Source organism: Podarcis pityusensis, assembly GCF_964106645.2.
Source record: "Podarcis pityusensis genome assembly, chromosome: 4".
In the NCBI taxonomy this organism is placed as follows: domain Eukaryota; kingdom Metazoa; phylum Chordata; class Lepidosauria; order Squamata; family Lacertidae; genus Podarcis; species Podarcis pityusensis.
In genome coordinates this window covers 72,121,222-72,409,579 of record NC_138027.1, presented here as the reverse complement: position 1 = coordinate 72,409,579, position 288,358 = coordinate 72,121,222, and the positions used below count along the sequence as shown (strand labels likewise).

The window sequence follows — 288,358 nt, the reverse complement described above, 5'->3', positions numbered from 1 at the left end:
AGGCAAGCAAGAGGCCGCTCTTACACCTCCCCAAGCTTGACAACAGCAGCACTAGTGGGGAAAATAGGGACATTCTGGGATCAAATCAGAAGCACAGATGGATTTTGTAATTCTGGGAGTGTTCCTGGAAAACTGGACCACTTGCAGGGTATGTGTGATACCAATGTTCTACCTTCAGGGGAAGGAGAGAGTGCTTGGTTTCTGCATGTGGGCTTCCCATGGGCATTAGGTTGGCCTCTATGAGAAAAGTACACAGTGCTAGATGGGCCTGATTCAGCAGACTCTTCTCATGTTCCTGACTATGAAAGAGGGAAATGCAATAAATAGCACTGTAATAATTTTGCATGCAAGTGTTGAAACTTGCTGTTAACACTCCACCAACAATAAAATTAGGAAAGTGTCTTCATAACTATCAAAAATTTAAAAGGAAGAATTTAAAGTGATCCCAGCAATTCAGAATCTTGCTCCCAATTTTTTGACGTCTATATAAAAATCCACTATGTTCATGGCAAATCCAATGCTTGTTCATCCTGGGCAAGAAACTTTTCGCAGTTGTCACAACAAATATCATTTACACCAACATTGCATAACCAAACCATATAGTGAAAGATCACTCCGTTCCTGAGCATGCCCTGTCACTCAGGCTTTTGAGTTTATGGGTGCAAAGCATTGATTACACTTGGAAAGATAAGTTGGAAATTAACTGCTCTGGTTTTGGCAGACTGAAAGATTCCCTGGTTCCAATTCTGAAGGAAGCTACAAATCCTATACTGGATTGCAACTTTGAAATACATAGGCAACCATACATGCATCACTGTAGTTCTGTGGCTATTCATCACAAAACACAAAATTCAGGAATAGCAAACATGTGCATGCATAGTGATATCCTTTCCAGTGAGAATCTATGCATTACCTTTCCAGAAACTGGCTCCAATTTCTTTAGGGAGAATTGAAGCAAGCCCACAAGAGTCCTCTTGTACTATCAGTGGTGATGTTATGATTGTTAAAGGAATGTTCAACAAAATGAGCCTTAATTCATTGCAGGCATTATTCACCAAGTCTTATTAAAGGTGTCCTGCATTTTGTTGTGCATATGAGGGTGTTCATAGAATTATTATTTTTTATAAGCATTACTAAAAGTAGAAAATATTCCATTCTGCACAGTTGCAACTGTAGAGGCAAGAGCCGTTGAAAATTTCAAATTACACAAGAGTGAACTTATGGTCTTCCATCTAGATGTTTATTTTCATCAGTGCTAAAAGGAGAAATGGGAAGTTGACTGCACAGTAAGTCAACATTAAGGTCACATAATTATTCTCTCTATTATTTGTTACAGGCATATAAACGAACGACAAAATTACCCTCTTCCTGGGAAGACATGTATAACATTGGCACGAAAGCCACAATCTAACATGGATTGACTAATCTTTTTAAAAGCGAGTTAAGGACAGATCATTTGTTTAAAACAAACCTATCATTTTGATGGTGCCCTGGTTATTCAATGTAACAAGGCTTCTGTGTTCTAACAATTACTCAGGGTCCCCCCCCCCCGAGTATATTGCAGATTATGATCTAGGCGACTGCCTAGACCAGGCTTCCTCAAACTCAGCCCTCCAGATGTTTTGAGACTACAATTCCCATCATCCCTGACCATTGGTCCTGCTAGCTAGGGATCATGGGAGTTGTAGTCCAAAAACATCTGGAGGGCCGAGTTTGAGGAAGCCTGGCCTAGACTTTGTCTTCAGTTCTTTTAACAGTCATCTGGAGCTATATATCCAGCGGGAGGGGAATGGTGGTGAAGTCTGTGGTGGTTGAGTGGTCTTCTGACATTTGCATGGCTGGCAGAGGACATCACTTCCTGCCCCATTGGCCGCCTTGGCTGTTGGGGCTCGCCCATGGTGGCAGCCAATCATAGGCGAGCTAGGGGTGTGGTTTAGGAAACAGACTCGAGGGAAAACTTCTTTCCTCTGGGCTGCTTCCTGGCTATAAAAGCCAGCTGCACCCAGGCCTCAGCCTCAGTTGATGCTGTATTCTCTACCCACCCAACGCTTTACAGGATGTGTAGAACTGCTGCATCTGTTGCTGTATTCGGGGCCAGGGAGGAATTTGTTTTCAGACAAATTGGGCCTGTCTAGGGGTTTCACCTACCTCATAGCAATTGTCACAACTTGATGGTGGATAAGGTATTGGGCTGGATCCTTAGCCTATGTGAACAAGGGGTTGGGAGCCACCCCCCATTCAAAGGAATCAGGGTATCCCATTAAAGGGATCCAGGGGGAGATGCTTGTGTCTGGGGACCGATGGGTCATAGCACCCCTAAAAATGGTGATCTCATGGGAGGTCACCCCAATTTGATGTTCATCACAGGGTGATCCTTAACGTTGGTTAACCCTGTCAAATAATCCAACAAAAGGCTTTCTCACCCAATGCCTGCACCAAAACCTGCTGACAAAGTTGTGGTCTGTTTAAATCCCACGTGGTTGCCCTGGGCTTATTGCAACTTGGCCATGCCTTGGTTCCATCACCCATGGCTTCACAGTTCCTGGACCCACAATGCTCAGATCAGTGTGGACCCTGTTGGATAGGAGACATATCAGCTATTGAGATTGAGATTATAATATATTTATGATTTAATTAGACTGGATCCAAAAGTACCCTTCCATTCGGAGGAGTTCTTCCATGAATGCAAGGGTCTCAGAGTCAGCAGAGGTTCCTGTGCACAGAAGTGGTGCGTCTCTCTGATTTTCTCTGTGCCACCTCCCATGGAGGCTCTAACTGTCCTGAACAGATTTTTGGGGTTGCAAGAGGAAGGGGAGTCAATGAAAACCATCTTCCTCTTCTGTTTGCAGGATCCTCCACTAGATCAAAACCCCTTCCATTTGCATTTTGGATCCAACAGATTTTATGCCTTTGATTATCAGTTGCTGAGAAACAGCAGCCACAGAGTGCCATTGCTCTCATGTCCTGCTTGTGGACTTCTTGAAGCATCTGGCTGGCCACTGTAGGAAACAGGCCTTAGATATGCTCCATCAGGCCTCTGATGTTCTTATCTTCATCTCAAAATTATATCCTATCTATATTGTGATCATATCTATAGTATGACATAATTCCAGAAAAATTCCACTATGTATGAATAAATCATTAAGCAATGCCCAATTTATGGCACATTTATGACTGATCCTTTGGTTCTTGATACAAAGAAGTATTCTAAGAAGTATTTGCAGTTCTAAGACCATGGATTCCAGTATCTTCCTCACTATTAATATTTCTCTTCCTCTTCCTCCACCTCCTTTGATTAAAACCAAAGAATCACTGGATATCCCCCCCCCCCTTACCAGAATTTTGATAGCTGACTAAATTAACACTGCCCTGTGATCACCAAATGACTGGTCTTTGTGGGACCAAGCAACTGTGTGATCAAACAGATCATCCGACTCCTTTGACAGGTACTGAGCTGAGTTGCTCATGTGCCTCTCCTGTGTCTGACATCAGCAGCAGGAGGGGTGGAGCAGTTCAGGGAGTTAGTGCATTTACAGTTGTTGCCAGGGAAACAAGAAAAATTGCAGACATGCTGCACCACATATAATGTAATCAGATTTGGACTGGAATCACAGAACATCTGAGCAACATTTTATTGCCATATGCTAAAAAGGAATGAATTTATTCTGGGGTTTTTTATGAATACCTGGATCTGTTTTACATAAAACTTATTAATTATAACTTTTAAGATAGCAACTAAAAAGGGAATGAGATACTCTAATATGCCTGTGTTGATCTAGTCTGCTCTTCTGCTTCCTTCAACTGCCTGGTCTTGCAGATGTTATGCTTCCACTCCAAGAGCTCCTGTTTCATAGTACTTCCATCTTTCTCATTTAGAAAAAGGCAGTCAGTGCTGTTTCATCAGGATGATGAGGCAAATCTTTTTAAAGAGGTGCGGACAGTTGTTAGGGGAGAAGTGGACTCTTCCTTGTTCCTCCCATCACTATTATTAAGGATGTGTTCTGTACAGAAAATACAACCAGGAGAGAAAACATGCATTCTACTATGTGTTGTTTTGACTCACAGCATGGTGTGGTTACCTAGCCACTTTCTTTCAGCACCATGTGAGGCTTATGTGGGAACTGGGCCCCACCATTTTTATTAAATATGCCCGGGGGGATGGTAATATGGTATTTTTTTGGGGGGGGTGGTGTTCTTGCTTTTTGACCAAACTGCGGGAGGCAGGGGACGACAGAAGTGCCTGGCATGCTCTGGTCCATGGGGTCATGAAGAGTCGAACACGACTAAACGACTAAACAACAACAAGTTCTTGCTTACCTGGGGCTTAACTAAAGTGGGCCTATAATGGTCTTACCAAGATGAGCACACAGCTCTCGTACCAAGCACACAATATGACCATTACAAGCCTCTTATTCTTCTTTCTGTCTAGCATAGTAAAAATTAGAGGGGGGTGTCAAATATTTGGCAAGCTGCAATGCAGTGTTTCATCCTATCATTTTGTGGCATGGGAGGTAAGCTGTTGGATGTTGGTTTAGGAAATCTTAGTTCTGTCACAAACTCTTGTGATGATTGGCCCATGAGAAATTTGCTATCTCTTGTCCAGGAAACCCTCTCACACAGAGGTGTGGGAATGTATTTTCCGAATCACCTGCTCTTGAGATGAAAATTATAATAAAGTTTAGAATCCTGCAAGTAGATCCTTAATACCAGTGCCTCAACATTGACCAGGGAAGCTTAAATTGCTTAGTTATAAACAACGAACAATCCTCCAAATGAGTAGCAAACAGGAAATGGAAAATAAAACACGATTCAAAACTTAGGAAGGGATGCTGATTTACATAAAGCTCTATGGGTTTCAGCTTTCTTATTTTGCACAATTGCAATTAATTTGTTTTTAATGAATAACCTTACAGAAGATTTATTTTTAAAGGAATTTTTTCCCAAGGCAAATTTTAAAGTGAAGTTTTTTTGGTGGGAAATTAGTAGTCAAATTCTCACCCCCCCAATTGAATTTTATAAACTTTTATTTTGGTTCTACCTCTGCCTGCTCTACACCTATGGAAATAATCTTAGGCACAAGTGTATGAACCAGAGAGAAAGGAAGTACTAACATCAAAATTCTGTGCCTGTCTACTCAGAAGCAGGTGAATGTCTACAGGCCTGAATAAGCATATGTGGCATTGCACTGTAAAAGCTACTGGTGGGCACAGCTGAAAATCATCTTTTCAGGGTGACCTAGGAAGTGACCTTATACTGAGTCAGACTATTGGTCCAGCCCAATATTGTCTACACTGACTGGCAGCAGCAGCCCAGGATTTCAGGCAGGGAATATTCCCAGCTTTACCTGGACATGCCAGGGACTGAAGCTGGGAGCTTCTGCCTAGCAAAACAGACGCTCTACCACCAATCTGCGGCTCTGAAAGGGAAACTTTCGGGAGAAGCTTGGTCCTCTTATTTTCAACCGAATTGATAATACAGTGGTACCTCGGGTTAAGTACTTAATTCGTTCTGGAGGTCCGTTCTTAACCTGAAACTGTTCTTAACCTGAAGCACCACTTTAGCTAATGGGGCCTCCCGCTGCTGCCGTGCTGCCGGAGCATGATTTCTGTTCTCAGCCTGAAGCAAAGTTCTTAACCTGAAGCACTATTTCTGGGTTAGCGGAGTCTGTAACCTGAAGCGTATGTAACCTGAGGTATCACTGTACAGCAAGGAAATTATTTTTGAAGTTGTTTTTTTTTACCCTGCACCTGAAAACACCACTAGTGAAATTATGTTTGGCAACCTGAAGCACTTTGTAGTCAATAGAGTGGCAATAAAAATTAGACCCTCGCGAAAAGCTGAGCCGTGCAGTTCCTCTGAGCAACTTGCCAGAGCCTCGAGGGGTCAGATCTAACAGGGGGGGAGTGGGGGGGGGGAGGAACTGCCACAGCTTTTAGTCCAGGCCCTGCCAGAGCACTTCTACTACACATGGATGCAATTCCACTGCTATCTTTTTTGCTATTTCTTATGAATTTCTTGCTCGCTGCCCATGCTCCCCCCCAATTCAATTCACCCCATGTTCTTTTGCAGTCTGCTTTCCCCTGCTTTCATGGAACATTTAGGAAATTAACAGTAACTGTCAAATCATTCCACAAATAGAAGAATATAAGTTGGGGGGGGGAGGGGAAATCTGCTTCATTTTTCTTTTCCTTTTTTTTCTGTCCCAGGGCAGCGACAAAGAAGTCCTTGGAACTTTTGGATAGGGTGCTCCAGCAAGTTGGCTTTTGTTATATCAAGCGCACACAATCTTCCATTTGTTTTTGTTATTTGTATGTCCTCCCAGTAAGTTATGTTTTAAATTTTATTTTTTGAGACTAATTCAAAGATCTAAAGAAATACATACTGTCAGGGAACTGCCATCAGAGCAGGGGCTTGAAACAGAGGGGTAGTTGTGTTACAGGAAGCCTCTGAAAATCTTGCGAAGCAGTTCTTCCGGTGAGGAGGAAAGCCCCACCTCCAGTGAAAGGACCAGAGGATGCTAGTGGGAGCTTCTGCACCATTCCTGGCCAAGCCGGCCAGGAGGGAAGCACGCCCCTTCTGTCGCCCACCCTGCGCAGAAGTCTAAAGCGCAAAGAGGGAAGGAAAAGGCTGGGCGTAATGAGACTTTTATGCTGGGGGTGGTCCAGGAAACAAGCACTCCCAGATTCTGCTAGCGATTGAGGCAGACATGAACTTTGGGGTTCTGCACTGTAAATAGTTTTGCACCTAAATAAAACCTGTAGAAGACAGGTCGGAGTCCTGCCTGGTTACTCGTGAGCAACCACCTTTGCCATCTGACACATACCCATTACAAAGTATCTTTTAAAATAATATACAGTGGTACCTCGGTTTACGAACTTAATCTATTCTGAAAGTCTGTTCTTAAACCAAAACTGTTCTTAAACTGTGGCGCGCTTTCCCTAATGAGGCCTCCCGCCACCAGTGCCCTTCCATTGTTCAGATTCCATTCTTAGACAGAGGTAAAGTTCTCAAACTGGGACACTATTTCCGGTTTTGCAGAGTTTGTGAACCGAATCGTTCTTAAACAGGACTGTTCTTAAACCGAGGTACCACTGCACTGAGATAAAACAGCTACGTAATCTAAAAAGAGAGCCAAGTCAGAAGGAAGAAATACAAGAAAATGAGAAATCTAAAGAAGGAGAAAGCAAGACTAAAGGAAAAGAAAAAGAAAGATTGAGTAAAATAAAAGGACTTCCAGTTCTATGCAGCTACATATGAGCTCTATGCACAAAGATGGAAAGACACTGCCTTTCTTACCTACTATAGAAGAATAGCTGATAAAATTATTGGACTTGGCTGAGATGGCTAAGCTAACATGTTTAATGAGAGGAAAATCATTACTGACATTTTTTAAGGATTGGAAGTTTCTAATGGACTTTTTGCGTGAAAGAGAAAATGAGCTTGTGATATCTGGATTTGAAGATTGAAAAAACACACATAGAAGATGGAATGGTTGGATCTTAAAGAATGAATATCATATGTTACTCCCAATAAGTTATGCATCCCCCCTGTGTGCCCCCACTTGGGTTGCAAAGTAAAAAATTATACTAGGAATCATTACAGTGATCTTGGATAGGATTTGTTTTTTAATAATAAAAAAGATGTGTATATGCCTTAGCTTTTTGTCAAAGAAGGGGAGGGGAGAGAAGAGAATGAGTGGGACCCTATCCAAAAAGATTGTTGATGATTTACACTGAATTTTTATGATACATGTAAAGAAGAAGAAGATAAAGTGGGGGTTGCTTACAGTAATTAAGGAATATAATTGTGAAGTGGGTGTGTGAGAGAGAAAGGAGCTCAGAGGAATTGTAATCTATGGAGATGTCAGCTAATTACTTAATCGCCTGCATTTGTAAATCTTATTATTGGAAAAGAAATTACTGTTGTGGCTACATTACAGATATTTATCTGCTAATAGCCTTGATTAATCAGCGATGCTAATCTGTCATCCTGAAAGCCTATATTAACGACATCAATCTTGCAGAACAATAACCGTTTATATGAAAGAAAACGTTGTCCATTTAAGGTCCAGATGTGCTGAGGAATGTGAGATTCTGGAACCAGTTGGCTGAGCCAAAAAGGGCTGACTTTTTGTAATTAAGTTGTTTGCGCCTGTTAACCCTTTCTCCCAACGCAAAGTGCTACTTAGTTTTGAGCAAAAGGTATTTTATATGCTGCAAAAAATCCAGTTTGCAACAATCATAGACTAAATAAAGAGTTGCAGGCTTCATTTATTATCCCCAAAGTATTAAGGACCCTGGATCTGGTAAGCAAAGGTAAGTCCCTTTAAAAACACACACACAGTGTGTGTGTTTTAAACAGAAAACCTGATAAAAGCTAAAGAAAGGTATAATTCTCTTTCTTTAAAAAAAAGGGGGGAAAAGGAAAGAAAAAAGGATTCTGGAACAATGCTATTGATTTTCCCTTTGGCTAAATAAACTTTTCCTTTTGAATCAGTGTTTCTTACAACAAGGGAAAGTGATGAAGTGGAAAAATGGAGACTCTGGTGCTTTAATTTCCTCTCAGTGTTGCAGAGTAAGTTTTACAGGGAAATGAAACTCCAGCAAATAAGCCCAGGTTACAGTTTCAGAGGAAATTTGCTGTGGAGCAGACAATGGCAAAGTACCCAGAGAAGATCAACATTTCTATTTAGCTGGTGCAAACGAAAAGGGGAAAGAACAAAACAATTACAGCAGAAATGTCTACCTTGCAAGATTTCTATCTGCTCTACAGTTGTAGACTATATGATGTCCAGATGGTCCTTCGTCCAAGGAAATGTTCTCCTTCTAGGATTATCACAAGCTCCTGGCTTACAATAATGGGCAAGATATTTTGTCCTAGAAACAGGTTTGGCTCCAATGGCATGGAGTGCACTGCATTTCTATTTAAACTATAGTCATTGTTTTGACATTTGCATCTAGGCACATAGGCATATATGGAAGTTTATTTTTTTTTTAAATGATATTTATTAAAATTTCAAAGAAAAGATTAGTTTAATACAAATCTTTTTTTCTTTTGTTTGGTGGTGGTTTAAAAGTGGTCATGCTGCTCTCACTGCAGAGGAGCTGTCAAAAAAAAGAGGAGCATGATAGGACCTTCACAGTCACCCAGAAGCTGTGTCCCATAAAATGTCCTTTCCTTCCCCCATGCCTGGATCTGCAGTACAGTGGAAGAACATAGACTTACCATACAAGAGGCTCCTAGTTTGGTCTCAGAAGAAAGCACCCTTGATGCAATGCTATTAACCAGCAAATCAGACCAATGGTCATTTAATCATTTACTGCTTCTGAAGCTGCATTCCACCACCACACCACCCCTTCAAGGGATGTTCAGTCCCCCCCAAATAAATGGGATTGCATACCCTCCAACATTTCTCCGATGGAAATAGGGAGATCCTAAGGAAAAGTGGGGCATTTCAAGATCAAATCAGAAACCAGGATGGCTTCTGTAAATCTGGAACTGTCCCTGGAAAATAGGGACACTTTGCAATTGGAGTCAAGGCTAAAGGTGATGAAGGGACTGAGATCAACATCTTGCTTGCTGTGCTTTGAAAGCAGACCTTGTTGGGGGAGGGAGGAGCCAATGTACTAACATGTGGGAAGAGAGATAAAGGGGGACACAGAGTTGAGGTCGAAAGGGAAGAAGCCAAGCTCTGTAATCAGTACAGTGCACCAGGTGAGAGCTTGGGAATCAGATATACAAGGGAAGTGTTGCTGATGTATCTCTTGTGTCCTCCTAATTGAGACCTTCATTTTCCAAATACGTTTGTTCCAGAACTCTCTGGGCCTAGATAAACAAGGATTTCTACAGAGGGTGGCAGAACAAGGCTGTACACAGGGCTTTTTTAGAAGCCGGAACTCACTGGAATTCAGTTCCGGAACCTCTCTGGTGGGCGCCATTGCCATTATAAGAGAACAAGGGAGGCATTCATAGTGAGTTCCAGCACCTCTTTTTCTAGAAAAATAGCACTGGGTGTACAAATGAAAACTGTTCCCAGTCCTCCTTTTTCCTTATGTGACTGAGCTCTATTTAAGCAAAGATGATTCCTGGAAGAGATGTGCCACTTTATCTACAGTCAGAAAGAGGCACTGGAAATTTACAGAGAAATGTTATCTTCCGATCACTGTATCATGAACACTGCACTCTCTCCTGATTTACACACACACACACACACACACACACACACACACACACACATCACATACCATGTGAAGGCAGTGGGCCTCTGTTTATCTTTAAACTTATTTCTGCTTAAACACACTTGGCAGTTGGCTTTTCCCTGGAACAGAGATTCATCTCTTGCTTCTACTAGGAATGATTATTTCCCCTCCGCACCTCGTGATGTGTAAACTGTAGCGTAGCCTTAAGGAATCAAACCAGCAACAGGAAATCTTACAAAGCCGCCAACTGAGAGCAAGCGCTGAGCCAAAATAATAATAACAACAACAACATTGCTGCATTTAAAGAACCTTTGGGGATGGTTCCAGTGGCTGGCCATAGCACTTGAAGATTATTAAATGGCGGCAGTTTCCATATTTCCAAACAAAGCATGTGAGTGTGTTAGATTTCCTCATCTGGTTATAGGCTTCAAGGTTTGAATGGTGGCATAATTAGGCTTTGGTCTACTAACTGCAAATAGTGTAGGTCAAGAAATATTTCTGTTATAGAAAAACACAGCTGCGATCTAGTGAGAGGCCTATGCAGACAAGGTTGGTCCAAGGCATTTTCCTGCCCAAGGAAAAGGAAGAGATGGCATCTCCTCCTAAGCTATTCACAGTAGCTGAACACACCAGCAGCCAAATCTTACTTCAGCACTGGCAGTCGGTCAGTGCCCTCCAATGCACCTGAGGTCATTAGGTTAACTTCGGGGGCACAGAGCAGGCAATACAGCACACACAGCAATGTATCCCAACCATCGGTGTCAACTCCCTGCCCAAGCACCCACAAAATTCCCCATGAAGGGGCCTGACACTCCTGATCCCAACGTTGTTCTACTATTCCCTGCTCCTTTGCTTCTGCTGTCTGAGGCAATTGCTTCACTCCACCTAGTGGTAGGGCTGGCATCCAAATAAACAGGATGGATCTACATCAATATTGACATCAATGTTGATATCTATATCTATTCTAAGCTACCCCAAGTTTGGAAAACACAGTGTGCTAGATAATGCAAAATAAAAATACCAACCAGAGCATAATAGTGGCTTTGCTCTTGGGTGCATTTTCAAATGGAAAAGTAAATATCAGAAATCATAAAATTATAGAGTTGGAAGGAACTCTTAGGATCATCTAGTCCAACCCCCTGCAATGCAGGAATATGCAGCTGTCCCATACGGGGATCAAACCTGAAATCTTGTCATTATCAGCACTATGCTGTAACCAACTGAGCTACACCAATGGAGCCTCTCTTTCAACTTACGGTTGTAGAAAACTATTTTCTTCTTAGAAACACCCTCCCCTCAGCCCATAAAATATAGACACACTCCTAAGCTAAGCGTAATTAAGTACCTGGAGCTCTAATTGTGGAATGGAGCTGTTTTACATATTACCTATTTAAAGTGAAGCAATCAGTGTGGGGTGGAGAGAAAAACAATATAGAAATTTCACACTTTTTGACACAAATGACTGATATTGTGGAAACCCTCTTGGTGGCTGGCTTTCCAGTGTAGGAAAGATGCACAGTAAAAACTCCAGGGAGACCATTTTTATTTTTTATTTTATTTTAAGAATCCTTTAGTTTGAACTGTAAAGTTGAATTCTCCAACTTCAGCCATGCCATGTATGGTTACTGTATAATTTTGGCAGATGTAACTAGGTAAGTCAGGTCAGGGAGGGTCAGTCTGGGTCAACATGAAATGACAGCTTTCCAAAGAAAACCCATAGGCCCTGCAAGGTGAGATGATAGTGTGAGGAGGCCATCTCAGCTCTGAGTCAGACCTGAAACATGCCCAGGAGGTTGCTGAAGCCAATGTCCTAACAAGAGTTGCAGTCTTCAGACAAGAAATGAAACCACAGCCCTGTTCACTGAAAGTCTCCACAAAGTCTGCTTCACTACTGTAAGCAGGATTTTATTTTTACCACCGCATTGGCCAAACTCTTGTTGGGATCATTATTACAACTGGTAAAGTCCAAAGTCAAAACAAAACCAAAACAAAAATGCCCTGTCATGAATAATTTTCTCTCCATTATGATTCAGACACGATCTCTCCAGGTGGGTTATGAGCATTTTAAAAGAAAGTCACAGTTTCCTGATGGGCAAAGAGATCTTATAGCAGATAGGGATGGCAGGGAGAGAGATTTAGGGTGGTGTTCAATTACACTTCACTCAGAGTAGACCTCTTGAAATTAATGGACCCAACTTAGTCATGTTCATTAATTTCATTGAGTCTATTCTGAGTAACACTTAGCTGAATACCACCCTTAGTTCCCATTCTAATGTGAGGCTACTTAATTTGCACTTCTTTAGAAAAAAATATTGAAAATTTTCAATGTGAAATACAGTAAGAATCAAACTAGTACACAGAACAATAATAATAGAAAGCCAAAAAATAAAAAAGCAAGAGAGAAAAGAGAAGAGAGAAAGACAAAGCCAATGAGAGAAACAGAGAAAGAGAAAATACGGTATATCATTTCCCAGAATGCTTTTAGAACCTTACAGGTCCACCACATATGACAGAAGGTGCCTTTCTTTTGCTTACATTTCCAGCAGATATTTGCACTTGTCTTATACATTTTTGCAAGCTTACTAGTAGTCAAATACCACCGGTACATCATTTTCATATAATTTTCTTTCAGCGTACAACATGCTGAGAATTTCACCAACGCCCAAGCCTCCCTTACCTGGATTGTGCAGCGGTGCCTGGCAGCAACAATGGCAGATTCTGGTGAGATCTTGTGAGATCTCACTGAGCTCTTGCGACCCTGGGCAGACCGGGTCTTCCTGTTATATACCTGCTGGGATTGACAAGGCATATGACCCTCACCTGAATCTCATTTAACTCTTTGCGGGGCAATTAGCATCAGACGTCATGTGCATGGAAGTTGCCAAATCCATTAACCAACTAGGGTTACTGTTAATAGCACCAGTTTTCCTATACAGTGGTACCTCGGGTTACATACGCTTCAGGTTACATACACTTCAGGTTACAGACTCCGCTAACCCAGAAATAGTACCTCGGGTTAAGAACTTTGCTTCAGGATGAGAACAGAAATCATGCTCTGGCGGCACAGCAGCAGCAGGAGGCCCCATTAGCTAAAGTGGTGCTTCAGGCTAAGAACAGTTTCAGGTTAAGAACGGACCTCCGGAACGAATTAAGTACTTAACCTGAGGTACCACTGTAACTTGATATTGTTGGATAGTTCTGAAGAACTACAAAAGCATTTTTAGTTTGCTTTCTGTTGCCACCCTGGAACTTTTCTTCATTAGTGCCACTTTGTTTTGTACGATTGCTTGCAAATGAAGGAAAACAATTTTTCTCCTTGTATATGTTGATAATATGATTTTGGTTACTGAGAAGAAACAAGAGTGTACAGAAAAAAGATTGGGTGCAGGCCTGGCCAGGACATAGGCGTGACACACCTCTGACAAAGGTGACCTGTATGCTTGCTTGCTTGCTTGTTTAACAGCTGTTGGGAACTTCAAGGTCCCTGCTCTCCCTTCTTATGGTCTTTATATTGGACCTGGAGACTCCAACAGAGAACATTCCATGTCAAGAAAGAGGGCAAGTGGGACCTTATCAAATGACAGGGCAGGAGCTACACGGAGCAGGGCCTTTTCGCTGGTGGTGCCCATTGTATGGCTCGCTCTTTCCAGACCTGCTCTCTTTTGGCCTGTATTTTGGAGCTTTATAATCTAGGAAGACTTTTCAAGTAGGGTGGGTCCTCAGGATTTTTGCACTGGGTCACCCCAAGTTCTCCATCAAATCACATAGCATGTCCATGGCTACAGCCTGCATATATTTTTTTTTGTTTTCCTCCTCTAAAAACTAGGTGTGTCTTATGGTCTTATGGAGCGAAAAATGCGATGATAATAATAATCGTATTATATCACATACACCCTTCCATATATCCACACAAAGAGAGGTAGATCCTCCATCTCCCACCTGGGAGCCTACTTCTTCTCCCAGTCTCTTACCCTGGGTGTCCCTTCCTACCCTGCCTTTCATGTAGTGGCCTCCCTCCTCCAACTATCCCCTTCTTGTGTGTGTCCTTCTCAGCCCAAGGTAAAGGACTTCTCCCTGCCCCTCAAGTTTTTTTAAAATAAATGTTTCCAGGTTAATTTGAACTTTTCAAAACAGTATGTGAATCAAAACACAGCTATCCTTCAGAATTTTGCAATGCAGTTCTCAAGTGCACAACAACGCATATTTTGGGGAAATTGAGCATTAAAAATAAAAAGCCTCAGTTTGTATAAACTGAATCTAAGCCAGAAAAACGTAGTTGAGATTCTTCCAATTTTTATTTTAAAATTCCCACTTAAACATTATATTTCTGCCTTTCTATCATTCTGTCAGACATCTATCCATCTTTCCATCTATCTGTCTATCATCATCTATCTACCTATCCTTCTGTGACATCCATTTATTATAGTGTTACCTGACTTCTATAACACTTTATCAGAATATTGTATCATTTGAGTAATATTAGTCTTGTGCTTAGTCTCTTGCCATCTTCTCATATTACGCAATATCTAAAGTTGAAACTTACTCTGTGGTGGAGGTTGTAAGTGTGTTGTAAAGAGCCCACCAAGAAAGAGAGAGCCTGCAATAGAAAATAGGAGGAAAAAAGAAGCACAAGGAACAGAGATCTGGAAGTGTTGGTTGAAAGAAATATAACGGAACACATCTTATAGATACAAATCCATGCCCTTTAAAGTGGTTTTGGTGAAGGCATATGTTAAAAGACACAGCTATCAATCCAAGCCCTTTTACTAATCTCATTAGACATAGCATGAGAGAAATAAGATCAGCAAGGATCAGATAGAAAAAGAAGGAGGAGACATTTCATTAACAAAATAAGAAGCCAAAGCAAACAGAGAAAGAGCAGAAGTTAATAGGAGAGGGATAGAGTAGGGCATTAAAGGGAAGGAGAATAATAAAAAGAATATATATATAGAAAGGATAGCAGAAGATAACATAAATGTAATGGGATTTCTTGTTATCCCCACTATAGGCTGAGATGGCCTTTATTCTAAAATGCACCCAATGACTTCAGAATCCAACCATGATATGCTTCTGCAGGCACGAACCACCTACAAACAGTACATTGTGGGGAACACCCACTTGTTCAGCTTGAATAGTGCCTTCATGGTTGCTCTTGCCATGACTGTCATAACAGCAGGACAAGGGCTTCATCTGAACCCAGATTTAGGCTGACAGCCAGTGCTTCATCCACATGTTTTTCAATTAAATTCATAGCAAGGGTGCTCCACTCTCTGAATACTGCAAAGGTGTCATGGCCTTTGAAGACACTCAAACTCAGGACAAAAGGGAGAAACGTGCTAAGAGGAAGGCATGCTCAGCAAATTCACACCGTGATCAACTCCTGCCCAGAAACCTATGTCCCCACTGTGGAACGTGTGGATTCAGAATTGGTCTCCATAGTCATTTATGGACTCATTGTTAAAACCCTGTTTATGGAAGAATCTTACTCGGCTATGAGTGATCGCCAAAGAAGAAGACGGCTGCTTGAATTACTGTGCATAGAATTGAGAGGTGGGCATAGTTTGCAGGAAGCTACCTCAATTTTGCTTGCTCCCAGATTCTCTTTGTTGTCTGCTACCCTTCCCAAAAGGTAAAAGTACTCACCTTGAGGAAGGGAATCAATGCAACAGGTGGCAGAGGACCAAAGGGGGGGAGGAAGGGGGAAAAAGTTCTCTCACTTGGATTGGAAAGGACAGGCCTCAAGGTCAGAGATGTGTCTTCTAGGTAGGCTTGTCCAAGTATACATCTCACTTAGAATTAATCAGTGGAGACCACCCAATCTTATGTTAACCTCAGCACAAGGACTCCAAAATAGAAACTATGCACCAACTCTCACCAGTTCCTGTTACATTTAGAAATTGTTACTTTGTGATGTGACACCATTGTGTTGTGTGTTTTCCCTACCTGTGCACCACCTCGCTGATTGCTGCTGGATAGAAAATACACAATGTAATGACATCACATATTGGGTTAAGTATTATTACTCATAATGAGAAATCGGGGGGGGGGGGGCTTGGTGGTGCCATTTTTGTATGATGTCTTCATGTCCCACGTAACATGTAACTCCCCTGAACAGTAGAAGAAATTTCCTCTCATCCTGAAATGGGTGTATGCCAAATGGGTAGGCAGATGTATCCATCATACATTTCTTTTGCCCAATATTACTAGCACATGGGCAGCAAACTTATCAGATTTTCTATGAGTAAGCCTTTAAGTGTGGGTTGCCCTGAGGCAATACCTGGACTTGACAAAGGAGTGTTGATATCCTATGTTTGTCTGGTGATGTGTCTCCAGGGGAGCTGAGAAGACAGGGTAATGGTAAGAGGAGATGAGTCAGCCAGATTTCCCTCATCTTACCCAGAGGGAGAGGGTAAGGTGTCTGTGTATGAGAAGAACAATAGATTGCAGCTTGAGACAGAGCGTTGCCTCAAGTAAATTCTGCTTAGAGTCAACTCATTGAAATTAACGGACATGACAAAATGAGCAACCCAAAGACTAGGAAAAACACAGAGAGCTGATTTTAGGCTCTGTAAGGCTGTGTGTACTCTATACCTTTAAAGCATATTTGAAGCACATTATTTCCTTTAAAGAATTCTGAGCACTGTACTTAAAAGTTGCGGAGAATTGTAATGCCCAGATTTCTCTAAGGGGGAAAATGTGCTTCCAATCTGCTTTAAAGGTATATGGTGTCTAAGATAGCAATATTTTGGGAATGCTAGATCCCTCCCTGAATATATTGTGAGGACCAGGGGTTTCCCCTCTCTGCTGGGGTGTCAAAGATGTGCCTCCAACTTTGCTCAAGCTACATTTTTATAAATAAACACAAATATTACAAAACACCAATAAGCAACATTACAAAGGAAACCAAACCTGGGTAAAAGTTGCACCCTTTTAACTTCTCACCATTCAGAGAAGGGGAATGAGCATAACAATATTTTAGTTATTATTTTGCAGTCTTTGAGGCTTCCTGGCAACATTCATTAAACACAATTCTTCTCTACACTAATCCTCCATTTTTATTAGTAAAAAGAATAAGAAGGAGGAAACATAGGTCATAGGAAGGTTACATGAATAGGCAATTAGTGGAGAAAAAATCACGAGCAATAAGGTATATGTGTTTGGATAAAGACTCCCCCCTTTTAAAGTTTTACATCTAAAGATTTTTTTTCCAATGGACAGAGACAGTTTATTATTCACCATATTTTCATTCTTCATTTGCAGCATTATAAATATGGGATCAATAATGGTGGCACTGGAAGGCAGACAAATGAGAACAATCCAAATTTAATGGGAGACCTCGGGCGGCATCTTTTTATTTACAAGCTGCATGTCCAGGCCACATTAAAATCAGCGAGATACAATCTCTCTCTGTTTACAGTCTACAGGTTATTATCTAGTTTTCAAACTATTCCATTTAGAAGCGCTAAGCCTTTTTACAGTGACACACCATTAATTGGCCATTGGGATTCTAATGATGTTCGGGGGAAGAAAGAGTCAATAAAAAACCTTTACATTTGACCCCTTCCCCCTAGAACATAATTCATTTCATTGCAAACATAAATATAATTACATGTTTGGTTTCAAAGTTAAATTCTTAGGTAAACGGTTCCACCTTAGATCTTAGGATTTTGCATTTCTTCCTCCCCGCCAAAGGTGCCAATTCTAGTTGGCTGCCTACAACATCACCATTTCCATAGGGCCATTAGTGTAGGTAAGAAATGTTTCATTTTCTTGCATCCATTGCTTGGTAGCTCTAATCCTCCTGGACAGTGAGGTATAACAGCTTGCTTTACACTGTCAATTTCTTTTACTTCTTACATTGGCACTTGTCAATATTCCTTACCATATGCATTGGCTAAAATATTCCAGTCTACATAATTACTCAACATTTGCCACCATTTGTCTGCAGCATGCATACTACTTGTTCACAAATAGCAATTTTTGTCAGTTCAGTAAAGCCAATGCATTGGCTTCATGCACTTTTTTTTTTTATGAACATGGCTGTCTTACATTTCCCTCTGTGACCACAGACTGGGTCATCTGTTTATGGCGAGCTGAGGAGGAAAGAGGAACTTGGCAACTGAAATACAAGCTGACATCTCCCCAAGAATCAGGTCTTGCCTTGTCCCTGGTGTTGTGAGTTGGGCAACTAACTTTGCCTCTGTTCATATTCCATATTGATTCTCCTCTTTCAAAAGCAATGGGCTTTTCAACATCTTACATACTTTGGAAGCCAGACTGGAAAACCAATTAGTCATCAGTCTATAGCTCCCTTATAGCAACATCCAATTCAATACAGTATAGGGTGAGGTTTGTACAATCATAAATGTTCACAGATTGGCAGGTTGTCATTATATATAAATACATTGGATAACACATACATATGCTGCTAGAATTTAAAATGCATATTCCACATAATAGTCAGGTTTAGAAAGGAGGGGGGCATGCACTTTGGTTTTCTGGAGAATTTATTTTAATCTGCAGTTGTGTTCCTTGAAATTATGCCCCAGACGACCACATTGTATCTGAACTTTCTTACTTTGATGGTCTTAACAGCCAGCTAATTGGAAACATTTTTCATGGAAGCCTTCTCCTGCCAAACTTTATTTTGAATGGCAGATGTTAAAATCAAGTGCACCCAAGTGGGGCATTGACTGTATGAAGTTTGAACTCTTGTCATTTAATTTTAGCTGCCAAAATTCTGATCGTACATCAAGGGCTGATTAAGACACTATATTCATGGGAAATTCGCTTGTAATTCTGGCATGCACGGTAGTATATATTGACTCCTGACTATTCAAAGCTTGTATTTTCTTAACACACTGGGTTGGATCTAGGCTTGGTTCTGCATAGCACACACCCAATGAAATCAATGGGAATTAAGGTAATCAAGATGCCCCAGTACGTCAGGGATAGTCCTACAGATGTTGGACTACAATTCCCATCATCCCTGACCATTGGCCATAGTGGCTGGACTGATGGGAGTGTAGTTCAGCAACATCTGGGGGCAAGCCAAGTGTGATATCTAGTTGCTGTATAGATTACTCAGTGTTTTAGCTGTATTTAACCTTGGACTCTTACAACACATTTGGGGAAGAGGAGGAGAATATTACCTATTCATATTCTTACTTTTTTTTTTACTATTCATATTCATGTGGTCACATGCAGAAACATTTTGAAAGCAATCAATAGACAAATCTCAAGATTTGCCTCATGCCAGATAACAGTCTTCTTTGTTTTTGTAAATTTATCCCTCTCAAAGAAACTCTTATGGCATCAAGAGTTTGGTAACTTTTCCAGATGAGAGTTAATAAGTTTTCCTGCTTTATAGCCTTGTCAATATTTTAATTTCATTTTGTTTAAATTTTAGTTGATGTTCAATGAGAGATAAATGTAAATGTGCTTTTTATAAGAAATTGGGGCATGTTTACATTTGGTATGCTGTAACATCTAGAGGGGTAGCCACCAAAAATAATGAATGAACTTTTTGATTCTTAAGGTGCCAGAAGACTCTTTGTTGTATATATTACAAGTTGATTTAATGTGTTTTATAGCTTGTTTATTTGTGAATTATAGATTTCTCCCAATGTAGGGACAGCTAGGGCCCAAAACACAGTGAACTCTTTGAGCTGATCTACCTACTTATTGTGAATTTTGGATACATTTGTATCTGCAGCTGCTTGTGGAGTGTGCTTCTGCTGGACTCACAATGGAAATTTCCATCTTGCTGAATGATGACAGCCTTTATTCCCCATAATGAAATTACATTAAAACAATCTTAAATAGCAATCTTAGACAAAGGTGATATGAATTTGCCCATTAGTTGTACTTCTTTGTAGCTTTTCAGCCATGTAGGCTGCAATAATATATCCAGATTGATGAGAATAAATCCCATACATCTTTTGAGAAATGTATGGGGTTGCACTGGTCAAATGCAATCCTATACAGAAGACCTACCTGCTGCAGGGCTATAGCAGGGAAGAGGAACCTGTGGCCCTCCAGATGTTCTAGGACTCCAATTCCCATCAGCTCCAATGTTTAGGCTATGGGCTGATAGCTAACATGGCACCAACCAGATGTTGTGAACTACACCTCTTACCCACCCCTAGCAAACATGACTAGTCTTCAAGGAAAATGTGAATTGTAGTCTGCAACATCTGGAGGACACTATGTTAGCTAGCTATGCCTGCTTTTTTGGACCAGCAGCAGTGACCAAGTTGCTCTTGGTTATTCCTGCTTGGGGCTGTTAACCAACTTGCTTCAGGCAGGATACTGTGCCCACGCAAGCGCCTAGACAGGCAAGTATGCAAAAGATGGTGGTGCTCGTAGCATGGAGCTGCTGCAAAAAGAGAGATTGCCCCTACTATATGAACTGAATCAGGCCCTGCAATCATCATAAAATGCTCTTCTTCGTGTGCCTCCTCCATGAGAGGACAGGCTTTTTCTGCAGTGGATCCCCACTTGTGGAATTTGAAAAGCAGTCTATAAATACTTAAAGAACAGGACTGTGTTGGAGCGAGTTGTTTTAAGGCAGTGAGTGTCAGGTGTGATTGCAGGAGCCAGGCCCTGGGGACTGGGGCCTTCCTAAGTTTGTTCTGAAGAGGCAAGGCACGGCCACACAGGTGAGGCCGATTGGTAACTCACAGCACCTGGTGGCAAGAGCTGGGCAGGGATATAAGGTCAGCATTTTCCCTTCGACTCTTTGCCACAGCAGCACGTTCCCTGCCTTGCTGTGTTTGGTTTCTTGACTCCTTGCTTCTTGATCCTCGGACCCCTGACTTTGTAACTCCTTGCTTCCTGACCCTTGGCTTCTTGACTCCTGGCTCTCTGACTATCAGACTCTTGGCTTCCTGACTCCTGGTTTCTGGACTCCCGTTCCTTGTCCCACCCTGCCATCTTGCCCCGAGTCCTGACGTCCCCAGCCAGGACTTTGATCGCCCATGAACCGGACCATGACAGTGACTGGTTTAAAAACTGATCCTGCAGATGTTCTATGACTCCAGTTCCCAGTAGCTCCGACTAGCATTACCAATGGTCAGGGATGATGGGAGTTGCAGCCCAGCAAACATCTAGAGCAGCCTTTCTCAACCTGTGGGTCCCCAGATGTTGAACTACAACTCCCATCACCCCTAGCTAGCAAGGCCAGAGCTTGGGGATGATGGGAGTTGTAGTCCAACAACATCTGTGGACCCACAGGTTGAGAGCAGCTGATCTAGCGTGTCATAGGCTCCCCAAGTCCTGTTTTAAGAGGAATGTCTTCCCGTGCCACCTTTCTAGAAAAAGAGTTGAGGAACTAGCCATAAACCACCTCCCTTGTTCTCTTAGAATGGCAATGGCGCCCACTGAGTTCCGGCTGAAAAAAATCCCTGATGTCTTTGTGTTTGTCCTGGCTTAACCAATTTTTCCCAAGCCACATGTTCAACTTTTTGTTTCCATGACTCCGGGGGATTTGAGGGAAATTTTTTTTTTTAATGAAAAATTAGAGATACTATGGTTAGGGGATACTATCGTTGCTGCTTAGTGCTCTGGATGTTGTACCACTTCTGAAGCACTGACGCCTACTTCTAAACACTTCAATAGTTCTTTTCAGTCAGCCATCTTCAGACCTCTTCACCTAGAATACTTTCATTGACTGAAAGTCAATGACAATAATCTAAAATAAGTGGTCTGAGATATGATACATTTCTGAGATTAAACAAGATTTAACCCGCTAAAATAGAAGCACGAGGCAGGGATTGATGCAGCCTATCAACCATATGGTGCTGTTGACAAACTTCCTGCTTGCGTGGTATGCTTAGTTTTGCAAAAAGAGATGAATCGCTAAACACCTAGCATTGCTTGTGACATGCTTATGCACACAATTTACCGTATTTTTCGTTCTATAGGACGCACATTTTCCCCTCCAAAAATTAAGGGGAAATGTGTGTGCGTCCTATAGAGCGAATGCAAGCTGCGCCGCTAAGCCCAAAGCCAGAACAGGAAGACGGAGCACTGCGGAGCGCTCCGTCTCGCTGCTCTAGCTTGGGGACGGCTGCGCGCAAACCTCTCCAGGGCAGCGGGGTGCCTTCACCCCGCTGTCCTGCAGAAGCTAGCAAGGCTGTTCCCAAGCCAGAACAGCGAGACGGAGGGCTCCGTCTCGCTGCTCCGGCTTGGGGACGGCTGCGCGCAAACCTCTCCAGGGCAGCGGGGTGCCTTCACCCCGCTGTCCTGCAGAAGCTAGCAAGGCTGTTCCCAAGCCAGAACAGCGAGACGGAGGGCTCCGTCCCGCTGCTCTAGCTTGGGGACGGCTGCGCGCAAACCTGTGCAGGGCAGCGGGGCGCTGCGCTCCAAAGGCTTCAGGGATCTTTGAGGCTGGCGGTGGGGGAAAGCAGCGCTTCCCCCCACCGCCAGCCCCACAAGCTCTGGTGAATGTACCTTGAACGCACCTTGTTTTAGAGGGGGAGTACAAGAAAAAAAAAAATTTCCCTGTTCTCCCGCTCCTATGATCCGGTGCGTCCTATGGTCCGGTGCGTCCAATGGAGCGAAAAATACGGTAGTGCCCAAGCCCTACTGATTATGGAATGAAGGTGCACCTATATTTGTCAACAAGGCTGGTGCTGCAATCCTGAAAACACTTACTGGTAGCATGTGTCCTACTGAAATCAAAGCAGAGCTTAATTCAGAATAAACATGGCTGGGGTTGCACTGTAAACCCAAGCTTACCTCACTGCTAGATCAAGTTGCATATATGTCACTGGGGTGCAGATCTGTATTTGTTCATTCTGTTACAAAATAATTACTGGATAAATTAAGCTTCAGTGTTACCAGAAGTTTTTGAGAAAACACTTTAAGCCAGCACTGCAGATCATACTGAGCTGCTGAAAGGTGCAGCTGAAAGGTGATGTTGAAATGTTCCTGAAGCATTAGGAGAAACAGCCCCAAAGATGTTTAATAGATAAAGCACAGGGATAAAATTCTATTCCCAGCATTAGCAGTCACATGCTGTGTGACCACGGGCAAATCGTGGTGCCTCAGTTTATTCAAATGTTAAAACGGTTGTAATTAATATTCAGCATAATTAGTCTTTAAGTGCTTTGAGAATTTGGATGAGAAGTGTTATACAAAAGCAAAGTATTTTTACTTCAGCCTTTTAAAGAGTGAATCCCTTGCCACACATTTTCCAAAAGTCTACATTCCTTACTAGAGCAAAAAGACTAATTCCAATGAATAATTGATCTGAAGAATTTGCCTTGTTTTCTCTTTGCAAATTGTTCTCAAACATCCAGCAATATCCCAGGACTTGTTAGTGAACAGGATTTTCTTCATGTATTTCTTCACTGGTTATCCTACAACAACTGCAGAAAATGTTTGTCCACTTATGAATCAATAGCATACCTGATTAACCAATGAACTGTGAGTCTCAAGCAAGCACATTAAATATGATGCTCAGAATTCTTCTACTGCGTTCATTTTCCTGAGGTGTAAATGTAGCTCAATAGAGCAATTGCTGCAGAATTTCTTGTGGTGGATTGAGCCTGGCTTCTTCCAGCCATCACTAGTTCTGTTGTCATTGCATCAGAGCCAGCTGTGAAGAGTATTGATTGGCTGGAGATTGTACAATGAGAATGCTGATAGTTTGACCAAAAAATAGCGATGTATTTTTGTGTGCACTGAAAGTGCGTTGCACTGCAAGATCCAGAGAAATGCACAATGGGCCTGGGAGTTGCATTCTAATGCACAAGGAAGGTTGGAAGCATTGGGTCAGGTCAGTTCTCTACAAAAAGTGGACCTCCCCCTGATAAAGTATGATCACCAATCCCATGTAGAGTAGCCACACATTCCTAGAAAAATGGGATCGCCCCATTTTTGGACAAAAGTGTCCACTTCAAACAAGATGCCTTGATGTCATGAGAGAGTGTGTGTCCCCCAATCCCCAACCTGACCTGTCCTTTATTTTGCCTGACCTGTCCTGTACTTTGCCTGACCAAAGGTGGCAATCCTAATCCCATGAGGCATTTTATGTGTGTTCTTGCTCTTTTCAGAGGAGGAGACACTTGTCTGCTGAATGACATTACTGAGCTTCTTGGGGCTCTTACTCTGCCCACTCCCTCCCTCTGTTTGTTACTGGTGCCCTCCCGATATTTGGTTGCCAAGGGCTGAAGTATGTAGATTAATGTGTGTGTGTGTATATACTTTGCAAATATTTACAATGGCTATTAACACAGCTGCATTACATATTTCAGAAGAGCAAAGACTTACTTCAGAGACCCATTCAAATTCTTCCCAAGAAACCAGAGGTCTTCTCGGAGACTCCAGTAAATGTTGAGTCAAAGCTATAAATGGCTAAGTCATTGCGCAATGCACTGCAAGTGATATGAATGGACACTTCTTTCTGAACTAAGCCATCACCATCTGTTCTCACCCTCTAATTACAAATGCAAAATGAACATAATTAAATATTGGCACCATGCAAAAATAAGCTAGAAGTTATTGCAATGCATGTGTGTGTTCTTTATTAAAAAGAACAAGCATCTGTTTTGTTTTCTTATGTTTTGAGACGCAGATGGAGGGAAATTGCTTTTTTCCCTGACATAAAGGATAGGTTTCTGTTACTAAACAGGAACTCAATACATAAGGGGTTGCACTTTACAAGAGTTGGCACATGGGACTATTTTTGCAAATACAAAAGTGAGGGCTGAATTCTCTCCTCTCCTAGCACAACACGGGAATAATTTAAGTGAAAAAAATCGGCAATACCCTGTAGACAATAATTACAAATTAATATAACCTGCTTATCCAATACAGAACTGAGACCTGCACCCTTGGTGGGCTGCAGGCCAGCTGATACTATTTACATTGCTATGGGTTACTTTATGCTGTTAGAAGGCTTTTGTGGTGCTACCATTTAGGCCCCTTGTTCTCTCCATGATTCTATGGAGCTCAGGCAAGAGGATTATTTGAAAGCAGGGATGGCAAACCTGTGCCCAACCCAGATATTGTTAGACTACAACTCCATCATCCCTGACTGTTGGCAATGTGCACTGGGGTTGTTGATAATTGGTGCTGATGAGAACTGGAGCCCAACAAAGTCTGAAAGGTTTTCCAATTCTATCTAAATAGTGTTGAGCTGGGGCACCATTGCTAGCTTACTGCTTTTACACACTGAGTTGCTATTATAAACAATTAACTGGAAGTATAGCCATGCATGTAACTATGTGTTATCCCAGGCCAGTCACAGCAGCCATTTTGTTAAGCTGTGCCCCCTGGCGGCCATTTTGTGACTGGTGCCCACAGCACTGCGAAAATTCAAAATGTGCCCACTGGTCTAAAAGGATTGGTATCCTATGGGCTACTTGTACTTTTGCTTTCTGTGAAAGGAGTACTGTAGTTTTTTTCTGCTTGCTGCAACAGCTACTTGAGAAAAGGGAAGAAAGCGTGATCACCTTTGTTTTTCTGTTCTGCAGAGTTCAGGGCTGCAGGCAGAAGAAAAACTCAATTGAGAAGAAAAATAAACTGCTAACACTTGAGGGGAGGGGAGAAATATTGTGCTATTAATTGCATACAATATACTTACAAGGGAGTTAGGGGGCAGGGAATGTAAGTTTCACCAGGCATCCTGTCAGCCCTTCTCTGTCATACTGAGATGTGTGTGTGTGAAAGAGAGAGATGGGGGCAGGTGCCATTTACTCAGGGGAAAGAGCACTTCCTGTGTTCAGAGCACTTTTAGCATATTGTTGGTAGGTAGCAATGGAAAGAAGAGAGTTGCAGCACCCCCACTAGTCAGCAGTGAACCTAGAAAGAGATCTCTGAGACCATTCCTGGCAAGAATAGCAGGTTTCCAGAGCAAACAACCAGCTCTCTGACCTAGAATCTCTCCAATGAAGGACGTATTGAGCCAGCAGCTGCATTCAGAATGCTGCATGTTCAGCGTGCTTCTAAAACAGCTTCAATTTGACTCTGGTATATCTCAAAAGAGCTCAACATCCTGTAGATACAGAGGAGAAGAAGTCTGCATAACTATCCTACCTTAAGCATCATCTTCTACAATTTAGCTTCCATTTTTTCTAATAGGTAATGGCAGTTAGTAGTCCAATTCTTGGCTCCATCTGGTCAATTGTACCTTTTCCTCACCTTCCAACTTTTGTCTTGGGCCCTGCCAAAGGCCTTTTTCCTCATACTGCTCCGACTCTGATTCTCAGAGCAAAATAGAGATCAAGAGCATCTCAGGCAGTCCATAGCCGAATCCATAATCACTCATCCTGGAGATAGCAGGTTATCAACAAGTCCAGTAGAAGATGACTCTGGAGAAACAAGGTTGGTGCCCCACCAACTTCAGCCAACCACCTCCTGCCTTTCTTCTTGCAACCAGCTTGTGAGTGCTGGGGACTGCCTATCGGCTTCCTCCTCCATAATGTCCATGTAGAACTCAGTAGCAAAGAGGATAGGACCAAGCCTAGATTTGGTTGACTCTCCCTGTGATTGGCTCTGGCTCCACTTGCTGTTGATCTTCTTAGCTTTCCCCAAACACCAGCCCCAACTCTTTGAATGCATCAATCTTGTTGTGCTTGTGTGTGAGATTGAGATGTGATCCGAAGACATGTCAATGGTGCCACTCTATCTCTAAGCCTGCCCTTTCTTCCCCTGGACTTTTGGAAGAAAAGGTTGTCTGGAAAGGCTGGAGGAAGCCACATCTCTTCCCCTGGCCTCTGCTGTGAACCAAGGTAACTGGCTACTCTCAAGGTCAATGAGATATTAAGGTACTGTATTGTACTGCAGTTCTTAAGTGTTCTAAGTATCATCTCAGACCCTCCAGGTGTTCCTATTTTCAGGGACAGTCCTGGATTTACTGAAGCCACCCCTGTTTCTGATTTGATCCTGGAATGTCCTGCTTTTCCTTAGGATATCCCTATTTGCATCAGAGAAATGTTGCGACCCCTGAGCCAAGGAGATAAGTAGCTATACAACCTTTAGAAGATATCCGAAGACAGCTCTGTATGGGGAAGTTTTTTAATGTTTCATGTTTTATTGTGTATTTATATATGTTGGAAGCCACCCAGAGTGGCTGGGGCAAAGCATTCAGATGGGCAGGGTATAAATAATAAAGTTACTACTACTACTACTACTACTACTACTATTGAATAGGACATCACTATTTTTGTAGGAGAAATGTTGGAGGGCATGCCATTGCAAGGGAGGAGAATGGGGTCAAAAATAAGAAGCTGCAATAGTATGATATGTTTAAAGTAGTGTCATACTGCCTTTCAACAGCCATGTTTTTCTCATAAAGCATCCCACAAAGTTTATTAAGGGTGCTGAGAATTGTTGTTGTTTAGTCGTGTCTGACTCTTCGTGACCCCATGGACCAGAGCACGCCAGGCACTTCTGTCCTCCACTGCCTCCTGCAGTTTGGTCAAACTCATGCTGGTAGCTTCGAGAACACTGTCCAACCATCTTGTCCTCTGTCGTCCCCTTCTCCTTGTGCCCTCAATCTTTCCCAACATCAGGGTCTTTTCCAGGGAGTCTTCTCTTCTCATGAGGTTGCCAAAGTATTGGAGCCTCAGCTTCACGATCTGTCCTTCCAGTGAGCACTCAGGGCTGATTTTGTTAAGGGGCCCCCATTTCCCTCATAGAACTACAGTTCTCTGAGTGGTTTAACAATCAATTCCTGTTCCTGAAGAATTCTGGGAATTGTGGCTCTGTGAGGGGAATCAGTCTCTTAACAACTCTTAGGACCCTTAACAAACAATAGTTCCCAGGATGCTTTGGGGGAAGCCATGACTGTTTAAAGCAGCCTAATACTGCTTTAAATGTATAGTTCAGATAGAGCCAAAGCTTGTTCCACCTACCATTGGCTTCTCTGCCATTTGCCCCACTACTACCAATGGACACCAGCTGCCACCCCTAGGGGCTCTGCGCTGAGAGGGTAACTTTTGTCTTCCTCCTTGCACCTCCTAATGAAGACATAGTGGGCATTGCAGCCATGGGGCTCTTTCTGTGAGCCGTTTCCTTTTTCTCTGCATTGTTTTACTGACACATGAATAAAAGGCTTAGGGGCAGGAGTCTCCTGGCGCTTTCGACTGAAGCGTCAGCTTTAAAGCACGGATCCAGACTTCTTCACTCTGCAGCTGACAATTTAGCAAATGGTCCATGTTATGGCACTTTGATCTTGTGAAAGTTTTCAAAAAATCCAGCCTTGAAGAAAGCTAAGGCCCAACAGATTCCCCCAGTTCATTAGCAATCTTTTAACAGTTCCCAACAATTAGAGCTGTCAGCTGAGCCGAACTGTGTTTGGAGGAGGCTGCACACATTCAAAATCCCTGACTAATGACTTGGTAAAAAGACTTGACAGTGTGTTGCAATTTGTTATAATTGAATCTAAGCTGCATCAGCTGTTTGAGGGGCTGAAATGTTTTCAAACATTACACTGATTTAAATTAATGCCATGAAAATATTCAGAAATATGTCTGTCAGGTTCTGTGCTAATAATCATGTTCTCTTCAGACATGAAGGAGACATTTCATCGCTAGTTTGAAAGAATTGTCAGAAAGGCAGTTAAAGGATGTATTTCCCCCCTTCCCTCCGCTATCCCTGCCCCACCTTTTTTGAAGGGGGGGGGGAAATACTTGGTTATCACAGTTCTTTTGTAAGAGATTTTGTACAGGAGATTTTGGATGGAATCCTACAAGCAGAGTTATGCCTCAGACAGAAGAAGAAGAATGCCTACAAACCATGTTTTAAAAAGAAATCTTCAAATGCCTGATTAATTTTTAAAGTATTAATACTGAATAACCAATTCTTTGATGAGCAGAGAGAAAATGTTCCAAAACGGAAAATGCGTTTTCTAATCCCCCATCTGTCTTTATTTTAACAATGGGCAAGCAGGACATTTGGGAGCCAGATTTTTGGTAGAAACCTCTTTCTTTCTTTTCCCTTTCCCTTTTTTAAACAATGAATTTCTGTCTGCTTTTGGAATATCTTTCACTTAAAACTGATGGGATAATAAGGGATATCAAAGGGACTTCATGTTTCAAAATAAATTATTTGCTGACTTTGTTTTTCTTTGATTATATTCTTTCCGATCCTTCATCTGAAACCTCATTTGTAATACGGCTGTGTGCCCTCAACATTTCAACAACTTTGGATTTAAGTAGGGCTATAGTGAGTTTTTGCTAGAATTTTTACAACATTTCTCTGGGTCTTCCATGAATTGCTATTGTTGAGCCATCAATGTACAGTGGTACCTCGGGTTAAGTACTTAATTCGTTCCGGAGGTCCGTTCTTAACCTGAAACTGTTCTTAACCTGAAGCACCACTTTAGCTAATGGGGCCTCCTGCTGCTGCCGCGCCGCCGGAGCACAATTTCTGTTCTTATCCTGAAGCAAAGTTCTTAACCTGAAGCACTGTTTCTGGGTTAGCGGAGTCTGTAACCTGAAGCGTATGTAACCTGAAGTGTATGTAACCCGAGGTACCACTGTAAACCCTGCACAAGAGACTGTTTCCTCCTCCTCCTCCTCCTCCTCAGTTCCTGTCTGCACTGACTTGAACACACCCTCTTAAATATGCTACATTTTCAATGGTATGCCAAGATGGAACACCCTCCCTTTCTTTCTTTTTGCACAGAGAAGAGTCACAAAGAGCTTCTTTCTATTAGTAATTCTGGTGTTTCATGATATGGGTGCTACTTTCCCATTGCAGGTTACATACGCTTCAGGTTACAGACTCCGCTAACCCAGAAATAGTGCTTCAGGTTAAGAACTTTGCTTCAGGATAAGAACAGAAATCGTGCTCCGGCTGCGCGGCAGCAGCAGCAGGCCCCATTAGCTAAAGTGGTGCTTCAGGTTAAAAACAGTTTCAGGTTAAGAACGGACTTCCGAAACGAATTAAGTACTTAACCCAAGGTACCACTGTATTTTTGAGGGTGCCCAAGGGGACACTGATGAACATGCTGGTGCCCATAGATAGCATGTTATCAACTCCAACGACAGCAGACAGAGAAGAAAGGGCGGAAAGAGGGCAATAAAGGAATTAGAAGTTTGACTCCTTTGTTGCCCAAATCCTAAAGTTCTATCTAAACAGTTTTGCTATCATAATCTTCCTCAGTTTTCAGGCTTTGTTCATTTCCCCCCTCAGTTTTACTGTAGCTTTACTGTAGTTTTTCCAGTGCACATTGCTGCAGACATCTTCCCCTCTGCAGCTACATTAAAATCATACACATAAAATCAAAGAGAGAGGCTGTTGGTGGGTTCAGCTGCGCTTTGCAGAAAGCTGCAGTTCCCATCATGCTTAGTCCATTAGCAGATTTCTCTAAGATGAAGTGCTATATCTGTGTAGTTTTTGTGGATGTTCCCTTGGAGTGCGTCCTCACCCCATTGATCTCAATGTACTGTAAACCCTTTTCCTTTCGTTTCTTCTTCTGTTGTAAGGAATGGCCCTGTTGTTGCAAATTGATTGTTGTGTTGATTGAAAATGACAATGAAATATATGTTTTGAAAAGAAACGTGATTCCTTTTAATGGCATTAGATGGCCTCCTTAGTTCTCAAAGTTGGAAGAAAAGCTTTTGCACCAGCAGTAGCATCAAGTCCCATCTTGCTGCAATTCTGCGATCTTTCTTTGCCATGGCAGATACACCATGGATTTTAGCAACAGGAAAAAGATAGTCACTGAGAAAAGAAACCATTTTTAACATACCATACCAAATTAAACATACCATACCAATTAATCCAAATTATAACAATACAAATCACAAAATCCAATTATTTTCCAAATTATAAATTTTTGTGGGGGGTACCCATGCTCCGAGATCGGCAGGAGTCCAATCATCTATATTTCTGCTGCTTTGATGTTTACAATGATGTTCTCAGTCCCATCTTCTCATCCTTGTCGTTACTCATTTTCCTTTTCAGTCACCTCCGAGTTGTCCAGAAAAGAAACCCTTTGGCAAAACATGCATGGTCCTAGTAAGCCACAATGTTATATTGAGCATATTATTCATGGTTATATTCAGGTCTTTAGGTCCTTGATGGCAACTGTGCTCCTTCTCCCATCCCAGCAAAAGCATAGCTAATGTTTTTTTCTGGGGCAGCATTGTGTTGGCATCACATCCAGATTTTATAATTCTTGCCCCAGGAAACTTTTTGTTCATTTGTTTTGCTCCCTTTGTTGACACGTCCATGTCTTGTTAACACTTGTTCTGACAGGCATGTGGCTGGCAGAACAACTGAACTTTCGCTGTTTTTGCAGATTATGTTGCTTTAAAGTTTTTGCCATGTTTATGATCTTACATTAATTTATTATTTGCCATTGTATTTTTAAGCTGATTGTTAGATATTTGGGGTGAGTGGGGGGGGGATCTAGGATATTGATATCTCAATAAATTTACAATGCAACCCTACACGTGTCTACTCAAATGTAAGTCCCATTGAGTTCAATGGGGATTGCTCCCAGGTGTGACTAGGACTGTGGCCTAAATAATAAAAATAATAACAGAATTCATTTCATTAACTGTCATCGTAATAAGTATTCCTGGATTAATTTCTAAAGCAATCAACCAAGATGCCTCTAGATCATGATTCTTTCATGATTTCTTAGTAGTAGTTCTGGTTTTCTTTTCTCCTTGAGAAAGAGCTTTGCAAAATGTGTATGTGATTTTATGATTGTATTATTATCATATCATCATCATCATCATCATCATAACAGCCACAAAAATGTGTTTTTAATATTTTGCAGGGAGCTGCCCATAGTGGCTGGAGGCAACCCAGTTAGATGAGCAGATAATAATAATGAAGAAGAAGAAGTTTGAACAGGAGAGGATACTTTGATCCATTACTGCTGGAGACTGCCTAAATAGTCATGGTGAAGTTGCCATTTACCTTATTTTTGTCATGGGTAATGGCTTAATGCCTACCTGAGAGGAGGACATCCTCCTTGACTGGACATAGTACAGTCTAGGCATCTGTGAAGGAAAAACAAACAAACTGCAGTTTTAATCTGAGACAGAGATCTGCAGAAAACTGAATTTGGGCTCTATAAGTATCTTAGAGTGCTGTGGTCCCTCCAGAGAGCTGATGTGGGAGCAATCAATGGACTTTCGTTGTCTGTTGGAGTGCTTAAGACAGGGGCAGGGAATCTGTAGCGTTATAGATGTTGATGGGCTACAACTCTCATAATCCCTGCCCATTGGCCATTCACTCTGGGGCTGATAGTGTTCTCCCATCCAAGCATTAACAAGGCCTGACCCTGCTTAGCTTCTGAGATCAGATGAGACTGGGCATGTTGAGGGTAGTATGGCATAGATTGGGGCTGATAGTGTTGGAGTCCAATCTTCTTTGGCGATCACTTGTAGCTGAGTAAGATTCTCTTCCATAAACAAGGTTTTAACAGTGGGTCTGTAAGTGACTCTGGAGGCCAATTCTGGATCTCTCTCAAGGCAAATCTAAAAAAAAAAGTAGTATAAACACTGACAACTGGGAAACACTGGCCTGCGAGTGCTCCACTTGGAGAACAGCCTTTACCCAAGGTGTTGTGGGCTTTGAAGACACTCGAACTCAGGATGAAAGGGAGAAACGTGCTGAGAGGAAGGCACGCTTGGCACTATGATCAACTCCTGCCTGGAAACCTATGTCCCCATTGTGGAAGGACATGTGGATCCAGAATTGGATCCAGAGTCCAATATCATATGGAGGGTCACAGTTTGCCCATCCCTGGGCAAACTGTGGCTTCACCTATCCTTAACCTGTCTGGAGTATATTTGTAAATAAACAAACATTGCAAAAAGCCTCCAGTGATCTCCTTCCAATTGGCTGGGTGAGTGTTTTGGCCCTGGCACTTCTCACCCCTCAGGAGAGGTGGGGCGAGCGTAACAAAGGCCACTGTTATTCTGATTGGAAGCATTTTAACACCTAGACTAAAGGAGAGAAAGGGTGTGGTGGGGGTAGAGGGAAGCCAGCCTGCAGAGATGTGATATCTTTTCAAAGGACCAAATTGCAAAGGGTTATCCAGATCAATGGCCAAGTTAAACAAGGCACAATTGGGGTTGTCTTGGCTTTCCAGGCACTCATAAACCTAAACTTGGGAGGTCCAAGAAGGGAACTCAGTTAGCCCCAATTGTGTCTTGTTGAACTTGGCTGGTACAATATGTAACTCTTTTGTAACTTGGCTCCATTTGTATATGTCACACCTTTGCATGACTGAACAATTTTTCTGAGCTGCTTTTGTACATTTCCATGGTAAATATATTTGATCTAATGTCACGTCTGGCGTCCCTCCCCCCCCCCCATGCTCTGGTAGTAACTTAATTAATTTGCGAGAATGTAGTCACCCATGACATCTCTGGTCACAAACACATATTTAAGCGGAGGGTTTTGAATGGAATCGCAAGCTCAACATTTCCCCGTAGCTGCTAGTTCTTGAAGGAAAGCCAGAAGCATAATCCATAGGGATAAAGAGAGTATTTGATATGAACTTACCAGAATTTCCATGTATTAAATCATCCGCCAAAAACCTCAGTGGCCCCACAAATGCAACACATTCAACACACATGCACACACAAAATTCATTACTTGCTCAAATGTTAAAGTAGTACAAGAAGTTCCCATGCCTCTGTGCCCTTTTGATGTTGATAGGATGAGTTCAGTTAAAATGCTTTCGTGAAAGGCATTCATTGATGTTTAATACCATAAATGAAAGAATCCAACCTTTTGAAAAGAAGTGATCTATAGTCAGCTGTGCTAAGCAAGGTTTAATGAACCGTTATGCAAAATGTTGTAAAGGACAGAGCCTCTAGACAGATGAGGCACCACCTTGGCCCAGTGTTGCCATGGGGCTGACAGGGGGCAGTTCTATATCACAGGGTTCTAAAGAAGCTGGGGAGTGGGTTAGGACAATATGAGGTATTTACCTCAACTTCTCCTATTCTCTTACTTTGGAACCTCTTATGACATACTAATTACTGCCTTTTATTCCCTCTGGTGGGTTGGGTATTGCCTTCTCATAGTCCCACCACCTTTCGCTAACCTCATCAGGCATCCCCACACCAGAACACTGGATATTTTGCCATGTCCCCTATGCCTCACAATAGGTTTCAGGAGTCAAAAGAAAGAAAGGTGGAGAGGAAGAGCCAAGAGTGTGTTACTATTTCTGTTCTTGTTGATCGTTATATGTTTGTGTGCATTTGTGTATGTGTGTGTGTATGCATAAATTTTGGTGAATGTTTTGTAGGCAAAAAATTATCTTAACTCTTATGAAATAGGTATTGCCTACAAAAATTCATTAAGTCCCTTCCTTGCTTTTTCTGCTTGCATTGAGTGAATTCCCCTAAGAAGGCTCAGAATTAGGCTCCAACTTTTTCCTCCCACAAAGGTGAAATATAGGTTGGTTTCACATTTATTTTGGATCATGCCATGCTCTTGATGTCACAAGGAGCACAACAGGGCCTGCTTCTTCTCCCATGAACATCTAACGCCCCATCAAACTTTACTGTTGGTCCAGAGGCAGTAATGATGGGTAATGTAGCTTCACCAGTACTACTATCATGGGTAAGCAGTGCTGAAAAACTGCATTTCCCACAATATCAGTCATTGCACCATTATTGCAAGAAGCTAAAGCATCTGGAAACCAAGCCTTATGAGGAACAGTTGAGGAAATGAGATATGTTCAGCCTGGTAAAGAGGAAACAGAGAAGGGGGTATGATAGCCATCTTCAGATACCTCATTGGCTGTCACATGGAGGATAGAACAAGCTGATTTTCTCCTGATCTCCAGGCTAGAACCGAAACCAATGGATTCAAATTACAAGGATATTCCAACTGAACATGAGGAAGAACTTTATGACAGGAAGAGCTGTTTGACAATGGAACAGACATCCACAAGAGGTGGTGGACTCTTCTACCTTGGAGGTTTTTAAGCAGAGGTTGGATGGCCATCTGTCATGTATGATTTAGCTGAGATTCCTGCAATGCAGGGGGATGGACTAAATGACCCTCAGGGTCTCTTTCAACTCTATGATTCTATGAATTTATGATTCCCTAACATTCTGGTTTCCACATGTAAAGAAAATGAATGTGTTGATATTCTAGATGAGATAGTCACTCTGTATTGCAGAAAGGTTTAGGCTACGGATGAAGATACAATATGGGTGCACTCTGTCATTTCAACTGAGCACTGATGGGCACCGAAGTCAATGTTGCCATTTGGAGAGGGGGAAATTCCAAATCAAAAGGTAAGAGAGTGGAAGTTGTTGTTACAAGACTCCAAATAATGGGAGCATGAGGTAGCGATACTGATGAATGGATAAATCTGTTCGTTTTAGTTTCTCTCATTTTTCCAGTCTGTTCAATTAAGAAAATCACCAGTTTGTGATTTTCTTCCTTTCTTTTTAAAAATGTCCTCATGAGAATTTGCAAACTTTTTTATATACACATTTTGTATTAAATTTAATTGGAGATGTCCACCACAAAAATCAGACAAGTGCAGGTTTTGAAGAAGAGCTGCAATTTAGGTCGTGTATTGTTAGATGATTGCACATTCAAATGCAAGCTGAACTGAATTTCTTCCACCGCCCTGCTACTATAAGTTGGAGGAACAACTTATAGGCCCCACTGTCAGCAGAAAGGTGAGACCTTCTCTTGGCTACCTGACTAAGCCTGCAAATGAAAAAACGACGGAGCACTACTTCAACCATGTTTGAGTCCAGTCTTAGATGTACCTCCTGAGCAGCAATAGTTGTAGGCCGTTTATGAGGCATCTGTTCAGACATGTCTCCACTCAAAGGTTGCTTTGCTTTCACATGGATTGGGGTGGGGGGGAGGCAGAGGTGCCAGCTTACGAGGGTGATGGGGGGGGGGACTGACATTGTATGCATGACATTGCATGTGACGCTGCGTGTGTGTGACGTCAGAATGTCGGAAGGAACCGGGAGTGGATCTGAACACAGCAGCAGCACAGCTTCAATGGCCAGTGGCTCCTCCTCCTGCTTCTGCTGCTGCTTCCACTGCCACCGTCAGGGGGCTGCCTTGACCATCCTTCTCCTCTGTGGCACTACACTCAACTCTAGACTTGGTGTCCTCCATCCCCCCATTTTTTTGGACATTGGGGGCCCCCAACACCCTCAAAATATGGTGGGCAAAAGGGCTCAACCTCCGTGAGTTGGTGCCCCTTGGAGGGGCTGTGATTGGTGCTGAGCTGGGCTTTTAAAAATAAGCCACCTATCAGACTGGGGCCACTTTGTTTCACCTTTTGCTCAAGCATTCATGTGGAGAGCATTAAATAATATTACATGACTGCCAGCAACTAGCGCTCTCTCTCTCTCTCTCTCTCTCTCTCTCACACACACACACACAGAGAGAGAGAGAGACTTACTTTTATAGGTGAAATCATTTATGTGGATCATTACTCTAAAGCAGTTCAAGGGAATTTCATCTCCTTTTTATGAGCAAAATTAAACATTGCTCACTATTAATTGTTCTCATTTCTGCTGTTGGCATTAATTATGATTATATTTATTTTAACAGAGCTATTTTTCAACTTTGATCTCTTACCCTGAGCATTGGTTTCCTGATCTGGAGGCCACTAGTGTAAACCTGCTAGCATGTTTTTCTAGCTTAGTGGGATTTTGAATTTTTTATTACTACAGCCCAAAAGGGCAGTGGATATTATCATTACTTTCCCTCAAAGCAGAATAGCCACAATGCCATCAGGGAAACTTTTTTCTTATTACCAGGCACCAGAGAGCCAGAGTCCCACCAATCCAATGAAAGGTGACGGGTTCATATGACTAGGATATAAATTCATGATTAGGAAATTAAACATTGCTCCCTTTTTGCTAGTTTAGTTAGCAGACTACAAAAATTGGTGTGTTTTTTAAAAAAGACTCTGTTCTTTATGAACCTTTTATTAGCTTTTAGGATATTATTTCACTGGCAATGTATTTATTTTTGCAAAGGTCCATTTTTTCTACTGATACTGCTTTGACTCTGAACCTTGATCCCTTTTATGGTTTCTGAAGTGAATCAGCATAATGTATATGCTGAGCTGTGGCTAGAGTTAATACAGAGGCTACATATGGGAAACATTAAACATCTATGTATGGCCCATTCTCTGCTCAGAAGTTGGAGAACTCCCAGGGAATAGCAAGCTCTGCATTGTCTTCTTCAGTCTTCTGCTTCACTCTCTCATGGTGAAGTTCTGAGATACCATCTCAGATCTCCACCTCCTGGCTTTGCCTTTCTAAGACAGGGATGGAGAACATCTGGCCCGCAAAATGTTGCTGGACTCCCAACTCCCACCAGTCCCAGTCAGCATGGCCAGTGATCAAAGATGCTCAGAGTTATAGTCCAAGAACATCTGGAGAACTGTACATTCCCCATCCCTGCTCTAAGAATTATTAGAACACTTCCCAAGAGTCATTTTTAATTTTTTTTTAATTTGTTCGTTTAAACTTTGGCTGGTAAAGCCTTTACTTAAACCATGATTCCTCAACCTCGGCCCTCCAGATGTTTTTGGCCTACAACTCCCATGATCCCTAGCTAGCAGGACCCAGTGGTCAGGAATGATGGGGATTGTAGTCTCAAAACATCTGGAGGGCATAGGTTGAGGAAACCTGACTTAAGCCAAATAAATGATTTATTTAAACAGAGTGTTTGATAATCCTAAATGAAACTTCCTTTCCCCACCACCATCCCTCCCCTCAATCTGTGGGATTGAGTGTGGGTATGTATGAATATTTTTAAGGATTGTATGAAATGTATGTTTGTATATTTGCAATATGTATGTATTGTTGAATTGTTTTAATAATAAAATATTTATTTATTTATTTAAAAAGATAATCCTAAATGAATGCTATGCCATTGCCTTGATTTTTAGCAGGGGTGGAGGACCTTTGGTTTTCGAGATGCTGTTGTACTACAACTCCCATCAGCCTTCACTATTGGCCATGCTGGTTGGGGCTGAGGAGAGATATAGCAACATCTGGAAGGTCAAAGATCCCTGACCCCTGCTTTACAACTTCAAATTATCATTTTAGTTATCCCCAGTGCTTTTTTTCCTGGGGGTACACATACCCCTAAACATTTTGTGAATCTAAGTTTGGTCTCATTAAGGGGCAGTATTGTAATACGAGTAGGAAAATGAGAGTACTCCTAAACATTTTTTTAGGGGGGAAAAGCACTAGTTATCTCCTTCAAAAATGTTTCTAGAGCTTCTTTGGTGGAGAATGACAACTGGCTGCCAGTGGGAGGAGGATTTTTTCCCCCAGAACCCCCCACTGGTGATGTCATAATGTAGTGTTACTCCAGGAAGCTTTAAGGAAGCAGGGATGGTAGTTGCCAAACACCAAGAAGTGCTCCTGGAACATCTGGTGAATTCAGTTTGTTCCCTGCTCACAATTTTTACCAGGAGTCACAGTCTCTTGCCCACTCCATAGCCACCTACCCCAAACCTTTGCTATCTGTTATCTGGAATATTTATGCCACTTCCCTGACCACCCAACACCCCCAAAAGCCTTGACAAAAATTAGCCCAACATTTCACCATTTGAAAACAGGGTAGAGAAATGAAGGGGGCATTTCAGCTCAGCAATACTGCACCAGTTTTTATGTTGACTAGAAGGAAAATGCCCCCATTGCATACAAACCTAACATTTTGATGTGTTTGCATGACATAAATCCATTTGCAAATATGGATATTCTAGATTTCTGGAGTAAGTACCGATAATCCCCAAAGGAGAATATGCTCAGATGAAACATAGGGTCATCAAGAGTTTCACTTGCAGATCTGTTGGCTGGAATTAGCTTTTCCTTCCCAACAACTGCAATCTGTCGTGCTTTGACCCCACTCTTTATATCTGTTCTGTAGCCAGGGATATATTTCAAGAAAAAAGCATTTGTATTCTAGGAAGTTCAGCTTTCCTGGGTGCTGAATGATGGTTGGCATATTTAGTGTCACTTAATCTGTGAGATATGAAAAGAACAGCTGTTGTTTAGGGGATATGTCTATCTATCTCCAAACCTCTAAGCTTTCAGATATTTATCACAAAACTCAGTTACTGAGGAGCCAATAATCAGCTGGTATGGGTATAACTGGGTATGTGCCTGTCGTCTCCCATCAATTCAGTTATCTCCCTGTAGCAGGACTAAGGACTTTCCTGGATGCATCAAGGCTTGATTTATTTCACCTCTGAAAATATGCCCTAAAAATATTGCAGTTAATGTGCAAGGGTGTGCTTTTTTCTTTTAAAGAAGCATCTGTTAGGCAGCCTCCATGGTGACATTACAAATAATAACATTAGGAAAGTTAAGGTTGCTTCTTTTCCATTCTCCATCCATCATTGTAGGTTGACTTCTGCAACAGCCCCACACTATGATATCTATGGGGATGTGAGAATTCTGGAGGTGTTCAGTGTGTGGGGAGGATCCATTACCAATGAGCGGCTAATAAGTTGCAGAATTGTTCACTGCTGAAAGCAGGTGGACCTCAGAGTCCATCAGGCAAGGGCCCTCTTCAGACACTCCAGTGTCCAAATGGACTTGCAAAGGACACTTTGTAATGTGGCTAATCAGAAGAGACACCTTGCTAATGTGAGGTAATACTAGTAACCTGTAATAAACCTTATTCATTGGATTGTTTCATGGGTGAGTGCTCATCATTTCATGAATGACTTCTCAAGCAATGGCTTTTTTAAATCCCTGAAATTAATTGTCATAAACTGTGTACCAAAACTAACAGGGGAACATCCAATCCATAAAAAATAGCAAAACATAAAACGTATAATTAAAACATCCCTCAGCATGCAGTAGGGTTTCTTTCTGCCAAGTTAGTGGTCTTCCCTCCTCACTCCTTCCTCTGTATACATAGTGTGTGGGGGAGATTGTATTGAATCTATATCTATATCAAGGTAAAGGTAAAGGTAAAGGACCCCTGGACGGTTAAGTCCGGTCAAAGGCGACTATGGGGTTTTGGTGCTCATCTCGCTTTCAGGCCAAGGGAGCCAGCATTTGTCCACAGACAGTTTTCCAGGTCATGTGGCCAGCATGACTTAACTGCTACTGGCACACGGAGGACCGTGACGAGTGCCAGAGCTCACGGAAACGCCATTTATTTTCCCACCCCAGTGGTACCTATTTATCTATTTGCACTGGCTTGCTTTCGAACTGCTAGGTTGGCAGAGCTGGGACAGAGCAACGGGAGCTCACCCCGTCATGGGGATTTGAACTGCCGGCCTTAACTTTATATCTATATCTTTGTCTTTATCTATATCTATATCTCTCCACCACATCTTGTATTGTTTCCTTTTTTCCCTTTGTATTTTTTTCTGATGGAAATTGTTCTCAGTGTTCTGCATGTAAAATGTACAACTATTTTTAAATAATAAATACGTTAATGGTTACACAATAATACCCTTGACTTAAATTTAAGAGTGGCAAATTACATTGCTGAGGTACGTTCCAATGGATCAGCAACAGCCAACATGGTTCCTTCCAGATGGTGGATTACAACCCCCATTATCCCTGATGATTGACTATGATAGCTGGGGCTGTTCAGAGCTGGACTTCAACAACATCTGGAGCACATCATGTTGGCTGCCCCACTATATCATATAGTGCTGGTCCTCATTCCCCTTCTAGATTCTGATTTGTATATTTCCTGTCACATACAATACCACCAGGCATGTCTAGGAAGCTGCCTTGTATTAAGTCAGATTGTCTGTCCATTTAGCCCGCTATTATCTACTCCGAATGGCAGCGGTTCTCCAAGGGTCTTACCTGATCCCTTCAATTGGAGATGCTGGAAATTGAATCTTGGACTTTTTTTATGCACTCTCCCACTGAGCTAAAATATTTGCTGACATCATTACACAACCAGCATTTATTTTTTAAGCTTATGTATCTTATACATAAGCTCTAAATTTGTGATGTACTAAACTGGCACACAATGACTTCATCTGAAATTGCAGAAGTTATGCATTATAATGGAATCCTTACAAAACATACGATCCTGTTTCTAAGCATTGTACCAATTTCCGTATGTAATTGGCAGAACTCTAATCCATTGATAGAGCGGTGCTGAAATTATTGGCCAACATTTGAATTAGAGTCAGCCTTATGCAAACGGCTCTGGATAATAATAGCGGAAGTTTCCTAAGAATGTTCTAATTTTCATCCCAATTGTGAATAAATTATGCTGAACTCAATAAAACTCACTTCCAAGTAATATAGTTGAGATTTAAACATTAGGGTCTGTCCTCTGAGCCATTCAGGAACAGCATTGTACACACAACAAGCTTTAACTGTACTGGATCAATTATTAGTCTTAAAACTTGGAGGTTTCAAAGTCAGTATTAGACTGCAGTGATTTGGTTATGAGAAATTCAGAAATGTGTGGTTTTTGAATAATGGCTGTGTTTCAGTTCTTGTTTTGTTTTGGAAAGTGAACATGAGGCAACTGCACCTTTAAATGTGGACTAAATTGATCTCTACTCATGAGTAGATGTGGTCAAGATTGCTTTGTAAGTTCATCTGATTCTCACAAGTGACCAACAAGCTGAGGGGAACCCCAATCTGGTGTTCCTCCAATCTTTCCAGGGCAGTAGGGGGATCAAAAGAGAGTGGCATGTGATTTCCACTCTCAGACTTTTTTGAGTGCTGTTAATTGAAGACATAAAATATATAACTCTTAAAACTCACTCAGCTTTATGCATATACTTTTGACTATTGGAGACTGTTAGGGCCTTGGAGAAGGCTCAAGTCTTTCAGTAGAACACAAAATAAATACAAATAGCACAGAACATTTGGTGAAACACTTTCCCCTAGTTGTTGCTTCAATAAAATGCAATTTAATACAGAAAGTAACAGGTTTCATATCTAATGTTGACAGGAAAAAGATTGGGTATTGCTTTTTTAGCCAATACAAATGACAGTGATTCATCAGTTTTTATTCTCGTTTATATTGTTCTCCAGCTCTGTAGTTTCATCAGCTAGTGAATCTCCTCTAATATTTGATAAACTTTGTTAACAGAATTTTCTCTGCCTATGAATGCCAAAAATATCTCTATGGGCAGGGGGGAGGAATTTTGATATTTCCTTATTATATTTCTGTTTTAATGTTTGATATTTCCCTGGTTTATGAACTGTGCTGTGTCTTTTTTCTAATGACTGCTGTTTCAAAAGAAAAATGCATTGACCAACAAGTTCATCTAAATATGTTTAGAAACTTTGATGTCCCTGTTTTTAATGATGTCCTTGGTTTGTCTGTGCAGTTCTTCATTTATTTCCAGTTACTGATGACTGCCCGCAGCATGTCTTTCAGTCTACCTCCAGGAGTGATCAATATTAATTTATATGTGGTTTTGCATCTTTTAAAAAGAGAGCTGGTTTTTGCAACACTTATTTGTTTGATCATTTTTGAAGCTTCAGCTCTGCTTTGTGTTGTCCATGTCCCATGCTTCTTTCAAAACACAAATCAGTGTTTCAAAACACAATCCCATGCAGGTTTCCTTAGAAGTAAGTGTGACTGTATTCAGTGGGCCTAACTCACAGGTAAGTAGGATTGTGGCCAAAAGAACATAAGAGCAGCCATGCTGGACCATGCAAAAGGCTCCTTTAGTGCAGTATCCTGTTCTCACAGGGATATTCATAGAAAGCCAGGTAGGTTTCCCCTGACACCACCACCAATCTGTGTTGTTTAGTCATTTAGTCGTGTCTGACTCTTCGTGACCCCATGGACCAGAGCACGCCAGGCACTCCTGTTTTCCACTGCCTCCCGCAGTTTGGTCAAACTCATGCTGGTAGCTTTGAGAACACTATCCAACCATCTCGTCCTCTGTTGTCCCCTTCTCCTTGTGTCCTCCATCTTTCCCAACATCAGGGTCTTTTCCAGGGAGTCTTCTCTTCTCATGAGGTGGCCAAAGTATTAGAGCCTCAGCTTCACGATCTGTCCTTCCAGTGAGCACTCAGGGCTGATTTCCTTAAGAATGGATAGGTTTGATCTTCTTGCAGTCCATGGGACTCTCAAGAGTCTCCTCCAGCACCATAATTCAAAAGTATCAATTCTTTGGCGATCAGCCTTCTTTATGGTCCAGCTCTCACTTCCATACATCACTACTGGGAAAACCATGGCTTTAACTATACGGACCTTTGTTGGACCCCCTCCAACCTTCTGACTATCAAAACTAGGGACTCAGCTATACAGCTACAAATAAAACGTTTTAAGTGTGTTTTAAGTGCAATATACAATGTGACATGAGATGGCAATGGTAAGCCTTATGGAAAATTCAATGTATTTTTTAAAAAACACTTTAAAAAAAGCATTTTCAAAGCAGTTTTTATATTTGTCTAGATTCCACCTAGATTTAAACAATAAATGATAACAATAATGGAGCTGCTCTAGATATACAAAGGAACATGCTTCCCCTGCAATGCTGAATTTTGATGCAGGAGCGTCATGTGTGCGGTGGAGTGCCTGATTTAATACTTGCATTTTCAAGCACATGCCTATTTTGTAACCAGTGGGTTCCAGTCATTAGTCCGTAATCTGCAACTAGCTGTAGAAAAGAAATCCTAGAAAAACATATTCTTAATTTGGGATAACTATCCTTACTGCTGATGCATGAACCAGTGTTATTTGTATCCTTTCCCCACATGGATAGCACTGTGAGAACAGGATACTGCACTACAGGAGCCTTGCGCCTGATCCACCATGCCTCTCCACCATGGGTGGTGCCCATTGGGACTGGTAGGACAGGAGGCCAACAGTTGGTGGTGCCAGAGAGAACTAATTCTAGTTTTGTTCCCGCCCCTCTCCTTGCAGAGTTCAACAAGGGCAACACTGAGACTAAAGAGGAGGAAACTGACTGCTAGTGCCACATGCCAGACTGGTTGTTAAGTAGAAAGTCAGGCAGATGGTGGTACACTAATGGCAGGGTAAGGCAGTGATACTTCGGGTTAAGAACTTAATTCGTTCCACGATGAAAGTGGGAGCGGGAGATGTGAGGAAGTCCAAAGAAAATGTGAAATTATGTTAAGATATATGTTACATTGTTTATTATGTTTATTTCTATTGTAAAACCCAATAAATCTCTATAAAAAAATAAAAAATAAAAAAAAAGAACTTAATTCGTTCCAGAGGTCTGTTCTTAACCTGAAACTGTTTTTAACCTGAGGTACCACTTTAGCTAATGGGGCCTCTGGGTTAGCGGAGTCTGTAACCTGAAGCGTCTGTAACTCGAGGTACCACTGTATATATATTACTGGTTTTTGCACATGTTTTCCAAACATAACATCCCATCTTATACAATATAACAAACCTTTGGCTATCACAGCCTAGGACTTCTGTCAACCTCGACTAATGGTTTTCTAACTTTCTTTCTGATTTTGCATTTTATTTTAATATTTATTGCTATAAAATCCAAATCCTCAATAAACTACTTCTTAGTACTTTTTCGCAATAATTCATATAGTTCTCCTTACAAAACTTCTTGCTAACCTTCACTGTGTTTTTCCCTCCTCTCCCCTGGATTCTTCTGCTGCCACTTTAAATGAGGTAGTTTTTATTAAAGAAAGAGACTAAATTTGTCCACTGAGAGGCCACTGTTTCCAGAGTCCAACGTTCTCAGGAGGTAAAGCTCAAGAGAGCATAGTGTGAACCCAACTGAAGTGACTTATTGACACAGATAGAAGCAAACATCTTGAGGAAAATACAGTGGTACCTTGGTTTAAGAACAGCTTAGTTTATGAACAACTTGGATTAAGAATGCTGCAAACCCGGAAGTAGGTGTTTTGGTTTGTGAACTTTCCTTGGAAGCAGAACTTGTTCCGCTTCCTGTTGAGTGTGTTCCATTTGTACATTGAGTCCCCGCTGCTAGGGGAAAGCATGCCTTGGTTTAAGAATGCTTTGGTTTAAGAACTGACTTCCGGAACGGATTAAGATTGTAAACCAAGGTACTACTGTAAGGACATATGGCAGTTGCCCTGACATTAAAGACCAGCATCGCTTTTGCACTGCGTTGTCATAACTCCGCTTGAAGTTTTTGAGACTGTTCTTTTAGAACGTGATCAGAGAGGAAACATATCCCCTCTTGCCACAGGATCTTGCTGCTCTGTGTTTCTTGGATAGTCTCGTAATATGATTCTAGAATTCAGATTGCATGTAGCAGCAGCAAGTCTTCCAGTGTTTCCTCAGCACCAAGCTGAGTTCTAAGGCCTTATTACACCACTCAGGATGACTTGAGGTTTTCTGCTGGTGGAGAAAATGGAGTTTTCCTTAAGAGAGGAAAATCAAGTTCACTTGATTCAGCCTATCGTGGGAGCTAGTTTTGGGGGAGGGGGAAATGGCAGTGGTAAGTGGGGATGTCATAAAATTCCAACTAAAGCAGAAACGGGAATAGAAATTGCTAATGTTTACTTACTAGTTCACTGCATGGAATAGAAATCAATCCAGTAGATATGCTCAGTGTTCGCAAACTGATTTTCAGTCCACAAGCACTATGTAATTGATTAGCCTGCCCCCCACTCACATGCATTGTGTTTCATTTGCACTGAAGTGAATGAGGTTGAATAATGTAATGACAACATCATTTCCATATTCATTACACAAAGTGTGTAAGTTTTGTAATTTTGTCCCAGTAAACATTGGTGTGAATAATGGCATTTTAGCGGGTACACAGCTCAGGGATACTTCCAGATCTTTTGCTGTCATTTGAAGCTCAGGTGGCTTCAGTAGCATGGAATGCCTTCCACCAGCTTTGGCTGGTGCCCCAGCTGTGCCAGAAGTTAGGCTATCCCTGTTTTTTAAAAATAAATAAATCAGGGCTTATTTTCAGCCGAACTCACTGGAACTCAGTTCTGGCACCTCTCAGGTGGGCGCCATTGCCTTTATAAGACAACAAGGGAGGAATTCATGGTGAGTTACAGCACCTCTTTTTCCTGAAAAATAGCACTGAAAAAAATGAAAGTTGTATTTATTTATTTTTGGTTATGCAGTGCATTGAGCAAGATTTCTAAGCACAGATTTCCACTTTATGGCATTCTGAACAGGCACATAAACTGCTGCCAAATATTGTATCTGGGAACAGTTTGAGCTGTGCATATATGAGAAGGCATTTTCTATATGAAGAGATGGGGAAAAGGCTGTTTTTAAAGGGGGGAAATCCCCACTGTAAACATTAGGAAATGACAAATACTCTCAGGACATATTTATGTATCCAAAACAATATCAATTATTAAAGCAAAAGAGGGGGAAAAACAAAATTTAGCTAAAAATAATGCAGAGTGTTTAATAGATTTGTTTAAGAGCCATAAACAAATAACCCATGAATACTTTAAAACACTTAGCATAGCTGGATACAGATACCCAGAAGATTATATTAAAGATTCAAACGTTTACAAAGAAATACTTAGCACTGGAGATTGACAGTCTATAAAGGCTGTTTCAAGTTTTGCTTCTGCCACTTATTGAAACTTTGGACCTACTCCAGTCTACTAACTGTTACAGATGTAAGTATATCAATCATGGTAGTTATACAGTTATTTATTCATGTGTCATGAATGTAGCATCTTGATCCAAAACAAGAAGTGGATACATGCTGAATAATTGGGTGCATTGTCAGCAGAGAAGCAGCTATTGTAATGCCCTCCAGATGATGTTGGGCTCTATCTTCCCTTGTCCCTGCACATTGGCCAGCCTGGTTGGAGCTGATGGAGTTTTAGTCCAACATTGTCTGGAAGGCACTACATAGGCTACCCCAGGATTCTATCCTGCACTGGGGGCAATGATGGCCACCAACTTAGATGGCTTAAAAAAGAGGATTAGACAAATTCATGGAGGTAACAGCTATCACAGCTATGCTGTGCCTCAACTGTCAAAAGCTGCATGCTTCTGAATATCAGCTGCTGGAAACTGCAAGAGAGGAGATTGCTCTTGTGCATGGGTCTTGCTGGAGGCCTTCCCATAGGCATCTGGTTGGCCACTGTAGGAAAAGGATAGTGGATTAGAGAGGCCACTGGCGTCTTCCAACAGACACATTTTATGTTCTTAGAGTATTTAACAACATTGCACCGTATTATGGAATCATTATATTGGACAGGCCTTCAAAACCTGTAGCCTACCAACCACATTGTGGCATGGCAGGTGCTTGAGAACTTCTCTGGTTTGGGGATTTTTCTTTTTAAAATGGGAATATTTAGAAAGCTTCTTGTGGCCTGTATTCAGCTTGATAAGTCACAAGTTTTGTAATTTTGATCCTGGCCTTTACACTTTTGCTCCTCCTGCTTGCTCTTTAACAGCAAAGTCTCAAATTCATTCTGTGCTGTTTGTTTTTTTGATGCTGTCTTTTACTCACAGGGAATCTCAAAACATCCTTTTAATCTGTTGACATCACAATGGTAAGCCAAGCACACCAGCTGGGATATTTTTACCTATTGACTTGGAAGTAAGAAGTGTAGTAGAGATGTATCAGAAGACCATGCAGACACAGATACTATCTAGGGTTACCTAGAGCAAGACACGCAAAGGAGCATGTGAAAACTGTTTTCTCATTTTTTATATTATGGGATTAATGGGAGGAAATGTTATGCTAACCAAAGAAGCAGGTAAGTTTCTGTACTGGGTGAAAATCCAGTATATATATTGCAAACATAGGTACTAAATGGGTATATTTGGAGACCATACATCCAGTGAAGTAGACCTCCATTGAAAGCACAAGTTATCCATGATAAACTAAATGGAAGCAAGTTGAGATGGTGATCCAGGATTTTTTCCACTGTTGTTTATGAAGCCTCTTCTTTACTCGTTTTATTAAAAAGATTTAAAATATTCCTATTATAAAATATCTTAAGGGAAAGAGAAAACATGCATTTCTGCCTTTGGAAAAATAGCAAAATAGAATATGAATGCCCCTGCTTTCTTGTAACACAGGCTGTTCCCAGATTTAATAGCCTAGTTATTGCTGAGCAAATTTAAGACATTATGAAATATACTGCAAAGTATTCCCCCCCCCCAAAAAAAAAATAAGATGGATGTTTAGAACAATCTCCTGCAAAGCACTCGCCTTGAATAGGTAACTGTTGCAAGAGCAATAGTATTTTTTTCTATTGTGAATTGATTAAAAAAAGTCTGCTTGAAATTTCAACAATAATATACAGTGGTACCTCAGGTTAAGTACTTAATTCATTCCGGAGGTCCATTCTTAACCTGAAACTGTACTTAACCTGAAGCACCACTTTAGCTAATGGGGCCTCCTCCTGCTGCCGCGCCACCGGAGCACGATTTCTGTTCTCATCCTGAAGCAAAGTTCTTAACCTGAAGCACTATTTCTGGGTTAGCGGAGTCTGTAACCTGAAGCGTATGTAACCTGAAGCGTATGTAACCCGAGGTACCACTATATAACTTACCACATGAGCTTACACCATCCAATAACAACCCTCTTCTCCTACATAGTTCTGAGAGATCAATGTTTTTGGTTTCTTGGGTCATTCATATACAGTCTCTTAGACCAACAATTAGGAGGCTGCATTCAGATACCAAGACGAACCATGGTTTCTTCTTCTTCTTTGGCAATCACTCATAGCCAAGTAAGATTGTCTTCCATAAACACGGTTTTAACAATGAGTCCGTAAGTGACTGTGGAGGCCAATTCTGGATCTACACGTCCTTCCACAGTGGGGACATTGGTTTCTGGGTGGGAGTTGATCACAGTGTGGATTTGCCAAGCGTGCCTTCCTCTTAGTACATTTCTCCCTTGCGTCCTGAGTTTGAGTGTCTTCAAAGCCCATGACACCTTTGGTAAAGGCTGTTCTCCAATTGGAGTGCTCACAGGCCACTGTTTCCCAGTTTTCAGTGGTTTATCACAATGGAAATGAGTCCAACCTCATGCCAGATTCATATGCTCCTCATTCCTCTGGTGCAGTCATGTGAAAGGGTTCGGAAGCTTTCACTTCCAAGTCACCTGTGCTTACATTCAGTCAGGCTGGACCTTCCAGGGCTTGGAGCCTCTCACACGATCCATAGAGCTCTTTATTTGTGTTCTTGCAATGGTTGCTTTCCTGGGAGAGAAGTTCCCATGGTTGCCAAGGAGACAGTTGGCCAATCAGCAAAGCCAGTTGTTTTGAAGATGGAAGGAGACTCAGAGGATTGAATTCAGGTCCTGTCACTAGAGAGGCAATGTTGCAAACAGACCTACCTACCATCAAAGGAGTTCAAGGCAGTGTACATGGTTTCACCCCTCTATTCCATCCTTACCACAATCCTGTGAGATAGATAGTAACTGGCTCAAGGTCACCCAGCGAGCTTCACAGCTGAACGAGAATTTGGACCCTGATATCACAGGTCCTACCCCAATACTAACCAGTGTTAGAAACTGAGATATGAAAGCTAGAAGCTAAATGGCACCTTAAACCTGGGTTATGGGCAGCACAACAGAGTGTCTGGGCATGCTTTTTTAGTAAGAATACAAAGCTGAAAAAGAATGAACTGCAGCTAAAATTTTATGTTCATTTTTCACATGGTCTAGTCCTCATCTGAAGACTGCAAAAACAAAGCCAAACTTTCCTTGCCCCCCCCCCCAAATATTCTTATGAGGGTCCCTTCTCCAGTCTTCAGAGAGTGGCTGGAAGTGGGGAGGCAGAAAAAGGCCCTCATTTTCTTCTAGCAGTGGCAGTTTTAATCTGAAATTTTAGGCACCCGAGAGCTCAGAAACTGCTCGCATTAGTGAAATTCCCTGTTGCAAAACGCACCTTGAACAATGGGAGTTTCTAACACTGTTACTAACCTGGTAGAGGGTGGTGGTGCTCACCTGACCTCAGGGTGCCTACATCTCTGTAGCAAGTGGGAGGGGTAACGCAGCTGTTAGGTCAGCATGGTGCAAATGCACCAGCAGAGCCAATCCAGCTGGTGTGTTTGCCTCATGCGTGCACCATCCTCACTGATGCCTCCACTCCATCCCAGTATGCAGCATTGACACAGATGCCCAGAGGCCAGGTGAGTGCTGCCAGCTGCTACTACTCTAAGCAGGGCACTGTACCAGCTCTCAAAAAGCGTGAAAAGTTTCCAGAGCACTACTGAATGTTCTTGAGGGAGTTATTGTATGTCCATCCTTCAGAGAGTCAACATATACAAACAAATAGTGTGCCATTGGGATAAGGTAGCTTATCGCCACTAGTTCAGCACATGGCAAATTAGTCCCAATGGCCAGTCATTTGACGCGGTAAGAGGCAATTGCCACAAAACCTTCTTTCTTTAAATAGAAATCAATAGTACCTCCATGAAGACGACTGAAATACAAAATGATGCAGTTTTCCCACAGTTTTACACGCAGGAACCATAAACTCGACATGTATAATACAATTGACAGATATCAACACTTTATTAGTGAGGCTGGCAAATGGAGAGATGATTTACATGGGAGGCTTTCTAGCTGCAAGGCTAAGCAGAATTTTAAGTCTCTTTATTTTCATCCTCAGTGGATTAGAAATGATTTTTCATCACACCATTAATTTTAACCAGTGTGTACATCCTTACAAGCTACTGCCGTATACATTTCTGCAATTATTCCCAAAGAAGTTGTTTCATTTGAGAGTACCATATTTTAAAGATCGACTCCAGTGTGTATTGAAAAAGAAGGTTGTGGTTAATATATGGAAACATTATTTGGATTTAATCATACTTTGGGGAGTATTTCTAATAAGTAAGTAAATGCAGCCAGTTTAAAATGCACAGATTGTCACAGCAACCTAGCTTGCTACAGGCATTTTCCCTCTTAGATTGCCGGAGCGCTAATAAGTGAGGAACACTTACTCAATGTACGATCGAATATCTATGCCTTCCCATGAGTTATGCTGTCATACCTATTAGGCAAAGTTCTAAGCAAAAGTGAATGAAAGTCAGATGTGTGCCTGTGGTGAGGAACAGGGTAGAGCAGGGTTAAAAAATAAATTCCAGAAACAATAATCTGGATTGAACTTGGACATGAGTTTTATTGGTTAGATCTTACACAGGGCTTGGTGAAGCATGGGCAGTGATCCAGGTCTCAGATAGCTCAGTTGTTGTCCAAGTCAATGCATCCAGTCCGAAATGTTAAGGGGTGGACAGCAGGCTCAGGCCAACAATAGTGAGGGGTGGAGAGAGCAAGCTCAAGGCAACCATAGTGAGGGGTGAAGGGAGCAAACCTAAGCCAACCATAGTGAGGGGTGGAGGAGCAAGCTCAAAGCCAACCATCGTGAGGGGTGGAGAGAGCAAGCTCAAGAAAACCATAGTGAGGGGTGGAGGGAGCAAGATCAAGGCAACCATAGTGAGGGGTGGAGGGAGCAAGATCAAGGCAACCATAGTGAGGGGTGGAGGAGCAAGCTCAAAGCCAACCATAGTGAGGGGTGGAGAGAGCAAGCTCAAGAAAACCATAGTGAGGGGTGGAGGGAGCAAGATCAAGGCAACCATGGTGAGGGGTGGAGAGAGCAAGCTCAAGGCAACCATAGTGAGGGGTGAAGGGAGCAAACCTAAGCCAACCATAGTGAGGGGTGGAGGAGCAAGCTCAAAGCCAACCATAGTGAGGGGTGGAGAGAGCAAGCTCAAGAAAACCATAGTGAGGGGTGGAGGGAGCAAGATCAAGGCAACCATAGTGAGGGGTGGAGGGAGCAAGATCAAGGCAACCATAGTGAGGGGTGAAGGGAGCAAACCTAAGCCAACCATAGTGAGGGGTGGAGGAGCAAGCTCAAAGCCAACCATAGTGAGGGGTGGAGGAGCAAGCTCAAAGCCAACCATAGTGAGGGGTGGAGAGAGCAAGCTCAAGAAAACCATAGTGAGGGGTGGAAGGAGCAAGCTCAAGATAACCATAGTGAGGGGTGGAGGGAGCAAGATCAAGAAAACCATAGTGAGGGGTGGAGGGAGCAAGATCAAAGCCAACCATAGTGAGGGGTGGAGGGAGGAATCTCAAAGCCAACCATGATGTGTCCAACCTATCTGCAGTGTGGCTTGCAGGCCAGCTCCTGAGCTGGACCAGTCCCAAAACACCCCTACAAAAGCCCATTGGTGGGCACCCTGAAAGAGGAATTGGGGAGCCTATCAATGCTTCCCATTAAGGACTATGAATCCTGTCTGAAGTCACTGTGTGACAATAAACTGTCAGCTTTGGCTGCCTGGTTCTCCCACCGAAACAAGCCAAGCTGCTTCCAGTCCAGCAGGCAGGACCTTAAGTCCTCTAACAAGAAGTCATTGCTGGCCTCAGAGATATTAATGATATTGGAGAGTCTCTTTAAAAGGGCATTTTCTAAAGCCTTGCCCTATCCCCTTATTTAAAGGCATGGGTACTCAAAACTAATTGAGCACTTCTGCAAAACATAGAAAGTCGGCATTTGGTATCCATGTAGTTCAACACCAACTGATTAAAAAACCCAAAACACCAATCTGGAAAATGCAACATTTGAATATATCTCCCTTGAAATTCAGGCAATGCTATCTGCTTCTTAAGAACAGCTGGCGACAAATCTATGTTTGTAGAATATCAGCTGTATCTTATGAAACAAATCAATTTTCTAAGTGAAATATTGAACCTTGGTATGTTTCAAGGCAGTAGAAAAGAGGATGGATGGCATGCAATGAACTCCACAAAATCAGGTGATGTTCTGCTTGGAAGGGCTGAAATATATAGTTGAACAACTGGAAATTACCAAAATTGAATCAAACACAACAGCTGCATGTTATGTACATATCCTCTCTGAAATGCAGCCCTCCCAGCTGGATAAATGGGTCTTTAGCACTTGTTAGGGTTTTAGTCATTTTTAATTTATTTGTTGTTTGTGTCTTTTCACTGTTTTTAATTACCTAATGTGTAAATTGCCTTGACACAGTGGTTTAGAAAGTAATTAATAAATTAATGGCAATAATAATAGTAATAGTAATAATACTTCACACAAAATTCACTGTAAAGGCACTGAAGTGGGTGGTTGACCTGCATTTCTTATCAATGTTTCTGTATCCACATGAGTGGATAGAAAGATAGTGAAAGGAGGCTGTATTTTTCCATTTCATTCTCTTCTTTACGGTTTTCAGTACTGTAAGTGTACAAAATTAGAGTTACAAAGGACATTGTCAGAGCCGATATTCCTGACACAGCCATTTTGGCTGTTAACATCTTACACTAGCACATCTAAGATGGAATAATGCAGAAGCCTAACATCCCAGGAGGATTCAGGTTCTCTTGTCTTTTTAGGTTTTGGCCTCTGGCCTTGATTGAAAGAAGAACTTAAATTGGGAATACTCTCTATTTTAAATGGGCATTTCTGGCAAGACTTTGCAAGTCTGGGGGAGAGAGAGAGATTTAAAATATTTGCTCTCTGTTCTGTGTTAAAATAAAAGTTTTAAAGTTGTGGGGTTGGCACTTGATGGTGTATGTCGAGCTCGGCAGCCTTTGAAACTCTTAAACAAGTTCACGTTGGGAAGACAGACTTTATTCATTTTGATTCCCAGAAAATATTTTGCATTTTTTTTATCAAGCTGAATGCAGCAAAAGACTAACCTGAGGAAAAACAGTCTACCAGATCCTGTTTTTATAGCAAAATGAAAGATTTTCTGAGCATTGAGCACACAGTTCTTGGTTATTGCTACCATACGCTTACCAGTTTTCTTCTAAATGTATATTTTCTGTTGGATAGTCTCTAGAATAGGAAATAAATCATTTTCTTACTGTCCTTATTGTGTGTTACTCCAGTTCTAAGATTCTTTTCTCTGAAGTAAGTCATACCCTGTTAAACTGGACTTATTTCACAGTAAATAAAGTTAGAATATGTTCTGAGTTCTTAATCTATGAAATAAAGGCTCAGAACATAGCTTGTTTTTCCATATCTAACCCACACATTCTCAAATAGTCAGGGCCAGTAACAAGGTTTAAAAAGAGAAGACGTGATAAATAATAATAATAATACTTGGTTAAATTAAAACCATGAGCCCTGTGGTAACTTAGACTAAGAAATGGACTAACTTGCATGGAACAGGGCCTACTTCATCAGATGCATGGTGTTCCTCAGATGGTTGGTGGGTCGATGGATGGATGGACGGAATGGATAGATGGAATGAAGGGGAACGGAAGACTTGTCATGCCCAAGCCAATGAATGTTTCCGCCACATTACTTAATAGTGTATCAACTTCCAGCAGTAATCCTTTCAATGCTTTTGGGTTGTCCTCATGGCCAAAACACTAGACTAGACCTTTGCATAGAGTGTTTCCATTACTTTGAATGAACTGAAATTGTGCATAAGCACAATTAAACTTAAACTCAGCCACACAAACGTAATGCTTTTTGGAGCTTCAGAAACAATCGTGACATGATCATCAAAGAGAAGGATGAAGGAGGCCAATTACCTGCCTACCTCCTCACTTTGGCCCTATAAGCAAGCGATCCCCATCATTTTGGCTGCCACCTGATGGGACTCTTACCTTGCCTAACAGCTTCCACAATCTGGTTAAATGTCTTTGCCTTTAAGATGCCGCAAGTCTTTCATATACACATGTGTGTGAGAGAAATATATCAATGTACATATATAGACATTATATATATATCTACATATATATATAATGTAGATGATTTAATGTATTGATCAATGGAATAAATTAGTACACCTCTGGATCAAAATCAAGAGGTTGTAAAAATCTCTCTCTAGAGAGCCCCAAATAATATCAAGCACCTTTATGTAGGAAACAGGGTGACATTGAAACGAGTCTTTGAGTTGCCTACCTTAAAAAAAAAAAAAAAAGCAGCCTCGAATGTCATTGACGAATTCCAGTAGACTTCTGTTTCCTTTGATGTCTTCAGAAAGCAGGTGCAGAGAGTGGGAGTAATTTCCTTCCCAATTTCTCCCTCACATGGCTTGCCATCCCTCATACTCTGGCACTTTTCACGAGTTGCCATATGGCATATCCCCTAAGCAACTGTTCTCAAGAGCTTATTTGGCACTGCTGTCACTCCTTATCCAAGGGAAAGCTTTCTGAGATAAAGAGGTCTTGTAGCAGAAAGCTACTTCTGCGTTGCTCGGCATTCAACATCTAAAGAATACCTGCCCTGTTTTAAATCTTTACATTGTAATAACGCAAAAAGTCAGATCAAAAATCAAGATATGTACTTCATCGTATATCAGATCTGCCTGTCCCTATTTGTATGGGAGGCGGCCCCTACCTATCTGCCCTCTTTCCTGTTCTATAAACATGATGTCTGAATTTTGTCCTTGTTCTGGTCAGTTTCAATTTTTCTATGGTTCCTAAGCAATGTTTAAGTCAGTTAAGGCAAATCACCTAAGATTGACACACTGGATCAAAGTAAATATGACGTGTGAGCTGAAAGATACCTCAGATCTAAGGTTCTTGTAAGGAGAGATTGCTGGATTGAAGATATGAGTTTCCTAGCTTTTTAGGTTTAGCAACACTTCTTAATTAAGAATAAAATCCCAGTTAATGAATGTCATTCCTTTGTAAACAAAGCAAAAGGATGTATATATTGTACCAAGCAGAATACCATTTCAAAGGGAGGGTTGGTTTCTTGGCTTCTGTAAGTCTCATTCCTTCATGCTGGAGACTGTGAGCCAGGAAAAAACAGGGAGCTGGAAGAACCAGGAGAAAGAAATTGCACAGAAATTGGGGGAGTAAGAAATAAATGATGCAGGAAATGTATTGGCCATGGTTATCTACACTCTGGTAATCACCAGGTTGGGCTACTGTAATGTGCTCTACATGGGGCTGCCCTTGAGGACAGTCCAGAAATCGCAACAAGAATGACGGTAAGGCAGGGCCAGCCTGCGCATGAAGGGAAATGAAGAAGGAGAGTCTGGAATCCTGTGGGGTGGCACTCTCATCACCATTGTGCTCACGTGGCTGCTGCGACTTCTGGCAAGATCAGACAAAACAGGATGGGCTGCTCTTGTTGGTGGGGTCAGCAGGCCTATATTGAAACAGCTCACCTGGAAGCTGGCAAAGGATGGATGACTGAAGTCAGGCTGAAACCTCTGCAGAGGTTCTAGACAGTGACCATTAGTGGCCACCGAACCAAAGCTTGACTTGCACCATAGGAGCCACCTCCTAGGACCGAGATCCCTTCAGCTTCCCCAACAAAATATTTGAAGTGGCTGCTCCCCCAAGTTGATGGGCAGTGCCATTCAAGTGGGGGGGTGCTGCAACATGTGATCAATTATGTGGGGCGATGCTTACTTGGGCCTCCCAATATTTTATTCAAGGTGGCACCCCTGAACTGTACATTCAGAGGAAAGTGGTGCACTCCATATTAACCAACCTGGACCTCTCTGGCTCTAGCTAAATACTTTGAGCTTTGCATGAAAATGAGCTTGGACTTGGGTTGAATCAGATTCAATGATGAATGGACAGTCCAGTTTGTATGTTTTTGGGTTTTTTTACAAAAGTATGTGATTATTTTAATATCAGAATAGCTCTACTAAGTCTTGTATAGCATGGAGATGTATGGGGTCTTGAGGGCTGCTTCACTGGAAAGGAAGGAAGGAAGGAAGGAAGGAAGGAAGGAAGGAAGGAAGGAAGGAAGGAAATCATCCTGTCTTATTGTATCTAAGCAATATTTTTATAATTCAAAAACTGGGGCTTTTGCTAAAGGCTCTGCAAACTAAACAGTACTGACAGTCTCTGATATAAATTCATATCAGTCTTGATAAATCTCAAGAAGTTTAACAAGAAGCAATATTAGAATCCTTGGTGTATTCATTATACTAATTGAGAACCTCAAATGTATTCTATTCACATTTGACACAAAGAGAAATTATGTTTAGGTCATTTGACAATATTTAGTTCAAGCATTAACAAAATTCAACTTTATTCGGCATTTTTTCTCCTTATTAAAGCTTTTTGATATATAACACTGATCCAGAGCCCTTTGGAAGACTCAGAATGTCTTGTGGGAGTTTGGGGCCAGTCCTCCAGTATTTCTGTACTTCGATGTACATTCAATGAACAGACATCGAATGAGAGGGAAAGAAAACGACTTTTGCTTTGTGTGCCTCCGTCAGTTGGGGGTATGGATTTTGTGTTTATTGAATGGTCTTCAGCAGATACTGGTCTCCTAGCATTTTCTTAAAAAAACCCACCCACCTCTTTAGGCAGATGGTAGTAGAATACTCATATGGGGATATACTCCCAGACAGACGTTTGGTGTGATAAAGTTATATCTTGTCACTTTCACATTCTGGATATTTCTTAGGAATGATTCCTCATGATGATAGTGTTACTGCCTTTAGAATTGTAGAGGTGCACAGGACCCCACTGGTCATCTGCAATGTAGGAAATTCAGCATAGAATTGTAGTGAGAAGCTTGATCTAAGTTAGGAATGGGAAATATGTTTCAGCTCAAGGGCCACATTCTCTTGTGGACAACCTTCCAAGGGCCGCATGTTAATGATGGGCAGGGCCAGAGGCAAAAGGGTGGAGCAATGGATGTGATACTTACTTTTGTGTCTTAGGCTACATTTGAGCCATGCAGAAGTCAGAGATTTCTACACACCCTAACAGCCCATGTGTCTCTCCATCTTAGGCAAGTTGGAGGCATTATTAAAATGAGAGGTCACACTCTAGCTGGAAAAGAGCATTTGAGATGGATACAGAGCAGGGCTGGTGAGATGCATGTTTTGGGAGCGAGGATGCAGCCTTGAGAGTCCCAAAGGCCTGGGGAGCTGTATGGGGTCCCAGGCCTAAGGTTCCCCAACCCCAGCTCAGACCTGAGGGCTATTTAACATATTACATGTTAACAGCTAGATACAACCCCCTGGTCAAGACAACACATTTAGAATAAATGTGTTCATGAAGAAGGCAATTGTGCTTGGCTTCTTAGCGATATCTGTTTTGCAATTTGGAGACCACATTATGTGATAACTGAGAAAACCATGACATCTTTTATGAGGGCAATACCATAAGGCATAAGCAGTTCCTGGGCATTTGTTTTTGGACTACAACTCCCATCATCCCTAGCTAGCAGGACCAGTGGTTTTTGGATGATGTCCAAAAATGACTATGAACTGGAAATGTTTATTTGTCTGAAAGAGGGAAGTCGCTAGACTGATGATGAAGTACCAGATAGGTACTGAAGGATGGCTGAGGAGCCAATTACACATTACCTACAAACACATGTAAAGAAGCCTTGGGAGCTCTTGGTTTAATTGAAAAGCAGCTTTGAGGGGGCATAATTCTGAAAGGTGTAGTAATAGCAAGAGGGATGAGCTACTTAACCCTTTCTCTGCTGGCAGCTTTCCTGCTCCAAATCTTGTGCAGCTGCTTTTCACCCCGCTTGGGAATCCAGATTGGGGCATGCATGACCCTCAATATTCTGTGCATATTTTTGCTAAGTGTGTCAATGGCCACATGATCTGAATAACTAAATACTGTACTGGGCTGGTGGTGGCATAGTATGGGCCTTTTGAATTCTTAATCTCACCTTGTTGCTGTTCTTATGCTTAGACGCTAGAAGCAGAAGAACAGACAATGGGAAATGGATTGTGTCCATTCCTTGGGAGGTTATTGGTGATTAGTTATTGGTGATTCAATAATAATAATAATAATAATAATAATAATAATAATAATAATATATTTATACCCCGCCCATCTGGCTGGGTCTCCCCAGCCACTCTGGGTGGCTCCCAACAGAATATTAAACAGAATAAAACATCAAACATTAAAAACTTCTCTAAACAGGGCTGTCTTCAGATGTCTTCTAAAAGTCAGATAGTTGTTTATTTCCTTGACGTCTGAAGGGAGGGCGTTCCACAGGGCAGATGCCACCACCGAGAAATCCCTCTGCCTGGTTCCCTGTAACTTCGCTTCTTGCAGTGAGGGAACCGCTAGACGGCCCTCAGAGCTGGACCTCAGTGTCTGGGCTGAATGATGGGGGTGGAGACACGCCTTCAGGTATACGGGGCCGAGGCTGTTTAGGGCTTTAAAGGTCAGCACCAACATTTTGAATTGTGCTCGGAAACATACTGGGAGCCAATGTAGGTCTTTCAGGACTGGTGTTATATGGTCTTGGCGGCCACTCCCAGTCACCAGTCTAGATTCTAGCCTTCTGAGAGATTTATACAAGATATCTTTCTGGTGCCTTCCAGCTCCTCGTTTGTACGGTGATATGGCCTACAGTTTAGATTTCCCCCCTTTGGGCACAGCAGAAAACAAACATGTTAAAGAAGTTGGCATGCTGAGAGTGTGCCAATTATCTTTGTTTGGAAGGGATATTTTTTTGCACCTTTCCCCTAACCACCACAGATACATTTCTGATCCACAACGTCATCAAATTATTTCACATCACAAGGAAGAAGATGCACCTAAGTATTTATCATTGAGAAGGCTTTATCATACCTATGGCTAGAAAATGTCAGAGATGGCCATCCCAAAGACAGTTGCATCGCTGTTTTACGATCATCATTTTGTTATGACTTCCTATGGGATTACAGGAAAACACACTGATCCTGACATAGTTACCATGCTGGCCTAATGTTCATAAATGCCAGGTTGTCAGTCTCATCAGGTCTAAGCAACTGAAATAGAAGGTGCTTTTTAATGCTACCCCAGAGTCAATTAAAATACAGTAATGCTGACATCTGCAGAATATGGAATGATCAAAGTAAAGAATGCCCATACAGCTTCTGACATAAAAACAGTGTGTTTGGCGGCAGAGTGACACGGTGTAACAGGTCAGGTAATTATGAGAAAATCTATGATGTATCTGTTGCAATTGCTTAGCTTCTTCCCATTATCAGAGCCATCAAACAGAACAGCGCTCTCACTTCTCCTGATGGATCGTAAAGAGAGTGACACCCTCGGTCTCCTGATACAGAAGGTATCTCAGGAGCGGCTGAATTAATTTGACAGTAAATAGGTGATAGCAACTGCTGTCTTTCTCCCTCTTATTATTATTTTTTAATTACACCGGGACACATTTTGGCAGCTTGAAGAATAGCTCCAAAAGCCAGCCTTCCATGACTTGCAATCTACCCTTCTCCCCTGCTCAAACATACACACACACACACACACACACACACACATATGCACGTACCTCCTTCAGCTTGACTGCGGCTTTATAACTACACAATCACAACAATTTCATTGCCCTGCTACTGTATCAGTTCTCATACCATCCCATGTTCTGAACCACGGCTTTTCATTATGATGATTAAGGGATCCTCTGCATGGGTAATCTTGATGTGTTTATTAAATTATCCAAAAAAAGTGTGGGTTTGTATGCTTAGAGTATACTTATGTTAATACTCTGGATATATTTGCTCATTTTCTGCCGCTGTATTGTTATAATTGGCTTAATGGATTTTCAGATATGTGTTAACCCTTCCTAAGCACTCTTCTCAAGCAGACTAATTACAGCTTCTTACATTAAATTCTTATAGGTTTCTATTTATCCCCTCTAAATTGTCATGGTAATTGCAGTAATAAATTAGGCACACAGAAGCCATCAATTAAAATAATTTGAATCTGGCATCACAGCACAACACAAACGATGGCTCTTAATTGTGCGTTCAAATATGAGCTTCACAGTATAAACATCATATGGATGTATCTCTTTTGCACCACACAATACACAACTCAGAGCACCACAATTCAAATAAGCAATGCAGAAGGCAGACAATTTCCTAATAAAAATAATCACGTTTATAATTCACAGAGCTTCATTTCAGAAATATTTTACGCAGATAATTTTGTTAGTTAATGTGAATTCAGATGAAAAACTACAATGGTGAAGCCACACTTTGACAATGTTTTGTTGCTGTTGTGACAACTATGCATGTGACTTATTTGATATATCACAAGCAAGTGATCACAGTCCACTGTCTCCAAGAAATCCTTTGAAATAGGGAGAGAGCCAGGCGATGAGCTGGGATTGCATCATTTGTCTGTGATGTATCAGAATATTCAAATAAAGCCTTACCTCCTAGTCAGTGAAAGAGTGTTGGGGGAAAACTGGGCAGATCTGACCCAATATAGAATCATAGAATCATAGAATCATAGAATCATAGAATCATAGCATCATAGAATCATAGAGTTGGAAGAAACCACAAGGGCCATCGAGTCCAACCCCCTGCCAAGCAGGAAACACCATCAGAGCACTCCTGACATATGGTTGTCAAGCCTCTGCTTAAAGACCTCCAAAGAAGGAGACTCCACCACACTCCTTGGCAGCAAATTCCACTGTCGAACAGCTCTTACTGTCAGGAAGTTCTTCCTAATGTTTAGGTGGAATCTTCTTTCTTGTAGTTTGGATCCATTGCTCCGTGTCCGCTTCTCTGGAGCAGCAGAAAACAACCTTTCTCCCTCCTCTATGTGACATCCTTTTATATATTTGAACATGGCTATCATATCACCCCTTAACCTCCTCTTCTCCAGGCTAAACATGCCCAGCTCCCTTAGCCGTTCCTCATAAGGCATCGTTTCCAGGCCTTGGACCATTTTGGTTGCCCTCCTCTGGACACGTTCCAGTTTGTCAGTGTCCTTCTTGAACTGTGATGCCCAGAACTGGACACAGTACTCCAGGTGAGGTCTGACCAGAGCAGAATACAGTGGCACTATTACTTCCCTTGATCTAGATGCTATACTCCTATTGATGCAGCCCAGAATTGCATTGGCTTTTTTAGCTGCCGCGTCACACTGTTGGCTCATGTCAAGTTTGTGGTCAACCAAGACTCCTAGATCCTTTTCACATGTACTGCTCTCAAGCCATGTGTCACCCATCTTGTATTTGTGCCTCTCATTTTTTTTGCCCAAGTGCAATACTTTACATTTCTCCCTGTTAAAATTCATCTTGTTTGTTTTGGCCCAGTTCTCTAATCTGTCAAGGTCGTTTTGAAGTGTGATCCTGTCCTCTGGGGTGTTAGCCACCCCTCCCAGTTTGGTGTCATCTGCAAATTTGATCAGGATGCTCTTGAGTCCATCATCTAAGTCGTTGATAAAGATGTTGAATAAGACCGGGCCCAATACAGAACCCTGTGGCACCCCACTAGTCACTCTTCTCCAGGATGAAGAGGAACCATTGATGAGCACCCTTTGGGTTCGGTCAGTCAGCCAGTTACAAATCCACTGAGTGGTAGCATAGTCAAGACCGCATTTTACCAGCTTCTTTACAAGAATATCATGGGGCACCTTGTCAAATGCCTTGCTGAAATCAAGGTAGGCTACATCCACTGTGTTCCCTTCATCTACCAGGCTTGTAATTCTGTCAAAAAACGAGATCAGGTTAGTCTGACATGACTTATTTTTCAGAAATCCATGCTGACTATTGGTGATCATAGCATTCCTTTCTAGGTGCTCACAGACTGTTTGCTTAATGATCTGCTCCAGAATCTTCCCTGGTATTGATGTCAGACTGACTGGGCGGTAATTATTTGGGTCCTCTCTTTCCCCCTTTTTGAAAATAGGGACAACATTTGCCCTCCTCCAGTCTGCCAGGACTTCGCCTGTTCTCCAGGAATTCTCAAAGATGACTGCCAGTGGTTCTGAGATCACATCTGCCAGTTCTTTTAATACTCTTGGATGCAGTTCATCTGGCCCTGGAGACTTGAATACATCTATATATTTGGCTTCCTGAGGAAAAAGACAATATGGTTCTCCTCACTCCCATGAAGTGACTTCAACATACCGTGAAATTGTCCCATTTTAAGTGGGACATCCCAGATTGACAGAAGCTGCATTGAATATCACCTCATAGTTATGTTCTCTGAATGTCTTCCCCAAACACAGACATGATTCATGGACGCAGAACATGGCTCACATGAAAGAACCTCTGTGTAGATGCCACTGCCAGTTCTTGATTATGATTACTGTGATCATGGCAGCACATTTCTCAACATATTACAGAAATTGCCCCTCAAAATCTGAAGGCTGTAATCCCTTGTGAACTTGATTCACTTTAGACCTTCTCTGAACAAACATGGCCTCCTGGAAGCAACTTCAGAAGGAGACAATAAGTAAATTTATGAACTGACGAACTGATCTATGGTGAAGCATTAGATGTGTTTCATGTTTTTAATTGCTTGTCAGTGTTTTAAATATGTCATGGCCCACATCTGCATTATGATACTATTTTAACAGCCACAGCATAGTTTGTAAACTGTGCTGAAAGTTGTCAAGAGATCCCTGTTCCCCTCACAGAGCTACAATTCTTAGAGTGTTACCAGTTTCCCCATTTTCCTGTGGAACAATGGGAATTATAGCTTTGAGAAGGAAATAGCACCCTTAACAAACTACAATTCCCATTACAGATAGGTAGCCGTGTTGGTCTGCCATAGTCAAAATAAAAAAAATCCTTCCAGTAGCACCTTTAAGACCAACTAAGTTAGTTCTTGGTATGAGCTTTCGTGTGCAAGCACACTTCTTCAGATACACTGAAACAGAAGTTGCCAGACCCTTCTATATAGTGAGAAGGTGGGGAGGGGTATTACTCAGAAGGGTGGTGGGAATGGGTGATTGGCAGATAGCTGAGATGAGCCTGTTGACGACTCTTAACGACTGCAATAGGTCTTACAGGAAAAAGCAAGCTCATCTCAGCTATCTGCCAATCACCCATTCCCACCACCCTTCTGAGTAATACCCCTCCCCACCTTCTCACTATATAGAAGGGTCTGGCAACTTCTGTTTCAGTGTATCTGAAGAAGTGTGCTTGCACACGAAAGCTCATACCAAGAACTAACTTAGTTGGTCTTTAAGGTGCTACTGGAAGGAATTTTTTTGTTTTGACTACAATTCCCATGATTCACTGGGGGAGGCAATGACTGTTAAAATGGTATCATAGTGCTTTAAATATATGGTGCATAGATTTCTAGACTGCAAACCACAGATTTTGACAGAACAATCATGAGGCCTAGGCCTCTTCACAGAACTATGTCTCAGATCCTCTTCACATGTGTTTCAAGCTTCTTAGCGCCTAAAGAACAGTTATTATAAAATTAACCAGTATAGTTCAAAGAGTCAACTATCTCACCTCCTAATTCTTCCGCCACACACTGCTTATGAATAATGTAATGGCTTCTTGCATTTTGCCTGCCACTTCCTCACATCTTCCGGACCTGATGGAGAATTCTGGAAAGCTGGAAAGCTTTTCTCATCCTCCATCAACAGACAGCGGCTCAGTAAAATATCTTACCTGACAACACCCTGTTGCTTTTTATGTGGTGTCATCACCAGATTGTTTATAGCCGCTGGACACCGGGGAGGGGAGAGAAATCATCAGTGAAATGAAAGGCAACGATGCATAATTAGCTTCAAATTAATTCATGACCCAGTTTAAGAGGACACGGAAGGGGTTACTAATTAATTAAGGTGGGAAACCCTGTAGGCTTGTGAGATTTGGAGAGTTGTAGCTCATCAGCCAGGTTAAAAGGCTTTCTGAGGGTATACCCAGCACACATGGAACGCAAAGCATGACTAATAATAAAATAAAAGGGAGAAAATGAAAATAGATTTCAGGGGAAATAAAAGTGGAACAAAAAAAAATACAATCAGGAAGAATAGTTAAGGAATTCTTTGTCAGAAATTGTCAAAGATTAAATAAAAGTCCACAGATCACTGCTGGATGTGAATGGCATTTCAAATGTGGACTGACTTGTCGTAGTGCAGTGATCTTAGGTAATAATCTGCCACACTTCTATGAGTCTTCTCCCCCCCCCTTCTCTCTCTCTCTCTCTCTGTTTCCATTCTCCTCTTGAACCATTTTTCATAGTGCCTTGAAAGCTTAGAGAAAGGAAAGGTACTGTAGCTTTCTGTGTTGGGAACCAGCAGCTTTCATATGGGAGAGAGGTTGAAAATTCCTCCCTCTCCCACCAGTCCAGTACAGAAATGCAGTAGTACAATTTGCTCCAGTTGAAGGAAGACATTGACATCTTCAAGACACCAAAAATTACCTCAGACCTATTTGCATGTATAAACAGCTCACTGGGTGCAGTAGAGCCATCAACAGCTGGATGGCAAATTGAGCAGGGCGCACAAGTCATGTGATCACAGCCTAAACTTCTGTGATGAGATGTATTGTGCTTCTGTTCAAATTAAAGTAATTGTTTCTATTTCCTGACCTTATTTATTTCAAATAAATAATGTACCAAACTTTTCCATGTACAGTGGTACCTCGGGTTACATACGCTTCAGGTTACAGACTCCGCTAACCTAGAAATTGTACCTCGTGTTAAGAACTTTGCTTCAGGATGAGAACAGAAATCGTGCTCTGGCGGCGCGGCAGCAGCAGGAGGCCCCATTAGCTAAAGTGGTGCTTCAGGTTAAGAACAGTTTCAGGTTAAGAACGGACCTCCAGAACGAATTAAGTACTTAATCTGAGGTACCACTGTATAAGACTAGCTTTTTTTACTCTAAAATAATGTTGAAAATCGGGGTTTGTCCTATACACAGATAATGCAGAAGGGGCACGGGCGTTTGGTTGCAGCCGTGAGCAGGAGGTTGTCAGCGGCGATTGGTGGCTGTGACAGGGGCTGCTTTGGATTGGCTGCTGCTGCGGCAATTGGGTTGGTGATTGGTGGCTGCAGAAAGGGCTGCTGTGGATTGGCTTCCGCTGTGGCAATTGTGCGTGCGCTTGGCGGCTGCTGGTGGCGATCAGGCAGACGCTTAGTGGCTTTTGTGATGCATGTGACTGGCAGCGTTTATCAGTCTGGGCAACCCTCCCCCCCAAAAACTCAGCAACTCTGGGCCATCTCCCCCCATTTTCTCAAATTCAAGTCTCCAAAAATAGTGGTGGTCTTATACGTGGGGGTGTCTTATACATGGAAAAATACAGTATATATGCATCTATACACATAAATTAGCATGCTCTTTTGTCTCCTTTTTTTTTTTGGTGATGTGCAAATTGTTAGGATATTTCCGTTCCACCTTAAAAGGGAGCAGGCTTTGTGAGTCACAGAGTCTGTGTATTTCCTGTTCACAGGAAGTTTATGTTTTGTCTATTGCTTTCGTTTCTCTCTCTGTGCCTGAGACATCAACGCAGGCAGTCATGTTTTCTTTGTTCTGACCAATGCTGAATAAACTTGTAAATAATGCTCTCCTGCGTGCATCTTTCACTGTGTGAATTCTGCTGATAGAGCGTGCAAGAGCTCTGGAATGTGGGAAGCTATTTCTGGGGCTCGTGTCACTAATTGCTGATTCTGTATCTACCAGAGGTCGATGGATCGGAGGCGACGTGGAGTCATGATGGACTTTGTCTCCCTGGCAGTATCCCAACACAAATTGCCATCCTACTCCCTACATGTGCTAGAATGTGAGCAAAGAGAGGCACTGGTGATGACATCAGAGATGTTTATTCCTGGACTTCAGCCAAAATGAAGGAGAAGCTCTCTTCCTAGTTACTTTCACATCAGCAAGTACTAGATTAAACCCCTCTAAATTTTGAGACAGTGAGTGTGTTCATCTTGCACAATTTATTTCACTGTTCATCTAATATAAAATTGGACATGTGCAGCTAGGGAAGGAGAAGATGTTTGGTTCAGTTCACATTTCAATACAAGCCTCTCTAACTTCCACTTCCTGGAAAACACACACACACACACACCACACCACACCACACACGTACACACTGAAAGAACACCTATTCTTTGAAAGTCACCATTCTCCCAAATCTCCAAATGTTGTGATTCAGTTCTCCGACCAAAAAATGTATACCAAAAAGCTTATAAAAATACAAATATTAGTGAAGGTAGCATGCAAAGTTTTCTATATTAGGCAAAATTGCTTGCAAACACAGTACATATTAAGCAAAATTGAACAGAGGTTTCATGAGGATTTTTTAAAAAAATGCAAACTGATGTGGCAATATGATGAACTGGATTTCAAGCCGACGGAAAAATAAGATACTGAGTGAAACTGAAATTGACAGTTTCATCCATTGCTATAGACACTGAAGCAACAGTTTGCTGTATCAAACATATGAATCCCACCGCTGGCCCCTCTAGCCCATCATTATTTCTACCATATACCTATGGTCTTCTCTCCATTGTACCACCGCATCAAGGACAATGTTGTCAATTTCCTGCAAGCAATGCTTGCATTTGAAATGGAGCACATGGCTCAGAGTTGGCTTATTTGGCCAAAGTTACAACTGAATTGTCCGCTTCTAGCAATTATGGCTAATGGCTTTCAGCTGACTTCTAAAGCCAATGATTTGTGTTCGCCAGCATTGGCTGTGTATATGTACTTCTCCAAATCTGGGGGAGGGAAAACCTAATTGCCATTTGAACAGACTCATGTTGAGAGTCACAATTAGAATAACCATTTCCCCTTCCTCCCCAGTTGCCCACCTTGGGATATCAAGAATTGCACAACAACAACAACAACAACAACAACAACAACAACAACAACTACAACTACACCAAAATATAATGTGCCAGATGAAATTAAATCAATGCAATACTCCAAACCAATAGAAAATTATGGGGGAAATGGAAAGGATTATCATGGGAGACAGGCCTCTGCTAATGGAATTTGGATCTTTTACACATGTAAAAGCTGTCAACTTGGCTGCGTTCTCCTAATGTTCCCTAGGCAGGCAGCAATCTTCATTTCTTTCTTTTTTTGCTGCTCTTTCCTTTATGATACCGCAGCATTTTGGAGTGAGAATTTTGAAATTAAATCTCCTTATTGTGCAGGCAGGATGTCCAGTTTTATTCTATCAAATGCCACAGAAACAAAGGGAACAATCCATTTTTCCTGATAGAAGCCAACAGATCGTAAGAGGTTTGAGATGAGTGTGAGGATACAATTTGCCTAGAGAGTGCCTGAGGATCAAGACAACCTGACTTTCCACGGAATGAGTCTGTCAGCTGGCATCTTGCGGTAATTGCTTCCCATGGCAGGACCTCACCAGCCGAGGGAGGGCTGCTCTCGTCAACTCAAGAATCCTTTTTTTTCATATTAAAAAAAAAAAACACAACAGTGCTGAATGATAATTGTTTGCTAAGGCTGAGGGAACTTGTTGCCAAGTCAGAAAAGAAAAGGGTTCTGGGGCTGTGATTGGCACTCGTTAACCCGGGATTTGGATTTGATCGTTTCCTTATTCAAAGCAAGGGTATTTGGGAGGAAGGGGAGAAAGAGGATGCTCTCTTGTTTGGTGAAAACAAATGAGTTCAATCACCAAATGGAATATCAGGATATCATGCCTGAAAGCAAAGAACTGTTATTCACGCAAAGGGGACTGCATAATATGGGCAGTTGGGTAAATTAAATGATTTTCTTCAAGTATCATGATCGCTTTGGAATTCTTTCCCTCCATCTACACTACAAATTAGCTTGTTTTGTTCATTAGGAGACCAGGATCAGTCACTCTTCAAGTTGTGTCACTTGGCTATGCCAACAAAGAAAGGAATGATAATAATAAAAATAGGCCAGATTATGCAAAATAGGTCTAATTGGATTTGGTTGGACATAAGAAAACCAATTCTTACCTTTGGTATATGTTGACTTCTGTGCTGTATGACACAGGGGAACCTATTTGAATGTGGTTTTCTAGTTCTTCATTTCAATATTTGTTGTGATCCATGTACATTGCTGAGTGGTGGCAAAGCCAGAGGCAACTGCAGGTGTTGACAACCATCATTATATTATTTTTATTCAAACCAAGGAGGGTTTCTTTTAATAGGCAATGTTAATAAAATCAAAATTAATGTCAGCCAATTGTAAAAAATAAATTAAAAAATGCCACTTCTAACGTTATTAGAGCTTGGTATGTTTCCCAACATGCAGCTGATTCAGAACAAATCAGAATACTGTAATAGTTTGCTGCCTCTGCAATACAGGCTGAATTAAATAACCTTCTTGGGTTGTATGCAATGTGGTGCTAAGTAAAGTGTTCTTTCACCACAAGGATTTCTGCTTGCACAGTGGAACTTCCTCCCTCTCCCCCCAACCCTCTTAAATCTGTTCTTGGGCTTCCCCCAACCCACCAGAACAAATTTGGGGAGTACATGGGGTGTACATAGGAGGAGGAGAGACGTTTCCATTATGTAAGTGGAAATCCTTGCGCTGATTAAACATTTTAGTTGGCTACCGCTCCATGTCTCTCCAGATTCTATGGCTCTGAGTGGTCAAGATCAAAACTTCATGGTCAGGTGCATCCTTTTGTCCCACATTATCTGGGTGGCTGAAGTAATGGCTGCAAAGCTTCTGCAGCTTAGCCTTCACTGAACAGTTTGTGGAGTTCCTGTTTCTCCCTCTACGGTGCAGAGAGATTTTCTGCATACACTACACAGTGTGAGTGATGGGCAACAGCATGTGAGGATCTTCTCCCTCATCAAATTATACCCCAGGAAGTATGCGAGACTTATGTTCTCTCGCCTGGGCTTTGATCAAAACTCTTGATTTGTTTGCATAAACAACATGTGCAAAACTTCCAGTCTGCATTTCATGTAGGTTTAAAAGCATCCTAATTGCAACTGTATGTCCTGTGTGTAGTCACTTAAAGAAGGGAGAAAAAAGGCATTTCACATCGGCAGTGATGCCAATTTAAACTACAAACCATAGAACGTTTGCTCCAATATTTCCTTCTTCTTCCCCTATCATGTTTGCAAACATGTTTGCAATATTGGGATAATGTTGAACTACATTCAGCTTATCAGAAGTTTGTTACCTATGTGGTTTGATTTCAGCTTTATCACTCTTTGGATCACATACTGATGAGTCATTTCATGTTCTTTAATTGGCTGAACTACCATTGTTTGTTTAAGTTTATTGCCCATTAGATCCTGATGGTTTGTGACAGAGAACAATATTCAAGCAGGAAAACACACACAAATCAATTAGAATTAAATAAAATTCAAGTTCGAATTATATATTCCAGCCCAAACAGCAAGAATATACTCAGAAGCATAGCTGTCAAGTGTCCCTTATTTGAAGGGACAGTCCCTTATTCCAGTGCCATGTCCCACTGCTGTCCCTTATTGATAGATGTCCCTTAAATGTCCCTTAAATGATGTCCCTTAAATTTCAAAGGAAGCAGCTCCTCTCCCTCCCTCCCTGCCGGCCAGGGAGGAGGGAGGCTCCAACTGTGTTGCTTGGCTGTGTTGCTCACCCAATAAGAAGTCTAAGAACGACTGGGGGGTGGAGCTTGCATGCCTTGTGTGTGGCTAGTTAATGCAAGCTGAGGGGGATTTTTGAATGCTGGACATCATTTTGTTGCATGTGCTGCTGCAAACTTTGCAGTGCAAAGCCAGGCCGGGGAGCCATCTTAAGTTGAGGCTCCATAGGCCTTGTGGTACATGTGATTCAGATTCTATTCAGTTGAACCTCTGGTTACAAAGTTGGTTGGACAGTGTTCTCGAAGCTACCTGCATGAGTTCGACCACACTGCAGGAGGACAGGAAGACTGGAGTGCCTGGAACAGGTGAGGCTGCAGATCCCTTATTTTGGCTGCTGGTCCCTTATTTTCAAGGCTGCTGGTCCCTTATTTTCAAATCTGTAAGTTGACAGCTATGCTCAGAAGGATTCAATTTTCATAAAGCCAGTTGCATTCTGCAGCAGCGGCAACTTTAGGACAATCTTCCATTTTAGTTCACCCTTGTCTGGATTCAACGTCAGCTAGCTTGTGTGATTTCCGTCCCTCAACATGCATTGAGACCATACCAGCTTCAGAAATTTAGAACAGCCCCAGCCAACCAAGAGACTCAAATTCTTTGACTGGTTTTTATTGCTCAAAACAGGCATGGGTTTTAGTTGTAAATACTGTCCCAAACAATATTATATATGCACAGCCTTGATTTTAAATTGCCTACATCACTTGAACCAAAGTGCCTCCTACATATCAGATAACACTAGGGATAGTATTATCACTATTATCACCCTCAGGGTTTCACACAACAAAGTCATTGTGGAGTTTCTCCTCCCTCTGTCCCTCACGCACCTTGTCCCCATCCCCAATTATGCTTTCGGATTTCCCTTTACCCTCCAGAGCATATTGGGGTGTGCAAGGGCAGGATGGGGAGTGCTGTAATAAGTCTCAGTAGATTTACAATCTGTGCAGGTTTGTTTGGAGTCCCAAAGAGTTAATTAGGAGCTATTTCTGTTTAAGTATTAGACTTTGCTTTTAGAATTAGGTCACATAGCCAAGTGGACACATTCAGAATGTGTAGATCCATGTAACATCTGCTCTGTGGTGTGGTGGCTGCTTAGTAAAGGTTAAATAAAAAAGGTAAGACACCCCTGTATGGTTAAGTCTAGTCAAAGGAGACCATGGGGTTGCAGCACTCATATCACTTTCAGGCCAAGGGAGTTGCGTGTTCAGACCTTTAAACCTCCCCCTTAAATACAGACAAGACTCAAATTTTGGTTTGGTTTTTGGCATAATTTAGGCCACAACTTTATTGATTACAGCAAGTGAGTGGTTGCATAGGCTCTGGTTCAACTAGCTCCCTGCACTGTTGCAGGTAGCGCTGACCCAGGGCACCAGCATAGGTCAGCCAAGGGTGAACACCTGGATAAGCGGAAAGCTGGGAACAGGCTATCTCTGCCACCCAAATGTCCCCCTGGACTCAGGCATGGGCACAAGCCCCTCTCAGGGGTTGACCAAACCATCGAGTCCCTGGATTCCTTTAACGGAATACCCTTCACATAGGGATGGCGAGAGCATTCCCCCATCCCTATCACCTGAACCAGAGCCTATCCGCAACCTTACAAGTTGTGACGATTTGCTACGTGGCAGGCAAAACCCAAATGGCACCAGCCAATCAGCCAAGTGGGGGAAATTCCTGCCATGCCCCTGTCCCAACGACAGATGACACACAACGGCATAGCAAGGTCAAGCGCACAAGCCCTAAAAGTAGGGAGAGGTGAGCGGGTGTTCCGATGCATGCACCAAAAGAAGAAGCTCTGAGTCACATGCATGGGCATAAATAGGTCCCTTGATCCATTTAGCTTGCGTCCCATTGGTCTGATTAAACCCTGCATCAAGGGACCTACCAATTGGGTGTTGTGGCTATCCAATCTTACCCACCCACAACACAGGGTTTGGTTGCCAGGTCTCACCACAACACGTGCCCTCCTTAAGGGAGGACCCGACAGTGGCGTAGCGTGGGGGGTGCCAGGGGGGCCGGCCGCACCGGGCGCAACATGGGCGGGGGGTGCGCTCGCACTAGCAGCTCTCTGCCCCTACTAAAATCCACGGGTTAGGGAGCCCGCGCTCGCTCGGCTTGGCGAGGAGGTCGTGGAAGGGGGAGAGCGAAGCCTTCTGCCGCGGGCAAAAAAAGGAGAGGAAGCCGGGTGGGCGGGCGGGCGGGCTGGCTGGCGGGGGTCTGGCTGCGCCTGCTGCTGCCGGTGCAGGGCAAGGCAAGCAGAGCGAGGAGGAGAGAGAGGGGAAGGGGGGGGAAGCAGCTAGGAAACGCTGCGGTGTGGAGGAGGAATCAATTAAGGAGAGAAAGCGAAAAGCCTTGGAGAAAGGGAAAAAAGGAAAGAAAAGAGGCAGCTCCAGGAGAGCGCGGGGGAAAGAGAAGCCTCGCTGCTGCTGCTGCTTGGGAGAGTAAATTACTGTACTTGCCTTGCCCCGGGTTAGGGGGCGCAAATTATTTGCCTTGCCCCGGGTTAGGGGGCGCAAATTACTTGCCTTGCCCCGGGTGCTGATAACCCACGCTACGCCGCTGGGACCCGATCTAGCGTTTGTCCACAGACAGCTTTCCGGGTCATGTGGCCAACATGATTAAACCGCTTCTGGCACAACAGAACACCGTGACGGAAATCAGAGCACCCAGAAACACTGTTTACCTTCCTGCCGCAGCGGTACCTATGTATCTACTTGCACTGGCATGCTTTTGGATTGCTAGGTTGGCAGGAGCTGGGACACAGCAATGGGAGCTCACCCTGTCGCAGGGATTCGAACTGCTGATCTTCCAATCAGCAAGCCCAAGAGGCTCAGTGGTTTAGACCACAGTGCCACCCGCGCTTAGTGCTGCTTAGTGACCATCAACTCTCATTTCATTGCATTCATTTAGTGAGGGTTTGAAGTTTATATTTTCAGTGTTCTTGTACACCACCTCAAGGCCCAGTAGGAAAGCTCAGATAAACTTATTTTAATTAATAAATCAAATAGCCAGCCATGGTGTGGCCAATGTGAATCGAGTTGTTAGCCAGGCACATGGTAAAAGAATCATCAATGCTCCCTAGTACATGCATTTCATGAATTGTCTCAACCCACATACAGGGCTGACTGTATAAAATTGGATCAAATTTGGCAGACATTCTATGCACATTTGTTGTTGTTGTTGTTGTTTAGTCGTGTCCGACTCTTCGTGACCCCATGGACCAGAGCACGCCAGGCACTCCTGTCTTCCACTGCCTCCCGCAGTTTGGTCAAACTCATGTTGGTAGCTTCGAGAACACTGTCCAACCATCTCGTCCTCTGTCGTCCCCTTCTCCTTGTACCCTCTATCTTTCCCAACATCAGGGTCTTTTCCAGGGAGTCTTCTCTTCTCATGAGGTGGCCAAAGCATTGGAGCCTCAGCTTCAGGATCTGCCCTTCCAGTGAGCATTCAGGGCTGATTTCCTTAAGAATGGATAGGTTTGATCTTCTTGCAGTCCATGGGACTCTCAAGAGTCTCCTCCAGCACCATAATTCAAAAGCATCAATTCTTCAGCGATCAGCTTTCTTTATGGTCCAGCTCTCACTTCCATACATCACTACTGGGAAAACCATGGCTTTAACTATACAGACCTTTGTTGGCAAGGGGATGTCTCTGCTTTTTAAGATGCTGATGCACATTTACTTAGGTATAACTATAACTGAACGCCGTAGGCGTAAGAGTTGGTTTCAGGCAGATGATCAAGTTGCAATGCTGGCATGTTTAGAATGTAGGTGGATCTGAGTATGAGTGCATACACTTAGACATGATCTAGGCAAAGGTTAACACCATTTATTTAAACAATAACATCACCCACTGCAAAATATGTGCTTAGACTCCTAACTGCTTAACGCTGGCTAACATATTGCTATTGTTGTAAGGAAATAAAGAAAGAAAAACTTATCTAGGACATTTCTGACAAGATTTAATTTTACGTTGTTGGTTGTTGTTTTTTTCTTTTGAAGGATTAGGTTCAGGAAGAGAGGGGGTGGAACTTTATTCTTAAAAAAAATATTATTCGTTCAGTATTAAATATGTGCAAAGCATTTGCGAATGGTTATATATCATTGCATATCAATGAAAGGGCTGCCAGAAGCACCTAAGAGCCAATGGAAAGGTTATTATTATCAGTGAGATAATATCAGAGGCAGGAGAGTCAGACCTGAATGAAGACAAAACATACACAATTGAAAGCAGCAATGTCTTCAAATCTGCTGGCAGGATACAAGAGGGACAGAGCAGGTTTGAAAGGAAGAAAAAGCTGGGAGCTAATTTCAAAAGCATGAGGACAAAAAAAATGCAATTGGGCTGTTGCTGTAAACCTTTGCACAGGGAAGATGAGAGAGAGAGAGAGAGAGAGAGAGAGAGAGAGAGAGAGAGAGAGAGAGAGAGAGAGATTGTAGGTTCCTTCCATTCACAAATCTCAGCAGATGCTAAAAACCTCAGTGTCTTCATTCTGGATCCCTGTCATATGTTACAAGGGTCTGCCTCTTCCAAGACATTGTGCATTCCTACAAAATGCCCTTATATAACTTTATCTACATCTTTACAGCTAAATGTATCATCTTCTTCCTCGTCATCTCTCTCTCTCTCTCTCTCTCTCTCTCTCTCTCTCTCTCTCACACACACACACACACACTTATTATTATTATTATTTTGCTTCATAATGGAGGGGAAAATGTTAGATTAGAAAACTTCAATTAAGCCTTTAAAAAGACCATCTGCTGAATGCTGACTGGGGTTTCATGTAAACAAAATGCCTGTGCTGGTTACAAACAAATGATCTTATCTATTGTATTGTGTTACAAATTAAAATTAGATTACGCCACCTACATGGTACCGCTGCTGAATCTTAAATTTCTTATGGAAACTGAATGTTTGCTGCAAGTGTTCATTCGGCCTGATGAGAGCCTCATTATTTTTGTACCAGCAGTACACACTGGGTATAGCATAATCAAAGCCTGGGGGTACGTATTAATTATCCTTTTGAATAGTGATGAAATTTTAAAAAGATCTCCTTTAGGCTCACATCATCAGCAGATGAAACAAAGCTTTGCACAGCTTGCGAGCAGTGGCTCACATGTGTTTTTACATCTGTTCAGGATATTTCAATTTGAAGCGCAACAAGCCAAGTCTGGGATTAAAGACCAGGATAAAAAATAAAAAGCGAAGGGGGGGGGGAAGGATGCAACAACTAACTGCCCACACCCTCCCCAGGCTGGTGGGAGCAGAACTCTTGTTTAAAAATGCACACAGAAGACACCATCATCATCATCATCACCATCACCATCACCATCACCATTATTTTTTTTATTATTATTCCTTGGACTAATTAACCAGTCACTTGATATTCTTTGTTGACTAGTGAGCCAAGCAAGATTTCAGTTCTGTGCCCCTGGCGCTAGATGTGGACTTTGAAATTCACTATATATTTTTTATGTGTAGTTTTTTTAAAATATAAGATTAAAAAGAAAGGGCTAATCTTCCAAACTTACATGAATTTACAGAGAAGCAAGTCCCCTTGATTTCAGTCTCATTCACTAAGCAGGCTAGTCCTCCAGAATTCAGAGATGTGTGCGGGTTCTCGTGGAAGTCATTAAACAGTCTAAATTGTCTGAATGCATCAAATGTAAAATATTAGACAACTGAGAGAGGGAAGTAAGAGGAAGTAAGAGAGAGGAAAAGCAGGGCGAAGGAGTGTTGGAATGGGCATGCAGGCTTCAGATTCTTGGTTTACATGAGATATTTGCTCATAAGGCCAGAATCAACTTGCTTAGACCTAAGGAGCATAAACTACTGACTTATTGCTTATATAAATGGATCTCTGTGAAGTGACATCCAGGTCCTATGAAACAGATAAATCAATCCTGCACTTAAAAAAATAATGAAATGCATTCTAGCATGACTCTCTCTCTCTCTCTCCCTCCTTACTTTAGCTCCCTCCCATACCTGCTTTTCACTACTCCCCCACTTCAGTTTTCCCCCTATTACTGGGGGGCGGGGAATAGGGACAGAAAATTGGGAAAGCTGTCATTAGCTCCTGTGACCTACCTTAAATATTGAGCTTTTTGAATGAATCATAGTGATACAAAAGTGTGGTGTTTGTTTCCATGTTGAAAAATATAATGTTTCAGAGCCAAACAAAATAGATACCCAGGTTAGGGATGGGACAGAAATTCAGAGAAATGTTAATTCAAGCCTACCTAATTCACACTTCCTGAAATGATGTGTGAACCAAAACACAGCTATACAGAATGCTCTGAATTCAGCAATCCAAACAAAATGTGTTTAAAAATGCAGATATTTATGCACATAAAAATGCACAGATAGTGAAGGCAACATACAAAATGCATTATATTAGGGAAAACGGCTTGAGATATATATATATGCATGCAATATCACGTTCTAAAATGTGCAGACACACACTAAAATGCTACTGAATTTTCACAAGCCCATTGTTGTTATTTTGCTTTTAAAAATGAGACAAACTCAATTTAAGACTGGAAAACAGAGAAACTGAAATAAGACAGATGTGTCCACCTAGCCCAGGAGAAGGAAAATCAGAATTGTGACCACAATGGATGGGGAGAGGGTTTCCAATGCTTTTCAGCACAGTCCCAGCGAAAATCTGCCTCCAGAGCTGTCATTTGCTGAGATACAAGGGCTCAGGTATCCTGGCCCAAGTTGTTCAGGGCTCTCCATACTGTATTAACCTGGCCAGGTAGCAGATGGGTATCCAGTGTAGATGTTTTAGCAGATGTTTCACATGCTGTCAGCTGTCTGAGCCCATCAATAGTCTAGCAACAGCATTCTGCACCTGCTGAAGCTTCCAGACCAGACCAGAGGGCTTCACTACATAAAGCTCAAATTAAGGAATTGCTTGACAGACTACATCATGCTACATTCAAATGATGCATATTAAAACACTGGTGGCTGCTCCTTCTACCTCCCCACAAATAGCCTAGAAGGGACCCAGAGAAATAGAATGGGGCACTTGACTGCTGCTACTCCCCCAAAGCACTGTGGACTTCCAGATGCACATTTGTGAGGATCAACCTGCATCTGAAACCCCATGAGGATGCAATGGTTTGGGGGTTCTTGCAGTGGAGAAAGTGGCATGCAGAGAGTTAAGCACCCTCTCCTACCATCTCTTCTGCATTAAACATTGCTTCCTCCTAAAACCACTGTTCCCTGGGAAAACCAAACATCAGGTTTTCAATACTCACATTTTGTATGATATTCAGTTTGACTCTTTAAGTCCCCAAGCTGGTTAGACTTTGCTCATCTAAGTAGTCTCTGGATATAAGACTGTCCAACCTTGTCTTTCATCACAGTGCTATTAATGAGAGTTCTTGATTTGATTGCATGTGCCTCCTTGTGTTGGACACTCAAGAAAGAACATCGCCAACAACACAAATGGATGTAGCCATTGCTGCACCAGTACATCACACGTACAAATTAAGGTTGGTACTCCTCAGATCTGATGTTAGTATTGCAGATAAATATCCCAGTGAAAATATTTGTGATTTGGCTGCCTAGTCCATGGACTGCAATAGGCTTAAGTAAACATGCAGGCAGAACCATCCTATGGATGGTGTTAAATTGTTGCAAACTGCCCTGGGACCGGCTGGTGAAGAATGGGTAATAAATTTGGTGGTGTTGGTGGTAGGGGGTCAGATATGCCACTCCAGCACTGGCAGAGCAGATTCCATCTCCTACATGTGCTTAGTCCTAGAGAAGAAGGGGAAGCACAATGCTTGGAAATCTCAAGGTGGGGTAAATTGTAGACACACAGACACACACCATCAAACACTGTCTAAGTCCACCAATCATGGAGTGCACCAGTGATGCTGTGATTCTTCCTGCATGCCTCCTGCTTACAGAGGAAGCCAATGAACTTACAATGATAAGGGTATCCCCCTGGCAGCACCACACCCACAATATGCACAACAATATATCCAGCAACCTCAGCTGCACAGCCTGCAAGGACTCCAGCACTGCCAGTCCCCAGCCATCTCCCTGAGCATGGATTCTAATGTTCTTCCATGGCTCACAAGCACTATTCTAGAACGCACAACTGAATCAGGTTAGAAAGGAGAGGCCACACAACACAGCAACCATACAACTCCCTGGGTGTAAGGCCTGCAGAGAGCACACATAACCCTCTGGTCTGGGACAATATTTCAAGACCCAGCCAAGGAAGGAAAGACCCTCTTGCCAAGCAGTCAAAAGGAAGGGCTTGAACAAGCAACAAGGGCAGCCAAGCACACACTGACAGCAGCAACCTCAGGTGGCGTCTTGCATAGGGATAGGTGTTGGCAAGCAGAATATTCAAGCCCTGCAGCACCCGTTAAACTTGTGCTCCCTGAGATGCTTGCCCACTCCCTATCCAGGGAGTCTGAGCAAGCAGATAAAGGAGGGGGTCACTGCCCCCAGCCTAGGGGTAGATGAATCTGTCAGTTTTGGTTTCTCCTTTATCCAGTCTTATGTTCAGTCCATCCATTTTTAAGTTAGCACTGACTGGCAGCAGCTCTCCAGGATTTCAGACAGGGGTCTCCCCCTGCCCCACTTGGAGATGTTGGGGATTGAACCCGAGACATTCTGCGCATAAGACAGATGCTCTACCACCGAACTACAGGTAGAAATTCAATTTGTGAATGAGTTCAGAAGGTATGTGTGGGGTTGCCAACCAGTCACTCTAGCAGAGCTTCTCTGCCTTGGCTGATCATGCAACAGAGACAGCATTGTAGCAGGTGCAGCATCCCAAATCATCACCATCACCGTCCAACTGGAAGTCCCATGAGTAGTGGAGAACTCTCACTTCATGAATTGGAGGGCAACAAATGAGTACAAGGGAAGTGAGCTTAACACACTAATTCCTACTCACCCTGCTTGCATGTAGGATTTACATGCAAGCAGCACACTGAAAGAGGATTCAATTTAAGGCTGGATCCAACTCAAAGCATGCATCTGGCTTAAGAATTATTGTTTCATAAATGAATGCAGATATAAACAATTATTAATCAATTAGGAGAACTAACATATTGACTTCTTTGATGATGATCCTAACAGTAATAGTAACTAACTCGATTGGAACTTACAAAGGAAGGATGCATTGAGGGCTAGTGAATTTTGCACACAGGAAGGAGAGTTATTCCCAAAAAAGTGTGCCCACACACAGTTGACGTCAGATACATTAACTAGCATGGGGTCTAGCTGGCCCCAACTAGCAACCCCTCATGCAAATTTTTAATTCAGGATTTGTGTGAACCCTCTATAGGCAAGTGCATACTAGAGAAGTTCTTGGGAAATGCTTTTTCTGAGCAGGATAAAAACAGAACACCTAATGTGACCTAATATATCTGTCATATTTATTTATTTATTTTTTAAATGTGCTTGCAGACTGAGACTTTACATGCCAGGTTTCAGCCTAAAGCAAATTTTAACAACGGCAATTGAAACGCCTAAAAATAGGCGTTTTGTTATGGAAGTGCTGACACAATGTTATCTCTAACAGTAAAAATAGCAGTGATAATTAAAAGTGCATAGTGCACTTTGACAAACAAGGATTACGGCCTGATCTTGGTAAGCCTCTAAGCCTGTGCTTGTGTAAATAAATATATATTGTTGTGAGTCACAGTGCTTGCATTGTGAGCGTAAAATCCATACCTGTTGCCCTGGTGTTGTTGTGAGCCAACCTAGGATATTATTGTGTGCGTTGTAGACGACAGCTGCCTTTGTCAGCTGCTGCATGGTGCCCAGCTGTTGCATGGCACAGCTTTGTGGAGGAGAAGGGATCATAGGGATGTCACACCGAGAAGATGCCAGCGTCAACTCATCGACACAGCATTCTAAAGCCATTTGGACCACCACAGAGTCAGATGCTTTGGTACAATGCTGTGCACATAATAATTGGTATCCATCACTTAGAACGGGATAGCTGCTGACATTCATCACAAAGTAGTCAGGATGCTGTTGTACAGAAACTGGGGTGAGCCAGTCTTTCCAGCAGTTCTAATATGTGTATCTCTGGATTCAGAGTGTCAGGACAACAAACAGCACATTTTTCTTAATATTCAATCAACAACACAAAGAAAGCACGTTATGTTTTGCACCTATGATGTACAGTGGTACCTCAGGTTACAGATGCTTCAGGTTACAGACTCTGCTAACCCGGAAGTAGTACCTTGGGTTAAGAACTTTGCTTCAGGATGAGAACAGAAATCGCGTGGTGGCAGCGCGGCGGCAGTGGGAGGCCCCATTAGCTAAAGTGGTACCTCAGGTTAAAAAACAGTTTCAAGTTAAGAATGGACCTCCAGAACGAATTAAGTTCTTAACCTGAGGTACCACTGTAGGTTGTATTGAAAGCTGTGGTGCAATTACAGTAAAACATCCAGCAACTAGAAGACACCTACACCTGTGATTTCTTTTACATGTGCACAGGGGATCTGAAAGCATCCTCAATTTCAATCTGTCTGTCTGTCTGTCTGTCTCCAATACATGCACGTGCACACACATTGCAAGCTTATTTTTAAGTTCAGTAGAGTTTTAAAACCTTCAGATGTTGGAGTGGGGAGTGCTTTTGGAGTAAATGAAGGCAAAATTACATTTCAGATATTGATGTTTCTCTGAGTTGTTCTGCATCATGTCTGTTAGATTTTAGAAAAACCTAACTTTCCAACCTTCCCAGATGCTGGGCAGTTTGAATTATTTCTAGTTCATCTTCATGTTCATTTCCCTCTCCCACCCTCACCCAGAAGGTCAGACCCCTAGCTTTCATTTTTTTAAAAAAGGAAGTAAACCGGACAGCTATAAAGAAAGTTAGTAAGCAAACTGTGGAGGCAACATTCTAAGGCTTATAAGGTAGATAAGGGGGTCTCTTGTTAAGGATGCTTCATCACTTAATTGCTGTTAGTAAATAAGAATAGGAAAAAATGAGAAACTGAGAGAAACCAACAGTGTCTGATTTATGCATCCCTAGCAATAAATACTTAAATTTTCCCTCTAATGTGGCCACACACAACATTCTGATCAGTTTTAATTTATTTAAATATTTATAAAGCACACTTTCATAGAAAATATAACAAGGTGGTGTACAGCATAAAAGACCACTACTACAGTAACCGCAACAGCAGCAACAACAAGAGTGTTACTTTCATGTTGCTGAAGGAGCTGTCAAGATAATCTGAGCTGAAGAGAAGGGCCTCAGAAGATAATCTCAGGGTCCAGGTAGGTTCATATGGAGAGGGATGGTCCTTTACCAAATCACATCACCTTGGGGGCAGGGCTTAAATTTTCAGCTCTGAGCAGAAAGGCTATGCCAGATTTTAGTGTGATGCACAGGAAAACAAGCTGAAAACTAATCAAATGCCAAACAAATCAACAAGCAAAATCCCCTTGGAGCTTTAGGCCTGGGCCCATTGGCCCTCCTGACCCCTCCTCTGATGGGCCCCAGTTCTGCATTATCAGTTGCATCTCAATAATATACCTGCCTGGGCTGTGGCTCAGTATCAGAGCATCTGCTTTGCATGCAAAAGGCTGAAGATTCAATCATTGGCATCTCCAGGTAGATTTAGGGAATGACACCTGACTGAAATCCTGGAGAGCTGCTGCCAGCCAGTGCAGGCTGGACCGATAATCTGACTCAGTGTGAGGCAGCTTCCTATGTTCCTATCTCCCTTACAAATGGGCTGTATTATTTTAAGGCTAAATAGAAGCAATGCAGAATGAAAATGCTTCTCCTGTCTCCTTCCATCATTAATAAAACTGTATTCCATCAAAACTTTTCAGTTGAAGCCTGTCTGCTATAAGTCTCTCTGTATTTATAAAACTCTGTTGGACCTAATTTTAGTGGCATAACCTTTTGGGGTGTGTGTGGGGGGGTGAGGGCTTTACTCTTAATATTATATTCATAGCTCATAGTAAGTTAATGCTAGTTTTTATTCCGAATAGGGCCAACACAGGTGGTTTTATTGCTTCTGGCTTGGCTTTCTGCCTGGGCCAGACTACCCAAGGTGTGGAAACAGCCCAGCATAACCCAGGCATTTGTTATGTTTTTTTTGTTTCAACAACACAATAAGGAAATTAAATAGATTTCTAGCTATGAATCTTATTCTTATGAAATATGAAAGCCCAGAAGAATTTCAGGAAATTGATTGCCTAAGAAAGGATCCTTAATACCTATGGCTGTTTAAAAGAACAAGGGGGAGAAAGATTCTCCGACTGCACTACAGCTCTTTTGATATTAGTACAAGGTGCACTGCCATGTCCATCTTTACAGATCTAGGATCATACAGCTACGTCGGTTCTTTCATATCTGCAATAATGGGAAACAGCCGTGGTGTTCCGTTTATCATTTCTAAGGCTGGATCAGTGTAAGTTTAATGCCCTCTGCTGGGAGAATCAATAGGTTAACTGATTTCTCTTCAGATCCGTAATCACACAGTCTGATGCCTGAGAAGTACAGGCGAAGTCTTTCAGAGACTCTACTCATCTCAGCCACACTCTCTTCTCACAAAAAAAGGAATGTTGTGGAGACGACGGGGCGTGATTAATACCAATAATTAATAATGGCCTGAGAGTGGACCCCCCAGACACAGAAAGGAAATACAGGATGTGAAATTGGATGATGGGATTTCAGCCCACTGAAAAATCTGGTCACTGATGCAGATCAGAGACTTGGCAACTCTCATCTTCCCTTGTCTCCTGTTTGTGCCTTCCCTTTCTTCCCTGAGTAGCACCACAAGGGTATTTGGCAAGTGTATTGATACAGTTTTCGCCTTGCATGCCTAGGTCCTAGGTTCTATTCCTGACATCTTCTGGTAGGGCTGCCAATATCCTCTGCCTGAAACCATGGAGAGGTGCTGCCAGTCCTAGCAGACCATACTGAACTGGATGGAATGATGGTCTGATTCATAGAATAATAGAATTGTAGAGTTGGAAGGGACCCCAAGAGTCATCTAGTCCAACCCCCTGCAATGCAGGAATGTAAGGGCAATAAACCATTATTTTTATTGGCTTGCTTTGCAAGGCCAACATGCCGTAGAAAAACAAAGTATAGTTCATTGTCTTGGAGAAAGCAATAAACTAAGACTGGACACTGTGTCCTATTATGACATGAGGAGTAGATTATCTCAATCTCTCCACATCCCATTGACATGAACTAGGACCTTGATTTCTTGGGAGAAAAGCAATGACAAACCTAGACAGCATCTTAAAAAGCAGAGACATCACCTTGCCAACAAAGGCCTGTATACTTAAAGCTATGGTTTTCCCAGTAGTGATGTATGGAAGTGAGAGCTGGACCATAAAGAAGGCTGATTGCTGAAGAATTGATGCTTTTGAATTATGGTGCTGGAGGAGACTCTTGAGAGTCCCATGGACTGCAAGAAGATCAAACCTATCCATTCTTAAGGAAATCAGTCCTGAGTGCTCACTGGAAGGACAGATCCTGAAGCTGAGGCTCCAATACTTTGGCCACCTCATGAGAAGAGAAGACTCCCTGGAAAAGACCCTGATGTTGGGAAAGATGGAGGGCACAAGGAGAAGGGGACGACAGAGGACGAGATGGTTGGACAGTGTTCTCGAAGCTACCAGCATGAGTTTGACCAAACTGCAGGAGGCAGTGGAAGACAGGAGTGCCTGGCATGCTCTGGTCCATGGGGTCATGAAGAGTCGGACACGACTAAACAACTAAACAACAAAGGACCTTGATTAAACAAGGGCACTTCTCATCTCCAGGAGAGCTATGTGAACTATTAGCCCAAACAGACTGAATGCCTCTTGTTAGCTTCAGGCAGAACTCATTGGCTACAACTTGAAATTTTCATTAAATTGAACAAAATAACAAGGCAAGGAGATGAAGAAAAAATAGATTACAGAGGATTCCAGTTTAAAGTTGGAAGATTTGCATTCTTGGAAGTCGAACAGCTTAGTTTCTGAATGTTTTGGCTCCCGAACGTCGCAAACCCTGAAGTGACTGTTCCGGTTTGCAAACTATTTTTGGAAACCAAATGTCTGTCGGGGCTTCCGATTGGCTGCAGGAGTTTCCTGCAGCCAATCAGAAGTCGTGCTTTGGTTTTCAAACGTTTTGGAAGTCGAACAGACTTCTGGAACAAATTCCGTTCGATTTCCAAGGTATGACTGTATTAGGCAACTTCCTATATATCTTCAACACACACACCCTACAAATAAATCACACTCCAGTCTCCCTTTCCCACCCTGCTGAAGTAGCACCTCTGGGAGCAAAGGCATAGGGGTCAGTAAAATTGTTACAGCTGAGTGAGACAATTATCAGACAAATGCAGAGGCCACAGAGAATTCTTCAGCTGTTGCAAGATCCCAGCTTCTTTCTGCCTTTGCGTGATACCAGCAAACACTGGGCCGGTTTGACCTTTACCCATAAGGACATAAGAAGAGCCCAGGTGGATCAAGCCAAAGACTCATCTAGCCTTGCATCCCATTCTCACAGTAGCCAACCATAGATACCTATGGGCAGCCTGCAATCACCACCTGTGTGCAAGAGGACTCTCCCCACCTGTGGATCCCAGTAACTGGTATTAATCAGTCAAGTATGAAGTTAGTGCCTGCTTCAAGTTTCAAAATCATTGTTTACCAATCACTCAGTCCCAAAGGAGAAGGCAACATTTGGAATGAAGGCAGCAGCAAGAGAAATCCCCAACTGACCTTGCCGATCAAATAATATTGAGTGTGTTCACCTTAGGCTTCCTACATTTTTCCTTGAACTGCTTTGCCCATGTATGACATGTGTTTTGCCTCCTCAAGACTTATGCTCTGTCCTTTGCTGTATCCCATTTGTCTCACATTGCTACTGCCTTTGTGCATTATGCCCTCTAAATACCCCTTCAGGTCCAGGGATGGATGGAGCCATCTATTTTCAGTTTGTGTCAGTTTCTCATGTTTTCCTTCATCGGTCTGTTCTGTCCTGTTTCTGCATTAAACTGCATTTTTTAAAAATCAACATGAAAATCCATATTTAAATACCACTTTATCTCACTGAGAGTGGGAGGGCAAATTAGAAACTAGTCTTCATATAGATAAATTGTGATCATTATGACCATCCTTTATCAGCAGCTGGAGATCTCTGTCTTTCCAGCAAAAGTTGTCTGCATAACCAGTCTGTATGAAAATATATCATTCAAAACTTCTTCCTGTTAAATATAGAACTCTTGCTACTTAATTTAGCAAACACTGTCTGCTGACCTCTCAAATAATAGCTAGACAAAACTTAGCTGAGGCATGCACATTCCCCAAAGCCTATCAGGTATTATGCAAAATGACTGGCGTATTACAAAATTCAGTTGCTATGTGCACATTTCCCATGGTGTGTTGAAGATTATGTATATTGACCCAGAAATGTGTACAATTCCTTCTTCTGGATTATATGCACATTATCCATGAGGCTTGGTGAATGTGCACAATGACTGACTGTTATGCACGTTAACTGTTCTATAGTGACCCTGGAACCTCACTCTGGGAATATTGCCTTTCTGTGGTGCCTTTAGGATATATCTGTTCCAGGGCTTCTCTGTGCTACTGAGCCATCTAGGGAAAATCTATGACTCCTGTAGTGATTTAGCTGTGCAGAAATGTGTGGAATCAATGTAGGCCATGCAAAGATGCCATGTAGCTTGTGTGTGCTGAATGAGTGCATATGAACAAGGAAAAATTGCTGTCAAGAAAGAAAAGAAGATATTGGGGTGTCATTCTTAGAGTGGACCCACTGAAATCAATTTCTAAATTTAAACATTTAAATTTAAATGGTAGGAAAGAATTGTATGCGGGATACTGCCCCAAATTTAATCACAGGAAATTACAATGTAAAACTTCCACTATTTTCTGAGTTAGCAGGGCTAAAAATTGACCCCCACCCCCGGAAACAATTAACGTGGAAATTAGCACAGAACTTCCACTAGATTTCAGGAAGTGGCTTTTTCATTGTGTGAAAGATCACATAAAACACAAAAATTATCAGGCAAGGAAACATCAGGAAAATGAAATGGAGGGCTTGCTTAATGCAGCCTAAGTCTGGCTCCAACCCACATATAGATAGATCTCCCTTCCCTTCTGTTTAGAAACATTGGAAGAGATAATGCAGAGCAGCTCCAGCACCCTCTAAAGTTTGTAAGTGATTGTCTGCTATCTGTGTCAGCATCTCTCTCTTAAATATTTATTATTATTATTATTTTTATAGCCCTCATACTGGACCTATTCTGCAGCAGTTTTCAGGGCCAAGAAGAAAGGGTAAAAAACCCCACAAAATGAAATCCTTGGCTTCTGACAAGCCTACTCAAGACAAGTCAAGCTAACCATTGTTATTTCAGCTGCTGAGAGTCCCAGCAGGGGGTGGAGAGGTTAATTAATATATTTGTTTTTCCAATTTAGAATGATGTGGTTGGAGTGATCTCTAAGCATACATGCAAAAAATGATAAAACCAGATATGTACATACTGTAATGAGCGGAGACAATGTCAAGTATCGATGGTAACAGAGCAGGAGGAACAAAACTTAGCAACATAGGAAGCTGCCTCACTCTGAGTCAGACCATTGGTCCCAGCTGCCATAGCCTCTATTTTGACTGGCAGGCTGGCCTCTCTATGGCCTCCCGCAGATGTTCTGCTTTCAGAGTTCCTTTTAGCTGGACATGTCTGGGATTCAACCTGAAACTTTCTGTGTAAGGGATGGGGAACCTCTGGTCATCCAGGTGTGCTTGGACTACAAGCTCTATATGAAAGTCATTTGCTCTACTACTGATTCATAGCCCTGCTGCCATCATCTCCATCACCATCAATAACAGACTGCTTCACAGCATTAAGTCATCAAATAATTATAATAATTTTATTTTTTTAATATACCGCCCATCTGACTGGTTTGCCCCAGCCACTCTGGGTGGCTCCTAACAAAATATTAAAAACACAGTAAAACATTAACCATTAAAAACTTCCTTGAACAGGGCTGCCCTCAGATGTCTTAGAGTTGTTTATCTGTTTGACATCTGATGTCAAAGCAATGTACAGGGTAGAAATAGAAGGAAACACAGAAACAGAAACTCAAAGAGCAATAGCATCTGTTCAGCAAACACTAAAACAATGAAACTATCCATACAAACTCTAAAAAAAAAACCATGAAAACATTTCATCAAATATAGAATTGGTCTTCTATAAATGGCTGGGGAGAAATTTCCAGGGCAAAATGTATTCAGTCGGCCCTAACTAAACTTGGAATTAGAGGCCTGGGATCCGAAAAGCAATTTATCAATATAAATTCAAGGTCCATTCATTCAAGGTGTATCCATCACTCAGTGAAATATTCAACTTACTTTCTTTGGACAGCAGACTTCAATGCAACATCATCAACTTCTTTATGAAGCTGCCTGAAAAGCAGTTTCCTGTGTGGGACGAGGGGCTGTTGTTCCAGCAAGTAAGTTTCAACTTTCTATGGACACACAGGGTGAATGTCACAGTTCTTTAGCTACTGCTCCTTAGTCTTCCTACCACATGTGTCCCAATTCCTTGACCACATGTTTAAATGAAGAAGGGAACAAGACTCAAAGTCAATGACCTTTTAGCCACCCCATCTTCCTCCCTATTTACACATTTAAATCACCTTCTAACCAGGATCAGGGTGCTTTACAATTGTTGTATAATGTATATAAATTGTGTTGTTGTTTAGTCATTTAGTCGTGTCTGACTCTTCGTGACCCCATGGACCAGAGCACGCCAGGCACTTCTGTCTTCCACTGCCTCCTGCAGTTTGGTCAAACCTATGCTGGTAGCTTCGAGAACACTATCCAACCATCTCGTCCTCTGTCGTCCCCTTCTCCTTGTGCCCTCCATCTTTCCCAACATCAGGGTCTTTTCCAGGGAGTCTTCTCTTCTCATGAGGTGGCCAAAGTACTGGAGTCTCAGCTTCAGAATCTGTCCTTCCAGTGAGCACTCAGGGCTGATTTCCTTAAGAAGGGATAGGTTTGATCTTCTTGCAGTCCATGGGACTCTCAAGAGTCTCCTCCAGCACCATAATTCAAAAGCACCAATTCTTCGGCGATCAGCCTTCTTTATGGTCCAGCTCTCACTTCCATACATCACTACTGGGAATCACTATATACATCACTATATAAATTAGTATCTCATAAAATAAAGTCAGATGTGGTATAACTCAATTCCAGTGATGTAGGTGGAATGGAATAATGAAGAGATCAGGATTTTCCAAAGGCACGTACATTGGTGTTTCCATGTGCAAAGGATATGGTATTCATCAATTACATTAGGTGTGAATTTGACCCCAAAAGGGGCTTACAGGCTGGTTGTCAGGTCTGCCAGGGGGCTTTGAAAGGCACTTTTTGGGCTGTGCATTTGCCTGCACAGTTTGATCTCAAACAGTACAGGCAAAAAGAGTTATCTGAGATCATAGTGACACCTGTCAAATTTGTCCTTCAGAGCTGGGGGAAATAATGATCTGATCTCCTGACCAAATCCAGATCCCCACCCCTTTTATAAATGACATAAGTATCCCTAAGGCTGCAGTACCCACAGTGGAACTGACTGCTGAGAAGACATGACTAGGAGTGCACCATAAGTCTTCCTTAGTCTGTGACGGTCTGAGTTAAAAAGACGATAATATAAAACAGGGAAGGAAACTCAATCCACAAACATTTTTGTGGCACATCTGCACAAAATACAGCACTGATCTGCTAGGTTTCCATGTGATGGTGCCCTAAGGGCCAAAGAAGACATAACAGGGACAAAACTGTTCAACAAAACTAAACTGATTCTTTAAAACAACAGCAGGAGTGGAGTGGTTCTGATTTTTAGAGCAAAAGTAGTATGTGGGTCAGAGGACCCAAATAACTTCAGATTTATGGTTCCAACTTGGTCTTCAAAAGACTTGAAGGCTGCAGAATTTCTTTGACCATCATTAGCTTCCCTGTAGTCTCTCACCCCAACACCCATCTCTCAACCAAATTCACTTATTGGAATCTTGGTGACAGACTGGGGGAGGGGGGGAGCAATGGGTAGGGAAGACATTTTGCTATCCATGCCTCTCCTGCTCCAAAATTAGACACATCCACTTCATCAGTATCTGAAGCAGATCTGGCTTTAAACCAGGGGACATCAATACAGAACCCACAGTAGTAGTAGTAGTAGTAGTAGTAGTAGTAGTAGTAATAATAATAATAATAATAATAATAATAATAATACTTTATTATTTATTCCCTGCCCATCTGGCTGGGTTTCCCCAGCCACTCTGGGCAGCTTCCAACTGAATATTAAAAACAATACGGCGTCAGACATTAAAAACTTCCCTAAACAGGGCCGCCTTCAGTTGTCTTTTAAAAGTAAAATAGTTGTTTATTGCCTTGACATCTGCTGGGAGGGAGTTCCACAGGGCAGATGCCACGCCAGAAGGCCCTCGGTGCTGGACCTCAGTGTCCAGGCTGAACGATAGGGGTGGAGATGCTCCTTCAGGTATACAGGACTGAGGCCGTTTAGAGCTTTAAAGGTCAGCACCAACACTTTGAATTGTGCTCGGAAACATACTGGGAGCCAATGAAGATCTTTCAGGACCGGTGTTATATGGTCTCGGCAGCCACTCCCAGTTGCACCTGGGTGTGCGAATACCTCCCCTGCTCTAGAAACCTAGGAAATTGTCTTCTGCTGCATTGGACCACAGCCCTACCTTGCTCAGTATTGTCTACACTGACTATCAACAGCTCTCTAAAGTTTCAGCGAGGGTCCTTTTCTATCTCTCTGTGAAGAGGCTAAGGATCAAACGTGGACCCTTTTACATCCAGTGAGTTGTCAATTCATGAGCTACTGTGTTATTTTCATTATTTGTGGGGAGGGGGGAGTTGAGGAGAGGTTTCGCTGTTATATGGATATACTGAAACAGAATCTGGGGCTGCAGCCTGTTTTGCCTTAATGCAGCACTTGAACTTCACAGCACAATATGCACATGATTCTGAAACACGATAGTGGCGTTAACTATTTGATCTTCTCACTTCCCCATTCAAACCAAACCATTTCCATCAATAGGACCAAATAGGCTGGATTGCAAGTATTTTGGGGCTTAATTGGATTGTAGATTGGGCTGCCCATTACAGAGCCCTACTTACTTTCACAGCGCTGGAAATGGGAGTGCAAATTTGTTGTGCCCTTTCTACGCGCTTTGACAAACCGGGTGAGTTTTTGAGACATAATGTTAAGGGGAGAAAGGGAGAGAAATCGAGCCCTGCAAAAATCCTTACACTTATTTGTTTCTTCTTTCCCCAACCCATCTGTAAACATTTTGTTTTATCCATTTTCCTAATGATTTCATTGACAGGCAACTTCAAAAGGCAAGCTCCAGCCTTCTTGTTGTACAGGCTGCAAAGGGATCTGTCACCCTCAGCAAGCCTCCCTGCCACGAGCCATTTATCGCAACAAAAGGCACCGTGTTAACGACATGGCTCATCATCAGTCAGTCCTGGTGCAGAAGATGTCAAATCCACTGCTGGAGAACAAGGATAATGTGGTCTTTGCTTTTTTTGAAATGAAGAGATGGCAGGGGCTGGGAAGAAAGTCATCGGCAAATTGGTTGATGATTCTCTCCACCGTCAATCCCCACCGCTGACCCCATTTTGTGTGAGAAGGTTCGCCAGCTTCTTAAATAGACTTGGACATTTTATTCTCCCCTTTAAATATTTGAAGGAAGACTGTAAACAGATAATATCTCCGTGGCGAGCTGTAGAAAAGGTTGCTTTCGGTTAAAAGTTCCTGGCAAAATGCAGAAATTAAAAATACCTGTACAAGCTGATGCTGGGAATCCCCCACATATTACATCCCTATTGAGAAAGTGGTGCGGAAGAAGGAATTGTCCTCCCAGGCCCAGCCATGTTGACAGACAGACAAGAAATAAATTGCGTTAGAGGGTGGCTATGCTTGGCCCATGGTTCTCACACAAATTGCCACTGTGAAGCAGTGTCTGTCAATCTTAGTTTTGTGCAGAAACCTGTGCTTCGGTTTCTCAGATTTCTTCATTTGCAAAAGGGGCCTCCATTTTCCTGTCCTACTCTCAGGGTACCTTATGGTTGTGGGGTAACCCAAGGGTCTTTAAGGTAAAGGTAAAGGGACCCCTGACCATTAGGTCCAGTTGTGGCCGACTCTGGGGTTGCGGCTCTCATCTCGCTTTATTGGCCAAGGGAGCAGGCGTACAGCTTCCGGGTCATGTGGCCAGCATAACTAAGCCGCTTCTGGCAAACCAGAGCAGTGCACAGAAATGCCGTTTACCCTCCCGCCAGAGTGGTACCTATTTATCTACTTGTACTTTGACATGCTTTTGAACTGCTAGGTTGGCAGGAGCAGGGCCGAGCAACGGGAGCTCACCCCGTCGCGAGGATTCAAACCGCCGATCTTCTGATTGGCAAGTCCTAGGCTCTGTGGTTTAACCCACAGTGCCACCCACATCCCTTTTACTTTCCACTAAACATTCCTCCAGCACTCTCCAGCACTCAGTTCTTTATCTGATAAAGCCCTTCATAGGAAAAGGAAGCTCATGATGTCTTCCCCTGAGCTTTGATTGATGCCCAGGCACCTGGGAGGTGTGCAGAGAGCAGGCCAGGGGTGGGGTGATTTGTAGAATGAAAGAAAGTCACAAAAAGAAGGTAAATGCAACAACTCCCTTGTATCCCAACCAGGAACATCTCGCTGAAATGTTATTTTGCCTTGGAATTTTGTTGAATGTAATCTTTGTTCTTTTTAACTGATGGCAAATGGTCGGAGGGGGTTGGAATTTCAGCACAGTGCTGGTCAGAGTGGCTTAGCCATCCATTCTTCCATGCTACCGCACTCACAGGGACACCCCAGGTCAAACTAGGTATGACATTGATTAAGTGATTGCAATTAACATGGCCATGGGGGGCGGGGCATAAAGAGCCTCCCAGGAAACCCTTTAGAACTTCAGGGCTGTGGAAATGAGGGGTCTGTGGTGTGTGAGAATAGTTTAGCCCTTTCCCTTCTATCCTAGTCATGACAAAATGACTCCCCAAAGCTGCTTTTGGGATTTTAAGGGAAGCCTCCATTGGCACAGTGGGAGCTTTCCTGAAAATGCACATAGAAGTGGCCTTTTTGTTGTTGCTCCCATGTCAGAAAGACAGTGTTAAATTCTTCTTCCTACCCGCCGCTGTCCTGAGGCTGCTGACGTCTCCCTGAGACTGCAATTTCCATAATGGGGAACCATGGCCATTGATTCCATTCACACAGTTAACAAGATGCCTAGCTTTACCATTTAGCACTGCACAGGATCTGTGGGTGTTTAAGACAGGCTTAGGAGTCCCATTATATGAGGTCCAAAGGATTGACTCCTTAAAGACAGTAAAAGGGATTTTTCACCTAACGAAGAGCTAGGACTTGCTTATTGCTCTGTGACTGGAAATAATCACAAGTGCTTTGAAATAATACATTTGCCCACCTTTCCAATTTACCATTTCAATTGTACCATCTATATTAGTCTACCTTTCCCCGTCCATTGGATTAAACCGCTGGGATATCTCAGTCAGTTTAAGCCTCACGTTGAATGAATGATTCCTACATTGCAGGAGGTTGGAGCAGATGACCCCTGTAGTCCCTTCTAGTTCTACAATTCCATGAAAACAAACCAAAACCTCATTTCCTCCTGACATTTGTGTGACAATTAACCACAGTAGGACAATAGCTGGCCTATCCATTATGGTTGCTATGGGGACTTTGCCAGGCAAACATTATGTCAGCAGAGGGCTTCGAAACCACTGGTGAAGTACCATGTGCTGATAAGATGTTTCAAACATGTGAGCGAGGGCGGGCAAGAGGGCTTGCAATGGAGGCTTGTCCATTAGGTTGAGTGGGACAGAAACTCACAAACTGCAGGTTGCCTTCAGCCAGCCTCCACCTGCCTGCCTTCTGACTTATAACCAGTTGGTGCTTTAGTTATTGGTTCTGACATCATCTATGGTTAGTCTCCCTGCCTTCTACCCTATCAATCCCAATGGGAACTAGCCTCCACTATTCCACCACACAGAGGAGACCCATGTCTCTTCTTGGGTTCGATCCAGATTATATTAGTTGCAGCTAGCTCCCACTGCTTAAAAAGTAGAGACATCACCTTGCCAACAAAGGTCTGTATAGTAAAAGCTATGGTTTTCCCAGTAGTGATGTATGGAAGTAAGAGCTGGACCATAAAGAAGGCTGATCGCCGAAGAATTGATGCTTTTGAATTATGGTGCTGGAGGAAACTCTTGAGAGTCCCATGGACTGTAAGAAGAACAAACCTATCCATTCTTAAGGAAATCAGCCCTGAGTGCTCACTGGAAGGACAGATCCTGAAGCTGAGGCTCCAATACTTTGGCCACCTCATGAGAAGAGAAGACTCCCTGGAAAAGACCCTGATGTTGGGAAAGATGGAGGGCACAAGGAGAAGGGGACAACAGAGGACGAGATGGTTGGATAGTGTTCTCGAAGCTACCAGCATGAGTTTGACCAAACTGCGGGAGGCAGTGGAAGACAGAAGTGCCTGGCGTGCTCTGGTCCATGGGGTCATGAAGAGTCGGACACGACTAAACGACTAAACAACAACAGCTCCCACTGATTTCACTAGGGCTGAAGAAAATGTGTTCAGGATTGCAGCCTTAGTTCGTGTCCTACCAATGATAGCAAACTTGCGCAATGGGAAGTCTGAAATCTGCTGTGCGTGCAAAAACAAAAAACAATTTCACTCCAAATACTGCCAACCTCAAAAAAGTAGACATAATAAAAGAGCATTGTTTCAGAAGTGTTATGCAGTTCTCTGCCACCATAACCTTTGGCGTTAACAGTTTTACTTTTTAAAGTGAATCATAAATGCATAAACTGAAAGGTAATTACATTAGATTTGGTTACCCATCTAAAGTTTCCCAGGGCTGAAGTCATGAACAATTGATGGTGAGCAAAATCTGGGATCCTGCTTGCGAGATTCTCCCAGGAAGATGATTTTCTTTTATTTATGAAATTGTGAGAGTGTTTTTCAAAAGTGAATCCGTGGCCACAAAATGTCATGTTAGAATCAGCACTTCAAAAAACAAATATCTTTCCTGGCTTGTGATTACTACTTATAGTGTGATCCATCCTAGCCATGCTTACTTTGATGCAAGCCTTATCAATTAGCAATGGGACTTTTAATTAAAATGTGATTTTATGCTTAGTTAAAAGCATATGTGTATGCTTAGTTAAAAGCAAGCCCTGGTGAGTTTACTTCCAAGTAAGCATGCACAGGATTACAACCTTAGGCTTAAATAAATGCATATGTTTTTGGAGAGACAGAGGTGTTAGAAGATAAATGAAAGGATGGATGTAATATATTTGGATTGAGCTAATGCAATCGAAATGATGTCTCCTGAAACTGTTGTCTTTTAATGAATTCAGTTTGGTTTCGATGTGCATTCTTTCTTGTGGCTGGAAGATTGTTCAAAGAGCTTGACAATTTAGTATTTATCAAGCTGAGGTGAAGCGTCTTGTGAGCCACAGTAGGGAATCTGCATTGTCTTCTTTATTTAATATTGTCATTAAAGTTCCAGGATAATTCTGTTAGTGAATAAAAATGATAATGGTTACATAATTCAATAGACACATTATACGAGACAGAGACGAGTGAGGACAAATCATACAGGAAAACATAACCATAGAGACAAAATAAAATAAAATGATAGTTGGCTGGAGGGGGGATCAAAGCTCAGATAACAAGAAGTAAAACAAAACAAAACAAAAACCTACAGTCCAAAATGCAGATGTTGCAAAGTAATAATAAAATGATAATACAGAAAGTGATGGTCAAGTGATGGTAACCAGCATATTAAAAGCAAGTTATCCTTTTAAGATGGATGGTTAGAAAAGCATTGCCTGTTTATAAGATACCCATCTTTTATTTATATCTGTATATCTGTCTCTGTCTTTCTCAGCCTGGTTCCCTCCAGATGTGGTTGGATTGCAACTTCAGCCCCAGCCAACAAAGTCAATTGCAAGTAGTGATAGAAGTTGTGGTTCAACAACATCTGGAGGGCACCTGCCTGATCTATACCTATGCATAGACAAGACTTTCCCAACTCAGTGCCCTGCAGATAGACTGCAACCACCAGCCGGCATGGCCAATGGTCAAGGATGATGGGAATTGTAGTCCAGAAACATCCAAATTGGGGAACCCTGACAAACTATTGATCTTTGAGCATGTTGATAGGTGTTAATACAGAAGTGAAATTAAATTAAATAATACATGGGGGAAATGCAACTGTATCAAAAGCAGGGGAGATTTGCATGAATCAGACACACAGAGATGCATGTCAGCACACACATGAGTCTGTTCTTGGAGTCCTTTCTGATTGTATGCTAGTGTTGACTTTAATGCACAGATGCCCACTTGTGTGAGCAGTTTGCTCATATGAATGGTCCAGCAACAGAATAACTAACCTCTATGAGACTGCCCTTCTCTTCTGTGAACTGGAAAGGAGTCAACATTCTCTTCAGTCCAAATCTTCTCTCTGCTTTGTCACAATAAGAATGGCTGGTGCCAGGGCTGGCCCACCCATGAGGCATGGGGAAGTGACTGCCTCAGGTGGCAGGATCCATATGGGCAGCAGATCCTGATGTAGGTCTTTATTGCTCTCTTCTTCCTGCTGTAGATCGTCACTCACCCCTTCTTCCATGTTGGGGAGGTAAGTGCTACTCTTTGGTCCACCTCAGGTGTCAAAATGTCTCAGGCCAGCCCTGGTTGGACCCTTCTTCTTTTCCTTTGTGGACCTGTCAAGCAGGCTGCCAAAAATACCTTTTACCTAGATCACTGGAATGTAGCTTTTCAAAAGCATGTAAAACCTTTAGGCATGAATTATGCCTTTGGCCCTAGCCCAGTCTTCTCACACAACTTTTTAAAGCAATTCTCTCTTGTCTATTGCTCATGAAGGTTAATTATACCCCTTTACTTACTGTTCCTCTGAATTCCAACATGTGTTGAGCCGACGATTCTATTAATAAATCCCCTTCCTTTTTCCTGGTTCTGATTTTTCAGGGTGGGTTCTCTCCCCCCCCCACGCTTTCTCCTTTTAAATTGAGATAATGTTTTATAAGGTATGCCGGGGGGTGGGGGCGGGAGGAATTTTCTCTGAAGAAGGATATTCTTACACAAATGCACACACACATGCATGCCTAGGCCCATGACTTTCGGGGGTCATGATCACGCCACTGGTCCATGTGCAGCAACTTCCACATGTACGCCGGAAAGAACATAGAGATATCTGTTTACATGAGTAGCTGGGAACTGCTTAATAGGAGCACCCTCTTTTTCCAGAACACCATTCATTTGATTCTAATCTGGACAATAGGCCACATATTGCATATTCTCTCTGATGCACGCACATCTGGCACATGGAGAAAGCAGAGTTTGCTGTCATGATTGAGAACACCCACTCTGTGTGTAAGTCATATGGGGCTCTACTCTCATACAAGTCATCTGGAAGAAGAATACAGTTTAAAGAGAAATAAATGGCTAAATCCTGCTTTTTCAAAAAGCCACTCTTTGGTAAGATCACCAGTGTCCTGGGGTTTATATCTTTGTTTTCTTCCACCCAAGTAATTCATTGGGGATAAAAAAAAAGAAACAAAGCCCTTTGAAAATCAACAGAGTAGGACTGAAAGTGAAAGACTACTTGACATTCCAGGCTGTTCAGATACCCCCCCCAGGTACCCAACATGGAGGGAGAAGTAGAATGATGCCCAATGGCACTGCAGATTTGGGAGACAATCAAAAATTTGGGAGACAATCCCTCCACAGGCTCTCCATGCCAGAGGGAACCTAGATGAGCTCCCGCTGATGTAGAAAGACTAGACACATGCAATTACACAAGCATAGGCACACTTTGCTCAATACTCCATTGACTGTTCAGTGGTTGGAAACGGGGGATATGCAAATATCAATTCCAACAAGTAGGGATAGACAAATCTGCCAATTTTGGTTTCTCGTTTCCTCCTTAAGTTCAGTTCTCCACATCTGTTAGCGATTTTATTTATATATTTTTAAATTCGCCTTTTGCTGCGACTTTCTCCTAACAGACACGTGCTTGCATGCAGTTCTCCCTTGTGTACACATTTCTACAAAGCCATTTCTCCAAATATAATGCATTTTTTATCAACACACACATTTTTATGCATGCCTCATTCATTGTTGGGCACAGTGCTTGGCTGGAGAAATACATTGCAAAATTCAGAGAAGTGTGAATTTTGAAGGGCAACTGTGTTTTGGCTCATATATTCAACTTGGATGTTGCAAATTAGGTGACTTTGCTTTCAGGTGTGAAGCCAACTGAATTTCTCCCCAATATCTCCGAGCAAGCACAGTCACACACCCCCTGGTGCATGCCTTAGGTATGAGTACTAGGTATATCATCTGCACAGCCCGTCACTGTGTACAGCTTGCTAGGAGACAATGGCACTCCTCTAGGGAAACTGCAGCGTAACAGGGTCCAGTGTTGAGGATACATTCTTGCAACTTCACATGATGAAAACTGGGGCAGTGTTCTGGCAAACAGTTATTTCCTGCCACTGAAAATTGAGGACAACATGGCGGTGCATTGATTAAAAACAGCCACAGTACCATAACACAACAGGTAATGCAGTGTAAAGGGAACACCCAGGATGGAAGTGTGTAATCTGAAAAACTAACACAATAACCCCCATGTCTGAATACATCCTCAGTGTGTCTCTGGCTCCCTCCTCCAAAACCTATGTCTATTCTTTTTGCAGACCTAGATGACATCATTCCTAGCTGGAAGGGAAGTGTGTTCTCTATCCCCTTCAGAAACCTCAAGGAAGATCCAGCTATTTCCTGGCAATTCTGGCTTATTTATTTGTAATTTCCCTGACAAAAGATCTGGCTGCTACACCTGGTTGCTGTCTGTTAAGGGTTTTAAAATGTCCTTCTGGCCACATTAATTCTCCTCTTCTCAAAATCCAGACTCTTTCACGGCAATCATGAAAATCCTATAACAATACTTAGCATAATGGTTAATCCACTCTTGACAGTGCAAGATTATATCAGTCAACTTCTCTGCATCAGATCAAGATAGTTCATCCTTCAGGCTTTTTTTTAAAAACTGTAACAAGCAATAGACTTTTTTATATATAAAGAAAAAACTTTTTCTCCTAGCCATCCATTTAGGAATGCATGGACCTGAAATTTGTTTTAATGCTGAATTTAAGGTTGAACCTTATTTTTAATGTCATTAGAATCCTTGCACAATCAATTGAACAGCAACTTTGGAGGAAAAAATACAGTTGATCCCAACTTTGGGGGCAAATGATTCAGGTGCATCAGCTTGCCCCAAGATTGAGGGGGCTGTTGCGGTGCGATGTGCTCGTGTTATGCGTGCATGCCACATAATGTGCAGACGTCTCTGTGGGATATTGAGGGGACTCACCCCCTTCATGAAAACTTGGGGGCAGCCCAAGGCCCCTCAGCCCCCCATAGATGGCACCTCTGATTTAGCTTATAAGGTTCCTTCTCAGCTTCATAGCCAAGCAATTCATGTTGATTCATTTAGTACCGTTGTTAAACCTCCACCTCCTTTTATTATTATTATTATTATTATTCATTCATTTTTATCTATTTATCAGATGTGCCTTCCATCCTTCATCCAAAGATCTCAGGGCAGCTCACAGAATAAAAATACAAAATAAAAATACATAAAACACTCCCTTCCCTTTTACAAGAGTGCATGTTCTGCGCATTGTCATTCCTTATAGCACAAGAGTAGGGAAACCTGCAGCTCTCTAGAGGTTGTTCAGCTCAGCCAGGCAACCCCTGACCACTGGCCATGCTGGCTGAGGCTGGTGGCAGTGGGAGCCATGGGTTCCTCATCCCTACAATCAAAAGGTTTGAAGGACAGACACTCTGAAGAAATGAAAATGTGGCAAAGTAGGGAATGGAGGGTGGGGAATGGCTTGTTACTTCTGTTTTCTGTTTCACTGTTAATGGCACAAATTATAAGACCTTGTGGGTATAAGTATCTACATGTAGCTCAATGTGGATTAATCATATAATGGTTTGATCTTTCCAGCTGTGTTGCACTCTAGCCCATAAAGCAAAATGCTTTAAAAGAGGCACTTAATCTTAATTGATGAATCGCATGAAAGCCACCCATAGCTGATAGGCCTGGTGATATGCTGAGACTGCTCATTGCCTTTGGAGATGATAAACCTGCCACTCAGTTCATAGCTAGGATGGCAGGGCCAGGAAATAGGTCCAAATGGACACAAACCAAACATTACATATATTGGAACGTAGAAAAACCAAGGGCTAAAAGTCAGATTTAGGCATCTGTGGATTGGATTCCAGCAAAGGCTGCACTCCTATGTGCATGTACCTGAGAATAAGTCCTGTTATATTTTGCATGTTTCATTCTGAGTAAACGTGAATAAGGTTCACTGCACTTAGATCCCATTGAAATCTGTGGGATGATGACGAACCTGCAGACTTGATTTCAATGGGGCCTTAATTCAATTAACTTACTCTGGATCCAACCAATTGCATTTAAACGGGATGGGGGGACCATTCAGATTAGAATGGGAGGAAGAGGATTCAGAACTGGAAATCCACTCATTTTAACTGTGATTCCCAGGGGCTGAACAAAGATGTTAGGTAAGTAGTTCTCTTCCAGTAGCATTCATTTTTGGTTGGTATATAGATCATGTAAATGAATAAATAAACAAACAACTGCCTCCCACTTGGTAATATATACTGCATTCACTGTTAGCATTCCAGAAGTTGTTTAAAATTTGCTTCTGTTGCTAATCTAGGGAAATATTGGGGAGAGGCATCAGACAAACAGACAGACACATTCTTTGGTAATCGAAGTACTATTTGTAGTCCACACTTCTTCCTTAATTAACTCCCTCCTCCTTCCCCCTTCTCTAATATATACACTTCCCATCTGACTGGGTTGCCCCAACCACAGTGGGCAGCTTCCAGCTGTGTGTGTGTGTGTGTGTGTGTGTGTGTGTGTGTGTGTGTGTCTGTGTCTGTGTCTGTGTCCACAGTCAATACATACCAGACACCTCCTAAATTCGAGTATCTGGCATAATCAGCTAGCAATGGCCAGCTTCTAAAATGCTGCAGGATCATGGTCATTGGCAACCAGCTTTTGGGAGGCAACAGTTAACACACTTTTCTGAAGGAATGGGAGGTCTTTTCAACTGCTCAGGAAGGTTTGAGTTGATCCAGTTTTTATTATCCCAAGGCTGCAAGGTGGAGGGTGTTGGAGGCTCACTATCCAGGCTCAAGGAAGAGATTGCTGCCGCAGGGGGACAAAGTGTGGGGGACCAAGCGTAGCCTGGAACTTCAGCAAAGACCCCCTACAATCTCAAAGCAATATTGTGGACCAAAAATCACCTCAAGGGTACCAGTTGCCCATCCCGGCAGGAATTACCTGTGAAAGTTCATGCCAGAACAAAACAAATAGCCTCTACGCTGATACAGGAATGTTTGCATTCCAACACCAGACAAGAATATCAGCGAGAGTTTGCTGAGTTTTTATTTTTCTTTTCTGGAAATGAAACTTAAGAGAAAAAGGCAAGAGGAAGAGTTCTGCTTCCACCTCCTGGATGCTAGTGAGCACTGCATGCTCTGCGTGCTGTGTGAGCAGAGGAGATGAAGGGTGGTGGTGGATAGCAGGACCAAACTGATTTAGCTCAATGCCGTACATGTGTGGGGAGAGTGAGCTTTGTAGGGATAACAGATTTCAAAAAGTCATATTAAGGGATCCCAATTCATATACTTTGGTCCCCGATTCAACCCCTGGCATCCCATTTATTAAAGAAAGTCAGCTAGCAAGACATGTGAACATCCTCTGCTGGGAATTGACTGTCAGTCAGAGAGGATAATACTGGGACAGATAGACAAATAACCTGACCTGGTACCAAGTATCTTCCTTTTTTCCACAGATGCTCATCTGTCTTAGGTCATACCCACAGCATACTTTTCAAAGCACATTCAACACACCTTTAAATGCATGGTTTCCCCCAGAGAATCCTGGGAACTGTAGTTTGTTAAGGGCTCTGGGAATTATACTCTGTAGGAATCCTACAGTTCCTAGGATTCTTTGGGGGAAGCAACATGCTTTCTAACTCGCATTTCTAACTTAGCTTAGCATTTCGTATAAACCAAGCCTATTTACTATTGAAATTCTGGGGAGCTCTTGAGAAGGTGGTGGAAAGAATTAGGAAGATCTGAAATTATTAAAGCAGGGCAGTGGGTGCAGGAATGGCTTGTGCCTGTTAGGTTAGGCCACGAGATGCCATGATTTACTAAGGACCACTGCAAGCTTCTTGTTTGCACAGTTCAGAGCAGGAAATTCAGGAGTGATAGAGACCTAGCATTGACTGGCAGACTGAGATAATGCAGGAATAATGTCCAGGGACTATAGGACACCTGTTTTTCTCAACAGCCCACAAATCCTCACAAATATTCTTTGAAAGTGGTCTACCGTAGTCTTAAATCTCGAATAATTGTGAGGTTGCAAGCTGCCTGCTCTGGCATGCTGGGTCCCCCCTCTCCCCAGTGTCTTTTAAAATGAGAACATTAAAACTGATGACTTCCAAAGGGAACTTTACTTGTTGTCTACCTTCTGCTAAATGTGAGGTTCTTTTGTTTTCCCCTGAGCAGATCCACCCAATGATATTCTGGCAGATCAACATTAACAGAGAAGGGTGTGGGTTGATTTGTGGTTTCGTTGAAGGCAATTCAAAAGGAAATTATGAATCAGATCTTTGTTTCAGTCCTCAAGGGACTATTTCTGAAGCTCTTATCTTTGGGTTGCAGGAAACAGTTAAGGTGAAGAGGAGATTGTGCAACTAAAAAAATTAAAATGGTCTGGTTCCAGGCAGCACTGCTTGAACTCAAATGTGCCAGCCCCACTGTTGGCATGACTGAGTCAGTGATCTTGTGCCGGTGGCTGCTACCTTGCCCTTTGCACTGCTCCTGTATCTTGCATGAGCCTGGGGAGCCTGGCTAAGCTATGTTGCAAGAGGGAATTGACCAGATGCTTGCCACATCGGAGGTGGACGCAAAGGAGCGGCACAATTCCTTATGTTATATCCTACAGGCCATTGACAGCAGAAGGGCTTGCTCTGAACTGTGTGCCTGGCACTTATATTTTCAGCTTAATCATTTGCGTGCTTTCCCAGAAGAAAGATCTACTGAGTAGGGTTTGCCATACATCTGGAATTTCACAGACATATCCGGAATACTACAGTCGGCAGAAGTGTCCTGGCAGAATGGCTGGGGAAATCCGGACGTATAGCAGCCCATGTCGGCAATGTCGTTTTTGCCAATTATCCGTAAAAATAGCTCTAGAACGGCTATTTCAACAACTTTTCTTTCCGGATTGTCACTGTTTGGAATATGGCAACCCTACTACTGAGCCTGTGGTGAAGAACAAGATAGCACTGCCTCCCAATGCCAACTGGAGAGGCAGTAGACTCTTGCTTTAGTTAATGTAGGAGGTCTGGGACAGGCTGTGTCCAGCTCTGTCCTCCAACAGAAGGGAACAGCTGTTGGCTGAGAAGGAACATTCAAGGAGCTGACATGGCTGCCTCCCAGTAACTGATGCCTGAAGTGGTTGCTTCTTTCTGCCTAATGATAGAACCATCCCAACAGGTCTGTGGGTCCAATAGTTAGCAAAATGGCATGATTTGGGGGGTGGGGAAGACAACATATTCCCACACTACACTAGGCATGAGTGCATCAGTGTGCATGAAGCAGTATGGTGGAAGGGCTGTAATATCCATTAAAATTAAATGATGTCCTGATTTCCTGTGGGTTGGTGCCGTGTTCTCTTTGCGAACGATGTTTGTCAGGTGTGCTGTGCTAGTGTTCCCAGAGGTATTTTGCTGCTGACACACTGATGGTAATCGCTGCCAGGATAAAGGCTGCATCTGTCTCCATATCCTTGGTCCCCTGCTTCCACCTGTAACAATCACGGCTTTCCCTCTAAAGATCTTGGGAATTGTAGTTGGTTGAAGTTCTCCTCACAACTGGCATACACTACACTTCCCAGGATTCTTTGGAGGAAGCCATGACTGTTAAAGTGGTCTAATAGTGCTTCAAATGTATGGTGTGAATGTGACTCTGGTTAGAATTTTCTTCAATGATAATATAGTGATTCCTTCTAGAAATAATTTGGTTGCTGCCGTTTAATCGCAGTGACCAATGTTTCTTTGGGATATCTGTGTTCTTCTGCCCAGTACAGAGACACTGAGCTGAGCTTAATAAACAGGAGTTTATTGTTCTCCCAAACAGACTGCTTATTCAGTTTGTGTTTTATATATGTGCGTGTGTGTTTAATCACATCATCCATCACAAACATTTGTTGCCGCTTGTCGCTACAGTTTTCAAACTGTGCTGGTTCACTTCATTACATGGCTTCACATGCACAAAGGAAGTTTTGTGGTGTTTTATCATTTGTTTGGCGGACATTTTTCAACCCAGCGTAATTGGCAGTCGTTCTGCTCTAGCCTCTTGGGTGGGGTGAATCAAGGCAATGACGCAGCTTGTTACAGCACTGCTAAGCAGGCCTTGTTTATTTCTTTCTGGGTGAAACATCATGTAAAACAGAAGTCCCCATGCTGCAAAAACAACCCTGGGCATATTAACGTGCAGCCTGACCTGGAGCCAACTTGTTTAATCAAGAAGCTCAGTAAATATTATGCAGTCTCTTAAAAAAAAAAAAAGAGGTCTATTTGCATACTAGCATCCTCATATTGCATTTCAGCCAGTGCTGGTCTTCATCAATCTGTATAGCACTGAATCTGTTTTGACAAAAGCTAGTGCTGGCTTGAATACTTAGAGTGCCCATTATGGGGCTGCTGTGAATGCTTAGGACAAATATATTGCTTTTGAGACCATTAGTGAGCTTGATAGTCAAGCACGTAAACTGCATAGCATGACATTTTTGGTATGAAGAATAAACAAGTACACTTTAGTTTCGTAAAGAACTTAGGTACATCCTTTCTTTTAGTATATGTGCATATGCTCCAAGTGTCCCTATTTTCCAGGGGCAGTCCCAGAAATATGAAAGCCACCCCAGCTTCTTATTTGATCCCAGAATATCCCTATTTCCCCCCACAAGCACCAGCACCACTAAGCTTGGGAAGGAAGATGAGCCAGTGCTTATCCTGAGCGGTGACAGAAGCAGCAGTGGTGGTTGTCAGAGAGGATCCTGTTGCCTCTCCATTGGCTTTCCACAGTGTCTCCATGACCACTGCTGTTGGCCTCCTCTCTTAGGTCATTTGTAGCGGCTGCTGGAGAGCATGCAAAGAGGCGGTGAGGCTGCCGCCGCCACAGAAAGCCAGCCTTGCATGACACGCCCACTCCAAGGTGCAGGTAGAGGGCAGGGCGGTGGTTCATCTAGCTCAGAATAGACAACAGCAGCAACAACAACAACGATTTATTATTTATACCCTGCCCATCTGGTTGGGTTTCCCCAGCCACTCTGGGCGGCTCCCAACAGAATATTAAAAACACGATAAAACATCACACATTAAAAACTTCCCTAAACAGGGCTGCCTTCAGGTGTCTTCTAAAAGTCAAATACAGTGATACCTCAGGTTACAGATGCTTCAGGTTACAGAGGCTTCAGGTTACAGACTCCGCTAACCCAGAAATAATACCTCGGGTTAAGAACTTTGCTTCAGGATGAGAACAGAAATCACACGGCGGCAGCGTGGTGGCAGTGGGAGGCCCCATTAGCTAAAGTGGTACTTCAGGTTAAGAACAGTTTCAGGTTAAGAACGGACCTTCAGAACAAATTAAGTTCTTAACCCAAGGTACCACTGTAGTTGTTTATTTCCTTGACATCCGATGGGAGGTGGTTCCACAGGGTGGGCACCAATGCCAAGAAGGCTCTCTGCCTGGTTCCCTGTAGCTTCACTTCTCACAGTGAGGGAACCACTAGAAGGCCCTTGGAGCTGGACCTTAGTGTCTGGGCTGAATGATGGGGGTGGAGATGCTCCTTCGGGTATATACTGCCAAGGCTGTTTAGAGCTTTAAAGGTCAGCACTAACACTTTGAATTGTGCTCAGAAACATACACAATGTCTTGGAGCTCTTAGAGTTGGGGCCATGGTAGGAAATTAAAAGGGCAGCTGTATCCAGCTTCCAGGAACGCCTGGTCAGTAAACAATAAGGAGGCCTTGGAGTGTGCCCTGCTACAGCACTGGGACCTTGGCTCCTGTCCCAAGTGCTGGTGCTGGTTCTGCTTGGGAATAGCAGCATACACTGGTCACTGCTGTAGCATTGGGAATGTATATAAATTTTCAAATACAAAACAGAATTATACACTCCATGTTGGTTTCTATTTCCCTCACTGAGCAGCAACTGCAGTCACAAGACATTGTTTTGCATTCCACAGTCAGAGTTACTGTTGGATTCCCACGGGAATGGGAGACTGGATGTGATGTACACTGGTTTCCTGTTTTTCACTGTTCTCTCGGTGTTCTTTGTTTCCGAGAGGAGTTGCTTCTCTGCTCTCACAGAGGCAAGATGCATGTTTGTATTCTCTCAGCATAGAGTGGAAATAAAGTTAAGAATGTGGCACATACTGCTTATCCTTCTGCTGTATGGACTACTCTGCTTGGGCTCACGATAAGACGAGCCTGTATCAGCTTCAGATGGGCCGAAGTTGGTCAAAATCTCACACTCCATACATCTTGGTTACATCTTATTTCTCTTTTTTCGATTTCCCTGAACTTGTCTGCAAATCCTTCATATTTTAACTTTTTACACATTTCTATTTTGTTATTAATATTGTTACTGTGAACTTCATCCCATTTTAATGCTTATTATAACATTTTCCCATCACAGCGCTTCATTAAAACTTACAAACGTAATCTGATTATCACTTAATTTTTGCAAATATTCAATAAATTTTTCCCAATCTTCTGTGAATCTTTGATCTTGTCGGTTTCGGATCCTTCCTGTCATTCTGTCCAATTCTGCGTAGTCTATCATTTTTGTTCTCCATTCTTCTAAAGTAGGTAGCTCCTCCTGTTTCCATTTCTGGGCCATCAATATTCTTGCTGCTGTCACTGCATATAAAAATAACTTCTTTTCTTTTTTATTTATCTCATTACCTGTAATGCCTAATAAAAATGCTTCTGTTTTCTTAACAAATGTATATTTCAACATTTTCTTCATTCATTATAAACCATTTCCCAAAAGCTTTTTACTTTCTTACATTCCCACCACATATGATAAAATGTACCTTCTTTTTCTTTACATTTCCAACATTTATTACTTGTCTTATACATTTTCGCTAATTTTACCGGTGTTACATACCATCGATACATCATTTTCATCACATTTTCTTTTATAGTTGTATATTTATAATATTATATATTATATTTATAATATAAATCTTAAACCTTCTTTCCATAATTTTTCCCAATCCTCCATTTGTATATTATGTCCTAAATCTTTGGCCCAATCAATCATAACTGATTTTACCTCTTCATCCTTTGTACACCATTCTAACAATATCTTATACATTTTTGCTAGTATTTTAACGTCATTGTTCAATATTTCTGTCGGTTCTGAGAATGTTTAAATGGAACATTTCCTTAGGAAGTTTCATTTATATTGGGCCGAGGCTACATCGCCTGGCAACAGCTCTCCAATAACTGAGAGCGGAGTCTCTCCTAACCCACCTGGAGATACCAGGGATTGAACCTGGGACCTTCTGCTTGGAACGCAAATTCTATGTCGCAGAGCTGCAGTATGGCCCTTTCCAACGATGCTGAATGGACTAAATTAGGTTACAAGTAGCCATTATACAGATCTCCATTGTCAAATAAAACCTTAGCCCAAGAAGTCCATGCTTGTATTCAGGGTCTTGCACTTCAAATGGTCCCCAGATCCTAAGCATGTGACTTGATTTCAAATGGATCAGTATTACATTGTTTGTGGTATGGGCTACTTCATCTGTCAGTGTGCCTCTCCCAGCTCCTTATTTTCTGGATTAGTTGGTTTGAACAAATGTATTTTCTAGAGTTTGAGGTTTATTCTCTTATCCTGAACAGTTGCATCAATGCCAAGTCCCATTGTTGTGCTCAGTAGAACTGCTTCCAAATAATAGGTTTACAAGATCATGGCCTACGTTTGCGTAGAGAAAATCCGGTCGAGTAAAATAATAAGCAACAGAATATCTTGCGCCTAACAGGATTAGTGGGCAGGGGTGGAGGAGAGGGGAAGGAAGTACTGGCCTCACCACAGAATATTTCAATAACAACATGAACAAGTAAGAATGCCTAATGACATTTTTAAAAGATAGTATGTTTCCATTTACTTTTATTTTGATAATCTTTCAATGTATTAAGCAATTATGACTTAGTCTTATACTGTGAGATCAAAAGGGTCTGTGTTTAATATTTTACAGGGGCAAGTGTCCATGTGGTCTGAGATTAGGTATTTGGAACATCAAAGTTGCTTTCCTCCAGCGTTGCCCTTGGGCAGCTCCTATGATCACATGGAAGCTATTGCTAGGACTTAGTTTCTTTTCTATGTGCATGAAATACCTCCCCACTAGAATGGGCTCTCAGGAGAAAGAAGGGAGGAGGGCTAAGGGATATGAAGACTCACTGAGGATCCTACATGGACCTTGGCTATCGGCAAAAAAAAAAAAAAAAAAGGAATTTACTTCTAAAAATTGTTTTCAAAAATTGTATTTTGAAACTCACTAAATATTAACAGCATTTGGTATCTAATAATATAATTTCTGGCTTTCTGTACAGTAAATCAGGAGTGATTGGGGAGGGGGGGCAGGATGCTGTTTCACACCCATCCTACCAACTTATTTTAAAAAGTGGGTCATCTTAGGGTCTCAGTATTTAACCCCCTTATTTGTGTTTGATCCCCTCTAGCATTTGTTAGGTTAACATAAAACAGTAGAAACATTTAGAAAATTTACTTTCAGATTAGTTTTTTATTTTATTTTAATCAAAAGATTATAATTAAACAGACAACGGCAGGCTCCAGAAAGCCTCAGAATTTTGTTGCTGTGCGTTTATTTTGGATTACGTCTTGGATTGGGTGCTTTACCCTGAAATATTATTATTGTTACGGTACTTATTAAATTTGTTAGACACTTTATATTGCCCAAGGCAACCCAAAGCAACTTACAACCAAGATGGCTCTCAATGAGTCACATAATAGCCTGTGGTGGTGAAGAAGAAGAAGAAGAAGAAGAAGAAGAAGAAGAAGAAGAAGAAGAAGAAGAAGACCAGAAACTATAGCAGGGATTATGGGAAGTGTAGGACTCCTTTACAGGAAGCTGGCTTCAGGCACCAGGCCTGCCGGCAGACCAATTCTGTATTATAAAGATGTATGCAAATGTGACATGAAGGCTGGCAACATTCATCGCTTGCAGACAACAGCAGTGTCTGGAGATAGAAAGACAGACAGTGTGTGTGTATTCATAGCAGTGGCCAGAGGAAAAATGGCCACTGGGAGGAGCACAGAGAGAAAAAATGCCATGGTGCATCTGTAGCAGTGAAAGCAGATGTCTTCATCTGCCCCAGCTGTAAGAAACATCTATCTCCCATATTGGTCTTTACATCCACAGCAAGTGCTGCAACTCTCCAACAGTTTGACTTTACTCCCAATGGTGCATTCGTCCATTGTCTCTCAAGACAGACTGATGCCAGTGGAGTCCAATTACATCTGAAAGGCCACCATGTCCTCACTCCTGCCTTATGTGTTTTGGTTACTATTCAATCTTATCATGGAGACCTGTTCACATGGAGACATCCACAGTAATACAGCTCCCTTCTTGTACATGGTACACAGACATTTGGCTTAAATTAAATATCCATTATAAATTGGATGCTGCCAATGTGTTCAATTCTAAAAGTAAGGTTCTCGTGTACGGTTTCTGATTTCACTTAGTAAACTAATGTGCGCGAGAAGTGTGAAGGACTCTCAGACAAAACAATGCAGGACTTTCTTTGCTGTTCATTTTTCCAAAATACCCGTAGGCGCTTGACCACATTATCAGAGCTAAAGCAATACAGCTAAACATCTGCTATTACTATTGTGTATTTTGCCTCTGAGCATGTGTGTGTGGTCTGATAAGTTGTAGACATGCAACATTATCGTTTTTCTCTGGAGGCAAAGATTCTGTTACAAAGCTTCTGCCTACAGAGATCTGCTTAAAAGCCAAATTATTAACATATGGAAAAGCAAGAATGACACATAAGCCAATGCATAGAAAGAGCATCACTGCAATTCATACTCTGTTCTTACTGGAGACTGGATGTCCAGTGACCAAGTCAAGTCCTTAGAGACTACCATATAAACCTCTGAAATCACCACCATCTTGTACTTTATTACAGTCCATTCATTCAGTTGGCTTCATGATCATGCCCTCTACCATGTGCAACATCTGCTGATGGGACATTGAACAATGTAATTTTTCTGTGACGGCTGGTGAGCTTTGAACTTCTCTTCCTTTAGCAAACTGACAACCCAAACCTGACTATTTTCTAGAAGTTGAGGATCTAAACCAGATGCCACAGGAGCTCGAGTCCAACAACATCTGAAGAGTCATAGGTTTGCTACCCCTGATCTAAACATGAACTGTCACTGGACCTGTAAAAGGGTTAAAAGAGTATTGGGAATAAACCATAATGAATTGGAAAAAAAGTTATAAAAACACAAAAATCCAGAGTCCTTTTTGTTGGGGATAATTCAGATGTAAATTCCTAGGTGTCAAAAAAGGTTATTTATGTATGCCACTACTGCGGCCCATGTTTTGTTAGCCCCAAAATGGAAAATGAGTGAGGTCCCAACTAAAGACGAATGGCAACTTAAGCTAATTGAATATGTGCAGCTTGCAGACTTAACAATAAGAGAACAAGAACATACATTTAGAGAAGATTGGAAAATGTTTATTGAATATATAGGGGGAAATTGGGTACACTTGAAAATGTTGGCAGCATTAAGATAAATTCAATAGTGTAAATAGGTTTTGATGGATGTAATAATAGAATACTGAATGGTTTAGTTTATGTAAAATATGCAGGGATTTATGATATGCAAAATGAACCATGGAAAGAGAAGAAGGGAAGTCATTGATATTTTAAGGATGTTTAAATGAGTATTCTAAATTGTAAAACAAAAAAATTAATAAAAACTATTAAAAAATAAACATAAACTGCCTGTTCTCTAATGCCCTTCTCTGGGTAGACCTGTCTTCATAATTTATGTGCCCATGTGCTGAACATGTGAAGTACACATCTCTGTGGTCTGTAATGTGTAAGGGTGTGCTTGTGTGTACACACATTAATTTGGCGTAATGCAGAAAACTAACATGGATTCCACACATTGTTAACTGGCCCCTCTGCCTCGTCTTGCTTATCCAGTTCCCAGATGAAACGCCAGCTCGTGCAATGGACAGGCTAAAGTTCTACATGAGGGACAGTTCTATATTAGGGACCAGTTAGATCTCACAGTTTTCAAGGCAGATGGGTGGGAGGGGAAGAGCTTTCTTGCATTCAGTGCAGTATAGGAGAAACAAAGAAGATCTCAGACCTCATTAGTATTGAGATGAATTTACAAGAGAAGAACTCAGAAATATACCAATCAGTCTACTCCAAAGCTCATTGAGGACTGGAATCAGTAGCACAGGGATATGTTTTAGGCATGGCTGAATATCTACACCCTGCATAAACTTTACACTCCTCATTGTAACTTGGTGCACCCTATAGACATGTAGTATGTGACAGTCTTTGCATAATGGAGGCAGCCTTCTATTAACCAAAGAAGAGGATATGTCTGTTTCTTTATTTTGAAACAACAATGTGAGTCAAACAACAAAGAACAGGCAACAGTTATGCATTGTCTCCCTGAGTTAGTATCATTGATTGGCTATTTCTTTTTATCATTTGTGATATGAGTATCATTCAATATCCTCTAGAATGGCTATTTACATATCATCTACCCAACTTACATGTCATCTACCACTTCATTTCTCACTGTTATTTAATATGCATTTGACACTCAGAAGTCTTCTTGGCAGAGGATTCACAGATGACACAGAGGACACGGTGGAAGGAGGACGGAGATAAGCATGTGAGCAAAGTCGGGTGGTTGAAATCGCAAGAACGACCTGTTGATGTTGCCTTCAGTGGTTGTACAACAAGCATTGACTCTGAAGTTCTGGTACACGTTGGACCCCTTCAGTATCTTCTTGATTGCCTACCATAATAACATCAGGGAGGGGGAACAAAGTGTTATGCATTTGTGGGAGGTAGGCTGTATACCTGAGCCCCCTTCCAATTCCTGGATCTGGCATGGATTCAATTCCTGGAATAGCCAGGCTAGCTTCCTCATGATGTACTGGCCTCCTAAGTACGGACCATTAAGGTACACATGGGTGCCTCCCACCTCCCACAACTGTCTGTTAGTTAGAAAGAAAAACAGTTAGAGATTGAACTATGTGAGCTTTAAGCTGGAAGCAAGGGCTGGGAAGCCAGAGAGACAGAGCCATGCCTGATCTCTGCTTCAATCCAAGGTTGTGGCGATGGGAGTAGCAAGACCCTCTTGAGGTGCTAATGCTATGAGTCCTTCCATTGTAGGTTCAGGTTGTACATATGTGTAAATAAACAATATCTCCTAAAGAAACAACAGTCTTCGGTTTTGAGGAAACAGAACCCTGAGTAAGCACCTGGAACCCCTAGAGTCTCACAACATTTGGAGACTAGGGTGGCATGCAACAATATTGAGAAAACAATGATGTCCTGAACATATTCTGTGCCCCATTTCATACATTCAATCAGAGGAGGTGCCGAGACAGTACAGAGAAGGGGCACCATAAGCCCTCCCTACCATTGGACAAACAGTGACATTGTGAATTGGGCCCTTCATATGAGCAGTCAACTGCATGTAAACCTGGGTCCTGAAGTTCTTTCTTCTCCTTTTTGAGGGAGAGAACTGTGCAGATTTCAAGAATGTTACCTCTGGCTTATACTTTGGCTCCCTGGAAATCTTTTCCTTCTTCCTCTTCAATTGCACATTCTTCTTCATCATTATCATCATCATCATATTTTACCTTTGTTTGAACCAGCACATTTTCTGTCTTGCTAATCCATTCCTTAAAAAATGTGGACATCATCATTTGTTTAAGCAGAAATTCTTCTTACTAGATAAAATCAACTGATGTAAAACCACTTTACAGTTCATTAACACAAGCCAGAGGGCTGACTACAATAGTCTGTAGTCTTCATTACAGTTTCTTATAATATTATACTTGTGCATTAAAATTCTACACCAGATGTCATTTTTTCTTCCTTTCAAGATGCAGTTTTCTATTCCAGTATTTGGGTACCAATGTCTTACCATTTTCCTATAACTTTTCTAACAACATTTAATTTTCCTAGTAAGACTATGGGGTCTATACTTAATTTATGTCCTGAAATCTTCTCAATTTTTATCACCTCAGTCCAAAACATATTTTTTTTTGCAACCTCTCTAAATATGTCTAAAGTTTCTGTGACTTTACACATTTGTAATGTTTACTTCTTTTTTGCAACTTATAAAGAGTAAGTACAAAATCTTGTAAAAAATAAATAAATCTTTAACTGCAACATCCGTAAAGTATATTGGACTTCCTTGAAAAATATTGATCCAGTGTTTTTTTGGTAATTGGTAGTTGCTTTATTAGGCTTAATAAAGATGTGAGTCCTTTGTTGCAGCAAGATAAAACCATGGTTCTAGATTTGCTTTCCTCTCAATAGTCACATATTCTCTGGGGTATTAAAAATCACTTAATTTGCAGCTGGGAACACAAGAATGCATGCATATTTCAGAGGGATTAAACTAAGTTTGAGAAAAAGAAAATCAGAATACAAGGGAAAGAAACCTGGAAAAAATATGATGCTCTACCTGAAAGTTCCCATTATAATCGCTGAACAAATCAGAATATAGATGTTTGGGGTCTGGTACAGCAGGCATTAACATCTTCCTAATTCTGTAAAAAAAGAAGAAATAATTTAAATGATTACAATAAAAAACCATAAAAGAAAAAGAAAAGCTGTGTTCGAAAAGTAGACATTAAATATATGATCGTCAGCATTTAAATAAAAGCAGAAACAGACATTTTATGCCCCAGATAATTTGAAGGGTCCTTAAAAACAAAGAAGGGATAATAGTTTATTCTAAAAATTCATGGCACATATTATGGGATGGGGAATGGCACCTTTCAGCTGATGAAAGACAATATACCAGGCTTAGAGCTTGAAGTCAGAGCCTGGTTCATTTAAAGGGATTTCATAGAACCAGGCATGCAACTTCCCTTACACTTAAAAAGTCAGGTTGGGGACAAACTTGGCCCAAAAGTTCAGGATTTCACTCACCCTTGTCATGACCAGGACAAACATCTTTGAAAGTGAACAGGATTTTGGACCCCACATATATGAATCCACCACAATCTGATCATATGGCTCCATCACAAAATCATCATACTCAGTAATATTTTCTTACTAGTAAAGTGTCCATTTATTATGATAAACAGAGTCTGTTGAGTTTCTCCAGAGCACAGAGAGAGCACTGATTCCTTGCCAAGGAAGAATGGACAGCTAAAAGTTACATCCACTGCAAATGCAGTTCTAAAAAGAGGGGTTTTAGATACACGCACCCGTAAAGGTAAAGGGACCCCTGACCATTAGGTTCAATCCTGACCGACTGGGGTTGCGGCGCTCATCTCGCTTTATTGGCCGAGGGAGCCGGCGTACAGGTTCCGGGTCATGTGGCTAGCATGACTAAGCCACTTCTGGTGAACCAGAGCAGCACACGGAAACGCCATTTACCTTCCCACCAGAGCGGTACCTATTTATCTACTTGCACTTTGATGTGCTTTCGAACTGCAAGGTTGGCAGGAGCTGGGACCGAGCAACAGGAGCTCACCCCGTCGCGGGGATTCGAACTGCCGACCTTCTGATCGACAAGCCCTAGGCTCTGTGGTTTAACCCACAGCGCCACCCGCGTCCCTATACACACACCCATACAGCATGTTAAAAAGATGTGCAAGGGTGGTTACAATTAGGATTATAGTTAGCCACCTTAAACTGAGTCAGGCCTTTGAGCCAACTAGTTCAGCATTATTCATACTGACTGTCAGTCGCTCTCCAGGGTTCTGGATGGGAAGTCTCTCATACCTACCTGGAGATGCCAGGGATTGCTTGCCTCTCCCCCAACAGGAAACAGTGGCTCATGTTCTCCTGTCCTGTCCCCTTTATCTGAGGAATGAAATCATTACCCCACTCTTACTTACCATCTGAGGCCGCCCATCTGAGGCCGCATTGTTCTTTCTAGCATTGTTGCTAGGTTTATCGAGGGTGCAGTGAGATTAAGGGCCACTATCGGAACGATAATCTTGGTCATTTGATTGCCCTCTTTACCCATTGCTGTCTTTTTTATTTGTATATATTGCTCGTTTTATATTGCTATGGCCGTTGGCTAGTGCGAATAAAGTTTATCTATCTATCTCTCCCCCAACACATGCAGCTGCAATGCCCCGACTGGCTGGCATGTGAAAGGACTCTAAACACCACATCAGTATTCGCACAAAGCCCCTTCACACATTGGCCAAAGTGTGGAGGCATGCCTTCTCCAACTATTGGTGGTGGGGCGAGCCAAGATGGTTTCACGATGCTCCTCATGCATTCTTTAATGAGCCCAATCCTTAATTTTATCCAGGATGAGTGAAGGGAAGCCACTCCATATTCTGATTGGCTAGAAGACTTTACATAAACTTCCTGTACCACCTTGTGACTATTATGTTACTTGTTGGCCAGAGGGCTTCCTTTGAATCTTCTCTAGCATTCCACCCTTTGTCGATGCCCCTTTCTTTGTCTTCAGGCTCAGCTCCTGCCTATCCAATCTGTTCATTCTTACCTACGCGCAAAAAACTTCACACAGCTTCTCTGGGATATTTGTGTAAATCCTGAAGACATAGTTGGCCCCAGTCTGACTCAGATCCCATGCATTCGTTCTCTACCATTCTCAAAATTATAAACCTGGAAGACCCACATCATATACTATATATAGCAAATTCCAAACATTCCATTCCATAATCTGTAATATGGGAGTAAAATTCCCGGGGGGGGGAATCATCCTCATCTCCACCAGCCAAGATCCAATGGATAGGTGCAGTTCATCCTTTCTCAAAATGCACACTGTACCCATTAGATCCCTGAAATGTGTAGGCCTTCCCGCCACAAATATTGTTCTGTCATTTTGATCATTTTGATCAAGGGTTTGTGAGTGCACAAAGCAGCATTTACCTTTCCCATCTGCAAACGCACAACAGAAGGGCAAATATTACCAGGACGCCAGCCATCACCAAAGTCAAAGGGATTACTGTAATTGATTTGGGTTCAGAGACATCTATATCACAGGAATCTTTGAGGAATCACAAAAAGAAAAAAGTTCAAAGTGTTTTCCAGTATATTTGATAAAAGAAACATCAGATTCTTTAAAGCATATTTTGGCCAACTCTTTCTTTCGAAAAGCAATTATTAAAAAATGGAATAATATATACTATTAATCTTTAGGCCACCATTCTTTTAAGCTTCTACATTTCACAATAATGTGGAATTTTGTGTTGTCCACTGAAGTACCCTTCTGCTAGGATGAAATAATACAAGAATACCGTTATGAGATTTTTCTGCTTTGTGAATAAAAATGAGCTCTTTATATTGTCATTTAGCTCTTTATATTGTCATTTATATAACTAACCTTCTTCGTTCCAACAGAAAGCGTGACTATACTGGAATAGGAAAGATGGTGTCATGTACATGTGCTGATGCCTGCTAATGAATGCTTTTAAAGGAATATATTATAACAAAATGTTGTCTGAAGAGAATATCAACTGAAATTCATTTAAAGTCCTGTGTCCAATTCTCTGCTGTTTCCCAGTTGTGAAATGGACCACTGGGGTGTCACTGTGTTGACTAATCACCCTCAGTGCTGCAGCATTTGGAAATATGGCTTGGGACCGTTATGGGAGAACTCTGCTCAGTTTGGATCTTGACTTTTATAGTCGCTTACTGGGGTTGAGGGAGATTGTAGTTCCACAATATGTGATGAATCAAAGTTTTCCCTCAACTGCCCTAAAGCATGCCCCACTTCTGACGCCCTTCCCCAAAACGCACCCTGAAATGGTAAGGTAGCAGTACAGTGGCATGATTTCGCTGGAGTTGTCTGTGCAAAACCTCCCAGCCCCTAGAATACTGCAATGGCAACTTTCCAGTGGAGAACTACATTTCCCAGACTCCTCAGTGCCTGGAAAGAATCATTGAAGGGATTTTGTCATTGCCCTGTAATCACTGCTAATTTGGGAGTGGGGCGATATGACAGCAGGGCAGGGGAGGGTTAGTTGTTGGTTCTTAAACAATTTAAAATCAAATAAAATAGTGGATTTGTTGTGTTATGGTGACAGAATGCAGAGTATAAATATAATAATAATAATAATAATAATAATAATAATAATAATAATAAAAAACTTTAATTGTGCAAACCTAAAACTTATATGCTTGAATCCGTACTGCAGAAGAGTGGCAGTCTGGGGGCACCCTGTATATAAGACAGCACTAAATAAATGACAAGAAGTAGGTCTGCATGTTAGCATTACAGTGGTGCCCCGCAAGACAAATGCCTCGCAAGATGAAAAACTCGCTAGACGAAAGAGTTTTCCGTTTTTTGAGTCGTTCCGCAAGACGAATTTCCCTATGGGCTTGCTTTGCAAGATGAAACGTTTTGCGAGTTATTGCGAGTTTGTTTCCTTTTTCTTAAAGCTGCTAAGCCGCTAAGCCGTTAATAGCCGCTAAGCCGCTAATAGCCGTTAAGCCGCTAATAGCCGTGCTTCGCAAGACGAAAAAACCGCAAGACGAAGAGACTCGCAGAACGGATTAATTTCGTCTTGCAAGGCACCACTGTATCTAGAAATAGAAGTTTCAGAAAGAAGATTTACAGTAGCAGTGCATTTTATTTTATTTTTACCTACAGAGCTGCCATTTTTCCAATGTGTTTCTGCTCCCCATTCACTGGAATAAGCAAACACACTGCAACTGTGATTCAGCCTGAATCGAAAGGAATAGCATTTCGCTGGATCAAATCCTTGGTCTTTAATCTCACAACATTCTTGGTCCCTAGACTGAACAGCAAGAGTATCAGTCATTAATAATTTTGGTCATTGTATATTTTCTAGGCTATTCTAACAGGCTTTTGGAATATTTTGGTTTTCAATAAAGACTGTATTTCAGGGCCTAATATCAGTACTAGGAAAAGAGTTGTTTCTTCAGACTTTGGAACTCACTTGTAGCTTAATTGTTTGCACCACAATTCTAAACACTATATATTGAATCATAGACTGCTGAGAGTTTTCTTTAAAATCCAATATAGTAGATCACTTGGAAGTTCCACATTTCTGTTTTTGAAGAACAAAGCTTTAGGTTTTAATCTTACCTCCCTTTGTATCATATTTTGTTCTTTATTTTTCCCCTCATTTCTTATCTCAGGGTTATATCCTATGCTTGCCTTGCACAGAGTAGACCCATTGAAATCAATGGACATGACGAACTTAGTTTGATACAACCCTTAGTTCATTATTCTGGCAATGCTTTGAAAGAAAGAAGCTTGTACACCATGAGGAAGTAATCAACATATGAATTAGAACAATGAAGTAGCAACTCAGAGATTTCCCCAGCTTTCTTGCATATAAAGTCCCCAAGGAATTATCAGATATTTAGTTGCCTAAACACAGCTACTTAAACACAGTTTGTGAAATTAAGTTCCACTCAGATAATTGGGACTGTGTGTCAAAATACACAGATGAGGGGGATGTGAGCAACAGTCCACTGGCAATCAATTTAGAGTGCACTGTGATGTCATTGCATAACCACCAACATTTCTCCAATGAGAATTTTTGTTATTTATACCCCACCCGTCTGACTGGGTTGCCCCAGGCACTCTGGGTGGCTTCCAACAGATATAAAAACATATTAAAACATTAAACATTAAAAAACTTCCCTATACAATGGTGCCTCGGGTTAAGTACTTAATTCATTCCAGAGGAAACTGTTCTTAACCTGAAGCACCACTTTAGCTAATGGGGCCTCCTGCTGCCGCCGCGCTGCCAGAGCACGATTTCTGTTCTCATCCTGAAGCAAAGTTCTTAAGGTACTATTTCTGGGTTAGCGGAGTCTGTAACCTGAAGCGTATGTAACCTGAAGCGTATGTAACCCGAGGTACCACTGTACAGGGCTGCCTTCAGATGTCTTCTAAAGGTTGTATCTTATTGGATCAGGAGCCACATAACTCCATACCCTCCAACATTTCTCCAGTGAAAATAGGGATGTCCAGGATCTAATCAGAAACCGTGACGGCTTCTGTAAATCTGGGCCTGTCCCTGGAAAATAGGGACACTTGGAGAGTCTGTGCATGCTCAGATAATTGTTTTCCCTGCATCCTGTGTCTTGCATAAGTTCCAAGCTGCAAATGCAGGAGATTTGTTCTGCACAATAATCAGAACACTTTCCACAGGTCGTCCTCAGCGGTCCATTTACAATTCTGGACATCTCAGCTTTGCCAGGCTTCAAGGCCTTCTTTCTTGCTGCTGGCAACCCAAGATGATGAATTTCAAATTCATTGATTCAAGACGATGCTGATGTGGTGGAAAACTCCTAACAAAAAACACCCACATTTATTTCTGCACTGCAAAAGAAAAAGTCCCTTTCCAGATTTCCATTCTGCAACGCAAAGCTGCACTTATCTACCCACCTGCCAATCTTTGTCAAGTTGGCTTTTGTACTGAAGTTCAAAGCGAAAACAATGTTCCTTGTCAACTCCCTTGCACTGCACAGTTACTTTGTCATCTGCCCATTGGAAAGTAACGTGTTCGGGTGGGTTGGGCTTCACTGGTGAAGATAAAATTAATACACTCAATTACACAGTCTAGCTACAAAATGTTTTAATTGAACACATTGGACTTGTTAGCATCTCATGATTGAAGCCTGCTCAAATAACAACAAAATATGAAATCACATAAGCTATCAGTCAACTAATAACTGCTATGGCATGTTGTTGCCGTAAGGTTAAATATGTGGCAAGAACACTTTTATATGCAGTCAGATAGCAAAAACTACTGCATACTGAGAATCAAATGCTGTTGTGTGTGATAGTTATAAACTGATTCCTGGGTTCTTTGAAAGCATGAAAGGCAGTCCCTCATTGAAAAGATGAGTGAGAGAACACAAGGTTCTTGGAAAGACACTTTGTCCCTGTCATAGTTTTTTCCCCCAATATGGTAGTCATATTTGTCACAGTGAAACTCCAAAGCATTCTGTGTTAACTGAGTGTGCGCCTTAGAACATTAATCAGAATCCTCTACAACACTGAATTCCTAGGCAGAGATTGATGTGGAAAGGTAGAAATAGCAGAACAGCTCTCCGTACTGTAAAATACGAAGTACTATTGCATATAAATGGCATCAAAAATGGTAAAAAAATGAAATTAGGCAGCATTGGGGATAGAAGAAGAAGAAGAAGAAGAAGAAGAAGAAGAAGAAGAAGAAGTAAAGGACCCCTGGATGGTTAAGTCCAGTCAAAGGTGACTATGGGGTTGCGGCGCTCATCTCACTTTCAGGCCAAGGGAGCCGGCGTTTGTCCACAGACAGCTTTCTGGATTATGTGGCCAGCATGACTAAACCACGTCTGGCACAACGGAACACCGCGATGGAAGCCAGAGCACACAGAAATTCCGATTACCTTCCCGCCACAGCAGTACCTATTTATTTACTTTCACTGGTGTGCTTTCAAACTGCTAGGGTGGCAGGAGCTGAGACAGAGCATCGGGAGCTCACCCCGTCGCGGGGATTTGAACAGCCGACCTTCTGATCGGCAAGCCCAAGAGGCTGTGGTTTAGACCACACCGCCACCCACGTTCCATTAATAATAATAATAATAATAATAATAATAATAATAATAATTACACAGATATTTACTAAGCAGAATTTGAAGAAGTCAAATTGCTGTTGCTTCCCCTTTTCTTTCTTTTGTAATCCTAGCCAGACACTGACACCTGAAAAGGTTACTGCCAGAGTGAGAATAGTTGTTAACTTACACAAATTGCTGCTCTCTTGTTCATCAAAGTAACCTTCCTCTGTCTGATTTGGATTCCTAATGTAAATGTGCAGATATTTCCCTTCAGTAGGAAACAGACACCCACTGTTGTATCCTTGGTCATGCAAATATTCAATGCACTGCTTCTCTTCTTGTTCATCAAACCTGCAATTGAAATAATCATACTCAATAAGATGGCAAAAATCTTTTCCATTGATAATCAGGATATTTGGAAATGCTTTAAAGGGGATAATCCTTGCCTAGCCCTCTGCACTCTAGAGGGGATTCCTGTTCTATCAGGTCCTGTTCATTAAATGTAAGATACTTTTATTTTATTTTATTTTATTTTATTTTATTTAAATAATAGAATGTAGTAGTGTTTAGTTGGCCTCACTTGAAACACTTTTTCCAAAAAGCAAGGCAATTGACAGGATTTGACAACTACAAGTCATGTGTTGTTCCTTTGAGGTAGGGACAACATGATTTCCAACTATACTGGTTTTGACCATCTATTTAATTTCCACCACTTCAATACTAACAGCTTCACTCTACAACAGTTCACAGTTTAAAATAAATAAAGTTATTGTTTTGGATATTTACAATTCTGAGAGTTCAGCCAGCACAGTGATGCTTGTCTTCTATAGTAACAGGGCTCATCTGCCGCTAAGTTATCAAAAGACAGTGCTGACATCTAGAGCAAGAAGAGTGAATATCAAGGTTACTGCAAGAAGTCTTGCCTGTTCCAAGATAGCCTTACTCTGCTGGTTCTGCAGCTTCAGCGGGCAGCTTGCCAGAGAGCATGAAAAGCCCAAGACTTCCGGGTCAGCGCCATTGGTGAATGGCGGAGTTCCTCCGACCGGAGGAACGGGCTCCGTGAAAACTGGGTCTTCCCGCCGCGGCGAAGGTGGGGACCCGCTAGAAATCCCAGGCGGAGGAAGCCTGGGAATGTGGGATTCGGCAGGGCACCAGAAGCGCCCCCCTACTCGCGGGGAATCCCATCTAGGGGCTCCAGAGCGAAGTGGGGTGAGAAGCGCGGTGCTACGAACTGACTGCTACTTTCACGGAGTGAAGCCGCACAGCCATTGCCAGAGAGCGCTGACTTTTTCCTGTGGACAATTGGACTTAAACCAAGTACCCGTGAGTAGAAACGGAAAATTGGATCAAGAAATTGCTTTAATTTGGTACCGAAGCGGGAAGGTGTAAACAGGAAGTCCGCCTTCTGCTTTTTTGTATATAGACTAAAGCAAAAATTTTGCAAGCTAAAGCCGGGAAGCTGTTAAAAAAGGACTAAATTTCCTTCATTTAGAACCACTGAAACCCCCCTTGGAAGCAGGAGAAAAGGGGGGGGGACTCTGTTTAACCCTAGCAGGAGAGGGAGTGAAGAAGGATAAGTTTCCACCGTCTCTAACCTGGGAACGGGGTGTCAGAGACAGAAACTGTTGCTGAGGTTCATTGACTGTGAATGTAATACTTTGACAGATAGCTAATGAAGAGAAACAAGTTGATTCTAATGTTGCCTTTTGCATCCTAAAGAAACAAAATATCTGAAAAACGTCTGAAATATCTGAAAAATGAAAGTAACTTTCCTTTGTCTTTAAAAAAAAAATGGATACAAGTAGATTGTCTCCTCTAGAGGGAGCTTGCTAAATTGTTGTTGCAGCATATTTGAGACCCAACATCTGTGAGATTAAGACTGTGGGAACAGTCTTTTCCGACCTTGAACAAAGATGAGCTGGGAGAAAGACTGGCTGCTTGCTCTATGCAAGACAAATGCTCTGCTGGAACAGATGCATGAAAAGATGGATTTGATGAATGAGAAAAGCTGGAGTGGGCCAAGGGGAGTCTGGAGATGAGGAGATTCCTAGCTTTGGAGAGATCTTGAAATTTGATTTTAAATTCATTTTGGATTATATCGAGGACTGTGGGGAGTGGGACTGTAGGGAATGGGTGAGCTGGATGAAGGGTGATGGAGACAATTTTGGGTTGGAATCCCCCAGAGACCTACTCCTCAATGAGAAAGGAAAGAAACTAAGACAGAGACCAACAAAAGACAAGGAAAAGGGCAAGCACAAACAAGATGAAGAAGAATTGCAGAAGGGACATGGAAGAGATTTAAGGGCCTCGGACATAAGGCTTCCAGGTTGATGGACTAGACGGAATGGACAATAAGGACTGACATGACCCGAGACCAGGAAGAAGAGACGCTGGATGATGATTGGAAGAGAATTTATAATGGAAACTTTTTTATTTTAGAATCAGCTAATGAATATTAGGGAAAATGTGGGAATGAAACTATACGACTCTAGCAGAAATGATATTAGGAGTTATGTATATTTGAAATTTAAGATTTAAATCTTAAGGCACTTAGGGGTAAGATAAGGTTAAATAAATTAAGGTAATCTGAATAATAGAATATGGGGAAAGATGGTAAGGATTTGTTGAGTTAATTATTAGGTTAAATTGTTAAGATAAATTTTATAACAAAAATTGAGAAAGATGGAAAGAATTTGCTGAAATAATTACTAAACTAGAATACAAAAATGGAGGTGTGAGGAGGTCAATGAAACAAGCAAATGGAAATTATGGATATGCAATTTGGGATTTGCGGTTTTTTCTTTTTTTCTTTTTTTTCTTTTTTTTATTGCTGTATTGTCATATTGGTTTTCACATTTTGTGCTTTTCTCTTTTTTTTAATGTCTTCTTTTTTCTTTTTTCTTTTTTTGTATTTTAGTGTTGTTTTTTATTTTTTATTTTTCTTGTAATTTTGAAATTATCAATAAATATTATTATTTTTTTTAAAAAAAGAAAAACCCCACCAGCCAGGAGAGAGGGGTGTTGTGTGTGACATGTTCCAGCAACTCGCCCATTTATTCTTGTACTTTTTGCACTGTCTGGAGGCTCTATATTCCACTCAGTGGCTTTAGATACCACCGACTATCCTTCTGGAGTGACTGTCCGAATTAGTGGTGGGTGGCACCATTTTGTGGTGGTTCCAGTCCTACTTGAATGGTCATTCCCAGAAGTTGTTGCTTGGGGGATGCTTTTCAGCCCCATGGAACCTTCAATGTGGGGTTCCTCAGGGCTCAATCTTATCCCCTAAATTGTTTAACATCTACTGTACACGAAACTGCTGGGTGAGGTTATCTGAAGGTTTGGAGTATGTTGTCAGCAGTATACTGATGACACTCAGCTCTATTTCTCCTTTACATCCGCAGGTGAGGCAGTGGAAGTGCTGGACCAGTGTCTTGCCTCAGTAATGGACTGAGAGCCAACAAACTGAAACTCAGTCCAGATAAGATTGAGGCACTGTTAGTGGGTTGTTCCCTAGACTGGATGGGTGGGAGGTCGCCTGCTGTTGATGGGGTTACACTTCCTCTCAAGGAGCAGGTTCATAGCTTGGGGGCACTCCTGGATCCTTTATTGTTGCTCGAGGCTCAGGTGGCCTCAGTGGTCCAGAGTGCCTTCCATCTGCTTTGGCTGGTGGCCCAGTTATGCCCCTGTCTGGACAGGGATAGCCTAACTACTGTTGTCTATGCTCTGGTAACCTCAAGGTTAGATTGCTGCAATGCGTAATACATAGGGCTGCCTCTGGAGACAGTTCGGAAACTTCAGCTGGTGCAGAATTCAGTGGCCAGGTTACTCACCGGAGCAAGATGGTTTGAGCATATTACACCGAGCCTCACATGCTACAAGAAAGTCCAGTGAAACCAACAGTCACATTTAGAATTGGCCACCAGAATTGGCCATAGGTTGTAGGTTTTTAAAAGTGTTGAGGATACAGCTTTCTCCCAACAACCAAACAGAAAAGCTATTTGTGGCCTCCAGACAATATGGAATGGACAGTGAATATGTGCAATAAGAAGGAAGCCAGATCAATGTTCTCACCAGCTTGAGTTCAGAATATAAATATAAGATCTTGTCTATATCATGCTTTAGTTCCTTTGGATAAAAGGGAGTGAAAGGAAAGGGGAAAGGGGGGGGTGCATTTATAGACCAATTTGTTTGAAAATTCCCAGCATTCAAACCTAGAAATCCAAAGAAAGTCTGATTGCCAGTACTTACTTATAAGACATCGTCATGTTCCTGCCTGGAAAATTTTTTTTTGCATGCCATGAAATCTCCATCCTCTTACCATTGACGTTCTGTATTTCGTATTCTGGGCAACCATCTAGCAAAGATGAAAGGTTGTAATTGTTTAAAATAATCTGCAAAATAAACGGCTATCAGTCTCATCCAAGTTAGATCTTCAAAATAAACGGCTATCAGTCTCATCCAAGTTAGATCTACATGTTTCTGCTGCACCTCTCAGTACTAAAAAGGAGAAACTTTGGGCTTGGATTTATCGTATAAGGCTAGAAAATAACCAAGCAAGCTTAAGTGCATATACTGGACAACTTGCATACATTAGACCATCCAGAAAAGGGTCATGTACTTCACTAGGTATAGTAATTACCATTTGCCAAAAGCTCTTTGCTTTATTTCATTCCCACCACAGCAGAAAAGGTCTCCTTTTTTGGCACTGCACTTTCCATGCTCCTCTTTCTCTAGCCTTGAGGGACTTCCAAGGTATTTAGTGCCATTGATGTAACATTTTCACACAATATTATTTGACAGCTCAAGGTTGATATTGCTTAATACAATAAGAATGTCCAAGCATCTTCTGCTGAGAGATTATTCCTCCCTGTCCCTGCTAGAATGAATGCTTAGGTCCAAGTGCGAGTTGCCCTAAAATGGCAACACCAAAGAGAAGCCTATTCTGCTGAAGCATGGAGATTAAGAGGAGGGTTTCTAGGTTGTGTGTGAATATATTTGAGAGCTCTGTTTTTGTATCGTTACCTGCTAAGACGTCTTCAGAACCATTAAATTGATTGATGGGGTATAGACCTTGAAAACAAAGCGAAGAATAAGACTGAATGTGAAAGGAAGAATGGCAAAAAATCCCACACTGCAGATGAAAAGCATGGGAGGGGGGGAATCCATGTAATTTTGTACAGTATTAACTAGCAGATCATTATTTCCCATCATAATCGTGATTTTTAAATGGTAGGTTGTTGTTTTTCTCTAGAATTCATTTAAAATAAAAAAGAATAACCAGACCATGGATATAACATTAAATTACATTTATTGAACTACTTCCAGAAAACAAAAGACACACATTCCTATGGCTTTTGGTTATAAGTAATGCTGCTTAGAATTTTTAATGCAAAAAAAAAAAAAATATTTAAAAAATCCCACCCCAAAACCAAGTACAGTGGTACCTCAGGTTACATATGCTTCAGGTTACATACGCTTCAGGTTACAGACTCTGCTAACCCAGAAATAGTGCTTCAGGTTAAGAACTTTGCTTCAGGATGAGAACAGAAATTGTGCTCTGGCGGTGCGGTGGCAGCAGGAGGCCCTATTAGCTAAAGTGGTGCTTCAGGTTAAGAACAGTTTCAGGTTAAGAACAGACCTCCGGAACGAATTAAGTACTTAACCCGAGGTACCACTGTAATAAGAAAACACTTAATTTATTTAACATTTTTAAAGAAAAATCTTTGTTGCATGTTACAGATCTCTGTAGTTGTAATGAGATCTTCACCTTATGTAACTATTGCATAACTATTGTGTTCTGTCCTGAAAGTTGCAACATATACTATACTGTTTGAGCTTACTTTATATCGAACATTATGAATTTTGCCTCTGACATTTAGTGGTACAAAGACTTGGTTCAAATAAACATTTACAATTGATTTAGCTCTAAATTTCATTCAAGTCTTTGTAATTTTTGTACATTATAAAGTGAATGGTTGCTAATACTGAGTTGTTAATACTGGTATTTGTGCTAAAATTTCATTTTGTCAGATTTTAACTTACATGGTGCCCATGACTGAGAAACCCGCAGGAGGATGCAGAGCAGAACAGCAGCAGAGGACTTAACGCCCAACCCCATACCTGGAAATATAGTGCATGATCAAATTATTACCAATATAAACCACAGCAGTACTTTTCTAGGACTGATCTTTACTACTGAATAGCTTTGTATCAAAAATGAAAATCTAGAGGAAATGACTATAGGAAATATTTGCAAATAGTGAGATAATTATAATCTGTTCTCACAGATCTTAAAAGTTGCATAGATTAGGCTTCTTTTTTTACTAAGTGACTATGGGTGTCAAATATAAGTCCTCTGAAGAACCTGAACTGGAAATATATCTTGAACAACTCAGCCATGGAGTTTCTTAGGTATCCCAGTGCCCCTGTCACAGCTTGAATTCCTTAACTTCTTTGGCTCATAGATATGCCTTTGTAAAGGCAAGATTCAACACCTTCCCATCGAACATGCTGAGAAATAGATTCTCCAATGGACAGATATCGCTCTTATGTGATTGTAATTGTGGGGCACCGGAATCGTTGCATCACATAATTTTTGACTGTGCTTTTCACTCATCGGCCAGGAGCAAGTTTCTTGCCCAATATCTAAAGGGAATTGCCGATGATACGAATGAAGCCAAACTGAGATATCTATTAAATGATGATGACCCCCTAAGATCACTCACGGTTGCCAGATTCTTGATCAGTGTCCTATCCCTAAAGAAGAGAAACGGACTCCTGTGTGGCTCGGAAAATCCCTTTAAACCATGATCTATGTTTTAGGATGTAACTAGGTGAATCACCATTGATGTCTTCTATTGATTTGTGAGCAGATGGTGATGGTTATGTTACAAATTTATTGCAACGTATGATGTTGGTCTTTTGTTTTTGTTCTGCTTTGGTTCTTGTCTGTTTTTTGTAAGTTTTGACGGTTTTAAATTTGGAGGTTCAAGTACATTATGTTGGTATGGGAAACTGTCGTGTGACGGGCCAATGGCCGTAATAAAGATCAATCCAATCCAATCCTGTCACAGCTTAGTAGGGGAAGGCATTTGGTAGGATCCATAACTTAAGAGGGATTCTCAGAAGGGATATTAGCTGTGCCATAGCAAGTCCCTAGCTCCAGTCAGGGGAACAGCGACTGGATTCCACACATCCAAGTTGCTGTGGGACCCACCGGATCAGTCTGTGTTGTGGAGGGAACCTCCTGTTGGCAATTCCTATGGGTTACCCAGCAGGCAAGCTGGGAAGGAGATTAGGCCAGCAGTCAGGCTGCCCAGGCATAGAGGAGACAGATCCTTATGTCACGCCATGCCCCAATGTTCCTGTTACCAATAAAGTTGCGGCCTTGTTATACCCTACATTAACGCTGCCTGTCATTACTCCCCACTGTGGCGTTTGCCCTCCTAGGTGTGTGACATGATACTGGGTTCATAAGGAAAGGGTTAACTATTTTTTTATAATAATTTTTATTAATTTTAACATATGAATTATAATACATACCACAAAACTTCACCACTTGTACAATCTTTTTATGGACTCCCATCAGCACCTCTGATGATCCCCAGTTTTGACCACTTCTTATGCATTTCTTAAATTCATATTGCCTTTAATTATCTTAACTAATCATCCTCCCCTTTATCTATTTTTGCAATAATTCCAACAATTCACCTCACAAAACTTCTTGCAAACCTACAAACATAGTTTGATCATCACTATTACTTTTCAAATAGTCTGTAAATTTACACCAGTCTTCTGTGAATTTCTGGTCCCGCAGATTTCGAATCCTTCCTGTTAGTTTGTCTAATTCTGCATAGTCCATTAATTTCATGCTCCATTCTTCTTTCGTCGGTAATTCTTCTTGCTTCCATTTTTGTGCTAATAATATTCTTGCTGCCGTCGTTGCACATAAAAACAGCTTACATTCTTTTCTATTTATATCACTTCCTACCAAGCCCAGTAAAAATGCTTCTGGTTTCTTTATGAATGTATATTTCAACATTTTTTTATCTCATTATATATCATTTCCCAGAAGCTTTTCACTTTTTTACATTCCCACCACATGTGATAAAATGTTCCTTCTTTTTCTTTACATTTCCAACATTTGTTGCTAACTTTATACATTTTAGCTAATTTAACAGGTGTAATATACCATCTATACATAATTTTCATCACATTTTCTTTTAAGGCATTGCATGCAGTGAACTTTAAACCTTCTTTCCATAGTTTTTCCCAATCATTCAGCTGTATATTATACCCAAAATCTTTAGCCCAATGAATCATAACTGACTTTACCTCCTAAGGAAAGGGTTAACTAATTGTAAAATGACTAAGCAATGGGAACCCAAGGGGCAGAGTTAACTGTGTATAAGGTTTTAGCACAGAGGTTGTTTTGGAGTGAGAGAGTTAGAGTTAGGGTGGTTGAGAAGACAGTCTGGAGTTACAAGAGACAGAGAAGATAAGTCTGTGGGCTGGGCTAGTCTGGTGTGAGAGAGTGAGAAAATTTGTTAAGAGGAGTCAGTCAAACAGTTGAGATAATCAGTCAGAAGGTATTAGGAAGGTATAGGCTGATAAAGAAACTAAAGTTAAGATACTGACAGGAATATTATCTAACAAACCATAAACTTGTTAATGTTTGTAAAATAAATTTGGTTTTTTGGTTCACTTTTAACAACTGTCTGGACTCAGTGTTTTACCAGAGAGTAACGGGTTGGTGGCAGCGGAGAAGCGAGCACAGTTGTGGCACAGGGATCAATAGACCGTTAAACGTCCGGGGACCCTGTGTGATCTCCACACCCACCCACATGCCTCCCTGTGCCTAGTGGTCAACTGCAAGCATGGTTTGCTGTACACACAGACGAACAAACTCAACAACATAAGTGAATGCTGTTTTAATAGAATGTATAGGATGAAAACCTCATTGATTAGCCTAAGAAAGCAGAAACGGGGTGGAAGAAATTCTAAAGTATGGTTACCAGATGTCCCCGTTTCCTGGGGATAGTCCCCGGATTTACAAATCTATCCCCAGACAAAATCCATCCCTGGAATGTCCCCGGATTTCATTTAATGTCCCCGGATTTATATTCTAAGTGTTGTAGATTTATTGGCAGGGAATGAATGTTGTGTGATTGGTTCAATGGCACAAGACACATCATATGGGGACTTCCGGTGAGGCAAAATGGCGGGTGCCATGGCAGCGAGCAGCTCCTGAAGCCAGCCAGAGCCAACTGTGCTATCAGACTGGCTCCGAGCGGCTGAGACTGCTGCTGCCACTGCCACTGCCAAGGGGAACCAGGGACGCCCAGCGCGTCAACCGGGGGAACCGCTGACACACACACCCGTGATCCAAATCGAGCTGGGAACAAGAGCACCCAGTCAGATTGCCCAGTGGCGCTCCGGGGCCAGGAAAACTCCAGAGCCGAAGCAGGGATAGGGAGGAGAGTAGAAGGAGCCCTGACCTTGCCGCACCACTGCCACCACCCCCACTGAGGAGGAGAGGTAGGAGAGCACCGGGAGGGCAAGGACATTTGGCTGAGCCCAGGCCCGACCCGAGCCTACTCCATGGCAACTAGCGCTCCAAGAGAGCAGGCCAGGGCCCAGAGGAAGGCCGGGTGACAGACGAGACCACAGAAGAGAAGATATTCTTAATTATTATTATTTTAAATAGCTTTTTTAAAATAACTTTTTTTCTCTTTTCAAAAAAAAAAAAGTGTCCCCAGAATCTTTGAAAAAAATCTGGTAGCCTCATTCTAAAGACTATATAGATGCAACTTGCTCCAAGCAGCTAAGGACAAGAGGCAGCAGGGTGGCTCATTCTAGATGGTTCTATCCGAAGTAAGAAATTTGAGAAGACAAAGGAAACATCAGTGATCTCCGATAAGTTCACATGCGTACAGTAATCAGACAGAAAATCTCCAAAGGACCAAAATTGTGCTTAGTAGTAAGTTTGAAAGCTTAAACAGCAGACAGGCTGTTTTATCAACGGGGGCGGGGAGCGGGGAGCGGGGAGCCTTTTCAACTAAAAAGCACATTTCTGATATCTGAGAAAAACCACACCAGCTATTATTTATTTATTTGTGTGTGTGTGTGTTTGAAAGGTATATACAGTGGTACCTCGGGTTACATACGCTTCAGGTTACAGACTCCACTAAACCAGAAATAGTGCTTCAGGTTAAGATCAGGCTCTAGCGGCACGGCAGCAGCAGGAGGCCCCACTAACTAAAGTGGTGCTTCAGGTTAAGAACAGTTTCAGGTTAAGTACGGACCTCCAGAATGAATTAAGACTTAACCCGAGGTACCACTGTACTGTACCTTCACCTAAAAAATGGTTTCAGGGCAGAATGCATAGGAAATAAAATGTAAAACATAACCAACAGCAATGCAACAAAACTAAGAGGAATAAAACTATTCAACCAGCTTAAATACACCATAATTCTCAATGCCTGGGTAAATAAAAAGGTTTTAACCCAGCAGTGAGAAGAATACAGTGCCAGCACCAGGCATACCACTCTTGGAGAGCATTCCACAATTGGGGCACCAACGCAGAGAATATTGTCTCCTTTGTATATGTGTGCTTTCCCTAATGATGGGACATGGGGAAGGACCTCCCGCGACTCTCTCAAAGCATAGGCAAGTTGATAAAGGAAGAGGAACATCTTCAAATATTTGTGTTCAAAGCCATTTATGTATCTATTGCAACATACATTTTCCTAGGAATCACCCCACTAAACACAGTATGCTTTACTTCCTAAAATACACCAAAAGTTCATTTTTTAAAAAATGTTCCAATTCAAGTTCACTCACTCCAAAAAGGAATTAGTTCAAGTTGAAGTTCACCCCCTGCAGAAGGGAACCAGTTCTGCTCCAGTTCAATTGACAGCTCGATCCTCAATTCATCCCTGCCATCCTTGGCATTTTTATTTCAGGCCTTCCTAATTTTATAAGCTTCTCTGATAAAGTGTAAAATATACTTGAAAAGACCAATTAAGAAAACATCAAAGCACACACAGTGTACTGTGAACAGCAAAGATGCACTACAAAATGAACTTCATTCTCATTCAGTTCTCATGGAAACTTCAGAAACTGCATCAAGTGGCTTAAGAAAATCATAGAATCCCAACTACCACCCCTTTAGCTTTGCTTTTGCCTTTTCAAATTATATCTATATAGCTATCTATCCACACACACACACACACACACACCTCACATTATTTTCTTGGAGGAAAGAATCCTCAAATTCGGGTATCCTTTTAAGAAAGAATAGAATCATAGAACAAGCCAGTTCAAATGATACAAAGATCTATCAGACCCAAAGTCATTTAAGATCAATCCAAACATTGAAAGTGTTTTAATAGAGCGTTCCATATTTACCGAAGTATTGATGCAGTTTTACTTAGAAATGAAAGAAGGAAGTAGTAAAATACCACAAGAAGGCGTTTGGTTTTCAAACATTTGTGCTTTCTCTCTCTCTCTCTCTCTCTCTCTCTCTCTCTCACACACACACACACACACACACACATTTTAAAAACAGATTTGTGTAAGAGCAGCTTTCCAGATACAGTACTGTCTGTTCTTATTTTATCAGTTAATGATGCCCCTCACCACAGAGAAAAGTACACGCACAAAGGAAAATACCACAATTATTTAGCTAAAACAAGTGGTGCTGTTTCTGCTGTGTTTCCATGAACTTTAACTTTTAGCAAGAAATTTCTCTTTCATAGTCCCACTCAAACTCTGTGAAATGTTTCCCAACCCAAGTGCTAACAATAGTTCAGTCACCAACCTCTTTGAGCCAGTGGGCACAGTTGAAATTTTGAGAAAGTGCTGTGGGCATCAGTAATAAAATGAATGCAACTGAGAAAGTAGAAAAAAGACAAAGGACCACAAAATGGTGCAGACATGTTGCCACCTCATCTTCAGGTGCACCTCATCTTTGTTCAGACTGAGGCCTAGGTGTTCAATCACTTCATCAGAAAAATGTAGGCATGTTTAAGGTGGCCAGTTCAATGGAGAGGAGGCCCCCTTCCTTGGAGGTTCTTAAGCAGAGGTTGGATAGCTGTCTTGTAGGGTTTAGTTGAGATTCTTGCATTGCAGGGGGGTGGACTAGATGCACCTACCAACTTTATGGTTCTATGATTCTATTATAAGGAAAACATTAGGTGAAGTATTAACTCAGTTGGGTTATTTATTGTGCGTGTTATTCTTCATGAACCTTAAAATCACCATCAGCAAAACATTTGGGCAAGGACCTCTCTAGGGTTCAGTGGGCCTGTTTAGGGTGAATTATTCTTCATGCACCATCAAAAACAAAAGGAAGTCACCAGACGCAAAATAAAGTGCTCCATTATACTTCCTTGTTCAATGAATTGGAAGCGAAAAAGGAAATTCATGAAAGACTGATGCAACACTCCTCATGAGAACAACATATATACCCTTGCTTTCTCAGTAAAGCACACTTTGCAAGTGCACTACCAAAGCTTCTCTCAACTACACATCTCTCTGAGCCCGTATGAGGAGGAGGTAAGAATAACACCCCACTCAGCAGAAAAGGGGCTACATTCACAACCTTTACGACAAGCTTGATGGAGAAGGGGTGGGCAGCAGCAACAGTAGTTCCCCTAACCCCACCACCCAATCCCTATCTGCTAACCTTCCATATGCTAAGTGCCCAATCCCTCCATCAGCATGGCAGCAGTCACCAGTCCTGTCCCACCCCAGGTCTTTGCCACTCTCAATTCCTCATCATCAAAGTTCAACCCCCCCTTCAAACTTCCATTGTTTTGGCCCTCCAGAATATTCCCACAGACCCAAAAAGGTGCTTCAATCTGTTCTGTCAGTCTCAACATCCCTGCCATCCTTCTGGCCTCAAACATCCACCCACCCACCAATCCTCTAAGCTGCCAAAACTGTTCAGTTGCAAGTTCTACACTCCCTGTACCTTTAGATTGCAGCAGTTTCTTGTTGGGGAAATGATTTCAGGTTCGTTTGGTCCTTGCTTGTGGGGAAAAAGGTTACTGCCATGTTCTATGAGTATTTCTTTCCAAAGCTTCATTGCTCACATGAGCAGTCCCCATCAATGTATTTATTTATATTCAAATATTTATAAATGACATTTTCATATAAAATATAGCAAGCACAGCAGAATACTAGGGGGAAAAAACACATGATAAGAAAACTGCCTGGTAAATAATCTATCATCTGTCTATCTGTCTATCTGCCTATCTGCCTATCTGTCTGTCTATCTACCTATCTTATTAGCCAGCTCTAAAAAGAAAGAACATTTTTTAAAAAGCTGAACTTCTGTATTGCATGTCCCATTGAGGGAACATTGTAGAACATAAAAAGAAACCTTCTTTATAAAAGCTACTGAACACAAAACACAGTAGCCATCAGAGTTGTTTTGTCCACAGAAAGTCTACACAAAGTCTTTCATTTATACAACAGAACTTGTCCCCTTCACACCTTTCCTAACACACCCTACAAATCTGTTTTGGGGGCTTTGCTAACCCTCCAACCCAGATTTGGGGAGGGCACAGGAAAAGGGGGGGCAGTTGTGTTACACAAATGAAAGTCCTTGCGGCATGATAACAGAATGGCTTTGCAGAATACCGCTCAAAGGAAAAATGTACCAAAGGAATGAAATAAAAGAAATCCCCCTCTTTCACTTTAGGACTCATTCCTCCCCACTTATAAAGAAAAGAAAAATAGCATGGTGGCCACTCTAGGATTTGCTGACACAGTTCGGCTCATTGTTCTGTTGTACTCTATTTTCTACAGAACTTTTGCACAGGAGGAGGGTAAGTATATATTTTCAAGTTGATTAGCAGGTTATATTGCAGATATTAATATTGCAGAGATCGAAGTGGCTGGGTGCATAAGGACTAACTACTTTTGGAAATAAACATTGTCCAATCCCGTAAAAATATTATTCAAAGCTTACTTGCAGAAATTTTTCGAAAACAGAACAAAATACATCAAATGATACATCCAAAACATTCGTGCAATGTCTTGTGCTGTCTAGCACAGGCTCAGCAACTTAGAAATGAAAGATAGTTCCAAAAATCCAAACTGGGTCTCTGTTCCACATTCCAGCCCCCAGTGACCTTAGCCTATGGATGAGTTGGTGAGCCATCTACATCCTTTTGTTCTTTGTGGCATTCAGAGAAAGGCTAAAAGCCACCATTCTTTCAAGATGGCGAATTTGCAACTCAGTAACTTCATCACATGCTCAAAGGTTACATTCAGAGTAACAGGATACATTAGAGAAACAGAAAACACTCAACGGGTAATCATTGACCCATTTAGGAGCTTAGAGTACCTTAGAAAACTGTGGAAAAAAATCCATGTTAGAGATACACATTTATCCATTTTCCATGTTAAACTATCATTAATACACAGGCATTTCCTCATTTCTGTGTAAATAAAACCAATTACTGCATACTTAATAGATGATGCTAGCATACAGGTATATGAGTCATTCATTCCTATACCACCATGTTTGAGTCCATCTGAGTCATTCTAGGCAATCATATCATACCTACAGAAGTACAGAACTGCTGCCAGGGTATGCATAACTCTGGTGACAAGGGGTGTGATATGGGATTAGCACTCCGACCTCATATTGATTGAATTTAGAACACCCTAGGGTGAACATTGGCAATGGAACTTGTAGTGAAACACCACTTGACCTTAAAAAGGAAACACTTTCATAGAATCATAGAAATGTAGGGTTGGAAGGGACACCAAGGGTCGTCTAGTACAGCCCCCCTGCAATGCAGGAATCAGAGCTGAAGAATCCCAGACAGATGGTCATTCCATCTCTGGTTAAAAGTCTCCAGTGAAAAAGAGTCCACCACCTTCCAAGGTAATCCATTCTATGGTCCAACAGCTCTTGCCATCAAAAAGTTCTTCTTCATGTTTAGTCTAACCTCATTCAAACTTATATGATGAGCACATTAACTTAAGGTTACCAGATTTTTTTCCAATGAATCTGGGGACACTTTTCAACTTCAATGGATTTTGTATGGGGACTGATTTGCAAATCCTGGGACTGTCCTCGGGAAATGGGGATGTCTGGTAACCTTACATTAACTCTTCTCAGAAGAACCCATGCAGGCAGCGGCGGAGCAAGCCGATCAGGCGCCTGGGGCGGCGTGTGTGCCCTGTGCCCAGGGGCGGGGCCAGCCGGGGCAGGACGCTCCACGGGGCCTCCAAGGAGTCTGCCTGCCTCCTCCCACTCAGCTGCCCTACAGTTGAGGGGGAGGCGGTGGGCAGACCGTTTGGGGCAGAGCGGAGCCTGCGGGTGTCCCAGGAGAGATGTGTGGCTTGGGCGCGCTGTAGGCCCTGCAGTGAATGCCACCCAGCATTTTGTCACCCCCCTCAGTGGGGACACCTGGGCAGATCGCACCTACCCACACACCCCTTCCTTCACCCCTGCATGCAGCTACTCAGACTCAGAACCAAACTCATAAACATGGATGACACATATATGAGGTGATGATAAAAGTACTCTGAGCACTTCAATGTATGTTACTAAACATGATCTTTCCTAATTTTTTTCCCCAGGACCGGAAGGGACATCAGCTGAAAATTTATCCTGTGTCATTTACACTGTTCATGTTACCTCAATGGATTGCACTTGGGAAGCGGGCAGGAATGCTCCTAATGACGTCCAGTATTTTCTAAACTTGATATATTTGTAATTCATTTTCATTTGTTAAATGGGGGTGGGGAAGGGAATGGTTAGAGTATGCTACTCCTGGTTGGGTTTTTAACAAAATATTTTTGCATGCAGCGAAAACGATGGAGAAAGCATTGAATGTCCCCAATACAAAAATAATGAACTTGGAAGACATGTTGGGTGCCATTTTCCTAATATGAAAGTTCCTGAGAATCATATTACCCTCCAGGTGACTGGCTCAAGCAAAGAATCACCAATTCAGACTTTGGATCACCAAGCCTGGCCTTTCGATTATGGTGAGAGAGGGTGGAGTATATTGGTTTACTTTTTTTTGCCAGCAGTACTAGAAATCTTTATATAGCTATAAATCTGGGATGGGAACATGTGGCCTCAATATTAGATTCTGACTCCCATTGCCACTGATCACAGGTTAGGTTGGCTGGGGCTGCTGGGAGTCCAGCCACATCTGGATAGTCAGATGTCGTGCAACCCTGCAATAGGCCTTTAATTTAAAATGCATGTAAAATTATCATTAAACAACCTCAAAAACATATCTGACTGCTTCTACATCACAGCTTTTCAGTGGCAGATACACCCACCCACACCCTGTACCCTTGCATGACCTCACACCATAACATTCCTGGCTATCTACCTGGCCACACTCACCCATAGCATATGTGAATATGAAATATTTAAGAGAGGGATGAAAGACTCACCACTCTAATGCCCTTGTAATCTCACACCTCTCCTACTGTCAAGTAAAAGATGGGTTATTTCATTCCAGAAAAACTTGCCCCACCGCAATGTATCACTGTGAATTGTCGTGAACTGCTGTTGTATTGTAAAGTAGAATGGAAACCCCCTCCAACTGCTACTACAAATGCAGATTACTGTTTTAAGTACCAGATAAAGGTAAGAGGCCATTGTGGTTCTCTTTGTTGAATTGTTTTTGGTCATCTTTGCTTGTCCCATGTGCATATCTCGTGTAGAAACCCAAAGGGGGGGACGGACCATTTCACATTTTGAAATATGTCCAGCTTTCAAATGTATATAGAATTCAGTTTTAGAACCATCCATATCTGCTGGAATCAATGATAATTCTTGAAATAAACAGAATGAGATTCAGATTTGTTCAACTTCCATGTTAGAAAGGCTATGACAAAACGTGGGTGGATAGAAGCAACTTGCAATGATTCACAGGATGAGGAAAGTTCTATAGAGAGCCGAAGAGGGGAAAGGTGTTGCAGAGGACCCAGTACTGCTACTCTGGGATTGGTGAGGCACATGAGGAATCAACAAGATGGATGGGCTGAGAAAAGGGTCCATCTGGCCCAGGACCTGCAGTGTAGAATTACCATCAGCAAAATGCCCCAAGCCAATCCTGTTTGTCATGTCAAACAGTGGAGCAAAGAAAAGATTGGAAGGAAAGTTAAACCATCCACCAACAAGTAAGTCACAGACACATGTAATCAATTGCTGTTGACAACTTTTGCCTTCCTTGCTGATTAAAGTACCCAGCTGAATTTGTGAAATCAAGCATAATTTGAAAATAGCACAAAGAAAATTTGACACCAGTACCAACTAAAAATGTTACCTTTTCCCCTTAAGGATGAACTGAGAAATGGAATTATAACAGTAAGTATTGTTATTTTATATAAACACTTACACATGGGGGAATGAATTTAGGAATGAGACAGCCACGTGTAGGCTGCCAAGGGTTATATATTGGAAGAAAAATGGGGTATAAATGGGCGGTATAGTAAAATTTGATCACAACATTCTGAAATAGGGCCAGTCTAGAAGTTCTATCTAGGTGTCTCCCTGTTTGTTTTGTTTTGTTTAATCTACTTTGCTTTTTGATGTCTTCTAATCTGGGTTAAAGGGACACGGGTGGCGCTGTGGGTTAAACCACAGAGCCTAGGACTTGCCAATCAGAAGGTCGGCGGTTCAAATCCCCATGACAGGGTGAGCTCCCGTTGCTCAGTCCCTGCTCCTGCCAACCTAGCAGTTCAAAAGCACATCAAAGTGCAAGTAGATAAATAGGTACCACTCCGGTGGGAAGGTAAACGGCATTTCCATGTGCTGCTCTGGTTCGCCAGTAGCGGCTTAGTCATGCTGGCCACATGACCCGGAAGCTGTACGCCGGCTCCCTCGGCCAATAAACGAGATGAGCACCGCAACCCCAGAGTCGGTCACGACTGCACCTAGTGGTATGGGGTCCCTTTACCTTTACCTAATCTGGGTTAATGATAGATGGCTGGTGAAAGAGGCAGAGAAGGGAAAATCTTCCAGGGTGGGAGACTGGGAACATATAGAGGGAATCTCCCAGGTAAGAGCTGGGAGGGTCCACCCCCTTCTGTGTGAGACAAAGGTTAAGATATGCTTTTGAGAGAGGCCTTTGTATCCTCCACCCATTTCTATTTCTATTATTTCTATTTCTTTTTCTATTTCTATTATTACTATTTCTATTTCTATTTCTATTATTTCTATTTCTATTATTTCTATTTCTATTATTTCTATTTCTATTTCTATTTCATTTCCCTTTTTTCTTTTTATTCAGATTAGTTTGCTTTTTAATGTATGGTATAATGAAACATTTCAATAAAAATTTCATGGCAAATCCCCTCCCCGCAAGAAGGCTTTGGAGAATCACAGAAGTAAGGATGTGGACCATAGTTTGAATTGGCTATGCATACTCAAGTAAATCTAGGAAGGACCACAGTTCTCCTCTCCCTTGCCCCTAAGACAATCATATTGTGACTTTTCGACTTCTAATCTCTTAACAGTAGTTGTAAAACTGAAGAATTATTAATATCCTGCCCCTGAGCATATTTACTTAAAAGGCAGCTACAGTGATTTTCCAAGAGGAAAGTATTTTCCTAGTGAGTGAATTAAGGAAGCAGCTTGTTGAATGCTTTTGCACAAGAGAAATAGCCGTCTTTACATTACACAGTGGAATTGGGTGGGCACCACTAATACTATTTTAAAAAATCAAATTGTTGAATGTCACTTCACCTACAAAGGAATAAATCAGATCAATATCCTGCTTTTAGGTAAAAACGGGGAAAACCTACCACTTGTTTCCAAAGGACAAAGAATACATCTTGAAGCTTCGTGCAGCTGGACAGTATTGCACTGTTGGAGAAGAATGGAGTGACTGGAGTGAACTAATTAAGTTTGGTAACGTTACAGATTTTTTCTCTCCAAGTACTTCTTCCTTTGGCCTGATCTCTATTATTCTGCCTAAGTGGCTAACTCAGGTTTGAGAAGTGCCTCTATCAGTCTGGGAAACAAGGCAATCAAAAATGTTTTTTTTGCACATTAAACAACATCCTTAGTATTCAGAAATATATACGGTTTGTGGTTTGTTTGTTTTTTAAAAAATCATTGTTTAATAAACAAAAACAGCTTATTCTTCCAGCTTCCAAGACTTATGGAAACCTGTGTCAGGCATCAGGGAATCCGATCCCCCCCATGGTAGGCTGCCAGGAATAGATAGGCAAGGAAAGTTCTTACCAATGTCTTTTATTCAATATTCACAGAGAGAGGCTTAGAAATGCAGCCTATTGGCGTAATGACGTTGCTCCGAGTAATCTCCACCCCCCCTTCTCTCCTCAATCATCAGCAGCAGCACCCACCCTACGGTGGCTGCTTAGGGCCATTTGCCTCCAAGCCCTTTGCTCTCCTACTTTCAATGTTCACCAGCTTCTGGGGAAGCAGTGTCTGGAATGCTTTCTAGTAATAATGTGTCAGCCAGCTGTTCTGGCTCTGCCTCCTCCTCCTCCTCCTCCTCCTCCTCCTCCTCCTCTTCCTCTTCCATTATTTCCCAACTTTGCCCCTCATCTGCTTTTGAGCCGTTACCTTCCGCAAACCACTGCTGTAAATCTATACTGTCTTCCTCTTCTCTGGAAGGTTCAGGAGGAGGGAGAGGCGGTCTCCACCATTCCTCCTCTTTCCAGTTCCTGACAACTTGATGCCAGTTGAGTCTACTTACTTATTATATATTTATTTCATGGAAAATGTACACTGCTTGCTTGTAAATAAAACCTGAAAGCAGTTCACACACACACACACACACACACACAAATATTTATTAAATTTCGATACCACCCTTCACTCAAGGGTCACCGGGTGATATAAAAATATAAAATATATAAACATAAAAATATGTAACATAGTAACAAAGACAGTTTAAAAGGCTATAGATTGTTCAACTAGTCAAAGGAATTTAGTTTGGTCACACAAAATCCGCTCCCAGTTAGTCAAAGCTTTCTTTATCTGAGCAGTGTAATTTTGAACCAGAGGGTGAGTCATTTTGTTGATCCTACTGTTTGGAGTCATAAAATTTCAAATGGACAGTCCCCTTTAACTCCAATGGGATTATTCTAGGGTACAAAGTTTAGAGCTTTCACTTTCCAATAGGTGAAGGCTGCAACCCTTACTTTACTTATATGAGAGCATTCCCCCTATTTTGTAACAGAACTTGATGTTTTGTAACAATTGTCATTGGATTTTCAGGATGCAGAAAGAAACCAGGAAAGAATACATACACCTGTGAAGAAGGTTAAAAACTCAAAAACAATGCTAAAAGGTGGATCACATCAACAAAATATTTACCATAGTCATTCAAAGTCAAGAGTTTAAAACTTCTATGGAAACCTGAGACCTGAAGATATAGGGTGGCATACAAATTTATTAATAATAAATCACTGAGATTTCTTGCTGCAAGTGGTGTTCATTAACTTATGTCAGAGTTCCATCGTGAAATGTATCAGGTTTAACAGTATGCCATAGAGCTCGCAAGTAAATTTGTGATTCTTTCAGAAATATATTTCATATATTTTTGTACCATAATGGAAGATCTGTATCTTATAAAGTTTTCAGTTTCTGTACAATGGATAACCAAGCAGCTACCAATAAAGAGATCAAGAGTTATGCAAACAAAATGTATCTGATATTTCCCTCAATGATTTGGAAAAGGGACAGGTTGAACTATTCCTTATATGACACTATTTTCCTTTAACCCAGTCGACCCAAATCAAATAGTTGGTGTGGCTGTGGCTGTCCATAGTACCTATCAGGGGCCATATTTGACATAATGCTAGTTAATTCGACCAGGGTGTAACAGGTGTATTATTTATTTGGAAAATTGCACACCTTAAAATTTCCTTTAGCTATCCTTTGCCAGAACTTTCCTCAGTGTGGTCTCAAAAAAGAGCAGGGTGACAATGTAACCGTGTTAGAGGTGAACAGACTGGCAAAATGCAAGACTACCATTTTTCCATTTCAAGAAAGTGCACAAAGTAAATGAGTTATGCCTTTTTGAAAGGCAGGGCCAGCCCACCCGTGAAGCAAGGTGAGGTGACCTGCCTCAGGCAGCAGGATCCACAGGAAACCTTTCCTTTCAAAATTGTTTTTGCGGGGTTTTGTACTGTCATAAAGAATGTGTGTTCACTTCCTCTTTCCTGGAGGGTAGGGATGCCAATTTGTTGTTTGCCTCAGCTGTCAAAATGTCTTGGGCCAGCCCTGTTGAAAGGCAGTGTCCACAAAGGGCCCTGGCCTAACATTTTCTCCTCCAGGGCTACCCAGTGTTTTCGTACCTTCATCAACGTAAAAGAGGTTTAATGAAAAAGCTTCATAATATAGCATATTGTTTAGGAGTACCCCATCTCCTTCCATTGGGTTTTTCATACAGAATTTCCCATGCCATGTGTGGATCAAGCATTGTAGATCAAGCACTGGATTCCCCTGCCTGTTTCAAGCCCATTTGAATCAAATGAAGTGGATTAGCTTCCGCACACCTACAAATTATCTAAGCTTTCGAAACAGGTATTTTAAAAGGAAATTCACTTCAATTGCCAGACTCAGCCTTGTAACAGTCAGCTGTCATCTGCAGATATTTTCATCCATAAAACCACACCGCCAGAGCCAGCGAAATTATGCAACATTGGCTTGTTAAGAGGCTTTCCTCATCAGATAATGATAATCATGCTTGCAGAGAGATCTACTGTATTCTTTAGACTGTGGTGCAGTATAAATATTTCAATCACTTGGGAGTGATCTCTGAGTGTTGTGAGCTTCCAGGGATTCCAGGCACTTACCCAGGGTTCATGTTTCTCTTTATATATATATAATTTTATTTATATAATTAAATTTACAACATACAAATATTCAAAAAAAGAAAAACTTAAAAATCAAACAATGTATCATATACTGTATATATATGACTTCCCTCCTCCTCTTTCTGTAGTTCCTTTTTCATCATATTTTACTGCATTTCCAAATTAAACCAATTTAATTTTTATCCCCTATGTTCCATTTACATTTTATTCTACTACTGCACGTTTTTATATTAAGCCTGCTAAACTCTTAATGTGTTTACAATAATTCTGAATATACTCTATAAATGATTTCCATTCTTAAAAAACTTGATCCTATTGATTTCTTATAATTCCAACGAAAACCAGCAGCGCAGTGAAAGGGAAGCGCCGCAGCAGCTGCATTTGAGTGGCTAAACCCCACCTCCAAGCCTCCGCCTGATTGGCTGGCTGTGAGGGGGCGTGGCACAGCAGCCAGGGCAGCTGAGCAGGGGCCAGAACGCCCCCTGCCAACGTGGGAAAAGGCTCCCGTTCACAGCTCCTCCCCTCTGGAAGGAGAAGAGGCTTTGCCTTTATTTCTAACAAATAACAAGGCACAGGTTTTGAAAAGGGCAAAACTGAAGCTGTGCTGCTCTCTGGCCTTTTCGATCACCCACACACTCTCAACTACACAGGTCAAGATGCTGTTCCATCTCTCTACTTTTTTCTTTTAGAATGGCCATTGTAAATAGTCATCATGACACTGTCTGTACTTTTCTCACCTTACTGTTTCATAATTCTGCCCAGCCAGGTTTACATGTACCTACACATCAGGATAATGCTTCATGCAGCCGAAGACATGGACTTTTGTATGCCAGCTTCTCCATTACAAATGGCCCAGGATTCCCCCCCCCTTATTTTCTCCATATTCATACTTTCTCAGACACATACATTTTCTTTCTCTTCCTCCCTTGGCCTGTCTAGACATAAGGTGGGCAGGGTTTTCTTTTCCCGAACCAGAGAAGCTAGACCCACAGGCACAAGTTATCCAGAAAGCTTTACCTTCCTCTTTCCCTCCCACACCAGCAAAATAATGTTTTTGTGGTAGTTTGGCACCACTCCTCTCCTTAAATAAGCAATTCATAACGCACCAGCTTAATGAAGCCTATCTGGAAATGTGGGGGTAGAGGGAGTGGTTCACATTAGCATGAGACTGGCCAGATATATCCTTCTCAGTAAGCAAGCAAGCACAAAAGATTGTTGATAAGTAAAAAATAAGTTTTGGCTATCTAGACCAATGAAATTTATCTGATGGCAATGTTCAAGGGATTCCACAAGGCAAAAATCTGTATCTGTTACTCCTTTAAGAGAAATTGCAGCAGTGCATTTGAATGTTCTGCAGATGTAAAATAAATGCCCCCCATGTTTCTATTTTCCTTCATTTTCCAATGGCATTCAGTTCAGCTTTTTCCTTTTTCCAGATATAAATCATTAAGATTTCAGGAGGCTTTGGCCGAAATGGAGGCAGTACAGATTACCTCCCCTCACACACAACTGAAACTTTTTAACTATATAGCACACATGACCATCACAGAATAATTAGATTTGTTTCATGAACAATCCTGCCAGTGTCTCTCTCTGTGTGTGCATATCTATCTATCTAATCACTCTGGGACTTTTGCCACCCTGAATACTGCACATCTGAAAGTACTTTGGCTCATGAAACATCTTGCAAACTTCCTAAGGAGATGTTCCATTTAAACATTCTCAGAACCCAGTGTTAAAGCAGCGACCAGTGTGTGCTGCTATTCCCAAGCAGAACCAGAACCAGCACCAGCAATTTGGACAGGAGCCAAGGTCCCAGTGCTGTAGCAGGGCACACTCCAGGGCCTCCTTATTGTGTTTTCTGACCAGGCACTCCTGGGAGCTGGATGCAACTGTGCTTTTAATTTCCTACCATGGCCCCAGCTCTAAGAACTCTAAGGCATTGTGTATGTTTCTGAGCACAATTCAAAGTGCTGGTGCTGACCTTTAAAGCTCTAAACAGCCTTGGCAGTATATATCTGAAGGAGCATCTCCACCTCCACCGTTCAGCCCAGACACTGAGGTCCACCTCTGAGGGCCTTCTAGCGGTTTCCTCACTGTGAGAAATGAAGTTACAGGGAACCAGGCAGAGGGCCTTCTCGGCAGTGGCACCCACCCTGTGGAACGCCCTCCCTTCAGATGTCAAGGAGATAAAGAACTACACAACTTTTAGAAGATATCTGAAGGCAGTCCTGTATTTGGAAGTTTGATGTTATGTTTGATGTTATGCTTTCATTTGTGTTGGAAGCTGCCCAGAGTAGCTTGGGCAACCCAACCAGATGGGTGGGGTATAAATAAAATGATGCTAGACTCAAAGAATTGATAGGCACAGTGCCAGAGCAATGCCACTGCAGCTAAATATGCCAAGGCCACCTGAGGCAGGTGATACCAGAAGACATTTTGACCAGCCCTTCCCCTCAAACCTGGAGCCAGCCCTGTTCTCAAGTGAAGCTCAGCTGGGTGACAGTTCTGGAGGAAAGTCAGTGCACACACCACCTGACTTCCACAGCATTGCCATACAAACTGGGCTGCCAGCATCTGCCTCTCTTGCTCACAACATGTGATGATGCTGATTGGGGTGTCATTAATTACATAGTTTATTCACTAGATGGCACAGGCCTTAGTTGTTTCCTGAGTTTGTTCTCTTTCTCTCCTGGATATAATACAATAATTATTGTCTTCTTCTTTGGCGATCACTTGCAGCCAAGTAATAGTGTCTTCCATGAAAAAGGTTTTAACAGTGAGTCCATAAGTGACTGTGGAGGCTGGTTCTGGATCTACACCTCCTTTCACAGTGGGGACATAGGTTTCTGGGCTTGAGTTGATCACGGTAAGGGTTTGCCAAGCACGCCTTCCTCTTAGCACATTTCTCCCTTTGTCATGGGCGTCTTCAAAGCCCATGACACCTTTGGTAAAGCCTGTTCTCCAATTGGAGCACTCGCAGGCAGCATTCCCCAGTTGTTAGTGTTTAAACTACTTTTTTTTTTTTAGATTTGCCTTGAGAGAGTTTTAAACCTCTTTTGTTGACCACCAGCACTATGCTTTCCATTTTTAAGTTCAGAATAGAGTAGTTGCTTTGGAAGATGATAATCAGGCATCCGTGCAACATGACCAGTCCAACAAAGTTGATGTTGAATTATTGTCCTGCCTTAATGACTGGAATTCCCTCTGAGCCTTCCATCAATAAGAGTTTTGTTGTCACTGCTCCACGTTGCAGAAGAATGAAAAAAGTGAAGGGAGTAGGTAGATCCCCTTCTTCACAGTTCCCAAACCACTCCCCAAATTATCGGAAAGTTCAAACTTTCAGCCCACCTTTAGTTTATATACCCAGGGATTTGCCTAAGGCTAACTTCTACGAATGTAGTTTTGCAGCAAGCATGTGATTTGAACTGGAGATTTCGAGATTATAATTCCTGCACTACATTTACTCAAGCATCCATGTGCATTTTTTATTATTATTAGTAAGTAGTTTCCATAATGAGAATGGAGTTGATTGGTGTCAGTAAGAAATGTAGTTTGTTGCAGTGGGATTATTGTAGTGAAATTTAAAATGCCATGTTTTTAGAAGGGGGCAGCAGTGGGAGAGAAAAAATAAGCTGCAAACTAGTTAAGTGTTTTTATAGGTGTTTCTTTATTAACAATGGGGGTGTGTTTTTATTTATTGTTTTAGTTTTGTTTAGTTGGGTTTTAAAAAGTGGGGGGGGGGGGGGTTGTATTCTCATATTCTGGTACTTGAATGGCACTTGGGCATGAAAAGCTATTGGAGAGAACAGCTGCACCATCTTGTGGTGAATGTTGAAAGTCTCACCAGTTAATACGAAACTGTATTGCAGCTTCATAGATACATGGCTGTTTTAGCATTATCAAACTCCTGGAACTGCTTTTAGGGTTTGATTCTACACATAGCAGTGATTGATTCTACACATACACACAACATGAAGGGTTGGGGTTTTTTTTTAATACTTTAAAAGCATTGTGGAGGTTAGTAAGAGGAGTTTAATAAGGGGTTGGGTTAATAAGCCTCTTAAGGCACACAGAAAATAGCCAGAAACAACTGTGAAGATGAGAAGTGATAGAATTGCACATCCATAACTATATCAGCACCTATTGCATTCATTCTGAATTAATGTATTTATAATGAAGTGGGCATGTGTATATGAATAGTTCCAAAGAATAATGTTTTATCGGTTTGGGGCCACATTTACCTTCTGTTCTACTGCTAATTTGCTTTCTGTGTACAAGGCGAGAATATTGAGATTAAGCCAAGTAGAAAGCAGATTAACAGCTGGATGTAAATACAGCCTTGAAATGCAAAGCTATAGATACAAATTACATGGAAATTCAGCTTCTTAGAAAGATAAAAACAGGAAATCAAACAGTGGCCATTCAATTCGTTTTGTACTCAGAACTAGGTTTTCTGTAATTAGACCAGGATATGAAGAAAGACACTATTCTGTGAAAGGAGGAAAGAAGCCTCTTTCTCATGACAAGTTCCTCTCAGAACAAAAATGAAGCAAGCTTCCATGCAAGGTTGCACCCTCCTCTTGCTTTGCATGCAAATTCATCTTCTCTCTTGTTTCATTACCCCACTTTTTCATTCTTGTTGGATGTGTCATCCCCTATGTCCACAGCCTGTGCAGTGGTTTATTTTAGATTCAATTCTCGACCCTAGCAAAGATTCAAGAACAGTTGGACTGTAGGACAGTCCATGATTGGAGAAGAAGGACTCTCTGTCTGAAGGACTCTCAAATGACCTCTATTTGAAAGAGCCCTCTTTTTGAAGCACTGTCTGGTTCAAGTCCAGTTTAAAGACCAGTAGGGAAAGCAGGCATGCAGGCCACCTGACTATCCACACCCAAAGGTGAGTTGTGTTGTTTGGATAATAGTAAAAGTAAAGGGACCCCTGACCATTAGGTCCAGTCATGACCGACTCTGGGGTTGCGCGCTCATCTCGCTCTATAGGCCGAGGGAGCCGGCGTTTGTCCGCAGACAGCTTCCGGGTCATGTGGCCAGCATGACTAAGCCGCTTCTGGCGAACCAGAGCAGCGCACAGAAACGCCGTTTACCTTCCCGCCGGAGTGGTACCTATTTATCTACTTGCACTTTGACGTGCTTCGAACTGCTAGGTTGGCAGGAGCAGGGACCAAGCAACGGGAGCTCACCCCGTCACGGGGATTTGAACTGCCAACCTTCTGATCGGTAAGTCCTAGGCTCTGTGGTTTAACCCACAGCGCCACCTGTGTCCCATCGTTTGGATAAAAGTACTAGCTAAATTTGCACCTGTACATATAAATTAGCAAAAGTAAATCTGATGGCAATGCATAAGTGCAAGGGGCAGCCCATCCCATTTCGCTGCCTGAGGCAAAACAGGAAAGTTTCCCTAGCCGAAGCCTTGCTTACCCTGCTTGCACAGCAGTGGCTTCCAGGGAGATCTCTCCTACTGCTCTGCATTCTCCAGTGGTGGTAGGGGCAGGCAGGGTCCCTGTGTGGGCACTGCCCCATGGGATTCCACTGTCCAAGATGGCTGCTTCAGCCTGCCTTGTGGGCAGTACAGCCCTGCATAAGTGGCAACCCTTCCCCATTCCTAGTCTTCTGCTGGACCAATGGGCCAGGAACACTCTGGAAAGAATGGCTTCTGTGGTTTGCTTGTATAAAACTGGAAACAATAAAACTATCCAGCATCTTTTTTTAAAAAAAAAACACCATCAGGCCTTTATTATTTCTGAGGCTCCTTGTGTATGGCAGCACTCCATTGCCCACCCAGTGTCCCATCACTACCCTGAAAAAAATCTGATTGCATTAGCAAAACCTCCCCTCCACTATCATATCCTCATGCCACACCTACTGCTAACAGGGGCAGGCACTTATCCTATCTGGAAGTAGGTCACCTGGCTACAGCAAGGGCCGTAACCTTAATGGCAGAGCATCTGTTCTGTATGCAAAACATCTGGGCTGAGGTGGGAGAGAAACTTGCCTTCGGCCCCAGAATGCCATGTCAGTCAGTGTAGATAATTCTGATGTAAATGAACCAATGGTCTGACTCAGTAGAAGGCAGCTTTCTGAGCTCCTATGCTTCTTCCTAACAATGGTTATAATCTAAGCTCCCTTGCATAGAAATAAGTATTTTCCACTTAACATGCTCCAAATTAGGTTATTGTCCTGTTGTCTTTGACAGAGTGAATCACTGAACTCTAAGTCAGGGCTCTCAAAATGGCTCACATCAGAGCTTCTCTATGTCCCCATCAGACCAGAGGAGCTTTGCTCATAACCCAGCCAACCACTTCTCACCAGTTCCTTTTCTCTTCTCAGTAAGAAAGCTCCACCTTTGCCCTGCTCCCTTCCACGACTCTGGCTGAGGCTTATAAATAAGCCTTTAGGACAAGCATAGGCAAACTCGGCCCTCCAGATGTTTTGAGACTACAACTCCCATCGTCCCTAGCTAATAGGACCAGTGGTCAGGGATGGTGGCGGGTGGCAGTGGTGGGACCAGCGGCGAGAAAGGGCTCCTTTTGGGCCACTTGTCCCTCTGCTGCCGCCTCTGCCGCTTGCAAGAGCAGACATAGGAGCCGCAGTTGGGAGAGGCGCAGCGCAGCGCAGCCTTGCAAGAGGCGGGAGGCAGCAGTGGGATCAGCAGCAATAAAGGGCTCATTTCGGGCCACTTGTCCCTCCGCTGCTACCCGCCTCACTCAAGTATAAGCTGGGGGGGGGCTTTTTCAGCATTAAAAATGTGCTGAAAAAGTCGGCTTATACCTGGTCATACCTCGGGTTGATGTAGCTTCGGGATGAATATTTTTGGATTGCGCTCCGCAAGTAATGGAAGTAATGGAGCGCGTTACTTTTGGGTTTCCCCGCTCGCACATGCGCAGACGCTCAAACTGACGTCACATGCATGTGCAGAAGCGGCGAAATGCGACCCACGCACATGCAGTCGCACAGTCACATGTTACGTTTACTTCAGGATGCGAACGGGGCTATGGAACAGATCCCGTTCGTATCCAGAGGTACCACTGTATATACGGTAGACAGAAATATTCTTCAGCTCTAGCCACATGTTCCCCACTGTTTGAGTCACAACTGTTTCCTATAATTTCTGCTGCTTCCCACAAAGAGGAAGAGGTCAGTTGGGGTCTATCCATCAATTGTGTAACTGTGTGGTACCACACCACCTGCTGTTACATTAATTTGGGCATGGGTTTTATCCAAATAAGTCATATTTAGAGTAGACACAGTGAAATCCATGGATTCGTTAGTTAATGAGTCTACTCTTAAATATGATTTAATTAGATCCAACCCTATAGTTATGGGAACAGTTTATTATGAAAATCACTGAATATTTTGTTAAAACAGCTCAGTCTTGTTGTACCTTATAAAACTTAGGACCAAAGTAGACACGAAGCAGGAGATCCTTATCTTCCCATGGGGTTTTTTGTGGGGTGTTAATAGCAGCTGTGGAAGATGGAGCTTATTCAGATTGGGATAATGACACTTCCAATTAAAATCATCCCTTTCCCATCGCCACCCAGCTTTTATGCGCCACTCAGAACAAAACTTGCAGGTTCTCTACAGATTGGCAATTTTATTGTGCCAAAGTAAACCTCTCTGTGTCTTAAGGGCAGCTTCAGAGGTCTTGCTAGTAGTCCAATTGGTAAGATCAGTTAGATCGGTGAGCATGAGAGAAAGGAGCTTTTTGGTGGTGTCCCCACAGTTATGAAACACCCTTCAAAGTGGTATGTGTACAGCTCCATCAGGACAGACTTTTAACCAGGCATTGGAAACCCATTGAGTACAGATGCCTGTTTGGATGATTATGTCCTCCCCCCTATTTTTGGAGTTCTGCAAAATCTTAGAATTCTTCCAAGCTTGCTGATACCTCTCTCTTGTGCATCAGCTACATAAGCAAAGGCTGAATATCGGAAATAAAGGGAATGGTGACTAGATATGATACACGTCATTTCTATTGGTTAGAATATTATTTTCCTGAGGATAACAGTGGAAATATCCTGGGTTGAGTTCCCAGTGGATATCCCTTGCAGCCTCAGGAGCAAAACTGAAGCTCTCCCTCATGAAGTATACTATATTGACAGAAACTTGCTTGCACCTTCAGAACACCATGGTGACAACTGTCATTCAACAAAAGAACACTCCGCAGCCCACAAGCTATTGTCTTTCCTGGGCTAAGAAGATGTGAAAATAGGAACTCCCCAAAAAGGAAACTTTTGGCTGACATTAAAGACAGGAAGTGGTTGTTCTTAGTGAGGCAACTGTGACAACTGAGGTGGCCTATGATAAGAATTTCCCGAATTTCCCCATGTCTGTTACCTTAATTAGAAAACTGTGGGTTTGAAGGCTTCAGACACTTTTCTCCAGGTCCCAAGAATCCTCAGAACACCAGGAGGTCTCTTATGTCCAGAAACCCTTGGTGAACCCCGCCCATACACTGAGTTTGGAGTTTTTAATCATCATATCATTTATGAACAAAAGCTTTTGACAATGATCTCTCTAGGAGATATATTTGTTCAGTGGGCCTGTACATGGTGAATTCTTCTTCAGGCAGTATCAAGCTCTCTGATTTGATTTATTACGGCCATTGGCCCATATCTAAAACAATACATCAAGATTTATCCATAAACAAACAATTTAAACAGTTCCAAGTTAAAACACCCATATAAAACCAATTTTACTTCAATTAAGTAAACACTATATACAATAAGCTCCCTCTATGTCAACCGTAATTCAAATCCCTCGGGGATGTGCGTCTTAGTTCTGGCACTTATTGATGGTTCTTAAGTTTGGCTAAACTGTCAGAGTCATACAGTGATCCATTTCTCCTCTTATGAAATAAGACATTAATCAGGTATCTAGCGACTGCAAGGGATCTACTTGAGTCTTCGTCGTTTAATAAGTATATTATTTGGGCTTCCTGAGGTCTGTCAGCAATTCTCGATAAATATGGGGCCAGAAACTTAGACCGTGAAGCCAAATGTAATGGACAACAGAAGATTATATGATATAACGATTCTATAGATCCACTTTTACAGACACAGAGGAGAGAGATCTGTCCGTTGGAGAGTCTGTTACCCAACACATTTGATGGGAAAACATTGAATCTAGCCTTTATAAAGGCATACCTGTGCATCACCACAGATAAGGTAGTTAAATAAGATGGGAGTTTTGTTGGTGGTGTTAAGCCAAGGTTTATCGGCGAACAGGTGCCACCACCTGTCGCAATATTAAATTGTAAATCGATCTCCTCTAATCTGTGAGTTATAATTCTCTTGGCAGAAATTAAATCCAATTTTAGTAGTTCAGATGGAGATAGTCCTAAGGACACAAGTTTCCCATGTATTATTTTTGCCCAAGGGCTAGGGAAGTCATCTCTCCAGAGACACTGTATCAAGTGGAGATTTGGGAGTTTATGCCATAATGCCAACCAGTAACAGAGGATGCATTTCCACAGTGTGGTTTCTAGAGATGTCACATTTAGTTCGAGTCGTATAGCTGTATTGCCTACACACCTGGGTAGTTTTAGCAACCTTCTTAGCAGTTGGTTTTGGATTACCTCCAATTGGGTTAGATTAACAAAGGACCCCCATATTGGGATTGCATATGCTATTGTTGCAATCACCTTTGCCTTGAAAACTTTTAACACTGATGGAATATGGAAAGCCCCATCTGAAAAGAAAAAACGCAGTAGCGCAAATGAAAGGGCTTTAGCTCTGTTTAATACATATGCAAGGTGGACCTTCCAGCCCATGTTGTGTTGGAGAAGGACTCCCAAGTATTGAAATTTAAAAACTTGGTCTATGGCTTTCCCGTCTATTCTCCAATTATAGGTTTTTCGACTCTTGGTGAAAATTAGGACTTTGGACTTTGCATGATTAATTGTAAGAAAATTTGATTTGCAGTAAGCATCAAAAATTTTTAAGGCCCTCCTAAGGCCAACTCTTGAAAAAGATAGGATCACTGCGTCGTCTGCGTAGAGTAGAAGGGGGCAACGATATTGGGCAAGACGGGGGGCGTGGATCGTCTCTTGAGAATCTATCAGAGGCGCCCTCATATCGCTTATAAATAGATTAAAAAGGGTCGGAGCAGTATCAAGAATATAAGGAAGACACCAGAAAGGCCTTCAAGAGTAAGAGAAAGCATCCCACTACTTTCTTCTTTCTTATTCACTTACTGTAAATTGGAAGTGAAAGAAGGAAGTTCATGATGCAATGCTCCTTATGAAAGCAACATATATATCCTTGCTTTCCCTCTGCTCTGCCACAACTTCTCTTCACTACAATCTTATTGAGCCTGTAAGAAGAGACGGTAAGAACAACTCCCCACCCAGCAGACAACAAGGGGCCACATTCATAACCTTTCACAAATACATCACCCATTTTTCATTGGTGGGGGTGAGGGGAGACACAGCGGGAATAATGGAATATATCTACTATCCCAATCCTTTCAACATTGTGACAGTCATCACCAGTCCAATCCCTCTAGGTCTTGAGAAACCCTTTGCTATTCTCAAAAAACTGGAAAGAGGGTGGTTTGGGTATCCAAGACAGAAGAATGCTACCAAGAAGCAGGAATCTTATTATGAATTAGAAAGGTTTGTGGGTTAAGAAAGAAAATCAGTAATTTAGACCAATGGAAGGATTCTTAGTGAAAACGAACATGTCTGTGATTGATGTTTAAAACAACTAGACAAAAAATATTATTGTGTGCAAACTGTATTAAAAAACAACTGCTTAACAGATTGGGCATTCTTTTTTTTACTCCCAAAAACATTACCCATTGTTCCAGTACTTGATGATGAAAGATCAACAGATGGACAAGTAGGGAACTTTAATACCTGGAAGGAAAAGGGACTGGGTTGCTATCAAGATTAGAGAAAGAAAAGAACTGACAAACAAAAAGCTGGAAAAATACAGGTAACCAACCTATATTTCTATATACAGTGGACCTGCAACTTATACTTACTTTACATGCATGATTGCAACCTTACATGGGGGGTGGAGAGTGGTGGAAACCTGCCATTCCCCACTCCCCGTTTATTTATTTTCCCCCATCTGTACACCCGGGCTTTTCCCCCTTGTTTACCAGGCAATATTAAAATGTCAAATTTAAGAATTTTATGGGGGTTTGTTTTGAAATTTTAGTAGGGTTTTCCATGCAACTTTTTGCAAACAAAAACCTAAGCTTTGTGTATTTTTTAAGCAGAGAGCTATAGAAATAAGGAGAATTATCAATACATTTTTAATTTTTAACTTGGGAATATGTATATATCATCTGATTGTTAGGTGTCAGTGTTTGATAAAACAGATTTACAGAAGAGGGTAAGGCTAACATAATACAGAATGCCCTGCAGTGATTTTGTTGGGTGTTGCTGTTGTTTTTTAAAAAAGAAAAACTTTGTCATTAAGTTCAATATATTGGGTGACTATGGGATGCTGACTGTGGGTGATACAAGTTGTAGTTCAACAACAACTGGAAGACAACAAGTTAGTCAGGAGTATTTCAAAGGCGTGTTCTCTGAAAACAATGTAGGTATGCCATATGTAGAACTGAATAAATACAAATGAGAACAAAAACAGAAACTTTTTTTAAAAAAACCAAAGCTCCAGTATTACATGTCCCCTCATATAAACTAGAAAAAACAGAGGCTGGCAACCAATGAAATTGTTCCATTAGCAAAAGGATTTCCATTTCCCCTCACTCTTCTCTGCCTGGTCACCCTCAAACCTTTCCTGGGTTTCCCTCAAATCCTCTGGAGCAGATTTAGGGAGGGCACAGGGTGGACATAAAGGGAGATGAGAGGGAGGGAATGTTTCATTCTCCTAATGGAGTAACTTCAAAGAATAGCACTCCAATGAAAATGTGGCAGAACAATGAAATAAAACAAACCCTTTTTTTTCATTTTAGGATTTATTTCTGTGTATTTATATAAAAAACGAAAAATCAGTATGGTGCCCAATATAGGATTTGTTCACATGAGTTGCCTCACAGTGTTCTGCTCTGTTTTCTTTATTACTTTTGCGAATAATCAGGGTAAGTATACATTTCTATTGAACTGTGTGGGACTTACTTTAGCATAGATATGGTTAGAATTGCGGAAGCTCAGATGAGTGACAGTGGAGAGCAGGCAAAGTCAGAGCGGAAGGAAATATATTTATTACCAAAGTAGTTCATTAATGTGTGGGTGGATCAGGCATTTTAGTTTTGGGGTAGGGTTGGTTCTTATGTGGGTGTAAGATGGAAAGTGAGGAGAGATGAAAAAAGCATATCTGCTTGAAGATCTCTCTCTCACACACACATATAGTACACACATGTAGGCACACAATACACCTCAGGGCAGATGGATACTTGAAGAAGATTAGTTAGGTACCATAAACAAATAACGTATTACAGTAGGGAGCATTTGTGTCCACTGAAGATGATACAAAAACAACTATGAGATATAAAACAAATCATGAAGTTCCCAGAAACTGCAGCAAACAGGAATGAAACTACCATGAAATTACATGAACAAGCAGCTACATGAACAGGCTCAACGGAAGCTGAAATGAGCAGGTGTCAGACTTCAGGGACTCTGCTTCCTCCCCTCTTGGCTGTAGTTAAGCAGTACAAAGAGAAAGTAGTCTCTTACCAGTTACAGAAATGTTTAATGTACGGAGCAAAAGAGCAAGTGATCATTCTCAGAGTGCAGGTGATCCCAATTAAGGTTCTGTCCACTTCCCTCTAGTCACATCCGTCCTCTCGCCTCCTAGCCACCTGATCTCTCAACCTTTGAGCCTTTTGCGCAGTCACCTTATCTAATCTCAGAGCCTGCACAACTTCCAGTGAGAGAGTGTCAGCTAGTTCACTTTCTTCCCATTCTTCTTGCTGTTCACCTCCTAGTTCTGCCCAACTATTGTCTTCCGAACTGTGCCCTCAGCAAACCATTGTTCCAAAGCAACACTACTCCACTGCTCCTGTGGAGTTTCAGGGTCCTGGCCATGAGCAGGGGAGGGGTAGGCTCTCACCATTCCTCATCAGAGTTGTACTCCTCAACCCAGTTTCTGAAAGCAGGTAAGCAATAGAGAATCACATCCCCACCAGGGGTAAACATTGGTGGTGGAAACTGTGTTGAAAAGCCACTTGACATTAAAAAAAGGAAGCACTTTGCATAGTTTGATCTCATAAAACACATATAGGATAAGCACATTAATCCATGCAGGTATGCAGCCTCAGAGCCACACACACACACAAACACACACACACACACTGACCATTCCTATTTTTTCTCCCCAGGACGAAACGGGACATCAGCTGAAAATTTATCCTGTGTCATTTACACAGTTCGTGTTACCTCAATGAATTGCACTTGGGATACTGGCAGGAATGTTCCTAAAGATGTCCAGTATTTTCTATACTTGATATATCAGTAATTCATTTTCATTTGTTAAATGGGGGTGGGGAAGGGAATGGTTAGAGTATGCTGTTCCTGGCTGGGTTTTTAACAAAATGTTTTGGCATGCAGCGAAAACGATGGAGAAGAGACAGAATGCCCCCAGTACAAAAATAATAAACTTGGAAGACATGTTGGGTGCCATTTTCCTAATATAAAAGTTCCTGGGAATCATATTACCCTCAGAGTGAATGGATCAAGCGAAGAATCACTGGTTCAGCCTTTGGATCAGCAATTCTGGCCTTTCAATCATGGTAAGAGAAAGAGGGTGGGGTTTGTTTGTTCGTTTACTCACAGTGCAAAAAATTAGATATCTTGAGATATAAATCAGGGATGGGGAAGCTGTGGACCTCCAATATTATTAGACTCTAAATCTCTTCACCCCTGATCACAGGCTAGGCTGGCTGTGGAGTCAAAAATCCCTCACCCCTTCTCTAGTCCTTTGTTTTAAAATGCTTGTAAAATTAAAGAAGCCTCAGAGATGTATTTGTCTGCCTGCATTCACACACCCTGTACTCCTTCAAGACCTCTCATCACAAAATTCCTGGCTGTAAGCCGAGTGACACCTACCCACAATGTATGTGAATCTGAAATGCTTAGGAACTGGAAGCAGGGAAGTTCACCACTCAGATGCCCTTGAAATTTCACAGCTCTCCACCTGTCAAGTAAAATACTGGCTATTTCATTACAGAAAAACTTACTCCACCAGAAGATATCACTTGGAATTGTCATGAACAGCCATGGGGGTGCAAAGTACAATGGAAACCCCCTCCCTGTGCCTTTAAAGATAATGCAGACTACTGCTTTAAGTACGAAATAAGGGTAAGAAGTTTTTTTTTTTGCTTGTTGAATAGCTTTTTGGTACCTTTGCTAGTCACATGCAGATATCTGATGTAGAAATTCGTGGTGAAAGATACATTTCACATTTTGAAAATTTGTCCAATTTCAAATGTACACAGAATTTAGTTTGACTGCTATTTCATATCTACCAGGGTGAATGGTAATTCTTAGATAGGTTTTGGTTGGTAGAGATGGAGTAGCGTACAGTTCTTTCATGAGTAAAAAAAATCCTCAGATAAAATAGAGCGATACTTTTCTTGTGGGATGACCTCCCAACAAATTCTGCATTGCAGCCTCGCTTTTCAGTTCATTTGTTGAGCCTCCCTATTAGAAAAAGCTTATAGTATTTTATCTGAATCCAACTAATGTTTCTCGGCTGTTTTGTTCTCAGTCAAAAGCCAATGTCTGCAATCTAGCCTAGAAAGTCCCCGTGCGGATAGACACATCCACTTTCATGGTGATGTCAAGGTTGCAATGTGTGAGCTACATTGACTGGCATATACCATCACCCCAAACATGTGGGTGCATCAATGTACCCATGTGCAGAAGCATCCTGCAACAATTTTGGTTTCTGAAATCTCACCCTTCCTAGCTTCATACTGTGTGGCTCAGTATAGGTATGCATGCTGGCACACAAATCCCAGGTCTATCCTACATATTTAAAATAATGACTGGATTGTGGCGATACATTTATTTGCTGAATTCCTATATACATCACAAGCTGGTCTGCCAAATCCTTGCACTATAACAGAGGAGGCATATTTGTGGCCCTCCTCTTAGCCCCAGTTAGCATAGGCCAATAGATGACAGGATCCCCCTACATCTGGAGGATCACAGTTTTCCCACCCTTGGTCTATAGGAATTCAAAATGGTTGCCTGGTGCTTTATTTTTTTATTTTTTTTTAAATGATATTTATTAAGGTTTCAATAAAAGATTAAACAGAAAAACATAAACGAAAAATACACAATTCAAAAATGCACATTACATAATCCAAAAAAAAAGAAAGAAAAAAAGAACAAAAAAAAACAAGATACAAGAAAAAGAGAACAATTAAAAACAATATCACCTTTTCGTTTCCATCTTTAAATTTACTTATTTTCTGGACCTCCTCATACCTCCCTCTTTTGTATTCCAGTTCAAATTGTTTGTCCAGCAATTTCTTTCCCTCTTTTTTAATCCCAATCTTTAATCTTAATATAATATAACATTAAAATTTGCCTCTTAAAAACCAAATTTCCATTTCCTTAAACTTCTTTAATCCTAATCCTTAATCTTAGTCTATCTATAACTTTAAATCCTGTACAGCTGGAAACCACTTATTTTCAATCCAACATCACTCTAACATTCTTTAATTTTACAGTGTTTCTGTAGATAATCTTTGAATTTCTTCCAATCTTCCTCCACCGACTCTTCTCCCTGGTCACGGATTCTACCAGTCATTTCCACCAGTTCCATATAGTCCATCAGTTTCATCTGCCATTCCTCCAGTGTGGGAAGTTCTTGTGTCTTCCAGTACTTTGCAATGAGTATTCTTGCTGCTGTTGTTGCATACATAAAGAAAGTTCTATCCTTTTTTTATCACCATTTGGCCGACCATGCCCAGGAGAAAGGCCTCTGGTTTCTTGGGGAAGGTATATTTGAATACCTTTTTTAATTCGTTATATATCATTTCCCAGAAAGCCTTAATCCTTGGGCACGTCCACCAAAGGTGAAAAAATGTACCTTCAGTTTCTTTACATTTCCAACATTTATTATCGGGCAAATGATAGATTTTTGCAAGCTTGACTGGGGTTATGTACCACCTGTATATCATTTTCATAATATTCTCTCTTAAGGCATTACATGCCGTAAACTTCATAGCTGTGTTCCACAACTGTTCCCAGTCAGCGAACATAATGTTATGTCCAACGTCTTGTGCCCATTTAATCATAGCCGATTTTACCGTTTCAGCCTGAGTGTTCCATTTCAGCAGCAAGTTATACATTCTTGACAAATTCTTAGTTTTGGGTTCTAACAGTTCAGTTGCCTGGTGCTTTATGGTCAGCACTTGTGGGAAGCCAAATACCATTTTGTAAAGTTTCACATCTATTAATGTATGGAAAAACGTGAACTTCTATAACTCATTCGTCTTCTTTTAATATGTATGTTTATAATGTGTGTGTGTGTGTGTGTGTGTGTTACACAATGAAAAAAAGAGAAGATTGTGGGGGAAGTTAATAATCCACCCACAAGGAAGTCAGCCCTCTGTCCTCTGATATTATCGGTTACTCTTGACTACTTTTGCCTTCCTTGCTAATTAAGGTATACAGCCAAATTTGTGAAAGCTAGCATACTTTGAAAAAGTACAATGAAAACCAACTAAAAACGTTACTTTTTTGTCTCTAAGGATGAAATCAGAGACCACATTTCAAAAGTAAGTATTGTTATCTTATATAAACATGAGGCATGTGAACTGAATTTAAGAATGGGAGAATCATGTGTATGCTACCTTGGAAGAAAGCTGGTCTATAAATATTAAGAAGGCAGCATAGTATTCTTTTTCCACAGCATTCTGAAATTAATTAATTAATTAATTAATAATATTTTATTGCTTATACCCCACCCATCTGACTGGATGTTCTATCTAGGTGTCCAGATTTGGTCCAAAAGGGAAAATATAGCAAAAAAATATCCAGAATCCTCAAAAGATGGGAGACATGAAGTAAAATAAATATTTGGTTTGCAACCTGCTTCATTGCTTCAGATATTCAATGTGATATTATGCTTCAGATCTGATTACCTTCCATTTCCAAAGCCTTGGGCGACTTCCGCATTCTAGCGAATGGGGAAGTCAACAAGTGCCTATAATCTTTTCATTTTCTGCATTTATTTCAACTGTTTATATACCGCTTAACTCCTTAGTCTCTAAGCAGTGCCCAATAAGGTTTAAAATGCAAGAAAATAAAATCAGAAAAAAATACTTTAAACACCTGCTGAAATAAAGTCTTTACTGCATGACAGAAGTTCAATAGGGAAGGGGTTATGCTGTGTCTGTCTGTGATGAAGGCACAGAAACATATCATGGCCACCTCTGAAATTTCTGCCTGCAGAGGCCAGACTGTTTGGTGCCATGAATGCAGGGCTGGTTTAGCTTACACCACACCTGTAGCACTTTACTTGTATGTTAGAAAACAAAGGATTGCTGTCTTTGAAGAAATAAGCTTGATATACAGCAAAACAATTGAAATGCCCCCTGCACTAGCACTACTTGGGCTTAGAATCCCGTCTGTTCATGATTATCCTAAAGATGACCTCTTAGCCTTTCTACTGACTGTTGCTCGTATGGTTTAATGTATGCTTTCATCTCATCTATTCCTTATACTTTGGAACTCCCTGCCTATTGAGATGAAGCAGGTGTCCCAGAATTACAGACTTGTAGAAGGTGGGAGGGACCCCAAGAGTCATCTAGTCCAACCCACTGCAATGCAGGAATCTTTACCCCAATGTAGGGCTCAAACACACAACCCTAATATTAAGAGCCTCATTTAATCCGTTTCAGTATGTTTTAAAACATGCCTGTAATTTTTTCTTGATTTTCTTGTTTTATCTTTCTTAACTGTTTGAGGTTTGTTTCCTTTTACAATCAAGTGGTGTGTGTAAGTTTATGAAATAATAAGTTGATGAATATGAATTGGCATGCTATTTCACCAACAAAGACATAAAGCAGATTAATGTTCTACTTTTAGTTAACAAGCGGAGAAACCCACCAAAATTACACGGTACGTAGGAAATACTCATTGAGGCTCCGTGCAGCTGGACAGTATTGTCCCATTGGGACACAGTGGAGTGAGTGGAGTAAACCAATTGTGTTTGGTAAGATTACGGATTTATTTATTTATTTTTTCCATTGGCCCTTTCTCTGTTATTTTCTCTACTGGCTAACTCAGGGGATTGTGTGCCTCTATCAGCCTGAGAAACAAAGCATTCCAAAAATGTTTATATATATATCTATTCAGAGAACTCCCTCAGCATGCAGAACAATATAAATTTGTAGATTAAAATATTTTTTTTGAAAGAAAACAGCCCATACTTCCAAGACTTCCAGCTTCTAGGACTTACAGAAAGTTTCTGGCAGTTGAGCCTTACAGACATCAAAAATGATATTAGTGTCAGTCCCCCTGTTGCTTAGAGATGGAACTTTAACAACAACAACAACAACAATTTATTTATTTATACCGCCCATCTGGCTGGGTTTCCCCAGTCACTCTGAGCGGCTCCCAACAGAATATTGAAAACACGATAAAACACCAAACACTAAAACTTCCCTAAAATGGCTACCTTCAGGTGTCTTCTGAAAGTCAGATAGCTGTTTATTTCCTTGACATCTGATGGGAGGGAATTCAACAGGGCGGGCGCCACTACCGAGAAGGCCCTCTGCCTGGTTCCCTATGACCTCACAGTGAGCGAACTGCCAGAAGACCCTCAGAGCTGGATCTCAGTGTCTGGGCTGAATGATGGGGGTGGAAACGATCCTTCAGGTATACTGGGCTGAAGCCATTTCAGGTTTAGAGGTCAGCACCTACACTTTGAATTGTGCTCGGAAACGTCCTGGGAGCCAATGTATGTCTTTCAGGACCAGTGTTATATGGTCTCGGCGGCTACTCCCAGGCACCAGTCTGGCTGCTGCATTCTGGATTAGTTGGTTTCCAAGTCACCTTCAAAGGTAGCCCTATATAGAGTGCATTGCAGTAGTCCAAGCGGGAGATAACCAGAGCATGTACCACTCTGGTGTAAGGCTACCAGATTTTTTCCAATGAATCTGGGGACACTTTTCAACTTCAGTGGATTTTGTATGGGGACTGATTTGTAAATCCAGGGACTGTCCTCGGGAAACGGGGACATCTGGTAACCTTACTCTGGTGAGACAGATCAGTTGATGGACTGCCATACGTGTGTGCTTATATAAGACTGATGCCAGATTTGCAAAACACCATCCTGGTTCTTCCCCAAAAACACTACTCTGGAAGCCCCCATCCCAGCAAGCAATGTGGACAGAGCCAAGTGGCAAGAGAGGCTGTGGTTGTTACCAGGTCTGGTGCTCTTTTAAGGACCAGAACTTTAACAATTGACTGCCCTGATCCCCAATAACCTGGTTGGAAGAGGGAAACAAAGAGTGCTGTTGGGGGGACGTGCCACTATTGACATAGCATATTTTTTTGCTTACCTTTTAAGTGCTGAGCTAGGTAGCTGTAGCTGCCACTATCTTCTTTCCTTGCAGTGCATCTGGGCCACAATGTCATGCCCCTAGAGGAACATTATATTTGGAGGCAGGTTCAAAGGCTTTAGCCTCCTGGATTGACACTTTCCCTTTCAGCACTGGGACCTTAAGAGTTGTAAATAAATTAAAATCATGCCAGCATTGTTGGTGCCTGGCCCAACCACATCACAAGCTGATGCTGGGCTTGGGTTTATGATACACTTAGCATTAATGCCTTCCTATCTTTTCAGGTACTGACCCCAATCCATTTCCTACAGAATTATTAATACTTGTAGTACTTGGGACCGTCATAACAATCTTGCTCCTCATTTTGATCTGGAAAAGGTAAAACACAATGACCCACCATTTTCACCTGCTAGCATTTTTAATTACCATTGTTCTGAGATTTGACAAGCCTGCGTATTCTTTGTTAGGATTTTAACCAAAAGATCTGAAAAATTCAACATTTCTAGAAGACCTGAAAACACTAAATGAAAATCTAACATATTAATATTCTAATCAAAATGTTGAATAGAAGGATCTGTTAAAGATTTAAGACAATGCAGTACATATAGTGCATAATTCAATCTACGTCCTATCTGTAAATGGGCGAGTGGTCCCCTTCCCTGCATGAAGCTCTCCATCTGCCGGCAAGAGGATATGGATTAGGGAGAACAGGATTTGAGACCCTGGTCAAAGCACCACATTTTCCTTCCTGCAGATTCCACATATGGAGGTGCCTAACTTTTCCAGTTCCACAACCAAAAGATGTTCTTTGGCAACATGAGAATGTGGTGAGTTCTAGAATGCCTTGAATGCAGTATTCTGCCAGTTTTTAAAACAATTTATAGATGAATGGCTGTAATTCACAAAGTAATGCTATGTGATTGTTTACTGCCACACAGAAGGTGCCATGAAATTGCTGCTCTAGCAGTTTCCCCCCATTCGTAGAGATGTTTGTGTGCTAGAATTTTATCTAGTCTAGTAAAATATTTCCACACTTGTGTAGTAGTAGTAGTAGTAGTAGTAGTTGTAATAATAATAATAATAATAATAATAATAATAATAATAATAATAATTTATTTTTTATTTATACCCCACCCATCTGGCTGAGTTTCCCCAGCCACTCTGGGCGATTCCCAATCAAGTGTTAAAAACAGTACAGCATTAAATATTAAAATCTTCCCTAAACAGGGCTGCCTTCAGATGTCTTTTAAAGATAGGATAGCTGCTTATTTCCTTCACATCTGATGGGTGTTCTACAGGGTGGGCACCACTACCGAGAAGGCCCTGTCTGGTTCCCTGTAACCTCACTTCTCGCAATGAGGGAACTGTCAGAAGGCCCTCGGTGCTGGACCTCAGTTTCCAGGCTGAACGATGGGGGTGGAGATGCTCCTTCAGGTATACTGGGCCGAGGCCATTTAGGGCTTTAAAGGTCAGCACCAATACTTTGAATTGTGCTCGGAAATGTACTGGGAGCCAATGCAGATCTCTCAGGACCGGTGTTATGTGGTCCCGGCGGCGACTCCCAGTCACCAGTCTAGCTGCCGCATTCTGAATTAATTGCAGTTTCCGAGTCACCTTCAAAGGTAGCCCCACGTAGAGCGCATTGCAGTAGTCCAAGTGGGAGATAACTAGAGCATGCACCACTCTGGAGAGACAGTCTGCGGGCAGGTAGGGTCTTAGCCTGCGTACCAGGTGGAGCTGGTAGACAGCCGCCCTGGACACAGAAATAACCTGTGCCTCCATGGACAGCTGTGAATCCTGAATGACTCCCAGGCTGCGCACCTGGTCCTTCAGGGGCAGTTACCCCATTCAGGACCAGGGAATCCCCCACACCCGCCCACACCCTGTCCCCCAAAAACAGTACTTCTGTCTTGTCAGGATTCAACCTCAATCTGTTAGCCACCATCCATCCTCCAACCACCTCCAGGCACTCACACAGGACCCTCACTGCCTTCACTGGTTCTGATTTAAAGGAGAGGTAGAGCTGGGTGTCATCTGCATACTGATGAACAACCAGCCCAAACCCCCTGATGATCTCTCCCAGCGGCTTCATATAGATATTAAAAAGCATGGGGGAGAGGACGGAACCCTGAGGCATCGTGTATGAACGATGGAAGTCTCCAAACACTGTAACCACTTCCCCAAACCTATCTGTGTGGTCATAAAAACAAAAAATATAAGTTTCTAGTTATAATGGGTGGGATTCACCTAACTAGCTCCATCAGTGGAAGGCCAGTGTAAGAAACTAGTAATTTTACTGACATTTTAGTGCCAAGGGTAGTTGTTTAATTTCATCTAAAAGAAATGGGACTTTCAAGTAAGTTTTAACTTAATTGGAGATATTGAAACCATAATAATTCTACCCTGCCCATCTGGCTGCGTTTCCCTAGCCACTCTGTGGAAATTAGAAACAGGGCTGAACTGAAAATATATTACAGAGGAAAAGCTGCATTGCAAAAAGTTTGCTGCAGCTTCCATTTGTCATTTTCTAAATGTTGGAGGAACCGTGGAAAGCTCAACCACCAGCACACTATTCTTCAATACTGGCTATGCTAGCAGAACTTTGTTATGAGCTGTAATAAAGAAGTGAAACTGAAGTGGTCACAAGTCTTAGGAATTAACCTTAAGGGGATTTTTCTTTTCCCTTTTTGTAGAAAACATGGGTGGACCTGAAGCCAGCAGCAGATGAAAAAATAACAGTGGTTGAAGAAATGAATTGTGAACTACAAAAACAATGAGATTTTCACTAGCCAGCTGCTACCCCAAATAAATTAGGGAAATGCTATTATTTTGGTGCTTCCTTTCATCTCAGCTGCAAATGCATGTATACAAGTACAAAAGCTGCTACTCAAGCACACTGGAAGACAATGCCAGGGATAGGTTTCCTATGCAAGTAACAGCTAGAAAAAGAAGCTTGTACTTGTGTGTATGTATATATATATATCCAACTGTAGGGATCAACACACAGCCAACACAGAAATCAAGTCAGGTGTCATTTTGCTACACAAAATGATGACAGCAAGGTACATGCAGCTGAACTATCTACACAAAATTTCTGTCCCCTAAAATATAAAGGGTTACAGATTGGGTGCACTAAATTCAGAAGGGTTGGGGGACTTAACTGTTTGGGAAACACTACTCTAAAGGACAGGGGCTACTGTAATGTTTGTAGTCTATCTTTGCCATGTGTCATAGAAATCAAAGATCTCAACATTTTCCTAAGATGCCCACTGCTCCAATAAATGAGCCTTATTGGCCAACAAGGCTTTTTGACAACAAGCCTGTTAAGATACTCAGTTGATTAGCTAAATCTTACATTTTGCTTGTTTTTATTGCCAGTCAAGCTTTAAGTGATCATTATTGTAATACTTCCGCATTCATGTATTGTGATTTTAAGTTTTAGTGTACTGATGTCTTGTGTCCTGCATTGAGATTTTACAAATATCATTAGCATTTTTAGCTCTTAATTTCTCTTGCTAAAGGAGTTAATAAAGGTTTATAAGAACCATTTCTAATGTACTGTGTAATCCTAAGCATTACTAGAATAGTTGCATCAGAGCTAGTCACGCTGTAAAATATTACTGTGTTGCAGGGGGTTAGAATAGATGGCTCTTGAGGTCCCTTTCAACTCTACAATTCTATGATTTATCTAATGCATTAGATAAATCATAGAATTGTAGAGTTGGAAGGGACCTCATCTTTTCAAAGCAGAGAATCTTGAATTTGGGCTATTAAAATGCTCTTCTTGTACTATGCATACACAAAGGAAACACTGAATATACCTTATCTATTTATGAATGAACTATATTGCTCTGAAGTGCTGCTTCATTCACTTTGTTAATTTGACAGCTGATGTCATCAGTACAACCACCAGCTGTACAAATCCAAATTATTTCATATCCACCTACCTGCTTTCCAATGTGGTTTTATACCGCGTTTCCCACCACTTCTCTTTTGGGGCCCAATTGTCATACTATTGCACAATGAATTATGTACATAAGCATTGCCAAGCCATTTTTTATTATTATTTTGCAGGTTCTAGCGTTACCATATTCAAAACAGGTTCCTTGGATTCTAAATCAAACTATTTTGCCCATTTGTCATAAAGATGTAGTCAAACCTCTGGAAGTCTCAGAAAGTAGATCACATTTACTCTTTTAATTTAAAAGTGGAAGTTCAATCATTAATGTCCAGTGATCAAACGTGGTATTAGCAGTGCCAAGCCAAATCAAATTCAAATGTTACCCACCCCTCAGCTAGGCCCACTCCTCTACAAAATCCTGCTGCACAAATTTAATTTTTCATCCGTGTTCCCTTCCCTATCTGAAGCTGGTAGAAGTACCATACTGCATAGCAGGCATGACCCTGAACATCAAGTTATAACAGTAAATTCAATACATCAGAGTTAATTTTCTTTATTATTTCACAGAATGCCTCAATTCTGAGAACACAAATGCTAGATGTTCAGCTGTGCAAACAGTACATAGTGCTTAAGTACAAGTGGAAAAACATGATTTGTTAAATGAATACTTCTCAAAACATGATTTTATGGTCCTCTAAGATAGGACTTGAAACTTCAGGCTGCTCTTCAGTGAAGTTCAGCTGCCTTGGACCCAGAACTGCTAGCACTACGATTATCACCAAAAATAGACAAACTCAGTAAGCTGAGTTGTCTGTTTCAATGCCGGAATAATGGTATCTCAAAGTGTTATCAGTTCACTGAAGGCAGTTTCTAGCCCTACTTAAACACAATCTGGCCCCGATAAATAAGACTCCACACAGGAATTTTTCAAAGATCAATGGTCCATAATGGCAAGTTATTCTACATGATCTGTCAATTTAACTTACAATTCTAGTAAGGGATTTTTTAGATGACTTTCTTGAACTCATCATACAACACAAGCACAAAAGCACCACCCATGCCTCGAAGAACATTAGACCATGCACCCTTGAAGAAAGCCTTTCCACCTTCATCTCTTGCAATCTTCTTCCAACAGTCAATTGTTCCAGAGTACATGATGTCAGCTGTAGGAAAAAAAAGTTTATTATTTGAAGCATTTATTCTGTGAACTACCCTGAGATCTTTTGATGAAGGGTAGTATATAAATTTAATAAATAAAAAGTTTCAAGGACACCAGGACTATCATGTTAATTTCTGTCCAGAGAAATGTAAAAGCAGTACTGAGCTAACACATTGTAGAACTTATGCACAGAAAGTTGTTCTTCAAATATTACTCTGAAACTAGATAATATACTGCTTTTATTGCGGGTGGGTGTAGGGTAGAAGAAGGATCCCAGTTATTACTAAGCCGATTTTACAATGCTTATATGAGGACAGTCTCGTCCTGTGAACCCAGAAGAACTAAATTACAATGAGTATTAACAGGAGTTAAATATTAACTACTTGTGTAGAATTAATGTGAAGTCTATATATATGGTGTCTGAAGCACAAGCTTAGTAAAAAAGAAACAAATTTGAGACACAGGGCCAGATTCACCTAACCTAGGGTGCTAGTGGAAGCCAGAGCAATCACTTCCACTAGCGCAGTGGGGCCTTCCCCCTCTCTCTTCCAGCTGCACCTCTCCCAAATCAGCTCTAGGGGGTTGAACCCCCAGAACAGCACAATCAAGAGAGTGTGGTATTGCATTCTGCCCACCACAAAAGTACTTACATCTGCCACCAAAAATAATTAAAAGCCACATAGCCCATAAACATTACTTATTACCCTGTTAAAGTCTTGGCAGGACTACTGGCAGAAAGATGGAGTTCTGACCTTCTTACAGCAACCCAGTGATTTCAATGTTGGAAATGAAGAGATCTAGCACTCTGCTCTCTCCTCTGTTAGCCTGCTCACTAGGTTTGCATTCAATTTCAAGCAAACATCTGCATGAAATTCCTTGCAGCACAAGACTATCAGGCTGATGCTTAATGTAAAATTGGCTTATTTTTATGTGCTGCTTACCTGCTTTACGTCCAGACTGCATCATCATTCGACGTCGCACTGTATCAAATGGATAGGAAACCACACCAGCTACTGCAGTCACTGATTGTGCAATCATCCAGCTTATAAAAATGTGAGTGTTTCTAGGATCTGGGAGCATACCTATAATGAAAAAACAGAACTTCTGCATCATTTTGAAAACTGAAGAAAGGATCTGTTTACCATTACACAACATTTGAATACGTATTTTGGGGCACTTTATGGTGTATCATGAAATAATGCTCAACTGTTAAATTTTGCCTTCCTGGTTAATATAGAAGATCATATTACAGGCAGCTCTGTTTACCTCTGTTTTATGATTCAGCCATTGACACACAACTGATGGTGCCTTTTCTCAATATCTAGTTACTAGAGAAGGTGTATAATCCCTTGTGACTAACACTGCAGCTAGTATGTGTGGTCAAATCTGAAGTCCTAGTCTGCTTGTGTCCAAATGGACAGTAACCTCTTTTACTCAGGGAGTGAATCCATATAGGGGAATTCACTGACTGCTAGTTATGACCTACATTTTAATGTTTTGCTATTTTTTTAACTCCACCTCCGATCAGGCAACCTCAGTTCTTTTAGTGAAGTCTTGTTATGTTTTTAAAATATGCTCCTCCATGTCATCTCTTTGGTAGACAGTGAGATATGCGATACTGGAAAGATACTCCATTCAGGTGTCAACACTTTTTTAATTAACAAAAATCCAGAACATCTAAATACAGAATCACTGCTAAAATCCATCTCAATAATATGAGCTTTGGGATTACGGCAGTTAAATTTAAGCTCTAGTCCTCTGCCCTAAATGAACAGCCTTGGGTAACTTACATACTTGGTTACAGTTAAAATTATAGGAGCAGTTAATGTAACCACTTTAGCTTTTACAACTTTCCCTTTAGTATAAGTAACATTTCAACCCCTGGCCTTTGATCTTTTTCCTCCTAGTCTCTTTCATAACCCTCTTCAACCGTGACTGCCCAGGGTTCTACTCCCTGCATTCCAATAGAGGTTTCCATAATTGAGTACAGAACCAAATAGTGACACACAACCTAATGCCTATTTAAAGCCAGTTCATTTTGTCAAACTGATTCACATGGAGTTTTCTTCCCTAGATAATCTGTGTGGCTTTGTAAACCAACACTTTCTGTGGTTTAGCTCCCTCCCCCCACCTCTATGTGGATAGTATAGCAAATGAGTCTATCAGTTTTACTTGTGCTACTAGGCACATCTCAATAGTTACATGGTGCTATTCAAAAACACCCGGCATGTTGCTTGTCAGTATCAGCCTGACCATCACATTTACCTTTTGCTGTGTCATAGATCCCAAAGTAGGCAGCTCTATAGATGATTATTCCCTGGACAGAGACATTGAACCCTTGATATAAGCCCCGCAGACCATCAGACCTGAAGATTTTGACTAGACAGTCCCCCAGGCCTTTGAATTCTCTTTCAGCGCCAGCTTTTCCAACATCAGCAGCCAGTCGGGTTCTTGCAAAATCCAAGGGATAGACAAAGCAGAGGGAGGTTGCTCCAGCTGCACCACCAGAGGCCAGGTTACCAGCAAAATATCTCCAGAACTGTGTGTGCTTGTCTACTCCGCCTAAGAATACTTGCTTATACTTATCCTTGAAGGCAAAGTTGAGCGCCTGAGTTGGGAAATATCTGATGACATTGGCAAAATTCCCACGCCAAAAGGACAGCATTCCTTGCTCTTTAGGAATGCGGACAACACAATCAATGATTCCTTTGTACTGCTTATCAGCAGCAATCTGTTGACTTGCATGTTGTACCTGCAAGAAAAAGATGTTCACAGTTACTCTAAATGAGAAATTGTATGGTTCCAAATAAGCTTTATTCTTTCAGGTTCAGTCTGAAGTATACATTTCAAATATCTGAAGTCACAATGGGAACTAGAGAAAATGGGATAGAATAATTTAATCCAATTAAGTCATTAAAGGAACAAAACTGACTTTCTACTCAAACTATGCTTTAGTATAGTGACATCAGTACTTTGGAACACCATTCCTATTGAAATCAGATAGACACCTACAATTCTGGCTATGTTGTCATTGCTGAAAATATTTGTTTCAACAAGTGTTTCCAGAAAATTAATTTAATTCAGTGCTGGTTATTAGTTCTCTAATGATTTTAAGTTCCCCTCATATTTTCTATGAATTGGCAGTTTAGAAATGCTCTTATTAGCTCACTATGTAGTTAATCTTCCAATGAGTCTTGTTAAAGCCACAAGTAGACTGTGAAAATATCAGCTTACTGTAAAAATTAAACTTATGAGCAGGGATATAGCTATTGCAACTTAATTTCTAAAGGAAGTTAAACCAGTAGAACTACAGCCGTTCCTCATTGCTGTGGGATTTTCATTTAAATAAATATGTTTATATTTCTAAACTAAGGAATTAGTGCCCTTTTGCTTCCATGTAGAAACACTCATAAAACTGACAGCTTTGGTTAACATTTTGTACATCAGAGGTAGAGAATCTTTAGTCTGGTAGGCCAGATCCTTAACTCTCCCCACTTGTGGGTCAATTTTGTGTGGTTCAACCCCATTGTCAATCATCTAACATCATAATGGTTCCCATGTGTCTCTGAGTACCAGCTGGTTGAGTGCTTAGGAATCTCTGTATAATGGAGGAATTCCAGGCACTGCTAACTGGCAGAGCCTACAAAGCCCAATTTGGCAAATCCCCACCTTTAACTTCCCCACACCTGACATCAGATGCACAGCAGGTGGGTATAGCTTGCCCCAAAACAGCTTTGTGGGCCAAATGGGGACGTGTGGAAGGCGGCAGGTTTTCCATCCCTGCTGTATGCAGTTACCAAGGAACTCAATGGGGTCGACTTTTTAAAACAAATGTGCATAGGATTGTGCTGCTCATCACAGGTTCTGAAGCTACCAAAGAACATTCTCTTCCACCTTGTCCTTTTGTGGTTTTTGCCCATACTTGTAGCGTACACTGTAGATGCAGGACACACCTTATACCAGTGGCATAGCGGTTAAAGGGTCAGACAAGGACCTGAAGACCAGACTTCAACTCCTCACTCTGCTAGGAAGTTGACTAGGTGACCTTGGGGCCAGTTACTGCCTCTTAGCCTAACCTACCTCACAGGGTTGTTTCTGGACATTAAATGAGAATAAGGAGAGACATTTAGGCGACCTTGAGCTCTTTTGCGGGGGGGGGGGGAGGTTGAAAGTGGGATATAAATGCAATAAATAGAAAAAATAAAGTCAGCCACTGAGTCATCTGTCTACAACGTGACTCTCTGGGATTTCGGGCAATGCCGAGGTTTAGCATTAAATTCATGCCCTTCTTCGTGCCAGCCGGATGCTCTGGACGGCCCCTCCCCGTCCAGAATATATCCTCCCCATTTAAAAGGAGAAAGTTATGCCCTTTGGATGTACATGGCGGAACTAGTCTGGAAAAGGTCGCGCTCTATGTGTCCCTGTGCAGCGCGAGGCCTGCTCTGCCTGTCCGCATAGGGAGTCTCACAGCCCGCCCCGCCTCAGTCACGCATCCGCTCGGCTGCGGCCCGAGGGGAGGGGCTTGGGCTTAGGCCCCACTGCAGCACAGGCGGCGGTGACCTCGCGCGCTCCGCAGGGGTCACCCGCCGAAGCCTCGCGATACGGGAGCAAGGGCGGAGGCGGGAGGCCGGCTGCATCCAATCGGCGCAGACGCCCTACGCCGCCGTCGCACCAATCAACGACACGTCCCCGCAGAAGATGGCTGCGGCAGCTTCCTTCGACCTCTCAGTGCGTTCCCGCCCTCTACATCTTAAGTACACCGCTACACAAAAAGGGGGGGGGCATAGGGAAAGAAGCGGGCGCGGGACCCCCGCGCGCGTGAGGAGAGAACCCTTTCATCTGCGCGTTGGTGGGGGGGGGGAGAGGAGGGGAACAGCGCCGCGCGCATTCAAACTGCCGCCAACGAACTTTCTACAGCGGAACCGGCCTAACGGCAGCCATGCGCGCGCGCACACACACACACAGACTCACGCGGGGCGGGCGCCTCTCTTGTCCTTGCCGCAGCCGTCGTCACGGGCAGCCTTTCGAGGGCATAAGTAGTTCCTCACAAACATACACACATGAATGCGTATTAAAATAAAATAATAAAGAAACCGCGCAGTGGGGGGTCCGGGCCGCGCACCCCAAACGCCTCATTCCCGGCCCTGCCCCCTCTTTCAGACCCCCCGTCCCACAAATGAAAGCGCCCCGCGAGGAGGCCTGACCTGAAGCAGCAGCTTGACCCGCTCGATGGGCGCCACGGCCGTCTTGCTGATGGCTGCCGCCACGCCGCCTGCCAGGAAGTCCTTGGCGAAGGAGAGGGCCTGGTCTGCCATGGTGGTGGTGGTGGTGCTTGGTAGCGGCGAGTGTGCGGGGAGAGGGGCTGCGAGGCGAGAGACCACGGGCGCTGTCGCAACTCAGGCCGCCGAAAAGGGAAGGGCCAGCCCGGCTCGTGAGCTAAATGGCCGGCTCAGGAGGCTCCGCCCGCCGGGCTCCATTGGCGGGTCAGCCGCAAGGAGGAGGGATCCGCGGCCTCGCAGACGCCGGTGGAGGAAGAGGCGGCCTCCTGACGCGCTTCCTTTGCCCAGGAAACCCGCCCATGAAGAGCTGTTGAGTGAATTTATTATTATCATCATTCTTTATTAAATTGGAATGGCGGACCCTGGTGGGTGTTATGACTGGGCTGCAGTCCTCGTTGGAGCTATATCCCCGTTGTGGCTCGAGGGGGAGTTACAGCGGACGTACTCCCGTGTAAAGTGCACGTGTGAGCGCTCCAAGTGCTTTGCTGCCGGGGGCGGAAGCGCGGACTGCATGGGCCGTTGTGTCAGTGAGTTGGCACGAAGTCAGGCCCGGCTCATGTTGACTCGGGCCTGATCCCCGCTATGCCCCGAGGTTGCAGCACCAAATTCAAGATGTCAATCCCATTGAACTCGCCGGGACTTAGTGTACCCGATGTGCGTTGGGTCGGGAAAAGATTCCGCATTGGGCTTGCTGTGCCAGCAATTCACCCAGTTGGTTATCGTGGGTTATTTTATCAGGACTCTTTTAACCTGGATTGGAGGTAACTTCATCCTGTGGCCTAAACGAGCAAAGTTGAAATGGGTTCTAAATGCATTGAAGAAAAGCACTCTGAAATCCCTAATGTTAGTAGACTCCGTTGTGCATGACAGTTTGGCGGTTTAATTGCTTTGTAGAGTCTATCCGTATATTTCATCCGTTTTAGATTATGGTCCCATACTATTAATATTACACTGCAAACAGTGCTGAGGCCTGACAGCTTCTGTTTCAACAGGACATGACAGGGAAGGGTAGAAAGATTACAGTGTTATCACTTATGAAACACTGCAGTTTCATATATAATTGTTGCAAGTCCTTGGATATCTCCCTTTTGTATGTAATGTTTCCTTATATATTCCAGAGGACCAGCCTGTTAGTCTGTAGCAGCCAAAACAAGGGAGTCTGGAGGCACAGCTAGAAGACTAATAGATTTATTGTCATGGCATGCGTCTTTGTAGACTTTAAGATACTGCAGGACTTTGTTTTTACATATTAAAATATGTACACATTCACATTGACAGTTACTGCTTTACTGAGCTGTGATTTCCACCCCACCCCACAAGCTGGGATGGTTCAAAGTTTCATGTAATGTTAGATTCTCCTTTACTATTTTTAATTAAGCACATGTACTTTATCTTCATCAGCAGATGGGCTTGGCTTAAGCTTTATCATTTTCACTTGTTAGCTTGCTTTCACAAATTTTTGTAAAACCCTTATTCAGACGTACCATTGGTTTTATGGGACTTCATAACTAGAAAATAATACAGGATTGCAGCCAAACTACTAAACAACCTTTTTATTTGAAAGCTGCAGTTACCAAGAAAAAGTCTCATTTAACTCAATGGACCTTCTGAGTAAACTTGCCTAGGTAAAAACAATATATCAAAAACTGTTGATTTGTTGAGACTATGAATTGATACTTTGACTGTTACTTAGCACTAACAGTGAAATGATTAAGTGATTTCAAAAGGAGGAAATTTAAAAATAGGCTAATTGTAAACAATGATACTTTATAGTTTCACTAATTTCACAGTGCTTTTCAAAGAATGAAAGTGACTCCTTTTGTATTAATAGTAAAAATATCAGGAGGCTCGTTTTTTATTTCAGAAATGGTTATGCAAATATATGGTAATAAATCATTTTTGGAACTTAAATTGTTAACACACTGATTGGGAAATTTCATTTTAGATATCTTTGAACAATCTTAAAAGGAATAAGAACTAAATTTTTGACAAATAGATTAAACAAACAAGTACCACCAAACATTCTGGATATATAAGTTGCATGTGGAACATGAGGGCACACAGAGAGGAAACACAATGTAAAAAACAAAACAAAAAACCTTTCAGGAGAAATTTTCTATGGTTGAAATGCAAATTAAATTGTTACAATATAAAGTGTTCCTTGTCTGATTCATCAGGGAGACCTTTGCTCTGCACATTGCATGTTGTATGAAGGAACTTTGCTAATGCTTTGTATTTATGGTTTCAAGATTAGCTCAAGAAAATAAAAATCTGTAACTCACCTGCTGATAGTCTTTGGAAAGTTACTATAGTGAGCTTTGAGTAGCTCTCTTCCCTCCTTTTATCTGATGAGAGGAGATAGTATTCTGAACGATTGTATAGCATGGTTCAGGGGGTGAACCAGAGGTCAAAGAGAAAACTTGCATGCCTCCCCTAAAAAACCCCAGTCCAGTCAATTTTAGCAAAGTAAACTGTGTATATAAGCATATTTTGAAACCCACAAAACAATAGAACTAGCCACAAATTGTTTTGGCAGATCTAGAAAGCAATTTATACCTATTGTTTTAAATAAAAACGGTCATTTCTCTATACAGCTTCCTAGGACAGAGAACTGGGAAGGAATACTGCACTGAGAACATTTGATTGAATTCATTTCAAGTTCTCTGAAAAGACATTTTTTAAAAAATCAAAGAGATATGTATTCATGTTTTTTATTGAAGTGTTATTTAACTAAATTATTCTGGATCAGAGAGGAGGGCCTCATCACCCACCTCCATCTACACATTTTGATGTCATTACTGAAATGGAGTGGGATATTTTATGGTATGAAGTTTTATTCCATGCTGACCCACTCCAAATATGGATGTAGTTTCTCTTACATGCCCACTGAACCTAGCAAGAATGTTCACAGACAACTGCTAAGTCACTTATACCTGTTCAGTTTGGGTCCCTAGCTGTTGTTGGACTACAACTCCCATCATACTTGACCATTGGTCCAGCTAGCAAGGGATGGTGGGAGTTGTAGTCCAACAACAACTAGGGAGCCCAAGTTTGAGAAACACTGCACTAGTGAAACATTGCTGCATAAGAGAATGTGTGATCTGGTTGTTGGCAACTTTGTTGCACAATAGATTTCACAATCTGTTGGGGAACAAGTTTCTGCTAGTGCTACTTTTCATTGGATTCTTCTTCTGTGCCACATTTAACCTTGCACAGACAGACAATATCTGATACAGCCCTGAATGAACACCTATCCCTTTCAAAAACTGCTGTACAGATTGCATGAGAAACTACATAGTAGTCCCGCTGAAGTTAGTGGAACTGTAGCTTTATGCACAGTTTGTTCTCTCTTGTTTCCTTGATGTTTCCTGAGTTTTAAAGAGTGGTTGCAAGGGGCACGTGGTAAGAAAAAATAAGCACTGATTTGAAACTAAATTGCCATCAATTATATAAAGGGGCAAGCAATGCATTTCCCAGATAGGGAAAAAAATAGGTCACCGGATTTTCTTAGTACTGTTTTAATCAACAAAATAGGACAAGCTTTTATGCATAGTTCAAACTGTAATATGACAACCATTAGTGCAACCCCAAAACAGAAACATCTATACTAATTCCAGCTGATGGTGACAGTAAATCAAATTACTTGCTCCATCTAATTTAATGGGTAGATGTTTTCTTAAAACACAAAATTGCATCTAGCAGGTTTCCTGTTATCTTAATCTGAACATTGGTGAATCCGTGTTTCTCCAATAACTGTTTATACTCCAAGCCAGTTCTTTGCTTGCCTTCCGTCATACTAAGGGACTGCAGGACAGCTCTACCAGGGCTTGTTCGTTTCTCATCAAGCACAATTTCTGCTACCAGCAAAGCACTACCTGCATTTAAAGGAAAGAAAGAAAGCAACAACACCGTTTAGTTACAAATTTCTAACTTCAAGTTAGCATTTTGTCTTCTCTTGCTCTACAGGAAGGTTTTTAATTTATTTTATTAAGAGTCAGGAGATTCGTATCTTTTCCTAAAGTTGCTCTATCTGACTAGAGGTGTTTGTACAGCTAAACTAGAAATGTGCCGTTTGAACTAAAAAGAGCAACTGCTGCAGGAAAGAGTCTCACCAGGACTGGGATTGCTTCATGTATGTATGTGTGTGTGTGTAGGGAATTCAACCCTTTCCCCTGCGCCAATAGCAGCTTCATCCCACTCCTCAATTTTTACCTGGACCCCTAGTGTGGGAAAATCCTGATTCCCTACAGCTGTTTAATTGTTGTGGGCAGCGGGGGGGGGGGATGTGCTTACAATTTACATTCCTCAAAATTTACATTGCTATCTGTTTACATTTACGCATCACTGTCTTTGGTGATGACACAGACCCTAACTTTTTTCTTTTACATGAAAATTTAGTTTTAAATATATTGTTCTTGATTCAAGAGACCGACTGCTTTGTAATGTAACACTCCAGTGCCTTTAACGTTTAACGTTGAAATTAAAAATAATAAAGTGCCAGCGATATAAGGCTTCATTATCACATTCATTCCTTCATTCACCACACTGTGGTAGGGCAGTAAAAACCTGCTTTAGTTACTGACTGTACTTGTCTCCTTTCCAGCTCTGGAGTCTACATCACCATGTCTAGATATACCTCCCCCCCCCCTATTTTTTTTAGGTGGGGGAGAAAGCAAGTGATCTCCCTGCATTGTAACCACTCCACTTTTTCTTTTTCGTTTTTTGAGAAGACAAAATATGCAACGCACAAAGTTAGGTGTGTTTAACAGAAGTCCTACTGGTTTCATTTGCAGATAAGTGTGCACAGGACTGCAACTTAAGATATGTCAAGGATGTACTTTAAAACCATTCTGTGAAGCTCTAATCAAAACTGCCATTAGAATGATGTTAATAGTTCTTAAGAGCTAATATTCAACTTTTACATGTTTGCAATTGTCCTTTGATACACTACTTACTGCAATTTTACAGTGAAAGGGACAATTCTCCCCAGAGCCTCTGTGTGAAGTTAAACATTATAGGGGGAAACACAGACAAGAGGTGGCACATGTATTAGCCACCTTACACTCTCTTCAATATTTAATTTTGCACAGTCTTTGGGGAAATGACCCTTTTCACTAGTATTTAATATATTTTTAATCTTTGTTGGAAGCTGCCCAGAGTGGCTGGGGAAACCCAGCCAGATGGGCAGGGTACAAATAATAAATTATTATTATTATTATTATTATTATTATTATTATGTGCTAAAATAAACTTATTTCATGATATACTAATACAAAGGAAAAGGGGAAGGAGCAGTCAAATCTTACCTGGCTTGCAAACAGCATATATTTTGCTAAAGAGTGTGGAAATCTTCTCCTCTGAACAGTCATGTAGAACTCGTGAAAGTATATAAAGATCTCCTTTTGGAAGATCATCTTTGAAAAAGTCACCTGTTTGAAAAATGCATTTTCATCAGTTCTGAAACGAATGAACAAATCCTCATCTCAGCAGCCTTATATACACATCAATATCCCAAATATCAAGTCAGTTTTTGAAACAGATCTAACAGTCATGTTCATTAATTTTAGTGGACCTACTCTAAGTTAAACTTGGTTGAATATCACCCTATATGTTATAAGCAGCCCTTTAACACTAATGTTCATCACATATATTCTTTACCAATAATACTTTCACAAGAAACTGAGTATTCAAGGAAGCAAAGATGACTCAACATACAAACTGCCGTGATAAGCCTCATTTGTATCCACATATGCCAAGATTCTATACACACTGTACCTAAGAGGTATGTTTACCTGACATGAAGGAAACCTGAGCTGGGTTTTGTCTTGACGGCTTACAGCTGGAGACACTCGTGATGATTTCTGGAAGGTCAAATACCGTGACACTCATCTCTGGGTAGATATGGACCAGCTCATAAGCTAAAGCTCCAGTGCAACCTAAAGAGAGCAAAATATTATCACAATAGCTCCTGTATTTAGTTCCTCATTTAGTTAAAACTTACTTCTGATGATATTAGCACTCAGTGCTTACCCAGCAGTAGCTATTAAAATCTGCCTAATTATAAAACTTGCAAGATGCTTTCACATACCAGTATTTTCTTTTAGAAGTGAGAAAATGCATTTAAGCTGGTTGTATGGATCATAACATCCTCAACCACTGAGATTTGCTTATACAGTGGTACCTCGGGTTAAGTACTTAATTTGTTCCAGAGGTCTGTACTTAACCTGAAACTGTTCTTAACCTGAAGCACCACTTTAGCTAATGGCACCTCCTGCTGCTGCCGCGCCACCGGAGCCCAATTTCTGTTCTTATCCTGAAGCAAAGTTCTTAACCTGAAACACTATTTCTGGGTTAGCGGAGTGTGTAACCTGAAGCGTATGTAACTCGAGATACCATTGTAGTGGTTGTCAGGCTCTAAGATTTTCCAAGAAAGATCTTGACCACTCTCTCGGAAAACAAAAAATGTACTCCCAACACTCAGCTGTTCCAAACTGCTATGAATTTGCTGTTAATTCTAGAAAGTAATAACTGCATTTCCATCTCAGTAGCTTCATATGTACTTTGATATTCCACCATTAAGTCTGCATTTAAAATTTACCTAAGTGAACCATGAACAGGCTTAACTACACCCACAAGAAAACAAAGAGAGTTTTCTTATCTATTCCACGGATTCTCTTTGAAGTTCAACGCTTATAATAGGACCAAAGTTATAAGGAAGGATACCCAAGAGGAAACAAATAACAGAGAATTACATATTCAATGACAACAGGAATTATAATGAAATTTTCCATCAATGCACCCAGATGTTGGAATGCCTACCTCCCAAATCACACGCAGCTCTGAACTGTGAAAGGTCAAAAGCCACGGCTACATCTCTTGCTGTTAGTTTGGAAATGCTGTGCATGGCACTCATAAAACGTTGCTTCGCCTCTGTAGTTTGGCAACAGAAATCCTTAAAAACAGAGCAGACCAAAGTTTCTAGACTCATTCAAAAGAATTAGGATATAAACAGAACATATGCAGAGGTATTAAAAAACACACCTTGAAAACTACCTGCTTTTTCATCCTAAAAAAGAAATAGCCATAGCCACACCACACAAAAGAGAAATGTCATATTTATTTTTATTAATCTTAATATGACAACAAAAGTGAGTTTCCTTCACAATTTAAGAGTGATAATTCAAACATTTCAGATTATTATGAAGACAATGTCAATAGAAAGCAGAACAGAAAGTCTACTCTCTGGATCATGTCAGAAAACAGTGTTCACGAAATTCACTATATATAACATTAGGATTGCCTCACACAACTATTTGCTGCTGCTGATAATTTACTATGATGTAAATAAAATTTTTGTTGGTAATTATAATAAAATTCATTTGGAAAAAGTAAGAATGAGCCCAGAGTGTTTCTGGAATTCCTATGGTTTTGAATGATCTTCCATATAAAACTTCCTTCCACACTTAAGAACTAGATGACAGGGAGAAGAAGATCTCCTTAACATGTCTGTGTACTATAAACACAGGTGGTTTGTTTTCTGTTATACAGGAGGGGGCATTCTACCATGTGATGGGCAGAAGTGGTACAGCCCAACAAAGTTTCCCACCTCAGTAAGAACTAAGCTAGGACTCCACTTCATTGCCCAAGCGCTCCAAATAACTGATGGAGGGAAATAGTTTGCAGATCATAGTAATTTTAGGATCTGACATTGAATTCTTGATTTTAGCTTGTATTCAGAGTCAGGTATTTTTCTCAATTTAACTACTACAGTGGTTTACACAAAGCATTTATTTGTCCACTGCTTAAACCTTACCAGCATAGGACTTTGGGATTATTTTTTGACAGTTTTCTATTAATAGATAGATAGAAACTTTGCTTGCATTAGCAAACTAACATATACCAGCCTTTATGGTACTATACTGGGCGGGGGTGTGTGTGTGTGTGTGAAGAGCCCATTTGATGGCTGCCAGTATTAAAATGTGTAGCAATATAATCTAATAATACACACACACACACACACACACACACACACACACACACTTTGGTTAACTCTGAATATTTTGTGTAATTGGTCTGTAGACTGTATCCAATTTGTGTGCCTCCTCTGACAGAAAGCTATTTAATTCAGTAGTCTTTTGTAGGTGAAATGGGTTAAGGTGATCTTCAAAGATCCGCTGTTCCTGCTACAGTTCCCTGCACATGCCCTGAGCATCAGCTCTGGAGGTTTGGGAGAGCATACACCAGGGCAGGTGGTGAGGAGAGCTGAATGGGAAGAGGGACTTGACAAAAATTGCCACCTTCCCTTTTCTTCTTATGGATAGCTCTGTTGGCTCAAAGAAATTTTCCATCACAACAGGCACCCCAGTTGCATTATAGGCACCCAGCTCTTCAAAAAATGAATTCCTGAGCATACTGTGGCAGCTCACAATCAAAAAATGAAAGTTAAACTTGCCCAGTAGTGACCATCTCCAAAGCATGTAATGTTTTAAACCAAAGCTGTATATAAAGAATGCGTGGATTCTATACTACCTGAATACAATCTTCTGCTTTCTTCTCAAATATTTGGTTCAGCGGAGTCCCCTCTTTGACTGCCAACTCCAAATGTTTATACAGAGGCCATGTGTGGTCATTACAGTAGAGAACGTAGTCATGAAGTGAACATTCGCCATCTGATGCTAGATATAAATTTGCCATATCTGTATTGCTGTAACCTTTGAAGACAGAGAATTTTGCAAGATCCGTATTATTTTTCCTCAGTGTCTCTTTTTTCCATTCATTAAGCTAAACCTAACCAGCTGCAAGGGTTTCACAGCTCAGTTGATTTCCACAGATCGGCACAGCTCAGTAAAGAATTTAATTAAACCCAATATTATAATTGCTTCTTATAATCAGTTTGCACATTTCCTTGCCACTGAAAGATGCAATGTGATGTTAAGAAAACGACACTGCAGCCCTAAAAATGCATTGTTTTCAAATGACAAAGTTCAACCTGAGTGCAGTAGTGTGCAAGTGGAAGCATGGGAAGTGTCCCAGGGACAGACAGGCACTTCTACCCACAGGACATACTCACACTGACCAAAGTGTTGGTCCAAAATATTTTGAGCACTGGGGTAGGAAATACAACCCCTTAAAAATAAAAAAGGGAGTCGCAGACACCAGAATAGTTTGGCCTTAAGTGTTGCTTTTTCTAAGGCTGTGCTAAGTTAATCAGGAAATCATATTTGACTCATTTCTCTAGACACACTTTTTTGTTCTTCTCCGTTACATATGCCCATAGTCTAGCCAACAATCCAATTGCATTAAGGTCCTGCTACAAGTTCCTTTTCTTTCCGCACCCCCAAATGTTTTAGAGAAGAAGGCTCACCTAGATGGTTCTTGTCCAATAGGCCAAGAGAAGTACAGGCATCAAGTAATCTTTCTGTGCCACACACCGAGGTTTTAAGTTTATTAGCAGCTTCCATAGCTGTCAAGGTGCCCTTATCTTTCAGAATATCAAATACTTTCAGCTTAGATGCCACAAACAAAGCCTGCGGACATGAAATATACATTGATTACTAAAAGAAAAAATAATCAAGGCAATCCATAAGCTACTAAGTCACATCAATGCCTGGGTTAGCTGCTCCAGCCCCACTTTGGGCTACACTATTTTGGATGGAAGTTCAGCTGCTGAAATTTGTTACTGATCACGACATCCAAGAGATTATGGGAGACAAACAGTAGTCACTTGAAAACCAGAATATGTGGACCTGTTTACTGATTTTTCTTTCACTGTCACCTCTGTCAGTTCGTTCTGGTTATCTATCAAAAAACCAGAACGAACTGACAGAGGTGACAGTGAAAGAAAAATCAGTAAACAGGTCCACATATTCTGGTTTTCAAGTGACTACTGTTTGTCTCCCATAATCTCTTGGATGTCGTGATCAGTAACAAATTTCAGCAGCTGAACTTCCATCCAAAATACAAGCCACGGTAAGGATATTACAGAGGAAATGATGGTTGCTAGCCTTGGCTGAAACAGACACCTGTTCACAAGACTTCATGGCCGCTTAACGTTTTTAATGCTGAATTTTAATCTAAAAATGTACCTTGCTGAATACTAAGGGTATCCAAAAACATGTGTAGTTGCCAAGCATTCACAACAGAAGAATCTAGATATATTTTTAAAGAGAAACAAGAGGTCTATAAAGGGATTTTTAACTATGAGGCAGTTGTGAGTGAGTCAGTAGATGCCAATTGGTTTTTCATTCTGTACCAAAGCTGCCTGGTATAACAAGGTCAGACAATTTTTTTCTATCTGTCCAGAATTGTCTATTCTGATTGGCAGGGGCTCAGGACTTCAGGCAAAAGTCTTTCACATCACCTTCCATCCGATTCTGGATAAGCAGGGGATTGAATCTGAGACTTGCAGCAATAGACTTGGGCAATATATGATGGTTTGCCCAACAACCAAGCGGAGAGAAGTGATAATTTCAACTTTTTCTTAAAAATTAATGACCAGCTTCAGTTTACCTCATTGCAGTTCCAGGTAGGGTAGGAGAATGGAGAAGAGAGAAGAGAGCCCACACTGGGTATAGCAATGATGAGTTAGGGCACTGAGTCTATGTCGTGTCAACAGCCACCTCCCATTTGCAGCAACAGATGGAGAGTTTTGTAGTGGTATTTACAAACATCTCAGGCTGCTTTCAGATCTTCACAAAAGATCTCTTATTTACCCTTGACCAAGTATTTGAGCCACTAAGAAATGTAAGAACCAGCATATAAAGAACTGCAACTGTAAACATACTCTTGTTCACTAAAAATTCATTGTATCCTAATGGACAAACCTGTACAAACAGAATAAAACCTGTTGATTTCAAGGTGTCTGGAGCTCAGGTTATTGTCATTAAAATGCAGGCACATTCCCCAAGCCCACAGGTGCCACATTCCATAAAATTAACAAAAACTTTTTTTACAGATCTATATACAAAAGAACAAAAGATGGGTTACCTTTGATGCTCTGAAGCCATCCAGAAGGTGAGTGAGTTTAGCTGGGAATTGCGTTGCATTTTCTATTACACCATTCTGACTTTCCATAGGTGTGTTGCAAGAATGACTGCTCTTTATGCACTTTTCCAGGCTGTGGGGGACTCCACCGCCGTTTCGCTTCTTAGCACCTTCAAACTGTGTGTGGTTATCTGAAGACTCAAATTCCCCATCACTTAGAATCTCAAAAGTCTCTACTGAAGGGATAGAGTCATGCTTTATGTGATGGATAGTGTGCTTTGGGGGTGGATAATATAATTCTGCTAACTTTTTGCAGAAGCGATTCAAAGGAAACCCCACCACGTTCAAGAAGTCTCCGTGAACATATTCCACTAACATTCCCCCAAGTGCCTGGATCCCATAGCCTCCAGCTTTGTCCCTAGAGAGAAAGTTTAAAAAATAAATTGAAGCAGCACTTGGATGGAAAAGGATTGGATATCTTAGTTTCACCTAGACATTATTCTGCATTACGTATTTCAAAAGCTAAACATTTTGTCCAGGATCTGAAAATATAGAGAACCAAATAAAGAGTTTATGCTCAGTGGATTTTTTGTCTTGTATTTTCATTGTGAAGTTGACCCAACCATGAAACTGTTTGACACTTCCCTTGAGTTCGAAAGCAGTTCAGGTAACGTAAGGGGCAGCCATTTATGAAAAACATGTCTAAAGCCTTCTGGGACTCGTGAACTAGTGTTGCATTTTGGACTCACAGTTGCCCGTGGAGACACAGGTCAATTCTGTGTCCACAGCAGCTGTCTACCAGCTCCATCTGGTATGCCAGCTGAGACCCTACCTGCCCGCCTGCTTAGTCTTGCCAGAGTGGTACATGCTCTGGTTATCTCCCGCTTGGACTACTGCAATGCACTCTATGTGGGGCTACCTTTGAAGGTGACTCAGAAACTACAACTAATATAGAATGCGGCAGCTAGACTGGTGACTAGGAGCGGCCGCCAGGACCATATAACCTCAGTCCTAAAGGATCTACATTGACTCCCAGTACGTTTCTGAGCACAATTCAAAGTGTTAGTGCTGATCTTTAAAACCCTAATGGCTTCGGCCCTGTATACCTAGAGGAGTGTCTCCACTCCCACTGATGTCCAGCTCCAAGGGTCTTCTGGCTCATTGCAAAAAGTGAGGTTACAGGGAACCAGGTAGAGGGCCTTCTTGGTAGTGGTGCCCTCCCTGTGGAACACCTTCCCATCAAATGCCAAGGAGATAAATAACTTTATGACTTTTAGAAGGCCTTTGAAGGCATCCCTGTATAGAGAAGTTTTAGATATTTGACATTTTATTGTGTTCTTATATTTTACTGGAAGCTGCTTAGAGTGGCTGGGGCAACCCAGTCAAATCTGTGGTATAGTATTACTACTACTGCTACTGCTGCTGCTACTACTACTACTACTACCAGGTCTGAACCTGGTTAACTTCAGCAACTCTGTGACAACAAGAGCACCTAGGACATTCATTATGACTCTTTGCCAACCCATAATACTATATGGAGCCTTCAAGATCCCAGATGCAGAAAACAGTCAAATGGCTTAATTAAGAATGCATCTGTGGCGTGATAGTATACAGGGTTTTCACAGCTATTTATAGCCTTCTAGGCACAATTCAAAATGCTGGATTTGCTGTATAATGCTTCTAATTCCCTGCTCAGTGACTAGCAGGCTCAGCAAAACCCAAGGGCCAATGTAGCATCTAAACAACATGTCTTAAAGGTGCCACTGAACTCTGCTTCAGCAAAGTAATGCCGCTGTTAGCTGGCATGTTAACTGCTTAAGAAAAGAAGAGCAGAGTAATAGTGTTCTAGAAGTATGTGTGGCTTGTTTCTCTTTCTCCTTCAAGGAAGAATGTTGTGTTAAGAACCCCCCAATTTCTGCTTCATATCCACATACATAAGCAGACATCTATTTTTACATCTGTGCCGGATGGGGTGATACAAGCTAGAGGAGTAGAGAAATCAGTTTCAGTACACACTTTCATTACTCTTAATGGAAGGCAATAAATCCAGGAAGCCCTTTGGATTTTTCCGCTGCTCACAAAAGGAGAAGAAACGGTACACAGTCATCTAAAAATAAATTCAGTTGTGGAGAACACATAAGCTTGCCTAAATTCTTGTTGCAAAAGACTTTCCCCCCTTTGTTCTAGTCAGGCAGACAGAACTGTAAGGCCCTAATGTCCCATGCTGAGGCTGATTTCTAAACCCAGAGGGTTTGGGTCATTCCCTTTAAAGGCTGATTGACTTCTGTTTCATTTTGAGATCTCATGAACTTTTGACCTGTCCAAAGCACACAAGTTTAATTATGGGCAAGCCACAAAATCCTGACAGGAAGGGAATCAGCTAAATCCATCACCAATCCCTCCCAAACACTGTGCCAGGGCAGCATTTGCGTATTGATTTGCACAGAAAGATCAAGGCCTGAACATCTGTAGTCTAAACATCTCTCTCGGTTGCAAGACTGAAGTTCATCCTAAAAATCCCTAGCATTTACTATGCAAATGACACAAGTCTGATCAGTCACATGCTCTCAACAAAGATTTAAAAACATGCTAGTTTGAGCACTAAAAATAAATAAATCAGAATTTCCCACCGGCAAAAATGGCGATACCTAAAGCTTAGTTAGCAGCCATTTGCATCTCATTTTTTTAGTCACCTAGATATGACACGCAGACACCAACATAAGTGAGGTGTTCACAGGCACTAGGAATTCTGAGCTCCCTGCCTTCCTAAAGCAGTTCCCTGTGATGTCTCCAAAAACTCAGAGGCCTTTGATACAGAAGGGAAAACTACAGTCAGGATGGGGCATCTTGTATCCCTCAAAGTAGTTTTTAAAAATCATCATCCAATGTGATGTTGGTTTTTGGGGGACCTTGAAAAATCAGGGAATTTCAACAGGTTCGTTTTTAATTCTAATGGATGAGACTTTCACCTAAACCCCACAGAAAAAGGAAGTATGTGTGTGACTGGTGGAAGAATAACCCAAGAGAGAGAAGCCACCTTGAGTCCCGTCAGGAAAAAAGGCAGGGAATAAATAAATATAATAATAATAATACCCACAGGCTCCAAAAGATCTAGCCCTGGCCTAGATGTTCAAATCATGTTTAATAATGCACAGGGTAACATTTAGGAAGGATGGGGGGCAAACTCCTCTTCACTTTGATTTTCAGGCCACATGTGGTTATTCTTCAGGAGAACCTATGTTTTTGGCAATTTGTTCTACGCCCCTGTATGACTGTTACATACAACTAAAGTATGTCTGCAAAGCTGAAACATCAAACGCACAAATCCAGTTTTCCTCAAGATAAAAAAAAAGGAGAACGAGAGAGAGACTGGTTGTCTTGATAACAGTGTTATATCTATGATGCAGACTAAACAAATGCTTTTGATATATCCTGTTTTCCACATTCATTTTTTAACATATAGTAGGCCTTTGAATTCTGCTACAAATTCTTTCCTGCCCTCACCCTCAAAATCCAAAACTGTTCCCTCTCACTCTTGCTAGATGACAAACCAAACATATTATTTTATGAAATGTTACATATTCCCAGACTAAACTCCCTTTTTGTTTCATGTGCTACACAAACAGCCAGTTTTCCCACACAACAAGCCATCTAGAGTGATTAGGTCTGCATTCAAATCCGCTCCCAACTATTGTGCTTACATGGGCTCACCACTGTGAATATACTCCCATAAGAGTTCTTCGGAGAGTGCAGAAAACTTAACTTTGGTTTCTTCATAGAAATCTGTGACTTCAGTCTCTAGCTGATTATCTAGAAAAATAAAAACCACTGGTTAAAAAAAATGACATATCTGATGAGCACCAGCAGTTTTAAAGCATTTTTATTATGAATACGTTACACTGCAGTCAGTAGGCCTGCATTTCCAAATTCAAATCCAAATTATGCTGCAATGAATACATGGATCTTCTACATATAAATGTGTTTCCAGTTACTTCAATAAAATGAGATGCTAGTTTATAAATATCCCTCTAAATATTGGTGAGGCATTTGATGCAATCTGTTGAAAACTGTCTTTATATTTCTCTTGCCCTTCAAGTCAAGGATGTTCTTCTGTACTGATCTGCAGTGCAGATCTTTGTTAACATTCTGGAGGCAGCAGCAATATACAATGAGCTAAATAGCTGCAGGATAGATTGGTGCAAATGATAGTGGAAGCGAAGCATGTTGTAAACATTATTACAGACTGAAGGAACATCATAATTTGGCGTTAACTTATATGTTCCTCAGTACCAGCATGCGTAGTTTAATAAAAACAAAACATGCTTTCCAAAGGCTCACTTACTCATTTAAATTGGATAACATGCAAAACAGTGGGATAAGTTATATTTGGCAGCTGTACTACAAACTCTTTTACACAGGATCAGGCATACTCAAGTAGGCCTTTGACTCTCTCTCCTTTGAACTAAAGGCACATTACAAACTGCTTTCAAAAACATGCTTCATTCTTTATTTTATTTTTTAATGGGTAGCCTTTGGGTATGGAGGGCTCATTTTTGAGAAACAATTCCAAAACAAAAACAAAAACCCAACCTTTGGGCATGTGAAATAAGTTGTGCAGCTCTTTGGAGACTAGCCTTTGTTTTGCATTAAAAAGAGAAAATCTTATTCAGGTTGAAATGTTATCATTATCCGGATAATCAGTTCTGGTCCCCACCCAGAATCTACAGCATGTTTCCCAACAGTCAACACTAAACTCTTGGTGCTGCCGCTGGAGAAGAAGCCCATTGCAGGGCCTGTGAGTTAAAATCCACCTGCCTCGTGGGCAGAGCTCCAGAGAAACTATCATTGTCAGACCTGGAACTGAGCTTTGCTTTCCACCCAGCCCAGTCTGCAGCACCTTCTCAAACAGTCACCGTTATCGCTTTTGGGAGAAGGAGCAGCATCGCTGGACCTGGGCTGCCTTGTGGGATGTTCCCCATATAAACCAACAACAATTATGCAGCAGCTCTTTTAATGCACAACTAGGAATTTCGGAGGTGGTTGCCTGGCAAGAGCACTGTCCATTAGATATATTTTTGTATCAGTGCTACGGCTTGCTTGTTGCTGCATCATTTTCATTTACTTTGGCCTCTTTTATCCCACAGAACATTTGATTTCCTAAGCCGGAAAGCCTTTTGGGAGCAGGCAAATTAGGACCAAGGAAAAACTACTGAAAGCCACTTTTGAGTCTTTAAGACAGAAAACAAATGAATAAATACAACTTTATTGTTGTGGGGCTATGATATGACTTTAAACTCTTCAGTGCTGCAACATACATTTTTAAACCACCCCCTTTGGTCAGGACTCTTCGTTTGGATTTGAGATTTGGAGTTTATCCCCTGTTTTGACAAACATTGTGGCTATGATCCTATACATATTTTCCTGAAAGTAAATCTCCTTAACCAATGGGATTTGCCTGAGTAGACATTCAGGGCCACAATACAATACAATACACTACAATACAATACAATACAATACAATACTCCATTTTATTTTGAGGGGCAAGGATAGCACATGGGAACAAGACACTTTCAGTGGGAATGCATGTACAGTGGTACCTCGGGTTAAGTACTTAAACCGTTCCGGAAGTCTGTTCTTAACCTGAAACTGTTCTTAACCTGAAGCACCACTTTAGCTAATGGGGCCTCCTGCTGCCGCCGCGCCGCCGGAGCACGATTTCTGTTCTCATCCTGAAGCAAAGTTCTTAACCCAAGGTACTATTTCTGAGCTAGTGGAGTCTGTAACCTGAAGCGTATGTAACCCGAGGTACCACTGTATCAGGTTGCTGTGAAAAGGCAAAGATTCTGATTTATGCTAGTGATACTGACTGCACGTTCTGTTTGGTGCTTCTGGGCTGCCTTCAGCCACTGGAACAATTCTAGTTGCTAAGATGTCTGCCTACAATCACATCTGATTCTGCGATTTACTGCCACTGTGTTCATGTGAGTGGGGAGTAAATAAAGGGTGATGTCACCTTGCCAAAATAATCACCTAGGTTGGCTTTACTGTCTTTTGCCTGATCAGTCATATGCTCCTCAGTGACCTTCAATTGAGATCAGCATTTGGGGGAAAGGGGATTAATTACTGGGAATTTCTGGAAAGATAAATACATGAAACTGGGTCACGGTGTGAATGTCAACATGTTTGCAAGCAGAATCAACATGGAAGTTGTCAAGCCGAGTCACAGCCAGCAAGGCAACAAATTGGCAAGGGCAACTCCAAGAGTTTTACTATGAACAGGAAGTTGACAGTGCCCAGTTCTATTCTAGTTAGATTCAATTTATTTCTAGATCTGAGACCTACTTAAAATGCTTGTTATCATTTTGCCTGTTACTGTGTTAGTTCTCCTGACCTTCAGGGTCAATTTTGGGGTTGGCACATGGTTTGGGGAGATGGGGTCCCACTACACTAGCAGACGTCCTGAATCCAGCCTTTTGTGTCTTCCAGCAGATGCCACAAGCCTCTACAGAAGCCACTGAGATGCCATCACATACCCTTTGGGCTGGGGTGCCTGATATCCACCCACTTCAAAATGAATTCTCAAGAAGAGTTTGGATTTGATATCTTGCTTTATCACTACCAGAAGGAGTCTCAAAGCAGCTAAAATTCTCCTTTCCCTTCCTCCCCCACAACAAACACTCTGTGAGGTGAGTGGGGCTGAGAGACTTCAGAGAAGTATGACTAGCCCAAGGTCACCCAGCAGCTGCATGTGGAAGAGCAGAGAAGCGAACCCGGTTCACCAGATTACGAGTCTATCGCTCTTAACCACCATACCACACTGGCTCTTCTAAGCAATTCCATTCATCCCAAAGTGGTGTCCTCTAAAAACAGTGGATGCTATCCAACTCTGAGCAGACCCACTGAAATATGAATGGACTTAACTCAGTCATGTTCACTAATTTGAATTTGAGTAAAACTTAGTTGGCTATCACCCAATGTACTCCTCAGTGTGAACAAAGAGAGAAAAGCCAAACTCCTGCAGTCTTCTGATGCACGCAGACACTAAAGTCCCCCACTTGGTGACTTTCAAATGAGGTTAGACTGCAAATACCATCATTCCTTACCCTAATGGCCATATTGACTGGGGCTAATGGGAGTTGCAGCCCAACAACATTTGGAGGCTTCTGGGTTGGGGAAGATTTCACTGACAAGTAAGTAAGCTACAGGGTCAAATGAGACTTTGATTCGCCACAAGCATCTGTATTCATTCTTACCAATTACCTTTACTGCTGCAATGAACAATCGCGACACCCGTGAAAACACTGTGCTCCTTGCCACTCAGCCTGCGAGGAAAAACAGATATATTTAGGCTGCAGCCAATTTGCACTAATTTCTTGGAAATCTAACACTTGAATTTGTTTGAAAAACAAATTCTGCTCATTTATGAATGATGTAGCAATGTTGGCAATTTACTCAATTTTATAGCCTTACAAACCAGGCAAAGCTAGGCACTTCACTTTGATTCTGTTTTATTCTCCCACTGAACTGAATGGGGCTTCAAAGTGCTTGACTTTGGCTGGATTGCGTTTACATTGATTGCTACCTCTGAACTGAAGTACTACTGAAAACCTGAAAAAGGCAAGGAGAACCAGGCACAAAATGATGCCTTTCTCCCCTTATCTAAATGAAAAACAAACATAAAATTAGAAAGCATTGGTGAGAAAAACTAATTGGTGTGCTATACTTTGGGGTTGATTGCCTCTGACGGACGTGAGGTCTCTTTTTTATGTTTTGAAGAATTAGATTTATAAACTACTTAATCATGAAACACTCTAAGTGGCACACAAACAAAATATCGGTAAGTTCTCTTCTAATGTGTGACTAGGCAAGAGAAACTTTTATAGGAAACTCAACTATGCAATAAATAGCCATGGTCAAATTACGTCCAATTTGATTACACAGAACAGTAGGTCTAAGCATGGATTAAAATAAAAGCTTGATGTTTTCACAAAAATGTATCACAGCCTGCCTGCTGTGATTCACACACAGGTGTATTTGACAAGCAGATTTTAAAAGTGATCCAGAGATTAATCTGAAACAGAGCTAGCCTGTTATGAGCTGTGGGAATAACTACACAAGAAATGCAGGTAACTGTAATAGTTACCTATTTCCCCAACAAATGAAACTACATGCTTATCATTCTTATGAAGGGCAAATGAAAAGCATATCCCAATCAAGTAATTTTTCATTTGATTTCCATATCCACAAATAAGGCCAACAAAGGCAGTATAACATGGTTAGAAATAAGCAGTGATTTGAAGTACAAACTTTGAAAGCATCCTATATGCATCTTGTTTGTCCACTGGTTTCTCCAAAATCTGTTCTTCTATTGTCTGAAATGGAAATAAATATATTTAAATATGTATATTTGCATACACTTGTCAAGGGAAAGCCTAGTTCTCTCCCATAGAAGAGTTGCTACTTGAGGTGAAATAAGGACATAGGAAGCTACTTTATACCAAGTCAGTCCAATGGCCTATCTAGTTCAGTGTTGTTGACACTTATTGGCAGCAGTTCACCAGCATTTCAGACAGGAGTTTTTACTATCCTGCTCTGGACTTTTTGCATTTAAAGTGCCGTATTTTTTGCTCTATAAGACGCACCAGACCACAAGATGCACCTAGTTTTTGGAGGAATAAAACAAGAAAAAAAATATTCTGAATCTCAGAAGCCAGAACAGCAAGAGGGATCGCTGCGCAGTGAAAGCAGCAATCCCTCTTGCTGTTCTGACTTCTGGGATAGCTGTGCAGCCTGCATTTGCTCCATAAGACGCACACACATTTCCCCATACTTTTTAGGAGGGAAAAAGTGAGTCTTATAGAGCAAAAAATACAGTATCTACTGTACAACTCAAGCTACAGTCCTTCCCCACTTAAACTCCTTTTCACCCTGGGATATTTTTACATATTAATGATTAGCTACTTTGCTTTCTGTCTGTGTACAAAGCGCTTAAAGTAAACACTGCAGGTGATAAGCGTTTAATTCCATGCACAAGTAAAAGCAGGAAGTCTAGGAAAGAGCTATTTAAACCCTGGAGTTAAAAAAAGCACATTGATGGAAGCTTGGGCTGGATGGTTTGGCATACCCAATTTCTATCGTGCAATTATAAGTACATGCAACTTCCGCTTTCCGAACAAAATGTGTTTCTAGGAAATTGTTCATTAGGTGAGTGTTTGCATGACGAGCTGACGATTTCCATTATTGGCTGCAGCCAATCAGCAAAAGAGAGACAAAAGAAAAACCGATTTGTCCCATCCCTCCTGCTCTCTGATTTGTCTGATCTCTCCCCCATCCCTCTCTCCTTGGTTTCTGCCCCAAAATGATTGCCGTCAACCAGCAAAACACAAACAAGTAAGGAAGTGGCAAACTCTGGCTGTTCGGACACCTGAATCAGTGGGGTGTGTCGCATGGTTTGGGAACAATTCTTTCTGTTTGGATAAGTGAATTTCTGTATTGCGAGTGAAAGCAGGATCTGCGTGTATTGATAAAATAACAGTTGCCAATTAGAGAGATTCTAATTTTCAGCTGTTGGTGTCTATGACTTACCACTATGGTGTCTGCCCCTATAACGACATCGGGTGTTCTAAGATGTTTCTGAAAAAATAAAAATGCATTTTGTTCAGTTTTCCACCTTAACCATAGCTTAAACTAACAGTTGGGAAATTAAACAGCAAGTGGGGAATCAGCACAATAGAAGCAATATTGAACTGATTTAGACTGCATCCAGCTTTCCCCATCAACCATTAAGTAAAACAGTTATGCTAAAGGGGTCACATGAGGGGGTTCTGTGACGACTTGGCACTTGCTTGGTCCAGTCACTAGTGCACAACTGTCTGGAACAGGAAGCCTTCCTGTATTACTGTACTATAGATTAAATGTCAACCTAATGTCACATGGACACAACAAATTGTTTGCATGTTCCATCTCAAACACTCATGCACTTCTGTAGTTAAATAGTTCGTGGTTAATAAGCCAAGTTCAATAAACCAAGATGTAGGGATCTGGACTGCAACAGCAAAGAGTTTGACAGCTTTTTTAAAGCATCGTCTCAGACGAGGTCCCTATATGGCTTACCAGATGCATTCTGTTTGCCACTTCAAGTGCCTTTTGCCTTGCAGTTTCTACAGCATATTCAAAAGGAGCTGCGAAAGATGACTTCTCAAGCGTCTCTTTGAACCAGGAGGGAACAACTTCAAACCGGAGGCCCTGTTAGAGACACTTAAGTTATTTCAGCAATAAATCTTACAAAACTTGAAGGCTATGTGGATGTTCTCTGCTTAAGGCCCTGGTGGAGGGACTATTGAACTGGCTAGCAGCTACTGAAAGCCTTTATCTCCATGACTCTGGAGGCATGGTTGGAAACCAGCTGCTTGAAATCACGGGAGGGGAGAGCGCTCTTGTGCTTAAATCCTGTTTGCAGGTTTCCCACAGGCATCTGGTTAGCCACTGTGAGAACAGGATGCTGGCTTAGAAAGGCCATTGGCCTGATGTAGCAGGATCCTTGCATGATCTATTGTCTAATCCTCTTTTAAAGGTAAAGGGACCCCTGACCATTAGGTCCAGTCGTGGCCGACTCTGGGGTTGCGGCGCTCATCTCGCTTTATTGGCCAGGGATTCGAACCGCCGACCTTCTGATCGGCAAGTCCTAGGCTCTGTGGTTTAACCCACAGTGCTACCCGGGTCCCTTAATCCTCTTTTAAAGCCATCCAAATTGGTGACCATCGCAGCCTCCATTGGGAGCAAGTTCCACAGCTGAACTAGTGGATCAAGTACTTTCAAAGACTTCAAAATGTGTGAGAACTGAATGTACCTTTGAAGACCTGCCATCTCATTGCACTCTGTGCCACTGTCTTTCCCCCCCTTCCCTCCCCCCTGGAATGTTGTGGGGGTGGGAGCTGTCTTTAGCGCAGCCTGCTATTCTGGGTGTGAGTCCAACCCATGGTGAACTTGCACAATAGCACCTTCATTTCATCTCGTAAACTATTTTACAGGCTGCAGACATGAACTTTTCATTGCACTGAACATCCATTTATTTCCTCGCTGCACTTTTAGCCAGATGAACTTGAAAACTTGCTCCTTTCTTTAGAACTTGCTTTTGAATCCCCACCTCAATAACTGACACAAAGGTTTGTCTGAATTTTTTGTCCCCTTTGAAACAGAGGCTTGTCCAAAGGACAGATGTGCTATTTGTGGCTGGGGCAGTGGCTCCAACACATGCCAAGTAGGATTTTAGGGCACTAATATATCCTGAGCACTTCATTGTTGCTTCCCAGGACCAGAAGCAGAGTGCTGTGTGTGAGAGAGCGAGAGCGAGCGAACATTAAGCCCTGGCTCAGAGTAGGGTTGCCACAAAATGAACTAGTTGGGGGGGGGCAGACTTTTGTGGGGGGAAGCAGAACCGCAGATTTGTATTATTTTTTCCTGATAAATAGTTGGGAAGAAAGTGGCTGCCAATGGGATTCTCAGCGTCCCCTCCCTCTCTCCCTCTTGAGCTGTCAACCTGGCAAGCAGGAATTCAAGCGGTGCAGCTTTTCCAGCAGCCAATATGCAGTGATGGGTTGTTTATTAATAGCATTACAAGTTATTTATCAATCGCCTTCCAAACCACCGTCTCAAGGCAACTTACACGTGAAGTCGCCACCTGTGCAGCCGCCCAAAACGCAGCAGCCCCGCTGGCGGAAAGGAAGGCAAGGGCCACCCGGGGGGCGGGCGGTGCCAAGCGGGGCGCAGGAGCCGCGAGAGCGCACAGGCTGCCCCGGCGCGCAGCCAGGGCGGCACACTCACCGCGTTGGTGAGGATCTCCTGGCGGCGCGGAGAGGCGCTGGCCAGCACCACCCTCTTGTGGACCAGCTTCCCGATGACGGGGTTCAGGACCATGGCTGCGGCGGGACCGGACGGCCGCGGGAAGGACGAGCCGACGGAGAGGAGAGGAGGGAGCCAGCCGGCGCCTTTATCGCGGCGCACTTAGGGGAAGCGGCGAGGGGCGGAGTCCTCCAGCCTCTCCTCCCCAGTTTGCTCGGAGGGGAGGGAAAGAGCAACCTCTCCTTCCTTCCCGCAATGGGCGGCTGTTGCTGCTCTGGTTTAGGAAAGACGTTTTTCATGCCTTGTAGACTGGGGGGAAGTGCCCTAGAGATTATTGAGCAAATAAGGGGCAAGATCTGTTTGAAACACAGACCAACCAACAGTATCTCAAGGGGGTGGGGGTGCATTTAAAAACGTAGCAACTAAGCATGGCATTGTTTTCTATTTCTGCCCCTTGGTGGCACTGGGCTTAGTGGTCTCCAACTAAGCAGTTCCTTATTCCGTTCTTGCTGCAGAATGAGGGGGCTTTCCTTCCAAGGCAACCACAGCAAAGCACACACGACTTTAGTTGGAAAATAAGCACCACCTAACCCCAGCCACGTTTGGAACAAGAGGGCGGTCTCCCATTCGGGGGTTCAAATTGGGAATCTGCTTTGGAATGCAGGATGTTTTCAGTCCCACGTTTTATAAGGGAAGGAATCCCCATGAGAAGGTGTAGGAAAAATCTTTGTACTGTGGATGACTTTTATAAATCTACAAACAAATATGAGTCCATAGCACATGAAAATCAGCGAATCTCAAAAGAGTCTACTTTGGGACCAGCGACAGTAGGGATAATTGATATTCTGGTGACCAGGAAAGCAACCAAGGAGCTGGGAAACCTCTTGACTCAAAGATCCCCCTCACCATGAATTTACAGAGTGGTCTTAATCTAAGTAAGAAATTATTCCACAGTATCGGACGTCACCACATCTCTGCCACACAGTAATATGGAGATAATAAATGCCTTTCCCCATAAAGTTGTTATAAAGCTTTTCATTTTTAGAAAAGAGATGCTGGACTAGATGGATCCTTAGTCTGATCCACCAGTACTAGTTGCTGTAATTCAAAGTGGTGTTGAAACCCAATGGAAACAACTAAATATTTGTTTATTTATCTATTTGTTTATTTCAAATCTTGCTCTCTCATTCCTTTGGAACTGGCAGCTTGGAGTGTTTATTGCCACATTTTTGTACCCAATCTTGGCATAAACTTACATCTAACAAAAAAAGTGTCTTTTCAAAGTGCCAGAATCATACTGGTATTCAAATGCATACTGCCTCCAAGCAGCTGCCAAATGTTTCAAACGGCCAGTACCCAGGAGTTATGATTTCTGTTGTTCTGAGCATTCAAAGCAAGCTGCATTCTAACTGCCTCAGAACTCCAAGGAGCAGTTGCTACAGTGCTCAGACCAGCTTCACTCTTCTCAGATCTTCTCTGAGGTTAGGCACACGAAGAGAAAGCCCTGGGGAAACTCCTTGCGTACTAGAGACAGGTTGAAGAACTGATTTCATGTAGGTGCATATATGCAGCACCCCTCAGTTCCCCACCAACACAGCAGTGTTTTCTCAGATAAGAACAAATTTACTTTTATTTCCTTTTGTTCTGTCTGAGAGCCACTTGGCAGGCTTTTCACATTGTGTGTGTGTGTGTGTGTGTGAGAGAGAGAGAGAGAGAGAGAGAGAGAGAGAGAAAGAATGAGGATTAAGGTCAGAAAGGATTCTGTCCTGAACAGTAGCTGTATTGGTCTGTTGCACCAAACTTTCTTTCAAGGGTAGAATGCGTAACTTTGGTTGGCTCATGCCTGACATTTTAACAAAGAGAGGGAAGGGAGGGGAGCATAGGAATGCAGAGGAGGAGTGGACAAGACAAGAGTCCAATTACCTGCATGAAGGGGGTCCATACAACAAAAGGGGTTGTGCGGTTGTGCAATTTCTTCACCCCTGGGGAAGTCTGATTCCTGGCACTTATGATTGCAGGTACAGCAGACTTTTCCATTCCTACGTCTCAAGGGGGAAATGCAGAATTTGCCCTAGAATGATGGCATTGTTTTAGCTGCACATCACTATTTGCTCAAACTTTAGGAGATGTCCATATGATACTGTACCTAACTATCTAACTGTTATCTTTTGTCTGTTTTTCTCCAGCATGCCTTCTATTGCCAGCCTTCCCAGTACCAAAGCTCCAGTTCCAGCCCAGGCACATTATGGCTCCTTTCTGGTACAGCTGTTGTGCAGGGTGTCCTGTTTTCAACTGGGTGCCTTTGTCCTGGCTCTTATTGGCTGCCCCATAATGCTAATCTTGAATGGAGAGTGTGACAGGTTGAGAACATCATGGGCAGCAACAAACCTGACATTGAAGGAATTGAGATCTGGGGCACCTGTTCCGTGTGTAGAATTACGATGAAGAAAATCAACATTATATGCATACCATTAAAAGATGAGGAGTCCCTACCCTCTGAAATAATCATTGCCTAGGACTTGATGCCATTGGCTTCAATTGCTAATGCGGTGACCGTTTTTTGTATGGCCTTTGCGCTATGTAACATCTTTAAGCCTGGAAAACACGATGATTTCATCGCTACCTTCTTTTTTCCTTCTTGTGTGTGTTTGCAGTCTGTTTTACAGAGAATACTGGCCCAGTCTTTGAGTGCCTGTGTGCTGCTCTCAGCCCTGGCCAGCAAGAACAATGATCAGGGACACTCGGCTTCAGTGGTCCAGAGAGACCTAGACCGCTTCCAGCTTTAGGCAGAATAAAAAATAAAAAATGATGGAACACAAAACAAAATAGCGGTACACACTAAAGACATGATACATAATTAAATGTGATGAAATATCTGTGAACAAAAAAGAACCATGTCTTTTACCCAATCATCTCTCAATTGCTTACATTTTCAGCTCTAAGCTGAGAGTGTGTGTCACATTTTGGTCTGCTGCAGATAGAAACAAGTTGAGAGAAGAATCAAATACCAAAAAATTAAGAAGTGACTGAATCTAAGGCCCACATAATTATACAAACTATAATTTTGATCCATGATTTTCTTAGAGTCCTGTAAAGTTTTCAGTTTTTAGGCTTCCAGAAGGTTTGGTTTTCTGCCAAATTTCACCGGATCTTATTTTATTTTGTTGCTGCCATAAATACAATTCTGCCCCTTACAGCTTTCCCACAGTGATTTGCTGTTAGGAATGACTTTGACAGAAGACCACAGGTATTTAGGAACAGATTTCCCTGTACAACACAGTAAAATTGTTATCTATACAGACTGTGCTCTCTGTGTCTATAATCCATACTGTGAAAGGAAAAATACATTACACATTTGTAAAAGTCAACAGTTTCATAACAAAACCTTGGACGTAGTAATCTTTGACCTGCATATCCAGCCTAGGCCACTACTTTCCTGATAACTCCTGGTGTCATTGTTCTTCATCTCAGTCAACTTGCTCACTTCATCCTTTGGTTTCTCAAAATTTGTTCTGGAGTAAGTTATAATGATTACCTGTCAGGGTCACCTGGTCCCTGTGTTAGCTTATTAGACATGGTTTACTTTGTTGACATTGGGGTATTTGAACTTTTCCATAGAAAGCCTAGCAGGGAGGATTTGGTTTCCTAACACAAACTTATTTTTGCGTTTTGCTTTGCTAGAACATAGCAACATAACATTTCTATAGAAAAGCATACAGTTACTTTATTATTTCATTATTATTTATTTAAAAGCATATTTGTCCTTCACACCCCAAAACACTCCCAAATGTCAGTTCCTGCCCGCAGGATTACGATTTCTATTCTGCTCATATCTCATCAAGGCTCTCCAAGGAACTCAAGGTGACAGAAACACAGGCAGATTTAGGGACCAGTTCTCTTGCCCCGGGTGCAAAACTGAGAGGGTGCCACAGGGGGTAATGCAACAATGATGAACAATGGAAGGTGATTCTGTGAGATGCGAGGGGGGGGGCATCAAATTTGGGTATTGCACAGGGAGCCACTGAAAGTCCACCAAAGTCTACCACTGACATAAGTGATTTTCACTCTCCTTGTAGCCTCTCACCAACCCTGTGAGATATGGAAAGCTTAGTGGGTCTCTCACTGAGGACTCAGCTACATTGGCAAAGAAAAATTGCTTTATTTTCGTTGTTTATGCATTCTAACACAGTGGCACCAGATGGCGCTGTGGAGTTTTGCTTTTTGCTCCCTTGATTTCTCACTGAGGACTCTCACTGCTGAAATTTGAGATTCTGAGGTCTGCCACTGGGATGGTGGTGGGTGTAGCGGAATTTGTGAATACAGTAGAATCTGTAGAATACTGATTTTATTTCTAATTTTGGAAGCCTCATTATCTGCTGATACCTCCCTCTTGCACATGACTTTTGACTTTTTTGGCTGCATAATTGATCAAATGTGGCTGCATAATGGACCCCACATAACTGATCACATGACACGGCACACACACCCACACCCATTTGAGTGGCATTGCCCATTCAAATAGTTTATTGGGGGGGCGGGGCGGGCAGGCTGAAGGGACCTCGGCACCCAGGAACTGGCTCCTATGCATGGTACAGAACACAAGTCTGCCCTACCTACCCAACATCTAGATGTTCTCTAAATAAAGGAGATCCAGTGGGAAATCATTTTAAATCTCCTATACAAAATATCCTAAGGTATATATTAACATATTTCTATCGTTTCATTGGAATAGTCATTGGAATATTTATAAACTGCCAACTCATGAAAAACTCAAGGCAATGAAATCATTAAAATATTATGAAATTATTCCTATATTACAATACACATAACACCGAATCAAAAATAAGTGTCTAAAAACGCCAGACGAAAGAAAAACGTTTCCAACCTGTGACAGAATTCCAGAACTACTACAGGTGCCTACAACTGGGAGAAAAATCACTTGGGGTTCTTCATTGAACTGACCACAAGAGGTCAGTCAACAGTGATATTTTAAGACTATTCTTTTTTTCCTGAATCGTCTGCACTCCCATGTGGCAGCTCATTGTGGTCTTGGTTCTGCTCATGCTTGCAAAGTGTGCACAGGATTCACATGCCATCCTCATAAAAATGCTGCCACATATTATTTCCCTCTTTAATCCAGATTTACCATTTCAATAAATAGAAGCACTTGTGGAAACTTGTGGTAAATTTTTTCATCTCCGCCAAGCTAAGCAGTTGGCCCCTTATCTCTCTCGCCCTGACCTAGCCACTGTGATCCACGCGATGGTCACCTCCAGACTGGATTATTGTAACTCGCTCTACGTGGGGCTGCCCTTGAGACTGACCCAGAAACTCCAGCGGGTGCAGAATGCCGCGGTGAGACTCCTTACGGGGTCTTCACTGCGAGATCACATTCATCCAGTGCTATACCAGCTGCACTGGCTCCCGGTGGAGTACAGGATCAGGTTTAAGGTGCTGGTTTTAACCTTTAAAGCCCTATACGGCCTAGGACCCTCGTACCTACGGGACCGCCTCTCCTGGTATGTCCCACAGAGAAATTTATGGTCTGCAAATAAAAACATCCTGAAGGTCCCAGGCCTCAGAGAGGTTAGGCTGGCCTCAGCTAGAGCCAGGGCTTTCTCGGCTGCGACTCCAATCTGGTGGAACGCTCTGTCACAAGAGACTAGGGCCCTGCGGGACCTGACATCTTTCCGCAAGGCCTGCAAGACAGAGTTGTTCCACCAGGCCTTTGGTCAGGGCACAGCCTGACCCCCTCCTCTGGCAATCTGCACAGAACTTTGCTTAACGGTTGCCATTAATTTGATTTTAATTAATTTTTATAATGAAATGTTTTAGAATGTTGGATTATTTGATTGTTTGATTATTTGATTGTTGTTAGCCGCCCTGAGCCCGGCTTTGGCTGGGGAGGGCGGGATATAAATAAAATTTATTATTATTATTATTATTATTATTATTATTATTAAATCTCAATTACATTGGGGGTGGGGGTGATCGGATGGCATTTTGCTGAAGACATCATCCTGTGGACGCTGTAAGAAAACCAAAAAACTTGCATGCCTAAGCACCACTCAGGTGGTTCCATGCATCAGTCTGTTGCAGACTTGCTGCACTGACATCCCATTCATTTGTTCAAACAAGTGGCTAGGCAGAAGGTATCTCTGCTGCTTCTCAAATGCAGTAGAATCAGCAAGCATTCTTTTTTATTCCCGATTGCTTAATGATAGCAACAACAAAATGTGGGCATTTGTCCTGGTTTGTTTTCAGGGAGATTAGATCACATTGGCTCTTTCAAAACCATCTGTTCTGATTTGTTTACAAGGAGGTTAGATGATGTGTTAAAGCAAGTGTTACACCACACACTTTTCAGTGCAATTTCCCTTCACAGTCCTTATTGCAAAAAAAAAAAAAAAAAAAAAAAAAATTAAAAAATCATTCTTTGGGGGAAGTGGTTTTGTTGCATAAGACCTCTCAATGAACTATAAGATACACTTCAACATTCTTCAGATAGGGACATTTCTTACTGTACCCCAACTCCCCTCTCAACCCTGCCATTTTTTGTCCCCCCCATGCATTTCCTATCGGGAGAAGGGCAATTCGCCACCATCACATGGGACTCAGCACACATGCCCTGTGCCATCCTGAGAAAACCCCTTAATTCTGATTTTATTTTATTTTATTATTTGGTAGATTTACAAACACGCAGAGATAAATAAGTTTTAGGAAGGGGCAAGATTAGACATGGATACACAAAGTGTTCCTTAAAAATATAGTAATCAAGACTCCATGAGGTTCACTCCGCTCTCCCTTTCTTCCCACCCAGGGTGGTCCTGCCCTCTGCCTCTCCCTCAGAGCCAGTTTGGTGTAGTGGTTAAGAGCGATAGACTCGTAATCTGGGGAACAGGGTTCGCGTCTCCGCTCCTCCACATGCAGCTGCTGGGTGACCTTGGGCCAGTCACACTTCTCTGAAGTCTCTCAGCTTCACTCACCTCACAGAGTGTTTGTTGTGGAGGAGGGAGAGAAAGGAGACTCCTTCGGGTAGTGATGAAGCGGAATATCAAATCCAAACTCTTCTTCTTCACGCAGGGCTGGGCCTTGGTGGCAGCAACCTCACCTCCTCACCTGCTCTCCAGCAACCACTACGAGCTGCTGAAGTGGGTAGGCCAGCAGCAACAGCCATAGAAAGGCCACGGAGAAGCAATGGGATGCTCCCTTTGCTGCCACTGCTCAGGACACACACTGATACCTCCTTCTCCTCGGCAGCAGCAGTGGCAGGGGAAATAGGGACATTCCAGGATCAAATGAGAAGCCGGGTTGGCTTTTGTAACTCTGGGACTGGTTCCTGGAAAAACGTCACACTTGGAAGGTATGCTATGATTGCTCAGCCCAGTATGTTAACAAAGCCCACCTGAAAATAGTGAGAGTCTGAAAGTGCACTGAGTCTATATAAACACACACACACACACACACACACACACTTCCTGAAATTAAGAAAGCTGGGCATGGTGGGGATGTAACCATAGGTGGGTTTTGTGAGAAAGAAGGGGAGTTCTATTCAGACAACTGACCCATCTAACTCTGTCTGCAGAGGTGACCAGCAACAACCACCAGGACTTCAGATGGAGCTGTTCCTAGTCCTACTCAGAAAGGCTGCGTATTGAACTCAGGATTTTCTGTGTGAGAAACAGATGTTTTGTCACTGAGCCTTCCCCCGTGCATTGCTTGTCTGCATGTCTGTGAAGTACCATTCAGACATGCCTGTGCTACCTTTTCTACAAGGTGTCCACTGCAGTAACAGTACCCGCTGCTTCCTATCACCCAGGGAAAACTTCTCTTTAGTGCTCAATTGGAGCAAACAGCAATCGGGGTTTCCACAGATTAATGTTTGCTAAAGAGCCATGGGTAAGGAGTGGGGCAAGGGGGAAAAGGGGGAAAGCATAGGTCAAGTGGAAAACAGCTCAGACCCATGCTTTCTAGACATGGGACAAGTGGAAGTTTGGACTTTTGAAATTATCACACATACACGCGCACACTAAAAAGCAAGCAAACTTTTTCTTTGGATAACTGGCTCAGGATAATAAAGTGCAATCCTACAATGTCTTGTCTACTCAGAAATAAGTCCCAATGAGCTCATGGGAGGTTACTTCCAGCAAAGTTTGGGTAAAGGAATACAGCCTATTTTTTCCTAAGCACTTCATGTAATTAAATCAATTCTGCTTATGAAATTGACATCATTCACCATTTTTTACCACAGTATATTGATTTTAATAGGAAAAACAAACACGCCATACCATTAAGAAAATCCCAACATGGTACTCTCAAAGAACTGAAAAACTTACAAAACATTCACCTTTAGTTAGGACTAGAATCTTATAAATGGCTTCAGCAACTTCTAAAATTAGCTATAGGATTAAATTCAGCTCAGATTCACATTTTATACAACCATGAATTATACATTGGAGGGTCCTCACACTTCTGGTTTCTAGCTCTGTTGGTTGCACTTATCATCCAGAAGATTTTTGAAAAGATTGAAGCTGTGGAATGAGCCACACCTTTATTTATTCCATCAATGAAACACTTAATATGAAATCTCAAATCTCAGTTTAAATCTCATGTAAGACTGCCTGGTGTGTCTTAATATTTTTGTTTACAGTGCCACCAAAGGTCAGTAGTGCTTGCACTCACTGACTTGTCTAGGAAACAAGGAAATATACTTTATTGATACCTCCATATTAAGCTTGAAAGTTCTGTTGATCAAATTGTATAAAGCATTAAGTGGAAATTAAAAACAATTACTCAAACTTAGAAGCAAGGCCGGAAATGATTTTTTTTTTTAAAAAAGAATAATTCAAGAGACAATGGAACTTGTATTTGTACACATACAAAAGCTGAATGTTTCATTGTTAAGTAAGTGGGTGAAGGTGTTACTGACCTTTGGCGGCACTTTCAAGCTTAATATTAAGATCTCCATAAAGTAGATTTCCTAGATACTATAGCCACAATATGTCAAAACAGAGAGGATTGAGTTGCAAATGGCTTGACTGCCATGAGCTGAAAAGAGATGTGAAAGTGGTGAATGTTAAACATTTATTTTCAGCAAGTAGGTGAATGCTGTTTTAGAATTGGTTCCTTAGGGCAGAACTCCACATCACAGCACATTTGGGCTGCCACAAAAGCCGTAACCCTGTCTTCAAACTCTACTCCAGTCCCTCATAATTTATATTACTTATCCCTTGATGGAATGCCATCATATCATAGTTTTTCCACCCTAGCCCCATATCACTGGGTGATGTTGAGGCAGGCACTGAAATGCATGGCACGATGACATTTCTTCACATGATTAGCTTACTGCCTTTTAAGGGAGGTTAGGGGAGACATAATATTTGGATGGATATTTAATAAATAATAAAAATAATGTCATTTGAGGGGAGCAGCACCCTGTCTCTCCAGTAACATGTAGTTCTGCCTTTGGTGCGCAAGTCAAGGTGTTCCTTGATATCTATACCTTCCAATGACACCAGCAGTGGCTTCATTCAATGACACCAGTGCTATGGTTTCATTTTACGGAGCAAAGATGGCACCTGCTTCCCATTTGAACCCCAGTGTCAAAACACACTTTCACGTCTTTGCAAACATGGTCTATGTTCCGCCACCCCTTCCGCGTGTCCGCTTGACATCGATCTTGCCGACGTCGTCCTGGCAGAGAACATGCTTTCCCTTCTACTTTCCCAGCTTTCCATCAGAGGCACCTTCTTGCCGATCACCTGCATGAATGTCTGATAGAACTCCTTGGATGCAAAGTAGTAGATGAATGGATCAATGCAGTTGTTGAGGCAGCTGAAGCACAAGGTGAGTTTGTAAATGTAGTAGTAGCCTTCCTGTTTACGGAGGCGGCTGATGATGTGCACCAGCAGGACAAAGTTGTTGGGAGCAAAACAAATGATGAACACCAAGACGACTATGGTGGCCAAGTAGATAGATCGGTTCTTCTGCCCATTGCCATATTTCTTAGAGGCCTGGATCAGCTTCCGAATAATGCTAAAGTAACAGATTATGGTCACTATAAATGGGAGCAAGAAGAAGAAGAAGAAGGGCAGTAAAAGGAAAGCTGCCCATGCCCCCATACTAGGAAGCATTTTCCACTTAAGCACATCGAAGCATGTAGTAATGTTCAGTTCTTTCACTTCGAAAGTCAGGTCTTCCGCTTCTAATGGCCATAGGGCTAACAGAACAAGAAACCACATTCCAAGGCAGCAGGCAATCGCGTATCTCTTTCTTCTCCATTTCTGAGACGTCATTGGTCTTACCACTCCCAAGTATCGCTCCAAACTGATGCAGGTCATAGTGATTATGGAGCAATACATGTTTGCGTAAAACATCACTGTGACGAAGCTGCACGTGCGCCTGCCGAAAGTCCAGTTGTTCCCACCATAGTGATATATAATTTGGAAGGGGAAACAGGAAGCCAGCGCAAGATCGGTGATGCTAAGATTAATCATGAAGATGACCGAGGTGGTTCTGGGCTTGATGTGGCAGAAGAGTATCCAGAGGGAGAAAACGTTTCCAGGGATGCTGATGATTGCTGTCAGGGAGTACACAACTGGCAAGGCAACCATGATGAGTTGGTTCTGGAGCATGTTAAGGGTTGCACTGTCCAGAGTTGAATTGGTACTATTTAAATACATTTCGTATGATGGGCTTGTTGGCGCTTGAGGCTCTGCAGAATTCTGTCATGTGACTGAGGTCTGCAACCTAGGGTGGAGAAGAGATAAGTGAAAACAACATGTAGCAACAATTACATCAATTTTCCAGCTTCCTTTATGGCTAAATCCATTTCCAGCTATATAAAATCACCACCACCACCAAGTTGCCCTTATATCTTACTATTATGCAATACTGTGATATCTTCAGATTGTTCAGTAAAAAATACTTACGGTTTTGAGTAAAAAATATTGTTGAGTAAAAAATACTTACAGTACATGATTCTTAGCTGATGTTGCTGTCATAAGTAAAATGCAAAGGCAAGTTGTCCCTGCTATGAACATGATACAAACACAATACAAAAGTTCAAAAATATTGCATCAATAGGCACACCCCGAGATTATATTGTATGATATAAAAATAACTCCTTTTATTATAATTATTTTATGCTTAATAATATATCAGTTGGGTAGCACTGAGGGGCTGATCAGTGTATACTCAAAGGGTTGGATGTCATGAGCTGGCCTGTCCACTGCAATGAATGGGAAAGATGTTTCGGGGGAGGTAGGACTCTGTGTGTGTATTTCAGTAGGAATTAAAACCCTCAGGAGATTGAAAGCTTTCACTTAATTATTTAAGACTTAATTAAGAATTCTCCTTTTGATGAGAAAATTCTGCATGCAGGGTACCACAGGTGAGAAGGCGCTCTCCCCAGGTACTGCCCACATCCCCTCAAACGATGGCAGAATGCCATGGCTCAGCCATGCCCAGACCTCAAGACCTGAGGTTTCATTCTGCAGATGAGGAGCAAGCAGTACAGGGCCTCCCAGCAGAGCTTTGCACTGCCAATGCCCTAGGAGCCATCAGATCTCGGCGTCCCCAGGACTAGAGATCTCCACACTAGTTGCCTGGGTCCCTAGCCAACTCTCAGATACTTCCATGTGCTGCCTCTTCCTTCCTTCCTTCCATGTGCAGCTAAGCAGGCACTTGGGTGGCTGCCTGTTCCATCTACTTGTGCAGCCCTGGGGGAGGATGGGTGGGTCTGTCTGGATCGGAAGTCTCCTTTCCTCTCATTCTGAGCTGCTTCACTGCTGAAGCAAGAGCAATATAGGGGCAGTTGATGTGAGAGAGTTTCTTAAATGCACAGGTCCCAAGTCTATGAGCGTGTTTAAAGGTAGTGTCAGACCAGAACCAGCCCCCTCTTGTACCCTCGTACCTAGATGGCTCAGTTTGGGGTGAGGATTTATTGTGGGTAGACATTTTTAAAAGTTACCAAATCATTATTTTTAACCTACTGTTTGAATAAAACATCCAATTTAGGAAGCTGAGAAGTTCCACCATTTAGGAAGCTCAGACGTTTTGGCATACGTGGCCCCAAATCCTTAATGTTTCTCTGTTAAACCGGTCCAGTTTCATTGGAACTAGAACCAACCAGGTTGACAAAGGTACATTTTCACCAACATTTGTAAAGAATTCGGGGCTGATCTGCCCATAATGAAAGACTTGTTGGGTTCCCGGCAATTTACTATATTATTGTCACTACCACCACCACAGAATGACAGGACTGGAAAGGGTCCATCAGTTAAGCAGACTTTGTTGCGGTTTCTTTGCATTGGTCAAGTGACAGATTGCTTCCTTTCTTCACGTAACCAATACTGAAGATGGCAGCGATTATAACCATACACCATTTATTGCCAAAACAGAAAGGTCAACCTCAGAGATTAAGCCAAAGATGTAAAAGGCAGAGATTTCCGCCCCATATATCTGACTTCACATGACATCTGTGTGTTGACAAATGCAAAGTAAATCAAACTGACCAAAAAATAACCTCACAGTACCGATTAAGTAATGAAATCTTCAAACCACAGTGTGGATCTTTTGATGAAAAGTCATGCACAAGCGCATTTTATTAGAAAAGATTAAATGCTAAATATTAAACATTATATAGCTAATGGAGTGACCAGAACTGTCATTCTGGACTCAGGGTGTGAGCACACTGTTGATATTTACTGAGATACTATGCCATCATTGTACTGAAATTAAATATATTGGCTTTTGAGCTTAGAAAGGAGACAACTAATTCAGTGCACCCCCTCCAAGACCTACTCAAGAGGAGGTGCACCAGCTTGCTGCTTGGAACAGGTCAAGGGATGCTTCTTTGCTGAAAATGCTCGCTGCTTGAAATAGCAGGCAGTTTTTTGCAAGAAGCAGGTAAATACCAGAACCTTCCACACCAAATGGCAGGCTGGAGAGCCTACACTAGTGGTGAAAAGTCGCTTCATCTTGCTGCTTCATTCTGCAAAGGAACACTGTAAAGTAAACTAAAGCAGAAGGGTGGGGCAAGCTTCCTGTACTGTTATCATACATAACTTTTAACAGTTGTATAGAAGGGAGGATTTGGAGGGTTCCTCTTTCTGCATCCCTCAAATGATAAGCTACACATGCCAACATTTGCAGCTTATCATTTAGGGCAGGGGTCACTAAGCTGCTGCCCATATAGATTTCACTGCTGCTCCTGGGCTCAAGGCTGTTTCTTTTTTTAAATAAGTAAGTCTCTAGGTTTTCTAAAAAGAAAGTTATGTGGCAAAATGTGCAGGTACCTTCTAAGCGATTTCTGTGAAATGAGAGGGAGTGTGGTTTAGTGAAATATGGTGTGATCTCCTCCAGGCAGAGGGCCTTCTCGGTAGTGGCAGCTGCCCTGTGGAACGCCCTCCCATCAGACGTCAAGGAAATAAACAACTGTCTGACTTTTAGAAGAAATCTGAAGGTAGCCCTGTCAAGGGAAGTTTTTAATGTTTGATGTTTTATCGTGTTTTTAATATTCTGTTGGGAGCCTCCCAGAGTGGCTGGGGAAACCCAGTCAGATGGGTGGGGTATAAACAATAAAATTATTATTATTATTATTATTATTATTATTATGAGGACCAGCAGGACATAGCTGTCTTACCATGGATGGCGGGAGTGGCTGCCTCTCTAGTTTTGTGTTATGCCACACACACCAGCTATTTTGTGACAGCGCCCCAGCACTTTCTGAAAATTCAGAATGTGCTCGCTGGTCCAGAAAGATAGGCAACCTCTGATTTAATGGCTCCAAAAGTGAGACCTTCCAGATTTCTCCTCTTCTATGCAAATCTATTCAGAGTACAGGAGGCAGCTTGCTCTGTTGCAGATGCTCACTGTGAAATCACATCCCTCACAATGCCTCTCAGACATCACAAGGCCCCTTCTGCGGAAATTATTCCCTCTTTGATGTGATGCTGCCTTCCCCACAACAAAGCCCAGAAGTGGGGTCCTAGGCATAGGCACCACCCTGAACCAGGTGCTGAGACTTGCACCAGCTATTTCTGGTGTGCCATTCTAAGACATAACACACTCTGTGTTTTTGTCTCATATCTATTCGTGCTGCTTGAGAGAAACCAAATGAAGTATAGCACTTGCATGTGGGGAGGCGGGGGGAGAGAGATGTGAAAGGAAGCTTGGATGTGGTTTCCTCTGTTGGACCACGCCTTAACATATGACCCTGCTGCTGCCAGTTCTGCAAATACACCTGATTTGTATATCCGCTGCTCTTTCAGACAGTAATTGGCAATATGAAAATGGTAAGTCTAGGGTGGAATATACACACATATAAAAACCATTCTGAAAATGCTTTCTTAAAAAAATGTTTTTTAAAATATATTGAATTTTCCATAAGGCTCACCATCGCCATGTAATGTCACATTGTATATTGCACTTAAAATATACTTAAAACGTTTTATTTGCAGCTATATAGCGGAGTCCTAGAACAGTTGTGGATTTATTTATCCAATTGCTTGCGCATTTAAAAAGGTCTGTGCCAGCACAAGATTTTCTAAAGGCCGAAGTACTTTTTCACCGAAATACGTTAATGTTTCAAACATAGTTGACAACAAGATGTTGGCTTGTTGGTTTCACTGTTAAAAGTACTTTGACACATTCTTAGAAAAAAATGTGAAGAGATTCAAAACATTCATTTACAGGGGAAACATTTTGTTCTGTTATTTGCATGATTAATTCATTTTATTTATGAGAAACCATAATGTGTCTCTCAGAGAAAAACAGGGTAAAAGAAAACATCCAGATAGAAGGCTTTGTGTATATACAAGACAGAATCTCAGAATTGTAGCGTTGGAAGAGACCACGAGGGTTATCTAGTCCAAACCCCTGCAGTGCAGGAATCTTTAGATAGAACAGTGTTTTGCTTCTTAAAATAATAGTGCTTTGGATTTTGAAGCAAGGCATCTAAGTCCAAGACCTTGGAAGTAGCCTGTGACTTTCAGAAAAAGAAGAAGCAGTCATAGGCCACCCCTTACCCAAGAGTAAGCTATATCTATCACATTCCCCGACTGAAGTTGAATTCTGAAGACCAGAACTGGTGGCCAAAGACCTTTCCTTTTGTGCAATCCTTTGCTGGGTCCAACAGATGAATGAGTGAAGTAGCAATCAGGCAAGAAAGTGAAAGGATGTGAGGGAGGAGAACTGCAGCTGAAATAATTGTCCTTCTCAAGATGGTCCTCACACACATAGACAGATGCGTTTCACGATATTCATTTCACACATGCATCCGCCATGCAGATTTCTTAAGAGAGATAGCTATGCCCTTTTTACAACAGCAACCAGTCCACCAATCACCGCTGTCACCTCAATCTTATTTGCAAGTTTAGCAACTAACTGCCCACTAAGGACAGGTGCAAAAGCTGTCATCCTTAATAGACCTGGAAGCAAAGAAGAAGAAGAAGAAGAGTTTGGATTTGATATCCCGCTTTATCACTACCTGAAGGAGTCTCAAAGCAGCTAACATTCTCCTTTCCCTTCCTCCCCCACAACAAACACTCTGTGAGGTGAGGCTGAGAGACTTCAGAGAAGTGTGACTGGCCCAAGGTCACCCAGCAGCTGCATATGGAGGAACGGGTAATCAAACCTGGTTCACCAGATTACGAGTCCACCGTTCTTAACCACTACACCACAAAGGGCCAAGAATGAGTGCGGGCATAAAGATGCGAACATCTATTACCTGTGAAATAATTGGATGATAATGCAGGGCTTTTGAAGAACAAGGAGATGTTCTCTTTAGCTGAATAGTACTGAAAGGGGAAAGGGAAGAAGGCAGCTGAAATAAGGGTGCATATCAAGCCGCAGACAGAGGCAAGGATCCCAAGGGGATTTACAGGAAGTAAATGGGTCAAAGGAAAGAAAGAGGATGCAAAACAATTTGGGGAGGGGGGAATCTGGGTCTGTGCACTCACCCACGTATTCAGCTGCAGTCCATCATGCTGGCCTCATTTCCATCCACATTCCCACCATTTGGTGGGCATCTCACTAGCACATGGCAGTACACTTAATGAAACATTTAGGCTAGCGCGACAGGAAATATTTCTACAGGGTCATGTGCATCACAAGATAAAGGGAGTGTTTTTGACTGCTGATGTTTTTGACTTCCTTTTTTCATAGATTATATCATGTGCAAACTGTCTGGTGCACAGTTTTAAAAACCAACCGAGAAACATCTGTCAAGGCATGCGAGACGCTGATTGTTATTATTATTATTTGCTCGCACAGATTGGTGGCACAGAAATGGCTGCCACAGAAAGGGAGAGCCAGGTCAAGTCAACAACCAAAGTTCTCAAAGGAGAACTTACTATAGATGCAGTAGATGCTGGGAGAGGGGGAGGCATGGTCATGCAGAATAAGAGGGAGAAGCGGCTTCAGAAATGGGGTTTGGGAGGTGAAGAGCAAGCTTAGTAGTTGCAAGCTTAGAGTGGGAAGAGGAATCTGTGGGACATTAATGGGGGGCAGGGGGGTTGGTGAGTGGAGCCAGTAAGGGTAAAGCCCCTAGTTATTGTTACTGATTTATTGCATTTCTCTCCTGCCCATCCTCCCAAAGCGGTCCCAAGCAGCAAATGTTTTTGATGAAAGGTGCAAAAGAAGATTTGCATGAGCCTGGCTGTTTCTGAATGTGGTACACGAAAGGATGCAAAAGCAGCAGGTGCCAAAGAGACAGCATGCATGTGCTGTTCAGGACTAAAATAACCTGGTCGTTGCACCAAATTGTCATCAAGAAAGTTCAGAAGCCATTTCACTGCAGAACCTCAAATAACTATGCAAATAACACTTCTGGCAAACAACACACTTCTGGGAACACCGAATCAGCCGCTAAAAGCTACTGAGGACAAGGTCCACTCAGATTGGTGCGAATGAAGTTGTTCTGTTCTAGGAGTCTGACTAAGGATATATGAATATGTCACTTTGAGTTTCTCACTCTGCCAATCTTAATTTCAGTTTCGCACATTCTTGCATCGGCTTGCAATTTATTTATTTATTTTAACTAGTGAATGTGAAAATTTGTTGGTGTTTTAGTGCAAACATCACACATTATGCACATTATTTTTGCAAGAAACTTCTCTAATATAATGCGCTTTATATATTGTTCACACAGATATATGTAATTTTGTGCACGTTATTTGATTGGCGAACTGCATCGCAAAGTTTGGAGAAGTGTGACTTTCAAAGGATAGCTGTGTTTCGGTTCACATATCATTTTGGGAAGTGCATTATTAGTTAGGTTCATATTGAAATTCAAACTAAACCAAGTTTCTCGCCCATCCCTATAATGCAAAAATTATAGACTGAGATTGAGATGAGGCAAGGCTTTCAGAATTCAGTGGCATCTTGGATAGCTTCACGAAGGGTTCAGGCTGAAAACTCCATAAAATAGGGCTGGCCACTGTGGTGGCAGCCCTAGGTTGTTGATTCAATTCCATAACCCCTGACTATTGCTGAGAATTCTTGGGGGGCCCTGTTCCTATCCCAGAGCTACAATTCTCAGAGTTCCCTGTGAAGAGAGATTGATTGCTAAACCACTCTGAGAATTATAGCTATGGGAGGGGAAAAACAAGCCTGCTCACAACTCTCAGCACCTTTAACAAACTATGAGATAACTCAGTCAGTAGAGCAGGAAACTCTTAATCTCAGGATCGTTGGTTCGAGCCCCGCGTTGGGCAAAAGATTCCTGCATTACAGGGGGTTGGACTAGATGACCCTCGTGGTCCCTTCCAACTCTACAATTCTATGAATCTACACAGTTCCTAGAATGCTTTGGGGGAAGCCATGGCTGTTTAAAGTGGCATTGCAGGTCTTTAAATGTTGGTGTGAATGTGGCCTAGGATTGTTTTTTACTCGGTGACCGAATCCATGCACTTGCGTTCTGGTGTCTTTATTCGATCTGGCTATACCGTATTTTTCCATGTATTGGACGAGGTTTTTTGACACAAAAATCATGTCAAAAAACTGGGGTCGTCCAATACACAGATAGTGGCATGGAGGGGGGAGCTGCTGCTGCGCACAGGGAGCAATCTGGGGGCACTGGCTAGTGGCACGCAGCTTCTCCCAATGCCGCAGCAAGCGGGGAGCGATCTGGGGACGCTGGCTGGCGGTGCACAGCTTCCCCCGATGTTGCTGCGTGAGGGAAACACTCCCTTCCTGCGCGCAGGAAATGATCTAGGGAGTGTTTCCTGCCCGCAGCTGCGTGGGGGGAGAGGCTCAACAACTTGGGGCCATCTCCCCTCATTTTCTTAAAAGTGAGTTCCCCAAAATAGGGGAGGTCTTATACACGGGGTGTGTGTGGAAAAGTACGGTATATATTTACAAGCAAACTATTTCCATTGTAAAGGGGTTGGCAGGGTGGAGCGGAGAGGAAAACCATATAACCTACGCTGTCTACTGAAAAGTGACAGACTTTTCCTTTAGCAAAAGTCATTTGTTGAAAACGGGACATTGTGGTCAGGCTTGGTGTTACCACATAGAAGGTAAAATACTGCCAAATGCAGGGCGTGGAAATGCTTTTTGAGTGCATTTTGCATTTTAACCCTTTGTCAGAATTGGCATCACCACCCTAAAGGCTTTGAGACTTCCTGCGGGTGAAAAGGCTAGAGGTACTTAGGCTGGACTTAGTGTAGCTTCATTTAAGGGAGTATTATATTATACAGGCAATGAGACAGGGCAACAGTATAGCAGAATCACTATGCTAACACTAGAGAAATGAAAAGGATTAGATCAGGATTAGACCCATCACTTGGAGGAAACCATAGTCACGTTTCGCTTGTGTTTTCTTCAGAACGTGTCCATAAGCACATACTCTGAGGAGACAGAAATAAGAACTGTGTTTGCTCCAGTGCTTCTTCCTAGAATTTTTTCTCTGTAATACCGTGATCTAGTTTTCTATGTCCCTTTCGCTTCTTGTATATACATTGATCCATATACAAAAAAATGGGGGGGGGGGATAGTTCAGACCCTCCAAGTGCCCCTGTTTTCCAGGGACAGTTCCAGATTTACAGAAGCTGTCCCGGTTTCTGATTTGATCCCTAAATGTCCCACTTTTCCTTAGTATGTCTATTTTCATCAAAGAAATGTTGGAGGGCATGGAGTTAACCAGCCAATATGTCAACTGAAGGTAGCCCTGTATAGGCAAGGTTTTTAAAAATGTTTTATTATGTTTTTATATATGTTGGAAGCTGCCCAGAACAGATGAACAGATGAATGAATGCAGTGGCGTAGCGTGGGTTGTCAGCACCCGGGGCAAGGCAAGTAATTTGCGCCCCCTAATCCGTGGATTTTAGTAGGGGCAGAGAGTTGCAAGTGCGAGCGCCCCCCCCCAGATGTTGCGGCCGGCCCCCCTGCACCCCCCCACCCTAAGCCACTGAATGAATGTAATGCTGGGGAAAAGGAAGGTGAGATGCTTGGAGGACTGGCTGGAAAACAGGCCAAATTAGATTCTAGCCTGATGGATCTGGAATTTCAGTGGCAATAAATCAAACAGACTAATGACTTTTCCAGCCCGATCCCTATGTATACAAAGAGCTTGTGCCCCTTGTGAAAGAGCCTGCACTCTACAGCCTTGCAGTGAGGCAGGCCACAGAATGTGGACTCATCTACACAACTGCAAATAAAACATTTTAAATGTGTTGTAAAGTGGAATATACAAATGTGACACTGGATGGGACAATGCAAAATTCAATGTTTTCAAAATGCAAAATTCAATGCATTTTTCAAAATGGTTTTTTTAAAGCATTTTCACAGTGTTTTTATATGTGTGTGTAGATTCTACCTAACTCTATGATGTGCAGGGGGGCCTCCCTTTCCTGGTAATGGCGAGAACATTCCACTGTGCCCAGCTGAGGGATAGTGGAGTAGGGGCTTCACATACTTCTTTGTGGGCCACTCTCGGTAAGTAAAATGAAGCAGATAAACAGCTTCTTCCCTCAACCATTTCTCTGTTCAAAATCAACCTCAACCCTTCCTTCCTTCCTTCCTTCCTTCCTTCCTTCCTTGAATCAAGGCTCTGAACAAAATGAAGGTAAATAGCTCCTGCATTACTGAAAGTTTTCATCCAGGGGCAGCAATTACTCCTGGTTAGCCAATATGACTACGTATATAACTATATTGCAAAAGAAAGAATGCTAGTGGGAATGAGTGAGCCAACAACCATCTTTCTGGCAACATTATTATTGAGAAATTTCCATACCCCACTTCCTAATTGCCCGAAAAATATACAATAGACAAACACACAGAGAGATCATGCTTAATTGTCACCTACATTGAAAGCAGTCCTCCCCCCAAAAAAATCCTGGACTGTAGTTAACCCCTAAGAGAGCTACAATTCCCAGCTCCCTTAACAAACTACAGTTCCCAGGAGAAGCCATGTGCTTTAAATGTGTTGTATGTACACAACCTCAGAAAGCCTCTCCTTTGATTGCCATCAGAGAAGAAAGATAAGGTCACTTCCAGACTTACTGTTTATGAGCAATTATCCAGATTTTATTTTTTTTAGACAAACGTTTGTGGGGAGAGATTAAATACCACAGACATTCATTCTAATTGATTTGCAAGGAGGCTATACCATATTTCATCAAGCATAGCCAGTGCATTTTCCTGTCACTTTCTTTACTGCAAAAAGGTCACGGTGTGAGGAGCAAGAGCACCAAATCAACTTTAATTGCGGAACTAGAATGTACCGGCACGTTTCTGGATCCCACCCCAAAATAGCGAGGATCTGGAATCAAGTGTTCTAAAAATAAAAACCTTCAATTCTGATGCATATATAGCAGCTGCCACAGAACGGCCATCTTTGCAGCCTGTGGCATTTGCCTTTGTGCAGTGGACAATGGCTGATTTCCTCCGCGGCACTGTAAGACCTCACCTTTGAGGCCCAGAGCCATCATGCAGAGGCCTGCCTGATCTGCTGATGGCAGCTCTGCACACAAACAACTTGCCACGTGGGAGCCGTCACCTTGCAGAGTGATTTGAAAACAGTGTGGCAGCTGCGCGGGCGCTGCCCGCTCTTGAATGCTGGGGTGTGTTGTAAAGCTGTGAAACAGAAGCCATGAGCAATGAGGAAGTGGTTGCAATGATTTGTATCAAAGTGCAGCGCAAATGGGAGGGTGCATGGCTAAAACCTGTATACAAACTGGAGTGGAAACTTGAAAGTAACCTTTAAACCCTGTTTTGCTAATCAACGGATATGCTAAATAAATATGGCTGTAAACTAAAAAGAGAGAGTCTCTTCTACCCATTGAAATTAGTGGACTTAAGTACACGTATTTCAGTGGGTCTGCTCTGAGTATTAATTAGTTGGCTGTTACCCGATACACGTCAACTCAGAGGCATATGTCGTGCCGGATTTATGTGTAAGCTAAACAAGCTATAGATTAGAGCCCCACTCTCTTGGGAACCCCAAAACAAATATCCAGGGGAAAAACCTGGATGTACATTTCCAAAATATAAGATAAAAAACAAATAAAATAAAACCTACATACAGCAACAGTGTTTTGTGCTGTGTAGGCTCCTATGATGTAAGTAATGGGCCCCACCTGCTAGTCTGCTCCTGGAAATATTTGCTCATTTCTATATATAGGGTGCCTACATTCTGCATGGACTGGTTGCACGGCAACATGTGCAAATGGCTTTAGATACCTATTATGGACCTATTAGCTCCATAAATTACCATATAGCATATATTCAACACAAAAAACCAGCGACAATTTGTTGTTGACAAAGGACAGCTGGACATATAAAGGGCCCAATTACCTTCAGTAGCTTAGGGCCTCATCAAATCAAAATCCGGCTCTGGGCATATGCAATTTTGTTGAATGGGGCTTATCTGGATTGAGCTTCGGTTTATTGGCTCTCACCCAGTCCATGACCGAGGCAATACTGAACATCCACTCCCACACCTGCAGATGTAAAGGAAAAGTAGAGCTGTGTATCCTCAGCATACACAGCTGGCAATGTTCTCCAAAACTCTGGATAACTGCCCCAGAGCGATAAATCAGCTGCCTCAGAAGGATAAATCAAGGCTGTAGATAAGTACAGAATGGATAAATCAAGGCTGTAGATAAGTACAGAATGGGTGGATATCTATTTAGCCTTTTCATCTCAAGTGGAAATTCTGAGGCTGGTCTTGGATAGGGGCAGTAAACTCCAAGGGTTCAAAAGTGACCCTCAGAACTGTCCCCTCAGAACTCTGTAGACTACTCTTCTCACTGTCTATGCTCCACACCTTCCTCAGGTGCCTTTGCTTCTGTCATTGAACTGTCATAATGCCTCTTGCTTGCCTGGTTGGAAGATGGAGAGATGCATGGTGTGGGTGGGATACCTCTGATTTTGGCATGGGCAGAATGCAGCCTACTGTACAAAGATAAGAACCACATCTATAGCTGTGGCCTCCACTGCTCCTGCCTCTACTCCCACCTTTTACCGGTAGGCTGCCCCTAGAAGGTTGTCTGTAAGGGCTGAAAAGGTTTCCCCACCCATGCAAGACCAAGCTTTAACTCAGGCTTCCTCAACCTCAGCCCTCCAGATGTTTTTGGCCTACAACTCCCATGATCCCTAGCTAGCAGGACCAGTGGTCAGGGATGATGGGAATTGTAGAAGAAGAGGAGGAGGAGGAGGAGGAGGAGTTTGGATTTGATATCCCACTTTATCACTACCCAAAGGAGTCTCAGAGTGGCTAACATTCTCCTTTCCCTTCCTCCCCCACAACAAACACTCTGTGAGGTGAGTGGGGCTGAGAGACTTCAGAGAAGTGTGACTAGCCCAAGGTCACCCAGCAGCTGCATGTGGAGGAGCGGAGATGCGAACCCGGTTCCCCAGATTATGAGTCTACCGCTCTTAACCACTACACCACACTGGCTCCAGATGTTTTGTAGTCTCAAAACATCTGGAGGGCCGAGGTTGAGGAAGCCTGCTTTAACTTGAACCAAATAAACTTTGCAAATTCATTAGTGTTTCCATAAAGAGTAAACTTGGGGAAAGGTGATTTCCATTTAAACCTTACAATTTGGCAATATGGAGTGTCAGGCAGTTTGCAGATTGCGTACATGCATGCAAAGCATCCTTGCCTGTGGATTTCTAAATGTTATCTCTTTTATCTATAACACCCTTGAATGCTGAAGGCTGTGCTAGCAGTTGAGATCTGTGAACTAACGGGTAGTTTCTAGATCTTGCTCGTGCCAACGAGCAACTTCAGTGAGTGGGGTAGAGCCTGAAGTAACATGTGAATTAGCTCTGAAGTGACCACTTCTCTACCAACCAGCCCCTCCCTTGTTGTTACCAATCATTTCAATTTTCCTGGGTGGGAAGAAGAAGCGTACAGAGGGGTGCTGCACCATCAGCTTTTCTTTCTGATGATAAGTAGAGAAAAATCAGTACTGACATTTATTAATGACTAGAAACCCCTTACGGACTTTCTGCGCAACAAGGAAAAAAAGAACTTGTGGTATCAGGGTTTGAAGACTATGGGGGGGGGGGGGAGGTTGGTTTATGGAAAGTAGAAGAGTTGGATGTTATTGTGGAGTAAGAATTTTATACAGGTTTTTAAAGCTGAAAGAACCCCCTCCCCAGCTGATTCTCCATCTTTTTTCTTCTCTTTTTTATCTATTTTATTTTTATGTTAAAAATGCTTGATATTTGATGTTTATTTCCGCATTATATCAGGAGAAATGGCTTGCAGAAATCTATACATTCATTAAAAACTGCACACAAAATTGTGTTTATTGGGAGAAATAGACACTAAAATGCTGAGCTCTTGAAAAAAAAAATGCTACAGAACTATGGAGAACTGAATTTCATATTGGAAAAATGAGAAACCAAGAGAACAAAAATGATACTAGTTGCAGTATAAGGCAATCAGACTGTGTATGGTGTAGCACAAATATATTACCTGCATTGTTCTTCACATCTGCATTGCTCCTGTGTGTACCATAGTCGGCTTGCATGCACAGAAGGAATGTGCAATATTCACACCTATATACCAGTGAATATTGCAGGAGATTTATTGGTGGGGACATCCTCACTACAGGAAGGTCAAGTCACACGATTCCTGGTGAAAGAAGTATTCTCTTCTTTTGAATCCACTTGTGTGAACTGATGGTGCAAACATGGTCTCAGACTATACTTATGATCTTTCCCCTGGGTGACTACTCCAGCTTCAGCTGCCTGGAAGTTTATTCTGATTACTGGTATGTGGTTTCCTACAGCTGTACTTTGCTTATCCGAACCCAAACTTTCCTTTTTTTCATTCATGAAACTATGTATATGGTAAATCACAGTCTTCCCACAAAATGCATCGCACCTGGTGCTGCAAGAATATACCAGCCAACGTTATAATGGGGGTGGGGGATGGCGACAACACTAAAATGCTATTTTCGGTCCACGACAAATAAATTGCAGGAGATGGCAAAGATATTTACATCATACTCAAGTACTGCAATTATTTGTTTTGTAGCGAAACCCCAAAGGTAACTATGTACTAATACAGAGGTTTTCATCCTTTTTGGGTCTATGGCTGCCTTGACCAACTACATTCTTTCTGTAGCTGTGGAGCCCAGGAGCCCAGTTATGTTATGTTATGCAGAGCCGACAGCCCCTCATCCCTTTTCAAAAACCCTCCCTTGTGGAGTGTTCCCTTAGCCTCCTCTCTCCTCTCCTCTCCTCTCCTCTCCTTGGGAGTCCTCTGGACAGTCACAGCTGCTGCCCCTGATCTCTGAGCTGCCCCACCCCACCCCAAAGAGAGGCGCCTCCTCAAACTGCTCCACAGGGGTTTGAGAAACACACCATGGCCAGCTCCAGAGGGTGGAGGTTGAAAGAAAGAAAGAAAGAAAGAAAGAAAGAAAGAAAGAAAGAAAGAAAGAAAGAAAGAAAACAAACCATTGTACAACCTATAACAGGCTTCCTCAACCTCGGCCCTCCAGATGTTTTGAGACTACAATTCCCATCATCCCTGACCACTGGTCCTGCTAGCTAGGGATCATGGGAGTTGTAAGCCAAAAACATCTGGAGGGCCGAGGTTGAGGAAGTCTGATCTATAAGATATACATATATGTGCAGCATATATATAATGTGCATCAAGGATGTGCCTAAACACCAGTCAGTATGCACATGTACCAGATATAGCAGAGAAGGTATACATATATCATGAGAAGTCAATTAAAAACTATTGCATGGATCCAGCTAGCCGAAGAGTACATGGGTTTAATCTTGCCAGATTTCTATCTCATCATTACTTAAAGGAGCCTATTTTACCTGCATAACAACACAATATGGTAGGTTAGCTTGAACGACTGGCCCCAAATCGACCAGTGAGCTTCATGCCTGAGTGTGGGGTGCCAGGTCTCCCTAACTCCAACCACTACATATAGAATGGATTAAAGAACTAATAATAAAAATAACATTAAAGGCAGATAAGCAGATTGGCTAATTCCAAAATGGTACACAGATGGTGAAGTGGACTTAGAGGAGCACTAAAGACCGTAAAAACTTTCCTGTATCTGAAATTTTCCATAGGTCAGCAATTGGCAATTATTTTACAATTAAGAGGATAGACCGGAGTTGTCTGTAAAAGTCGTTTTCGACAAACTGTTTTAGCCTATGTAAGAGACAATAAGCACAGTTTGCTTTTATGCACTGTGATTTTAAAAATTGCGGTTGAATTCTGCAAGCAACCAAGTTCTGCTTTCATGGTGATTAAGAGACTGAAAATGTTGCTTTCCTGATAAAGATACATACTAATAATTCTTAAAGGAGTTGTGCGAAATGATTGTCTCCCACACTCTTTCCCCGCTAGGACAGCAGTTTCAAAATTGCTACAAATCATTACTTCATTTGTTTGCCTGTCTCAAGTACAGAAAGGTTTATTAAATCATTTGTGTTTTAAATCCAATACAACTTCGCTTTAAAATAGTCAGCTTATACACAACTAATTTAATTTTAAAAGCAGTTCCTAATTTAATCTTAATAATACTTGTGGCTGTTTAATAACACAGTTCCTTTCCCTGAGTTAGTTGTTGATTGCGAGCTGTTACGCAAGTTGCTTTGATAGCAATGTGCAATTGGTTAAGCCATCAGTGATGGTCTTATTGGTAGACATGGCATAATTCACTGCAAGAAAACTTAGGATCAAACAAGGGACATGAAAAATCACACGTATCTCATAGAATGTAGGTTTTAGATGACAAAGTAGCACTTACCTGCTTTGGTGTGTAGTTCATAGCATGCAAGAGCCACATGTGATGGGATGGGAAGTAAGTGAGAAGATGTTGTTTTGGCAGCACCCCGCAGCTCAGGAAATGACCATACATACATATATATTTTGCAACGGTTAACTGTTTCCTCACTTGTGTGCTGATCACAGATAAGTCATGAGACCCCAGTCTGTTTAGCTAGTTATCGAACAGGACCTCTCCTTCTCATCCATAAATGTCAAACTTTCTTTTATTAAAGTGGATTGGAATGTTTGGTACCATTTCAAATTATGAAGCAGGAAGATGTTGGGCAAATTAATCTTCAGATGGGTGTTTCCTTTGCATGTGTCTGTTTATCGGATCTAACAGCTGCCATTTACTGGTGTATTACATCAGTAAATAAAAGGTAAAAGGTAAAGGATCCCTGGATGGTTAAGTCCAGTCAAAGGCGACTATGGGGTTGCGGCGCTCATCTTGCTTTCAGGCTGAGGGAGCCGGCATTTGTCTACAGACAGCTTTCTGGGTCATGTGGCCAACAGGACTAAACCGCTAGTGGTGCAACAGAGCAGCATAACAGAAACCAGAACACACGGAAATGTCGTTTACCTTTCCACTGCAGCGGTACCTATTTATCTACTTGCACTGGTATACTTTCGAACTGCTAGGTTGGCAGGAGCTGGGACAGAGCAACGGGAGCTCACCCCATCTTGGGGATTCAAACTATTGACCTTCTGACTGGCAAGCCCAAGAGGCTAAGTGGTTTAGACCACAGCGCCACCTGCGTCCCTATCTAGCTCAGCATCCTGTTCTCATAGTGGCCAACCAGATGCCTGTGGGAAACCAGCAAGCAGGACAGGAGCACAAGCGCTCTCTTCCTTCCTATGGTTTCCAGCAACTGGCTTTCAAAAGCATATGGCTTCTAAACTATAGAGACAGAGCATATCATGGCTAGTAGCCACTGATAGACTTATGCTCTGTGAATTCATCTAATTATCTTTTGAAGCTATCCTAGTTGGTGGCCATCACTGCTTTCCGAGGAAGCAATTCCATAGTTTAATTATGTACTGCATTAAATGCTTTATTTTATCTGTCCTGAATCTTCCAGCATTAACCTTTATTAGATACCCACAAGTTGCATTTAAGTGTATCACTAGAAACACCTTTCAGACATGCATTTGAATTCCCTTTAAATTTGTTCCCAGCTATCTGGACTGGGAGCCCTGTTGATTTTCTATTTATTTATGGAAGTTTTGACCTCTGCTGAAATAGGTTTGTACAATATTCCTCCTTGCTCATCGGTGATAGGCTATAATTTAGGGATAGCTAGTTTTGTAGTTTTCTTCATTAAGTTTCAAGGAACTATATAATTTAGAATACTATTTGGTAAAGGTTTTAATTACCGTATTTTTTGCTCTATAGGACTCGCTTTTTCCCTCCTAAAAAGTAAGGGGAAATGTGTGTGCGTCTTATGGAGCGAATGCAGGCTGCGCAGCTATCACAGAAGCCAGAACAGCAAGAGGGATTGCTGCTTTCACTGCGCAGCGATCCCTCTTGCTGTTCTGGCTTCTGAGATTCAGAATATTTTTTTCCTTGTTTTCCTCCTCCAAAAACTAGGTGCGTCTTGTGGTCTGGTGCATCTTATAGAGCGAAAAATACGGTAATTACTGACTGTCAGAAAACACTCCACCTTTCTGTTTTATAGAGAGAGACAAATGTGCATATTTTTTCTTCTTCAGCATATCAGTTAATGGGTTTGAGTTTCAATTCCCAGCCTGATAAAATCATTGATTAAAAAAGTTTAAAGATTTTGTAGCTGAGTTTTTCAGGCTTCACATTCTTTCATTAGACTGAGTAATAATTGCCTATATGCTTTACTTGAAGCTGTGGTCTTTTGTTTAATTTCCAAAATTGAGATGTAATGTAAAAGCTGTTGTTTGATTAGAATGATTATCCTATTAAATTTTCTTTTTACAGCTATGCACATCCTTGGTTTGTGGCCTTCATAGCATCCCCTATAATAGTTAAATTTGGATTTGAGCCTAAATAAAATGTAATATATTCCATTATCAATTTCTTAATACGTTCCATGGAGCTTTTCCTGTTAAATAAATTTGAGTCTCATCTCCAAACCGATTGGATAGATGAGTCATAGTTAAGTTGCAACGTAGCCCATAGAGATGAATGGTCTGACATAGTGTTAGGAAGAATCTGGCATCCTACAGCTGCACCTCTAGGGGGCCAGAATCCAGCACATACCGTACTTTTCTGTGTATAAGACTAGGTTTTTTAAATTAAAGAATTATGTGCAGAATTGTGGATCGTCTTATACACAGATACAATCTCCCCCCATTTTCTCAATTTGGAGTCCCCCAAAATAGGGGGCGTCTTATACATGAGGGCATGTTATACACAGAAAAATATGGTAATTCAGTTGTAAGAATGAATAGGACCTGGAGATAAATAGTTGTAGTCCCTGACGCCCTGGGTGTACCCACCAACAGGAATCCATCAGGTGATAGTGCAAAAGATGGAATCGCATTTCTAATGTGTTAAAAAGAAAAGAGAATTGCTTTGCTTTGACCATATGTGTCCATCATTCAATTCACAAAAATATATCCTCCCTTCTTGTTTTGTCCAAAATAATGATGACAGCTCTAAAATCGAATTTTCCAGCTGCTGTAAAAAGGTTATTGAAGCATGGATGTTTAGGAAGCCTAGCGTTACTATCCATGTGATGTGTTTCCTGGAGAATTATAATTGATGGTGTTGTCTTGTTCTGTTAGGTAAGGGGGGCAGTTTCCATTTGTCCCTTCTTGCTTTAGGCTCCTGCAGGTCTCCCATGTTAAATTCATCTTCCTCCCAGGGGACCTTCAGTTTCAGTAGTGTTAAGACAGGTTCCACTTCTCCTTTTCTGGTGCCTTTGTGTGGCATGCCATCAATCTCCGCGATGGGAGCAAATGGAAATCCCCATTTATATTTGATCCCTGCCTCCCTGAGTTGTTCTGTAGCTGCTTTAAGGGGCCATGGTGAAAGGGCAAGGGGGTTAATAAGGCTGGAGAGAAGATAGAGCTCCAGTGTTTGTGTGAATACCCATGCAATGGAGCCATCTGAGCATCAAAAGATGCACACAGATAATTGTATGCCAGAGGGTATTTTTTTATCAGTTTCTCAAACCTTTTAAAGGACGCGGGTGGCGCTGTGGGTTAAACCACAGAGCCTAGGACTTGCCAATCAGAAGGTTGGCGGTTCGAATCCCCGTAACAGGGTGAGCTCCTGCCAACGTAGCAGTTCAAAAGCACGTCAAAGTGCAAGTAGATAAATAGGTACCACTCCGACGGGAAGGTAAACGGCGTTTCCGTGCGCTGCTCTGGTTTGCCACATGACCCAGAAGCTGTATGCCGGCTGTACGCCGGCTCCCTTGGCCAATAAAGTGAGATGAGTGCCGCAACCCCAGAGTCGGTCACGACTGGAGCTAATGGCCAGGGGTCACTTTACCTTTACAAACCTTTTAAAAACGGCCATGGAGGTTCCATCTTAAGAATGCTGCATGTGCTACAAATTCCAAAGCAGACAACTTGGATTGCACTTCCTATAACTGAATCAGAAGAATCTTGCACATTGTGAGGTTCATGTTTATTTATTTCCATAGTGATCGGTGCTCAAGGCGAGACAGGTGGGGGGAGGAGGTGAGATCTTTTTTTCTTCGAATTAGGTCAGATTTCATGGCATTCATTGAGAAAGTGTGAGGTGGTTATCGAGCTGCTTTGAAAGAAGTTGTTGCCTCTTTACTGTCAGTGATTTGAGGGAGGGTTTGAGCGTGTACAGGGAAATTTTGGCTTGTGCAGTTGAAGTGGATTAAAGCGTTCCATCACCCTAGCACAACAAATCAAGCAAATAGACCTTTTCGTTAGGAATGTGACAGGGAAATGCATTGAAAAGTGTGGGATGCTGTGTGGCTGACTGCAGTTCTCATGGAACTTTGAAGTGTCAGGCATAGCCCTATTGGCTTTAGCCCAAACGTAGCAGAGTTTTCCTGCACAGCAAGGAAGCTAGTTGCGGCGGTAATGACTAGTCAGCTAGACTCAGAATAACTATTTACAGGATTTATTAAAAGGGAAAATAAAACCAGCAGAGTTTCTGCATACAAATGAAAGCAAAATAAATCCTTTCTTTCTCTCTCTCTCTCTCATAACCATACACAGCACTTCTACTCCTAACACACCTCACACCAAACTGTGCTAGCAATCCTAGATAACAGAGTTGAGTGCTGGTCGTTAACCAATCAGAGTAAGTAGTTTCTAGGTCAAGCAGACCTTGGCTTTCTGCCAAGAGTAAATTGACACTGCCTTGAGTTAATTGTGTGAAGCCAGAATCTGCAAGTTTCCCATGAGAATCAATTAACAGAAACTGAACACCCCCTCACAGATTCTGCTGGACAATTAACATCAAAAAACACCTATGTAGGAGATTATTTTTCCAGCAAACCTAAACCCTTGCACATTTGCTTGTTCTTTATCTTTGCCAATGGTTTAGTTAATACATCTGCTACATTTTCTTCACTTGATACATAAGTACATGTGATTATATTGTCTTGTACACAGCAACGTACATTTTGGTACTTTACAGAGATATGTTTGGAACGTGATTTGAAACCCTCTGTTTTACTTAAGGTTATACAAGCTTGATTATCAATGTAAACTCGTACTGGTTCTCCACAATTTACATTTAAATCTGTTAACAAATGCTTGAAATAAATCACCTCGTTGCACAATTCACTCAATGCGGCGTACTCTGATTCCGTTGATGACACACTTACAATGTCTTGCTTGCGTGACCGCCAGCTGATTAAAGCTCCACCGACCATTATGACTAGTCCTGTGACAGATTTTCTATCTGGCAAATTTCCCCAGTCACTATCACAGTAGCAACTCAACATTTCGTCCTCGGAAGAATTTAATTGTAACATATAGCCAATTGTCTGTTTGAGGTATCTCAGAACTTGTTTTACCCCTTTCCAGGCATTTAGTGTGGGTTTTGAGACCAATCTACTTAATATGCCTACTGCGTAGCTAATATCAGGTCTGGACCACTGTGCTAGATACAATAAACTTCCAATTACAGAATGATATACATCAGGATGTTCAAATTCAGGACTCTCATCTATATGAAGTGTTTTTATGAAACCTGGATCCATAGGCACCGCTGCCCCTTTGCAATCCTGCATCCTGTATGTAGTCAGTAGTTGTTTAACTTTGTTCTGCTGACTAATTAGGCAGCTGCCATCTTGGGCCCAGCACACTTCCAACCCTAGATATGTCCTAACCGGGCCTAAGTCTTTCACTTTGAACTTACTGGACAATTGCTTGGCAAACCTTTTAGTTTGTTTATCTGTTTTACAGGCATACAATACATCATCTACATAAATCAGACAAAACTCTTGATCACTGCCTGTACCACGTACATAAACACAATTGTCAGCTGTACTCTGCTTGAAACCAAATGACACTAAGGCCTCATGGAAACACTTGTTCCAAGATCTTGCAGCCTGTTTGAGACCATATAGAGCTTTGTTTAATTTTAACACTCTATTGGAACCTGTCTCATAACCAGGCGGTTCGGCTAGATACAGGTCTTCTGATATTGATGCATGTAAATATGCAGTCTGGATATCAAAATGGTTTAACAGGAGTTTTCTCTTTGCTCCAAGCGTTAAAATCAGCCTTACACTGTCCCCCTTAGCAGTAGGGGAAAAAGTCTCGTCATAATCTTTTCCAGGCCTCTGAGAATATCCTTGAGCCACTAAACGAGCTTTGTATTTGTACTTTCCTGTCACCAGAGGTTTAAGTTTGTACACCCACCTGCAGCCTACAATCTTTGCCCCCTCAGGCGCTGCTACTGGTGTAAAAACCTTGTGCTCATTCAGAGAGGACATCTCTTCCTCCATTGCCTGTTTCCAGAGCTCTGCCTCCTCTTTTGGTAACTTTAACACCTCCTGAAAACTCTTGGGTTCTGCAATTACACTAAACACATTTGCAGTATCTGGAGAAAAACGCACCGGAGGCACTCCTTTGTTTTGTCTTTTAGATCTTCTGGGAGAAAATTTTTCTTCTGACCCACTTTCCTCCTCAGAACTACGACCTCTCTTTTGCTGCTTAGCAACTGGTCTCTGGCTAACTCCACTTTCTTGAGAGCTCTTATCTGAACTTTCCTCCCCCTCAGACTCTGATTCTCTGTGTCTACCTTCAGAGTCATGGAGCTCCTGGGAAGGTTCAAACCAAACCTCAGTATTGGCATGTAGTCTCTCCCAGCCACTATGTTCACAAAAACTGGCATTCCTGGAGATCACAATGCCATTTGTCCCTTCAGCAAAGCGGAAACCTTTTCCCAGCTCCTGGTAACCCACAAACACTAACTGTTTGGTCTTAGGATCTCCCTTCTTTCTCATTTGTTTCGGAATTAATACCCAGGCTTTTGATCCAAACACATGCAAATGGTCAATTTTAGGTTTTTTCTGAAACAATTTAAAGTACGGGGTTGTACCTATTGTTTGATGAAAGAGCCTATTTTGGAGATAACACGCGGTGAGCATACTCTCCCCCCAATAAGACATGGGCAAATCAGCATCATCAAGCATGGCAAACATCATATCTTGTAAAGATCTGTTTTTTCGCTCTGCAACGCCATTCTCCTCTGGGGAAAAAACGTTTGTTTTTCTATGCCCAATGCCACGCTTTTGTAACCAATCTCTAAAGGCATTTGACATAAATTCGCCACCTCTGTCCGTCTGAATCCTTCTGAGTTTAATGGACAGCAATCTTTCCACAGATGCCACCCAGCCTTTAAACTTAGTGAACACGTCACCCTTATTCTTCATGGGAAAAACCCAAGAGTAACGCGTGGCGTCATCCACAATTGTTAGTGAAAAGCGCGCTCCACCCCTGCTTACAGCAAATGGACCAATTACGTCCATGTGAACCAGCTGTAGCGGTGACTCACTAACTCTGTCACTTCTGGGGTAAGAGACTCTGTGGGTTTTAACCTTTTTACAAACATTACAATCAAGGTACTTGTTACAACTCTTTAAATTACCCCCATCAGCCAATTCAGACATTTTTAGTACACTTTTCCAGCAAGCATGCCCCATTTTCCTATGCAATAAGTGCACACAGTTGTCATGTATAGCTTTGTTATTCACTGCAGGCTGAGATTTACTGACTACTGCTGCAACTTGAGATCCTGCTTTAAGCCAAAACAAGCCTCCCTCTGACTTAGCAGTGCCTAAAATCTCACCAGCCTTCTTAATAATGCAACTGTCTCCTTCAAAATACACTTTAAACCCAGCTTTTAGCAAACAATCTACAGACATCAGATTGCTCCTTAATGAAGGCACACAAAGTACATTTTGCAGGCATTCACGAAGACAAGGAACAAAAACTGCACCCCCCGAAATCACTTCGGAAGTACTTCCGTCTGCTAGAGCCACCTGGCTGCGCTGTGCTGAGTTCTTGGAAACAAACAATTCATCTGAATTTACGATGTGCCGAGACGCTCCAGAATCGACCACCCAGACAGCTTGTTTCTCATCAGCAATCTTGACCTCGGCGGTCACCAGCTGAGCCGACTGTTTTTGTTTGAAGAATTTCTTTTTACGCTGCTGCTGCTGCTGATCTCGTCTCTGCTCCTGCACCGGCAACTGAGACTTGACCAACTCCGGACATTGTCGTTTTAGATGCGCTGAAGACCCACATCGGAAACAACGCCTAACAGCAAACGCTGACTCCTCACCAGTACGCTGCTTTTGCTTCACCTCTGGCACGGCATGAGAACTCCTTCCAAACCGTCCACCTGTAGAAGCCTCTGCAGCCAACGACCTTTCTTGCCTCTTCTGCCATTCTTCAATCAAACGCCCAGTAACGTAACTGACTGATAAATCACGCTCCTGTATGCCTTCTAGAGACAAAACTAAATTATCCCAGCTTTCTGGGAGAGAACTCAAAATAATAGCCACCTTCTCCTGCTGGTCTAACGCACAGTCTCTTTCCTGTAGCGCAGCGAACTTTAACTGTAAACTGTGTAGGTGTTCCTGCATTGTAACCCCAGGCTGTAACATTGCCTTGTACAATGCCTTGCGAATGAACAGCTTGGAAACCGCTGTCTCACGCACATGGAGTTCTTTAAGTGCTTGCCACACACCTCTAGCTGTCTTGATTCCCCTCACATACGGCAACTGGGAATCTTCCAGCCCCAAGACAATTGTGGCCCTTGCTCTTTGGTCTTTATCGAGGTCTTCATCATCAGGCTTTGCAGGAAACTTACTCACCACTTGCCAGAGACGATCCCTCTGCAGCACTGCCTGCATGCGTTCCGACCACAGCAAGTAATTGGAGTCATTCAGACGCTCAAAAGCCATCTGAACTGGTTGTGAGGCCATCTTGAGTGCGATGTCCCTGGAACCCGGAACCAGCTACTCACGACCACCGAGAGAGAAAACAGGAACCACAGCACCCAGCACTCACACGCTGCAGCTGTTGTCCTTGTGTCCACTGCGTCACCAGCTCACCACAGTCAGGAACCAGCCAGTGTCCATCTGCTGCACCAACAGGAACAACAACTTCTGGAACTACTGGAACCAACACTGTTGATGCTGACACCACCGCAACTCAGGCTGGCAGCACAATGCCCATAACCTCATGGAACTTTGAAGTGTCAGGCATAGCCCTATTGGCTTTAGCCCAAACGTAGCAGAGTTTTCCTGCACAGCAAGGAAGCTAGTTGCGGCGGTAATGACTAGTCAGCTAGACTCAGAATAACTATTTACAGGATTTATTAAAAGGGAAAATAAAACCAGCAGAGTTTCTGCATACAAATGAAAGCAAAATAAATCCTTTCTTTCTCTCTCTCTCTCTCATAACCATACACAGCACTTCTACTCCTAACACACCTCACACCAAACTGTGCTAGCAATCCTAGATAACAGAGTTGAGTGCTGGTCGTTAACCAATCAGAGTAAGTAGTTTCTAGGTCAAGCAGACCTTGGCTTTCTGCCAAGAGTAAATTGACACTGCCTTGAGTTAATTGTGTGAAGCCAGAATCTGCAAGTTTCCCATGAGAATCAATTAACAGAAACTGAACAAGTTCATCACTAGAAAACTGAATTAATTGAGGCCTGGATTAATTATGTCTGGGACACTGCCCTCTTAGAACTTATTCTGCCGAGAAGGAGGACCATATGGGGTGTGCCAAAAAGAGATAGGTTTGAGGAGGTTTTTTGGTTCTTCTCTTTTATAGAGAAGGGACAGCATACTTTATATCCCCCAGTTCCTAGGTGGAGAGTCCAGGTAGGAGCTCATTTAAAGTGTGGTTATGCATCAGGCATAGGATTATTGCATTGATATGATTCTCCAAATGCATGAGAGCAAAGTGCCCATAATATTCCACAAGTGGATACTTTTCTTCCTTCTGTACTCTGCTTTGCTTTATACAAGCTTGTGACTGCAATAATTATGTGTGGTAATAATTGCTGTTTTCACTGTAAAGAAAATTGTGTGTGTGTGTATGGAGAGAGAGAGAGAGAGAGAGAGAGAGAGAGAGAGAAGTGTGGGAAATATTTTCCCAAGATGGCTTACAAATATGTTGTGAATCACCCTATGATTGTTGGATGAAGGGCAGAATACAAATTTAATTAATAAACAAATGAATATAAACAAACAAAAACAAAAAACACCTAGATGACAACAACAACAAGAGCAATTTTATTATTTATACCCCACCCATCTGGCTGGGTTATCCCAGGCACTCTAGGTGGCTTCTAACACATATAAAAACATAATAATACATAAAACATTAAAAAACTTCCTATACAGGACTGCCTTCAGATGTCTTCTAAAAGCTGTATATTTATTTATCTCCTTGACACCTGATATGTATTTTTATATTTAGAAATTCCAAAGTCCATTTTTATAAGCTTCGTTTGGTTTGTCACGACAGCCCTGTGAGGTGAGCTGCTGTTGTACTGATTTTCCATAGGAAATCTGGGCACCAAGAAATGTGCCCTCAGTGCCTTGTTGAGCTGTGCTTTGCCCCTCTCTCTACTACTGGCCATAGCACCAGGAAACAGGATCAGAAGCAAATTCTAAGTCTTTGAAAGTGCAGAAGACCCATATTTATATCTGTTTATTAATAATACTTTCAAAAGGTTTTTCAAAAGAGCACATTAAGGTGACGTAGAAGGTAAAGTGAACGAGTTAATCATCCCCCTCTTGTGTGCCTTTTTTCAGATTCACCAGTGTAAACTCCTAACTGAGCTGCATGCTCCTTCCTGAGCAATTGCTAGCCATGCCAAGCAGATTTCAGTTTGATAAACCCAGCACCTGCTTGCAGATTGTAGTGGCGCTTTCCTTGACTATTTTTAGTACATATCTGAGGCTGGGAGTCTCATTTTCACTCAGCTCCCTTTCCCATTCTTAGTGTAGAGAGGAACATGCAAGCTAGGAAAATGATGATCTTGCTATATTCTTTGTTGGTGTTTTATGCGTTATTTATCATTCGCTCTGTAAGCAGTGTTTCGGGTGAGTGCCAATCGTTAGGGAGGAAATTGTCTTGAGTCCCATGGAGAGTCATGGAGAGGGTGGTTGGATTAGGAAGAGGAGTGGGAGGAGATTAGAGAGTTGGGGCAGGACAGCCCAGGGAAGGTCCTAGCAGGCTGGGGGAGGACAGCCTGAGACGTCAAGGGGAGTCTGGCCTAGATATACCCTCTGAAATTTCTCTGAGGAAAATAGGGACGTCCTATTTAATAATAATAATAATAATAATAATATATATATATATATATATATATATATATATATATATATATATATATTCCCCACCCAATTGACTGGGTTGCCCCACCCACGCTGGGCATCTTCCAACATATATAAAAGCATAATAAAGCATTAAATGTTAAAAAGCTGCCTTCAGATGTCTTCTAAAGGTTATATAGCTGTACCTTGGATTCCGAACACCTTGTGAGTCCAACATTTTGGCTCCCGAACACCGCAAACCCGGAAGTGAGTGTTCTGGTTTGAGAACATTCTTTGGAACCCGAATGTCCAACGCGGCTTCTGTGGCTTCCGATTGGCTGCAGGAACTTCCTGCAGCCAATCAGAAGCCACGCCTTGGTTTCCGAATGTTTTGGAAGTCGAACGGACTTCTGGAACAGATTCCATTCGACTTCTGAGGTACCGCTGTATAGTTATTTGTCTCCTTGGCTTGCGGGCCACACCCTCCAACATTTCTCCAGTGAAAATAGGGACGTCCTACCATACCCTCCAACATGTCTCTGATGAAAATAGGGATGTCCTAAGGAAAAGTGGGACATTATGGGATCAAATCAGAAACCAGGACGGCTTCTGTAAATCCAGGACTGTCCCTGGAAAATAGGGACTCTTGGAGAGTCTGCCTAGGGAGTGCCAGGTAGGGAGGTATTGACTTAGATCATGGGAAAGGGCTATCAAGAAAACATGTCATTAGGTACCCCAGGGGTGACATTACCACCTGTTGAAGTGTCTCCAGTGGCTCTACCTATCAGTGAATAGCCATTCCCTTCTGTGGATGAGTCCAAAGGCAAGTGGACCCTACTGACTCCACCTTCGCCTCCAAAGACATGGAGTTGACAGCACTGGCATGAACAAACCTTGCATGCCCAGCCTCTAGGGAGGAGTAGCAGCTTGCTTGCCCAGTCCTGGGACTTGGGATGTCAACCATGTGAATAGCTGTGCCTGACCCACAGGGCAGAGCATGGGGCGGGTGAGCATACCAATTGTTGGAACAATGTCCTAGTTTATGCCTAGCCATGTATCACAGATCTCTGTTGTGCCTTGTAATCTGTAGACCAATGCTGGGATGCTTGTTTGACTTCCTAATAACACATTTAAACGTTCCAACTGTGATGCGTTCCGAGTCTGATAGAGAGAGCCAGCACACAAAGGGCCACATATGACAGTGAAGTGATGCTTAGAGGAACTCAAGAGCTTGCAAAAGTGCATATATATATGGAGGGGCCAAAATTCTTCAGTGGGAATTGGCTGGTGTGCCTGAACTGAGCAGAATTTAAGCATCCTGCATATTGCAGGATTAGTTTGCTGCCTTCTCTCTGGCCTGGCAGGGGAGGGGAAAGGATGAGTCATCTCACCACCTCCACCACCCATTTTCAAAAGTAGTAGCATGAACGTGCCTGGACATGCCTGAGCAAAGCTCTTGCCAGACCATGTCCAATACCCTTTCTAGTTGCTAATCATGGGTATTTTACATGCTTCCTTCACAGAAATAGTGTGGGAAGTGATGGTTGCGTTTATATTCCCAGCCTTCTAAGCAATAAATGTTGCAAGATGGCTATTCATTGCATCACAGGATAGACCGCCTTAATGTCATTCTTCTTTTTCCGTTTTAAAAAGGACTGCATGTACATTTCACTGTTTGAGAAAAATAGTGAGGCTGTGCTTCCTCTAAAGAAAAAACAACCTTGCAATAATTAAAATAAATGTCTCAAACATTACAAAATTGTCCAGGAATGGTTACAAGTTGTGTAATCGCTATGTCACAGACACAATTCACCACATGCCCATCACACTGGCACAAGCATATTCCACATGGTATTCACTATCACAACGAATAATCTGTATATTGGGGCATGGGGGGGGGGATTACATTTTCACAGTGCCATAATGTTTTTTTATGTACTAAGCAAATTTGACAAAAGGCATTATCCTAGAAAACTCAAATTGCATATTAGGAATTTTTTAGGGCTGGGACTAAAAACAAAATGGAAAATATAACAATGCCTTCATATAAATGCAGTAACCAGAAAATAGAAACTCAAGTGGCCAGGGGACTGGAGTCATTTCTCTCAATGTAAGGCTGAATGCCTGATGTTTTCAGTTAAGGGAACTGTAAGTAAAGGAAAGGGTATGGCAGAGGTTTATAAGATGTTGAATAGCATGAAGAAAGCACATAGAAATATTTGCCTACTTCTCAGAACACTAGAACTCAAGTTCACCCAAAATGGGCAGTGGCAAAAGGAATGTACATAACATACAATTGCTTTATGGAGTTTTCTACCACAATATGTGATGACGGACCACTAGCCTAAATGGATTTTTAATGAAGACTTCACATAGTCAATGGAAAGCGAACATGGATTGTCCATGTGCAGAAGCAGTGTGCCTTCAAAACACCAGGTGTTGAGGGACAAACAATAACATGTGGCTATTATCTTCATGATTTGTATATAGGTTTCTGGCTCTTTGCTGTTGGAATACCTTAGCAACATACGAGCAACAGCTATATAGTTATTGTATGAAAAACAAGTCATCTGGAAATCCCCAAAGCCTCACATGCATGGCCAAAGAACGCTGGTGTAAGCAAATGCAGCCCATAAAACTTTTGTGAAGAGCAGCATCTGAAGGTGCTTCCATTGTATTTACTTTGCAACCTGCCTTGAAGCTCCTGTATCCTGAAAAAAATGTGTCCTGGGTCTATCTCTTCCTCCAGCTGGAAAACCACACTGAGGTAAGGTTTTTCTTCCTGTCACCCTTGTTTGTGCCTTAATTCTTTCTGGTTTAGACATTCAAAGGTTTTCCCCACACATATAACTATTCCCAGGGAAACATTTGCATGGAGGAACATAGCCAATGGATCATCCAAACTTAAGCTGCAGCTTCCTAGTAATGATCTCCACAATCATGGTTGCATATTGTTCAGGTGCTGAGATCACATTGAGGTCATTGCTGAAGAGCTCCATCTGTTCTGTTCATAGGCCAACTAGTTCCGTTAGTTCATAGCCCAGGGGTGGGGTACCTCTGTTCTGAAGGCCACAAAAGGCATACTAGGGGTCCTAATTTGGCTCATAAGGGCATTTCCCCCCAACTGTACCCACCAGTCCCAACCACACTTAAGGATGGGGAAGAAATTCAGTTCAGTTCTCATTTAAACTCAGATTTGTCTCATTTGCAATTTCTAAAACAGTGTGAGAACTGAAACATAGTCATCTTTCCAAGTAGTGTGTACAAAAATACACATACAGCAGCAAAGTGTCCATAAAACTGCATATATGGGTGAGAACATACAAATACATATTATATTATGGGAAATTGTTTTGCAAAAAAAGGTGTAGATTAGGATAAATTTGTATCAAAATGCTGATGAATTTTCATGAGGACCTTTTTTTAAAAAAAGAAACTGCAAAATGATGTAGAAAACTAAATTTAAGATTGAAGAAAGAGAAAAAGAAGAGAAACGGAGCAAAACCAAGATTGACAGATCCACCTATCCCTACCTACACTTGATGTCATGTGATGTCAGGTGTGGGGCAGGTAAAGCTGCAGCTGCAAAGGAACAACCAGGCAGTTGCCAGGGACCAGGTGCATGAAAGCATTCACAAACCAAAATTCATCTTCACTCTCAACCTCTATGACTTCACTAGGCCTACACAAAGTGAGATTCTATTTCATAATCCAATGATAGGATTTACCCTAGTTTAGGGTTGCCATGTTTCAAAAAGGAAAAGCCCAAAATGGTTGGGACATCAATTCTGCCTTTGGAATCCTAGTAATGTCCAGGAAAATCCAGACATATGGCAGCCCTACCCTAGCTGATCCTCCATTAGCAAGCCCCAAAAGGCAGGATTCGGGGATGGAGAACTCCCTCAAACCCTCCAGGTGTCAGAAGCCATCCCAGTTTCTGATTTGATCCCGGAATATCTCACTTTTCCTTAGGATACCCCTATTTTCATTGTAGAAATATTGGAGGGTATGGAGTTATGAAATCCACAAAGCCAAGGAGATAAGTAACTATACAACCTTTAGAAGACATCTGAAGGCAACCCTGTTTAGGGAAGTTTTTAAATGTTGAATGTTTTATTATGTTTTCATATAAGTTGGAAGTTGCCCAGAGTGGCTGGGGCACCCAGTCAGATGGGTGGCATACAAACAATAACTTCTAACAACTTCTTCTTCTTCTTCTTCTTCTTCTTCTTCTTCTTCTTCTTCTTCTTCTTCTTTAGGACATCCCTATTTTCATTGGAGAAATGTTGGAGGGTATGCTCCCTTCCCACTGTGAAGACATCTGAGGTAATTAGGGGAAGGGGTGCAATGTTTGCTATCCATCAGGAAAGACAGACACAGTCTAAAGCGTCATGGCGCTTTTAAATTGTTTTATATTTTAACGTATTCTCTGTTTCCTCCTGTCCTTACAAGCTGTGCCTTCTTCTTCATACCCTTATCATATTTACTGAGGACTTCTCCAGTTAGTTGAAAGCACCCCACAAAATGGAAATGGCCCTGCCAGCTGAAACAGGAATGAACATGCACACCTACATGCAGAGAAAAAACGACAAGTGTCCCGTGGTAAAAGTAGGATTCATGGGTTTCTTATGGTGGTTACAGAAAACATTTCTTTGCTTAGTAGAAATCTATATTTGGAAGTTCACAGATTAACCATTAATGACAGAGAAGCTAACAGATAAGCACTCTTGAGGGCTAGCGTCTCTATATTTTTCATTAGTAAACTGTGATGTTGTGGTTACAAATACAACTGTGATAGTGAAAAACAGACTAGGTTGCAGGGTGTTGCACTTCCTTCCTCTTGCATGTTAGAAATCAAGTAGGTCATGAGAGGGGTGTGTTCACATAGACATCAAAACAGTTTAAAAACTTGTCAATAGAGTTCTGCTTCTGTAGAGATTCTATAAGATTTTTTAAAAGTTAACCAGATAGGCTCTCAAGCCCCAAGGTTTTCCAGTTCCCTCTTAGCTGCTATCAGGAGTAGGTCAGCAATAAAAACTCATTATTCAAAGAAACCCAAATAGCGCAGGCCTTGTGATCACAACAACCCTCTCACCCCAATGATGGAGTTGTGAGGACTGCAGGTCCCCACCTTCCCATCGCTCCTTAAGTCTCTTCCTCCTCTGGTTCCTTCCTAAGCAATCTGAGGCTCCTTCGTCTTGCCTGTCTTTGCTCCGCCCTCTTCATGCCTCTTTGGGCTCTAGGAGACCCATGGGGAGGGGCGGTGGTTGTTGCTACAGGAGGGGGAGACAGCCTGGCTTCCTCACCAGCCTGACTCATTGCTGCCTCTTAGCCCCACTCCTCTCCAGCCTCCGATTCTCCCTCTGGTTCTGGACTGCTCTCTGCCACAGCCTCTTCCTGCTCACTGAACCCTGCTTACCTCTTCAGCTTCAGTATTTCTTTTTTCCTTGGTTTTAATATATCTGTGTGAGCAGATGGTGATTGTCTGTCTGGTTGGTTGTAAGTCATTTTGGGTAAGGTAAAGCGAATAACATATGAAACAGAAATGAGCATCACTGAGTTTACTACAGCATACTCACAGGAAACTTTGCATATAGAATTGCAGTCCAAGGTGATCCTAATAAATTGGGTATTCTGCTGTGTGTTGTTTATCTTTGGTGTGTATATAGAAATATACCTCTTCCTGCAATTTTGGACTCTCATTGAGGGTGTGGCTATGATGAACTTTGTCCTCTTCAAAATTTACCACTATACCACTGATTCTGATAGCTAATCAATCAGACTTATATGTGGACCAATGGCTGCAGTCAGGTTACTGCCTGACTTATCATACATTTTGTTCACCCTCTTTTATCACATCTAGTCCTACCTTCCCACAATTCATATACTGTTGTTTTTTGTTTTTAGTCCAGCACAACAGGTTATCTGTGACCACTTCTCCACCTCATGGCAGCCACAATACTGGTTTCATCATATGTTAAGCAGTAACAATATTAAGGGGCCAAATATTGACCTTCAGGCACCTTCTCTCTCACTTGAGCACAGTGCTTTTCAACCTTAGGTTTCCAGATGTTCTTGGACTACTGCTCCAATCATCGCCGCCCATCTCAGGTGGTAGTCTTGGGTGATGGGAGTTGTAATCAAACAAAATGCAATGAGGAAGATTGTGTTACTCTTCCATTCTTCTGAAAAAAAGTTGGACTTTTTTTGTTGTCTTATAACACGTGGAATAGACCACAGGGAAAATACTTGGTGACAATAATTGGCTGTCTGTGTTGAGTGGATGCCTTATAAAAGGGAATGCCGTTCTTTATTAGTTCATGGGTTAGTGAGGATCTCATCTTCTGATGACACTAAAACAGAGGGGTAGAAATTATCGGGTAATCAGTTTCTTCACTGACTTCATTTACTTATGACAGCTCATTTATTGTTGTTATTTTATAATTGTGGGGAGGCTACAAATAAGCCCACCTGAGCCTCTAGTATTCCCCCACCATGTCCCAATGTCAAAATTTCCCTCCCTTTATTCTGTAGGCGTTAACAGCAGCAGCCCACTTTCCCATGATAGAAGTTATTGACAGACTAAGAGCATAATCACATAGTCATAATTAGGGGCAAGCATCCCAAATATACAGCCAGCCATGGGCCACCTATTCAGATTGAGCAGCACAATTTCTAGCTACTGCTGCCACAATGGAGTAAATTTGAAATGGGACTTGCACCCTTGTCTCCTACTGTTCTTCCTTTCTGCTGGTCACCCCCTTCAGTGAAGGGTACCACACAGTGGAAGCTAGGATAGGGACCATGGCTTGACTATAAGCTCCATGATTTTCAACAGGAAATTGTGTGTGAAAAGTCAATCACGAGTTGCAAGAAATTGCAAAGGGGGAGAGAGCCCTTGTGCTCAGGGTCTTCTTCATGGCTTTCCATAGGTGTCTAGCTAGCCGCTGTGAGAATCAGCTGCTAGACTAGATAAGTAACTGGCCTAATTCCATCGGACTCTTATGCCCTGATGAGTGTTATTTGCCACCAAGGAGAAGGCCTATCTTTTCCCTACAGTAAGGATGCCCCACTATACACACACCTTGAGGAAATTGTGGAACTGACAGGGAAGAGAAAGGGGAATTCAGCTGCTTGATGGTCCTCTCTCTTCTCTACCTTTTTTTGGAGGGGGGATGTGTACTTGGTTTTGGGATGAGTAGACAAGTATGTTTGCCCATCTTTGCTCATCATTTCAGTAAATCAGCCTAATTTGGTGTTGCATCAGGGTAAGGAGTTGAGCAACTCTCCTTTTCTCATCTAGCCAGCATAACTCACGGAAAAGATTGCAGCATTAAACTGCTATAAGGTTGAAGTAGTTTTAAAATTAGGGGAAATGCAGTAACTGGAAGAACAGTTGAGAAATGAGAACAAGCTTATTAGGGGAACATTTTGCAGTCTTCAACACTGGAGATTTCCAGGGAAGGGCATCTACATACAGAGCAGCACGTGGAGAACCATCAGCCCACAGGCCTATTTAGGCCAAGCAGTTCTTTTCTTTGGCCCATGACCCACTTTGACCTCCTTTCAAGGCATGCTGTCAGGCAAGGGCTTTGCAAGCCTCAGCACTTGCAAAGGCCTTGCCTGAAAATGCACACCTTTGAAGCTAATTTGCATTCAAACTGTACCTGCAAGCACACATTTTCCCTCTCCATTTGCAGGTATAGTTTGACTGTAAGCCTCTTTGAATTTGTCACCTGATGCTGTCATGTGATTGACAAGTGACCAGCCCCATTGAGTGGGTCCAGCTCCCCACTGCTGATGCAGAGTATCCTATCTTAGGAGAAGAAATTGGGACAGATGCCCCCACGCCTATCTTTCAACCTCATGAAAAGTCATCAACTTTTTAGTGCAAATTCCTCCTAATGTGCACATTTTCAAATGTAATTCCCCCAAATATGCACATTTTTGCACAGCATTTCCTTGTAATATAATGCATTTTTGTATGTTATTTTCATCAATATATGCATTTTTATGAAACATGTTACCCTAGTATATGTACATTACTTGGTTGGAGAACTGTATTGCAAATTTTGATAGATGGTTGTGTTTCATGTATTGTCTCAGTTCATGTAGGTTTCATAAAGTGTGAATTAGGTACGTTCACCTTTAAATGCAAACTGAATTGAATTTCTGCCCCAGGTTCTAGTCATGTCTTCTGGATTATAAGCCTGAGGACCACACTCTCAGAGCCTTTGTGGTTGAAGAGTGGGGTAAAAATGCTATAAATACATAAAAAGAATCACAATGAAACACAAGGCTTGGTTGATATAACATACATGACTGTCCACTACTGAAATGGCTTTCATGCCTCATATACATTTAGAGGTATGTCTGGTTGTTATTTATAATATCTATAACCTGTTTTTCCCTCCAGGGAACTCAGTGCAGCTTACATGTGGTTCCCAGGAAGTCTTGTATCTAGGCAATGCTGAAGGCCAGACTGCTATTCATCAGCCCCTGGCCCATACTGATGAAGACCATCTACATGACAGGACTACCAAGCAAATGGAGCATGGGTAACAAAATAAGAGACAGGTGAGAAAAAGCCTGAAGTTATCCAAACACAATTAGTAACTGTTCACAAATTGAAGCCTGTGTGCTGGGCTCAAACCTTTTAGCAAACAATTAGCATTTAAGTGAGTTCAGCACAGAACTCCTCCAAGAAATTGTTGCCTTTCTCTACAATATTCAGATTCCACCCTATCTCATTCCATAGCAATAATATGGTTCAGGAACAGTTTTGTCACTTGATTCTGCCGGTTGTGTAAATTGACCCTGATCTCTCATGGTTATCTCAGATTTGAATATTCCAAAGACAGCAAAGAAGAACATTAACTTAAGATTGGAATGCAGACACAATAAACATTCTTTTATTAAAACTATATGAATGTAGTATTTAAGAATGGCACTTGCAATATTGTTACCTGAGATGGCAAGCACCACCTCAGGTGCTTACACAGCATAGCAAGATTTGTCCATACAAAGCTTTGTCAGATCAACATCAATAACAAAGAACAAATTACAAGATCATTCTAATTACTGAGAATCTGTACTCCAGGTAGTTGCATTCTTTTGTGACTTAGTGGCACAGGTAATTTGTGACATTTAAGGAAGGAAGTCTTAACAAATGTTTGTTTCCATTCAACCAAATATTTCTATTAATATTTGTTCCATAAATTCTGCACAGTCAAAAGTGGTTAAATACATGCTTTCCTCCTCATGCTACATTTGCAGGTGTCTCTTAATAAGACAGGTGTCTTTCAGCTGCACCAATCTAACTGGACTTTGACATCAGTTGCCTTTACTCAAAAGAAATAGTATCATGTGTGATAATTGTAGTCCATTTGATCTTCCAGAAACATTTGGCAAAATAGTTCTGTGTAACTTGGCAGTTGAGGTTCTGCAATGAATTAGCTCCTGATTTTTCTTGAGGTCAATACAGTGCACTGGCAACGTTTATTACATTCCAGAGCAATACAGACTATCTATTCAATACTTTTTGCATTGGTGTTATTTGGATATCATGCTCTGAAAAGATTGGAGTATTTTCACTGACCCCAACAGTTACGCATCTGCAGAGCTTCTTCTGTATCTTTCGCCGAAACTCTTTGGAGCCAAAGTAATAAACCAATGGGTCAAGGCAGCAATTGATGGTGGCTACTGCAAATGAAATTTTATATTCAAAATAAAATGCTTTTTTCCCCTGCATAGTGAAGACGTAATGGATAACTGACATGATAATGTGAGGCAAGTAACAAACCGTGATCACCAGTAGCAACACTATTATCAAACAGACAGTCTGCTTCTTAGTTTCTCTGAGTTGGGTAGAAGGGGAGTGGAGAAGTGTTATGATGATTGAGAAGTAGCAAAACCCCATGATGAGCAGAGGTAGGAAAAAGAAGAAAAATACCAGAGAGGCAAAGTAAGCGATGAAGCGTTCTGGCTTTTCGTCAAACATCTCTTTAGGCAAAACATCAAAGCAGGTGATTATATCCAGGTTTTGTACACGAATCGTTAGGTTGGTCTTCATGAGCGGGACGAGGGGCAGTAAGACAAACACCCAAATGAGGGCGCATGTCAGGACAGAAGTTCGCATGGATCTCATGGCTTTGTAGCGTAAAGGGTGGACGATTCCCAGGTAGCGCTCAATGCTGATGCACATCATGGTCAAAAGGGAACAGTGCACATTACCATAGGACAGAACGGTGACAATACGGCACAGAGCATCCTCAAAGGGCCAGTTGTTTCCCCGTATATGGTAAACTATTTGAAAGGGGAGGATCATGCTGTAGACAAAATCAGCAAGGGCCAGATTGATGCACAACACAATGGTGGGAGTCCAAGGCCTCGAATACCGACACAGGAACCACAAGCAGATGAGGTTGAGTGGGATGCTGATGCAGGCAATAACCGAGAAGATGGTAGACAAAGTGACCTGGAGTGCGTAGCTTCGAAGCATCTCACATGTGTCATCTGACACACGCCTTACAGGAGGGAACAAGACTTTCGATGTTGGGATGAGTGGCATATCTTGAGGCATCCTTCTTCTGAAAAGAACTGAAAGCTGGTGGAGTCTTAGTTCTAGATTTAAAAAGGAAACGTATATGTAACATCCTTCATTGTAAGCAAGCAGTATGGTAATATATGTACTTTAACCTCTGTCTATTACACAAATGTGGTGTTTTGTTTTTTAAAAAATGGATACCTAAAAGCATGTAAAAAGTAAATACCACAAAAGCTCATAACCATTAGGGATAGTGGATTAGTGCAGTGGACCATTTTACTAATAAACACTGGGTATTTTCACACTTCATGGCATCACATCTGGTTTACCCCAACATGCAAATGACATAGGGAGAAATTGGATGCCTGATGCAGTTGCAGAAGATGGACAGGAGGTGGCACAAAAACATGCAGCTCCACAAGAGAGGAGAGGCAACATCTGTTGCTGTGGAACCGACAGATTCAGCAGCAAATGCCTGAAGTTAGATGGGGCAAAGCATTATATTACAGGGATCATATACAAGTCCACACTACCTACCTTTCTCTAGATTTACATGGGTACTTTCTGCCATTATGCCGTGCTGTTGGGACCAGGTGGAATAGTTTGTGTTACTCAACCATGATAGCCAACTGGTCAGTTCTCTAATCCTAATTAACACCACAATCTCTCAGTAGGATTATTGTGACTCGCTCAGGAGAAGGTAAACCTGAAACGTGGATGATGCTTCAGACTACGTATTGATATATATGAGCCAGGGGCTATGGAAAATGTGGCACGAAGCTGAAGGCTTGCTTGGTGTTTGTGAAGTTATAGGGACTGTCACCAAAGGAACACTTGATTATTATCATACATGAATCAGTTACGTGTATCCTCACCTACAGAAGTTAATAAGGTTCAGCAACATGAGGCTGCATCTAAGCTGAGCTGACAGAGGACCAGAATCGTGTTCTTTTGGTAGTGGGTGCAACTTTTCTCATTCACCCAGTGCTATGCCATGAAGAGCTACATTTGCCAAATAAAATAAAACAATAAAATAAAATAAAAACTCTTCTACACACAAGAGGTGCCCCTTCCTATATTGTGTAGGATTTTCCTTTCCATAAATAGTTCCAGCATTTTATTTTATTTTTTAAAAATAAATAGACGCTCAGAAATTTTATTGCTAATTATCACCAGAAACCATTTTAAGAGCAGGGTGCTTCTAGATGGGTGTTCATAATGGGATCGGCACACCTCATGCTTGCAAGTTGTTGTTTTTCTCCATTGTTCACATGACACTGCATTCTTATGCGTTCACAGCTTATATTTCCCCACCCTGTGCCTTTAATTCGGATTGTCGCTTTCCAGAGAAAATCTGTTACATTTTTAAAAAACCTGTTGCTAACAGGCCACGTGAAATCTCTTAAGTGACTCATTTATAATATTAATTAAACCCTGGTCTCAGATCATCCAAAGAAGTAGAAGCATACTATTTCCTCTGTCCTGATGTACATATTTCATAGGTTCACTGAGCTAGGAAGCTGTGTAGGGAAGACCCTTTCTTTTTTGTTTCCTAAAGTTCAGCCTCACGGTCATTTTACACTGGAGATCCAGGTATGCTTCTAAAAACAAGAGAATCGTATTATTTTGGATTAATACACAGGAATGTATGCTGGCTATTTTAGCTAATACAGAGGTCAAGGAGTACACAAGAGAGAGGGGGAAATGGGGGCAAACATTTTTTGCAGCTTGCTGTCTTTTCACCATGTATTTACTGATGAGAGCAGTTTGGGTGAGTAGCTGCAGACATGATGAAGTCAGGAAATAAACCCAGTTTTCTTTGCTTTTGCTTTCCTGTTGTATGTTTCACTTGCAGGAACTCACTTCTTGTGAAATACGTTTCCTTTCATGACCGTCTTTCCTCACTGCTGTTTTGTAACCAAGAAAAGAAGAGGGAGCCCTGCTTCCAGAGACTCTAAAAGCTCCCTGAGAGGAGGTTGAAGAAATTCTTGGCCCACTCACGCACTTCCTGTTGTGAAGTGTTTCCTTATATGCTTTATGCTGAGAGTTGCTTCTTGTGTGAGTCTGCAAATGCTACAAGTGTTGAGTGTGCACAAAAAATATATCCCCATGACCTGTGTTCAAATGACTAACAGCTAAGGCCATTGGTAGAGCCACCACAACCTTTAAGAAGGGTGAAGCAGTCCATTTCAGAGGGCAGATCTCATATCTTCCAACATTTCTCCTATGAAAATAGGGACATCCTATTCCATAATAATGCAGTGTTGGCCCGAATATAAGCTGTACCTATATATAAGCAGCACCTTTAAAATTCAAGGGCCTGCAGTAATGGAACCAAGTGGGCCTTCTTGGAGAAGACATTCCATAGCCCAGATTCCGTGGCTGAAAAAGCTGCCTCTTGTGCTCACCTGGTGTGCATCAAATGGCAGTGGAACAGTTGATCTGAGTTACTTGCGGGGGTTTCTGCAGGAGGATAGCTCAAGATAGTCCATGAGATATCTCAGTCCTAGACCATTTGGGGCTTGAAAAGCTCAAGACCATTTTCTTCTGAATTACACCTGGAAATAAATTAGTAATCCATGAAGAATGGAACAATGCCAGAGCTTTGCTTCAATTCCAGTAGCTCTCTGGGAGCTGATGGCACTGCCATGAGTAGCACATGCCCATCTCACATATTGCATTCATAAATACATGGTGGGAGTAGGATTGTACATGCCAGCCTTGTGTGCCAACATGCACCCTTGAGAAGTAATTCCACCTACATGTTCAGTGCTAGGGTAACACCATGGTGAGGACGCTGTAAAGTGAGATGTCGATATTTTAATAAAACAAATAAAAATAAGATACAGTACATGCATGCCAACGCTCATGAATGTATGGGAGGGATGTGTGTACCTCCCTCATGTCATTCAACCTTCCACATGGTGTCCCTACATCAAGCATTGATAGGGTCAGGCCAAAACAAAATAGCACCCCTTTTACACCTTTCCATATATAGAAGATGAGCGGGCTGGCCACTGAATCTCATTTCAGCACTGGTGACAGGACAGCATCCACCTTTGCGCCTGAGGGCAGCAGGCTAGCTTAGGTAGCAGAGGACAAGCCGCATGGTTCACACACCGCTTTATCCTCCAATAAAGGAGAATGGTTATGGGTCAGGAGGAACAGATACTACATTACCCTCCCCCCAGCATCTGCTGCCTGAGGTACTCGCATCACGTTGCCTATGGATATGGGGCAGCCCTACAGAAGTGACAGCCACACCACTAGTCACAATCTTCCAGATATCTTTCCCCTGTAAAACCACCAACCAACCAGTGCCTTCCCAATCACAGTGTGCCACAAAAGGAGGCTCGGAGCAAACATGGTGGTGAGAGGCTTTTGCCTTCTTACAGACTAAGTTTAGTAAAGCCAGTTAGTGAGCCAACTGCAAGAGATGGCTGCCAGTTCTCCTCTTCTTCCCTCCCCAGGATTGCATGTCATTCTGATTGGGAAGATTATTCTTACGGACTCCTGGTATAAATTAAACAGTGTGAAATAAAACCAATCCACTGATACGCCTGGCAAGACATCTTCTTTGGTCAGGTAGACAGAGGAAGCCCATCCAATCCAATTCCAAGTTCCTGATGAACTGGGTGTGTGGAGAGAACAACTACCAAACCCCATGCTGTATTTAAAGGTGAGTTGCATTGGAGGGCTAAGATGCCCACATAACAATTAGTAAGCTTGTGCACCTCAGGATTACTGCAAAGGCTCATGGGAGATCCTTTCCTGCAAATCAGAATTTTTCCCTATCTTTCTCTGGGACATGTAAACTAGAGGTAATGAATGTCCATTGACCTCATTTGTATTATTAACTGTTCTTCCCCAAGCACGCCCCTGAATTTCAAATAAGCTCTTTAAAAAAGAAAGAATCTAGCATACTTTTGGGATGCTTTTAAAACTGTGGGAGGGGCACAATAAGCATTATCCAATGCATATAAATATTCAGAGATCTTGCTAGGTGGTGGGGTTTAGGGAAATTATTATGTTTCCTTAGACTGACAGAAATTATCTAAGGTCCTTAAACCTGCAGTACAGTGGTACCTCGGTTTACGAACTTAATTCGTTCCGGAGGTCTGTTCTTAACCTGAAACCATTCTTAACCTGAGGCGCGCTTTCGCTAATGGAGCCTCCCGCTGCTGCTGTGCTGCCGGCACACAATTTCCATTCTCATCCTGGAGCAAAGTTCTCAACCTAAGGTACTACTTCCGGGTTAGGGGAGTTTGTAACCCGAAGTGTTTGCAACCTGAAGTGTTTGTAACCCGAGGTACTACTGTATAGTGTTGAGAAATTCTGTTCTCAAAAAGGCATATTTTCTCAAAGAGAATTTGTCATGTTAATGAGTGAAATTATCACAGTTAATGCAAAATGCTTGCTAATGTATGGAAGAGCTATTTACTCTGGGAATGAAATTGACCCAAGTGGATGGTAAATTTGTGTCTGGTAAAAATTCACAAGCATCCAGATGCCTGCATACATATAAATAGATATATATTAGCCTGTTGCTACTACTACTACACACAGAAACCCCTTACCCAGAAGCACATACACTAAATATGTTTGGAACATATACGTACTCATCTTTTATATTCCTTCAATGTTCATTGTACATGCTCTCCTTCTAGTTAAATAACTTGGCAACTGAATTCCATCCAAAGCAGCTTTCTGAGTAACAGAGCTAGACTTTGCAATACACTTAATCGTAAATACACTACACGTAAATAGTTTTTTAAAAAAGAAATAGCAGTCAAAACTAATACTGTATAATAAATTAAGCCTGTTAGTAAAAATGATTGCTTCTTCCGTTACCTTTTTTAAAAAAGAAAAAAAACCAATTAGTTTACCTGTTTATTCATTCACATCTGCCGCTGTGAAGGTTTGAGGTTCAAATTTTGTCTCAAGTGTCTGGACGCTGGCTCCAGAGAGTATATTGCAACACCTACTTCCTTTTCATGTTCATGCTTTTGCGCACAAAAATAACACATATTGCATGGAGAACAGGATCTTCTATCCTCATGGTTCAAGTTTGTTTTTAAAAAGAACACACGCCAAAAAAAAAAGAAGAAGCGGAAATAACTACGCCCAATTACCCCTGTCATTTTTTGCTTTGTCCCTTAGTATTGCTATGAGTTTGTGGAGTGCCTGGAACCCCCTTTTAATTCTTGGATGCCGGATATTTGATTTAGCAAAGTGTTAAAATACAGGTCAACCCAGCTTCCTGTGTTCAGGAAATCACCTGGGAGATCAGCTATTGTCCAAAGTCAAAGGAAAGGCAATGGTCCATTACGAAAGCTATGGAGAGGGGCTCTGTGCCTGATGGAAAAATGGGAGGAGCCCCTCCTCCAGCTCTGAGTTAGTTAGCAGGACAAAGACCAGGGTTGGAAGGAGAGTAGTTGCTTAGGATTGCAGTTGGCTAGAATGTGAGCACTGCGAGAATAAGTGGCCGTCTGTAAAAATGCAGCAGACGGTCAGAGAGCCATGGCGGATTTCTTTTTGATGTAAGGCTGCTTTGGCAATGGGAGAAACTTGTGGGGTGTTAATGCTGTGAGCCCCCGCTATCGCAAGCTCAGGTTGTACGCATGTGTAAATAAACCATATATCAGAAAGACACCACAGTCTTCGCAAGACTACATGGAGTCTCACTTCAGGTGTTCCTCTTAATATCTGTAGATGGTGTGTCAAGTTTTTCCTTGCTAGTACAGACCACATTTTGTTAGTTGGTGGAGCATGAGACTCTTAATCTCAGAGTCATGGATCCAAGTCCCATGCTGGGTGAAAGATTTCTGCACTGCAGGGGGTTGGACTAGATGACCACCACTCTCCCTTCCAACTCTACAAATCTGTGATTCTGTGATGTACTGGTGTTTGAGCCACCAGCTTCCTTGCAATGTCGAGATATTTATTGCATTAGATTTCTTACATCCCAGGACAGGTTACAGTGCTATTTTTTTTCTAGAAAAAGAGGTGCCAGAACTCACTATGAACATCTCCCTTGTTCTCTTTTAATAGCAATGGCACCCACCTGAGAGGTACTGGAACTGAGTATGAGTTTCAGCTGAAAAAGAGCCCTGGTTAAAGCAATTTAAAAACACAAGGAAAGGGGTTTCATGGGGGCAACATTAGACGGATGTTTGCCTTCTACCTTTGGGAACTGGGCTGCTCACAAGCCAACTAAATCAACCCTGTACACCACTGGACTACAAGCTACCAAGGGCCTAAACAGCTTCCTGGTGTTGCCTGTTGAGAACTGAAAAAAGAGAGGAGTTGCCAGCCATCGAGCAGGCCATAATATTAAGTCTGCTAGGCTGTGTTTGGTTTGGAAGTTGCAAATTATTCAGATCTGCAATTAATACCTTCATTCAATACAGTGTGCCAAAATGCTCAGAAATGAACTCTGAAGAAAGTTGTAAGGACAATGCATTTCTTCAAACATTACCCCAAAAGCAGAACCTGAGCAATGTTACAAATTGTCTATATTTCCATTGTGGTCTGACGGCACTCTGAATAATAACGCACTCAGTGGCCGGGGCATTCCCAACTGGTTGTGGTCTCTTTCCCCACCCCTTCACTTCCCAACAGCTAAAATGAGAGGCACAGTCCACTAGTGTGCAAGGCAAAAATGAAACATATAGGATTAAGGGAAAGGCCATTGCAGCAGTAAAGGTGTCAGAAAAGCACCCAGGATGTTGCAGGGATGCAACATCACACACGGAAAAGTGGTGACTGCAGTGGCCCAGACTTCGCATGCATTAGGTGTGAGCAGAGTATGGCTGTGAAGTGGTAGGAAAGAGGAGTGGTAATATAGCACAGTCATGTATTCTTTATTTCATAAATTTTATACACCGTTGTTGTTTTTTTAAAAAAATCTCTCTGTGTGTATATATATTCTTCTTTTACAAAATTGTACACACATAAATCATGAAACATGACACGGCTGACAAAAAAATGGGTCATGGGGGAGGGTAAATACTAAACATATTGTTTTACAGTACATAATAATAAAGTTATTACAGTAAACCAGTTCAATGAATTCTTCAATAAATCAACTCAGAAAATAGAACTGTAGAAGTGAGCTAATGAGCAGTGCCTGCTTATGTATGCCATATTGCAATATGCTGTAGGTATTTCTCATCCATGTATTGTTTCATTTGTATATTTAATAAAACCATACCACACAGTGTAAAAAACAGTATCGTTTTTCTCTCTCCCCTTGCCACCTTCATTTTTATTTTTTTTGCAATACATTTTCCATTATGGCTTTTTGCCAGACTATTTTACACCAGTGATCAATATTCATTAATTGCAAGGTTTTCTAAGTGCTGGCTATTACTGTTCTAACTGCTATTACTAAATGTGTTATTAATTCCTTACTTTTTAATTGGTCCATATCTGAAGTATATACAGTCTAAGTATATACAGTAAGTCTAAAACTGGGGTTATTGGAATTGTCTGAGCTGTAATCTGATCTCTGTAGAAGCTTCCTTCAAAAATTTGTCGACGTTTCCACCACATATGTTTGTATGTACCTATAATTTGGCACCCTTGCCAACATAACAGAGAGCTATTGGGCTTTATATATAAGATAGATACCTCAGTGTTAAATACCATTAATGTACATTTTCCCCAATCAATCAATCAATCAATCAATCAATCATCTCCTTTATTGGCATAGAAAAAGTACATTATATACGTGGATCAGAACACAACACAGTTAACGAAACACAGTAGGAGATACAGGTAGATAGCCGTGTTGGTCTACCATAGTCGAAACAAAATTTAAAAAATCCTTCAAGCAGCACCTTAGAGACCAACTAAGTTTGTTATTGGTATGAACTTTCGTGTGGTATGTCACTGGTATGAGCTTTTGTGTGCATGCACACTTCTTCAGATACGTATCTGAAGAAGTGTGCATGCACACAAAAGCTCATACCAATAACAAACATAGTTGGTCTCTAAGGTGCTACTTGAAGGATTTTTTTTATTTTGTTTCGATAGTAGGGGATACTTTAGGATAAAACTTTCCAGACATCATGAGGTACGAAAATGGCTCTTAATGGTGATGTAATTTCATGGCGTCACTCAAAAATCTTGCCACAATTTTTAGTGAACGTTCCCTAATAGTTGCTGACAGAGATCTATATTGTGCTTTTGTGAGGGAAATAGTGATGTTCTAACATCTTTCAACATACTGTACTTGACAAACTAGATTTAACTTCTAAAGAACCAGTGGGAGCTGGATAAACCCTGAAAAGTGGCAATTTTAGCAATGGACTTGAATTGCATTTATAACTAGGGGCTGCACCCCTGCTTCCTCTGCTCGCCAGCCGCCCTACCTTTCCCCCACATTAACTTCCTAAAGCTTCCTCTTCCCACCCCATGCAATTACTCAGCTCACTTTTCACCTTCCCAACCCCTTATTCTGACACTGCTTCTCTTTTTTTTGTTTTCCAGCCCCATTTTGCTTCTGTTTTTACCTCCTCCTTTTGTACAATCCAGCATCTTCCTCGTCCCACACATTGCAACTTCTTTGCACCTTTTCCACCTTCCACCCAATTCTGAAGCTACCCTCCTCTCCTATTCTGCAGACCTTTTCATGACCCTACTTCTGAGTAGACAAGTATAGCGCTGCACAGCAAAACAGGTTGCTGCCCTGAGTAGATTGCAATCTAAAATGTAACACAGACGAAACAAGGGAAGGAAGTTCAATTCAAGAATTTTGCTTTCTATCTATAGACGGTACTGAAAGATATGCTACTATTGACTATATGACATTTAGCTGTCACAGGTAATAGCCATTGATAGACCTATTTTTCTTTTTTGAATGTTTCCTTTGCCAACTGTAAATTGAGTCTAAGACTATGAAACAGCTTCAAGAAGTTAAGATTTCCTCAAAGCTTAATCTCATGGAAACAGCTTCCTCTAGTGGAGTTCTAATGTAATAAATTAGTTTTACTGAATGGTGTATTTAACAACATGCAATATAATCAGCCATATGCTTATTCAATGGGGTTTACTAAAATGTAAGTCCTATTATGTCAAATGGAACTTACTCCCAGGTAACTGAAAAACTATGTTAAAGAGTGAAGCAAGTGGCAAGCCATTCTCAACTATCTGGACAGTATTTTTAAATAGGGTGGGGGGTGAAGTCAGAGCTTGTGGACAGAGCAATTTTTGTACAATTTGGTTTTTAAAAAGCACACACAATCAGAGACAGATGTAGTCTGGCAAGAATTTTATTTGCAAAGGAATAATTGTAAGATGTCAATATGGGGAACTAGAATAGTCTATTCTTCTTGGGAAATGAGTCTGAACTGATTTAAGCTTTTTGTTATCTACATACTTGCTTGATGACCTGCATATGAGAAAGAAATAGACACCATGGGCAGGCCACAGTCTGCTAAACCATTTGGTCTAGGAAAGGAAGGCTAGACTCTGGCCTCTAGTCACCTTGATCATAAGGATCTAAGGAAGGGACTTCAGTAGTGCTTTCACTTTCTAAGCCAAATGGAGCACAACTTCCCTTAATGAGGCATTTATTATATTCAATATACATCATCCAAACTAATACTGGTTTGTTTGTTTTTAAAATAATATTTTAATTGAAGTTTCAACAGAAATAACAAAAATAAAAAACAAACAACAACCACAACCAAAGAAAAATATACACAAAAACAATATCAAATCCAAAGGGAATCTCTTGACTTCCCTCCCCCCCACCCCCGGGTTCCTTAAATTTCCTTTTCAACTGCATATCATTTCTACTTGAAATTATTTTTCTACCTCAACTTTCCTGTATTATTTCTTAAAATCCTGCCAATGTATTAACCTGTTTACAATACTTTTGTAAACACATAATAAACATTTCCCATTCTTTTTTAATTTCTTGCCATCTTGATTTCTGAGCTTTCCAGTTAGTTTTGCCATTTCAGCAAAACTAATACTGGTCAGTGGAAACAGCTTGCGAGTTTACTTATGAGCTGTCATATAATGAAAAGCACCATGCTGGTCTTAATGGTCCAAACACAGCCGCTATTAAAGCACATGAAAGCACACACATGGAATAAGACCGGGCTTCAAATCCCCACTCAGCCATGAAGCTCATTGGGTGACGTTAAGCCGGCCACCATCTGTCAGCCTAGCCCAGAGCTCTCCAAACTGTGTGTTGCGGCACGTTTGTGTGTTGGCTGCAGTGTGTAGGTGTGTCGCGCAAATGCTCCCTGCATTCCTCCAGAGGCTGAAAAGGAGTTAGTATAACCTCCGGTTTGCTAGTAAAACTGAACTACTGTGTCACGAGTGATACAGGTTTAAAAAGGTGTGTCACCAACATGAAAAGTTTGGAAAGCTCTGGCCTAGCCTACCTCACAGAGCTGTTGTAGAAGATAATCATGTATGCCACCTTGATCTCCTTGGAAGAAAGTGAGATATAATTAGAAATAAAATTAAGTAAGTACACCCTTATTCAGTGTGATGTACGTTGACACTGCTGTATGTCACGGTCAACATGGGTCAGATTTTATGTGGAGTTGGCTGCTGAATTTATCACAACTCAGCTCTCTCACATAAAAAATTGTCTAGTTTTCTTTTAAAAACCCACTATATGGTCAATAGGAAATTTTAAAACAAGAGTAGTCTCAATGTCTTTTCCTTCGCTTGACATGATACGTTGAAAATTCGCACTGAACCACTAGATGGCAGCCCACCTTTAACGATGTAACGCCAGGAAGACAGAGATTTTTCTACGGTTGGGAAGCCCAATTCTTTTTAAACTCTATGATCTTAGTTCCATAGATTTATATACAGTATTTTAAGTATCTTTGTAACGTATCTTTGCCTCAACAGGAGGAATACCTGGTCTAACTTTGGAAAAATCATTCTTGCAGCTTTCCTTGGAAGTGACAAATTCCCATCGATTAGAATACGATATTTGAATCTAGGAAGTCGTGTTGTTGTTTTTTTAACTTACATTTATTTATATATCGCAGCTGTCCTTAGACACCAGCGCGATCCCACTCACTCAGAATCAAAAAATTGCAGACTACTAGCAGCAAAAAAAGGCATCCGTACTCCTTTTAATTGCGGTCTTGCTTTGTATGAATGGCTTAAAAATAATAATAGTCCCACCGGTGCAAATTCTAAAGCAAACGCGATCCATTGCCACGATGCTTCAAATTTAGAGAACGGTATGATTGAGAATTAAAGAAAAGCAAGATCATAGCCCGCTGTTAATACTGTATTGAGCGTCAGGCTGGCTGAGGGACATACAAAGTTGCTTTCAAATTGGATGCTGAGATTCTTGCATTGCAGGGGGTTGGACTAGATGACCCGCGGACCCTCTTCCAATTCTATGAATCTGTAAGATGAGACCTGAGACTGATTTTTTTTATTATTAATAATCCCAAGACAAAACACGCATCACAATGCAATTGAAGCTCTAGCTACCCAAAATTATTCCTTCTTCTCTGCCGCATATATGCATGCATGCAGGAGGAGCCGCGCGTCCCGCCGACCCGCGAGCAACTCAGAAAACTTTCCCCTCGCCGTCTTGAAACCTGAAGTGCGCATCACGCGTGTCCCTCTACATTCCATGCTCGCCGTCTCTCTGTGTGCACCAAGCCCTTATAAGGGCATTCCCTTCTCTCTATAGCGGGCGTCCTACGTGCCCGCCCTCGTTTATCTCGGAGGAAGAGGAAGTGCTTTTGTTTTGGTGGCGCTGGGCACTGTGGGAAGGCCGGTGAGGTGCGCGCGTGCGCGGGAGACCGGACGAGAGAGAGGGAGAGAGAGAGGCGACCGCGGGTTACCCTGGAGAGGAGGAGGAAGAAGACGGGCGTCGGCGGCGCGGGGCTGGTCCTTCCTCCTCAGGTTGGCGGAGGCCAGATGTGCCAAGGACCCGGCGCGCGGTAGGTGCCTCCTCTCGCCCACCGCTCCGCCTGTAGCCAGTCGCCCACAGTGCGTGTGTGCTGTTGTGCGTGTGTCAGGACCGACACGTTTCCTGGGTGCGTGTCTGTGCGGGAGACGCCAGCCTGCCTTCGGGCCCGTTGTGGCACTTAGCCCACCGCCCCGCCTGCGAAATAAGCGAATGTCCTCCGCTCAAGTTCTCTATTCTGTGCTCATCGGCCCCCCCCTTTCCCCCCAACAGCTCCTTTTTCTAAGCCTGCAGCCCCAGCACGACGTCGGCTTTCTTTCTTTCTTTCTTTCTTTCTTTCTTTCTTTCTTTCTTTCTTTCTTTCTTTCACCAGGCTCCTTTCACCTGCGCCCTCCTTTCCAGGGGCTCAGGCCACTAGGCTTCCCTGCCCTTCCTCTGGAGTCAGAATGGGAAGAATCTTTATTTGCATCAGCCACTAGCTGTAGCAATAAAATAAAATGTACTGAAGATAGAGGTAAAAACTTAACCATAGAAAATACATTTTGGGGGTTTGCATCAATAAGCCTTCCTCTGGTTTCATTCTCACAGCAGCACTGACAGGCTAGAGCCGTTTTCTAGTCCAGGGCCAGGTGGGGGTGGATGTGAACCCAGGTCTCTCTCGCTGGCCTTAGTACAACACACACTCCTTGTGTTGCATATTGTGCGGTCAGTCTTTGTTTCGGACCTGGAACCCTTCTTGAGCACCAGCCTGAAAAGTGGGGCCTACCCAATACATTGCCCAATTTCTTCTTCCTTGCGTTTTAGGGAGTGTGCACTGAATACTGGGAGCAAACTGGAGGTAGCTGTCACCTTCATGCTCCCAGGAGACAATCTGGCTGGCTTCTGTCGGAAACAAAATGCTGGGTTAGATAGGCTTTTTGGCCTGACCCAGCATGACTCTCCTTACATTCTCCTGCTTTCCCCATTGACCAGCATGCAATCATATTATGTAGTTGCATAATTTAATTTTATGGTGTTAAATTAATTGTTACAGTAATTGAAAGTAGAATATATTTATTCACCTTTTACAAACAGTAAAATAGTATTAACTTGGATGACAATTTAGTAAATTCTCTTTTTATCTTAACTGTTGTAGTTAATTTCTAAGTTAGGGTTGCTGAAACTTGTTATGTTTCATACAGGTAATGCTAATGAAAATATTATCAACTTAGGCTGTAGTCCTAACCCCATTTACCTGAGAGTAAGCCCCATTTAATTCAGTAGGATTTACCTCTGAATAGACAGGGTTAGGATTGCAGTACTTGTCAGTTGGATGTATTCTCACTGTGTAACAATAGTTTGTAAATTTTGCTCTACATAGCAAATATATAATTTACATGCTATACTTAATACTTTCCCAGAAATCATTTTATAGTAACTTTGGCTTTGAGGTGTTTGTTGCTCTTCAGTGCTTCATTAACTGAAAATAATCCTGTGTTTGGTTTAATAGGATGGAAAGTAAGACTCTTAATTCATTTGTTTCAATTTACAGATTTCTGGTTTCTGTATCCACTCGAATTCATCTCTGTGATGCATCAAACAACCTGCAATGAATTTGAAGCAAAAGACTACAGCTGTTTCTCTGCATCTTCAGTTTCTCCTTCTTAAACACTCCTTCTTAGTACCCATCACACAGCTTTGCAGTTTCTCTGCTTGAAGCTGGAGCACAGAAGTGCAGTGTGATTAGGAAAGAGCATAATATTTTGTTGTGGACTCTCTATATATTGTTTTGATAAATTTTAACAGAGGACTTGTTCTTAAGCCTTTGAATGCTGCTTTCAGGAAACTGTTAAAATGATCATTTATTCTAAGAAAGGAACCACTTTCTGTCAGTGTCTAAATCACAGATAAGCCTACTATCCCTTGTATGCTTATTGTCCTTTTTGTAGCTATGGCAGCTGCTACAATAGTTCATGACACATCAGAAGCAGTGGAGCTTTGTTCTCCTTATGGGCTATACCTTAAGCCCATTACAAAAATGACCATCAGTGTGGCACTTCCTCAGTTAAAGCAGCCTGGGAAGTCTATTTCAAACTGGGAAGTGATGGAAAGGCTGAAAGGAATGGTGCAAACACATCAGTTCTCAACCTTGCGGATATCTAAAAGCACCATGGATTTCATCCGCTTTGAAGGAGAGGTAGAAAATAAGAGTCTGGTTAAATCCTTCCTTGCATGCCTGGATGGCAAAACTATAAAACTTAGTGGCTTTTCAGACATTTTAAAAGTCCGTGCTGCAGAATACAAAATTGACTTTCCTACTCGACATGACTGGGACTCCTTTTTTCGTGATGCAAAAGATATGAATGAAACTCTGCCAGGGGAAAGGCCAGACACTATTCATCTGGAGGGCTTGCCTTGTAAATGGTTTGCGCTGAAAGACTCTGGCTCAGAAAAACCAAGTGAAGAAGTTCTTATTAAAGTGTTTAGTAAATTTGGGGAAATACGGAATGTGGACATACCCATGTTGGACCCGTATAGGGAAGAAATGACTGGCAGAAACTTTCATACGTTCAGTTTTGGAGGCCATTTGAATTTTGAAGCTTATGTTCAGTATGAGGAATATGCAGGTTTCATCAAGGCTATGAATGCTTTACGAGGGATGAAGCTGATGTACAAAGGTGAAGATGGCAAAGCAGTGGCTTGTAACTTAAAGGTGAGATACTTTTGAGCTGTTCCTAGTAGAAAATTCTTCAAAGAAACATTGCATGTTCTTTTCCTTTATATTTTGATGAGCTGGTTCTTAAGTTACCAGTTTTAGGTGCATGCACCCCATAGTGAACCTTTAGAGGCATTTATTTTAAACATTTGTATGCCACCTTTCCACAAATGGTACCCAAAGCATTGCCCAACTAAATGGTGTGGGGAATGTAACTTTGAATATGACAGAAGGAGCAGCTCGCCAAGAAAATGTCACAAATTATAGTAACTGTGAAGTATGAATTGGGGCAATGTGCTGTCACTAGTTCATAACAAGATATGGGTATACAGTTTATGAATTGTAATGATGTAGCAGACATCTGAAAGACTAAATATATAGAGCAGCTGCCAGTGCAGCTTCTCTTTGTGCAGCAGAAATCCACTTGCACAAAAGTGCTTCTGGTTTTCTTATTTCTCCTTCAGCAGCATCCCTGCCCCCCTAAAAAAAATCTGCTCCAGTAGTGGGAGGATAGGAAGGGAAGCCCTGTTTCCTGTGTGGATGCCCACTTACCCTACATTTGATCTCATCCATAGTCTTTTTTAAGTCAGATGATCTCAAAAAATACATTAAAAGAATACCCAGTCTTTTTCTAAACCTGAGTACTTTGTGGCATCCTTCTGAATTGCCTTTTGCATTGCTTCCTGTACTTCATTCTGTGCTTACTTTTTGAAGTTCGTGCCCTTTTCCTAGGCCCTATCGAAGCATGCTGTTTCACACACTAGAGAGAGTGGGGACATGTTGCCTAGCTGCTTCTCCATTATATTCTAGTGTTCACCTTCTAGTGCTCACCTATGCCTACCCTTGTTCCCCATCTCAACGTAGGGATGGAAATATCTGTAGCAGAGAGCTTGCTTCATTCATAGAGGTTCCCTATGGGATTGAAACTCTACATGATTCTAAATTGCACATGGATCTCATGAGTAAAGCAAGCTCCCCACTGCACATATTCACCATCCAGGGAAGTAGAAGGGCATGGAGCCTGGTATGGGGACATGATGGGGGCTGGACTAACTGCTGTGTCTCCAGTCTCCCTTATATTATTCTAATTGCATTGGGGAGATGAACACCCAAATAGGGCTCTGCTGCGTGTGGGAACAGAGAGTAGGAGTGACATAAGAAAATATGCTAAAGTTGTCTTGTGAGAGACTGATGGTGTTGGGAATCAAGCCTTTATCAGGAGAAACTGGCCACTCTCCAGGCACCCGGCTTGATCTCCTGTTGACCTCCCTGTCTGCATTCCCCAGCAGGATACAGGCTAGGCCGCGATAGGCGATCCTTCTCAGAGTGAGAAGAACACACCCCCTCTTTCCTGCCCCCCCAGGCAGGGGAAAGAGATAGACAGAAACGTATTTACATGCCTTTATTTCTGTCTTTGCAGTGTTACAGAAAACATGACTGCTCTCTTAAAGCTCCAGCAGTCGAGAGACAAACTCCTCCTGTACTTCCTGTACAGCTCATATTACACTCTGAGCTAATTCCGGTGCCCTCTGCACTGTGAATTGACTGTCCCTCTTTTTCCCACGGAACAGTCCCAACATTCCCATTATGTTTTGCTTTCAAGCTACCAGCAGCTCGCGGCTGCATTGCTTCAGTATCGTAACAGATGGTTGGTTGGTTCATACACTATATCATGCAATTCCCAATTTAAAATGAAAGTTATTTTGCCATTCCATGTAATCATGATTTTTTTGCCATTCATGTAATCATAACACTGAAAAGAAGAGCAATTGTTCTGGCATTATTTATGTTTATTTTTCCAGCTGATTTTTTTTAATAGTATATAATTCCCTGTTTAATATGTTCTGTTAAAGAATAGAGTAAACTCTATGTGAAATTAGAGTTTGCATTTAGAAGTAACAGTATTTATCTAGTCAGCAGATACTCAGTTTAACTAGAAAGGCATGTGGGTAAGTTAGTGGTTTTAACAGTACGAGTGGACATCTAGGAAAATAGTTGAATCAGCCCATCAATTACTGGGAATTCACTGTTATCTGCATTGCAATATGGTTTCAGGCATGCAACCTTTGTGTTCCTTTTGAATGCAGTCCATTGCAACTGTAATAAAAAGTCTTATGTGAGCATTTTGAATAATGATGCATTCAACATTGGAATCTTTCAGTGTTCCCATTTTATGGGTGGATTAATTGGAATTGTATTTACATGCCACCTAGTCAATAATGTCCTCTGGGCGTCCCTTTTGCTTGTTCTTCCTACTGAGTAAAGGACAAGTAAACACTAGGAAGCCTGTCATTTACAGTTCAAAAATCTTGCAAGGCTTTTTTGATAATTACTTAAGGAGGCACACTGCGGCAAAATATGAGAACCACTGTCGTTCAGGACTGTTAAAGGTTAGGAATGAATATCCTTAACTGTGATAATATACATTAAATTAGAGTGTTTACTAGTGTGGACAGACCTGATGTGGCTTAGTTTTCAAGCTTCTGTAACTGGTAACCATAAGTGTTCCATTCTAAAATGCACAGTGAAATCAAATGGAACACTTAAAAATCTGTCTGTGTACTTTAATGTGAATACTTTTTGTTCTGTGTCTGTAAAAGGTTTCATTTGATTCAACAAAACACCTGAGTGATGCTTCAATTAAGAAACGTCAGCTTGAAAGGCAGAAGCTCCAAGAGCTTGAAAAACAGAGAGAAGAACAAAAACGTAAAGAAAAAGAAGCAGAGGAAAGACAAAAAGAGGAGGAAAGGTACGCTTCCTTCCTAAGAAATAACAAACTCTGTTAACGTTTTTTAACTTGTAAAATGTAACATAGTTATTTCTGTTTTTATATTTTGGGCAGTTTATTACTCAGAGATGTTTTGAATATTGTAAACCATTTGTATTTTGCTTTATGTAAATGTTTACATTAAGAAGCCATGCACTGGGGTGTTTGATATAACCTTTTGGAAAATGCTACTATTCATCTAGAAAGCACAACAATAGACTGTTCACTGTTGCTTCTGAGAGTAAAATCAATCTAAGAAAATAACAGTTTCTGAACAAGGCCTTTCTGCTAATTAAGCTTAACACACTTGATCCTGTTAATATGTGTCTTTAGTTAAGCTCCTGTAGGTCTACTGTGGAGTAGCCAACGTGGTGATCTCAAGATGATGTTGGGCTATATCTCCCTTTGGCTCCAACCAGCATGGCTAGTAGTTTGGGATGACAAGGGTTTATAGCTCCACAAAATCTGGAGTGACCATGTTGGCTACCCCTGCTCTAGTACAATCTGTTTAAACCTTCTGATAGAACACCAAGCTGCAGTCTTTGATGAAATTACTTCAGAGCAGTTCCATTGACACTGCACTGTTGTGAATGGTTACTCTGTACATTTCTCTTGAGCATCTTATTTATCAAAGTGTTACTGAGCATGTTACGAATAAGGCTGGTATACTTTGTTGGGTTGTGGTTGGAGATAATTAATATGCCACCAAATATGTTTAATTCCATGATTCTAGACCATGGGGTGATACCATTTAGTCATACTCAGAGGACACCCATTGAAATAAAGTCCACTGATTTCAGTGGTTCTGTTTTGAATATGGATAGCATCAAATGGCTTTCAGTAGCTCTTTGATACTCTTGGCAGTGTTCTATTGCAATAAAAATAATAATAAACTTTTATTGTCACTACACCACCTGTGTGCAGTGAAATTAAACACCCCCCCATATACGCAGTCTTGTTCGCACTCTGTGTGCTTGTCGGAAGTCAATTGCACTACTATTTTTTTCCATTCAGCAGCCCATGGATAAAAACTGTTCTTTAACCTGTTGGTGCGGCTGACTATACTTCTGTATCTCCTGCCCGAAGGTAGGAGATTAAAGAGGTGGTGGCCGTCGTGTGAGTCATCCCTAAGAATTTTCCTCACTCTCCTGAGGCAGCGGTCTCCTGCAATGTCATCTAGCAAACTCAGGGGACAGCCCATGATGTCATGTGCTGTATTCACCACCCTCTGTAGGGACTTCCTGTCTGTGGCTGTAAAACCAGTGTACCACACTGTAATACAGTATGAAAGGATACTTTCTATTGTGGCCCGGTAGAAGGAGATAATCAGTTTTTGTTTGACATTTTTCTTTCGCAAGACCCTGAGGGAAATGGAGTCTCTGTTGGGCCTTCCTAACCACCCGGGTTGTATTGATTTTCCAAGTGAGGTCTTCACTAAGGTAGACTCCCAGGAATTTAAAGGAAGAGACTATCTCCACACAGCCCCCCTGAAATACAATGGGGCTAGTTCCCCTCTCTTCCTCCAAAAGTCCAACACCATCTCCTTTGTCTTACTGTTATTTAGGTGCAAGTTGTTCTCTAGGCACCATGTCGAGACTTTTTGAACCTCCCTATACGCTGATTCATCTCCACCTGTAATTAGACCCATTATGGTGGTATCATCTGCAAACTTAATAATTACAGTAGATGGATCGGATCAGATAAAGTCATATATACAACGAGTACAGGTAGGGACTCAGCACGCATCCCTGTGGGGTGCCAGTGCTGAGCTTCAGAGAGGTAGATGTAACAGGCCCAATCCTCTATTTGTGTGCGATCCCTCAGAAAGTCTTTAGTCCAATCACAGATGGTAGAAGAAAGGTCCAGGTCCCTCAGTTTTTTAATAAGAATGTCCGGAAGGATGGTATTAAAAGCCGAGCTATATTCAAGAAACAGCATTCTGACATAATTCTCCGGTCTCTCCAGATGACTCGCTGCAAGGTGAAAAGCTGTGGCTATGGTATCATCTGTTGACCTATTTCTCCTATAAGCGAACTGGTGTTCATCAAAATCCGGTGGAAAACATGTCCTAAGATGTTGAAGAACCAATCTCTCAAAGCATTTCATCACTACAGATGTTAATAGCACAGCTCTTGCAGACTGATGGCTTTAGCTGCAGAAATTACACCCAAACCTATTGATGCAGAGCTAGCTTTATGCCAGATAGAAGGCATGGCATCTATCCACAGCATATCAGAATGTGAGCAGTTCTTCTCACACCTTGCATTACCACCTTCCTGATGAAAACAGGTGTTTTAATGGCCAATTCTGTTAATGTGTATTAGACTTAACAAATTCATGGTGATTCATGGTGTTCTTGATACCACGTTCTTATCCATCAAATGATCAAAATAGTATCAGTTCTGTTTTACCTTCTTCTTGTGGCTTGGGAAAATATTTAGAAATGTTGCTTTGTGCTCAATATGGCTTTGTTTCTTACTTCTGTTTTGTAAGACTTCAATCCTTAACTTGGAGCAGTCCTTTGAAATTGGTGAGGTTTAACCTCCAAATGAATTTGAAGCTGTTAGTAGTAGTTTCGTGTGTTTGTTTGAAGAATTCTTTAAAACCCTTTAAAATTGTACCTATTGCGACTAACTGCAATCTTTATCCTTAGGAAACAGAAAGAACTTGAGGAATTGGAGAGAGAGAGAAAGAGAGAAGAGAAATTGCGCAAAAGAGAGCAGAAACAAAAGGATCGTGAAATTCGTAGAAACAAAAAGCGGCTTGAAAAAATACAAGCTGAAGAGCAAAAAAAACTACAAGAGAAAATAAAGCTTGAAGAGAGGAAGCTTCTCTTAGCTCAGAGAAACCTTCAGTCTATTCGATTAATTGCTGAACTGCTGAGCAGAGCGAAGGTAACTGGTTGTTTGTTTTTAAGGTTTGGACATGTGTGCATGGGAAAGCAGTATAAAAAACCCCCAGCAGCTTATAAGTGAGGATTTGATAAATTACACACACACACACACACACACACACACGGATTTCTTCTCTCTATTTTATAATGATGCCTCTTCAGTTACTCCATTTTAAATAATGCTCATAGCACTTTGCTGTTATCTTGTGTTTTGGCTAGGCCCAACCCTGTCTTCACTCCTCTTTCCTGTTTGAGGGACAAATAGGCTACTGTGTTTTCCAACATCATAAAGCTGAACCAATGTGTGATGCAATCTGTGCAAAAGGGACTAAAACCTGTATCCAGGAAGCATGCAAAGGACCTGGGAGTTGTGTCTCCCTTTATCCAGTGCCATTACCTTAGTTTCTCCAGTAAGGGATCATTGACCAGCCTTGGGATAGTCATGAAGCTTGCTGCATCAAAGGCTTTTCTGAGTTCACAAGAATGCAGTTGTTGCATTTGAGGAGTGAAGGTTGTTATGTGTTTGTATCAAGGACCTTTTCATGTATAGCTTGTGCTCATTTGCCGGGTTTAGGACACTGATTTTGCTTCTGTGGCACAAATAACAATTTGTCAGTTTCATGAGATAACTCTGCTTATAAATTTATTTAGGACCTGAATAGTAATTTACAGAGACTTGAAATCCTAGGAAAATCTAGCAATTCATTCAAGGAGAATAATAAAAACTAAAATAAAGTTCCGACTTTCCTTAATCTCAAGCCTTTCTTAAATCTTAAAGTCTTCATGTCACCAAGTTGTCAACAGTGCAAAATTATTTGTTGCAAAAGTTGATCAGTATAAAGTAGAGTTTATCTTTCGGTCCTTTTGAGCTTCTTCGTTGGGTTGTTCAGACTTGTTTCCTAGGAACTGATCTGCTTTTAACCTATTTCAGAAAGGCTGCTGGATTGCATTAGCAATTTAAGAATGAGAAGCAGTAAATCTGCTACGGTTCTGTCCTTTAGTGTGTTGGTGAGTGTTGAGATGGGCAATTATTTTTGGCCCTGAGAGTTGCATTTGGTGGGTGGAGTGCACACACACTCACATGCAAGCTCACAAACCTTTCTTTCAGCGAACCCAATGGGTACACACACCCATTGTCCATGAATTCTCAGCTCCTCCCAGTGCCAGTCAGCTGAGCAGCAAGAGAGACGAGGGACATGATAGGCAGAGGTCCTATCACATGCCTCCCCCTTCTCCAGTTCATTGGCTTGGGCAACGTGCTCCCCCAGCCCATCAGACAGCTGTTTGGCAGGCTGAGGAAAGCACTATTGCAATAGGCGGTAAAGGGAAAGGTGGAGGAAGCCCTTTCTACCTATGTAAATTGTGTTCCCTGCATATATCTGTTTGTTGGGCTGATGGGGCGTATTGAGTTGGGCTGTAGGGAAGGTCTCTGTGGGATGCAGCCTGCCTACTTGTGGTCTGTGTAGTTCCCTTTTTGGGGAATAGTTTCCCTTCTAACAGTTCTCTGAAGTTGTGCAACGTTGACCCTGCCATGGAATGAGTGTATTTGATATAGAACTAAGGGAAATCTCTTCTCTCTATCTTTTTAGGCAATAAAGCTTATGGAACAGGAGCACAACGAGGAAAAAATCCGCCTTCAGCACTTGGAAGAAAGGAGGAGGCTGCAAGAAGCTGAACTCCGACGGGTAGAGGAAGAAAAAGAGAGAGCTCTTGGACTGCAGAGAAAAGAAAGAGAGTTGAGGGAGAAACTGTTGAGCAACCTCATGAATAAGAAGGTAGAAGAAACCCATCTGAAGAAGAGTGAAGCTAATGCACTGCAGCCTATGCCTTTGAAAGCGCTGGTGGGTGTTCCCCATTCTGTTGCATCTACTTCCATGCAGTCCCCTTTAGCCAAACCGATGCAGCTCTGTCCTAGCAGCATAAAGGCTAATGAAAGTGTGAGCAGTCAGCCAAAGTACTTAAATGGAAGCCTGCATGAGGATGTTCTCATCAAAGACACTAAGATTAATGTCAGTAACAGGGACACCGTTTCCGATGAAAGTAGTTCAGGTGTCCTTTCATGCATTCCTACAAATCAGCAACACAAGACCACCCCAGACCGTGAGCAGAACACCTGCAAGAAAGACTTGCTGTCTGAGCAAGGCAAATGCAATAGGGAGCCGAGCAAGGGGAAGACTCGCTCGTGCAGAGACATGGGCAACCATCATAGCAAGGATAAGACTGAAAAAAGCAGGCACAGAAGAGACTTGAGTAGCGATGATGAAAAATGTAGGAAAGAAAGGCGCCTCCATAAGAAATACTCTGCGAAAGGGAGCAGTCCTGGCCTGAGGAGCTTAAGTCGGGAATATGCACGGCACAGGCGATCCTTAAGCAGAGAGAGGAAGGAAGATAAAAGAGGGCGCAGTCATGGCCACAAGAGCACAAGCAAGAAACAAAAGCACCGGAAGAGATCTTTGAGCAACCAAAGAAGCACTTGGAGTAGGTAATGCAGGACTTGGCCTTTTGTAAGGGCTATCTCAGAAAGGACTGTAGTGGAGCTCTCGTTATTCGGTCCAGGGAGGAAAAGAAAACTGATTGGGACTTCTTTTTTTTACTTGAATTTAGTTTATGGAGTCCAATACATATAGGTGCGCTTTTCAGAAATATTTTGGGGGCTTCTTTTATCTGTCAGCAATGTGTTGGCTTTCTACAGTGCTATAAATTCTGATCATTCTTGCTCACGCTTTTTCTGTGATAACCAGCCTAATTAGGCATTCAGCATGTCACTTCATTTTCAAAATTATTGGGTCCTTTTTCATTTCTAATGATTGCAGCCACAGCAATCTTTTGTTTAGAGACTGGCATGTGTATGTTTCTGAAAGGAAATGTAAACTTGACACGTTGACCTACTTGATTCACAGGAAATAAGTAATTCCATCCAGGATTTTTTGCTATCTTAATTGGTGCTAGATGCAACCATATTTTTTATACACTGCTGTGATGCCTTCTTTGCTATTATGACAATTGCAAACTTGATAGATTGTTACAGCGCCCGAATAGACATTGTGTTTGCTACTTTACAGATTTTGTTCCATTTTGAAGGAAATATGCCATGGTTTTGGAGCCTTTGGAAAGCAGATACACAGGCTGCTGTAGTTTTAGTATTCACATTTGACCTTTTCTTTGTTCAAACCATTGGTTGAAATATTCTTCTACATGCAATTTCACAGGTGTCTATTTTGAAAGAGGGGCCTTCCTGCTAAATTATTTTTATGTGCTACGTTCAGGTTCAGAGTTGTACTTTCTCTTAAGTAACTTTTTAAATAATATCTTTGCTTCTGAAAATGAAGCTCGGGAATTTCCCCAAAATATTAATGTTGCAGTGCAAAACCAGCTTTTTTACCATTTAATGGTAAAACCACAGAAGCCATTGCCAGTGAACCCAAATTACTGTTTCGTATTTCGGTACATTAAAAGATATATACACCGTTAAATATGAATTGGTTTGTCTTTTGTTTTAATAACTGATTATGCAGAATCCTTAACATAAAGTGGTTCTATTTTAAAGTTACTTCCCTTTTACAAGATAATTTCATTCTTATCTGCTGTTTTGCTCTTCCCAGAAGCAGGAACGTTCCCGCTGTTCTTTCACATTGATGAAGATTTTTGTTTTATTTCCTGCACAAAAACTTTTTCCCTGAGGTCACATTTGACCTTTGGCATAATACTAGAAATCTCCTTTTTGTTTCTGTATTTCCAACGATGCCTTGATCTTATTGTATGTAATATTTAATACTTTTCGTGGCATTTCAGTTTAATGTAGCTGTATCTACATTGAAGCATGATCTGACCTAAACTGTGGGGTCAAAGGATTTCAGATATTATTTGCTCACGGGTTTTTTTTTGTTTTGTTTTTTTTGCATCCAGAATTTCACAAATTTGAAAGTTTGGGGGACAGGACCTCAAGTGCTCTGTTTCTGTGTGAAGCTGTTCAACCTACTCACAGCACTTTGCCATAGTTTACTTTTTCAATCATGTTAGCTGTAGTACAGCAAGACCCCCTGACCCTTGTGAGTGGTTGTTTAGGGGCACATGGGCTGCAGTGGTAAGAGCAGGCTAGGGAAGTCCTGCTATCTGCCCAGAAGCCACCTCATAGTCTTCTGGAGTCTGGTCAAGTTTGCACTTGCACAGGAAATACTCCAGAGTTCCATGTGTGCCCCTTGATGGTGGATAATAGGTATCTTAATGCTTCAGTCAAATTTTCTAGCCATGCTTGCGTTTGAGAACATCTGTGCACCTGCATATCCAAGATCAAGCACTGCTGACAGTGTTCTACACACTTTATGGTTTCTGTGCTATGAACTTAAAAGCAACATCTTAAATTACAGGGTTTTTAAAAAATGTTTTTTGAGAATAGCTGCCACATAACCGCTGTGGCTTTCTTGTGACCTAAATAGCCTTGGATGAATTCACCCTCACTTAGCCTTTTTTTCCTTTGCCATCTCTGATGGCTTTAAAAGAGATACTCCTCTTAACACAAATTTAGCTGTGAACTTCTAGCCCTCAGGCTAATTGGGCCAGGTTCTTAAAAGGTATCGTCATGAACATAGCTACTTTCGCACATTGCATTTTTTTTGCAGAAAACAATTTGTGACACTGGTGGTTTTTCCGGCAGTTCTAATATTGAGTGTTACCTAATTCAGGCGAGAATTTTCTCTTAGAATGAAATGAGCATGTTTACCAGCTAAAACCCACTCCATCCACTTCACACAGTAATGTGCACAATGTTGCATAACCAGATGCAGATTAGAGCCATGTCTGGCATACAGATGTAGATTGATGAAATGGAGCTAGAGAACAAGGCCGTTTTTAAACAGTCAGAGTGAATTAGAACATCCAAAACAGTAGCTCACTAATAAAATATGCTTTAGTCCCTCAGCCCACTAATTTTAATGTTTGTAGTTTGACACATGCATCAGAAGAACATGGGGTAGTTGGACTTGTATCAAAGAAACTAGGGATCAAATCCACATGCAGCTTTGAAGCTCAGCACACTTTCTCTCTGAACTTAACATACAGTAAGCCTGCAACTTGCATGTTGTTAAGTTCCAGGGATCATGCCTGAAGCCAAAATCATGCATTGGGTGCATTGGCAGGTGGAATTGCCAAAGTCTCTTTTCCCCAACAGACCTCAGAACCCTTTCCTCCCCCTTTTAGTTTTTTTGGCCAAGTGTAAAGCTGAATTCACATAAGTTAAATGTGCATAAGTTGCAGGCTCACTGTACCTTACACAATAGTTGTGAGGAAAAAATGGGACAAAGTTCACATTAATACACATAGAACTTGGAATCAAGGTAGTTGCAAATGTGGTAAGTAGTCCAAATGCGACATTGCAGAAAATGTTGGCCTGTTTCTGGCTCTGTGCACATTCTGTGATTGTACTAGGCAGCAGCATACATTATTATTGCACAGTTCAGTTTCCCGAGAAGAGACGCTTTCCTATCTTTTAATTTAAAAAACCTCATTTTAATTAATTAATTAGCATTAAAAGAGAACATGTGCCGCATTCCGCAGAAGCCTGTGTTTTTTGTCATTAATCTGGCTAGAAATAAGTGAGGACTGGATTACCCTTTATCACAAGTGAAGCACCAATTTTGCTTACTGGCTGCTTCCATCTTCCTCATTGGGAAGGTGCTCCAATCCTTTACTTAGTCTTTTCTCACTCAACCATATTCATTCTGAGATGGGATAACCAGAGGTATCCACAAAAACGGAAAATATTTTCATAACCAGCACTTCGGGCATTAGGTTTGAGCACCTTAAAGTATTCTTGGCAAATGAAACCAAACTCTAGTTTTATCTTCATATTCTAATGAGAGCTTAGATGGTAATAATCAAGGACAAAAAACAGCTTGTGCAACCTTTGCAATGTGTTCAATCAGTTTAGTTATTGGAACTTTCAATCCTCTTTCAGATGCACTACTCTAGTAAATCTTTTCAGCTGATTATCTTGGGCCTCCTAAAGAGACAGATGCCATTTGAGCCATAGCAGGAAAGTGTTGTTTGCATCTGTATCTATCTATCTATCTATCTATCTATCTATCTATCTATCTACCATCTATCTATAATGTAGATTTCAAAATTACTTTCTTTTTACTGAAAAGGGAGTTGACTCTTCCAAATGTTAAAGGTAAAGGTACCCCCTCGTGTCCGACTCTAGGGTTGTGCGCCCATCTCACTTAAGAGGCTGGGGGCCAGCGCTGTCCGCAGACACATGGCCAGCGTGACATGCTGCATCTGGCGAGCCAGCGCAGCACATGGAAACGCCGTTTACCTTCCCGCTAGTAAGTGGTCCCTATTTATCTACTTGCACCCGGGGGTGCTTTCGAACTGCTAGGTTGGCAGGCGCTGGGACCGAGCAACGGGAGCGCACCCCACCGCAGGGATTCGAACCGCCGACCTGACGATCGGCAAGTCCTAGGCGCTGAGGTTTTACCCACAGCGCCACCCGCGTTCCTTCCAAATGTTATCTATCTGCATATGCATAGCAACCTCACTGTTGGCACCCATCTGTCTCAAGAGACAATGGAGTGTGCCTCCAGGGGTGATGTCAAACGGCTGCATTAGCAATACCAAAGTGACCACCTCAGGGCACAAGCCTGGGCAGTGTGGTATGGAGGTCCTGAGCTGCCCAGACAAGAAGATGCTCTTCTCAGACTTGCTGGTGTGGTCCAAAGAAAACAGAAATACATTTAGCACCAGCTTGGCTGCAGGAGTTGCTGGAAGGAGGTGCACAATTTGTCACCCAACTGTCTTAGGGACTCCACTTTGGATTTGTGTAGGGTCCTGAGCCTTTTATTCCCCCAAAGATATCCTGCAAGGCAGCAGAGGTTTAAAATTTCCTTAAAGAGGTTTTCCTCTTTCTAGATGGGCTTCTTTCCCAGGTTGACAAGCCCCATGTGCTTCTTACTTCCTTCTACAGCACGTGTCTTCTGTGTGGAATAATCATGCAACAATAATGTTTGTACAGCACTTTCGATGTTCAAAGTGCTTCACATGCATAGAAAACAATGCTGAGGAATGGTGACGGTCTGGATGATGTTGGGAAGTAGAGTTCATCTGGAGGGCACCACACTGGCTATCCCTGGTATAAGATGGTACTTCAGATTCAAGGGGAGGATGCTGAGGCTGAAAGAGATTGGCTTGTCTAAGGTAATCTAATGAATTGACACCAAAGGTGCAGATTCAAGGCTTATTCTCTTAGCCATATCTCAGTAGGCTAATCAGATTATTTTGAGGAATCAGGCTGGTTAGTCTGAGGCCTCTACTGATGACTTTCCAGAAACTGGAGAAGCAAAGTACAGTGGTACCTCGGGTTAAGTACTTAATTTGTTCCAGAGGTCCGTTCTTAACCTGAAACTGTTCTTAACCTGAAGCACCACTTTAGCTAAGGGGGCCTCCCGCTGCTGCCTCGCCACCAGAGCACAATTTCTGTTCTCATCCTGAAGCAAAGTTCTTAACCTGAGGTAATATTTCTGGGTTAGCATAATCTGTAACCTGAAGCGTATGTAACCCAAGGTACCACTCTATTCGCTATTCCTTTTCCTCAGCCCTTTCTACTCACTTCAGACAACCCCACAGGTATCTATTTTAGTATTTGTCCTATTAACTTGACTTTAATTGGAATAAAAATCCTTTACTGGGGCCACTGCTGGCAAGGCCTTGTTCCACTTTAGCTTGGAGCATCATACCTAGGAATTGTTTAGATTGGCCTCTGCCAAGGGCACAAGCCCAGGAGGTTGCAAAAATCAGACCTCTCTACTCTGGTTTGGAGAGGCTAGGAGCCCACCCATCTGTCTGTGTATTCCCTGGTGTGGCGTTTGCCCGTTCGTTTAGAAAATGTTTGAACAGGGGGGAGAGATAGGGTTAAAAATATAGACCAATAGGAAAGCCGAAGGTGGAGCCTATCTGTGTAAAAAGGGGCTTAGCCCGAGGTTTGAGTCAGTTGTTGGGAGTTGTTGGTGGGTAGTTGGTTGGTTTTAGTGGGTTGGCTGGTTAGGAAAGGCAGTTGGAGAAGCAGTTGGCAGGCAGTTGGTAACAGAGAGACAGGGCAGTGGGTTCTTGAGTGAGGGGAGGTAGAAGAGATAGAGGAAATAAGACTAAGAAAGTAAAGAGTAACAACGTTTGGAATGCCGTAAAAGTTTGTTTGTGTCTGAAATAAAACACACTCCTCTTTATTAACTTGATAACCGGACTGAGACTGAAGTGATTTTACCGGGGAGGACCTGGTTGGTGGCAGCAGTCAATAGTCCGTGAGACAACCGGGGGCTCTATACGAACGCCACACCTGGGTCGCTCCTCTGCTGCTCTGTGTTGCTGGGTGAGGCGCACAGGCTTCTCTGACTGCCTCGGCGGAGGAATCCAATTGCTGGCATGGGGGCCACCTTCCCAGTTAGCCACCACTGCCGTTAGCAGTGTGAGTCAAGTCTCCAGTGGGGCTTGGAAAGAAAGACAGAGAGAACAGGCCAGAGTTTCAGGAGGAGGAAAAAAGAAGGATGAAGGTAGAAGGCAAAGGAGCAAGAGGAGGCAGGGAGGCAGACAGATGGGTGACATGGAGGAGAACCCAATAGCCGTGGAGGAAATCACTGGCAGAGTGCAAAAGGAGACAAAAGCAAATGTTTTGAGTTTCTGTTCCATGGTCTCTCGCAACTTCAGAGACACCAATACAGCTTCTTGCCAAGGGTGCAATGGAGTCTAGATACACCTCTGATTTTAGTGCAAAGACTTACACTTGCACAGTGGAAGTTCCCATCACCTTTTTCTCTCCTTGTGTGTCCCCAAAATCTCTTCTGGGTTTCCCCCCAATCCTCCAGAGCAGATCTGAGATTTCTTCCAAACATTGAAGCCCATGTGCTAACAGAATGACTTGTTTCGTTGTAACCCTTTGTTACCAAATTACTGTACACCACTGAGTCGTTGGTATATATCAGGCATGTCCAACCAGTAGATCATGCTTTTCCGATAGATCCCCGGCTGATCCTGGTAGATCACGGGACCCTTATTGATCATGGGATTAAATAAAGTTTACCGAAAGTTAACAAATAAAAGCTGAAGAACTCTGGGCAATCCTACGCCCCAAAATCCTCAACAAATCTGGGCTCAACAACTCTGGGCAATCCACCCACCCCACGCACACTCCTCCTACCTCCAATGACAATGGGTAGATCACTGCCAGTTTCTTTATACTGGGAGTAGATCACAGTCTCTTGGGAGTTGGACGTGCCTGGTATATATAAAAGCTATAAATAAAAAGAATGCAAAATGCCTCTTTCGCACAATCAACTGTTCTTGCACACTTGAAGCTATTCGGTGGTCACGTTTTAATATATTTAACAATAGTTCAGACCCTTCTTTTGGCTAGTGGAGTTTTTAATTCGAGCAAATGAACCCACAACGCTGACTACAGCATCCCCTGGAAGGGAGAGCTTGCGTCAGCACATTTGTGGTAATAAGACTAAATATGTCTGGAGTGGTATTAGTACAGTTAAAGTGGACTACCCAGAATCATCTGTGCCTACAGGCTAAAGAGGCTTATTTAAATGAAGAAGGAAAGAGGATTTCTCACAGTGCAGTGAACAAAAATGAGCTCCGCAGAGGACCTCGAATATCCTCGTCTCTTAATTCAGTACCAGAATGGATTTTTAATATCAAAGGTAAGGCTCACAAATGATATGCCTCAAGAAAATTTAAACTAGGAAGTGATGCTTTTTTCTTCTTATTGTGGATGTGTGCAGAACCTAGAGCATCTATAGAGGTGAATCTTTTAATTTATCTGTTTTAATTTTGGGTTCAACAGCTTGTAACAACAGGTGTTAACTAAATGTGCTGGGAGGAATGCCATGAATGAAATTTAAACCAGTATCAAAGTAAATAATCTTAAACCCCACCATTTGAATCATCTCCAATTGAACCAGGGCTCCTTATAAACTAAAATTTCCAAACCTGCAATCATTTCTTGGTAATCTAAAGTCCATATATGTTTAGGTTAAAAGCAAAGCAGGTTTTGACTTTTCTCTGAATATCAAATTTGGAAAAATCCAGCACCAAGCAAAGATGTCACTTAAAAGTAAATCTCACATAGAGTTTTCCCACCTTTTCAGTGCCCGCTTGTAGAAAGAGCTCAATTGCTTTAGTGCTTGCAGCTTGTGTCCTCCAGGAAGAAGCTAGCCTTGTTTCTTAACAACAGTATTTTGCTGTGGAAAGAGAGCAAGAGGTGTCAACACAGTTCCATTTTGATAGACATCTGAGATTCTTCACAGGTGTGAAATAGGAAAACTCCTAATATGAACCTTTTTTAAAAAAGAAGAAGAGAGAAAATAGATTTTCTTCTGTAGGCGATATGCAATTCCAATCAATAGAAAAATGCAAAGGTTTTGTAAACCCACAAGGAAGCTGGGAACAAGTAAACTTTTCAAAAATGCTAGAAAATCATCAATAAATAACTTTAATCTAGCCCCAAGGGGGGAATTATGCCTTCAAAATTTGTGGTAAAGCAAGATATTGAAGCAAGATCACATTGCTCTTTTTAAAAGGAGTCTGTTGCCAGGATAAAAACAATGAGGACATCGACTTGCAGCTGTGGCTTAAACATACTGTTTTTATTGTGTATGGCAACATTAAAAGTCCCACAACAAAAATATGCATTCAGACTATGTGTTGTTGTTTAGTCGTTTAGTCGTGTCCGACTCTTCGTGACCCATGGACCAGAGCACGTCAGGCACTCCTATCTTCCACTGCCTCCTGCAGTTTGGTCAGACTCATGTTTGTAGCTTCGAGAACACTGTCCAACCATCTCATCCTCTGTTGTCCCCTTCTCCTTGTGCCCTCCATCTTTCCCAACATCAGGGTCTTTTCCAGGGAGTCTTCTCTTCTCATGAGGTGGCCAAAGTATTGGAGCTTCAGTATGCTTAGTTTAATAAAGACTTAGATGAATCTCAACAATGCATTGCAGAGGTCAGTTTAAAATTATTTCTGCCATTCGACTGTAGGCTGCCGTCCCAACCAACCCTGCTTACTTGGGAGCAAGCCTCATTGAATTCCATAAGACTTACTTCTGAAAAGTCACTGCACTGTTAGCCGCTGCTGTGTTTTCTCTCTTTGCTTCTTTCATCCCTGCCCGTTCCTTTGGTTTTAGGTGATGTTTGCTGCCTGTGAGCTGGGAGTATTTGATCTGCTGAGAGAGTCAGAAGATCTCTTGACCTCGAAGGCCATTGCAGAGCAGCTGGGCAGCAGCTTCCAGGGAATGGAGAGGTTGCTAGATGCCTGTGTGGGTTTAAAGCTGCTGAGAGCAGAAGTGAGAAAGGAAGGAGGTAACCGTGTCAGAGGAATCTAACATGAGCAGCCACCCCTGTTTTGGCCTCTGCACATTATGTGCCTAGAAACGGACCATAACATTTTTTAAGAATATAGGAAGGAACCAGCCGCCAACACCACCTGCCCACAACCTGGGTATTCCAAATGTTTAGGACCTTAACACCCATCAGCCTGAGTCAGAATGGCCAATGGTCAAGGTTGTCCAAGCCATCTACTGAGCCCCAGTATCCTGACTGGTGTTGGCTTTTGAGGGTTTCAGGCAGAGTCTTCCCCTGTCTGGAGAGGCCAGGGATTGAGCCTGGAGCCTTCTGCTTGCCAGTGGGCAACAAACAGATGGGCAGGGTATAAATAATAAAGTATTATTATTATTATTATTATTATTATTATTATTATTATGTTCAAGGTAATCTGAAATAGAGAATGCTGGTTCTGGTTCACCTGCTCAGCTGTCTTTCAGCTTTGGTAAATAGGTTTTTCCTATTTCTATATTGTTTTGATAATCTGCAAGCTGTGTTTGCTACATGCGAGAGTATATATATATATATATATATATATATATATGCATGAATGCACCATGGAAGGTGATTCTCAAACCACTTCCAGCTCTTTTTAAAATGATTGTCTGTTTCCCACCTGCAAAACAGAAAGACTTTTGTGAAACATTCAAGGGTGAATGTGTGTGTTGCGCATACACAAGAGGGCATCTAATCTCTCTCTGCTTCCAGGCAGTTTCACCTTGAGCTGCACAAGGATGCTGTTAAATCCCCAAATTTGACGTATATTTTGGCAAATGGCAAGCAGAGTCAGTGTAGATTTCTAAGAAGATTGCATCAAAAACTGCTTTAAGTTGGACAAATAAATTGTGCAGATGCATTATTCTTGTTCTTAAGATGATGGTGCCACAGATATCATCACCACTGTGCTAAATACTGACTTTGCCTTCTTTCCTCTTCAGCATTTTATGGAAACACGGAAATATCAAAGCTCTACCTCACAAAATCAAGTCCGAAGTCTCAGTATCATAACTTGATGTACTATTCCAAAACCATCTATTTGTGCTGGCACTACTTGACAGATGCTGTGAGGTAAGGTGAACGATGAGGAAGTTTATGTTGATAATTGAAAAATGAAACCTTTGTAAAAACTTGCAGTGAACCACTGCATTATTCCCTTTGCATTGATCTTTTTCAGGAAAACTACTGTTTACTTTTGAATGCTGAAGTGATAATAGTTCAAACAGACTGGTATAGAGTTACTATTGTTACACTATTACTTTATTTTTTATACCACACACCAAGTGGTAGCATTGTGATATTGTTAACACTTAAGAAGATTCATTTTTTGCAGGTGTGTAGAAACCAGCTAGGGAATGCTTTGTCATAACACCACTATTTACTGAGAGAATTCTCAGGAGGATACTTAGCAATGAGGAACTGGCACGAAGGTGTTGAGATACCAGTTGATTCTATTGTCTGTGCCAGAAAGGAAATTGGGGTGGATTTTTCAGCGAATGAGGACCACTATATGGTTCTACTTAGAAGTAACTGTTGTTAGTAATACTAAGTTCTTTACCACAGATGGTTGAGAGCTGTGTAAGAGGATTTTCCAAGTACAGCTGCATCTGGAAATTAATGCAAATTTACGATGGCCCATTTGCCCAGTTTCCAAGTACAGTGGTACCTCGGGTTAAGAACTTAATTCGTTCCGGAGGTCCGTTCTTAACCTGAAACTATCCTTAAGCTGAAGCACCACTTTAGCTAATGGGGCCACCTGCTGCTGCCGTGCTGCCAGAGCACAATTTCTGTTCTCATCCTGAAGCAAAGTTCTTAACCCGAGGTAATGTTTCTGGGTTTCTGGGTTAGCGGAGTCTGTAACCTGTAACCCAAAGTATCACTGTAGAAGCTTCCCAACAAATTTCCATTATCTTCAAGTTCTGGTCATTTGCCATAATCCAGAGAAAGCAATAAATATTAAAAAATGGGAAGGCACTTTAGCTCAAGACATTTTGGAGACCCTCTTAACACCTGTCAGTTGTTTCAGAAGGAGTAGAAGGCGGAACTAAATCCATATTTCCCTTCAATTCAAAACAACTATCAAGCGTAGCTCTGGCAGAGAAGCATCCTGTATCACCCATGTGCACCAGTGATGGAACAATTCCCTTTGGCTCAATTAAGAATGCACTTGGCAATTACAAGCTTCCTCGGCATGTGTTTGGAAAAACACACACATCTGTTTCTAAGAGATCTCTCTTGGCACATGTTCACTGGTGGTGCTCTGCAGATAGGCACCTTATCTTATGTCTGCTTGAGAAGAAAGCTGCCTTGAAATTTACCTCCACCTTTCCCAGCCAAAACAACAGCAACAACCGTGTAAATACATTCAGTGGGGAAAGAAAGGGTTTTTGGAGCTGGGTGAGAAACATCAGTTACATGAAACCTTCACAAGGAACAAAACCTTCGCAAGGAACAAATCAAAGTAATTGACCCAAAGCAGATTATACATGCCAAGCAAAAGGCTGCATGGTTAGATTGTCTAGCTCACACAGTTCAGAGACAGCTGTGAGAGTTTCATTGGGCACAGTGTGGTGTAGTGGTTAAGAGCGGTAGACTCGTAATCTGGGGAACCGGGTTCGTGTCTCCGCTCCTCCACCTGCAGCTGCTGGGTGACCTTGGGCTAGTCACACTTCTCTGAAGTCTCTCAGCCTCACTCACTTCACAGAGTGTGTGGGGGAGGAAGGGAAAGGAGAATGTTAGCTGCTTTGAGACTCCTTTGGGTAGTGATAAAGCGGGATATCAAATCCAAACTCCTCCTCCTCCTCCTCTTCTTCATGCATGGGCCTACAAAGCTTATCTGGCTTTGGTTGTCAAGGCCACTGAATAGTTGGGGTGTGTGCAGAATCTTGTTTTACATTCCAAATCAGAGAAGACCTAGGGGGTGAGAAGCTTGATTTGCAATATTGTTAAGAATGATAAGCTGGGCAAATGTGTATTCCAGAAGAGGTATTTGCTGGCATCGCTAAATTGCATTTATGGTTCTTGATACAGCTAGGGATGTAGGCATATATAAGCATACTTCTGTCTCTTAGGTTCCCAGGAAGGATGGGAAGTTACGGAATGTTTTGATGATTATTATTTTTTTAAGCTAGCTTACTTCAGGATCACTGCTCCTGTGAAAAAGTGAACTCTATAAGCAACATCATGTAAACATTCTTAGGCATTTGTTCAGGATTCTTCTTGAGTATGGCAGTATTATGTAATATAAATGACATTTTAAAGTTAGCTGTTGAATTTATCAAGATTTTTTTCCCCTTAATTTAAGGGAGGGGAAAAACCAATACGAGAGAGCGTTTGGCATTTCATCAAAAGATGTCTTCGAAGCACTTTACAGGCAAGGCTTCCACTATAATAGTTTAATCTAAAACACAATAGATTGCCCCTGATCAAATGTCTCTGTGTGCACGCTGTTTTTTATAGCAATGATGGTTATTGTGAAGGTCATTAAACTGGGGGGGGGGGGGGGAGCACACAGCAGTAATCTGTTTCGGAGGTTAATAGTATATGGTTAACTGAGGCCAGCGTGTCATGGTCCAATTCTTGGTTTCTTAAGAGGTTTTATGAGCACAATAATACACAAGCTCTTCTGCAAGAATGCCTTGCTTGTGCAATAGAAACAGCAGATCCATGTGTCTGTTTGCAGAGCTGCTCCTTCCACAGAAACGAATGGGGCCGTCTGCACAAAGATCTCATGGGTATATTAAAGAATATGCAATTCTTTTAATTAGGATGGCAGAAAAGCTGTTCATGTCATTTACATAGCAGTAAATCATTGTGGACATTTGCAACGAGCTTATTGCTGGTGCAATTTCAAATCTCTAGATCAGAGGAAGAAATGATAAAATTCATGTATGGATTGAATGCAATTTGGAGCATATGTGGCAGAGATGTGATAGCTGCATTTGATCTTTCTCTGTTCCCTGTCATATACGATCTTGGAGGTAAGTGCCATTTAATAAATTTCAGTAGTTTTTCTTTGACACACACACACACACACACAGAAATGTTAAAATGTTGCATGGAAAAACTTGCACTTTAAGACAACTGCCCGGTTTAATGAAGGCATTAAAAATACACTGGGCCTATTTTATGGACTGGCATGAATTTTAAAAATTGCAAGCAGTTACTCATATGGCACCTTGAGGCAATCCAGTACTCAGCAGTACCAGTGTGCTTACTGGGCAGCTGTCCAAACCTGACTTTACTATAGTGGTTGGCATGTTCTAGTACATAACCATGTTGGCCTCAGTGATACCTATAGGATTTGGAAATTCAGTTTGCAGCACACAGTGGGGCTAGTGAGGGCCTTCTCTGTAGAGGAACCAAATATTTCCTTGTGTGTCTTGGCTCCTGTTGGTAGTGGCAGAGCTGATTTCAAGTCCCAGCACCACTTGTGGCATCAAAGAGGTTTGTGAAATGTGACCTCATTTCATGCTGGGTGCATAACAGGGAACCTTAGCTTGGGGTGTGGTCCTGTCCAGGCCAAGACTGTCGAAACTCTTATGCCACTTCAGATGAAGCAGGCATAATTCCCTGCCAAAAATGGTAAGAAACCCAGAGGCAGGCCCATCCATACTCAAAAAAGGATGTGAGGGAAAAAAATAGTGCTGTGCCAATATGGGTTGGTTGGTTGTTTACTTAGTTAGTTAATTATTTTTCTCTGCCTCCTCCTCCTCTAAACTTATTACTGTTTGTTTGTTTTTTACCTTTTTCTTCAAAAAGGAGGCGCTGGTGCTTTAGCCCAGGAGTGTGTTTCACTATATCCAAATTGTTCAGTCACAATTTTCGACCTGCCTAAAGTAGTACAAACAGCAAAGAAGCATTTTGTGTCCTCTGAGGAACGGCGGATCACTTTTCATGAAGGTAAAGATGGTGGTTTCTGAGAAAACTAGGATGAGGAGGAGAGCATTGCTCTTTACTGTAAATTGCTTTCCCCTCTCTGTAGAAAGTAGCCCCATAATTTAATACTGTGCCTTTTTCCCTAAGGCTATTTCCTCCCCCTGACATTTGAAATATTTTATTTGTTGGACATTTCAGAAGGGCCATACAAGTGTGACCTGGAGCTAGAGCTTATATATATGTGTGTGACTGCAAAAGCTCTCACTGCCTAACAGATAAGTCACTGGATGGCTTTTAGAGTTGACTCTTCCAGAAAAATGTTTTGGCTGCTTGTATGAATGTTTCTTAAAATCCCAAGACTCTGGGTGATATTAACCTACTTTTTAATCAGAGAAGACCCATTGAAATTAATGAAGATGATTGTATACCACCCATGCTGTTCAAGAATGAAATAGGTTAAATTATAATATTAGAACTTCTATTCTCTGAATTAATTACAGGATAGACCATCTTCACATGGAATCCAATACAGAAAGTGCCTGTGTTGCTTGGACTTACTGTTTCTTCTTTTACACATGCCTGGTGTCCAACAAATAGAAAACATGTAGTTTAGATGCTTTTATTAACATGGTGCATATCAGCGGTTACAAAACCCGTCCTGTCCCGTCCTCCAGAGAACTTTAATGCTGGCTCAAGCATGAAAATAAACACCAGCGAATCTTCTTCTGATCTCAGCTACTTTGGACCCATTCCATGTTTTCTTGACATGCTGGATTCTCGGTTAATCAGAAATTAATGTTTGTTTTCTGCCTGATACAGGAGATTTTTTTGCAGACCCAATTCCAGAAGCTGACCTGTATATTTTAGCAAGGATCCTCCATGACTGGGCAGATGAGAAATGTGTGCAGCTTCTCAAAAAGGTGCAGAAGGCTTGCAAAACTGGTACGCACGAGTGTATAATAATGTACAAGAGCCTGGCTATACATTGCATCCATCACTTCAAAAAACCAAGTGCCTTTATCTCTCTAGGACTGTTTAATGTGCTCAGTGCTTTCCATTAATTGTGACGTCAGCTTGTCACTTAGCATTCTTGCAACCACAGAAGGAGGGGTGGTGGAATTGGTGGCAGGCTAGGCAAGTAGATATCACTCATGCAATAAGGCTTCTCCTTCCTCTCCTCTCCTTGTAGCCCTTCAATATGTACCGGAGGGCTACAAGCTGTTTGAGGCTGGAGGGGAGAGAGAGAGAGAAGAGAAATGGGAAGTATCGCTGTGCAGGTGGGTGGAAGTTATTGGTTCTCAACATACTTCAAAGAAACTTTTTATCAAGGGGTGAGCTGCAGCAGCAAATGTTACCCAAACAGATTTTATTAAGAAGCTCTAAAGATATCCCTCGATAAGAAGCTTCTTGAAAACACATTGGGAACGATATCTATTTGTGCAGCTGTCTCTTTCATTCTTGAGTTTTTCTACAACTGTTACTGATCCTTTCTATTTGTGCTATTTTTTAAAAAAAGAAAGCCGAGATTCAAAACATCAAGCAGCTAGTCCCATGTGCACAGATAAGCTTTTTTCCACTCTCAAAGCAGGCATTTCTCTTGCCTCCTGACTATTTTTGAAGCTCAGAAGGGTTTCAAAAATAGTTGTGATAGCCTATGGGAACCTGCTTTTAAAAGGGGGAGGAACTATTCAAAAATCCCACCAAGCATGCACAAACTCCTAAGTTTGTCTATGTAGCTTTTCCTTGACATTAGAAATAAAGTAGCTGAAATGTTAGTGGCAGCTGTAGTTGTATTCCCCTTTCAGAAGTTACGGAAGGACTAAATGGACATGGGGCAGTGGCGTTGTGAGAGCAGACTGAATATCCTGGCATCTCTCTTTCTACACATTGATTGATGATTGATTGATTGATTATATTTCTGTGTTGCTTTTCATTCAAATGAATTACAAAGCAGCTTGCAAACAATAAATAACAATAACAGAACATCACAAATGCCACATAAATCATAAAGAATAATTAACATATCATCAGTAAAACAATTATATAAAGCACTATTAGCAAAACAACTAAAAAAAGCTAAACAGCACAATTACAAACCATATTATAGAATTCACAATGGTCACATGTATGACAAGATGAGTCTGCCATTGTCACTCCCTATATCAGTCAATTTAGCCTTTCTATAACGTCTTGAAAGGTCTATGGTTATTTTATCATGGCAGCAACATTTTACTTTAATGGAAGATGTTCCATTAAATAGTAGGGATAGTAGATAGCAGGGATAGCCAACCTGGCACCCTCAAGAGGCTTTGGACTCTAACTCCCATCAGTGTCAATGTCAGGGATAATGGGAGTTGTAGTCCAGCAGTATCTGGAGGGTACCACATTAGCTAGCTCTGGTTTATAGGAAGAGTATAGAAATCCATACTTTGCTTACAGGTCTAAATCCTTGTTGTTCTGTTTCACGTAGCTCCATCTTCATTCCTGGGTGCTCTCTTTTTCTTGAAATCTTAGGCTGAGGTTATAGACCCCTTATAGGATTAAGATGAGGCTGGACAATGTGTCAAAATGAATCTTGTTTTCCCCAACCAGGTGGCGGCGTTTTACTAGTCGAAACACTTCTGAATGAAGACAGAAGCGGACCTTTGGAAAGCCAGCTCTATTCCATTAATATGTTGGTTCAGACTGAAGGGAAAGAGCGGACCCCTGCAGAGTACAGCAGCCTCCTCACAGCAGCTGGCTTCAGGGAGATTGAAATCAAGAAAACTGGAAAGCTGTATGATGCCATTTTAGGAAGAAAATAATATAGTCTCTGCAGCTTTATTATCAGACGTGGCAAATAAAGCAAGAACAATAATGATAGGGTTTGGTTTAAGTTAAAAATATCTATCCAACTCACAGTCGCAATTATAATATCAATAGCAATCTAATAACTGTCAAATGTTACAGTACTAATTTATTTAATTGCAGCCTAGGGAAAGAGAGTGCCTGCTTGGCCTTTTCAGTCTAAAATCCCTTTCACCTTAAGCATGCCTTACAGTCCACATAGTGAGTATTTGTAGGTATATTCTACTAGCCATTGGTTTGGGCCACTGTGTTGTCATGTGTTAAAAAAAAATCAGTCATGGAATGCTAATCTAGTGAGGGAAATGAAAACATCACACAGGTGCAGGGAGATGTCTTAAGATAGATGTACAGGAGATGCAGGGTCATTGAGATGGAAGGTCATAAGAGAGGGCTAGGATAGAGTAAGTGGCCAGAGGACACTTCGCTCACATGTTGTAAAGCAAATTCCAAGTCTGCTATGGGGTCTGGTAAATGGTGGGGTATGTTTTCTTGTGCATTTCTGTGTGTGCAGTTGTCAAATGGACATTTGTATTGCTGGCTTCATGATAGAAATCCAGTCCCTATGTCTCTTCCACTCTGGCTCCAAGGCCTCTTCCTGCAAAGAATGAGATTTAATTGTTTTATTTATTTTATTTTACGTATTTATATCCTGCCTTCCTCCCAAATTTGGATTCAAGGCAGCTAACGGAAGTTTAAAACATTATTACAAAATACACAGTAATGAAAACAAAAGTAGTTAATAGTTTAAAATGTGTTAATTCATTTCTGGAGCGTGATTCACCCCTTAAGGAACACCACATTACTCTGATATTGGAGGTATATTCCAAAAAGAAATGAAACAAAAGAAAACCTTTTGACAGATGGAGATATCTTATTTTTTGTTCAGACTAGCCCTGCTCTATAATAAAATTCTCTGAAATGAATTATTTTGCAAATGGCAACTCATTTATGAATTAAAGAAAAGACTTATCAATTAAATACTTTGACCCTTGGATTAGTTAATAGAAATATCTAATGAGCAGGATTTATTTAAATGCAAAACAGTCCTGGAAGATGTATGTATGTGCTACTGTATTGTGTAATGATTTTGGGAGGACAGTCCATTGCAGTCAAAACAAAGAACATTCTGGCACTTCTAAGCAGTCTCTTACAAGCTGATGCCCTCCAGAGCTTTGCAGTCCAAAAAAATATGTAGGACATCTGCTTGGAGGAGGCTACCTTAAAGCTATTCAGTTTAGCTTTGGTGAATTGGAGTCTACTTCATCACATCAGATATGTGAAGTGTCATTCTAAGTTGGCAGGTGACACTATAGGCTGGCTGCGGGGGAGGCAATGTAAATTAAAATGTCTTAAGAAGGTAAGTGAGCAAGTTGGCACTGAGCCAAATCAACACTTCTCTCACGAAACAAATCAACACTTCTCTCACGAAACAGTATCACATTCGCCGTTAGAGGGTGCTGTTCTTCTATACTTCAGCTGTACCCTGTGACTGGTTCTGAAATGTCTATGCTGGCCAGCACTTCTCCACTTACATTCAAGGATGAAGTTCAGCACTGAGGTCAAGTTGCTAAAACCAAGACAAATCCACTGTAAACACCCTGCTCCTTAATTCTGCAGAGCAAACATTCCATTATCGTGGAGTGTTTCCTTGTGAAATGTAAGTGGAATCTCATTCCATAGTTTTAAAGTAACATGCTATATTTCCAGGTATACGTACATACAAAAATATACTTTTCTGATACCATTTATTTGAAGATAGAACTGTTCTACAGATTCAACAATCTAGAGATATGTAAGAAACTGGCTAAAGCAAAGCAATACTTTGGTCCAACCAAAAATCCATAATGTTGCAATAATGTTCAGGTAGCTGTCATTTTATATTCAGGAGCTGTCATGTACCTTCATCGGGAAAGGATGGGATATGAACTGCAGGCTGTATTCTGCACAGTTAAGGCTTTTCCTTAGCTTTTCCTTAGCCTACCACCAAGTGGCAACTCATTCATAGTCTTGTATAGTTTTGGATGAAAGAAGAGGGGACAGTTACTTGGTGGAGAGGTCTTGGTGATCTGAACAAAACTTGCAGGTAAGGATGGGTGAATCTGTCAGTTTTGGTTCTCTAAGATTCTAAATTTTCCAGTCTTAAATTCAGTTCTCTGCATTTCTGCAGCAATTTGTAAATTTGGTTTTGTTTTTTTAATGAAACAAAAAACCTAGTGAATATTCTTCAGCTTGTCAGTGTGATTTATGCATTTACTAATGAACACATTTTTGCAAGCAATTTTTGTTAATACATTTCACTAATATATATGTTTTTATGCACATTTCCCCTATAATATAATGATTTTTGTATGTATTCTTTGGTTGGGGAACACTATTGTAAAATTCAAAGAAGCATAAATTTTGAAGGATAGTTGTATTTCGGTTTGCATATTGGTTCAAGAAGCGTGAATTAAAACAGAAACAAAATCAGTTTTCTACTCCATCTCTACTTGCAGGTGATGCATTTCCACACCTGACCCTGTCTGAGGAGTTCATTTGACTAGATATCTCATTACATTTTTATTTCAGCAGGCCTTTAAATGGCTGTAGGAGTGGCTTTTAAAATGAAATGTAGCTGTAATTCTTAGGTTATTATTAATCCTGTCTCTGGAAAAAAACGGTGTAGGAATTTTATGGCTGACCTACATGAGGCAAAACCCCTGGTTTGATACAATATAAACAGAAGTAGACATCTTGAACATGTTGAGGTAAGTCTATGGAGGCCATTTTCCAAAATGGCTGCCCTTCATCCTCTCACAACACCATGGAACCCTACATTCACAGAATATGTCCAATTACTATACTATATATTTTACAGGACTCCACAAATATTGCTCTCTAGAATATATTTGCTTTACTGGGCTGATACTGTAAAGCAAAGTAGTCCTGCTTGGTTCAAGATGCGAATGAAACAGGCTTGCGTGTCTTGTCAGTTGACAAGTAATTTTAGATGCTTTCCATGGCTGTGCACCCAAGGGAAAGGTGCTAGACAGTTATTTGCTTGTGCGTCGTTTTCTGCTTGCCTGAAATGGGAGCATGGCTGGAATTCAAACGAGGAAGCAGCATGCCATTTCTAAAACTGTTAAAATTCAGCAATATCGCTTTGCAACGACTGACTGAGACTTTTGCCTGGATCAATAAGTGCGCTGAATGCAGAGTGGGTGTTGGTAACCATGACAGGAGATGTTCAGGTAGACAAGGAGCAGGATGTGAGAATATAAGCTATACAATAGCACGATTGTCAATACCTTGTGAATACACGGAAGTGTTTCTTTCTGCAAAAGCAGTCAAATTCAGGATTTGAAACAACTCGAAAGCTACAGGGATTTGGAGATTCTTCCTGAAATAACCAGTGCCATCCCCCTAGTCTCAAAACGGAGATATGACAGCATTGCAGCATCCACAAGGGAAAAGGTGGGAGTGGGATGCTGGGACAGAAAGGAGACATTTCCTTTCTAGACTTGTAATAAAGGCAGGGTAATTTAGATTGTGACACAAACGGGGAACCAGTGGCCTGGAAGACCTTGCTAGACTACATCTCCCATTAGCCTCAACCAGCATGGTCAATAGTCAGGGATGATGGGAGTTGTAGTCCAGTAACAATATGGCTTCTCTGGTCTGAGCACAGCTCTGAAACAGACATAAAATATAAGATACATGACAGGATCTCTCCACACTTTTAAAGATATATTAATGTGAGGGAGTTTCTGGTTTCGGTTGGAGTAGTGGTGCTGAGGGAGGTGATGCCTGCTCTACTGGTCTGCTTTAAACAATTATTAGCCCCACACTGTGCCTGTATCACGGCTTTATTATTATTTTTCTAGTAGTGGGTAGCATTTTGATAAAAAAGCAGTGCAGGGAAAAGGTGTCCCCCTCCTCTAGCTGCTGATCCAATCAAGTTTCTTTGGGCAGTTTTAAGTTCTAAAATAAAAACTTCTGGAATTCCAGCTGCATTTTACTCTTATCATGTCTGTTTCATACTCTATTTCAGTTCCAAGCATCCCCAAAACCTGAAATCAACAGCCTACAGTTCCAGTCCTCCTGCAGCTACAGATCTTATGGGATGGAGGCAGGGAGATTTATTACTTTTTGCTGGATTTGACTCATGGAGTATAATGTGAGGTTATCTAGGAAGGTTATGTAAGGTACTTTCCCTCCTGCCTTAAGGCTTTAAAACTCCACAGATCCATACTATGCAGGAGTGTTTGGTAGAACAGAGCTTATAGATATACATTTTACTGCTTTTCATCTCTGAAACTCAGAGATGTACTTGAGAGTTATGAGGCATAAAGGTGACCTTGCCAATAGCTGCTCTTCCTTATGAGTAATTCACTCTGAGTGCACCCGCTTCCATTTCCATAAACAATAGAGCAACCTTTTGTAGTGAATGTGCGGAAAACACAGAGACGCTACTAAAAATGGAACAGACTGAAGAGAGCGGCAGACTAAAAAGAGTAGCTGACTCACAGTTTTTCCTTAACGGCAGTTGACAGCAGCCATTTTGCTTAGGTTAAGGGAGTGCATGTGCTCTTTATGAAAGAGAAAGGGATGACGTTTAGTGTTTCCCAGATGTCTGAGAGCTGGATCACATGCCCCCTGAATTAAAACAGCAGACACATTTCACGAAAAGGATTGCTTCGACAGCACAGTCCAAACCCAAGCCCTGGTAGGATGGGAGCTTTTGGGTTCAGCATATCTCAGGCACACCTTGATTCATCAATAGATAAGTCCCTTACCCTAGCTCAACTGACATAACCCATGTGTGTGCAAGTTACATTACATAGAAGATGATGAAGAAGAAGAAGATGAAGAAGAAGAAGAAGAAGAAGAAGAAGAAGAAGGGGAGGAAGAGTAGTAGTTTGGATTTGATATCCCACTTTATCACTGCCCTAAGGAGTCTCAAAGCGGCTAACAATCTCCTTTCCCTTCCTCCCCCACAACAAACACTCTGTGAGGTGAGTGAGGCTGAGAGACTTCAGAGAAGTGTGACTAGCCCAAGGTCACCCAGCAGCTGGTATAAGATGTATCTGAAGAAGTGTGCATATGCATGAAAGCTTATACCCAGAACAAACTTTGCTGGTCTCTAAGGTGCTACTGGACAATTTTTTATTTATTTCGACTGTGTCAGACCAACACAGCTACCTACCTGATTCTTCATTAAATTATCTTTCCACTAATATATAGTTTTATGGTATTACTCCAAAAAAACTGGTTTTATGAGCCACCAAACCTCAGAAATACACTTTTCCCAAAAGGTTTCTACAATTTTGGCCACTAGTGTAAGTGGGAAATCGTGAGATAGGCTGCTGGAATATGTGGACCTTCCTGAGAGAGACCTGGTGGGGGAAGCCTGCGTATATCTTATTTTTCTTCAGAGTTGTTGTTTTTTTGAGTAGTGGGGGGATTTTTGCTCTAATAGGTATGTAGAAGCAGTTGTAAAGCATGGAATGACGATGGGAAGAGAAATGTTAATTTTGTGCTTTACAACTGAAGTAATGCACAGAATGCTTGTTAAGAGCAGTAAGTGTAGAGTCTGGAAGTATCCAGCTGCTTCACTGCGTTTAACATCCTTTTACAATACAGTACTATTGCCAAACAGGGAAAAAAGAAACTATACAGTGGCATCAGCCAGCTAACAAATAGGCCAGGAACATTTTTTACCTTCAATCTACTTTTCTGAAATGCCGCTTCAGCATAATATCTCCTTTGTTTCCCTCTTGAAGTGAGCAAAGTATTGGTTGTTGTGAACCGTTTGTATCTATTCATTTATGTCGGTTATTCTCCCTCTGAGGGTCATCAATGCAGTCTGGCTTTTTCTGCTAGTCAATGGAAACATAAAAAAGTGTGTCAAACTGAGTTGTCCTTGTTAAGGGTGAAAAATATATTACGGGGCAGAAACCTGAAAAAAAGTAATGTCTTTTGATCTGGTTTTTGATCTTCGGAGATTAAACTCAAGTTATTCTCTAATTATTTTCATTGGATCCTAGTCACTGTGTACAATAAAATTTAACCTAAACAGTTTATGAGAACTGTTTCCACACTGATGGGTTGACAGAGATATATCTAAAAACTGCAAACTCTGCAGGTGTCTTCCTTTTTGTTCCTCAGCCAACTCGTGTCCATCTGATTGGACACCCTTGCCTGATTTAGAGGGACGTTTAGGACTAAGAGACATGAATCTCAGTGTGGCTTTCTTACCGTGCTTTGGGAACCTTAGGACAATTAAGAAGGCATATTCTGTCAATAGCTAGCTGAGGATATCTGGTTTTTAATTTGTACATGTTATGTGATATAGTTGCTGTAAAGGTTTCAAATTGGATGGGGGACCATGTGTTGAGATTCCTGCACTCCAGGGGGTTGGATTAGATAATCCTCAGCGTCCCTTCCAACTCTATAATTCTATTATCTTCTAGACCGAATGCTGTCATTTGCCCCATGTTTCAGGTGTGCCACTTGCTTTGGAACCACCCCTTCTTCCCAAAGCACCTTCCACGGTTATTCACCTAAATATCTTTCCTAAACACTTTCCAGACCAGACATATACTTTAGTGGTTCTGAGAAAAGAGGAGGTGACTCTGTG

General features: G+C 41.8%; 8 protein-coding genes, 3 long non-coding RNA genes and 1 pseudogene across 20 annotated transcripts; 7 read left to right on the top strand and 5 right to left on the bottom strand.

The window, feature by feature from the left end:
- Positions 1 to 110,243: 110,243 nt before the first annotated feature.
- CRLF2 (cytokine receptor like factor 2) lies at positions 110,244 to 155,502 on the bottom strand. Of its 2 annotated transcripts, XM_081001423.1 has the most exons (11): positions 154,823 to 155,502; positions 126,352 to 126,429; positions 125,332 to 125,379; positions 124,558 to 124,663; positions 120,497 to 120,660; positions 119,156 to 119,292; positions 117,377 to 117,530; positions 115,660 to 115,777; positions 113,261 to 113,345; positions 112,334 to 112,469; positions 110,244 to 111,574 (listed from the first exon to the last, which is right to left on the bottom strand). In XM_081001423.1, the coding sequence occupies exons 2-10, from the start codon at positions 126,425 to 126,427 to the stop codon at positions 112,341 to 112,343; spliced, it is 1,017 nt and encodes a 338-aa protein (XP_080857549.1). In that variant the 5' UTR covers positions 126,428 to 126,429; positions 154,823 to 155,502; the 3' UTR covers positions 110,244 to 111,574; positions 112,334 to 112,340. The 2 variants fall into 2 exon arrangements, with proteins under 2 accessions (XP_080857549.1, XP_080857550.1); XM_081001424.1 differs by lacking the exons at positions 125,332 to 125,379; positions 126,352 to 126,429.
- Positions 132,836 to 140,935, top strand: LOC308476457 (granulocyte-macrophage colony-stimulating factor receptor subunit alpha-like). Its single transcript, XM_081004019.1, has 8 exons — positions 132,836 to 132,867; positions 134,018 to 134,144; positions 135,913 to 136,045; positions 136,142 to 136,323; positions 136,812 to 136,939; positions 137,636 to 137,662; positions 139,081 to 139,207; positions 140,546 to 140,935. The coding sequence occupies exons 2-8, from the start codon at positions 134,057 to 134,059 to the stop codon at positions 140,593 to 140,595; spliced, it is 735 nt and encodes a 244-aa protein (XP_080860145.1). The 5' UTR covers positions 132,836 to 132,867; positions 134,018 to 134,056; the 3' UTR covers positions 140,596 to 140,935.
- On the top strand, positions 152,283 to 153,108 carry LOC308474880. Its single transcript, XR_013984989.1, has 2 exons — positions 152,283 to 152,499; positions 152,980 to 153,108. It is a non-coding gene; the product is annotated as an uncharacterized lncRNA (long non-coding RNA).
- On the top strand, positions 153,121 to 164,491 carry LOC308474855 (granulocyte-macrophage colony-stimulating factor receptor subunit alpha-like). The gene is given in 10 exon segments (XM_081001417.1): positions 153,121 to 154,084; positions 154,086 to 154,224; positions 155,467 to 155,599; positions 155,696 to 155,877; positions 156,315 to 156,445; positions 158,851 to 158,877; positions 160,190 to 160,316; positions 161,952 to 162,045; positions 162,422 to 162,494; positions 164,361 to 164,491. Coding segments are annotated over 10 exon segments (1,074 nt in total). The 5' UTR covers positions 153,121 to 154,000; the 3' UTR covers positions 164,445 to 164,491.
- A 1,614-nt stretch (positions 164,492 to 166,105) lies between these two features.
- On the bottom strand, positions 166,106 to 172,153 carry SLC25A6 (solute carrier family 25 member 6). The gene is made up of 4 exons (XM_081001452.1): positions 171,932 to 172,153; positions 168,993 to 169,479; positions 167,669 to 167,809; positions 166,106 to 166,731 (listed from the first exon to the last, which is right to left on the bottom strand). The coding sequence occupies exons 1-4, from the start codon at positions 172,040 to 172,042 to the stop codon at positions 166,574 to 166,576; spliced, it is 897 nt and encodes a 298-aa protein (XP_080857578.1). The 5' UTR covers positions 172,043 to 172,153; the 3' UTR covers positions 166,106 to 166,573.
- A 71-nt stretch (positions 172,154 to 172,224) lies between these two features.
- Positions 172,225 to 183,420, top strand: LOC308474882. Its single transcript, XR_013984990.1, has 3 exons — positions 172,225 to 172,315; positions 182,961 to 183,019; positions 183,306 to 183,420. It is a non-coding gene; the product is annotated as an uncharacterized lncRNA (long non-coding RNA).
- ASMTL (acetylserotonin O-methyltransferase like) lies at positions 175,509 to 195,009 on the bottom strand. The gene is made up of 13 exons (XM_081001346.1): positions 194,813 to 195,009; positions 193,103 to 193,234; positions 192,575 to 192,622; positions 191,297 to 191,361; positions 190,250 to 190,311; positions 186,691 to 186,799; positions 182,993 to 183,407; positions 181,371 to 181,533; positions 180,536 to 180,717; positions 178,826 to 178,958; positions 177,799 to 177,942; positions 177,313 to 177,435; positions 175,509 to 175,881 (listed from the first exon to the last, which is right to left on the bottom strand). Exons 1-13 carry the CDS (start codon positions 194,903 to 194,905, stop codon positions 175,664 to 175,666), a joined length of 1,887 nt encoding a protein of 628 aa, XP_080857472.1. The 5' UTR covers positions 194,906 to 195,009; the 3' UTR covers positions 175,509 to 175,663.
- Positions 195,010 to 196,087: 1,078 nt separating this feature from the next.
- LOC308474905 lies at positions 196,088 to 197,335 on the top strand. Its single transcript, XR_013985026.1, has 2 exons — positions 196,088 to 196,383; positions 197,017 to 197,335. It is a non-coding gene; the product is annotated as an uncharacterized lncRNA (long non-coding RNA).
- Positions 197,336 to 203,068: 5,733 nt separating this feature from the next.
- Positions 203,069 to 221,222, bottom strand: LOC308476104 (P2Y purinoceptor 8-like). Of its 2 annotated transcripts, none has more exons than XM_081003490.1 (2): positions 221,068 to 221,222; positions 203,069 to 205,579 (listed from the first exon to the last, which is right to left on the bottom strand). In XM_081003490.1, exon 2 carries the CDS (start codon positions 205,510 to 205,512, stop codon positions 204,433 to 204,435), a length of 1,080 nt encoding a protein of 359 aa, XP_080859616.1. In that variant the 5' UTR covers positions 205,513 to 205,579; positions 221,068 to 221,222; the 3' UTR covers positions 203,069 to 204,432. The 2 variants fall into 2 exon arrangements, with proteins under 2 accessions (XP_080859616.1, XP_080859615.1); XM_081003489.1 differs by lacking the exon at positions 221,068 to 221,222 and adding an exon at positions 210,793 to 210,917.
- A 19,504-nt stretch (positions 221,223 to 240,726) lies between these two features.
- On the bottom strand, positions 240,727 to 247,460 carry LOC308476065 (P2Y purinoceptor 8 pseudogene; annotated as a pseudogene). Of its 2 annotated transcripts, XR_013991642.1 has the most exons (3): positions 247,275 to 247,460; positions 244,797 to 244,946; positions 240,727 to 242,465 (listed from the first exon to the last, which is right to left on the bottom strand). The product of XR_013991642.1 is annotated as a P2Y purinoceptor 8 pseudogene (transcript). The 2 variants fall into 2 exon arrangements; XR_013991643.1 differs by lacking the exon at positions 244,797 to 244,946.
- A 6,714-nt stretch (positions 247,461 to 254,174) lies between these two features.
- AKAP17A (A-kinase anchoring protein 17A) lies at positions 254,175 to 266,121 on the top strand. Of its 2 annotated transcripts, none has more exons than XM_081003951.1 (5): positions 254,175 to 254,327; positions 255,825 to 256,985; positions 259,589 to 259,737; positions 262,409 to 262,649; positions 264,238 to 266,121. In XM_081003951.1, the coding sequence occupies exons 2-5, from the start codon at positions 256,200 to 256,202 to the stop codon at positions 265,132 to 265,134; spliced, it is 2,073 nt and encodes a 690-aa protein (XP_080860077.1). In that variant the 5' UTR covers positions 254,175 to 254,327; positions 255,825 to 256,199; the 3' UTR covers positions 265,135 to 266,121. The 2 variants fall into 2 exon arrangements, with proteins under 2 accessions (XP_080860077.1, XP_080860078.1); XM_081003952.1 differs by lacking the exon at positions 254,175 to 254,327 and adding an exon at positions 254,404 to 254,423.
- A 3,327-nt stretch (positions 266,122 to 269,448) lies between these two features.
- On the top strand, positions 269,449 to 282,662 carry ASMT (acetylserotonin O-methyltransferase). Of its 5 annotated transcripts, none has more exons than XM_081001420.1 (9): positions 269,449 to 269,839; positions 272,208 to 272,340; positions 273,822 to 273,996; positions 274,956 to 275,085; positions 277,319 to 277,387; positions 277,876 to 277,994; positions 278,776 to 278,916; positions 279,712 to 279,834; positions 281,485 to 282,662. In XM_081001420.1, exons 2-9 carry the CDS (start codon positions 272,269 to 272,271, stop codon positions 281,694 to 281,696), a joined length of 1,041 nt encoding a protein of 346 aa, XP_080857546.1. In that variant the 5' UTR covers positions 269,449 to 269,839; positions 272,208 to 272,268; the 3' UTR covers positions 281,697 to 282,662. The 5 variants fall into 5 exon arrangements, with proteins under 5 accessions (XP_080857546.1, XP_080857547.1, XP_080857545.1 ...); XM_081001421.1 differs by lacking the exon at positions 269,449 to 269,839 and adding an exon at positions 270,250 to 270,268; XM_081001419.1 differs by lacking the exon at positions 269,449 to 269,839 and adding an exon at positions 270,500 to 270,827.
- Positions 282,663 to 288,358: the final 5,696 nt, after the last annotated feature.

What these genes read in the sequence shown, in the direction of transcription:
- CRLF2 (XM_081001423.1), bottom strand. Translation starts at nt 126,427, where the DNA reads ATGGGGTTGGGCGTTAAGTCCTCTGCTGCTGTTCTGCTCTGCATCCTC. An exon ending in ACAAGAGAGCAGCAATTTGT is followed by an intron (nt 119,293 to 120,496) that starts GTAAGTTAACAA and finishes TATCTTCACCAG; the next exon opens with TGAAGCCCAACCCACCCGAA. An exon ending in TGCGTTTGCAGATGGGAAAG is followed by an intron (nt 113,346 to 115,659) that starts GTAAATGCTGCT and finishes CTTTTTTTACAG; the next exon opens with AATTAGGAAGATGTTAATGC.
- LOC308476457 (XM_081004019.1), top strand. Translation starts at nt 134,057, where the DNA reads ATGGTGGCCACTCTAGGATTTGCTGACACAGTTCGGCTCATTGTTCTG. An exon ending in AACTTTTGCACAGGAGGAGG is followed by an intron (nt 134,145 to 135,912) that starts GTAAGTATATAT and finishes TTTTTTCCCCAG; the next exon opens with GACCGGAAGGGACATCAGCT. An exon ending in GAGTGAACTAATTAAGTTTG is followed by an intron (nt 139,208 to 140,545) that starts GTAACGTTACAG and finishes TTGGATTTTCAG; the next exon opens with GATGCAGAAAGAAACCAGGA.
- SLC25A6 (XM_081001452.1), bottom strand. Translation starts at nt 172,042, where the DNA reads ATGGCAGACCAGGCCCTCTCCTTCGCCAAGGACTTCCTGGCAGGCGGC. An exon ending in GGGTCAAGCTGCTGCTTCAG is followed by an intron (nt 169,480 to 171,931) that starts GTCAGGCCTCCT and finishes TTTTTCTTGCAG; the next exon opens with GTACAACATGCAAGTCAACA. An exon ending in GCAGTCTGGACGTAAAGCAG is followed by an intron (nt 166,732 to 167,668) that starts GTAAGCAGCACA and finishes TTTTTCCTACAG; the next exon opens with CTGACATCATGTACTCTGGA.
- ASMTL (XM_081001346.1), bottom strand. Translation starts at nt 194,905, where the DNA reads ATGGTCCTGAACCCCGTCATCGGGAAGCTGGTCCACAAGAGGGTGGTG. An exon ending in GCATATAGGATGCTTTCAAA is followed by an intron (nt 190,312 to 191,296) that starts GTTTGTACTTCA and finishes TTTTCCTCGCAG; the next exon opens with GCTGAGTGGCAAGGAGCACA. An exon ending in ATATGCTGTTTGCAAGCCAG is followed by an intron (nt 175,882 to 177,312) that starts GTAAGATTTGAC and finishes CTTTAAATGCAG; the next exon opens with GTAGTGCTTTGCTGGTAGCA.
- LOC308476104 (XM_081003490.1), bottom strand. Translation starts at nt 205,512, where the DNA reads ATGTATTTAAATAGTACCAATTCAACTCTGGACAGTGCAACCCTTAAC.
- AKAP17A (XM_081003951.1), top strand. Translation starts at nt 256,200, where the DNA reads ATGCTTATTGTCCTTTTTGTAGCTATGGCAGCTGCTACAATAGTTCAT. An exon ending in CAGTGGCTTGTAACTTAAAG is followed by an intron (nt 256,986 to 259,588) that starts GTGAGATACTTT and finishes TGTCTGTAAAAG; the next exon opens with GTTTCATTTGATTCAACAAA. An exon ending in AACTGCTGAGCAGAGCGAAG is followed by an intron (nt 262,650 to 264,237) that starts GTAACTGGTTGT and finishes CTATCTTTTTAG; the next exon opens with GCAATAAAGCTTATGGAACA.
- ASMT (XM_081001420.1), top strand. Translation starts at nt 272,269, where the DNA reads ATGAGCTCCGCAGAGGACCTCGAATATCCTCGTCTCTTAATTCAGTAC. An exon ending in ATGGATTTTTAATATCAAAG is followed by an intron (nt 272,341 to 273,821) that starts GTAAGGCTCACA and finishes CTTTGGTTTTAG; the next exon opens with GTGATGTTTGCTGCCTGTGA. An exon ending in GTCTTCGAAGCACTTTACAG is followed by an intron (nt 277,388 to 277,875) that starts GCAAGGCTTCCA and finishes TCAAATCTCTAG; the next exon opens with ATCAGAGGAAGAAATGATAA.